General features: G+C 40.2%; 6 protein-coding genes across 9 annotated transcripts; 3 read left to right on the forward strand and 3 right to left on the reverse strand.

Moving 5' to 3' along the window:
- The first annotated feature begins 385 nt into the window (after nt 1-385).
- Nucleotides 386-127,245, forward strand: pitpnm3 (PITPNM family member 3). The gene is given in 20 exon segments (XM_051957498.1): nt 386-988; nt 23,876-23,971; nt 46,791-46,898; nt 68,907-68,977; nt 69,132-69,352; nt 90,731-90,920; nt 92,630-92,752; nt 93,510-93,691; nt 97,681-97,733; nt 97,736-97,837; nt 98,763-98,930; nt 112,223-112,414; nt 112,567-112,715; nt 115,871-115,987; nt 119,495-119,611; nt 119,715-119,863; nt 122,174-122,323; nt 122,550-122,733; nt 122,932-123,060; nt 123,211-127,245. Coding segments are annotated over 20 exon segments (2,853 nt in total). The 5' UTR covers nt 386-963; the 3' UTR covers nt 123,538-127,245.
- A 12,545-nt stretch (nt 127,246-139,790) lies between these two features.
- On the forward strand, nt 139,791-145,377 carry LOC110966861 (multidrug and toxin extrusion protein 1-like). Its single transcript, XM_022216353.2, has 17 exons — nt 139,791-139,933; nt 140,252-140,353; nt 140,568-140,636; nt 140,732-140,880; nt 141,403-141,445; nt 141,552-141,596; nt 141,734-141,831; nt 141,923-142,020; nt 142,115-142,228; nt 142,344-142,411; nt 142,605-142,713; nt 142,826-142,901; nt 143,122-143,191; nt 143,299-143,431; nt 143,528-143,625; nt 143,784-143,891; nt 144,792-145,377. Exons 1-17 carry the CDS (start codon nt 139,826-139,828, stop codon nt 145,077-145,079), a joined length of 1,776 nt encoding a protein of 591 aa, XP_022072045.1. The 5' UTR covers nt 139,791-139,825; the 3' UTR covers nt 145,080-145,377.
- A 1,875-nt stretch (nt 145,378-147,252) lies between these two features.
- LOC110966863 (multidrug and toxin extrusion protein 1-like) lies at nt 147,253-174,704 on the forward strand. Of its 2 annotated transcripts, none has more exons than XM_051958397.1 (17): nt 147,253-147,426; nt 147,785-147,886; nt 148,107-148,175; nt 148,280-148,428; nt 150,300-150,342; nt 150,479-150,523; nt 150,670-150,767; nt 150,848-150,945; nt 151,037-151,150; nt 151,236-151,303; nt 151,406-151,514; nt 151,608-151,683; nt 151,774-151,843; nt 151,984-152,116; nt 152,204-152,298; nt 152,421-152,528; nt 174,393-174,704. In XM_051958397.1, exons 1-17 carry the CDS (start codon nt 147,319-147,321, stop codon nt 174,684-174,686), a joined length of 1,779 nt encoding a protein of 592 aa, XP_051814357.1. In that variant the 5' UTR covers nt 147,253-147,318; the 3' UTR covers nt 174,687-174,704. The 2 variants fall into 2 exon arrangements, with proteins under 2 accessions (XP_051814357.1, XP_051814356.1); XM_051958396.1 differs by lacking the exon at nt 174,393-174,704 and adding an exon at nt 153,175-153,483 and having other exon boundaries at nt 147,256-147,426.
- On the reverse strand, nt 153,477-170,231 carry LOC110966860 (multidrug and toxin extrusion protein 1-like). Its single transcript, XM_051958400.1, has 17 exons — nt 169,931-170,231; nt 168,035-168,136; nt 167,892-167,960; nt 167,649-167,797; nt 167,515-167,557; nt 165,550-165,594; nt 163,956-164,053; nt 163,773-163,870; nt 159,057-159,170; nt 158,912-158,979; nt 158,705-158,813; nt 158,446-158,521; nt 155,746-155,815; nt 155,497-155,629; nt 155,233-155,327; nt 155,100-155,142; nt 153,477-154,000 (listed from the first exon to the last, which is right to left on the reverse strand). The coding sequence occupies exons 1-17, from the start codon at nt 170,060-170,062 to the stop codon at nt 153,789-153,791; spliced, it is 1,656 nt and encodes a 551-aa protein (XP_051814360.1). The 5' UTR covers nt 170,063-170,231; the 3' UTR covers nt 153,477-153,788.
- Nucleotides 153,477-212,513, reverse strand: LOC110963331 (multidrug and toxin extrusion protein 1-like). 3 transcript variants are annotated; one of them, XR_007946183.1, is made up of 18 exons: nt 212,226-212,513; nt 209,342-209,443; nt 209,199-209,267; nt 208,957-209,105; nt 208,823-208,865; nt 205,803-205,847; nt 203,600-203,697; nt 203,426-203,523; nt 198,494-198,607; nt 198,338-198,405; nt 198,131-198,239; nt 197,871-197,946; nt 197,443-197,512; nt 197,196-197,328; nt 196,956-197,050; nt 195,427-195,469; nt 193,806-194,083; nt 153,477-153,722 (listed from the first exon to the last, which is right to left on the reverse strand). XR_007946183.1 is itself a non-coding variant. In XM_051958399.1 (17 exons), the coding sequence occupies exons 1-17, from the start codon at nt 212,355-212,357 to the stop codon at nt 193,872-193,874; spliced, it is 1,656 nt and encodes a 551-aa protein (XP_051814359.1). In that variant the 5' UTR covers nt 212,358-212,513; the 3' UTR covers nt 193,560-193,871. The 3 variants fall into 3 exon arrangements, 1 of the variants encoding a protein (XP_051814359.1); XR_007946184.1 differs by lacking the exon at nt 153,477-153,722 and adding an exon at nt 174,695-174,940; XM_051958399.1 differs by lacking the exon at nt 153,477-153,722 and having other exon boundaries at nt 193,560-194,083.
- On the reverse strand, nt 174,695-191,291 carry LOC110963324 (multidrug and toxin extrusion protein 1-like). Its single transcript, XM_051958398.1, has 17 exons — nt 190,999-191,291; nt 189,614-189,715; nt 189,471-189,539; nt 189,229-189,377; nt 189,095-189,137; nt 185,149-185,193; nt 184,621-184,718; nt 184,447-184,544; nt 182,855-182,968; nt 182,698-182,765; nt 182,491-182,599; nt 182,228-182,303; nt 178,915-178,984; nt 177,030-177,162; nt 176,790-176,884; nt 176,657-176,699; nt 174,695-175,218 (listed from the first exon to the last, which is right to left on the reverse strand). Exons 1-17 carry the CDS (start codon nt 191,233-191,235, stop codon nt 175,007-175,009), a joined length of 1,761 nt encoding a protein of 586 aa, XP_051814358.1. The 5' UTR covers nt 191,236-191,291; the 3' UTR covers nt 174,695-175,006.
- Nucleotides 212,514-215,093: the final 2,580 nt, after the last annotated feature.

Below are 215,093 nucleotides of genomic sequence, written 5' to 3' on the forward strand. Positions count from 1 at the left end.
TAGAAATTCGCTGCATTTTGATTACATTTTTTTGGTGAATCTTCTCAAAGAAAATATTAGACGTTTTACTGATATGTCTAATCACTTTACTTTTAGGATATTTGGAAGATTTTTAGTCATTTTTTGAAAATATTTACAAGAATTTTCTTGCCAAATTATTATTTTTAAATAAAACTTTTAAGGGAAACTTTTAAGGAATTATTGGAATTTTCTTCCTGAAGGTTTTGCAAATTTTCAGAAATTTGGGGATTTTTTGATTAATTTTTGGATTTTTTTCACACAAGGAAACAATATTTCTTGGTGCCTGTAAATGAAGACCGCAGGATGATTGTAGGATGGCTTTCACAGTGCAGCCTTTCTTGCTCTTTTTCATGTACGAGTAAGACAGGGTAGCATGTGTGTGTGTGTTTTTAAAACTTGATTTCAGATACTTGTTCTGGAGTGTTTTGCAAAGTCAGAAGCAGGCGGAAGACGGACGCCCTTCAGCAGCCGCAACCGCGGACGTGAACGCACCGCTGGAGGCAGTCGAGCTGCAGACCGGAGCTCGTTTGAGAACAACTCCGGCTGATGTGAGCAGCGGAGAGAGGAGAGCTGGGTGAGCATCACATGTGAGCCAAGTCTGCACGGATACAACACAGAGCCAAAGTATGTCTGCGTCAGGGGCGGGCCGCCGCTCCGAGGGACCCGACTCAGGTGAATGAGAGCACATCTGCGGATCGTCCGGGTTTTGTTGTCCTCCTCTCCTCGCTGAGACGGCGGCTGGAGCTGCTCCGTGCCCGCTTCACCCTCGTTAAGTCTGGCAGGCGTCAAGGTGCAGAAGCAGCAGAAGCAGCAGTCAGGAGAGGACAGACAGAGGAAGAGCTGCTGCTTAATTAACTATCCGACCAAAACGCTGCCGCGCACCATAACGTGACGGCTTTGCTGAGTGGCCGCAGACACAGAGACGCACCGGGAGAGGACACTATGTCAAAGGACACGAGAGTGAAAGGTAAGAGAAGCACTAAACACGTATGATCTAACAGGTAGAAACTGCATCTGGTGTGGCTGCATGACTGGATGTTGGCGCGCTGCGTGGATGGAGGCGAACCGGAGGAATGCGCGACAGTCAGGACGCACCTCTGCGGGAGGTGGACCGTCCAGCCCAGTGTGTCCTCACATCTGTCTGTCCTGCGTGTCTCAGGTGGTAGAAACAAGTCCGTGTGACACCGTGGGGTCAAATATAGAACAGGAGAGTGAGCTCATGGTGTCAGGTGAGGCGTTGATGACCTACAGACACAGTCACTGAGGGCTGATGGTCAACTGAGTGTGATCCTGTCCAAACACTGGGTCTGTTTTTGGTCACAGCCACTAAAATTCACAATGTGACTCAACCAAGAAACAGAATCAGGAAATAAACAGCTGGCACAGGTGGCACAGGAGGCACAAGAGAAATGAAAAGGGAATAACAGAGGTTTGCTAATAATAGCAGCAGTTTTTTCCATAGAGGTCTTTTGATTGTTAAATTGGATTTCAGCAGAGGCCTCTGAAGTCTGACATTTCTGTAGAAGAAAAGCTGTGCCACTGCTCATTGAAGATCTTCTTTGGCTGGCTAGATGGGCCACCTGTTTGCTTTGTGGTCCTCCAGTTTAGCCGCTAAAGGTGCAAGACTCTTTATTCATTCTTTGCTTTGGACCTAATAAGATGGGTTTTTGATAATTTTCCTGCTTGAAAAGTTCAGATATCACAGAAAATCAAGTGGTTGTACAACTTTGACACATATAGCAGCTGAAAGGTGGCACTGTTGTGTATGCTGACACCTGCTGAGGAGCCTTTGAGCAACTCACCGGATCTCCTGCTGTTTCATGTTCAGTGTTCACTATATGACCTCTGTGCTTTGACCTTTTCCAATGGGACAGAGTGGATGGACATTTTTCCCTGCAGGGATCAGTGAAATATCAGATCGTTATTACTCTTAAGTGGTGACATAAAAAAATGTCACAGTAGAGAGAGTGGATTTTACTCAGTGTGGCTTGGGCTTCAGAATATTTCTCTCAGATTTAAAGTTGCAGACATGAAGGTGCAGCGACATGCAAAGGAGAAATCTCTAAAATAACACAAGTAAAGTATTTCTCAATACGTGGATTCCAATAAAGAGAGCAGGCTGAGAAAATAGTCATCTCAACCTGTTCAGCACTCAAAATTTCCTCTTCATTATCTGACATTCAGGAAGAACCTGTTGCATCCTTTGCTAGTTCAGCCGGTCATTGCAGCTGTTGTATATATGCTGCTTTCAGGCATTTAATTCACTTCAGTTCCATTTATTTGCGCCAATTCACAACCTAAGTCATGTCAGGGCGCGTCTCATAGTGAGGTTAGAACCTTATGTTTTATTATATCATGTTATAGAGAGAAACCCAATGATTCCGTTTGAGCTGCACTTAGCGAATATGGGAAGGAAAAAACTCCCTTTTTACACTGCAGTGGAAACATTCTTGGTTTCTATCTAATTTTATGCATTTTTTAAAACTTCTGCAAACAAAACATTCTTAAGGAGGCACTGTATTGATTTCTGTTGCTGGTCTTTGGGGAAAATCCTGCTTGAAATCAGATAAACTGCCCTAAATTATACCTCTGCTGAATCAATTTTGACCTTTTCTTTCTTTGAAAGCCACCCACTGTGAGCTTGACAGTGTTAAAAGGGCGCAATGCTAAATAAACTTTGAAGAAACATTGGATGCATCACTAGAATCTGACAAAGGAGTTATGAGGGTTCGAGCAAAGACTGGCAGCACAGCAGATTCAGTATGAAGCCGAAGCCAATAAAATGATGACAGACATATGAAAGGGAATCAACAAATAGATGCTTTTTATACTTGCACTGAGGCTATTTGGGTCACAGTTTGCAAAGAGTCTATTTGCATGCTTGTGATTTGTGTGCCAATTCCAAGTGTACATACATAAAACAGTCAGGTGCAGCCTGTTAGGCCACATGGAGTTTGTGTACTGTATAAATCCAGCAAGTAGTTCTATTTTTAGTAGACAATCTCAGAAGACAAATTAGTTTTTTGGATGCATGGAAAACCTTTTCTTCTTCTTCCTCCCAGCAGCTGCGGCTGGACGTCTCCTCCAGTTAATCTTAATTATATTGCTTTGAGGCTCACCGTAAAATTCTCTTGCTAATGGAAACTACACCGTGAGGCCTTATATTACTTCAGCTGAGCTTTATAACATCATGTGAGAGCCGTGATGCTCCAGCAGGCGGCCGGCAGATTGATGGCAACGCACAGTATATGGGATTATTGTTAGCACAGTCATGAATCAAGCATGCAGTGTATCTGTTTTCGTTAAATATCGCTTGACCTCAGTTCACAGTGGATCTTGTGAAGTAGAACAGTTCTTATAGAAACGTCGCGCTTCAAAGTCCCGCCAAACGTGACCAGTACGGCCCTTTTAATTCCACAACTTTCACAGATCTTATCTTTGTCACTTTCAATTATAGGAAGCGCTTCGGGGGATTCTTCTTCTTCCTTCTGAGTTAAACTGTCTCGCTTTAGTCACTTGAGAGCAAAATCTGCATTATTATCTAGGATGGAGACTGCCAGTGAAATGGAAGGCAAGGATAATATGGATATGTGCTATATTTAATCATCGGTGTTTAGGATCTAAGCTTTTGCACTTTTTTTTTCAGCTTTGCAGAAACATGGCCTCATGCCCAGATTCACTGACTGTCTATCAAAACAGAAGAGTCCCTCAGCTTTAATCACCCAAATACTGACAGATAATTTGAGCAGACTAATAAGGGTTTAGGAATTATGAGAGTCGTGCTGAATGAAGGCTTCAGTCTTCAAATGCAGCAGGTGTGACTCAGTATTTATAGAATATTAATGGATTTTTAATAGCCAGACTGTGAGGCTGGTCCACACTGAAATAACTCAACAGCTATTGGATGGATTCAGTTTAAACGAGGAGTCCTGATTTTCACTTCCAAATTGACTGAACCTCTATCCAGTTCCACCACTTGGGTAATATTTTTAATTTGCTCAGACAATTTTACACCTGCATCTTCTCAGTGTTTTCACTATCTACTGAAGAGATCCACATAAAGGTTGAGCATCTTTTATTGGGAGCCACAACTCAGCCAGCTGGTGTGGGAATGCAGACCATAAACTACAGTTATTCGCCTGTTTCTGTTTCCTTGAGGCCACTTCCACCCCACTGCGTGAGCTTGCAGCCCAGTGTTGGACAAGTATGGTGTTGCCACATGTCTCTTAAAGAATTTAGTTTTTCTAATCACCTTTGGTCATCTTCGTCATCCCCCCCTCCCATTGTCTAACCGATCCCTGCTGTTTGTCCTCTCACTGACAGTATTCCAGGCTCAGTGTGAGGTATAGCACCTGTGAGCATTTTGTATTCCTCATGCTTGATGAAACTGGATCAGTCTGAATTTTTTTTTTCAATTGCTGTCCAAATAAAATAGATGGGTAGCCTACCTGCTGTTTTGCTGAGATTCAGCGTCGAGCTAAAAATAGAGCTGAGGGATGCTGATGAACTGTACCTTCTCTCTCTCTCTCTCTCTCTCTCTCTCTCTCTCTCGCTCTGGAAGTTTTTGTCGTGTTTCTTCACAGCGAGTTCACTCCTGCCATATTATCTGCAAAATGGATTAAGTTTGACACTGTCAGTGATTCCCCAAACCCATTTCTTACTGCTCGGTTTAAGACATGATAAATACTTAATGCACTGCGTTATACTGCGAGCAGCTTGCTGTGCGTAGCATCGTCGTACTAGCAAACGCTCCCCAGACAGCCTGTTTAACAAACAGCACCACGGCGCTCTCTGGATTCTACAGAGGCGTTTGCTAATGCATTCAACCCGTGACCTCTGTTATTTTATTTGTTCATACAAAGCAGTGTTAATTTAAATTTAATAGCTCTTTGCCATGGTGAGGCACAGTGGGCTCGTGTCAGGGAGCAGCTATTCACAAATAACACAGCAGCTGGGCGGCTGCTCTTTGAGGTCAGAGACAAGGAGGTGGCAGGGGACCAGCTCACCTGGGCAGGAGTCTAGTCGTTGTTGTCTGTCACAGCCTGATGTCACAGTGGTGTTGGAAGCCAGAAACAGCTTTTTGGCTTTGGTGAGTCACTTCAGATTTCTGAAGGAGCTCTTAGACTCCTAACACTGGCTTTTAGAAAGCGTAATTCGCAGCTCTGTAATGCAGAACTATTAGCAAAAACACTTAAAATCACAGGGTGTCCTGCCGGTGCAGAGCAAATGTATTATGGAAGTTCAATTGAGGTTTCTGGTAATTCTCACTGCAAAATAAATGAAGCTGCTGTCAAAGTGGAACTAGTTTGATTGTCAATCACGATGATGAATTGTTGAGCAGCTTTATAAAGCTAGCCATAATAGACATGAGACGATTAACTGATAAATGAATGAAGAGAAAATTAATCAGCAGCAGTCCTCACAGTCAGTTTACTATATGTGCAGTTAGATCCTAACCGACGCTGGATGTTTGGGCCGATTCAGATTTTATGGCGTACGAAATTCTGATACAGATATATTAGAAACATCACAATGGACTACCATACTTTAGATTATTAAAAAAGGAAAATATTCTTTAGTTGTGCTTTTGCTACACTTAGTAGTCATGACACAATGCATTATTGTAGTCGAGATTTTTTACAATTAATCTTACAAAAGGTTGCTGCTTTCAGTTACCGACTTACTGGTGAACTTCATAGAAAAAGCCCGAAATTTTTCTCAGGAGATGGTAGAAACCAAAACCACAACTAGTGAAAGAGTCAGTACTGGATGACTAGTAATGCTGCTCCATTTATTCTGTATGTGCACATAAACAACTATTTGATAGCCTGTTTTCATTAACTTTAAAGACGATGTGTCAGTTTTGTGTTTGCAGCTTGTTTCTGGCCAATATCGATATTTATTTGACAGAACTCAAGCAAACCATAGCATGTTTTTTAGGCTCAACATACGGTGGATGAATTGCTGCGTTTAACAGTTTGTGTTCTTTGATTTCATTCAGGACTTATGCAATTGTTGCTTGGCATTTCAGCACTTTGCAGAAACTGCTTTGCTTCCCGATGCTTGGGGGGAGAAGAAAACTGTTTTATCCACTGAGGGAAAAACATCCCCATTTCCCCTACTGCACAATTACTGTACTGAAATTCAGATCTAGGTCACCCCATATAAACATACATACAGTATATTTAATGTATAATTATAGGAAAGGCCAATATAAAGTGTCATGGGAAGGTGTTGGGCCACTATGTGTGAATTAGCTTTGATGGACACCATTCTTCCTGAAGATAATTTGGTGTTTTTGTGATGGTTTTGGAGGTTGCTGTCTAACGTGTTGGTCCAAAATCTCCCATACGTATTCAACTGTTTCCCATCAGGATAAAAAAATGTCATTAGAGGATAAAGGTGATCACTAAGAACAACTTTATATTGATTTGCCTCATCAGAGGACAAGTGGACCCAAACCCTGCCAGCCAAAACAGCATTACAGAGCCGTCCAATCACCTGACTGTAGATAGAGATCAAGGATTCAGGCGTCCGTCTGTGTCGGTTCAGACAAAATTCCGGAAATATGTTGCTCGCTGTAATGTGTTTTAGTAAACGTGAGATTTATTGCGAGATGTGCTGAATTGTTCACTTCAAGCTGTATATATCGGAGCATTCAGTAAGACAAAACAAGCCTCATATGTCGTTAAATTTCAACACAAAGCCAACAGAATAGTAACTTATAACTTGGCATATATAATAACAATAAATAGACCTCTTTGCTCACAGGTTTATCTCTTGCCTAACTGTGTATGTACAGATTTCCTCACCTTTTTTCTTTTTACTGTACTTATCTGATTGACTCCTCACTTAGTGTTTATCAAGTTCCAAAACATACAGCCATAGAATGTGGACTTCAAACCTTTTTGGAAGTACTAATCTTCAAGCCAGGCATTCAGTACATGGTCACTGTTGTAGAACAGACTCTGCAATGATAATAACCACCTTATTGTAGTGCAACAGTCCATTAACAGTCAATGCAAGTGTTGATCTGCGTAGCTGCACTGTAGATAAATAACATCCAGGAAGGTGACCGGCTTAAAAGTTTTGAGGGGAGATCAATCTCCTCTGTGTCTGTCATTGACTGAATGGATTGATTCTAACTGTGTGCTGAAATGAGGCTTAATTAAATTACAGAACAGGCTATTAATAGCTATTTCCAGCTCATAGAGGGCTGGACAGAGTTTTCTTTACTGTTTATTATAGGATGTTCCCTGAGCTAGGATGTAAACAGACTCACTAAACACAGAATCCAAAATCTTTCCCCTGTTTTTTTGGTGGTTATCTGAACAGAATCACATATCATCAGCTCCCTGTGATTTTCATTTTTACACTAGATGTTGCATGTTGAAATGAAGGGCAGAGGCACTCATCACTTCCTCCTCTTTATCCATGCACGGAAGAAAAACATTATTGGATTTCCGCTTGACACTGTACATATCACAGTCTGATGCTGTGGCTTTGCCAATATTCACTTAGAATTGGTTTGCACTCTCAGAGCACCCTCCTGCCCTTCCTCTCTGCTCTGCCTTCACACCCGGTTGCTCTTACGGGTGCTGATAGTTGCTTCGAGTTTCCTCGTATATTAAATGCTGCTAATTATAAAATGAGGAGACTGGCACTAGTGAAGCTTGTAGACCATCTGGGTTGGAGAGGAGTGAGGGCAATGAGAGATCAGGCGAGAAGAAATAACTTTAGGATGGTAGCAACTGATGAAAAGCAGATTAGGTCTCTGATGAAGAGGGATTCCTTGTATGGGGCCGTCTTCAATCCTGAGGGCTTGCTCATTATTTTCAAAACCCACAGTTTTATGTGTACCTTCTTCAAGGTCATACTGAAGCAATTCCACTTTCAAAATGGTAATAGTTTCATCTTGCCAAATGCGTAAATACATAATACATATTACATGACATGTATAACCTCACGGCAATAAATCTGAGCTGTGAACAATTTGTGTGTTCATAAATTAGTCTGTGGGGGAGGAATTAGGCTAAACTATTGGCTGGTCGTATTTCACTCTGAGGCTTTTGATCGTGTCGTCTGGTTTATTTAGGGTTGTGAGAAATGCTTTGACGAAGAGGAGAAATGAGACGGGACAAGGCAAAATAGACCAGCCACAAGAATTTATACTAAATAATCAGGCTGTAAATATTACAGAATAAATTAGCATATGCTCACAATAATGTAACCATAATAATTCAGAAAAGCCCAAAAATAAATGAGAAAACAGTATACACATTTAAATACAAGTATACATACATCTATGCACCGCATCAACCTCTGGGGCTGACGTCGAAGTTTTAAAACTGCAATTCCTCAAATGGCCACTTGAGGGTGGCTTCTCCAGGGATTCAATCCCCATAGACCTTCATATTAAAATGTCCAACTTTACAGGAGAAGTAAAAAAGTTTTCAGCCTGGTGCAAAAAGAGTTTTGGTGTCTCCAGCTAATTTTTTTATTCATAATAACTGTGCATGGGGTGAATTTTAATACAACTTACCTATTTAAAACGTATAAATGATTTAAATAGTGCATAATTGTAATTGTAGGAGTGGCTGCATGGAGTAACACATGGATTCTGTCAAGGGACCATCCATGACACAGAGATTTTTGCATGGCTTTTTCAGGTCCATTCACCTCTTTGCTTATTTGTGTAAGCTATAATGTATTCACATACACGTGCATAACGCATCCAAACAAACAAACACAACCAAAACAAACAAAACTGAAGGCAAGCAGAAAGTCTTTCTGAAAAGGCTGACCTTTAGAAATGAATTTTCAGCTGCCATGTAAAACAAACAGCAGATTCAGCATATCAGATCAAATGGCAAAAGCTGGGCCACAGCTTAGATGCTGCAGCTGCAAAAGCGAGGGAGAGGAGCATTTAAAATAGGAAACAGTTGAAAGACACTGATCAGATGATGGAAGAGGCTGATGCTAAAATAAGCTGCTGCTGTAGGTCCAGTGGTCAGGTCATGCAAGGGCAATGAATATTCTTGGTTTACATCCTGGCTGCAGCCTTTTGGACCAGTTGGAGAGGGCAAAATGGCAAAAGATTAAGCCATGTACGAGAAAGTCTTATCTTTTTGGCTGATAGAATAGAACAGAATATGTGATATTTTTCAACTACACACGTGGACAAAATTGTTGGTACCCCTCAGTTAAAGAAGGAAAAACCCACAATTCTCACTGAAATCACTTGAAACTCACAAAAGTAACAATAAATAAAAATTTATTGAAAATTAAATAATCAAAAACAGCCATTACTTTTGAATTGTTGATTAACATAATTATTTAAAAAAACAAACTAATGAAACAGGCCTGGACAAAAATGATGGTACCTCTATAAAAGATTGAAAACTATTTGACCAGAGTGACATGATTAACTCAGGTGTGTCATTTAATTGACATCACAGGTGTTTCCAAACTCATAATCAGTCAGTCTGCCTATTTAAAGGGAGACAAGTAGTCACCCTGCTGTTTGGTGAAAAGGTGTGTACCACACTGAACATGGACAACAGAAAGCGAAGGAGAGAATTGTCCCAGGACATCCGAAAAAAAATTATAGACAAACATCTTAAAGGTAAAGGCTATAAGACCATCTCTAAACAGCTTGAAGTTCCTGTGACAACAGTGGCTCATATTATTCAGAAGTTCAAGACCCACGGGACAGTAGCCAACCTCCCTGGACGTGGCCGCAAGAGGAAAATTGATGACAAATTGAAGAGACGGATCGTTGGAATTGTATCCAAAGAGCCCAGAGCAACCTCCAAAGAAATTAAAGGTGAACTCCAAGGCCAAGGTACATCAGTGTCAGATCGCACCATTCGTCGTTGTTTGAGCCAAAGTGGACTTCATGGGAGACGACCAAGGAGGACACCACTGCTGAAAAAAACTCATAAAAAAGCCAGACTGGAATTTGCAAAAATGCATGTTGACAAGCCACAAAGCTTCTGGGAGAATGTCCTTTGGACAGATGAGACCAAACTGGAGCTTTTTGGTAAGGCACATCAACTCTATGTTCATAGACTCAAAAACCAAGCATACGAAGAAAAGAACACTGTCCCTACGGTGAAACATGGAGGAGGCTCAGTAATGTTTTGGGGCTGCTTTGCTGCATCTGGCACAGGGTGTCTTGAAAGTGTGCAAGGTACGATGAAATCTGAAGACTATCAAGGCATTCTGGAGAGAAATGTGCTGCCTAGTGTCAGAAAGCTTGGTCTCAGTCGCAGGTCATGGGTCTTCCAACAGGACAACGATCCAAAACACACAGCCAAAAACACCCAAGAATGGCTGAGAGAAAAGCGTTGGACTATTCTAAAGTGGCCTTCTATGAGCCCAGATCTGAATCCCATTGAACATATGTGGAAGGAGCTGAAACATGCCATTTGGAGAAGACACCCATCAAACCTGAGACAACTGGAGCTGTTTGCTCATGAGGAGTGGGCCAAAATACCTGTTGACAGCTGCAGAACGCTCATTGACAAATACAGAAATCGTTTAATTGCAGTGATTGCCTCAAAAGGTTGTGCAACAAAATATTAAGTTATGGGTACCATCATTTTTGTCCAGCCCTATTTCATTAGTTTGTTTTTTTAAATAATTATGTTAATCAACAATTCAAAAGTGATGGCTGATTTTGATTATTTAATTTTCAATAAATTTTTATTTATTGTTACTTTTGTGAGTTTCAAGTGATTTCAGTGAGAATTGTGGGTTTTTCCTTCTTTAACTGAGGGGTACCAACAATTTTGTCCACGTGTGTATATAAAACAGACCTGGATGAGCTTAGTAACATGAGGTTCCAAGTTCAAATATTTGTCAAAAAGAATAGAGATTCTTAGAAGAGGTCTTGACGTTACAAGCAAGAGGGCCAGAATAGTGACTGACCTTCTTAGTAAAATAACTGGGGCTGCACACAAGGCCATTAGAATTGAGATGGAGGACATTTTGAGATACTAACACAAACCAAGACAGTTGAGGCAGCTGTTAAGGTTATTGAGTTTTGATTTAGCCGAGAAGTAAAGCAATGTGTCATCAGTATAGTGAAGTACTAGCAGTGGAGGAGTTCAGCAAATAACTCAGAGTTAAAATATACCATAAGAACCACAGTAGTGTCTCATGATATGCCAAATGCAGATTTAATTACTATGCACACGCAACATGGTGCATCAATACCACCAAGTCTCGTAAACTACGTAAATGAAAACCTGTGAATGTGACAGCAGGGATCCAAATATGGTGTCCAAGTTCTACTCTTTGTTGATCTGTTCTTCAGTGGATCCTTTTCCTCATAGGTTTTCTGCTTTTAAAATGACTTCATACTCGTAACATTTGTAGTTCATGCTCTCCTAATTCCAGCAGAGGTCTGGTTTGGGTGAATATGAACAAAAAGAAGGTCATTTTAGGCATAAAACAGCTGTTGCCATTTTTGCCGTTGATATCCACAAAAAGGGGTTATACTCAAGTCCTCTGCACAGGATTGTGAAAAGTGAAAATTTGGTCAAATTGGAGCCAGACTTGTCTTCTAACCATGAGACTCATTCCCTGCTGCATTTAGCACTTCATGAAGCACCATTTCTTTCTTCTTTTTCTGGCTGCTGGTGCTATTAATCAAAGTGTGGCTGCAGTCTTGACTAATGCATGTATAGAACTACTTCTCTGTGAGTTGTTGAGCTCTTTATAAACCACCAGAGCAGATGGATCAGGCTTTCAGTGTAGCTACAAACACTGAATTTTACATTTAGGAATAATACAGAATAATGCAGGAGAAGAACTTGTGCACTTGACTTTTTTACAGCTCTTGCTTGACTTGTAAGAAGTGTGAACCCTGTAAACAGCCACACTTAAAGGCGTGAACACAACCCCACTTGAAATGTGAAAGCCTGGAAAGCACAGCCACCTGGAAACAACAATGCATGATAAGCGAATTAAATGTTTCAGTGTGAAGTAATTCTTTGTCTGTCCTGATTTAAAGCAGATTCTATTTTTTTTTTGTTTTAAGAAGGGTTCGAGTTTCACTCCTGAGGATTTATGATCCACTTTGTGTCAAGAATGACCAGATTTTTCACTGTTTTTAAGCCACATTACAGTTCTACAATTGTATTTTGCATTTTAAAGCCACTTTAGGACACAAGTGCAGTTTTCTGGAAAAGACAATGCTCACGCACACATCCTGTGAGAATTGTGGGAATGATATCCTTCTGTGAAAGCCACCTGCAAGGCAATTCAAGTGCAATTAAAGCCAGGTGCATGATGAACCCCCAGATGATGTAAGTGAACCGCCGCCCCCTCTAGAAGCTTCAGGAATTAATGAAGCACAGATTAAATGCGCTGTGTGATGGTTACATTTACTCTTAGCCCAGTGAGGCTTGAGGCAGCCCAATTTCTACAATAATTTATCTTGAAAAATCGTTGCCTTTTAAATAACCTTTTTAAAAATCCACTGAACAGGCTTTTATCTACTTTACCGTTTTTAACCTCTATTGCTTGTGTCTATTTAGTTTGTTATCATTGTGTTTTCATTTGATATTTCATACCATTTTAGCAAACAGTCAGTTTAATGAAGCAGAATGGTGAGGTTGCATAAGATCCATTTCTCCCTCATTCTCTGTACAGCTGGAGGCAGCTGTGCACTCGGAGGCTAGGTGTTGTCTCCTTGGTGTAATTTTCGGCAGAGTTGTCGAGCCGTGCATGCAGCATATGTGATGGGGAGACAGAAAGATGAATGAGTTCAATTATAAATCTTTCAGGAGCAGCACCTGAACTATTCCTTACTTCTCTCCCAGAGTTGCCATCCTGAATCTAAAATCTCACCGCATCTTCACCAGCTGCTCTCCAAGTGAAAAGGTTCGTCCTATTTTACAGCCCTGCAGCTTATCGTGTTGGAGTATGCTGAATTTTCTTTCAACACATGCGAAAAACCAACAAAAATGCCAGACGAATTAATACATTATAGAGCTTGTTTAAAGTAAAAAAAAAAAAAAAGCCTGAGTCAAAGAGAGATGTTCTCCAACCGTGAGTATCAAACGACATATGAGTCATGCAGGTGAAAAGATGTTCTCGGTCAGGCATTATACCGTTAACTTGATTTTGCTTTTTTATCTATCAATACAGACTGGACTCATCATCAGCAATTTATCTCTACACGTACACTGAATCAATTTTATATACTTCCATTCAAGCCCTGTTTATCAATTTAATTCATTTTTTTCTGTGTGTGTGTGTGTCTTATTGGAAAAATGTCAAAACACTTTTACGTTTAGCACCTTCGCAAGTACAAGTAAAGTGTACTGTATAGTAGAAGACTGTCTGCAGGAACACTTGGCCAAAACGTAGTACAAGTCTGGGTTTCCAATATTTTCAGAGCACAAATTTCAGTTTGAAGGATAGGCTTTCCTCCCTCACTATGACACCTAAAGCAGCTGAACATCATTCACGCTGCCAGATAAACAGCCTTAAAGCAAAACCAGGTAGCCTCTGTTGGCGGAGAGTCAATTGGAATGTGAAAGATGCAGCCCAGTAGGTCTCCTTGTGCAACAAGCTTAGGTGAACTCCTTCTTTTTAAGCTGCTTACAGCGTAATGCTAGACCAGGGAAGTTTCTTTAACTTGATAAATTCTCCCAAACATGTTTATTTTGCCTGGAGAGGAGGGAGTTTGCTGCTTTGACTTAACTGATTTCACTGTCTCATGAAATATTTAACACTTAAGCCTTTCCCCTTTGTTAAAGTGTGAGAAAATCTTTTTTTTGTCCCATACAGGAGCTCTGCAACAACCAGTAATGCAACAACTGTATGTTATCAGCTTACAATATATCAATTTATATAGTGAATAATGACTAGCATGTAAATAACAGAAAAAGTAATTAGTTTTGTCAGTCATTATCTTATACACTGTAAAAAATATTTTAGAAAAGAAAATCTAGCAGCAAAGTTTGCAGAAAAAATAAATTGAAAACAGCAGAATACAGTAACATTCAAAAAATGGTTAAAACTGTAAAATAGTTATTTTTAGTGGATTTGCATACAATAAAATTGTGTAAATGTTAGTGTAAAAGAACAAATGACCATTTACAACAATACAGATTCTTTGATGTGAACAACATGTACAGTTTTAGCCTGTTATTTTTTGTTTTGTTTTACAGTCAACATGTAAATTAGCATGTAAACCAGGGGAAGTCTTGTAAAAAAGCAGTGAAAATATTATTTGCTATTTTTCAATCCTTAATATTTTCTTTTTAAATAATGGCAAATATTTGTAAAATATTTTTTTGCTGATTTGAATACAGGAAAAAATAATAATAGAAATTTTACAATAAAATGTTGTAAAAGAACAATGTAGGATTTGTAAAAAATACACATTATTTGATGCAGATGTTATTTACAGTTTTGGTCCTGTTTTTAGTTCTGAACTGAAGAAGCTTCTTGGATGAAATATGAAACGTCTTTGAAAAGCCTACAAGAGAAGTCCAGTCGATTTTTACTGGAGCTCGTATGATTACCATGACCCGGATGACTAAGAATCTTCTTGTTTTTAGGTATAACTAAAGAGGGAAACTCTGTTTGGTAGCAAAATCATTTATAAAATTACAGGTAAAAACTGTTTTAAAAACCCTCATGTTTTACATGCATGTTTTGTATTTAAAACATGTCGACGAGAGTATTCCAATTTAATAATGTTGACTGACCATCACCATCCAACAGACACACCTAAAGTGACACTAGTATTTATTTGAAGTTGTGTTTTTGACCGTCTGATGGATTTAAAGCCAATCTTCACTCTTCTTTTCGCTCTATATTTGACTTCTGAATATGGGTTTGTGCAGCTGCTAAATGCTGTCTTGCTGGTTTCTAACTGCTTCTGTCTGCTGTTTTATACTGAGCAAATTGCCAACAAGCAGATTTATTTGTGTTTTTTTGACAACAGCTGCTGTCTGTGGCTAGAAAATATTGATCAGCGGAGGTTTAAAGTTGTAGGAGCTGTCCAGTGTACGGCAATAAAGATCTCTGCCTGAAATATGCTCGTTTGGCTGAGCTAATGATCAGTGATTCACACATGCAGCACTACCACAACATGCATGTAGCAAATAGAGAATCAGACCTGTTTGCAGGTGACGGACAGACCGGTGTAAACGCTGATTGCCATGGAGCTTCTCTGGTGATGGATGCTGTCAGTCCAGCGTTTCAAGCAGCTACAGGCTTCTGTGTAAACGCCGCTGCAAGTGGATAATGGAGAGAAAGAGATGAAAGAAGGATGAGATCAATCATGAACATCCTTGTGTTGCTGTGTTCCTCCTCTGAAGTGAAGCTTTATAGATATGTAGAAACAGGCTTCCTTTGAACATGGTCCAGTGAAGTGCTGAGTTTCTCCCTCTCTTTTCCTCTCTCCTCGTTAGTTTCAATTAGTTGCATATTCAGTTTCAAAAAGACGAGTTGTTTTGGTTTTGCATCCCTTTGGTTTTTGCTGGCAAAAGCGTTTTGATCAAAGTAACTGATGACTTACCAATCGCTTATTTTGTTTGAGCTCAGAAACTGAAATATGCAATTAATGAGAAGGACTGAAACATTGTGACGTCTGTTTTGTATACTACTTTACAAAAATTTGCTCAAACTTTGTTAATCCTCTATTAACCTTTTAATACAGCACAAAACAGTTCCACAACATATAGCTGGGAATCGAGGTTCTTTGTTTAGATCCGCTGAGAGAAAATATTTTTTCAAATGAAGGACAGTTATATTTTGCACTGGAGTTGACAGGAGTTGACTGGGGTAAATTAGAGTAGTAACACAGAGTTGTGAACAAGTTTATATACACTTGTAAAGACCATGCTTATCATGGCAGTCTTTAGTGTCCAGTGACTCCTATGACTCTTAATTTGCTTTGATGAAATCATTTAAACCCTCCAATCTTTGCACTACTTGGACCTTTCATAGATTTATTTCAGGTCTTGTGGAAATATGGCAAAATCTGCTGGGTCAAAAATGTGATAATATTTGGTTAAGCGTAACCTTTTTCACCTTAACTAGGCACTTTTGGTACTCATCCACAAGCGTCTGGTTATATCTTTGAACTCCTCTTGACAGAATTGGTGCAGTTCAAATAAAATTGTTGCCTTTCTGACACAGACTTGTTTCTTCGTCACAACCCACAGGTTCTTGATGGGCTTTATTATGTCAGGACTTTGGTCAGTCTAAAACCTCAATTCTAGCATGATTTAGCAAGTTCTACTATTTTTGATGGGGTCATTATCTCGTTGGAACGCCCATCTGCATCTAAGACACGGCATTCTAGCTGATGATTTTTTTTAAATTTTAAATTTTATTTATTTATTTCATTCATTAAAAACAGTACAACACAGCATATGTTAAATGAATGAAAAGGAGCAGAGAGAAGCTATAGCTTATAATTTCTGCCCCTTATCAATAATAATTTGAACACATTTCAGTACTGTTTGGCTGTCACACACAGCCCTTTTAACCGACATTCAACATGATCTAAAGAAAAAAAGAAAAACAATTTCTGGTTATTCACAAGCATCATATCTCTTGTAACAATTTCCGGTTATTCACAAGTATCATATCTCTTCAATAGCAACTCTTTCACACTTTTCTTAAAAATACAAATCGACTGAGACATTTTAATTTCAGAATTCAGATTGTTCCACAGATTGACGCCTTGGATTGAGATGCATCTTTCTTTTGTTTTTGTGCCTGTTTCAGGTCTCAAAAAGACTTCAGTTCCTCTTAGTTTGTACCGACTTTCTCTCTTTTTAAATCTGTTTTGCAAATTCTCTGGCAATGTTTTTTTGTGAGCTTTATACATTGTTTTGAGAAGATTAAATTCAACCAATTCATTACATTTTAAAGATTTCAATTTTACAAATATTGGATTTGTATGGTCTCTGTATCCGCTTCCGTTAACGACTCGAATGGCACATTTCTGTAACAGGAAGAGCAGTTCAATATAAGTCTTACAGGCATTTCCCCACACTTCAATACAATATGTAAGATATGGAACAATAAGTGAATTAAATAACAGAAACAAAGCGCGACTATTTAGTGATTCTTTGACCTTATGTAACACTGCTGTGGTTTGTGAAACCTTTGTTTTAACCAGCGCTATATGGGCTTTTCATGTTAAATGTTCATCAATCATAACAGGTTTTCCTGAAGAACGTACAGGTAATCATCCTTTATTATTCCATTTACTTTGAAACATCAGTTCCACTGGCAGCAAAACAGCCTCAGAGCATAATACTGCTACTACCATGCTTGATAGTAGGTTTGGTGTTCTTCAATTTAAAGGCCTCACCTTCTCTCATCTAAATGTATTTCTGATCATTGTGACCAAAGAGCTTAATTTTTGTTTCACTTGACAACAGAACTTTGCTCCAGAAGACCTTTTCCCCATTGGGTAATGGAAATAATCGCTGTACTTGTATCTGAGTCGTACAAGTCATTGGCAATTCAAGATTTCCATGATATCCATAGTCTTGACCAGGGTGTGTAAACATGTGTTTAAGACTATAATATGTTGATCTGATAATACTCTAAGTGTAATTATTTAAAATACTTAACAGCACAGTGTAATTTCAGTTTATTTTTAAAACAACAACACTTTTAGCTTTCATTTTCGAGTGGCGTTGTTAATAATTAAGCACCACTGGGACTGCAGTCCAATTAGAGCATTACTGATTTCCAATATTGTGTTTAGTAAAAAAAAAAAACCATAAGCCTTGTTAACATATAGAGTGAAATGTGAGATTGGCCTCAGTTTCCTGTAATGCTCAGCAACCTGACTCAACATGCCAGTTTGCAGCTCAGAGGAGGGCCGTCCTCTCATGAAAAAGGACTTGCCAATAGCTGCTAATCTTCCCGACTCCTAGCTACCAGCAGGATACTCAGATTTGCACGGCTGCAGTTTGCTTGATTATAATCTGTAGCTCTTTCAAGCATTTGCTCAGTATCTGCTGGGATGTAGTGTACAGTAAATGCCCTGCAGGGAGCTACAGCAATCATTTCCATTACCCAGTGGGGAAGGCAATGCACGGTGATAGGCGCGCCGGTGTGAAGCTTCAGTCACCCAAGCAATTGGTTAGATTTCCTAAACCTTATAAGACATTCAAAGAGCATGCACAGCTCCGGGAGTAAACTGAATGCCACTGACGATACAGTAGATTGGCATCTGTGCCAGCAGTAAATGCATTAAATAAAAAAACAACACCGTCAGAACACTTGAAGGGTCTCGGAAGGTGACTGACAGTGCATCCACTGCACTCAAAAAATCAAATCCCACGATGGAGACAGCTGTTTGGTAGTTGTTAAGGGCAACATCCAGCTCGGTATTGCTGCAACGTATGCGTTTTTCTTTTTCAAAGTAGATCCTTTCTTTATCTGGGGTGCTGTGCTCCCCAACAGTCGGTCCTCACACTCAGCTTGTGCTTTCGGTGCCCACAGGAGCTCTGATAACTGTTGCACACATGGGCGCCTCCGCCCGTCCATACTGCTCCTCAGGATGACTCTCTCAAATGTTCAGACAGTCAAGTAAAAAGCACAGAGGAGAATGATGGGTCAGTTATTACACACAGGCAGCCGTCTTCAACCACACAGGGCAATAAGTTTGTATTTTACCCAAGTGACCCCTTCAGGGCAGAAAAACTGTTCTTCGAAAGGCCAGTTGAGGCTGACTGTGAAAGTAGGTCAGTGGCATCAACTGTTAAACATGGACGAGGAAGCATGATGGTTTGGGGCTGTTTTGCTGGATCCGGGGTCGGTGACTTCAAGTGAGAGGTACACTGAACCAAAACATCTACCACAGCATTCTGCAGCACCATGCAGTACCCTCTGGTATGTTCCTAGTTGGTCAGGGTTCATCCTACTGCACGATAATGAGCCAAAACATAAGACCAAGCTATGCCAGAACTACCTGAGGAAAAAAAACACAAGATGGTAAGCTTGAAAACTTGGAAAATTCATGCAAGTTCAGAGTATTTACCATTTTAAAATACACAAAAAAACATTTTAAAAAAATCTGCTTTAATCTAGTTAAAAATGAAGGCTTTGAAGTGCTTCTTATTTAATGCTGAGATATGTAGAGGGAGTTTTTTGCATGAAAAACGCCTGTTTTATTGTGACTATTTTCAGTAATGAGGAAAAATGCAATCATCCAATGTGCAAATGTCAGTTATACAAAAACACTGAATTTTCTTTTTGTTTTAAAGGGGAAAAAAATATGATACATTATAGATCTTTCATTTTGAGTGTGACAAACATTATCTGAGATCCTAAAATTGTTTCAAACGACAGAAACAGAATCCTGTTTACTAATATCTGACACATTTCATTAATTTAACTCAACTTCAGTTTAGCTTTAAATCAACTAATGCAGAAACTTGACTTAAAATTACACCCCATATTAAGTTGATGAAATTACCAACATCATGATGTCAACCCAACTCATCAGAATAACAATTGCAACTCAGTGAGCAAATTAGATATTTTTTTCTATCTTGCAGCCATGTATTTAATTAAGCACAGGGGATACTGTTTAGAGTGCAGTTCATGGTTTTACTCTTGCACTTTAACGTGAGCGCTGAATGCTTGTCTGCTCTCGTTACTCTCTAACTCACTCTGTTCACTACCAAAACTAGCATGTTCAGCTTTATTTCCAAGGCCAGCTACATTTCATAATGCACATTCACTACTTATGAACACCACATTAGCATATCTACTGTGTGGGAACCATCCTGGATGCTTTATCATAGCCTAAATTAGCAGCCCTGTACTGATCAATGACTCATAAATCTATAATCAGTGGGCAATTTGAGGAGTAATGAGGGGGGATACAATCCAACTTGTTAGCAAAGTTGTCAAAGTGCATCCTCTGTCTTCACCAGCCATCCTTCGTGTACAGGGCGGTTTGCTGGTGATGTGGGGGCAAGGGGGGCTTCCATTTGGTCATCCTCACTTTTAAATATAACAGGTCAGCTCCTGTTTATGACCTGTTCTGTCTAGGAATGTATATTTAGCATCTAAACAGGTTTAGAATTAAATGACAGTTATATTCTTTCTGAATGTCGCAATCCTGTATCTTGTTACTACGTGTACTACTTTGACCTTAAACTGGACGTCTTCTTGGGACATCCAGTTTTTTTCATGACATATCCTACATGTTCATCATGCAGACATCAAGTTTTTAGGCCCCATTAAGAGCTCTCATTTTTAAACAATTCACCTTGAAGCATTAAAAAGTCATGCAACTCATGAAGCAAACATCAGCTTAATTAGGTGGGTACAGCTGATGCAGTCTGTCAGCTGAACTTGTCATTTCAGCCAACGCCGGCTGCAGATGAAAAGCTTGCTGTCTGACGCCAAGGACCCGGTGCTTTTAAAATTCCTTTTGCAAAAAATTAATTACAGAACTTGGCAAGTCTAACAGAGTAACTAAAGACAGGAGTGAGTGGAGAGGCAGGGCTTAGAAACTGCTTTGTTAGAGCTCAAAATGACAACCAACAATGGAACCAAATATTACATTATTCAGTGCAGGAAGGTTGCAGAGATTCTCCTTCGTCTCATCTTGCATTTCATGCCGTGTATATTAACGAAGACACAAAGCATGAAACATAAATGAGAAGTTGGGTGAGGACCACAAGCAGGCAGGCCAGCTGTCTGCGGTTTGATTGCCCGCTAAGCACTGCTGACTCACTGACAACAGATTAATGTGCATCTCTTACCTGCTTCGGTTACCTTTGTTGTGGTCAAGTGTTTTCAGATAGTATTTTTAGCTTCCGTTTTCATTTTGTTTACAAATGTTTTCATTTTCAAAGTGTTTTCCTGAAAATAGTAATCATCTTGATGTTTGGTGCCATAATTGCTTATTTGTTTGTGAACTCAGAAATGTATAATTTGGCCAAATTGTCTTCTTTCTGTGCTTGCTGAGCTTCCACCCGACACACAAATTAGCACTCGGGGATGGTATAGAAGGGACGGCTGAGTCAGGTGCAGGAAATATGCTGCTCTTTCCTGGCAGTGCTGCTGCTGCTGCTGGTCTGAATGTTGATGCACAATAAATGCTCACTCAAGGACTGAACTAATCCTCACTTGAGCCTCCTCATTCTCCAGTGCAGATCTGGATGACAGAGGAGCTGCAGTGGTTCAGAGATTCTGGAGTCCCTGGAGGACAATTTGCTGATAGAGTTGTAGTTGAGTTGAAGATTGAAGAGGCAGTCGCAGGTTATTTCTAACCTATTAGACCAGAAGACTAGTATGTCCAGGATGTCATGATTAACCTCGTCAGAAAGGTACAACTCAAGTCCTAGGGCCTAAGGTAGCTTTGCGATTATACAGCTCCATAGGCAACAGGCTAGTTGTGATTGTCATATAGTCAACAAGAGGCCAGCTTATGTGTCAGCTATAGCGGCTAGCGTGGCTTAATATTGCAATGTTCTAGATTCTGGAGTCTCTGCAAATTCAAATCTGCACAGAGAAAGCAATATGTGGAAAAGCAGCCGCAAAGTTTCTCCACAAAGCTACTTATTAAGCAGAAAGTGAAATATCTCCCCTGAAATGACATTTTAAAAGCTTAGCAGCCCTAATAGTGGAGGATGTGACAGTTTTCTGTCCGTTTCCTGACAAGATGTGAACTTATACTGCAGCGTTTTACAGCATGTGGTTGGTAATTGCTCAGCAAGCCAGTAGAGACTAAATAATTATATGCAATGTACTCTATGCAATATGACGATCAAATAGACTTTCAAAAAAAGATTTCTTCTTTGTCCAGCCGATTTCTCCTACACATAATTGAGCTCAATTTTACATCAGTGTGAAATTTTCACCACTTCCTTGGACTTCTCATATTCATATCTTGTAAAATAACCTTCCTCTCCCAATCTGTGATCTTAAAAATGCTATTTTTTCTCTCTTAGTGCACTCATGTTGTTTTGTACAAAATAATCTGCTTTTGAGATAATTGTAAGATTCAAACAAAGACAGGAGAGATTAGATTAGAAATGAGCCTGCACATGTTAGAAATTTGTCTCTGTGATCAAATGCAAATCTCTATTCTCAGAGTTGTTTGGCTTCTAAGATCTGCTTGTAAACCTAAGTTTCAGTTTAATTTGACACAAATCTCACTGGTGAATGAAAGAATCTCTGTTGACATTTGTGTATGTACTTTGCATGTCTTAACAACCGCACATCTGATCCGCGTCACATTTGGCAGGTGTATTGCTGGGAACCAGAGGGAGTTTGGAGTTGTTTGGATGAACGGTGGTCATTTTTTCAGTCTGGACTCTGGCTACTCAGCTAATGCTAACATGCCTGTGAGCATAGTTTCTATGTAGTTGCGCTGCTGCATCACATTTAAGTAAATGTAGCGGTAACACTGCTTTTTATTTTCCTTCTCAGTGCACATCTGTGTAGAGAGAAGTGTAGGTGATATTTCTTTTAAATGTACAATGAAGATTTCATGAAGAAGATTTGCTGCTTGACTTGTGTCTCTATGTAGAGTTTGCATGTTTCCCTCCCTTGCAGGTAAATTGGTGGTTCTAAATTACCCATAATTCTGAGCATATGTGTTCTATAATGAACTGGCATCTTGTTAACTGGAATTCTTTCTCATAACTATAAGGAGCAAAGGAGGATTTCCTGCTTTTCATGTGTTTCTCCTTTTGTTTTTTCCCAAGCAAGAGAAGTTAAATTCTCATAGATTTATTTAATGTCTTTCCTTCCTTAGTACTCTTGAGGGAAATTTTGGAGAAGTGGTTCAGAGTTAGTAATGTCAGCATAAGACGATGATGTATTGCTGATGAGAAAATGAAAAGTCTGTTGTGAGCAACATTTTCCTCTGGCTAGTTGGACAATCTTGCATCATCTGCAGTGGAATCTGATATTTACATTATAGCTGGTTTATCTAATATTGACTGTATATATCCCATTATTCATAAGATAGCAGGTGTAATTTAGAGATTGTCACTGTAGACCTTGGCCCTACGGCATAATTATGAAGCATAACGTACATGCAGCAGTGCTCATGGCCATATGTCTGTTCCTATAGTATCAGAAATGATTTGATAAACCAACAGATGATGGGAAAATTAAGCTTCAGGATTTGACTCCTGTGTGCAGCAGTGCTGAGTTCCTCATGGCTTATCACTGTCAAATCACTGTCCCAAAGAGGAAGAAAACATCAGAGAAATATTAAATGAACGGAATTTGAACTGTGGCACGCTTCTGCTGAATTGCACCTGAAGCAAAACCCTACAAGTTATAATCAACCTTGTTTAAAAGTACCATGTCCTCACTTTTATTCATAGCAGCTTTTGTAAAATTGGCTTTTACAGCCAATATCTGCTTCACAGATTTTTTAAGAAATCATCTGCTGCTCTTCGGTATTTGCAATATTTTTTTTTTTTTTTTATATCTTGGTACTTGAGACTGAATATTACAAACAAATGGAAAGCCTCTAAATCCCTTTTCATCCCTGCTCTTGTATCAGAAGGTCATAACAAACACTTGCCTGGCTGCCTCGCTGAGACACTTGTGCTCTGTTTCAGCGCTCAAAGAAAAAGTCCATTTGGGTCTTTTAACCTGCTGTGACACTTTAAAGGCCATCCGTCCCCACCTGGGGGCATTCACACTTGCTTTTCACTCTGGGTTTTGAGAGCTATCGACAGAGAGGCGAAAAAGAAAAGAAAAATATATAAATACGTATGATTTGTCTGTCCTCAGGTTTTGTGATTACTGCCATGACCCTGCCTGTCATTCTCAGAATCTGAATGCGGATTTTGTGTCTGTTTTCTTTCCTGATCCACAGGTTCATCACGAAAACACAGCGCCACTCATTGGTGCCTGCAGAACATCGCACAGGAATCAGTCGACAGCTCCGATGAGGAGTTCTTTGATGCCAGAGGTTAGTATCACATTTTATTTCTCCACATTAACCCGCTTTTATGTTGTAGTTTTGCATAAGCAATTAAAATAGGCCGTTTTCCATCAGGTTTGTTGTCCTCTCCACTGTAGAAACTTATTGACATTCTTCCAGTTCCTTCCAGGCTACAAGCAGACTGAAAGCAAATACAACCAGTTTACTGCTGCGTCTGTATTTGAACACACCAACATGTTCAGGCCCTCATTAATGTTTTGGAAAAAGAGGCTAGAAAAACAAGGGGAGATGGGTGTTTCATAGAGCCAAAGAGAGACAGAAACTTTGGGGGAAAACTGAACAAGTTCATAAAAAAATAATGAACAACAATATGCGCTGTGGAGTCAACCGTGAAACTTCAAGTGATGTAAATGTCTTGGTTTTCCTGACCAACACAAACCTGAAAATACTGAGTTCACATCAGCTTCCTGTTGTGTAAAGCTGCTTACATCTACAGTTGAGAAGCTGGAACTGAGGAACATTTGGCAATAAATGACCTAAACAAGTTGCAGGCTATTTTTTCAGTCAGTTAATTAATTAATTGTTCAGCTAATTGTTTTTCAGCTTTAGTAAAAGTGCCTGAACCGTACATCAAAGCCTAATAAGGCTCTTAAATGTTAAAGTTATGGAGAGCCCAAGGTAACGTTGTTAAGTTTCTGTGTCGCAAAAGGTTTAATAAACTCTTTTATGTTAAAGCTAGAGGAAAATAGGATATGAGGCTGGTTCTATTCTGCTGTATTACAGTGGGCTGGTGAATAAAAAGGCAGCCTCTCTGGTGGTAGGCAGCCTGGAGGCTAACAAAGGGATCTGACGTCTCCTCCTTTGGGATTAGTTTTTTTTGATGATCAATGGTATAAATCATAACTAACCAACTTGTAGAGCACTAATTTGTCCCAATTAATACATTATGTGTCTGAATGTGGGATTTTTCATGATCAGTTGGATTGTAGACTCGACTTATTTCAGTATTTTATGCGTCCTTGTGTCTGATGTCTTCATTCCTCCTACATGTTAACTGGAAATCAGTCTTGGCATGCCGTCTGGAAGGATATCTTAATTTCTAGAATGCGTCTCTAGGAGAGGCTGCACTTTGGTATGGTGGTTAGCACTGTTGCCTTGCAGCTAGAAGATCCCTGGTTTGGACCTGGGATCTTTCTGCATGGAGTTTGCATGTTCTTCCTGTGCATGTGTGGGTTTTCTCCTGGTTCTCTGGCTTCCTCCCACAGTCCAAAAACATGATCAGGTTAATTGATGATTCTAAATTGTCCATAGGTGTGAATGTGAGTGTGATTGTTTGTCTGGTGACCTGTCCAGGGTGTTCCATGCTTTCGCCCCAAGACTCCAGTCCCCCTGTGACCCTAATGAGGATTAAGCGGTGCATAGAGAATGGATGGATGATGGATCTCTAGGAGAGAGAAGGCTTGCTTGAGTAGCATTGAGCGAAGATGCACAAGAGTATTCTCAAGTCTGTTTTCTCGTCACATAAAAGAGAGGTGACACACTGTTGGAAAATACAAACCATGCTGGGAGTTGGAATGACAAATATGTGTATATAACATCTATCACTTCAGTATTATACAGCATGTCAGTCTTTATTTGTATAGTAGCTACACTTCTGTGTGTCACATCTCTTATATGCAAAAAATAAGAAATGTAGGACACTTGCAGATTCTGTCACATTGTAAATAAATGTAAATATATCAGTAAATATTTGCATTTTAATGACCACTGTTTTGTTAATTTGAACTTGGCCATACATCATATTTATTTAGTGTCGCTTTAAATCAACTATGAGGCAAGAATGTCTTATCTTGTCATATACCCATTGCCTCGCCTCCTCTGCTTGCATCTTTGGTGGGAAGGACTAAGAAACCATAGGGAAGAAGTCAAGGAAAGGAATCGAGGATGTACATATTAAGAAATGAGAATGGGGGACGTGTTTGGGCTTTTACTAGCTTTACACACCCTGAGAGACTCGCAGCGAGTGACTTTGGAGATGGGCTGGTATTTTTCTGTGCTATTTTTGGTGTTTTCTTAACCTTTTAATCGAATGGGCAACATCGCCTCTAGCTGCTGCACTACTCGCCTGGAAAATACAGCTGTAAGCATCAAATCACACGATGAAGTTGAAATTTTACAGCGCTTCTTTCTGTGTGTTCTGCATCTGCGATTGTTGCTGTAACTCAGCTGGGTAAAGAGAGTCATATATCTGAATAAAGCAGGGAGATTGTGCTTCAAATAGATCATGGATGAACTTCCATCATCCTTAATTGTCATCCACTTTCATACTGAAGATTCTTGTAAATGCATTCACATGTCAGACTGACCAGAAATAGAGCCACTTGAGAGCATGTTCAACTGGCAGCCTTTTCACAGTCCCAGAGGGAGTTCATCAGCAAATAAGTAGAATACTTATCCAAGCAATTATCCACTCCAAGTCCTCTTCCCCAAGAGTCTGATGGTAGAGATACTTATCAATTATGTTTCAGCGCTATAACATGTTCTTATTTCACTTAAAGCGAGTTAATACCCAGCAGTAGTGTTTCTGGTGTCCAATACTTCTTCATGTGGCATATAGAGATGATAAAAGTGGTGCACAATGGGCAACAAATGGGAAGCCATTTGAAATGTGCTCTTCTCCCTTTTTATTTGAAGGAAAAATGAAGTGTTGTTACATGTGTTTGATGAATGTGTTTCTCATTCTGCTCTGTCAGTCACTTTTGTTTATCTCGTTTTCCCTTCGCTCTTCCTGCCTCAGTCTTTCACTCGCTCCCCTCCCCTAATTTTGATTTCCTCTCGCTCCCTTCCCGTGCATATTTGCCAAAAGAGGCACGTTCGCAGTCCTAGAAAACATGAAATATTTATCCTTATCACGGCTGTCGCAGAGCCGAGCTGTGCATCACTCTGAATGCATTTTATCAAACGGGTGTCGAGGCAGCTATCAGCGGCGAGGAATCACCGGGGACTCAGATAACATGCGCATGTGTTGTATGTGAGCCGATGTACTTCGTCACCCTCACACTATCTGAAGCTGGAGATTCCTCACTCAGCCATGAAATATCTGGACTGAATGTGACGGGGAGGAAGCGCAGAGATGTCCTTTATATCCTCTGGTTAAACGGTGAAGGTGACTGGGGAGAGAATCCACAATTATCTTGATGTTTATGTTCGTGTATTTCATGCCAGTTCGTTCAAAAGAGTAGTTCTACTTATTTGCTCTCTTGCCTTGCAGGTTTATGATTTAGTGCACCGACATGAGAATGGAGTAAAACTTTTTATTTGAATCTGGGTTAGAAACAAAAAGATATCCATAAATATTGAACCGTTTTTAAAAGCAGCTGTGGTTGTATTTTATACTACCTGCTACCTTTCCTAACAGCATTTATTTCATGTTTATTTTATTTCAGGGCATTGATATTACAAGTTGCTCTCCATTTAGGATTGTTTCATTATTTTTAAACTATTTTATTTTGTTCTACTAAGTGATTTAGCAAGATTAATTCTATCTTGATGTTTTCATACATTTTTTTGCAGCCTATCTCTTAACATGTGCAGCATATAGGTAAACTCAGATTGTTTTCAAATGTGCTATATTAATTAATTTGAATTGATGGGATTTGTCATCAGATGCACATCAAATGAATGGATTAAAAACGAGTTTTTAAGTTGGTAATGAATCTGTTTACTCCATTTCCAGCCTTTATGCTATCTCACTTCATATTCTAACAAACAGACATTCGATATTGAAGGCTTAGGGAGCCCTAAACTCACAGTATATGACACATTTTTTTTGATTTGTTGCAGCCACAATCAATGTAATATTATTGAGGCAATTTCCACTGCAGGATCTTGCCCGGCATTTTAGGGCAGCCGATAGCTTTGTGCATGTTCTCACTGCAGGAAATGCCTCCAATAGACCACTTTGAGGACTGTTTTTAGAGGAGGAAGCAAACTTGATCCAGATATTTCTGAGCAGCCCAGAAAAGCTCCTGTGTAAGTCGTGACACTGATTGGATGAGCTCAGAGAGAACAGGTACTATTTTTTCTGCTCTCTCAATGTCCTCATCAAGTGTAAGTCTTCTCATCTCAAACATCGTCGTCAAAAACATAAAATTCACCATATAGGCAAACATAGCAAACCTCCATTGCTTTATTTCCTACTTGCTCACAGAACCAGAGTTACATCCAGTGTCTGCTGTTTGTCATTGTGTTGGTTTCACGGTCAAAACGGTTGGATTCTGCAGCCCGATGGAAAGAGAAAGGCTGAAAGGGCTAATTATGGGGTCATTGCTATGAACTTTTTCACCGCCTCGCAGTTCCCCAAGTTCCTGCTGTGGCAGCTATCCATTGTGTGTCTGCCATGAATCTGGCAGTGTTTTTTGAAAGCTTTGTTATTTATTGTTTTATAGTGGGAACTCTAATGGCTTCATTTAATAGAGACAGTGTAGGGAGTCAAAACATTTCTGGAAAGTGAGGAAAGAAATAACAGATTTGCCCTGAATGAGGTAGTTTTCGGTAAATAACTTAAGTGACTGAAGTTTCCACATCAATCTGCCATGAGGTAAAAATAATGTTGCCCTTGTACACAGCAGGAGGCCCAGATTTGATGTGTTTGGTAAATGTACCATTCAGGTTTTCATTTTTCCTTTATTTCAGGCATTTTGCTCCATCTTTAACTGGTTTATTAGTCGCCGTTTCTGTCTGTGGAGACCGAACAGATCACATCTCATTTTGCCATCTCTCACCGAGGCACAGCATTGCAATGACTTTGTGGCAGGCCAGTGTTTTTTGGGGTTTTTGGTTGTGAAAGCGCCCGGATTATCCTTTCAAGCTGCATGAAAGCATGGCGGTTCCAATCTACAAAGAGGCTTCTTAAGACGGAGCACCGCAGTGAAAAATAGAATGTAGCAATGCAGGTTTCATTTAGGAGAAAAAAATTAAAAGGAAGGTGTTTGAAGAGCGTTTTTACCCCCCTTGTGTTTGCTATGTGACTTTATTGTCTGGGCTCTGATGGAGAGTGGAGCTGTGTCCTGCAGAGAAGCCAGAAGAGCAAGTTATTCCAAACATAAACATACGCTCGGTATGAAGGATGCCTCCCTTAAAAGGGGAAAACAGAACAAGGTCGTTAAAGGTTGTTGAAATTATGGGCCTCTCCAGTCGCTTGCTAACTGTGGCTCTCAGTCTTAGCTGCATATAACTAGTCTGGTTGTTTTCATTTCTCCAGGCAGACTTGATGTATGTTTTCTTTAGCCGAAGGTATTTTAGACGTTATATGGAATAGCAGAGGGGGCAAATGAAAGAATTGGACTGAGGCGTGATTGAGCGGTGAGCTTGTCATATTACAGGCCCACCACTCAAACCGCCACAATAAGCTTGAGGGAGTTTTATTTGTGCGGTTGTGATGAATGCCTTCATCAACACTGTGCAACCCTAAAAACCCATAGAAAAAGAACAGGAAAATAAATGAAGACTGTCAGGAATTTCCTCCGTTTTCTGCTAAAAAGATGAGCCATGACTGTTACTGTTATGACTATTCGTGTGTGTATTTTATTTTTCCGGTTTTTCTTGCTCATGAAGTGTCACCGCGTAGATTCATGTTATTGTTGGTCTAGGAGCCTCTTGAAAAAGGAAACGATGCATCCCTAAGGGCTCTTGCTGCACACAATGCATTTGGGAATTTAAATTTGACTCTTCAGAAGTGGCAATATGCTGCTGCTCTTTACTTTATGTCTATTTTGAGATGCTCTGATGTTTTTGGTCACTGGCAGTACAAGCTGTTCAAAGGCAAAGCTTTGAAGAACAAAAGATGAAACTGCATCCGTAAGTGCAGGCCACAAGTATTTGACATTTTCTTCTTTAATCGAAGTGATAGGGTTTGCAGCATTAGTTTAAGAGACTTTTTTTACTTTAGGGTCTTTAACAGTTTTATAGCTTGTCTACACCATACTGTAAGAGTTGTTTTACTTCTTTATGTCTTGTCCCTCAGCTTTACGAGGACAATAATTCTAAGCATTAAGCCAAAGCAAGTGAGGAGTCAATTCATGGCCACAGAGTTATTTTACTGGTCTGTTTTGTTTCACTTTCTGAGAAGCAGACTGAGGATACCAAGTGAAAATAGATACAAATCTGGCAGAGTTTCATTGGGAATGATACCAAGTCTCTGCTGTCTTTGGGTCAGAGACCGTAAGACTTTTAGACTTTCCCATTGAGTGTAAAGAAACTGCAACTAAATACCAAATGACTTTATATAAGAATTTGTTAATTACAGTCAAGGCCTAAATTAAGAAAATTTGGACTTAAAGTTACTTTTAAATGTAAATTAAAGCTGAGAAATATTTTTTTTCCACAATCATGCTTCTTGTACATCATCTTATCATCTTTTGGGGAACACCTGTGTCATTTCTGACCAAAAAACACCTTGATGGTTGAATAAAAGTAACTTTGAGTCAAAATTTGCTAGGTGTATGAATAATTTCAGGCTTGACTGTAGGTTTGTTTCACTGACCTGAATGAACACCGAATGGATTCATTTGACATTTCTCTATACTGAGGTTGGATCCTGGTTTTCGGATAACAAGCAACCATAGAAGAAGTCTTTAAAGGCTGGTCCATGACTTTAAGTTATACAAATTAAATTTAATAGAGGCATATAAAGAAATTAAGGAAGAATACAAATCTTATAAACCAAAACACACCAGGGTTGTAGTCTAACAGATTGAAGAATTACATTGCATGTGCTTTTCTATGCACTTTTTCTTTAAATTGATGGTCAGTGTCATAAGGTCAGGGAAGGGAAAGGAGGATTTGTGATGACATAGGAAAAGAGAACTGGGAGACCAACTGCATTTTTGCTGTTATGTAGTCATGTAGCGGAAGATGTTATTGATCTGCCATGGATGGTGCATCACTGATGGATAGATCACAATCAGTCTTTCACATCTGGACCCTGCAATTTTACACCTTTCTCCTATGCAAGACTGCGTAAGCTCTGTTAGCTTGCACAGGAATTGTGAGTGAGCAGCTCTTTTCAAGCCCAGCCACAAATTCTCTGTTAGACTGAGGTCTGGGCTCTGACTCAGAATGCTCTCACTCGAGAACATTCACCTGATTGTGTTTGAATCATTTCCATGCAGCCTTGACTGTGTGCTTCAGGTTATTGACTTGCTGGAAAACAAATCTTCTCCCAAGTGGCTGTTATCTTGCAGACAGCATCCGGTCATCCACCAGGATGTCCCTGTACTTTGCTGCATTCATTTTACACTCTACTTTTATAAGCCTTCCAGAGCCTGCTGCTGTGAAGTAACCTCACAACATGATGCTGCCACCACCATGCTTTACTGTGGGGATGGTGTGTTTTTGATGATGTTTTTGGTATCCACTAAACATCACAAACTACTATAACTTAAAACACATTTACTGATCCTCATTTTAGTAACTGTGTGACTTCTAGCACCAGTTGTCTGTACTGGTGTTGAATGAGTCCCTTTAAAAGGTGTGAATATCTATGCAGTCATTTATTTTGCATTTCATATTTTTAACTAGTTGATATTATTTTGAAGAAATCTGTTTCTCACTTTGACACCAAAGAGTCTTTTCTTGGAAAAATCCAAATTAAACTGAGCATGAATCAGTGTTGAAAAGCAATAAAAAGTGAAGATTTTTAAGTGTTGTAAATGCTTTTTATTGTCCCTGTAGATACACCTAGGACATTTTACTCTGTTAGTTTATTTCACTACTTGACTGCCTCCCAGCTTTTAGTTTCTGACAGTTCTCCATCCTTGTTTGTAAGAGCTCCCTTTGCTTGGTACTAAAGATATTATAATTTGGATGGCACAAATATTAACAAAGTAAATCTTATTGTAAAACTTTGCAGAAGATAAGAAATCCATCATCGTCCATGTTGTATTTTATGAAAACTGACACGGAGGTTCAGTTTCCTTCAGCTCATGTTGTTGTGTGTCAACCAGGGCTTGTGCGACACGGTGTAGAGGCAACACAGCTGTTTGCTGGATGGTTTGATGCTGTCATCTCTGCCGATCAACTCCTCTGACACGTGCACAGCTGCCGCTAGCACAGACCCACACATGTACGCCAGCACACAACGGAACACACAATCAGTTTGTCACATCAACACAGGCTCCTGTGGTGGCCCGCGGTGACGATAAAAACAGAAGTGTAACATGCTGTCACACGGAGAGCCTCAAGCCGACATGAAGCCTCTCAAAAAGATCCAAGTGAAGATAACAACTTGCTCCATGACTTGTCCGTCTCAAGAGCCACCTCCACTATCACAAAATGCCCATTTTCCAGCGGTGGCAGGTAAATCTTCAGTTTATCTACAATCCAGACCCAGAAGCTCTTAAATGAAAGAAAGGAGATAAGAAGACATTTGAAGCTCACATTATAAGAAGGAGGTGAAAAATCCAAAGCACTCTTCTAAGAGAAAGGTTAAAATTTCTGTTTTAATAGTTTATTCAGAGACACTGCTCTGAATTCTCTACAGCTGAATTATTTGAAGCGTTGCACTTGGTGAGGAAGCCACATGCAGAAAGACGATAAGTTTTACTTTTAGCAAGCCAGTACAAAAAGGGCTTTTTAACTGCTGCCTGTGGAGAACATCATGCATTTATTTTCTCTGATGTTACTATGACTTATTAATAACAAGGCCCTTCTCCTTAATAATTTGTGCATGCCTGCATACTGCAGAGACCTTTTAGTATTTGTTCACATTTTATGACTTTTTCCTGCCCATGGTGTCATGTCACTGTTACCAGTTTGATGAAAAAGCTTTGAGAGGTTGTCTTTTTCTTAAAATTTTTTCCAATTCCATAGAATTCCTGATATACTTTGGGTTGAGGATAACAGCTCTGAGGACAACACTGAGATTCCTCAGCTATCTCGTGTCCATATGAATATGTAATATAGAGAAGCTGCAGCAAGTAGAATTTCTTCACCTTCCATCCCTGATAATTGGATGAATACAGCTGATCCATTTTTCACTTGGTTCAATCGAATAAAAAAGCCTGTATTTCTGGAGCACAGAATGTTCTGTGCAGTGTCATCTCATGAACATATATCTGTATAAGTGTAATGGATTTTTCAGTGGAGGGTTTCAGTTCTTTCATGGCTGCAGCAGGGTTTTTATGGAGTGCTTTGATTTCCTCTTTTTACTTCATCAAGAGAATGACGTACATTTGACTTATTTGTATAGTGAAAATGATAAAGCTACCTTTCTTGCACATAAATACACACAATAAAAAACAGACCTAAAGTAGTTAATAAATATACACTGCAATGCACTGTTTACTATTAATACCACTCAACGTTAGTTTTTCTCTTATGCATTAAAAACTACACGAGTTACTGCACAAATGCGCTTTTTTATTATCAGGACCAAATGTGCCTTCAGGCCGCTAAAGTGAATGCCAACTCGATTGCCACATTGTTTATTGATGTGAGCTGTTGACAAATTTCCTGTGTGTTAATCCAGATTTGTTGTGTGGTGACATGAATTTAAATAATGAAGCGAATTGACAGATCGAGCCTGAAAGGATGATCGTGGTGTTGGCTGCTCTCACACTTTAATGCCGTAATAAATTGCCACTGCAGGTATGCAAGTAGGACATCTATTTATTTTCCATGTTGCTGTAGATCAGTCTGTGCTACTTGTGGATTTAAACTAATGTGACCCTGAGTTGGCATTTGAAAAATCAAGTCACTTTGCTCATGTTTTCTAAGATTTGCAAAGCTGTGATGACTATAAATTGCAAAATCTGTTGATGCAACTGGTGCAGTTGTATACTCACACTACGACATGAGATATTGTGTTTTACACCATCGCAGTTTTATATGTCAGGGCTCCAGACTAACTTTTTTCCTAGGAGCGCAGTGGCCCCTAACTACAAATTTTAGGAGCACAAACAGAAAATTTAGGGGCTCACACCAAAATCGACTTGCAAAGTAAATAGTCACATTCCCTCTTATTTTCACTGTATTACTGATAAATACTTGCACAATAAATGCAGAAACTATGTTTTCAATTCACAATTTATTGTGCAGCAGTTGACACAACATATCAAGAAAAGCACTCAGAAAACGCAGTACTCCGCCAAGGCTGCTCAGTTGACGGATCATTTCCGACGGATGAAATCTGTAATAAAAATGACCTTGTGCTGAGCACAGGCATGTGTTATGCATGTGCACGTTATGTATTTATACTGAATCACGTGTAAATTACTCTTATGAAGGTCTGTCGATCAGTTCATCAATTTTGGAAAGCCTTTGTTTCGCTAGTGTAAAAATAACCATTCCCTCCAGGCTTTTATTTTGAAGGCGTATTTTTAATGCTACGGGCTTTTATTTTGTGACCAATTCAGCACACAGGAAGTGGTTCTCTAAGAAGAGGTTTCTTGACATGACGAAGACCCTTCCGAAAAGTCCGAAAATTCACATAAAGATGAAAGAAAACGGTTACATGCTGTTGCTGTCTAGCACAGAATGTCTAAACTTAGAAGCAGCTGGAATGAGGACAAGAAAGGAGTGAAGGACAGAAAGGTGAATTTGTGTTCAAAATAAGGCTGAACGTAAATAAGGTGAAACATCAGGAGCTTCACCGTCATTCGTCCCCCCGCTCTAACCCCACCTTCTTTATCTTTGGTGTTCATCTCCTTTCTTCTTTTTTTGGAGTTAATGTCGGTTGGTAAACCAGCTCATTTACGCATTTCTGTATACTGGGCTGAAGTGTGGAGCAGAAGTTTGTAAGCAACAAAAAATATTCAATAGTAATTTAAAAAGTTGCCAAATTTACTGGTCGCACATGCGCGAGTAGATGAAATATTTACTTGCACTCGCTAAAATTTTGGTCGCAAAATGCGACCATTTAGTCGCAGTCTGGAGCCCTGTATGTGTTTGTATTCTTGGCGGGACACATTGCCGCTGGGTGTTGCAGTCTGCCAAGGTTACCTCTGGTTTCTGATCCTTTCTGTGATTTTCCTGGGCAGGATCTCAGTTTGGGGACCTCGGAGTCACGTCTCTCCTTTTTGTAGATGATGTGGTTCCTTTGGTTTCATTGAACTGTGACATCCAGCTCGCACTGGGGCGGTTTGCACCAGGCTAGAGTAAGTAAGTCTGAAGCCATGATTCTCTGCCGGAAAACAGTGGATTTGAGCTGCTGCCTCAAGGAATCGAGTTTAAGTAGCTTGGGATCTTGTTCGAGAGTGACAGGAAAATGAAGTGTGAGACAAACGGAGGGATTGGTGTGGCGTCAACAATAATATGGGTGTTGTACGGAGCTGTTGTGGTGCAGAGGGAGCTGAGCCAGAAAGTAAAACTCTTGATTTACCAAACAATTTACTTTCCACCCCTCAGCTATAGACGTTGAGCTCTGTGGTGGATACAAGTGACCAAAATGGGTTTCCTTCATAGGGGGCTGCGTCTTAGAGACAGGTGAAGAGGTCAGACACCGGGAGGAGATTGGCTGCTCTTTCCCACTGAAAGCAGCCAGCAGAGGTGGTTTCAGCATCTGAGTGAGACGCCTTCTGTGTGACTTCTTATCAACTCCTTTGTCTCCTGGGGACACTTCGAGATCCTACAGGAATAATCAGACAATGTTGCTAGGGAAAAGGGCGTCCGGAATGCCCTGCTTAGGTTGCTGCCATTGCAATCCAACCTCGCATAAGCAAGTGAAAACTAATAGCAGGACCAGTTTTTCTAAAGAATATTTTGGCATTTTGGAGAAACAGATCAATACCACTCTCATGTCTGCCTATAAATATGAAATTACAGCCAGCAGCTGACTCAGCTTAGATTAAAGAAACAGATAAACACCTAACCTGATTCTGTCCAAATGTAACCAAGTAAAAAAGTGTGGTTTTATGGAGGTTTATGTTGAACTTTATATATTTCTGTCTTCATGGTCATGACACCAGTTCAGGATTAAACCAACAAGTTACAGTGTGCTAATTAGTGACTGTTCAGTGACATCCTTTAACCTTTGGATAGAGCCAATCTAGCTGTTTTCCTGTGTTTGCAGTTTTTATGCTAATGTAGGAGAGCTGCCTCCATGGCTCCAGTTAAGCGAGTGACACTTCTCATCTATCTCTTGGCAAGAATGCAAATCAGCATTTTAAGATGGGAAATGATTGTTTACATGCATGACCTGAGCTAAAAGAAACTCCAAAGATCTCATTCATTTCCATTTTTATTAGCATTTTTGTTCGTTTTCAGTCGAACCGTATCTTGGCTGATTACAGCGTTTTTATCTCTTCGAGCAGCACAAAAGAAACAAAGTCACAAGGGGATGTGGCAGCAGCAGATAAGAGTTTGCAGTGCAGATTACTTAAGAGTCTGCCCTCACGCCTGCAAACATGTGCTGTATGGGCCTATTTTCACTTGTACAACATGAGTCCCCATGTTGACATAATGGTTTCACCAGCTCCTTGCCTCAAGTCTTTTTAGCACTCAGACAGCCTGAAGACCAGACAAACCCTTTTTCCAAAAATGTCCTCACTTGTTAAATCTAAAACTGAAGCTGCTCCTCACAAAGATAGCAGTGAGACGGCACAGGCACCATGAGGCATATCTCATTTATTCTCCTTTCTTTCGTTTGAGCTGTTAGTAAAAGAATGACAGTGTGTTCATCTCTAAAGAAATCCTTTCTAGCACCTCGCTGCTTTTTACTCCCTTTAATCTTACAGCTGTGTGACAAGTACGAGTCTAAAGCAGAGCAACTCAGACATACATTTTGTCTAGTTTTTAGGTATTTTTCTAATGGATAGATTCATCAGCCAGGTCAGGTGCATTTTTCTCAGTCTATCTATGCCTGCTACTAGCGATTCTTTTATGCTTCCCCGTTGCACATTTTTAACAACTTATCCTAAAAAGTTATGAGCGGACGGGGTAGAAATGAAGTACCCCACTAGACCTTGAACCCAAGAATAGATGATGAGATTTTGGCAGGAATCCATATCTCATATATGATTTCTTAGACAAGAGTTGTTTTTTAACCAGCAGAAATGATGCCGCTGTCACGTTCTGGTGTTAAAGTTCAACCTCCAGGTGTTCTGAGGCATCACTGGGATTGCTAGAGTGGATCTGAACCATGTGTGGCAGAATCTCAGATGGTTTTTGCTCCAGACTAGTCCCGGCAGGCGGTTATTTCACTGATTTTGTCTTTCTGTCTCTAGTTAAAGGTGTGCTAATCAGTGCAGCAGCTGGATTCAGTTCCAATGAGACTTTTGCGGCACTGCACCAGTTTTACAGTGCATCCGGAAAGTATTCACAGCGCGTTACCTTTTCCACATTTTGTTATGTTACAGTCTTATACCAAATCGGATTCAATTCATTTTTTCCCTTAAAATTCTACACACAACACCCCATAATGACAACATGAAAAAGTTTTTTTGAGATTCTTGAAAATTTATTAAAAATAAAAACTAAGAGACCACATGTACATAAGTATTCACAGCCTTTGCTTAATACTTTGTTGATGCACCTTTGGCAGCAATTACAGCCTCAAGTCTTTTTGAATATGATGCCACAAGCTTGGCACACCTATCTTTGGGCAGCTTTGCCCATTCCTCTTTGCAACACCTCTCAAGCTCCATCAAGTTGGATGGGGAGCGCCGGTGCACAGCCATTTTCAGATCTCTCCAGAGATGCTCAATTGGATTCAAGTCCGGGCTCTGGCTGGGCCACTCAAGGACATTCACAGAGTTGTCCTGAAGCCACTTCTTTGCTATCTTGGCTGTGTGCTTAGGGTCGTTGTCCTGCTGAAAGATGAACCGCCGCCCCAGTTTGAGGTCAAGAGCGCTCTGGAGCAGGTTTTCATCCAGGATGTCTCTGTACATTGCTGCATTCATCTTCCCCTCTATCTTGACTAGTTTCCCAGTTCCTGCTGCTGAAAAACATCCCCACAGCATGATGCTACCGCCACCATGCTTCACTGTAGGGATGGTATTGGCCTGGTGATGAGCAGTGCCTGGTTTCCTCCAAACAAAACGCCTGGCATTCACACCAAAGAGTTCAATCTTTGTCTCATCAGACCAGAGAATTTTTTTGCTGATGGTCTGAGAGTCCTTCAGGTGCCTTTTGGCAAACTCCAGGCGGGCTGCCATGTGCCTTTTACTAAGAAGTGGCTTCCGTCTGGCCACTCTACCAAACAGGCCTGATTTGTGGATTGCTGCAGAGATGGTTGTCCTTCTGGAAGGTTCTCCTCTCTCCACAGAGGAACGCTGGAGCTCTGACAAAGTGACCATGGGGTTCTTAGTCACCTCTCTGACTAAGGCCCTTCTCCCCCGATTGCTCAGTTTAGATGGCCGGCCAGCTCTAGGAAGAGTCCTGGTGGTTCCAAATGTCTTCCATTTACGGATGATGGAGGCCACCGTGCTCATTGGGACCTTCAAAGCAGCAGAAATTTTTCTGTACCCTTCCCCAGACTTGTGCCTCGTCACAATCCTGTTTCGGAGGTCTACAGACAATTCCTTTGACTTCATGCTTGGTTTATGCTCTGACATGCACTGCCAACTGTGGAACCTTATATAGACAGGTGTGTGCCTTTCCAAATCATGTCCAATCAACTGAATTTGCCACAGGTGGACTCCAATTAAGCAGTAGAAGCGTCTCAAGGATGATCAGTGGAAACAGGATGCACATGAGCTCAATTTAGAGCTTCATGGCAAAGGCTGTGAATACTTATGTACATGTAATTTCTTTGTTTTTATTTTTAATAAATTTGCAAGACTCTCAAAAAAACTTTTTTCATTTTGTCATTATGGGGTGTTATGTGTAGAATTTTAAGGGAAAAAAATAATTGAATCCGATTTGGAATAAGGCTGTAACATAACAAAATGTGGAAAAAGTGAAACGCTGTGAATACTTTCTGGATGCACTGTATATAATCTGTTGCACAAAGTTGTACTGACACTGAAACGCAAACAGACACACAATATACAATGTGCTTTGTTTGTGGGAACATAGAAGAAGAGTTATGACTTTAATGATCCTTCTACAGTGGTAATAATTGGCCATATAATATGTACATAAAATGAGTTGTACATTTTTTTTTATAAAATGGGAAGGCTTGCTGAAGCACTCACATAAAAATGCTGTTTCTAGCTGGCTGCCAAATGTCCCATGTGACAAAACTCTTAGAAACGCAGAGGTACAATGCATAGAAAGCTGATATTGTCCAATAAAAATGTATAGTGTAGATTTTAAACCAGTGTACAAAAAGACTGTCAAACAACAGGATATAAAAGTAACAATAACAAACAACATAAAATGAAAACAACAAGCCAATAAGTGTGGTTTTAAACATGGAATGTGAACTACTCTTGTAAGCATGGCAGCCCATTCACAATGACTTGGTGATGTTTAGCATGCACTCTCCTCTGCATCTGATTTTCTGACCCAGACGCTCTTATCCTAACCCTAAAAAAACCTCCACACTCTCACTCTAACCTTAATCAATCTGACACCTCACATCTTCATTCCGTCAGTGAAGTAGCACTTTCCTCATGAATGTTAATCACTTTTCCCCCAACCGCCCTGCAAAAGAAAATTTGTGTTTCGCAATTTTGTTTACCATGTTCACCGTCTTAGTTTGGCATGTTAGAATACTAGTAATATACCCCAACCCATTGTATAGACTGTCTATGGTCTTTGACCATTAACAAAAGTAACATTGGGTTTTTGGGAACATTTTCCATTAAATTGCATTATATGTCTACTAGATTATACTTATCTGCTCTGTAATGCACTTGTCCTGAGTTTTTCTTTCAGAAAAGCATCTGAAATCACAAGGGAGAATTGTATATTTGATGTTTTTTGGCTGCATGATTTGATTGACATGATTCACTTTTGCGCTGACCTAAATACTACCCTATTCTATTCCCGTATCCGTCTATGTAGAGGGAGATCTAATTTGAAAACAGCTCATTAAATCAGTAATATCAGCATTCCCACACAGACAGAGCTGACAGTCGCACTGTCTGCTGCACAGCACAAAAACCACAGATAGTCATAACAAACGTAAATGCATCTCTTCATGCTCCTTGGCTTTAACAAGTGGCCAAATGAACATTCACTGGGAAAAGGTCCACCACTCATGCCAGGTTACAGACTTGATAGCTAATTAGTTGCCTAGCTGCAGCACTTTAAAACAGACAAAGGCCTTTCTCGACTGCTTAAAATGGATAGGATTTTAACTGGGCTTAAATGGGATGGTTTCAGTGTCCTCTTGGAGTTTTTTTTCCTTTAATTGCTTTTTTTGGTCGAATTATAGTCAATTTAATTTCCTCAAAAACTGAGTGACTGTACAAGAGAGACACCAGTGAGTGAGGCCACCAAGACACCCATGAGTCCTCTGAAGAAGGCTTAAGCAGCTGAGGTGGGAGAGACTGTGTGTACAACTGTTGTCCGATCTTCACCAGTCAAAGCTTATGGGAGACTGGCAAAGCCATGAAGTCAAAGTTTCTCTGGTCATTTGGGTGTTAGACTAGATGATTTGTATGAAGGACACCAAACACTGCACATCATTACAAACACACCATGCCCACCATCGAGCATGGAGGTGGCAGCATCATAATTTATAACTGCTTCTCGACAGCCCTGGAAGGCTTGTAAAGATACAGGGTAAAATGAATGCAACAAAGGATACACTACATGTATGTGCTTTGACACAAATGGATGCTTTGTTGTAAAATCTTGTCCAAAAAGCCAAATTTTATTGACAATGTTGGGAAGCTGTACATCAGCATTAAAGCAATTGTAGGAATCGACGCCAAGTATTGAAGAACTTGGATTGGGATTGATAAACAAAACTATTGGACAAAACAATTTTGACCTGATGATAATGCTGGATAAAAAGTAAAAGAATCACCAAAGCTATCAGAAGTCTTCATCTTGAGGACTACTTGCATGTCTCTGCAAACCTTCACTGGAATCCATTCACTAGTTATTGAGATATTTCACAGGATACGTGAAAACTTTCCCCTGCTGGTGACACTGGAGGACACGTCAGCGGATCACCGCAGTCTGTATGCTTCATCCTCTGGGTATGATCATGTGAGAAGCAAATAAAAAAAGCTTCTCAGAGGAGCTTCTGTTTTGGCTGCAGGCATTACTGCTCAACTCTCCCTGTGTGAAATCTGCATAAACCTGCATGTTTTTTTGTGTTTATCTGTACCAAATGCCATGGCAATCCAGCTGGACCACAGTCCCCAAATCCATGTCACTAACACGGCTTAAAATACCTGAACACTGTAAGTACATGTGCTCATTTTTGCACTGGTGTGCAAGCATTAAACATTAGTAGGTATACTGCTTATAAATTAACTGTAGCTCTTTAATACTTTTATGCATCCATTTACATATACATTGTCTACTTGTGAGCTTCATTTTTGCTGTTTCAATGGCATCCATCTTCAGCAGATTTCAGTACTTACCTGACTCATCCTGTTTATGCCATTTTTCTGGGTAATCCCCAAAGCAATCTCATTTTCATAGTGCGTCATCGGAAGTTGAATGAGCCTAAAATAAAGCCAGAAGTAGTATTTTGATAATTCCACTGCTAAATCCAATGCATGATGATGAGATCAAGAAATGGAGAGATGCTTAAATATTGAATTGGTAGAGGTCAATTGAGGCAGTTTCCTCATCGTTTAACAATCGCAGCATCTATTTCCTCTCTCTTCCACTCTGACACTAACTCACTGTGAGCTGACAGGCTGAGGGATGTTTCTAAATCTCTTTTTTTCTCCCTCGGGGCTGTCAGCTGCAGGCAAATCTCACACTTCTGTTTTTCTCTTTGACTGTTGTTCAAATCTGGTTTTGCTGTTCTCTCGCATATCCCAGTAGCAAGAGATGTGGCAGCTTTAGCGGCTTTGCTTATTTACGCATTGCGTTGCACTGCACCTGATTTCCGAGCGCTGCAAATTTTAATGCAAGCAGTTTTATTTATTCAATTCAGTCACATTTTGCTGCTCAGAGGAGCTCCAGCTTTGGCTGTAGGAGTTGATTCAGAAAGATGCATTGTAAGGAATGTGGTGTAAAGCCTTCTTTGTATTCTCCCCTTGTCCAAACACAGGCTTCCTTACATGCTGCAATGCTTTGTTCAGATCAGAGACATGCCTCTTTCTCGCTCCTCTCCGTTTTCTTTGTGCTTGTCTGTGTGTGTTATTTCCTCGCCTCATTATATTCAGATCAGTGCCGTTTCATCGAGGGAGGAGGAAGAGGGTTCACCCAAAGAGAAGGAGTAAGAGCAGATAGGGAAAGACAAACTATGACCAGCGGACCTGGCCCTGGGTGATCCAAATGGACAGGCCGTGTACAGCCAGCATCAGAGTCTGTCAGAGCTGCCAGGCAGGAGTGTGAGAGGAGAGAATTCTGTCATGTAGGGGTTCCTTGCTGCATGACTCATCCCATCGCGGACCGTCCAGGATGACAAGCCGAGTACACAACTGTTTTGGTCATGCTGAACCACACAGCGCGTCTAGCTTGTCTTTTTGGCTGAGCTCAGATATTCTCCAACAGAACAGAGCTTGTCATTTATTTTGACAGTGGAGTGGTGATTTATGTTTTAAGGAACAACTCCAGTATGGTACGGCGATAGAATGTGCAGCTCAATTCAGTTTGATTCATGTAGCACCAATTCCCTACATAAATCAGTTAAGGGCACTTTACATAGAAAGATGAAGGCTTTACAACACCCAAAGATTCCCTTTGAGGAACTTCTTCTGGATAGAAAATCTCCCTTTTAAATCTCCTGCAGAACCAGGTTCAGGGAAGCAACCATCTGCCTCACCCAGTTGGGGTGAGATTAAAGGTTAACAGACAGAGAACAATAAACTAGGGATTATATAATGATCAGAACAGTGAAGCTCCACAGTCAAAGACACCTGCAATATGGACAAAACACAAAACTACAGGAGAGAGAAGACACAAATTTAGTGATAGAAAACGGTGGCATTAAAAACTGTCCTGGTTTATAGGTTCTAGTTTTGTTTTGTGAGATCCCCTCCTGTCTTTCTTGTGTTTAACTGTGTCTTTCTATTTGTCCAGTGCAAATTCAATGTTTGTTTTCAGTTGCCTATGGATTTATTTTGAAGCTACTTACTTTGTGTGTATCTAGTACCTGTTCTTTTGAATGTTTCCCTCCTTTTTGGATTCTCTGTCCCACTGCCATTAGTTTCACCTGTGTCTTGTTTGTTAATTAGTTCTCTGTATATACACTCATGCATCTTCCTCTGTTTTTTGCCAGTGCTTTATGTTTGCTTCCCTTGAGGTCACCTGCTGGTTTTCCTTATGTTCCTCATCTCCTTCTGATTTGTGCCTTTAGTTTGTTGAATTCTGTTCGTCTCCCTTGTTCACCAACCTGCCAGTCCGTTTGTTTCTTTGTCTGTTTGGCCCATGTTTTTGATTATGTTTCCTGGATTTACTTTTTCAATCATGGATTTCATTCACCTGGACTCCCCAGGCACTTTTTGTTTGTTTGCCAGCCTCTGTTAACCCTTTCTGTAAATTTCATTAAAAGTTTTGTTGTTGTTGTTGTTGTTGCCACAACCTGCCTGCCATTTGGAACCTTTCCTGATCACTCCATGACTCATTAAATGCAGAAATAGAAAAAAAGAGGAATGCCAAAGAGAGGTTCTCAGTGCATCATGGGAAGGTCCACAGCAGCCTGGACCTGCAGAAGCTGACTATAAGCATTATCAAAAAGAAAGGTTTTAAGCCTAATATTGAAAACACAGAGGCTGTCTGCCTCTCAAATCCAAACTGGGAGCTGATTCCACAGCAGAGGAGTTTGATAACTGAATGCTCTGTTTCCCATTTTGATTTTAGAAACTCTGAAACTACAACTAAACCTGCAGTCCGACTGAGAAGTGCTCTGCAGGGACAATATGGTACAATGAGGTCTTTAGTGTACAGTGGAGCTTCGTTATTAGGAACTTTGCATGTGAGAAACAGGATTTGCTAAAAGAGAAACTAATACAAGAGAAAAATGATCTCTCTTACTGGTTCCAGTCAGAAACCCATCTGCAGCATTCTGGATCAACTGTGTTTTTTTTAGAGAGTTATTAAAGCATTCCTATGATATATTTGATATTTCGCATGAGATATTTGACAATATCTCTAAAACCATCCATGTACTTGAGTGGAAAAGAGCAAGAGAAAATTGAGGTCAGCCAACCATATAAGTTGTAATTAAGATGACAGTTTTGAGATTTTTTTCATAATTTAGTGGAAAATTGTGAAATTTAGTGCATCCAAAATGTCAGTATTAGTCCCTCAGAGGTTACAGAGCCAGAGCCGAGTCAGCTGGGATAGGCTCCAGCACCCCCCGTGACCCTAGTGAGGATGAAGCGGTGTATAGAGAACGGATGGATGGATGGAAGAATCTGCTTTCTCTTTCAAGTAATGGTGTGACCAACCAGTTTGTGTTGACAATCTGTTTGATTCTTCATGTTTGTTGAACCAATTTGTTTGTCGCCATGTTCTGAAGCGTCACACAGGCTTGGGTGGTGTCAATTTCTTCATACCTTCTTATTAGTGGGACTGTAAAAATAAACAGAGGAGAAGTCAGAGTCACAGGTGCTGTCTAATGCCACTCCTGGCACTAGCACTCTGAATTCTATTACTTACACAAAATGATCAGAAAATCCCTACTGAATACTGTCGACTGACTGCGCTATAGGGTCCTTATGCTATTGAGCCACCTGAGAGCATGCAAGACTTTTCTTTTGGCTCCTCTGCACGCTTGAACAGGATAAAATACAATAATAATATGGGTCCTTTCTGACATTACAAACGTTATTGTACCCAGTGGATCAATTCCTGACCTTCTCAGACAGGCATGTGATGCTCAGAAACTGTATTCACCGTTCTACATCCGTTTATTTTCCAGAAATTGTATACACGCCGCACATTCCAGCTTGATTCCAGTGGGCTTAGTCCTCTTCCATTCAGAAACAATATCTGATGTTAGGAACACATAATTGTCTTGTCTTCAACAATAAGACGACCTACTTTTCAAACCTAATCTCTAGAAAAGAATATAATCTTTCATTTGAGCCAGTGGGGTATTTATGCTTACAGCAGTGGCCGCCATGGTTCTACTTGTAGCAGCTCTCTTTGAGAAGAAGCTGTACTGCTAAAAACAGACAAATAACTGGTAGGCCACTTTAGTATTCTGCGCAAATATTTACATCTTTAGACCTTATCAATATTTACGTGCTACGCATGGGTAGATTTTCTCCAATTCAACAGTTCAGTGCATTTTACAGAAAGCCCGTCACTCCCATGTGTTCGGCCTTGAGATCTGGAATTTCATGCAAGAGCGGTTTGAAAAACATAGGAGATATGTGATGATTTGCATAGTATTAAGAAGATAAGATAAACCCTCATTGATTGCACAGCAAGAAAATGCAGTCTTACAGCAGCAAAGGGTAAAGTACAAACATGTAAACAACACGAGTAAAGAGATAAAAATAAACAACAAATATACGTACGTGTTGGTTCTTCCAGATATGGATGTTCAGATTGTACAAATTCATGATGTGAAAAATATACATATATCCAAGAAATTGCATGTAGAAATAGTACTAATACTGCACGGATTCCATCTGTTTTGCACACAAGTATGAAATTACTGATATTGCATGGATTCTTGGATATGCGGAAAAATTGATAAAACACAGAATTTTCAAATGTGTAAAAATATTTATAATCCACAGGTTTGAATGTGTTAATATTGTCTCAAAAGTGAAGGTACAGTATTGTAAATGTTGCAGAATTGTTATTCAAATATGACTTATTATAGACAAACACGAAGAAATTCCAACTTTTTTTTTTAGCTGTTCTTGAAGTGAAGCAGCTTTGGTTGTGTTTTAGCCAAAACAAGCACAATTTCAACCTAAGGATGTTTCAGATAGTCTGACTCACCACATGTGGACTTTGGTTAAACCTGTCATTTTGGTGTGCATTTCACACGGCTTTCTCCTTCCCTTCCCCTTTGCCTTAGCAACAGGAAACAACAACAATCACCTTAGAGTAGCAACTCAGATGCTGAAAATGGCAAGTTTTGTCGAGGATTTAGATTGTGCAATAAGACAGGCCTGCTTGGTTCTTTAAGTGAATTAGACAAAGTGTTTTCTCTCCTATAGCAGAATGACAATGAGGTGCGGCCACACTATTCTCCAGTACCAACACAGCACTTTAAAGGTAGAACTGGCTGTGCTACCTTTCAAATAAAGTCCCATCAATGCATTTTGGCCTAATGTTTCTTCCATTATATGCTTTTTCCATCTGAGCATCCCGAATTGAGAAAATTGCAAAGGGTGAGATGTTAAGAGGATCTCCTGTGTAAGCATCGTTCAAGCTCAATTTAACTGTTGAAAAAGCAGCACAATATTCCATTCATAACCTCCATCACAAGCCGCTGGACTTTGTTGTCGGCCGTCATTTGGCATTTTGTTGTTTAGTTTGCTTGCTGCATATTAGGCTGTGTGTTCACTTGGCACCAACAGCAGTGTACTGTTTGGCAAGCCGATTTTAAATGTGACCGCGGCCAAATGGCACAAATCAGGACTGTGTTGTTTGAGTTTGAGGGTGAAGCTATAAACTATCTGTCCTACTGGTGCCAGAAAGTTAACATGAGATGCCAGTCAAACTCCCGAACAGAAGTCTGATGGGGTTTAAAAAGTAGACCCTTAAACAATGAGTTGACATGCAGAGAGAGAAAATGGGGTTTTGCCTTTGCTACACTGCCTTACTCCTCTGTGTGTCTGTGTGTACTTGTGTGTCCCAGCAGATGTTATGGAGGGGAAGAGCGCCATTCTGCTGGGCATGAGTCAGTGGAACTCCAATGACCTGGTGGAGCAGATCGAAACTCTGGGACACATGGAGGACCAGTCGCACGGTACGATTCATTCATTTCTTTTCACACACATTCACATAAGCACAATGAGGTGTGTATTTTTCTTGCTCGTACATCCATTGTAACACTTTAAATTGCCTGCAGTGATAGTGAGAGTTGTCCACTGAATGATGATAATGTCTGCTGGATCGTAAATGAACTGAAGCTTTTATTTAAAGCTGCATTAAGCTATTTTGTACAGAAAGAGTAAAAAGAAAACTGCTCTGATTTCATCTTATGAAGTCGTAATGGATACAAGGAAATATTCGCTAACGTCAAACTGCATTCAGACCCATAATAGCTCTCCAGAAAAACACCACGAAAGGTTCCATTAATGTGAGTTTCATACGAGAGCGTATCAGTGAAAAGATGAACAAACTAGGAAATCCACCGATATGATTTTGCAACTTCTAAGGGTGATCAATTTAGTATTATGTAATAATTTCTTGCAAATAAATGTATTTGATTTGCCAGCACAGTACAACAATGTTGTTGACACTGTGTTATAATGAACATTGAGCTTGGATGCCCTCTTATTTGATCCTTTTTTAACCCCTTTTTTTGTGTTTGCTGGAACTTTAGCAGTGAAAGTGGTTTTAGTCTTGTAAAAAGAATAAGATAGCCGTGTGTTTTATTGCCAATCTGAAAAGAGCAATGACACGAGCCTCTCAGTGGAGTTGTTTCATTGGTGTTTCTGGTCATTTATGGCTTTACGTGACAGGTATGTCTAATATTTACGGGTCTTCTAAGGTCTGGTTCCCTCCACCAACCTCTCAGAAAAATATTAGATCGTAGACTGCTTAACATTCTTCACCTGTCACTTGTTTACTTTCTGTTTGTGCTCTTTCCTGCCTGGCAGGTAGTGCACACTCAGTTTATGCATTCTTGTTTGCAGGAAGTGCCTTATAGTTTTACAAGAGCGAATGAGAGCTCTGACATGGATGCAGAAATCCCAAATAACTTTGCCGATTCTAATCACTTTGTTCAGTTCAGCTCAAAGATTTGTAATCACTGACTATGTAGTTTGTTTGTTTTTTCCTCTATAAGTTTAGTGGCTGCATCACTGCAATACACTTTAGTACCCAAAACAGTACTTGAATGCATCACCGCTCATGTGACCTGATGTTCAGCACTAAGCCAGACTTCTTCAGTTCAGTATTTTGTTATCACGTTCAGTTCAGTGCAAAACTAGCTTGGAAATTAAGTTAATAGCTCAGCAGCTTATTTACAGCCACATTACCAGATTATGTTTTCTGTGGTCTAAACAGTCTTGCGGTCTGAAGTCTATAAAGCCATAAAAACTCTCAGTCAACATCAACTAGAGCTCCTTCAAAGGCAAACCCAGTTGTTCGCTCATAGGTTATCATTTATTTATATGTTAATCATCCATTCTTAATCAGTTTCTTATACATTTTTCCATTTGCAGAGAAACAAAGTGCTTATGTATTCTCAAGTTCCAGCTGACCATTGCTTCCAGCTCATGTGTGTGTGTTACATAAGTAGCATCAAAAATAGAGACTGCAGGCCCTCAGGAGGAATGTGGTTCCAATCTGGGAAGCTCCTTGTGTGATGGTTGACGAATTTACTGAGCTTAAAAGCAGAACACAGAGACAGCACACATTTAAAGAGGTTTATTATAGACAGTCTATATAATGAAAGTAGAAACCTGGGTAGGTAATTGTGAGGTGAGGGAGTGGTGCTGGTATGTGGCTTGATAGGTGGCTGACTGACAGTTTTGGACGCAGCGAGTTCCACATGAAGGAGCATGGAGTAGACGACTGAGACAAGGATTCACCTGAGGAAGCAGATACTACTGGGAGAGTTGGCCGATATCATTACGGGGGCAAGCAGAACAGTTTGAGAAGGAGAGGAGTGACAAGCTGGTGTTTAAGCATCGCAGTAGGTGATCAGTGGAAGAGTCTCAAGTGAGTCAGGTGACGAACGAGACACAACAAGGAAGAGGAAGCAGAAGGAACACAAGGAATTGGGGACAAGCTAGTGACACCAAGACACCCTGATGAATGCTTGAAATTGTCAAAAGAATTGTCGGTTAAGCTTGTAGTTACTCAAAACATGACAATAGAAAAAGAGTTTTGTGTTCAATGTCGTTCTGTAAATGCATTAGCGATAAAAAGTGTTCGCCACCCTTTGGAAGTTTTCATCTTTTTTTGCTTTTTAACATTGAATCATGGATAATTAAAAAAGACTTCTTTTTTAAAGAATTTCCTTCATCTCAAGGCTCAAGTTAAAACAGATTTCTACAAAGTAATGATGATTATTTAAAAATATCAAATTAAAAACAAATGATTGTACAGTCATTTACCCCCTTCAGTTCAATTTTTAGCAGATGCATTTTGGCTGCAATACAGTATTGAGCTAGCCTAGCCGCGCTAGACAACCCACGGCAACAAATTTAATTCTCTGCCAGGGTGGGTCTAGTTACCCTCCATAAGGCTCGAGGCTGGATTCTCCTAAAACTGGCCGGACGAATCACAATGAAGTGTAGAGTCAGAAGGCGGGCGTAACTAAGTGACGACAGAGGCGCGACGATTCTGACAGAAACAACCGGCGCACAATAAACAGTTATCTTTCGACTCGGCTTTGGCCACAGCCCTTAAAGATTTGAAGCTAAAATTCAACTTGAAAGATAAACAAAGGACGGCACTGAAGTGTTTCATTGAGAAGAAAGACGTATTTGGACTTATGCCGACGGGATATGGCAAATCCTTAATATACCAGTTGGCTCCGCTGGTTGGGAAGCTAATGGGACTTAGCCACAATCCGCCGGCGCTCTAGGAACTCCGTCAGCCTATTCGTTGCGCTGATTGGTAGTATACCTACCCAATTGCTGCAGAGTGATTTGAAAGACAACCTTTTTGCCCGCCTCCCTCCCTGTCGAGCGGCCCTAGACCCTTGTGCCTTCAGAAACATGGGTCTAGCGTGGCTAGGCTAGTATTGAGCCTGTGTGGATAGACCCCATTCTTGCAAAACTGCTCAGACTGTGTCAGGTTGCATGGCTGATACGAGACAACAGTCCTTCTCAAATTCAGCCACAAATTCCCAAATGGATTGTGGTCTGGATTCTGAATCGTTCATTGGCCTTGGTGTCTTTAAACCATTTCTGTGTAGCTTTAGCCGTATAGTTCGAGTCACTATCTTGCTGGAAAACAAATCTTCTCCCAAGGTACAGTTCTTTTACAGTTGTTTTCCAGAACTTCCCTATACCACATTCATTTACCCTCTACCTTCACTAATCTTCAGGGCCTGCTGCTATGAAGCTACCCTCATCATGATGCTGCCACCACCGTGCTGCACAGTGGGGATGGTGCGTTTGTAATGATTTGCAATGTTTGGTTTCACATTTAGTAACCTGGAAATTTTCTTGTATTCAAGCCCTAACAGACTTGCTTAAATTGTTCTTTTGTCTTTGTGGAGTAGTTACGGCTAGGAGCGCTAATTTGCCAGTGACCGGACCTTCTAGACACAGGAGTTTTTATACTATGATCACTTCAGGCACATTCACTGCGCTCAGATGATCTCCGTTTGTCTCCACCTGTTTTGAGTTTGGTGCATCTCTTTAAAGTAGGGGGAACGCACAATCTCTTTTCACTTTGACATGAAAGACTCTTTTTCTGTAAATTCTTGTCCCCGAAGCCAAATTAAAATCACCACGATTCAATGTTGAAAAGCAATAAAATGAGAATACTTCCAATAGAGTAGTTTATATATTCACTGTAAGTTGCAACTGTTGTACGTCTCTTTATCCATATTGTAATAGAATATTTACCAAAAGCCAGCAAAGTCTTTCATGTGTTTTTTAAGGTCTTAAGAGTCATAGCGTTTTTTCCAAGATGAAAGCTACTGATTTGGCAAGCAGCAACAGTGATTCAGCATAGTTGGTTCACTTTAAAAATTTGCCTGTACATGTTTTATTCACCATCACTGTGACACTCAACCGTACAGTAAACGTGTGGGCCGAGAAACCAAAACAATGAAGACCCTTGAGTGACCCTTTCGCATTCCACTGGGTTCTCTGATAGCATGTTGAAGTGGTTACTTAGTCCAGGGTTACGGCTTCCACAGTTGAGAGAAACAGCCTCCTCCTACGCAGCCGGGAGCATAATTTAAAGTGAAAAACATCGGATGATCTTTGCTCGCATGGGGGGAACATTTCGTTATTGATCCCTTAGATGAGCACGAGTAAATGAAATCACATAGTGAGCAGAAGATAAACATAAGGGTTACCGAGATATGCCAAACGGAGATGCAGCACGTTTCAAGCTCAGTGCTCCCTCATGTTCGGTGATGCCTGAGGAAGAGCACTGAGCTTGAAACGTGTCAGCGTTCATCCTCTGCTCTTTCTGCTCTCCAGCTTATTTATGCACATCTAAAGCACCAGTAGAAACAAAATTCATTCTTTGCAAGCAAAATGTTTTTTTTTTCCACTTCTATTAAGGCTGCCATTATATTTCAAACAAAAGCTGACAGGAATACAAACAAGCTGAGCACAGATATGCCAATTTTTGTTTTGTTGTTTTTGTGCTGCTCTTTCTTGTCCAATTAATCCCCTAAAGGGAAAATGAGTTAACGAGAAGAAGAAGTAAATAAAGGAGCATTTTCTTCCGTGCTCAATAAATATAATTTCCTTTGATTATTCATTTTTTTCTTTTAACCTCTTTCTGTCTTTCATGTCTTCCCTTCCTCTGTGCTCTCACTTCAAGGTCCTGGGTGTTAACATGGCAACTGCTGCTCTTTATTTTTTCCTCAGCCCCATATTAAAAGTCTCTCCTTGAACCTTTTTCTCAGTATAAGCATCTCACATAATCCAGTAAGTCAAAGAATGTCTACATTTGTCTCATTTGAGACATAATAACATAAAAATATGCTGTACCTGAACAGAGCAGTAGACAAATGTAGGAGGAATATCATATTTCATCAGGTTTTTGTGTTAGACCTCAACACAGACTTTAAATGGAGTGATCCTCCTGCCAAATTCTCCCTGTGAGAAAGTTATTTAATTACATCCATTTGTCAAAGTCTCCGGTGTGATTATCTAACCAGAGCAACTGAATTACATATTGCCTTGAGATTTATCACAACGGCATTTTTCAGACAATAAGAAAGGTTCAGTTTGTGGTTTCAAGAATCACAAGTCAGTGCTGGGAGGGGAAATTCAAGTCAGAGAAGATTCAAAAAGGTGTCAGAAATAAGTTTCTATTCAAGGTTTGGCTTTTACATCAGTCTCAGTAAGGGTTTTTATGTGAAGTTTAAGTGGTGCTATTACTTAGAAACATATAATATACACAAATAAAGATCCATAGATGAAATTTTATACTAGGATTCCCCATATTAGCTTGTCTTCGTTAATCAGGCAAGAATAAAAAAGTGCTTTGCTGTTGGACATGAAAACAGTGGAGAAAACACTCTGAAGCTTGAAATCGGATGGCAGCTTTGCTATTTTTAGAACAAAATCACTGGTAACTACATCTTTTTTTTATTAAATGTTACATAAATTCCTCTGTCAGACCTTTGCTGATAGCATGGCATTTGTTTTTGGTTTTGTTTACTGATAAATGGAGCAGCTCTCGTTGTAAAGGTCAGCTCTGAGGTTTGACAAACTGGAGTGAATGCTTTTAATCACTGCGGTTCAGTGGGAGTATAATCTGGTCCCGCAGAGATGAAAGGAGCCGCTCCTGCAGGGATGCTGTACCAAGTCATGTGGTGCTAACTGAAGGAGTGGGCGCTCTGTGAATATTTTACACCCCACACACACCCCATCAACAGGCCACTCACTAGACCAGTAATGACCTGTGAAGTGGTCCAATGCAGCAGCAGTCATTTATTATTGTAGGGCTCCACAATCATTTTAACAACACCGCTGTCTGTCAAAATAAATGAAATCCCATTTTTTAAGAACAACACATGAATAGCTGTTCTATTTGTTGAAGGTTTTTTTTTTTTTAAAAAGACTCAAGTCAACAATGAAATGATCAGATTAAATAAGCTTTTGTCATGTTTTTATAAAACTGTCAAGCGGATCTGAAGCCAATTTTGAAATGTTGCAAGAAATATGAAACAAAGAAAATTAGGCTTGATCTTTTACCTTCCTAGGAGAAAATAAACTATACAGCGGAGGTATAGACTGCATTATACATCATGGTAAAAAAAAAACAGGGTAGAAGAAGGTAAAAAAGCAAAACAAAATTTAAAAAAAACTTGAAGAAGAAGACAAAACTAACAAAACCGTATCCATCTACGAGGGAAAAATGGCTTCAGGTATTTTGTTCAACAGGGTAATTCTTTCATGTGAGCTGGTTTTAACTGTATCATATGCATACAAGAGGAGAAGCTACCAGAAGAGGCAGAAACAGCTGATGAGTAATGTGAATTAAACGTTTTCAGAACTTATTTGATAGAAGTCTTTTTGTCTCCCATTAAATGCGTACCAGGAGAAAAAGATGCTGTTGCAGATAGCTGCCACTGGTGCACTCTGCACACTGTAAATACTTCTACTGCTTTTTATGACTTCACATTCCTTGGATTTGCTCCACTTGTTGTTTATTTGACATGTAACAGTTACTGGCTATTGACTTGCAGCACATTCTTTTTAAATCTTTTCATAATCTTTTAGAAGTTCTTGATCACTACTACTGCTCAGCACCAAATCATTTTGCAGTTTTAATAGACCTTGTCTAATGCAATACTTCACAATGCTCTTAAAAATACATTTTAAAACAATCACCAAAGAAGCCCCCAAATATGCTTTTAATTTTTGTTATACATGTATACAGCCAGGCAATATTTCAGCCTTAGTGAAAATAACTATGTATTTGTTACCTGACTTTAATATTATTGTCCCCAGTTTTACATCACAGCATTAGGGCTCAGTTTCATAGTCAGTGTCCCAGTAGATGTACTGATTGTGCATTCTTAGTGGAGGTGATCAATCTCAATCTTCAAGGAGGCAACAGTTGCTTGTAACAGTCATGGTAAACAAACATGGTGTCTATAGTGGAGTACATACTGCTGTGCTCCCTGCATTGCTGACTATAGGAACACAAAGAAACACTGCTGATGCAATATGCGATCTCTGATTTGCTCACAGAGCAGTGACTGTAAGTTCTCAAATTTCAGCCTGAGCTTTTGGGGCTGGTTAGTATCAGTGATACCAGTTGAAGTCGTTGCTTCATGCTATAGTTGAGCTCGCTGCGATGGACAGACTGCAGCTTGTCTTGGCACTGTGTCACACTGCAAAATGTAACATTGACTGAAATGGATTTTAGCATCTGTTTGGAGCCTAAGACACTGTTGATTTTGGTCTTTTTTTTTATCAGAGTTGTTGACATATGTCCCTTCATTAGATGCTACAATACTTTCATATAATGTAAGGTTGCACAAATCTGACTTATTGTAATCATTCTTCCTTCTCATCAACAATAACAATTTTTTTTAGCTATGTGACAGCTTTAGAAATAAGCTTTGAACAGCTTCACACTGACATCCAATCATTTTTTAAAGTTGATATGACTGTTTGGTAGGAAGCAATTGCCTGTTTACACTCCCCTTTCTGATATATTCAGCTTTTTAGCTGCTAGCTGTGAAGGTGAGCACAGAAAGTGGTTGATTATATAGGACAGCAGGAATATGCCACTACAGTCAGCTGCTGTTAATCTCTGAACTGCTGCCTCATACGACAAAAGTTGAATCACAAAAAATGAGAGTCTTCTTTGCGCCCCATTTCACCATCGATGGCAGAGTGTCTGGTGTTTGAGCTGTTCCATCTGTGGTGCTCAGAAGTTCAAGTGTCCTTTGAACAAAAAAAGCCCTGCTATAGATGAGCAGGGATGTGTTGCTGTAAGTGCAGCGTGTGATGTACAGTACATCCAGTCTGGGGTGACCTAAAGCTGCTGTGTGCGTTGTATGAGAAGCTGCATCGTTTTGCAGTCACATGGTGTCTGTTCTCTAACTGTATGTGCCTCCACATTCTTCAGGCAGATACCTACTGAGACTCTCCCTCTTTATGTTCTATAATGCATGGTAGCATCGTAGTAAATCTATGCGACACAAAGGGCAGCACAGATTATATGTTCCTGCTGTAATAAAATCAGTATGAGGCTATGTCTCTGGTGTAGTATGTTTCTTTCCATTTCAGTCACACCACACAACTGAAATCATGTGTGTAATACTGCATAAATTTGCTTTACAGAAAGCATATTATCAAGCCATGAATACACTCTGTGCTGTCTTGTTCCCCTGAAGACCCCATGAGACAAATAGAAAATACTCGACTTCTGGTCCAGAACACTGTTGAGAATTTCATTTGGACAGTCTATGTGTAATTACATTCTCACTTGCATCCTCTCTCAGTCTCTTATTCTAAGTTGCAACAAAACCTGAATTACCCAAAATATAAACACTCCCCAACACGGTGCCACATACAAATGTGCACATGCCTGCTGAGGCTCTGCATTGTTTGATTGTTTACATCCTGCACTCAAGGAATATTTAAAGACATTAATTGAGCTTATAGAAAGTGGCCATAGCAACAAACAAGATCTCAACGCCGCACAGTTCGATTCAACTGTGTCAGTGTATGTGAATAATGGCCAGCTGCACTACAGTGATGCTGCACTACAGAATTTATTTTTTAAATGATTGTTGTGCATTGTAATCCTTCATAAATATTGGTTGAGGTGAGAGATGCAATAAAACTCCCAGAGCAGATTTGAAGTGGACATTGTAGTTTGTGGCTCACATTGTCAGGGCCTCCTCCTCGTCCCCCTCCCACCTGGCATCCTATTACCTGTTTCCCATCTTTCTCCCTCTTTTTTCTCTCTCTCTTTCCCCTCTCTCTCTCCTCTCCCTTTCTAGCTTGGTTCCAAGTGGAGGCAGCCGTGAGGCTGCACTCCACTTGGTAATTACTCCCGCTCCAGTCTCCGGGCAGCTGTGGCTCGTCTCCGTGATTACACAAACCTGCAATAAAACACTGGTTCATCCTCCCACACGCCACCAGATTGTCAGACTTGTCTACCCAGTCAGTCGCTCTCTAGCCACTCTAGCTTTCTCTGTGTTTGTGTGAAAAGAAACACTAACTCTGTTCTGCTTCGGCCATCACCCAGCTGCCCGGATCCCCTCCTGCCTTGTCTGTCTCCGCATCCCCCGCCTTGGTTCCCAGCCGACGCCGAGCCTCTCCTGGTTCCCCCTCCGTGGCTCCCCTCCTGCTCTCCAGACCCTCCTGCCGCCTCCAGGTTCCATCCACAACTCCGACTCACGCGCACCATCATCTCGCAGCTTCCTCCTCCCTCGGCGCCTCTCCACTCAGGGCTTCCTCTCCACCGGCCGACCTCCGTCCGCCAGGTGTCCTCTCGGCTTGCATCCGCAGCACTCTGTCCCCTCCTTTTTTTTTTCTTTTTTTTTTTCACTCTTTCCCCTCCTGAGCTGCCAACGATCGCTGATCCCCGGCTCCGAAGCTCCCAACCCGGACCATTCCTCCACCTCACTCTGGTCTCCCCCCTGGCCCTCCACCTCACCTCCTCTCCTCCTGTCCTTACAATAAATCTGGTCAAACCCTGTCTCTGCCTCGGTAGCATGGTTCTCTGCTCAGGTTCATTCCAGAAACATGACACACATCTTACCTCCTACACACGTGGACAAAATTGTTGGTACCCCTCAGTTAAAGAAGGAAAAACCCACAATTCTCACTGAAATCACTTGAAACTCACAAAAGTAACAATAAATAAAAAATTATTGAAAATTAAATAATCAAAATCAGCCATCACTTTTGAATTGTTGATTAACATAATTATTTAAAAAAACAAACTAATGAAATAGGGCTGGACAAAAATGATGGTACCCATAACTTAATATTTTGTTGCACAACCTTTTGAGGCAATCACTGCAATTAAACGATTTCTGTATTTGTCAATGAGCGTTCTGCAGCTGTCAACAGGTATTTTGGCCCACTCCTCATGAGCAAACAGCTCCAGTTGTCTCAGGTTTGATGGGTGTCTTCTCCAAATGGCATGTTTCAGCTCCTTCCACATATGTTCAATGGGATTCAGATCTGGGCTCATAGAAGGCCACTTTAGAATACCAACGCTTTTCTCTCAGCCATTCTTGGGTGTTTTTGGCTGTGTGTTTTGGATCGTTGTCCTGTTGGAAGACCCATGACCTGCGACTGAGACCAAGCTTTCTGACACTAGGCAGCACATTTCTCTCCAGAATGCCTTGATAGTCTTCAGATTTCATCGTACCTTGCACACTTTCAAGACACCCTGTGCCAGATGCAGCAAAGCAGCCCCAAAACATTACTGAGCCTCCTCCATGTTTCACCGTAGGGACAGTGTTCTTTTCTTTGTATGCTTGGTTTTTGAGTCTATGAACATAGAGTTGATGTGCCTTACCAAAAAGCTCCAGTTTGGTCTCATCTGTCCAAAGGACATTCTCCCAGAAGCTTTGTGACTTGTCAACATGCATTTTTGCAAATTCCAGTCTGGCTTTTTTATGAGTTTTTTTCAGCAGTGGTGTCCTCCTTGGTCGTCTCCCATGAAGTCCACTTTGGCTCAAACAACGACGAATGGTGCGATCTGACACTGATGTACCTTGGCCTTGGAGTTCACCTTTAATTTCTTTGGAGGTTGCTCTGGGCTCTTTGGATACAATTCCAACGATCCGTCTCTTCAATTTGTCATCAATTTTCCTCTTGCGGCCACGTCCAGGGAGGTTGGCTACTGTCCCGTGGGTCTTGAACTTCTCAATAATATGAGCCACTGTTGTCACAGGAACTTCAAGCTGTTTAGAGATGGTCTTATAGCCTTTACCTTTAAGATGTTTGTCTATAATTTTTTTTCGGATGTCCTGGGACAATTCTCTCCTTCGCTTTCTGTTGTCCATGTTCAGTGTGGTACACACCTTTTCACCAAACAGCAGGGTGACGACTTGTCTCCCTTTAAATAGGCAAACTGACTGATTATGAGTTTGGAAACACCTGTGATGTCAATTAAATGACACACCTGAGTTAATCATGTCACTCTGGTCAAATAGTTTTCAAATCTTTTATAGAGGTACCATCATTTTTGTCCAGGCCTGTTTCATTAGTTTGTTTTTTTAAATAATTATGTTAATCAACAATTCAAAAGTAATGGCTGTTTTTGATTATTTAATTTTCAATAATTTTTTATTTATTGTTACTTTTGTGAGTTTCAAGTGATTTCAGTGAGAATTGTGGGTTTTTCCTTCTTTAACTGAGGGGTACCAACAATTTTGTCCACGTGTGTAAATTATGGAGTGCCCCACACCACAGGTATATTTGACAGTAATTAAAGATAATATATTGTAGTTTGTGCTCAAGAGAGCCCTGACAAGTTTATTTACTTAACTGCAAAATGTCCTTTTCAGTACATGCTGTACTATATATATTGTCTTGTCACAGTTTTTTAGACCCATCATTCAGTGATTTCATGGCCACCAGGAGGTACCGCAACAAGCTGTACTCCCGCTGTTAAGATACCTGGTATTAACCTGATACAGTATCTGCAGACACTGAGCAACATTTGCAATAGTTTGGAATTGTTTTTACCCACTTGATGAATATAAATCTGATATTCAAGCTCTTTTTTTGCTCCATGTTTGGTCTCCACCAGAAAAAGTCTGTAATTGTACAGAACTTTGCTTTTTATTTTACACATTTTTATCTGTAAGATCTACAAAAAACTGCAAAAACAGACTATGACATTACATGTTTACTGTCAAATACCATACAAAAATTGTATTTGTTAAATGTGCAAGACTTTTTTGTAAATTTAGATGTAAAAACTCTTGCTATGATCTAAAACTACCAATTTATTGTTGTAATTATAAGCATAAATATTTTCCTAATTGTGGTGGTTTGACATTTGGCATTAAATCTATTAGTTTATAGGTGGGCTTTTTAAACTTTTTAAACATTAAAGACCTTTTTTTCATGTAAAATAACATGTAAAAACATATGTTGCACTTGAAATGATCTAATATTAACAGTAGGTTCTGGTAATTAGAAATTGAATTATTGGCTTTATAACAGTATATTGACATTTTTCCCCAAAATCTATTACATACAATTATATTTTAAAACCCAATTCATAATGGCATTTTTCTGCAGTTTCTCCTTGTTTGCACTGTAACCACATAATGGCATTTACACGGCTTTTATGCATGGAAATATCCTTCATTATACTGACAATAAAATACATGATACACATGATAAAATGCACCACCATCTTGGATACTTTTGTCTGTTTGTATGGTGTTCAGGTTTTTAAACATAACTGTAAATGACAGAGGAGTTGTGAGAATGAACCAAAGAAACCAAACAAAAGCATTTAGTAAGATGGCATTGTACGAGTCCATAGGATTTAGGGAAATGTCAGAGTTGTGTGTTATCAGAAAAGTTATGAAAAAAATCAAGCTTCATTTGAGCATCTACACACACCGTGGAGTAACAAGCCTTGACAAATGCGACCAAATTGTCTTGTTGAAGATTTGCTGAGATGTAATTACAAATTCTAATACCAGGTAAATGAACCTCAGCAGCCGTAGCTTCCCATTTGTTTCATCAGCTCATTTCTTCTGATTTACTGTCAGTGGTTTGTAATATATGTGAGATGAAGACATTGTGGGTTGTTTTCCCCCAGAAATCTAAAATCTCTCATCATCAGAAAACCTTTAAGCTGCAGCTGGACTATTGTCAGTCTGATCCTCTATAACAGGTGAGCTGTGACATCCACTATCCTTTGATCTTCGTCTATTTCTGACTTCTCAAAAGCAGATCTCTCCCTCTGCTCTCAATTATACCTTCACCCTCTCTTATATTTCTCCTCGTCTTCTCCTGACCATTCATGTCCATCGTCCACATGTTCTTTTACTCCCGCTCCTCAATTTTCTCTGCGTTTGTTACTCCACAAACCAACTATCACCACCCTCCCCACAGTAGAGGTGACTTACAGTGAAACCTCAGCAACACAAAGGAATGCCTGGAGCACAACTGACCCTTATTTTCCACAGTACTGCTCTTGATCTTCGTCTCTGCTCTGTGACATTCTCTGATCCAACATCAGCCGCTGTGTCTTTCAGGCTCCCCATCTGCTCACTATGCAAACACTGTTATCTCTATATTTATGCTGAGTTCTTTTCATCGCTCACCTTTTTTCCACTTCATTCACCGACTGATGCTGCATAATACAGCCAGAACCAAAATAGCCTCGTTACATAACAGATCTTTTTTTTTTTCTGAAATTTACGGACTCCTTCGATAAATAAGAACTCCTGACTCCTTCTTGGCTGCATCCTTGCTGTTTTGCTGCCAAGCTGGGATAGCATTAGCTGAAATGGCTTCGTCAGACAGTTAGGTAGAGATGACTAAGTGATAAGCCTCGCCAAACAACTCAACACACACCGTTTTTTCCTCCCCCCCCCAGCAACATAATATAGCATGAAAATATAATTCCACACAAAGTGACCTGGAGAGAAATATATTGAATGAGAGAATGATTTTTCATTTTCTGTGGAGCACAGCAGCTTTCTTTTCTGCATGCCCCCTGTAGCTCTATTCAGAAACACAGAAAGGGAGAGACAGAAAACATAAATTTAGGGTCTGAGACTCATCTGTATTCTGCACATGCATCCCCCACAGTCAAGTCATTTTCAACACACGATGCTTGCACAGGCACGGTCTCTTTTTCACTTCCTGTTTAATTACCCTTTTTTGTCTTTCTCTTGAAAAGCAATTTTTCAGCAGAAACATATTAACAGGCAGCAAAAAAAAGATGCAAGGGTGAAATGATGATTAAAATTGACTGACCTTAAAGATGAGACTAACGAGCCTCGTCTTTAATTGTTGCAACCCTTTGGCTTATTGTGCTTTTGTTGGCAGCGGCTGTCTGTCTCTGTCTGTTTGTACTTACACACACGTGAAAATTGTTTATCTATAGGTCTGTGCTCACGTATGCGTGCAAGTCTGCGTTTGAGTGCATGCGAGCGCGCTTGTCTGACAGGATATGAAGCAAGAAACGCTGTGTGATCGCACATTGAGAGCAGATAATCGCACCCAAACAACACTGTCGCCGCCTGGAGCTCCATAGAGTGGGAGGGAGGAAGGGGGAGGGAGGGGGAGGAGAAGACAGAGCGAGCGTATGAAATGGAAGAGGAATAAACTTGTGCCGCTCGCCACACCTTTCAGTTCAGCATAGATTTCCCCTGCTGATGGTTAACACAGAAACATTAATAAACTGCTGCTGTTAGTGTTTATGTGCTGCACAAGTGGCATGTACAGTAGCTGCCATGGCGACAGAGTCAGTCGTTCCACTTAGCTCCACAACTTATTGCACTTAATGACTGTACTGTATGTTTTGTTGCCCTCCCTCATGTTCTTTATTAATCAACAGTATATGAGTATAGTGGCTCTTATGTTTTACAAACTTTAAATTAAATAGATGAACTCACTTGCACCAACATGTACAGTTGAGATCAAAACTTTACTTTCACTTCTAAAGACCATGCATATGTTGGCAGTCTTGAGTTTCCAATGACTACTATTGCTTTTCTAAAAAGCAATCTTGCATTTTGGTTCTTTCCTAGTTATATTCTAGATCTTCTGAAAATACTGCAAAATCTGCTAGGTCAAATACATACATGCAGCAACTTCACTTATTAGTTCGGTGAAAATTGTGTTATTCACATTATCTTTGAGGAACGACCTCTTTACTTCTTGTGAGTGATTACGATTGACTATACCTGGTGACTCCTCTAAGCCAATTTACTTAGGATTACTTTGATACTCATCAGACACGGCCACAAATGCTACAATGGGGAAGTCTGAGAAGCTCAGCAAAGATCTGAAAATGCCAATCATTGATTTGAACAAGCCAGGAAAGTCACTTGGACCCATTTCAGAGCAAGCATAGATCCTGAAATCATCTGTGCAAACAACTGTTTGAAAGTATAGAGTGCATGAAACAGTTGTGTCATTACAGACAACAGCCAGCAGTTAGCTTATTAGCTCAGCATAAACATCTGTTATTACAAATCATTATTAGTTAGAACAATGCTATGATTATGATCAGTCGGCAGCAGATGGGTGCTCCCATATGAGCAGAGTTCTGCTCAAGGTTTCTTCCTGTTAAAAGGGAGTTTTTTCTTGCCACTGTTGCCTTGGGGCTTGCTGTGGGGCTTCAGGCATATGGGTTCTGTAAAATGTCTTGAGACAATCTGAGTTTTAATTGGTGCTATATAAATGAAATTGAATTAAAATATGCTAGATATTACCTGTAAACTGGGGTTGTTAGGTACAGACTGTGTGTGTTTGTATGTAAAGTCAGAGTCAGTTTATCTGCTGCATGGCCTCATGGTGAATTCATGTTTTTGTGTGTCTGACATGCGATGTATCTGGTGGCGTCTCCTGGAGTCTTTTCGTGGTCGAACAATGTGACAGACCCTGACGCCAGCAGCAGTGAACAGATGGCTGAGTGTGTTAGCATGCCTATACAGTGCCAGGGGTCAGTGGGTCTGTTCACCCAATCTGGAGACAGCATTCCTCCAAATGAGCACCCTAACCTGTTGCTGCCTCACAGCACCCACTGTGGCGTTACAGCCAAGTTATACAAAGCTTCTTCACCTCTGACATAATTTCCCTGCCAGCACTTGGACCATTAAAATCTGTATTCACTCACAGTTTTCACAATCTGTGAACAAGCCAAAATACATGCTTGCTTTTTGAGACAAACATGCATGTGTTTCAATCATTATATTTTAGAGTTAAAGGAGTCATTTGAAACTCAAGACTGGCATGATATACTGCACAACTGAAATATATAAAATTGTGAAAATGTCAAAATTCACATGAGATGGCCCAAAACATTTTCTAGTCACTATAATTTTGTGCATATGCTGTATATGTGAAGTCAACAGATAATCCAGATTAAATTATCACTTAACAATGCCTTTAAGAAGACAACAACCTTGTACAACCGTAAACTAAGGGGCAGAAAATGGTGGTCACAGCGGTCTGATAAGTATTATCTGCAGGTGCACATATGTACATACACATATTGAAACAAATACAACATAAAAACACCAATGCTAACATCCACATAGATTTGTTGAGGAGAATGCTTGTTCAAATAAATAGGTCTCTGACTGTGTTTGAACTGTATTTTAGGTGCATAAATGCTAAATGCTTCCACACTAGAATTTAAAAATGCTCTCGCCGCATTGAGGAGAGTGACCTGAGTGGTCTGTCAGACAGGATCCAGACCATTAACAGCTTTATATTCCAAGAGGAGACTCTTAAATTGTTTTCTGAAAGCAATCTGTATCCAGTGGAGCTCACCAAGTAATGGAGTCTAATTTTTTTTTGTGCTGGGTAGAACTCGTGTGGCTGCATTCTGAGTGACCTTCTGTCTGTAAATTGGGAGGTCTTGGAACCAGATAATTACCTCAGCCGCACTGATCCCAAACAAATCTCATCATGCACCAAATCTCTGGATGTTGTTCCAATAACTAATTCATCAAAACACTTTGCAGCTCACTTAAAAAATAAATGAAAAAACAAAGATCCCTTTGAAGCTGCTGCAACGTATGTGCATTTTAATATTATAAATGGATGGAATGAACATGTGAAGGGTCACTCTGACAGTGATCTCCAGATTTCAAAGTGCGTTATGTTTTACTGAAGAGCTGGTGGAGACTAAAAACAGGAGGAGGTATAGTTTTATTTTATTTGCTAGGTAGAGACACAATTGACAGTTTTTCTTTTTTTGGACAACATGTTGACCTTAACAACTTGTTAACGTGATAAATGGTTGTGTTAACATCCTCTTGCACTGCACAAATTTGCCCAGAAAATCTATTTGCAAGTTCAAATGAAAGAAAACAGCAGAAAACTGCGTTGCACTTCGATCCACTAAAAGATATTTTTTGTAATAACACAAGCCTGTTCACTGTGGTTATCGCTGTGATTTTTTTTGAGTGGCGTTTATGTTGAATGTTGTTCCACACCTGTGTAGAACGACATGTTCGTTATCAAGTCCCTCAAATATAATCAGAGACTTTATTCAATATCACACTTTTCATCTTGCTCCTTGTAGCATGTCGTTTTGAATTGAGCTGAAAATTTAGAGGCAAAAAATAATTTGCAACGAGAAGACAATGCCGCTGTTTTTTCTGCAGCGGGAACACAGATAACTCACCATGATACCGGAGCTCTCTAATGAGTTGATTCATACTCCAGCAGGCAGGAAAGTTTGAGGGCATTCTGCCGTTTTCATAGTCCCTGGGAAGATATAAATCTGTCATCTGGAAGACAATCTTCGTGATGACAAATGCAGTCTTTTGCTTCTCGCTCTCATCCTGCTGCTCTTGTCTTCCTCCCATCTGCTCCATCGAAGGTGATAAACGTGTTAGTGTGATGGAAGTGGCTGAGACCCGAGAGGAAGGTGATTCAGAGAGAGATAAACAGAAAACAAAAGCATGCTGGAAACAGAAAAGAAGCAATCCTTTTTTCAGACGATGACATTTGAAATCGTAGTTACACTGACAGAAGGGCACACTGGAGGGATCTTAACAGAGATCAATAGATCAATATTTCATCCGTCCACATTCAGCTCTAGTAGACCCCTTCTGTAGAGGCCTTTCATCTTTCTGGGGTCAATTTTCTCTTCCTCTCACTCGTAGATAAGTTACGAAATTTCTCCAGGATGACAACAGACATGCTGATGCACTTTGTCTGGGCTTTAAGCCACTGGAATTGGCCAAATGGTGCTGCTGAGCTACGGCACTGTCAACTTTCCTCGGGGTGCTTTCTAGTTTAGGTCATTTTGTTGGGAGAAGAAGGATTTTCTGGGAGAGAGCTGCTAAATACCACTAAGCCTCATAAAGCGCATATTGACTGGCAGGACTCTCAGACCTCTGAGAGAGGAAACAGAAGAAAATGAAAACACAAACGCAGACAGATTGTCAGAATCCCCCTGCAGCAGCTGAGTCTGCTGCAGATGGGAAACAATGGCTTGACTTTTAACCGCAGGAAGGTGGTTTATTCCACTGAACTGCACCAATAGAAAGATAATTTTGTCAGTTTGCCTCAATATCAGACAAATTTCTCACTTCACGTTGAATTCAGGAGCCGCTCAGCATGTGTGCCGTTTTCTCAAATGATGAGGTGAGTGAAGCTCTGCTATTTTCTCTGACTATTTTTCCTACATTCTGCTGAACGCAGCTGTTTGCTACAGATTGGCAGCCACTACATATTCCAGTACAAAGCTATGTTTAAGATGCAGCACTTTATGTATTGGCTGTTGGAATGAGTGTGTAGTGTGATTGTCTTGTCTGCGTGGTCCGTGATAAAGCAGCCACATGACAGACTTTCTTTAAAGATATGACTGAGTCATGATTTATAGATTCTCTGCTATTTTGACATCAAAAATCTGAACTACGTTAGATGTAGCTGCAACATTTCCTTTTTTCCTTTCCTCCAAATCAAATAAATCGTATTTCACTTAATCAGCCACAGGAATTATAGTCTTTGAACTTGTAATGAAACCTATTTCAGCTTTCTGCTTCAAGGCACTTCTTCAACCCTCCTACAATAATTTTATCTCTCTGGGTTTCAGTGAAGAGTCGGTATGTCTCTCTCTCTCTCTCTCACACGCACACACACACACACACACACACACACACACACACACACACACACACACACACACACACACACACACACACACACACACACGTTTGTACTTCTATCTTAGTGAGGACATCCATAGGCATAATGCATTTCCTAGAGCCTTACCCTAACCATCACAACTGATTGCCTAAACTTAATCCTTACCCTAACCCTAACCAAACCTCAATTCATACCTGTTCTCTAAAAACAAGTCTTCACCCTCAAACATGGCTGTTTCAAAGTGAGGACCGGCCAAAATGTCCTCACTTTGTAAAAATGTCCTCACTTTGATAGTTAAATGCAGAAATTGGTACTCACCATGTAGCAAGTACAAGTACACACACACACACACACACACACACACACACACACAGTGTTTGAAAATAGTCAAAGAAGTCCAATTTCTTGATTGGGCTCAGTTTAAGGTGCCTCCCGATTTTATTTGTAGAACTCTAGTACAGACCTTCACTTTGCTTTGGTAATTTCAGTCAGTGTTTCTCAAGATGTCTTCCATCAGCTCCCTCCACAAAGGCTGAAAAAAGTTCATGCCCCTGTGATTTAATTTTAATCAGTCATTTATTGTGTAATTTGTGCATAAAAAGTAAGCTATTTAAAATACTGAATATTACTTATTTGTTGACTTTAGATGCTCAACAAGACCATTTGCTAGAAAGTCATGATTTAGCTCATACTTCAGTGCAGTTTTCCAGTTAAAAGTCAAGTTTTTTTTATCTTGTTAACATGTCTGTCTGGTGTTTTATTTTTATGGTGGAAGACATGTCATGAGCAAAAGAAGCAGTGGATGGCTTGGCTGAATAGTTCCACTTTGAAGCTGCAGTGTACTGATGACTGTAGCCCAAGTTTCATACACAACAAGCCTAAACAAGCAATCCTGCTGAATTGCATGCTGGGTTTTTCCATGTCATTATTCTTCTTTTTAAGCGTGTGGTTGAGTTACTCCAATTGTTCCGCATGATAATGTGCAGCTAAAAGAAATTCTACTGCGTTTTAGGGGAGCTGATGTGCTCCAGCTGCAGCAGAGGTGGGAACTTTAAAGAGCCACACATTTTCCAAGGAACAACAGTGCAGAGATCCATCTAAACCATTTCAAGGCAGGAAGGGATTATTGTCATGAGAAAAAAAAAATTCTAAATATGTAATTTTAAGGTTCTACATCAGTCACTGGAGGCAGACTTTACAATGATCCCATTTCCCAGGACAAACACTCAACAAAATTAAGAGTCTACTCTCTTGCTGTTGAGTCACTGAGGCTGTACTTAGACACAGCTGTGATTTGGAGCTAAATGCATCAAACACATCAGCATGCACGCACAGTCTTTGGTAAATTGCCATGCTGACGCTTACTAGGTACTATTAAAACAACTTCCATATTAGTTAAGAAGATGGCATACTATGATTTACAAAAAAGCACCTAAAACAAAAGCTGCTCTGGATGGTGCAAATGCCATTAGTTTTGTGAGCATTTTGTGAAAATAGGGGTGCACTTTGGACCTGATGATGGCACTAAATGAAAAATTATGACATCAGAAAAGTCACGAGAATTGATCCTCTGTGGACTTTCAGTATCTGCAGCAAGATTCCCAACAGTTCATCCGATAGTTGTGAAAATAAACCAAAATGTCAAGTTTATAGAGACACTACAGGAAAAGTTCGAGACAGTAGAAGAGAATTTTCTGGCTCCCCTCATTATTTTTCTGCTATAGGGTGAAAAATACTCTGGCTTGTTTGTATTTCCTAAACCAATCGCAGTCGTTGTCTGCCAGGCTGGGTGAAGGCTACAGCTTCGATGTTCACTTAAAATAGTGTCAGTGGAATTGTTTTGGTGGAACTACTGCATGTGGGGAGACAAGCGTTGCGATTAAAATGGATAATCCAGTGGGAAAAAATAGCAGGGCTGCCTTAGTGCATGATCCAAATTTTGAAATTTTCATTGTGGCAGGCAGACAAGTGGAAGGAGGAGACAAATCTGCCTAAAATGAGCAGCCAGTGGGAGGCTTTTACCCTCATCTGCTCTCAGAGACTCACCAATGCCATTCAACCTCTGGGAACCAGGAATGCCGGATCATGACTTCACACACAGTTCATTTAATCGTCAGCCTGTAAGACATGCCACTGCAAAAAGCAAAAAAAACTATTTTTCCAGAAGTGTGCTGCAAACCAATTCCTCATGTTCGCTGAATCCACCTGAGAGCCACCAATCACATTCGTCAACCATGAGTGAAGTATGTGTTTGAAACTTACTGTGTCAGTTATCACATCTAATGAATATTTCCATCAGTAGCTTCCAAAAAAAAAAAAAATGGCTTCCAAAACACACCAATGACTGAGCCACAATTAACTACAAACACGCTCTCATCAAACAAAGCAAAGAGTTTAGCTGCAAGCTGTCAGATTCCAGCAGTGTTTGCACACTAAAATACTTGACAAGGCTTTTGGAGGAGCTTTTCTGCCCTACCTCCCTGTTTCATAAAAAAAAAAACTCCCCTCCATTGATTTCCTGTTACTTTGTGACCAAAATAGTGCAGTGTGCCGAGTCCCTTGTGTGTGCTGATGTGTTCTAGACAAGCAGGCAGTCAGAAGCAGGCTGTGGGCTTAGAACCGAGTAGATGGGAGCCGACAGTGCGTGAGTCTGTGAGAGCCTCCCATGACAGTCGGTCCCAGACGTGCAGGCCAAATAAACAACGAGCGAGCGAGCACAGAGCCCAGCCTTGAGCCTGGAGAGGGAAAATAGAAAAAAAAAAGACAGGAGAGCGCTGAGGAATAAGATGACGCAGCATGCCGAGGCTTCCGGAGAGGGTAATGAGTTTGGCCAGGTTCCCATGAAATTCTGCACCCCACACGGAGAGAGGGGGAGAGGTGATTTTTGTCGTCGCCATTGGGATAAAATTAAAAAAAAGAAAAAGAAAACAAAAAGCCCCACAATCCTTTTATCTTTAGATGAGATGTGTGTTGTGTTTTTCCTGGATCAAAGGAGCCAAAATGTAATTACATGCTGTGGCTATAGATATTGCAGCAGGGAAACCACCTATGCCCCCGCTGTTTACTGTCACTAGTGACTCCTGGATCTCATGGTTATTCCATTTTACCCCAAGGATGCAAAGAACCATCTCTCCAAATTAAGAGAGATGAAGTGGCATTAGTGATATTGACCATATTCTCTGATCAATACCGCTGTATGCTTCTGTTATTGGTCTCTCTGGGTGAAGTGGTTCCTGCACTGACTCTTTCTCTCTCTTTGTTTCCTTTTCCCTTCTTCCTACCTCCTCTTGCTTCTGTCCTTTACTTGTCTGATCCAGAGGGTCTATACCAGCTGGGAGGTCCACGCTGTGCCCCTCAGAGCAGCATAGAAGGACTGGAAGACTTAGAGGTAAAGCCATTATGAGCAGCCTCTCACTGTGCTCACCAGCAGACAACAGCACATAGACGTGTCCATTTATTCATCTTCTCATGCAGCTCCACCGCTTTGATAAAAATGCTGCCTCTCCTCTGAAAAGCATCTCCTTTTCATCTCCACTTTGCAGAGCAAATGTAAGACGCATGTGCTGTTGCTCGTGGTGCACGGGGGCAACATCTTGGACACGGCAGGCGGAGACCCCAGCACAAAGGCGGGCGACGTGGCCACGTTAGCCTCGGTGCTGGAGAAGGTGACTCGGGTGCATTTCCAGGCTGCTGCCGAACACGTAATGATCAAACTGGTGCCGTGTCCGGCCGTGTGCGCCGAAGCCTTCTCTCTGGTGTCCAAGTAAGTGCTGTTGCCAAACGCAGAGTTGCACTGACCTCATTTACACTTGACATTTCAAGTGGCTCATATGTGGATAAAACCTAGAAGTGGTTTAATACAGTTGCATTTATATTTAGCCACACTGGTGACCAACTAATAGAAAAGCATGACTACATAACTGGAGAAGGGCACAAGGGCTCAGTGAATGGTTTGATAGGTCTGAAAGTGATGTGAATCATGTGTGCCTTCACATCATCAAAACATGAGATGAAGTGAAAGTATTAATAAAGTATGATTTCATCCTTCCAGCGTAATTGAAACAGAATAATTGATGTTAATGAGCATGAACTCTTAGAGTCCGACAGATGCACTTCACATCCAAATTCACATCCCATCTTCTCAGTAGATTTGCTCTCAAATTTAGTGCAGTGACTTGGAGCAGACCTCAAATTAAACCGCACAGAGTGACCTTTTCAACGATGCTAGTTGCTAATCTGTGCAACAAAGTGTCTTGAATTTATATCAGATTTAATCACAGCTAAAACCTGCATTCAGCTCTGTGTCCGTCTCCACATCCATTACTCTTGATGGAATAACTCCAGAACTTGCCATTGCATAAATATGTCAAAATTAAGATATGTTAACATCAAGTTATGTTAAAGCTGCTGTCCGGAGTTTGAATCGCAGCGTCTCCTAAAACACTGTTGGTCCCTCCCTCTGATTTCGCCCCTTTATTTGTGCACGCGTGCAGTACCTGAGAGGAGTGCCCGGAGTGCTGCATCTTGCCTGTTTTGCTGTTTTCCACTCTTCTACATTTAGTACATTTAGTAAATAATAAAGGAATTACATTAGAATGCTGCATTGAGTCTAACTTGTCCTAATACCAAAAATATAAATAACATGAATCTGCTAGGACGAACGAGTAAAGTTTCAATATGTGATTACACTCGTGTATCCCTCTCGATGACGTTGTTTATCAAACTTAGTGCATTTACGCGTGTATATGTGTTACATTGTTTATTTATTTCTATCTAGAGTTCAGAATTGCATGACTCCTCTGACGAAGAGTATGTCCCAGACGCCCCAACATCTTCCTCCAGAGGTCGGGCATCTAAACGAAGCCGTCAGGCTTCGTTTAGATGCCCGAGCCCCGTCAGGCTCGGGGTGCTCGCGTCGCTCCCCGACCACGGGCCAAAAAACATCCTGCAGTCTCTTGGCCTGAAAAGCCATGGGATTGGTAACTTTTCTGGAAGGTTGATGCTACGGGTACGGACCCGTACCCGTAGCATCTGTACTAGAGGTACGGACCCGTTACGGTCACTGAAGAGCTGGCGCCAGTTAACTACTATTTGCTGCACATTACAGGCAGTTTATATGAATGACTTTGACGGCGAACATTGTATAATTTAACCAAAAATACACCGTCTCCTCTCACACTTTAGACATTGCAGTTTTTACGCTTTTAGACGCCGTGTCTAAATTGTTTGAAGTCCAGTTCCTATTAATTAGTTTACCGCGTTCAGTGGTGGAAGCGGCTGACGAACTCCATTGCAAATGTTCCCATTTAATTTCGGACGCTAATTTACAAGATAAAGTTAAGGATGTCGAATATGAAACAAACACTCATGAATGGTGAGGAGCAGCTCTTTAATTGGGCATGAATTAAAAAAAACACAAACTCGATTTACTGTGATATTGTGAGATTTGTTTGTGGTTATGTAACTTAGCCATTCAACAGAGTCCGCTAACATTAAAGTGACTGACGTGCAGTGTCTGTGTTGACAGACGTAGAAAATACGTCAGGGTTTTGTTTAGGTTGTTAATATGTAATAGTCTGTCGCTACTTTTGAAGGTAAAAAAAATACTTGTAGTTTGCTGGCTGTTAGTTCCGCCATTTGTTTTGTTTGCTGTTTGTGCTTTATTAGAACAGGGTCACGTGAATAAAAAGTTTTGCTATTTTTAATAGTAGTGCTGATTCCAACCCCCAAATCGCTGTCCGTGAAAAAGTCTGATAATGATATTCATAAGACATTATGCATGATAGAAAAGAGAACAGCAGATGACTGACATGACAGGCTCGGCACGCAGATTCACCTCGAATCACGGAAGCGCCTTCATCACTCGGATTACCAAGCCGGCTCATTAATATTTATGTGCGTCGGATTACCAGCCAATCACAAAGCGCGTTCATCAGCCGACTCATTAATATTCATGTCCGTCTCATTAATATTTATAGTAAGGTAAAGTGCCGTATCCGTAGGCCACAGGCTACGGGTACGGTCCGTATCTGTAGACACTACCTTTCTGGAAGTTGCTGAGCCCTGATGCTCTCTCCTCCACAAGCAAAACAAATGTGCGCAGGGTTGCGTAGTGCGTAGCCACTGTTGCCAACTCCTCAGCAAGGAAAGTCGCTGTTGGTTGTCCTAAAAGTCGCTAGAAGTCGCTAAATGACGTCATCACCTAATTTGCATATTTCCCAGTTTGCATGTAATTGTAATCAACGTTGTAGGAGAGAGGAATAACGTTGTGGAAGAGACAAAAAGTGAATACAAAACACCCAAAAATATGTTTTTGTACTAGAGGCTAAATGCTGTGGTTTATTTTAGCATGACAGTGAAGAAACATTTTCGTTTATATGTCTAAATAATTGCAATATTATTCTTTACTCATAGTGTTCAGCCTTATCTGCATAGTGTTTTATTAGATAGATTTGTTTTGCCATGCATTTTATTATTTTTATCCTTTCAAGTCATTTTAAATTGTTACTTGACATCAATTAATCCTCTGAATTGCAAAAATTGCAGCATATTTGAAACATTATGTTTAAAAACATCATTTGAAAATGGAAAGATTCACCTGTTTTTCTATTTTCTGATCCGTACTTGAACTCCTCATCTCTGTTCCACCATTCCATCAGAAAACCTCTGAAATTTTAGAAGCGTGATAGTTCATTTCCCAAAAATATTTATTTGTACTAACCAGATTCTGGAAAAAAAAAGAAGCAAAATTCTAAGCTCCTCAGTGCAGCCTTGATGTCATTAGTGACTCATCTGCAACCAACAGTCACATGAAATCCAGGAACCTTTAAGTTGAACTGCAGGCTGTGTTTACACAGAGCGGAGGGGTACTATATGGAAATAAATCTAAGTTACAGTTGTGTAGCTATCTTTTGGTTTTCCGCTGTTGGCTACACCTGTGGGCACTCGGGAAAATGTTGAACATAATAATTCAAGGTTATTTTCAAGTTCTGTAAAAGAAACGAATAAAAAAAAGTCAATACTCAGTGTTTCTTTTGTTAAGATTTATGGCAAACTGCATCAAACTGCACAAAAGACATTTTTGAGCTTCTCTCTGGTAGCCATGGTTGTGCTGTTTCCATAGAACTACAGGACTTTATATTGCTGTGAAAAAATGATCCACAGTGAGAAAATATGTTCTGGTGAAAATAAAAAGCCCAGAAACTGTAATTAACTAGCCTAGCCGCGCTAGACCCAGCTCTGAAGACGCAAGGGTCTAGTTACCCTCGGTAAGCCTCGAGGTTGGATTCTCCTAAAACTGGCCGACAAATCACCATGAAGTGTAGAGTCAGAAGGCGGGCGTAACTAAGTGACGACAGAGGCGCGGCGATTCTGACAGAAACAACCGGAAGCCACTAGCCTAGCCGCGCTAGACAACCCACGGCAACGAATTTAATTCTCTGCCAGGCTCGACAACAAAAACGACAACAGTCGTTGAGCTCCATTAGCACCGACTCTGAATAATCTTTCTGTTAACATGTCTGTAATATACTTGAGCTTCACCCATTGACTGTATAAATAAGGCTTCACCGAACTACCGCATCCTCTGATTTCCGGCGCTCTACACTGTTGCCAACTCCTCAGTAAGGAAAGTCGCTGTTGGCTGTCCTAAAAGTCGCTAGAAGTCGTTAAATGACGTCATCACCTAATTTGCATATTTCCCAGTTTGCATGTAATTGTAATCAACGTTGTAGGAGAGAGGAATAACGTTGTGGAAGAGACAAAAAGTGAATATAAAACACCCAAAATATGTTTTTGTACTAGAGGCTAAATGCTGTGGTTTATTTTAGCATGACAGTGAAGAAACATTTTCGTTTATATGGCTCCGTAAGTCTGGATGAGATCTGTAGTGACTTTGCGCATGCGCGATTCATCTATCGTCTGGGCGCAGAGTGATGTGGGTCTCCCCCTCCCCTCACTGGGACTGCTGCGGCGTTACTGGACTGACAGCCTGTGCTCTGGGAGGGGGAGAAGCTCACAGCAGCACCTGACCTGCTGCTTGTTGAAAACAGTAACTGCAGAATGAGCCGAGTTTTCCTATCAGAGTCTCCAAAACGGCAGAAAAAGTCGCTAGATTTGTCACTAGTCGCTTTTGACCAAAAAAAGTCGCTAGGAGCTTTGAAAAGTCGCTAAATTTAGCGAGAAAGTCGCTAAGTTGGCAACACTGTGCGTAGCTCGCCCACCTCTGCATGGGCTTGCTTGCTGTGCGCGTAACCGTTGATTGACAGCATGACAAAGCTGAAGCTCGAACTTGATTGGTCGGCAGCGACCGGCGCTTTTTGGAATAACATGGGGGTGTATGAGAGGAAGGCGGAGCTCAGGAATAAATTTTCATATCACGTTATACTAACTTTATATTATAGTATCGAACTGGACCAGGGGTCGGCAACCTTTAACACTCAAAGAGCCATTTCGACCCGTTTCCCACAGAAAAGAAAACACCAGGAGCCGCAAAATCCTTTTGGCATTTAAAATGAAGACAACGCTGCATATATCGTTTTTTTTTTAACCTCTATGCCCTTGTTAATCAGTCGCGATTACTTAATTACAAAGCCTCTAATTAGATAGATCCATTTTTAATTGTGTCCTTCCACTAATATGTATCTTACTTGGTTAATGTCATTTTTGCTCCTGGACCTCATATGTTACATAATGTTAGCTGGAAATCAATATTTTGCGAATGTCTATTTAACTTGTAAAATCTATTTATCTTAAGCTAATAACTTTTCTCCAGTAAGTCGCTGACCTATTTTTCCAAGACGACACTCCTCTGACTCTGACCTGCTGCCTGGATGTGACATCGAGCCGTGTTCTTGCGAGTAACGTGTATTACCCTATCATGAGTACTTTTGACTCAAAGACAAGACGTGTCTTTCTTGGAGTGGAGCTTTAATATACAGGCTTGCCATTCTTGAGTACAAAACGATGTGAAACTACAGGCGTTGCTTCTCCAGGAGTAAAATTTTAAAAAAGACATGAAACGTGTGGGAATCGGAAGCTCCGTGTTCTCTTTTTGCATCAGCTTTGCGCTCTCATGTCACAGGCACAGCACATCCGGTGGAGTGACACGTCAAAGTAAGAGCGGTAATTTCACAATAAAATTCTCTATATTAAAATGCATTGAAACGCACCTGAAAGGCAGAATAATGTATTTTCCAAAGTTACAGGGAGCCACGACAGAGGGCTGAAAGAGCCACATGCGGCTCCGGAGCCGCGGGTTGCCGACCCCTGAACTAGACTAACACATTTAAGCTTTGTTAAAAAAATGATACATAAATTGAAAACAAACGGAAACTCCGGACAGCAGCTTTAATTAGCATGAAATGGATTCATTGCATAGATATTAACATATCAATGCAGTGATATGTCACATTTTCCTGGTTTTCCACCTCTGCAAGTAGGCGAATGAACACTTGAGTGAATAAAATGACGGCAGTTGTTTCCATTAGGCACTAAGCACATACATTTTTTTCAATTTTGAAATCATACATTATCCCACCATCATGTTTCTGACATGGCCACACAGCACTCCCACACAATTATTATGAAGAAATATCTCTACTGACAGCACTTTCTGGTGAGAAACATGTAAAAACATCACATATAGTATAAAAAAATCTGCAGTTATTGTATCAAATGACAGAAAACATGGAGACAAGTTACAGTATTTGGAGCTTCCCCTCATAAAGATAAGGCTTAAAAGTAAAACTAGACACAAATTTCGTCCCAGAACCCCAAAAATACCATGACACCTTGTGTGCAAGACTTTTTCCCTAATTCTTGACTTATTCCTTTCACTGAACCAGAATTTCTCCGAGGTACCAATGTTGCGTTTGACATGTGACATGGAAAACAGCCTGTCACACCTTAAACAGGGTAATGTCATCTTACTTCTGCCTTCTGCTGCTACTGGAACAGCAGAGCAGCCTGAACAACGCGCCTCGGACAGGTGTGATAAACGGCTTATTCTAGGAGCAGCTAAAATAACACAGCGTCAACTAAATGATCATTCATAGCAAATGGTCATTCTGGTGGACTTGGTGGAAATGCTCTCGGAGATTCCAAACCGCAACCAGATCTTTATGAGGGGATGAAATGTCTTTTAACAGACACATGACCGATGAATTTTATTAAAGTCCACAGTACCAAAGGCTTTGCACATAAGGAGATGGTGTTAGTGAGAAGAATTAGGCTCGTTGTAGGCCTGCATTATTGTGACTGGATGTTAGTAATCAACTGATGGATCAGAAAACACTTGGAGATGAGCCACGCCTGCACAGAATGCATCATAGAAGATCGGCACACAATTTATATATTAGATTTCCAACTGACTTGATCTGGACTTGCTGAACTTGCACGTTTACATTCTACAGCACCTTGTATGGTATTTTTGCACTACCTTAAGCTTTTACTTTTTCATATATGTTCAGCAGTGTGTGATCAGTTTCATCAAATAAGCTATCTTCTCAAGAATAAGTTATTCTTCTGTTTTCATTGATATATTTGAACATGTAATTTTTCTACTAGATTTTGTATTTTATATTTGCACAGCCCCTAATGTCTGATTTTGTGAATGCACTGATAGGATTGCTTCTTAATCGTGTTATACAGTGTGCAATGAGAAAAAGTAATTATATTCTATAGCAAGGCGTTTCCGGAGCCATGAGGAGACACTTGATTTACATCTGATTTAACAGATTATTGGTTGTAATTTTTACTCAAGAGCTTGTCATTTGTTAGAAACTTCTCATTTTACTTGTATTAGAGAGATTTTAGATTTTCTTCATCTGATTTTAAGGGTTTACTCTGTTCACAAAATGAACATTGCGTGGTTGACAGTGACATGTATCAGCAAAAGAGGCTGAAAACATTCAGATTATAGACAACAAACTGCAAAAAATATATCAAAGTTCTAATCTGTTGTATTGTAATGTTGGACTGATTTAATTCTTGAAGTATGTAGCAACACCAAAACTTCTGGTGAGGGATGTAAGGATTCTTAAAATAACATCTGTCCAGATGTTTCATCCCTGACAGTCTGAATATCTGACAGATGAGTAATGAAAGCTATTGTCTTGTAGTTCTTTCTACTGCAATAATTGATGTATTGATATTGTCAGTGTGTTTTTGCAGCATTTATGGAACAGATTAGCTCAGCTGGTGTATATGCAAAGTGATCTGATGCTGATTTACATGAGACATTCTACTCTGTCACCAACTTCTTTTTGCAATTCTAGTTGACTCTTGACATCAGATAGCAACCAGGATGCAAAAAATAAAAGTAGAAATAAGGAAACAGTCCTGCTTCTGTATCTAAAATTCTCACTAATGACGCCTTCATTGACTATAAAAGAAGATAAATGGGCAACACAAGGCTTTATTGTTTAAGGAGACACGTCAAGAAGTGTGTCCCTGCAGGAATTAGCAGATAGATGCAAAAACAAAAAAATGCCCAGTTTGCTGGAGGTTAATTGAGAAAACACATTGACCAAAGCCCACTAAACAGACAGTGCTTGTTCATTTGTATGCTGGAGACATTTCTCAGCCCTCACAAGAATGCGGGCATGTGGAATATTAAACTCCTAACCTTTTTAAATGTGCTTGTTTTTAATTGTTAATTCACCCCTTTAGTACTAGAGGTGGGTCCTTAGTGGACAAAATTAATGCCTAAATGACATTTTACGGTTTCCACTGATCCTGAGGCCTCCGCAAGAAAAGTCTGCAATGATCTGTTTGGCTAATTAGATACAGATACTTTGTATTCAGGTTTCATTTGTGGCACCAGTTTCAAAGTGGGAGTTAATTTTGGATGTCGTGATAGTAGCTCAGTGATGATCAGCAGTCAGCAGATGAGTCTTCCCTCGTGATAAATTATACAGCATTATCTCCATCAAACCTCACAGGTCTTATTCTTCACAATAGTCGCAGTAAAGTAGTTCTCTCCTTGGCTGGAAGATATTTCAGAGATGAAAATCATGATTGTATTTTCTCTCTTTAGTCTCCACTGCTGCCTGTGCAGGAAGCTGCTTGAGCGTAACAAATGATTTCACTTTACATTTACCGTCACATGTCCCAGTGGTCACCAGTCTTAGCTCTGACAGCGTCACTTAGTCTTCACCGCACTCCAATTATATGCTGGGGATGTTTTTGTCTTAATTGTCACTAATCATTGGGGCTCAGAGAATGTGTTTGGAAGTCAAGTCGAGGTTTCTGTCTGGTTTGGTGATTGATGTTCGCTGTAGTGAAGCGGTGACTAGAGAGTTTTGAGTGTTGTAGCCGTACAGCAGCTTGACATCCGCTTGGCTTTCACCACATCCCAAGATAAAATATTAAAAACAACAATTTCCCTTTGGAGTTGAGCAGGACTGAGTTATCATTGCGCATTTCGGTTGGACAGACACACACATATGTGAAAACATGCACAAGTCAGACATGCATGAAATTCCGCTCATAAAGAGACTCATATTCAAACAGTGTCGCTAAGGAACAAAACTGTCTCATCTTCAAATAAATTAATAACAAAAAGAGAATTACATCAATTTAAATGCATAAATGTACAAATGTGATGTATAATATATTATTTATTCAGTCATTAATTGTTATGTTAGCATTTCTTTTCCTTCAGGAGGTTTCATGTGTCTATTAACAGAATTTAATTACATCTTTAAAGGATTGCGCTAACATGACAAGCGAGGACTTAAGATCAATTAAGATTTAAATTCAGAATACACAAGAGAAGTACTAGCTTAGTATTTTAAACCCCATCCTCTGGTGAAAAACACATTTCTCCCTTGTTGAAATGTCTACATGGTGTTTTTTACATACTAAAAGACATATTATGAACCAAATGAGAAGTCAGTGCCATGGCTGAACATTTATCCACCTCAAAGCTGCAGCAAACTGATGACATTTTCAAAATCACAAATTCAGACTTCTGGGGTTTCGTAGGTCACAGACAGAAGGAACCAATCCTATCAGCTTGCAGGGTGGGATTTTGTGTATCATAATCTTTCTTTCCAGTTCAAACATGTATGGATTAATTACTGTCACATTAATACAGAGCAGTTTTAACCGATTTGTAAGCAAACTGGTGTGCTCCAGCTGCAGGCACTGGTGGAGGGATGGATTGTATGGGGACTTTTTAAGGCAGAATGGGATGATATTCATGGATACAACTCAAACATATTTAACTTTGACACACAAAGATGAGTATGTAGTGGTTTAATCTATGATCAGAGATTGATCTTAAATCCTTTCCATGTTCTCAACCAGTCAGTCAGTAAACTGGTCAAACTATGATATACAAAAAAGGCTATATAGGCTAAACTCTTATTCATCACACAGAACCCTCAGGGAGAAGTATGATTGTCCCAAATTCGTTCTGCAGCACATAAAAAACAACAAAAGCATACAATCAGAGTCGCAGAGAGCCTTCATCTGTGATGGGAAGGAGCTGTGCAACAGATGGTTCAGCCCCAGCAGGGCCCTGATGTCAACATCATGGAGTCTGACTGGGATTACATGAATACACTGAGACAGACTAAATCCACAGAGAAACTGGAAGATGCTCAGAACAATCTACATGCCAAGTAGCTGGAAAAAACATGTGCACTTGGAAGAGATTTGACGCTGTGTTGAAGGCAAACAATGATCACACCCAATGTTTATTTGATTTTAGAACCATAAGAACCAGTTTTCTCAGTGTTTTCATTGTTTCTATGAGAGCTCCATTAAAGAGCAGCATCTTACATAACTGCACTGTGTAGCCATTTGCTATAAATGGTACATTAGTGGACATCAAAATATTAAATAAGTAAGTTTTAACAACTTATATGTTTATATTTTATGTGTTTTCATTTCTGTATCTCTCAATGTATTCATTAATTATTTTACAAAAATCTGTAATTTCTATGTCCTGACTTCATAAACAATAATGGTGAACCAATTAATTACATTTTTAAAATTTATTTTATTTATTGATTGAATTCTATTGAGAATATTGACCAAAATACAAGCTAAGAGCATTTTACATTCGAGAGACAAACTTGTCTGCGCGGTTTACTACACACACATAATGATGACACCACACACGCATCTTTCAAAGAATCACCAAAATTACACTATTTGTCAGATCCGGAAGCTGTAAAAACAGAAAGAACTGCCTTATTTCTAACACTCCAAACAGGAAATGCAGCCAAATTTAAGCTTAAAAGTCTTATATTTGATCAAAATCACTTGATTCTACGGTTTCATTTTTTAAAAAATGGCAAAAAAAAAAAAAAATCATATTCTCTGACCAGATTCTGTAAAATCCTAAAAAAATCTTCACTCCTCTGCCCAACCAGGAAGCCAGTATTGACTCAGCTGAGACCAACAGCCACGTGACAAAAATTCAGGGATTTTGGCTAAACTGCAAGTCGTCTTTACACAGAGCAGATAGGAGACAAATATGGGAACAAATTGAGAATGTAAGTGGTAAAACAATCAGTTTTTTTTTCTTCCAATATTGGTAACAGCTGTGTTAACTGTTGTACACGTTGAAGCCAAGTTGTTGGTTTTTTTAAGATGTCTTGTATTGTAATCATGTCAGACTGCAGAGACGACATTTTTGAGTTCTTTCTACTTGTAGCCATGGTAGTTTTGTTTCCGTAGAGGTACAGGACTTTATATTACAGTTAAAAATGAGCCACAGTGAGTGGAATGTGACAGGAGAAAAAAAACGGTTAAATGACACGTATTTTGCTTTGCCTGTTCTGCTGTTTTTTTTGTTACCTGTCAGATCACATATAGATTGCTCTTTGGGTAATGTATTGGTTTAGCCCAAATTTTTACACTTTGTGAGCCCTTTATGCAGCTAATCAGCTTGTTGGAAATCTCCCGACAACAATGAGCAGCAAATGTGTGTTTTCGCTCTCCAATGAAATTAAGGAAAACCTCCTTAAGCCCAGATGGCTCCTGGTCCTGAACGTACTCTCACAATATGTGCAGTCAGTAGGCATTCATAAACGCCCACACACCGACAAACACAACACTTATTCAACTGCACTTTTGTCAGTTAACAGTGTCTGCTCTAATGACAGTGTTGGACTTGTGGGTGTGCGGAGACTCATTTATTTGGATGCCAACATAAACATCCGAGGAACAGGCAGCCACACGGAAAGGAATTGCTGCTGTGTGGGTAATTTGCTCTCATTCTGGGTAACAGCTTGGCTGAAAATCACACCATGGAATAGAGGTGGCAAAACCTCTTAGCACCTCAAAGAGAAACTTTCACATAAACAAACCACATTGGGCTCAGTGCTTGATAATTCCTCATGTAGGAGATCCCCAAAGAGAGTGAGCGTGTTTTTCAGCCTGTGCTGTTGCCGTTGCTGTGTGTGGAGAAGGCCTACTGCGCCCCGAGGGACTCTGAGCGCTCATTATTAGCTCTGTCTGCTAATGAATGTACCTGACAGCACCGGCAAGGAACTGTGTGTCAAACATAAAAACATGTGTAATCCATAAACACACTTGCACAAATACATCCCACACAGAAACAGTCGGAACAGAGCACCGAACGTGTATTATATTGCACAGTAGCACATCCAATTAACAGCAACCGGGAAAAGGCTTCTAAATTGATTTCATCTGCAACCAGCAGTCACTGCTGTCACAATTTGAGGAGAAATACACATTTGAGCTATTACAAACTTCATCTCAGCAGCGGGAGATGGAAAATGTAATGGATTCCTATTTCAATAGAGTCAGTGTTATTTTTCACGATCAGTCTTCTGTCCAGAAAATTGAAGCGGGAGAAGGAGAAGTAAGCCCACTTGTCCACTTGTTTCCACAGCAAGTGACCCGAGGTCAGTGAGGTAGAGGCTCATTATTCCGGCCACTGGTTGCTGGGGACATGCCGCTACTATTTCTAGACCCTCTCCCTAATTAAGGAGCCTCTGCGGAGAGCCTTTGCTGTTGGTGTTAATTGTGCAAACGTTGTGCGGCGCTAAGCCAGCCAGTAGGAGACAGGGGAGAGCAATTAAGCAGGAATCTGACGGACTTCAGAGTTTCATAGTTTGCTATTATATGATGACAGGCGAGAGGGTGGCAGGGCAGCAAAATAGGCTGTCTCAAGGTTATGCTGCATGAGATGAGGCTGATTGGAGGTTTAATCGGCTCACTCGGCTTTATGTTTCTCCCCGCTTGTTGTTAATGCATCTCTTCATCATCACATTACCAAACCTTGAGGAAGAGTTCTCCCAGTATAGAGCAGTGTAATTACACTGCCTTTAGGTGTCATTGAGTTCATCTCCGGCAGTGTTTTTAAAGAAAAATTAACATAGTAATTACAAAGCGATAAAGGAAAAGCTGTCTTGGTTCAGAGATAAAGGATAACCTTACTGCTGATCTGAAGTCGACTGACATCTGCAACAAAGCTGCAAAGAGGCTTTATTCTCTTATTTTTCAGAGATGTGTAGTTTAGTGACGCGTCAGTATGACCTCTCTGTTTTTTGAGTTAATATCACTTGCATTTTATTAATGTGTGCAAAAAGACATGAACTAGGTAAACGCTGCCGCTCATGAGCAAATGACTCATATCTTGAAATAATAGAGGCCAAATCATTGCAGTGACGCAAGGAAGTTCTTCTGCCATTCAGCGATGGTCAGCTGGACTGTCTGAGGATGTGTCTCTTTTTTTGACGAGCCATTAGCCTCCCAAGTAGCACATTTGAAGTGTCTTCTGTCTCTTTGCTGGTCGATGGATGTCAAGTTTGCCGTTGAGAAACTAAATCAGCAGGACTGTAAAATCCAGATTACAGAGCAGCATCTGTGTCAGCATTGCTCTGTCCAAACAGTTTGCTACTGCTTTGTGATCATCAGAGCTGTGGAGGAAATTATAGTTGGGATATTTAAGATTAATTGTAGCCATTAAATACAGATGGGGTCGTTTCGGTGGAGCCTTTCCAAAGCACATGTTTGTACAGATCAAGATATTAATGATTGCCTCGGATTAATTAGCACCACTAATGCAGGGCAGAGAATAACCTGCAGCCCTCGAGGACATTTTTCCCGTCAAACTGCCACCACAAATATACCGGAGGACTGTTTAGCTCATGCACATGCATACACAAACAAACAAATCACTTTTGTGCGCTCTTTTGAATGCAAAACAGTGGCTGCTCGGCGCTAATCATAATAATGAGCGCTTGCATAATCAAGTAATTATGCAACGCAAATAATGAGCACCTCACCTGACATTTGTCGAGCGGAGCAGCAGGTGTTAAACCTCTGTTCCTGTCCCACGACTTGTGAACTCTGCTCAGAGGTGGAGCTGTGTCTGGAATATTAAGTGCAAGTTTTGTTGGGGTTCTCGGTGAACAAGTGAGTGTTGTTTTTGGGAGTGTGTGAGAGGAACAGGTGTTAGCAAGAATTTAATAAGATCAAGGCCCAGCGAATACAAAGCTTGGACCAAACTCAAAGAGGATCTTAGCTGGGATTTCTCACTTCCAAAGCTCAACAAACAGCCACTTGAGAAACAACATTATGGTTTAAACTATGCGGCGACCTGATGGAAATTAATGCCAATAGATGTAACTAAGTGTACGGTAATTAAAGCTGCAAGCAGCAATGGACGGGTCCTCGCATCCTGGCTGGTCGGCGAATCCACGCATGTCCACCAGGTGGCGCTGCGACCGAGTGTGTATGTCGGTCTATGGATGGGATCAGGATTGGACACTGATCACACAAGTCTCAGGCAGATCAGAGCATGTACAGGCGAGTTACAGAGCACTTCCTTTGCTACACCAGGTGGCGCTGTGACTGTGAGTGTATATGAGCATATGGATAAGCTGTGGCTGTAACAAAACATGTGACTTTGCATGTTTTAACACCTTATTTTGCAAAGAAATTAACACATTCACATTTTAGTATTTAGGCTCCAGCACCCCCCGCAACCCTAGTGAGGATAAAGCGGTGTATAGAGGATGGATGGATGGACATTTAAGTATTAACTGATTGTCTCGTGCTCTCCAAGGAAGATCCTTTGACATAATTCAAGTAAATGTCACTTGCCTTGCTGATTAGAAGGTTTATCTTTGAGTTATTTTTAACTACACGCAAGGAAAATGTCTATCCTCTGGCTTCTTTTGTATTGAATACACTTAACTAGATCCAAATTACAGTTTTTGATCTTATTTCAATATTTTATTTGCCATAATAAAAGCCAGCCTGATGCACTTTATCTCACTGAGTAAAGTTCATTCACTGCACTGGCAGCAACATTTGCTTATTTTAAGGGAACGCATGGTTTTATCTCAAAATTTGGCTCTATATTTAACAGGGAATTTTTTTGCATTGTGTGCTCAAGTTGTCTAAGTAGAATGTTTCACACAGCAGCTTCTGTAGATGGAGTGACATTGTTGTTATGCAAATAAACACCCAAAGTACGGTTCTAGCAACACCGAATACATTACAAAGGCTTAATATTTTTCCTACAAATCTGAACCGAGGCTGCTCGAAGAGCAGAAGCTGCCTCGAAACCCTGCCCCCCAGGAGCATCGTTCACACACTGCAGTGTTAACACTTGCAGAAGCAAACAGCCTTTGAAGAGATGATCTGCTTTCCTACTGACAGCTCCACATCCGGGCCACATCCTGCACTGGGACTCTTTATGAGCAGCTTGAACAGCAGAGGGCTGCTGTCACTGAGGCTACAGACCTGCAACTAAGGACGTAGAATGGGTTAGACATGATAGCATTATTTAAACTTTAAAATGAACTCCCTCATAGCATTACAGCACACAGACTGAACTGGAACAGACTGAGTGCAAAAACACTGCGGCAGCAAATGATGGGCACATTTTCTCTGTCTCCATTCAGTAATTTTGCTCGTGGCCATGAAAGTGGTAAATGCATTGTGCCCACTTGAGCATTTAAAAATAACACCAACTACTTAGCTGAGTGAGTCATATTATTTCTGTAAGGTATATTTATTTCCCTAATTTTGCCTCCCACATTTACACGTTCATCAAATTATAACAATCACTATGTGGATAAGGCCTAAAAACAAAGGCAGAGCCAATAGAAACAATATTATTCAGAATCAAATCCCAGCTAATCATTTAATGCTTAGTAAACTGATACCATTTTAACAGAGAACACACACTTTGAGTAATCTACACTACCAGTCAAAAGTTTGGACACACCTTCTCTTTCAATGCTTTTTAATTATTTGTACTATTTTCTACATTGTAGATTAAGACTGAAGATTAACACTTTTTTGTTTATATGATTCCTTATGTATTCTTTTATAGTTTTGATGTCTTTAGTATTAATCTACAGTGTACAAAATAATTAAATCATAGGCATTGAATGAGAAGATGTGTCCAAGCTTTTGATTGGTATTGTGTGTTAGCTGTACTGCTGTTAATACCGCATCGACCAGAGGAGGTGGGCAGGATCGTGGGGGCTTAGCCAGTCAAGGGGCACCAAGACAAAGTCTTCACTGACGCTTACTGACTTCCAGTCATTGCACACGTTTCATCAAGCTGGACTGAAATGGGATAGCATTTCTACATTTCATTGGCATTTGTAGGAAACATTTTTATGATTGAATTTAATTAAATACAGTAAAATAATGGAAAATACTAATTGCAGAAAATCTGAGCAAATTTCTGTCATTAAAATGCATTTTCTACCCTTAATTTTATATAAGATTATGCAAGTTTGTTTTTGCATTTAACTGATTTGATGAAGGATATTTACAAGTATTAAAAATATGAAAATTTCTGTTAAAATTATATATATATATATATATATATATATATATATATATATATATATACATAAAGATGTAGATACCAATAGAAATAGCAATCATACACAGTTGAAAGTAATAAAATATATCTTGCATTTAACAAACAAATATATGTAAAATGACAGAACCAACACTAATACTAATTTTAGAAATATGTTCATGGTATTTAGCTTGAAATTAGAAAGTTTCATCTATTAAAAGCATTTATCAAAGAAATATTTATGAAGTTAAAATGGAATTTGTTTTGTAATTGTATTGATATTACTAAATATTTTTTGAAAATCTGGAAAATAAGAAGAATAAGTAGAGTATACCATGTTTCGGCCCTGCTTTTCCTGAACTGCATACATTCTGTTTATAAGCTTTGGCTGTGTGCATCTAAATGAGAGGATTTAACTAATATTATAGTTTTGTTCCTGGTTGCACTGAGTGTTACATGTTATTTGCTGAGACATACAGGAGTTGAGCTTCCTTAAACTCATGGTTCACCTTTGCTTCAGACTCCTTTAAAACAGAAACAAAGAGGAGATTTTCTGACTTGGTTAAATATTCTCTGCTTCCTACTTATAATTCCTCTCTATTCTCCTCAGGTGTGACGCTGCAGACTTTGTTTTTGTGACACTTCATCGCACATGACAACACGGTGGCATTTTCTTTGGTCTCGCACCCTTCGTTCTGTCACCTGCGCCCGCTTGATATTTCGTTCACCCGGTGTGAACTTCAGTTTGCTGAATTCGAAGAAGGACTGCACTTTGGAGCGCAGTGAAACTTCGGTGTCAGATGTTGCTGACATTTGTGCTTGCAGAACCCACCTGCTCAGAGCTGAGAAAAAATAAAGACCGCAAGAGTTCAGTGCATTGTTAAGCAAACATTTTACCAATGATTCTGTGGATGATGAGTTTGCCTGTTCAGTTCTTGCATATATTTGTCGATGTGTTAAACTACCTACACGAGTGGCTGATGTAAATACTTGCCCTCCGACACAGATCTGTCACTGCTTTGATTTGTTAGCAGGGACTGTGCTGAATGCCGTGCTGCTGGAAACACAACAATCACACCTAAACCTCCTTTCTTTCCAGCAGATTTCTCATAAACTGCGCAGCATAGTGTTTTGTCTTTGCTACAGAAACTGACAAAGACCAGAATCCTGTTTTTAATCAAAAAGATGTGACATTAATGGAGCTAAAATTTTCAAAGTTGCATTTGGATTTGAAGTGTTTCGGTTCAGGGAATAAGAATATAATGAGATATTTGCACAGTGAGTTTAGATAATCAAGGTAGCAGCCATCACAGTCAGTGAAGGATATTGCTTTAGCAACAAACAGCGAATAAACCAACTCATCGTAGTCCAATTAACAGAACAACAAGCACATCTCATGCATTTGAGAAATAAACATATTTACTCACTCAGATAATATTGAAAGAACCATATTAATTTAATCTGTGTGCTTAGTAGAAAGGGTGCGCCAAAATGTGCTTAAATTCAAGTCGACTTCATTGTTATTTCACTTGCGTTTTATTTAAACAGTGTAACTTATTTAAAAATGCAGAATATTATCTGTAGAAGGTATTATTTAAATGCAGACTACTCAAGCTTGCCCAAAAAGCACAGTCATACATGTGTAAGTCAAAGTGTGCAGAAACTTAATGATGAGGATGGAACCTGCTGCTGCCGCTGTGACCAGGTGTTGTTCATTAGCTAAATATATCCATGAACTAATTAATAGATATTTTTTTTCACTTGACTGGCAATGTTGTGTTTTGCCTTCCACGTCAAGGCAAAATCACTGATGAATGTTTCTGGTGAGTAACTTTTGCCTGTGTTTTCAAAGCCGTATATATCCTATTTAAGTGTGTTATTACTTTCATTTATTTACACTAGAAAAATTGAGGCCAGGCCTTTGTTTGCAATGATGTGGAGTAACAGTTTAAAGGGCCTTGGAAGGTTACAATAAACAAATATAAACAATGAAAAGAAACAATCCAAAACAGTTAATTACTAGCCTAGCCGCGCTAGACCCAGCTCTGAAGACGCAAGGGTCTAGGAACTCTCGACAGGGAGGGAGGCGGACTAAAAGGTTTTCTGTCAAATCACTCTGCAGCAACTGGGTAGGTATACAACCAATCAGCGCAACGAATAGGCTGACGTAGTTCCTAGAGCGCCAGTGTTGCCAACTTAGCGACTTTTCAAAGCTCCTAGCGACTTTTTTTGGTCAAAAGTGACTAGTGACAAATCTAGCGACTTTTTCTGCCGTTTTGGAGACTCTGATAGGAAAACTCGGCTCATTCTGCAGTTACTGTTTTCAACAAGCAGCAGGTCAGGTGCTGCTATGAGCTTCTCCCCCTCCCAGAGCACAGGCTGTCAGTCCAGTAACGCCGCAGCAGTCCCAGTGAGGGGAGGGGGAGACCCACATCACTCTGTGGCCAGACGATAGATGAATCGCGCATGCGCAAAGTCACTACAGATCCCATCCAGACTTACGGAGCCATATAAACGAAAATGCTTCTTCACTGTCATGCTAAAATAAACCACAGCATTTAGCCTCTAGTACAAAAACATATTTTTGGGTGTTTTATATTCACTTTTGGGTCTCTTCCACAACGTTATTCCTCTCTCCTACAACGTTAATTACAATTACATGCAAACTGGGAAATATGCAAATTAGGTGATGACGTAATTTAGCGACTTCTAGCGACTTTTAGGACAGCCAACAGCGACTTTCCTTACTGAGGAGTTGGCAACAGTGTAGAGCGCCGGAAATCAGAGGATGCGGTAGTTCGGTGAAGCCTTATTTATACAGTCAATGGGTGAAGCTCAAGTATATTACAGACATGTTAACAGAAAGATTATTCAGAGTCGGTGCTAATGGAGCTCAACGACTGTTGTCGTTTTTGTTGTCGACCCTGGCAGAGAATTAAATTCGTTGCCGTGGGTTGTCTAGCGCGGCTAGGCTAGTGGTTTCCGGTTGTTTCTGTCAGAATCGCCGCGCCTCTGTCGTCACTTAGTTACGCCCGCCTTCTGACTCTACACTTCATGGTGATTCGTCGGCCAGTTTTAGGAGAATCCAACCTCGAGGCGTACCGAGGGTAACTAGACCCTTGCGTCTTTAGAGCTGGGTCTAGCGCGGCTAGGCTAGTTAATTACAGTTTCTGGGCTTTTTATTTTCACCAGAACATATTTTCTCACTGTGGATCATTTTTTCACAGCAATATAAAGTCCTGTAGTTCTATGGAAACAGCACAACCATGGCTACCAGAGAGAAGCTCAAAAATGTCTTTTGTGCAGTTTGATGCAGTTTGCCATAAATCTTAACAAAAGAAACACTGAGTATTAACTTTTTTTTATTCGTTTCTTTTACAAAACTTGAAAATAACCTTGAATTATTATGTTCAACATTTTCCCAAGTGCCCACAGGTGTAGCCAACAGCGGAAAACCAAAAGATAGCTACACAACTGTAACTTAGATTTATTTCCATATAGTACCCCTCCGCTCTGTGTAAACACAGCCTGCAGTTCAACTTAAAGGTTCCTGGATTTCATGTGACTGTTGGTTGCAGATGAGTCACTAATGACATCAAGGCTGCACTGAGGAGCTTAGAATTTTGCTTCTTTTTTTCCAGAATCTGGTTAGTACAAATAAATATTTTTGGGAAATGAACTATCACGCTTCTAAAATTTCAGAGGTTTTCTGATGGAATGGTGGAACAGAGATGAGGAGTTCAAGTACGGATCAGAAAATAGAAAAACAGGTGAATCTTTCCATTTTCAAATGATGATGTTTTTAAACATAATGTTTCAAATATGCTGCAATTTTTGCAATTCAGAGGATTAATTGATGTCAAGTAACAATTTAAAATGACTTGAAAGGATAAAAATAATAAAATGCATGGCAAAACAAATCTATCTAATAAAACACTATGCAGATAAGGCTGAACACTATGAGTAAAGAATAATATTGCAATTATTTAGACAGATCTTGAAATTGTAATGAGAGTGACCAATTGTTCACATTTCAATTTTTAAAAAAGGATGTTGCAGTCTTTCTGCCCTGGATCATTTAAGCATGTTTTCTCTGATTTGTAGGTCTCAGCATTGCAGTAGCAGCAGATAGCTTCATGGCATGTTGTGACACATTTTGCTTTTATTTAGAAGTTGCAGCTCCTGTGATTTGGATCTTCCACTTGGCCATATTGCCATATTGACTTAGATAAGCATACCAGATCCATATATGTAGAGATTGATTGACCTAAAAAAAAATGGTAATAAAATGAGTCACACTGGGTGACATTAATTTGTTGTAATGACCATGAAGCTCTTTGCAGTGAATTTGTGATTATGGCTATGAGAACTAAACTGACTTTGGCAACAATAGCAGCAGATGTGCATGGAACTGAGAGCCACATTGAGTTTATGGAAGTTTCAAATAGCGACTTGTGGTCTCTTTATGGGATTTGTCGCCTTAAATTATAAACGATGTCTTGTCCTTTAATGATTTCTGAAGAAGTTTGCCTGCTTCAGAAACTCTTATATTTTGTGAATTTTGGTGTCAGTGCTACATGAACACTGCCAGCTCCTATTCCTGCAGAGAGGTTGTTCCCTTCTTGCGTTGCGTGGAGGTGAGGTGGTGCGTGACATATTTCAGCCTTGGTGTGGCATTGCTGCTTCTTACAATAATCAGAGCGTCTGATGGATGGCGACAGGGTTGCTGCTCAAGGAGACCGCGCAGGGCGATGCCGTCCTTTAATGTTTGCCCACACTGTCACATGAAGTGTCTCGCTTGAGTCGCGTGTACGACGACGACACACATGAGCAACACGCACATCCATTAACGTCTACGCAAAAGATGCAAAGCTGTCGTTACTCAGGCCTGCGTGAGATACTTTGACATAATATTCTTCTTCTCCTTGTCCTGCCTGTGTACGCACAAGCTCCCTATTACACACAGATACATATATTTATATATATGTATGTGTGTGCATACAGCAGCTATATTATCAGTATGTATATATATATATATATATATATATATATGTATGTATGTATACATACATTGACCTCAAATCAGATAGAGTGCATCATGAACAGACATTATTAGATGTAGGATACTCGAAAGGAAGCATAATACAAGCCCTTTTCTTGTTGAAGCTTTGGTTTTTGATGTCATGAATTTCAAATATGTTGACTTTACTGAGCAGAAGACTCTAAAACCAGGCGTTTTACGAAGTTGCCTGGAAGCATCAAACAGAAGGTTGTTTTAAGACATGAAATGATGATGAAACGCTTCTTCTGCTTCATCCATCCCTCCAGTCTGAACCCGTACAGCTACGATGAGAGCTGTGTGTCCAGCAGCGTGGACCACCTTCCTCTGGCCGCCCTCCCTCTCCTCGCCATCGTCTCCCCGCGCTACCAGGATGCCGTGGCGACCGTCATCGACCGGGCCAATCAGGTCTACCGCAGCTTCCTGCAGTCTGAAGACGGCCAGGGATTCACGGGTCAGGTCAGTTGTGGCTTCTTCTGTCTCGGAGGGAAGGGATCGAGACTCTCATCACTGAATAATGGGCTGTCGGTGTGGTAAAGATTGTGTTTGATTGGTCTGCAAAATCCGTGGAGACTGTGAGGAACTCAGAGCCTCAGAGGACTCCAGAGGTCTATTGTTTGAGTGAAGCACATTTTACTCTCTTGTACATAACAAGAACTTGGCTCTTGGTAACGAGCTGCATTTCATAATGAGGCAATGATGTGCGAGAGGACTGTTCACAGCAGAGCTGAATTTAAAACTCAAAACAAGGTCTAAATATAACTAGTAAGTGTAATGTGTAATAGCTCTGTCCAACACGTGAAGATGTTGTTGTTTTTCTCTGTTGCATATATGATTTGCTATTAGCTGCTGTGGTGCTGGAGTGATTTAGAGCCAGTGGTCAGTAACATCTTAATTGCACACACAGCAACAAGCAAAAACACAACAGTCAGACCCATTACAATAAAGGTAATTACATCATTATCCATTGTTCTTTGGTTTTTGCTGTTGCGTGTAGAATGTGCTGAATGTATACCTCCTCGTCTTACTTTAGTGTCTACAGTTTGATTTGGTCATTGGAAACAAATTAAAATTCAAAACAAATTTAATTTCCTTAATTGGATTTAGCTGCGGAAATTTTGCATCAGACACTTTGTGTTTTTAATAATATACTGTCAGACACGTAGATTGGCACTTAACTGGAAAGCAGGAGTCTAATTTCATACGACAGACTAATAATAAGAGGGTTGTGTGTTGTGTGTTGCATACTCAAATAAGCATGCATACTAATAAAGCATAAATACATCGTCAACAGAATCAAAAGAACAAGGAAACCTTGCCCATCTGCTCTCCTTATAGTCCCACCAGATCTAAATAGCGGTCGATCAGCAAGAAAAATCACACACAGAACCACAGTTCAGCACAGAAAATCTAAACAGCACAAAAACAATCTTTAAATGAGTAGGTTTTCTCCAGATTTTTTGATTTATTCTCACTGAATGGATTGATTTTGTTATGAAAAGCACCTCTTGGACTGCATTTCTCACCAGACTTATGCTTTACGCTTCATGGATGTGATCATCTGTAAAGTTAATGTACAACTCCATGAGACATAAAGGCTCAAAGAAAACAAAGGCATCCTGAGAAATCTCTCAGGGATTTCATTTACTGTAGATACGGCTGCCACTGTTTGTGGTTTTGCAGCTATTTCATCAGATGACTGTTGACCCCACTGTAGCTCTGTTCACCAAGTGGAGGATTTTCTATTCGTCAGAAATTCCCAGTATACCTGACTCACATTTGCGGCTTGAAGGCTGATGCAGGGCACCATTTTTTCCCAGTCAGGTGCCGGTAATTAACCAATATAGGAAGACAGCAGTAAATAATGTTTAGAGAGGCTCAACTTCAGAATAAATTGTAAATAATGATGAAACAGCTCTAGGTAGGGACTGTGCAGCAAAAAAAAACAAAAAAACTTTCAAAAACAGGAAGCTGTAATAATTATTACATGCCTCATACACATACATAGTTTGGACGCAGTGAACGATGTGCCCTCATGTGTCACTGAACATGAACATGTCATTCTCTCATTTTTCAAACTGGCCGATCCAATTATTTTCCCGCTGAGGCTTTCACCGACTGAAAGCGCCGTATGTAGAGGCTTTCTAAATCCTACATTTTCCGAGCAGGTGTGCCTGATGGGCGACTGTGTGGGAGGTGTGCTGTGCTTCGACGCTTTGTGCTTCAGTAACCACCAGAGGCCCGGCAGCCCCAACAACAGCAGCAGGAACAACAGCACCGAGAGCCTGAAGGTAGGAGCTCAGCGGAGAGAACACAGTGGCGCTGTACTGGGGACTGTTCATAGCTGCTGAACGGAAATCTTACTGAGGATGCGCGATTATGCAAACCATCAAGATTACATGACTGTTTTATACCTTGATGTCAGCAGTGGAGTTAATTACTGCAAGTGTGCACATGTACACCCACAGCAATGTCCTTGTTTTCCCGTGTAAACAAACACAACTCTCATACACAACATTCAGCTTTTACTATTTTCAGTGATTTTTATTTTTTTTCCCAGTGCGACACCTCAAGCTACATATGACTTTTAGTTATGTCACTGTGTGGAAATGTCCTTGACGCTGTGTTTTTCTCCTACATGAATGCTGTAAATATGCAGCAAGTCACAGTGGAAGTTAATCTTAGCTCACCAGTTATTTTCAGTGGGTGATTTTGTAAGAATCTGGATCGTCCTGAGTTCTATTTTAAGCAGTTTCTGTTGTGTTCGTGTAGCATATTCATGATAACATTTGTGCTGCAGAAGAGGCTTATTTTAGCTCCCTTTCCCTCTTCTCATGCATAATCCCCACTTTCTGTCTCTTATCCCTCCTCCCCTTTGCCATTCAAATCACATCTAATAGATTCAGATGCAGTTTTTTTTCCCTCCCACACTGAGCCGTTCACCTGGGAAAACACATCAGCTTCCATCGTATTGTGTGTCATTTTCCTGATGCAGCCGTCGTCATGGCTGCAGGTTTTACACTAAGTTCTCCTCCTCCTTCCTCTCAGGATAACTCTGGCCTCCTGGGGGATTCTGGCTCAGGTCTGAGCTCCAGCAAGAGGCTGAGCAAGAGCAACATCGACATCTCAGCACCCAACGAAGGACAGGGAGGCCCGCCGCTCAGCCGGAAGCAGAGCGACTCGTACGATGGAGACACTTCATCCACGGGACAGCACAGCTTTTTCTCCAGGTGGAGCAGGACACATGAACGTAACGCACATACAAGAACAATCCATGTGATGCTCGACAATATACTGTGTGCAATATAGGTTTGTTTACAGTCCTAAATCTTGCCATATTTGTAAGCATTTTGAATATATCTCCGTTTAATGCCTCTGGCAATTTGTAAATGATCAGGATTGATTAGTTTTTCAGGCACCCATGTTTTTCATAGAATCCTAAATTAATATAATGATATAACATCATATATATACAGAAAAAGATGATTTTATCCACATACACACATTGTCTTTAGAGCATAAGGCCCTTCAGTGTCTACAGGACTTTTCTAAAGTTGAAAGCTGACCTTACTGCTCTTCATTGTATACCTCGCTGCACGTCAAAAAGCGTAAAGTCCAGATTCTGAACTTCTTCCACTAACAAGAACCTAATCTGAACTCTTAATATAAATGCAAAAGTTCAAACATACACAACATGCACATTTGAGAAACTGCAAGTAAGAAACAGCTTTGTTTCCGCTCACTATAATCTAAAGCTGGGATCAGATCAGCAAACAAAAGAAAATATTGTGATGTGATCTTTCATGACTTCGATACAAACCAGCAGTTTTATTTGTTACTCTTTTATGCACACAGTCAACCATATATTTATACATACTTACATACATGTACGGCACAAGAGAAACACACAAACTCATACATTCACTGAGGGACAAACCTGCAATTTCAGTCAGACTCCAACTTACTCAAATCAGCGTTTGGTTCACAAGGAAGGAGGTTCATACACAAATGGTGTAAAGGTACAATCAAACAATATGTAATCTACCAAGTCCGCTAGCACAAGTGGAAATTTCATGTTAGTGCAAAAGTAGTTTTTTTTTTTTAAGCCAACAAAGCTGATAATGTGTGATTTTTAACATTTAAATTTGCACATATTTAGCCCAGAACAGCTTTCTCTGTTTTAAATCTGTATTTGTACATACACATGCTTATAGAACTTGATATTTGGAAGAAAAACCTTAAAATGTAGATGTTTCTACAGCTTTTGGCTGCTCTTAGTGGTCTTACATTTCATTTTCATTTTAGGAATTGATGGGTGAAGTTCCCGTCCTCTTTTGCCGATCTGATTTCTGGCTATTTGATAACATGTACGACACTTTGGTCAAATAAATTTAATTTGATTTAATATAAAGTGCTATATGCACAGTTGCATACATCCTAAAATATAAAAGCAACATTTGGATAATTTGATAATTAGTCATTTTGCTTTATCACAAAATTCAAGTCATAAAAACGCTACAAAGAAGCACATCGGATATCAGCGGTAGAGTTCTATCAGAGATTCTGTCTTCATTTCTGTCCATCAAACAGCATTTGTCGATCAGTAATGAGTTTGTAACGGCTTCATGCGATGACCCAGATGCTGCACGTCGGCCCTCATCCAGGTTTTTCTGGAATGTGCTGCTTTGTCTCGGCCCTGCTTTTTATCAATATTTGCAGCTTGACTGGCCTGTCTGCCTACCTGTCTCCACTGGACTATAAATAGCCTGCTTGTGCCTGTGCCAGCCACTTTGCGAGGGAAACCGAGCACTGCGGGTGAATCTCGCTGGGTTGGAGGGCCAAAGGGGGGGTGACGACTGCCATGTTGACTCATTTCAAGCAACCAGTGTTCCCATCCCAAATCACACGCTCCACTAGGCTTCAGCGCTGAAGATAGGATCCCATCAATTCACAGTTGTGCCTCACAGTTCAGGAGGGTGCACCTCTCACCTCTCACTTCTCGTTACAGTCCCGATTAAGCCCGAGCTCGGCTGTGTTGGATGGTAGCCTCTGCTCCTGGGTGTGCTCTTTTCTCCTGCAAGTCCCAGTGGTTATTCCCAGTCACCAGGAAGGCTCATTTAATCTCCTTTTCCACTGCTTCCCATCAAAATCCCCTCTCAAATGGCCTTCTACTTCTACTTCTCAATATTTCCTCATGCACCTTGGTCTGCTTTGGCTCTGATTGCAAATTGCCCTTGAGATCAGGTGCAAATTTTTTATAACCTTGCACTTATGAAAATGAGGGAAGGTGTGCTCAGTGCAGAAAGTGCAAATGCATTCTAGTGCTTTACATTCCTTCATTTTTTCCTCATCTGTTCTAGCTTAGAAGGGTCATTGAGGCTTTTACAGACAGTTAAATAACTGATTTCTGAAGTTCAGGGAAAAAACACACACTTATGCATCTAAATAGCCATAAATGTTGGCATGTACAGATTTATTTAGACTAAAGTGCTCAGAATTTTTTTTGTATGTTTAGAGCTCCTGATTAACGCCTATTAGGGAGTGTAGCAGCAATCCTTCAGCTTAATGTGGATAAATCGGTGTCACATCTAGCTGTTACTGCTTTAGTAAAAGGCTCGAAATGCGTTCATTTCTCATTTCTCATTATGTCTCATATAAACATGTCAGTCATGTACAGAAGTGGTGTACATGGACTCTGCCGTTCAAAAGTTTGGGGTCACTTAGAGATGTCCTTATTTTTTTTAATTATTTTTTTTTATTTTAATTTTTTGGTGTTTAATATATTTATTATTTTAACATACTTATTTCAAACAGGGATACAGTGCAAGAAATAAACAAGAGATGTCCTTATTTTTGAAAGAAAAGCAGTTTTTTCAATGACAATAGCATTGAAGTAATTAGAAATACAGTCTAGACATTACTAATGGCTGATTTTAGCAGAATATCTACATAGAGGTACAGAGGAACATTTCCAGCAGCCATCATTCCTGTGCTCTAATGCTACATTGTGTTAGTTAATCGTGCTGAAAGGCTAATTAATGATAAGAAAACCTTTGTGCAATTATGTTAGCACATGAATGAAAGTGTGAGTTTTCATGGAAAACATGAACTTGTCTGGGTGAGCCCAAACTTTTGAACAGCAGTGTACATGTGCATCATCCCTACAGCATAGCTCTCAATGGATCACACAAAAACACTGCCGCTATTTTCTTGGAATTCAGCGGATATTAGTAGCTGTGAGGATGTTACTCTGCAATAATAAATTTCCAGCAGCAAATAGGTGAACAACTTAAGAAGCAGCCACGGTATCAGAGACAGGATAAAAAACAAAACAGAAACAGAAAGCAATCAAAGCACTATTGATCTGGCCTTTAGAGATGGCTGGAGACTGTGTGCTAATCCTTCCTCCCTGCGTAGGACTTAATGGGGAAATGTCGGCTCTCGAGTCAGCAGACGGATCTCGCCAGTCAGCAGCAGTGAAGGGTTTGTGCCGTTCAAACAGCTGTAAGGAGCAGCCAGAGCAGAGTGAAGAGCTGCTCGGGCTGAGTCATAAAGGCCTGCCGCTGACTACGACCCCAGAATGTTAAATCAAGCCAGCCTGCGTCTGAATCAGGACAAAGCAAAAGGATCACTGACTCATCAGTGTCAGGGCCGAGGCAGTTTCCTTTCCAGGTTCAGCATACATATTATTGACATTTAAAATTGCACATTATCCCTGCTTTGCTTTAAAATAGTGCCTTATTGAACTCTAATTCTGTAGTCTAGACTAGATCATTCTCTTTTTCTGTTTTAATTACTTACATTATTATATTTTCCATAGAAAACAGTGACACAACAAACACAGTGCAACACAAAAGTGCTTCCTGCAACATAATCTAATGAATCTAAGGTCCGTTTGTATGTCGGGTACATGTAAATCATATATATTTTTAGGATTTTATTGCAGAGTCAGAGTCAGTAATCACTTCCATAAAATGTTCACATAACTGCTAGCAGACTGTGCCTTGGCTTGTCTGGGTTCACAGCTGCCATCCCATTTTACAAAAAAAAAAAAGTTAGTGAATCAGCATCTGTGAGCATAACGACTGCCAAGTGATGGCATATGTCAAAGAAAGCAAATAAAGCACAGTTTTGACTGGTAGGAGGGAAAAAGCAGCGTAGGGTTGCAACTGCAATTAAAATAAACATGTTGTATTTTCTGTCCATGTCTGATCTCCAGTCTGATGAAGGAGAGTGTGGAGGTACGTGGAGGCAGCAGCACCAGTCTGGTGTTGAACCCGGCAGATTTGACTTTGAGGTGTCAGACTGCTTCCTGCTGGGCTGTCCGCTGGGCCTCGTGTTGGCCATGAGACGCACTGTGCTGCCTGCAGTCCAGGGTAAGAATCAGACATATGTAAAGCATTGTACAGTTCTATGAAAAGTATTTACCTCTCTTGGACGTTTTATCCTTTTATTGCTTTTCAGCACTGAATGGTCAATTAAGTTTGGCTTTTGTCTAAAAGACTCTGTCATGTCAAAGTGAACACCGATTTCTGCAAACTAATGTCAATTAATTAAACATGTAAAATGGGAAACAAGTGATTGGAGAAGCATTCACCCTCTTGAAGTCGGTTAGATACACCTTTGCTCGTGGCTACAGTATGAATCCATGTGGATCAGTCTCAAACAGCCGTGCACGTCCAGACGCTGCAATTTTACCCAGTTCTTCTTCTGAAGCACACAGAACATCATCAATGGTAACAAGGTGTGAAAGCTGAAAACTTCCAAACATTACTTTTTATAGACACTGTAGACAGACCTGCCCTGACTGTTTTGCTGTTTTCAGATTCTTTATTAGCCTGAGAGTTGTCAGTTGTAATGCACAATGAACTTGACTAAACTGTGTATAAGGCCAATAAAATTGCATCTGATTTGTAGTTTGAAGTTTGAAATATGAGTTAGCAGCGTGACATTGTTGGATGGTCTCATCATTTTCCTCTTTTTATTTATCTTCTGCAAAAAGACCCCATCATTTTAATAGGGTCTCATTAGTTTAAGCACATACTCACTTTGATTTTATCACTCCACGTATCTGAAGGTGGTTTTTGGCTGGTTCAAGCAGAAAAAAGAAAGATTTTTTTTCTCCACTTTTCCTCAGTGCAGTAAGCTGTAAACAAGGTCATCTGATGGTGAGCACAGATCAGAGTCGGAATTATTTCTTTCACCAGGATTTTTGTTTTAGATCAGATTCAGCAGACTAAAACCCCTGCTTACCTTCCTAACTGGTTCTGCTGTTTATTGTGTTTTATGTCCCTCAGTGAGCCAGCCTCCATCCGGCCTGTTCTCAGATTTTCAACTTGTTTTACCCGTCGGATCCTTCAGCCTCCAGACTGGAGCCCCTGCTGCAGCCTCTCTTTCACAAGTTACCACCATTCGCTGTGCCGCGTTACCAACGCTACCCTCTCGGCGATGGACGCTCAATGCTCATAGGTAGGATGGTAACTGGAACCTAAAAAATTTATTTATTAGCGTGGGGGAGGTGCTTCTCTTTAATATTTAAGCACTTAATCCATTTTCCGGTGTAATTGTGTTGCCATATTATTAATGTTTGCATCTCAAAGCAGATGTGAAACCTTTGAGGAATTATGTTAGTGGGGCCAGATCACAGTGACAGATTCTTTGACACTTCTGGCAGACGCTACATGAGTGTGAAGGCAAATACCACCAGACCTAAAACAGTTTCTATCCACAGGCCATCAGGCTACTAAATCACTGACTCACCAACAATATCTTTAAATAGCAATATTTTGCACATACCTTCTGCCTTTGTACATATCTGTTGCACAGTATTGCACAAGATGCCAAAATTTGCACCTAGAATTTAATTTTAACTTTTTACCTCCGCCAGGAGGTTATGTAATCATCGGAGTTTGTTTGTTCTGTTTGCCTGTTTGTCTGTTAACAGCATAACTCAAAAAGTAATGGACGGATTTTCACCAAATTTTTTACAGAATGTCCGGAAGAGCAAAAGTAACAATCGATTAGATTTTGGGAGGTGATCCGGATCACCGTCTGGATCCAGGATTTTTTGAAGGACTTTTGGCAGCCATCTCTCTCAATTGTACAGAGTCCTTCAAAAAAATCCTGGATCCAGACGGTGATCCGGATCACCTCCAAAATCTAATCGATTGTTGCTTTTGCTCTTCCGGACATTCTGTAAAAAATTGGTGAAAATCCCGTCCATTACTTTTTGAGTTATGCTGTTAACACACAACAAACAGACAAACAGATGGCCTGGCGGAGGTCTGCGCTCTCCCGAGTGCTTTCTAGTTTTTAATCTTGTTTCATGTGTTATTTCAGTTGTGTGAAGGGAACTCGCAGTACTCAGGGTAACCACTGTGTTTCTGCTGTGCATATGACAATAAAGTTCTTGCATCTAGTAATGTGAATTTCCACCGGCCCACACGTCCACAGATATGGATGCAGCACACACAGTGCCATGATTACATCTTTGTGAGTTTGTCCTGCAGAGGCGGAACTAAATTCTGCCTCCAAAGCCTGAGTTTGACGTAATTATACTTGATCTTCTTGTGGAGCAGTACCTTTAGCCTGACACTGCTCTCTGAGGATCAGGCACAGCATGCGAGATATTAGTCTGCTAGACGTGGCACAGTACTACAGTAATCCTCCTAGAAGGCTTGGTTGTAGAGAACGAGCCCTGATGAACCACAGATTTATTTGAAGCATGTTTTAGCCCACTTTTGGGACACGGAGACGCTCTCTAAACAGGCAGTTATGATGCATCGCCCGGTTCCCTTGCCTCTCTATCCACCTACTTCACTGAGAGAAAGTAGGGCAAGACTGATCGCCTGAGCTAACAGCCTACGAGCACGAACCTTCAATATGGAGATAAAGCTCTGCTGTTTGGTGCAAAGCCTTTAAAATTTAAAAGCATTTCACTCAATATACAGTCATTATAAATCTGATTAACTAAAAGGAGATTCATCAGATGCGCTATCTCAGTGATATAGAAGATTTATTTTGCTTTCAACCATCCTGTTTAGTGGGAATATTGTGATATTTTTAGTAGAATAAGAACAGAAACTGATTATTTAAGCATGGAAATGAGTTTTAGGGTTGGAGGCCCTTTGTTACGATAAACACAGAATTGTTGCAGAAATGGTTTCTTTGCTTTTTCTTTCAGCTCTTGATGCATGATTTTTTTGAGAATCTGTACATGGGGAAGTGTTATGTAGATCTAGAAATGCACTATTAGGAATAAAATCAACTAGTGTGACCAACATGCACTTTATGTATGTGAGGGAAATCTTACCTGATGACAATCTAACTAGGTTGGATGTTTTGTTAGAGACCTAAGATAATATCTGCACAAAGTTTAAATAATAATCATCTATTTTTGCAAACTATTACAAACAAGAATTGTCTGTTTTAAAAAGCAGACAAAACACTGTGAACAAGCCAAATTTCAGTTGATTGTATAAATATGTTTTCCTCCCTTATGGCCAAAAGCATAACCGCATTAGAACACCCACAATAATCATCACACCAATTCACTCTCTAATGTGAAATCATTCGTCCATACAATTGACCCTTCGCTAAGCCCCCCCCTTGGTTACTGTTGCTATGCCTGTCAAGCTTTCCCTCCTAGCATAAAATATGGGAGTTTTTAGCGGTACCGGTGAGTGATATTTCTCAGGAGATATGTGCAAATTTCTGGACATATTCTACAGCAATATCAGAGAGAAGTAGACAGAAGGTTCTCCAATATGCTTTTGAGAACTACATTCACCAAATTAAATGTTGGCGGAGTGCAAATGAAGAGGACGTTAAAAATAGAGGGAAAAGCGCACAGATCTCAGTGTCAGCGCCAAACACCCCATGTATTGTCACTTCACGTCAAAAATAATCATATACAAGAACAACAATGTTCTTGTACAGCAGGGGTAAGCCGATATGTATTATATACATTTAAATTAATGTTATGCCAACTGTCATCATCATGTGTCTGCCCCATTTCTTGCTAAGCTAAATTTCTGTTTGTTTACGTGCGCCAGGATATTGCTCACATCGAGTGGGGCTGATCTATACACTTGATCTCATTAAGGCACAGCAAAGCCCAGCAATATCTTGCACAGGTTTGCCACAACAGTGGCACAAACCAAGGGGTTTACAACATTAATGCAGTACCGATCTCATCTGTTGTTGTCGCCAAAGCCAGACGTGAGCGTAGGCGGAGACACGTAGTCCGTCCACAAAATGCTTAAAGATGCCAGTATGTCAGAAGTTGTCTCTGTTAATCACCAGTATTTATTTTAACTTAATAATACACAGTAGCTCAAGTTTTAAGAGAAGTAACCTTCCATTGAGACGTCTTTCTTTGCTAATGTTATCTAACCTAACACACAGAGCTACGGTTAGCTAATGTTAGCTAGCAACTTACCTTAGAACAGACGTAGGTGTTCTTATTGATTTTGGAGGGATTCAGCTGATCATGCGGTCTCCCACACCACTTAATCCACACGCGGCACCTTTCTTCTTGTGTCTTTGGCTTGGGGAATGCAAAAAAAATCAACACACCACCCTCCAAGCTTTGCAGATAACGAGTGTCGGACTTGCAAGTACCGTACGCACACTGCTTCGGCATATTGTCTTCTGCTGAAAGCTTGACAGACCTCTCGTGCCTAGTTACAGTTGCTAAGGTAAGATTGGACAGTAGCCATTTGTGGGGGGCTTAGCGAAGGGTCAATTGGCACGCCTGAGAAAGTCCCAACTTAATATTCCGCTATATGCTCAGGCATCTGTGGACTTTGTAAAATAGGCAGCAGAACTCGCTAATCCAATTTAATGAATAAATAATTAATATTTATTGATTCTGCTACGTGTAATTCAGAAAAAAAAAAACAACGGAGAACACGCGGCTTTAGGGAATAAATAGAGTCCATAAATGAAGATAGCAAATCCGAGCAAACTGAATGCAGAAGACACGTCGAGCTGAGCAGATGAAGGGAGCAGAAGTAGTAAACAAGCAGGTGAACTGGCAACTGCAAGACGGAGAAACAAGATTATCTATATATACAGATTGGCTGATTTCGAGGGAAAACAGAAGGCTGTACTATGAAGAAAGATTAATGGGATGGTGAGGTTTGCTGAGCCGAGAGTCAGTTTTCAGTGGCTTCTTCTGACCATATTCTCTATGAGCGATACAGAATCTCAGCTGAGGGAATACATTATGGCTGTAAACCTGTTGAGCTGTGCATTTGTAATTCCCACTGAACAAACCATGCTGGTAAATGCTTCCATAATGGTGCCATTGTGGTAAATGGTGCACAGTTATATAGCGCCTCTTTAACCCAGGTTCTACAAAGCATTTTACAATGTGTTTCTTATTCACCCATTCACACACAAACACACGCGCACACACACACACCAATGCAAGGTGCTCACCTCAGGAACTTACAAGCATTCAGTTGTGGATGCAGAAAATCCATAGATATACTACCGTTCAAAAGTCTGCAGTCACTCAGACAGTTTCATGAAATTTTCTAAGAAAACTCATACTTTAATCATAGTTGCTAACATATTAGCACAGGGTTTTCTAATCATCAGTTAGCCTTTCAACACCATTAGCTACACAATGTAGCATTAGAACACAGGAGTGATGGTTGCTGGAAATGTTCCTCTGTACCCCTATGTAGATATTCCATCAAAAATCTGCCGTTTCCAGCTAGAATAGTGATTTAGCACATTAACAATGTCTAGACTGCATTTCTGATTACATTAATGTTATCTTCATTGAAAAAACAGGACATTTCTAATTGGCCCCAAAGTGTATGTTTTTATTCTCGGCCCTGATTTGCTGCCAAGTTGCCAATGCAGTTAATACTGCAAAGTTTAGAAAATGTATGAGTCTGTTGTTATTTATGGATTTAATTCAATTGGATACAGCTTTTCTTTGATTTGGCCAAAAATAAGTGATTTTCAAACATGCTTAATTATGGGACAATGTTAGACCTAAATACACATTAATAGCTTCACATTAGAAATAAGCCACTGCATTGAGAGTGCACTGTGGTATTAACATTTTTCTACCCAGATTCCTCCTCTACATTGTTTACAGTAACAGCAATACATATAGTACATTTATATTCCTCATACCTCTCATTTCTAGCAACTTGTTTCTCTTGACTGAAGTAGATTACATGCAGTCAATTCATTTTGTGCAGAAGAAAAGTCAAATGACAAATCAAATACTGTCTTTTAAGGGAGTGTGCACAGAACCTGGTGAAGAAAACTTAGCTAACACAAGAAGTTGATAGCCACCATTGTGAGAGTTAGGTTCAAGGTTTGCTCAAGAAAGTTAACACAATAAAAGACTGGTGTGACAGATCACCTGTCCGTGGGTCCACTCAGTGCAATAACCACCGCAGTTCGTCAATGCAACACGGATTTTATTTAACACCAACCGCCAGCATACATGCACAGTTCTCCTTGCCCGGCGCTACACCGGACCTCGTCTGGTAAACAGTCTCAACGTCCGCCCGGCTCTCCGCCGGTTCTTATCCGGTAAACAGTCCCAGTGTCAGCCCGGCTCTCCACAGGATCTCGTCCGGTAAGCTGCCCGCTCCACCGGACCTCGTCCTGTCCGCTGTCCTCCGCCCGTGCGTCTCCTCGTCCTCTCTGTCCGCGTGCCTTTTATCCTCTGCTCCAGCCTGCTGGCTGCAGAGAGAATCAGGTGAGTCTGATCGCTAACACCCTGCGTCAATTAACCTAACGCTGCTCCCACGCACTCTCCTCCACACCTCTCTCCCTGCAGCTTTTCTCTCCCACGCCCATCGCCACCACTGGATATGTTGAATTTGTGTCATTTGTGCCCTCAGATCAGGGCAAAGGCAGCAATCAAGAGGGCAGGAAAACACACAAAGGTAGGAAGCAGAAGCAGCAGAGACAACTTCAGAATGAAACATGAAATAACTGAAAATGGATAGGGAGCGTACACTTAGACAAACAGGGAGAAACGCAAGAAAACAGAAGCCACAACCCCAAAACATGACAGATTCACTGTAAGAAGCATTGAATTTACCCCTCACAGTCACAGTACTCAGCTACAAGGGCACTCAGAGAACTCAAACCTTCGCCAAGGCCAAGGCTTTATCTGGCAATTTTAAAGAAAGTGATCTGGACCGGCATCAAAATTTAATGGGTTCTTCCTTTGCCCTTGCTCCACCTTCCCACCAAATTCAATGTAATTCAGCCTGGTGGTTTCTCTGTTATCTTGCTGACAGTCAAACCAATTAAAAAACAAACGGCACTGAAAACATAATAAAGATATACAATAGAAATCAATCTTTATGTCATTGTATCAATCTTTAATACATCAGATTCTCTCAGCTCATTAGTTGTTCAAACACAGGCTCCATGTTGTGTTTCCTTCCTATGGAACTGTTGTACAAACAATATTGGACACATGTCTGTTTTACCAGTGTAATCTGGTTGCCTGAGCTGTTTTTTTAAATGAACTTAATCATGTTCAGTCAATCACAAAGCTTGACGCCTCTTTGAGCCAGTGGCGCCGATAAAGGCGATGGAGTGGAGAAGCAGAAACACACAGCACCGGCTTGCAGCTAGAGCAGGTTTTAATAATGGTTCTGCATCACTGTTCTATTGATCGGGCCTTGGATGCTGTCAAATTATGTGTTAAATTAAAAAACCACAGACAGGTGCAGACACAGACGCAGAGAAGAAACAACGGCGCACATTTCCTGCTCTGTAAGGTGGTAATTAGTTAGTATGAAGGCACGGAGGAGCCAGTCAAATCAGGCTCCTGTGGGTACGACTTTGATATCAACACCGTCAACAGTGGAGATGCTGTGATGATGAATGCTGCTAATATAGAGAGAATGAGGTCTCTTCCTATTGATTTCCAAGCTACGGTCCGATGGGAAATATGATCACCTAAGACAGCAAATGGACACGGAATTATAGTAACTTCCATCATTATTGATCGCATGGCTAATTTTGTTTACATGTAAAGATGGCGGTGTAATTTTTTCACTCACTGTAAGATTATTTGCAATTAAGATGCTAGTTTGGAGAGCGTGTTGAGGACTGGAGGGGGACGGCACTGAGTTACAAAGTCTGTTTTCGTCACAAAGTCGTTTCAAGGCCACAGTGCAGTCATAGTCATTCACTTTATGAATGCTCCGCTCATCCTTCCTTTAACCACCGTCATCAGCCGTTACACTCTCCCCTGCCTCATGCTTAAATAATAATCATTCAGTGTCCGTACTTGTCATTTAATGGAACTTGTGTATGCACTCTAATTGCTTTTTTCAGCTTTTCTTCTCGGACACATTGCTATGCATGTGCTTGCCCTTTTTGCCCCAATTTCTGTCCATCTTTAGCCCCATCTTTCCTCCTCTCACCTGCACTGACTTGCGATGCTCCTCTTCTTTCCCAGTACACATCTTCAGAAATATTGTGTGTTTCAAATAATGTGTCAGAGTCCCTCTTTCCCCGACTCTCTCTGCTCATTGTGCTGTGAAAGAAAGGCAGAGCTGTGCCGACTGGAACGGAATAAGGCTCCTCTGAGAGGTTTGGGGCAGGGCTCATTAATGATAACAGACTGTAGAGTGTGTTGGTATGTGTGTGCGTGACTGTGCATTCTAATAACAGATATAATTGCTGAAATTACTGCAGACAGTATACAGTATGTATAAGGGCCTCACTTTCAGCTACATTTTGCAAAAAGCGTGTGTCTTGACATTCATGCAAATTGCCATCATAACGGTCAACATAGACACCTGCTTGTTGTGCCTGTTGTGCCTGCCTGTTGTGACATAACTAAGGTGAAATTGCACTCATTTACATTATGTTATCTGGAAAAAAGAAGTCATGTCTGTGTCACTGACCTTCAGGTTTACAACACAGAACTAGAAAAGCACTCAGAGAGTGCCGACCTCCGCCAAGGATAGAGAGGAAAACAGGAAACCCATGCAGTAAAGGAACATGAGCTGGAATTGAACCTGCGTCTCTGACACAGTTCTGTTTACAAATCACCTTCTTAACCAGTTGAGCCATCTGGACACCTTGCACCAATTTGTTGGACGACATACTAACCTATGATGTTTTTGTCCTATTTTGGACCACATACTAAAACATACTAAAAAATTCAAAGTGAACCAGAATCCAGGATCCTTTCTGGATTGCCACCAAAATTAAATCAGCTCTTCCTCTTACCATAGTCTCCATCCCCTCAAAATTTTAATGTGAATCTGCCCAGGCGTTTTTGAGTTATCTTGCTAACAGACAGACAGACAGACAGACACACAAACACCGGGTGTCACATAACCTCCTTGGCGGAGGTAACTACACAACAACATGTTAAACTACACCTACAAGCAGAATATGTGAATGAGTAAATTAATGCAAAACAGTAGTTCACCAACGAAGGTACACAACAGTTAAACAAACAACAGTTAAACAAACCAAGTAGCAGTAGTGATGGATTTCGAATTGAGGAGCCAATTTTAATTTTTGGAATTCACCCGATTAGCAGAAAGAAAGGCTGTGTTACTTGCCAGTCCGTGAAATAGGTAGTGTTGCAGGAGAGGACGGAGGAGATTGCGGCAGCTGTGGTGTGGAAGAAGACAGCTGGTTGGGTTTGGTTTAGAAACACAGAGACAGAAGGAGGACTAGCACAAAGAGAAACTGAAGCTAGAAGAGAAACCCACGTTGCAAAAGAAAAAAAGCTCCATTCCTGCTACTTGCATTCCAGTGGCTGTCATTTATAGGAATGTTTTGGAGCCAAAAAATCAGATCAGAATCTCATCAATCACGGCTGTACTCGTTTCCAGAGGTGATAGAAAGGTTCCACTCCCATCCTTCTAGATACTCTGTCCCTGAGAGGTCAGAGGTCAAATACCTTTAAGACTGACTTTGACATAAAAACATAAATATCTAAATCTGGCTACTCAACAAATACAGTGAATTAAGATCTGATAATGTTATGCATAAGGGATTTAGGTGACAAAATTGTGTCATTAATTAATGACTTTTAGTAAAATTATGAATATAAACGTATGCATTCACCAGCAACACTTGTGGAGCATATATGCTTCAGACAAAAAGTCTGTATCTGAGAGCACCTGAAAGGAACAGAATAAAGAAGTTTTTGTCTATTGTGAGTGAGAAATAGAATAAAATAGAATTGAATTGAAGTGATGATGTTTGTTTGATGCTTGTCTTGTAGATTGTTGATAGACAGGATTATTAAGTCCAGATTGCCTTAATTGTCAGATGAACCATACAGTTCATTCTGATGTTCAAAATGTTTATTGTTGGAAAAGGAGAGAGTTTGGAGCTGAGCTTAACAGGCAGCTGCCGTGCCCTTGAGAGGTGTTTGGTTGAGGCTCAGATCTGGCGCTATAAAAGCTTGTTGTCTCCTTTGGGTGCTAAGAGGCACCTTCAGTTGTCTGCAAGATGGAACTGAATTGTCTTCTGGTTGTAAATATCCATCTGGTTTGTCACCTGGTGCAGGAAAAAGTTTCACATGAATAGAAGTCTTTGTTGCTTGTCTTCATAGAGTGACTCAAATGGATTTATACCCACAACTGTGAGAAAAAGCCTTGGTGGTTGTTGAGTGTTTTTTGCGATGCATCAAGCAATAATTAACCTAACATACCAAGAAACAGAAAAATTTCTGCTTCATGGTATGTTGACACCAGAAAGATGAGCTTCCAGATCGTTCGTCATCCGTCCCCAGCCCAGTTATTTCCTAAAATCTACTCATTTCATAAAAATCCCAGAACAAGATCACCAAAGCCTGTAAAAACTCAAGGCTCTAACTGTACCTCAGCACTGGATAAGTACTCCAGAAGTAGCTCTTCATATAAACTCATCTGTCACTTTCCAAGGTAACTACAAAAATGGAGCCTCTACAATGTCACCACATTTTCTGCCAATCACTTCAATTCATCAAAATTAGGGGGTGAAAGCAGATTTCGAAGAACCGCAAATAACATTCTTCTTCTTCTTCATTTTTCTGTTTAATTTTAGGGATGATTTATGTTAAACTGAAAGGCAGAATATAGTAAAAAAAAAACAAAAAAAAAAAAAAAAAACATCAAATCAACATCAATTCAGAAATTTGAGAGACATGAGATTGGACAGGACCAAATGTTTCACCATGTTGTATTGTAAATCATAAGTAATACAGATTTTTCAGATGTGCGTCAATTCAACACAACATTCCATATATCTTGTGTAATTCACTGCCATTCTTAAGGGGGCGTTTGGAAAGGGACCCAAATGCAGACGTCACAGGGAGGCACTTAAAAAGGCGAGCTTTAATGAAAGAAAGCTGTTGCAAAAGATGCTAAAGCCAAGAAAAATCAAAAGCACAGTCAGCTGGCCAGGATCCACAAAGGTAACAAAGATAAGGGAACAAACGAACTAAAAGAACACAAAAAGGTTAAAAAAAAAACGAATGTACAAATCAGAAAGCGTGGGAGAGCACAAGGAAGACCAGGCAGGGAAGCACATGGAAAGAAAACAGATGAACTGGCATGAAAGAAGCAAACACAAGACTATGTATACACAAAGAAATAATCTGGGAAGCAAGACACAGGCAAAACTAGTGAGAACAATCAAAAGAGGAGAGAAACAGACAAAAGGAAGATGTAAAACAACTAGAGACACATAAAGACAAAATTAAACACAAATACTACAGCAACTCAGAGACCATAACAGCCAACCAATGGGGTATTGCTTGAACAATGTAAGAAAAAAACTTAAATTTCAGTCACTGCTTTTACTCTGTCTCTCACACAATTGTAATTCCATCATTTCAGAGATGACACTATTTTAGAAAAGTAATCATTTTTTAGACTTAGTGTACTCTAACCCTCGTCCTAACCTCAACCCAAACCAAACTTTACCCTCATCGTAAACCAAGTTTTCACCCTAAAATCTGAAGATTCACATTATGCAGTGTCGCTTTTTGTTCTGACAGCAGATTTTCCTAGTTGAGTAATCATTTATATGTATTATGTAAACATATATTTTGAGGGGAAATCAGAAAATGATCTGCCTTCCAAGGCTGTGGGAGAATGTTATAAGTAGGCTGGCATTGTTAACACTGTGCCACTTGTCTGTGTTTTTAATGTTTTCTGTATGTAACTGTAGCTTGGTGCTGCTGCCATTTTGGCCAAGACTCCCTTGAAAAAGACATCATGTAATTTCATTCGGTCGCACAAAGCCTTGACAATATTGAGCCATTAAAATGTAGCGAAATAAAACAAGTGCATGCATGAAAGAAGCTGCAGTGACACTGGAAAACACGGTGAGCTAATGATTCCCGATGTGTCCAAAAAATCGGCAAAAAGACCAAAGAAAATTTGGCAAACAAGTCTGATCATATCATGGCCTCTGGTGGACTAAATGCTGTCGATGAGCACTTCGTCAGTCTTTTATTATCACAGAAACCACAGGATCCTTCTTTAATGCTGCCACCAGACTGTTACTGGCAGGAACACAACTTTTTTGACAGAAACTCTGAGTTTGCATTTCATTTCTTTAGCCTTTGCCTTATTAAATCATCCTATATGTTGGATTTCCGGCCCCACATGTCTCATTTCTATACAGTATTTGCAGGAAGCAGCCTCGTTGACTCCCTCATCAACTCCACTATCAGTCAAATGGGAGGGCACCTTCTCATTCAATGGTTGTTATTTAATTATTCTCTACATTGTAGATTAATACTGAAGAAATTAAAACTATAAAAGAATGCGTATGGACTTATGCTGTAAACAAAAAAGTGTTAATCTTCAGCAGTAATCTACAATGTAGAAAATAATACAAATTAGAAAAAAACATTGAATGAGAAGGTGTGTCCAAACTTTTGACGGGTAGTGTAAGGTTTGGTTGACCATTAGAGAGCAGCTAATCAGATTTATGTCCCCACAGAATGAGTAAAACAAGCACACACACCAGCAGACAGGATGACATTTACTGCTTTTTCTTGGCATATGGTGCTGTGGTTTTAATCTAATCTAGGTTCATCCTTTTATACAAAGATAACATATTCACAAGCAGAACTGTTATTTAAAATCTGGCACCAGTCTGGCGGCATACAGAGTGTATGTGAGATTCCATCATCATCTTCATAGTCCGACAGTCCACCTAATATGGATTACTTCTCCCTCACGTCTGAGAGGAGCTGTGGTTAATCTGCATTCTGCTGCGGTGGCTCATCCTTCACAAAACAAACGTGCAACATGCGTCTGTATCTGAGGGTTTATTTATAACCAGCACTGCAGTCAGCAGAGAGAGGGTGAAGCCACAAGTAACTGGCTGCTTTATGAACCAAAATGACTATTCTGGGTGATAAATGGGACATGTTCATACAAACTGACAGACATTTTTACCGATTTGGAATTCAGGCAGGTACACACAGCATCCATGAGTGCTGGTAATGTCTGTAATGCTAATGTTAGTGTTTGGTATGAGTAGAGGAGATGTAAACACAGACAGGGGAAACTGTGAAGAATCTGTCATTGCTAGAGATGCAGCCGAATTCTCTCCAATAAAACCTGATGTGTTCTCATTAACATTTGCAGGCAAGCAGGCGCATTCTCTCATTTTATCTCAGCTCCCTGTTTCATTTACCCTGCATCCACTCATCACATCTCACTGGACTGATATGTATTATTCAAATGATTAAATGACGTTCTCCAGAAGTGGGGTCATCTGCTTGTCGAGTCTCCTCTTGTTTGTGACAGACATACAAATATATGGATTGCATCCCATTCGACTGTTCCGCTGAACATTAATTGGCTCATATAATATAATAGGGTCAACTTTTTCATCTTTACGCACACTGTGAGGTACAATGGCGGACTCATTCAGACATGAGTCGAGCCTTTTCCAGTTACATAATAGATCCACAGCAAAATACTGGTCAAGGCTAACAGGATAATGACTAGTCCCCAGAGTCTGATTGAAAAACGCTCCAAGTTTCATAATACAGATAGAAGAAGGGAAACAGTGTGGGGGACATCTCATAGAAGAAAACAGACTTTCTGTAGTAGCTGTGTTGTTTGGCTTCTTGCTGTTCTGCTATGTTTGGCAGAATTTTGTATTACATCCAGCGTCAGTCTCCTTTTGTCCCTGAGATGTGTTGTAGGTTTTAAGAAAGATGTGCTATTGAACTGAGCTGGTAGACGCTTGCCTCTCCAATGATTAAATTATTGATGAAATATGCTCCTTCCAGGCTTGGTGACATGGGGAATAACAACTGGGTCCATGATGTCTAGTGAAATCACATCTCCAGGGAAAATTCTCATTTTCTCATTATGCAGTATCATCACAGAACAAATAGGAGAAAAGCTGCGGAGAGATTTGCCGGTGGGAGAGAAGAACCCAACCTGATAAATTATTCTGCTTGTCAGCAGGAGCCCAAGAGCGAGGCGCCTTTTCAGACTTGCAAAGAGAATGGAAAATACAAAACCAATAAATTGGCAGTTCCGTGAAGAGCAGAAGCAGCCTCTCGACTATCATTGTTCTCCTGCTTAGCACTTGTCTACAGTTTTCCTTTATACAACACAAAGCAAGTCGATACACAGTGAGAAGTTACCTTATTAGGCTAATAACAGCATTGATTTAAAGATTCAGGCCAGTCGATTGTTGTGCCATCAAAGCATTTCCCTACTTCTTCCCTCTCTTTGTTTCTCCTTGTCTTTTCCTTTTCCCTCCTCCTACCCCAGGCGAGAGCATACAAGGCCATCCAAATGTGTTTTTGGAGGGTGAGCAATCTCATGGAGGTTCAGCTTCGCAACATTCCTCTGAGACAAAGACCGAAGGGGGAGACGAGGGAGGCCGTAGAGCCAGCGTGACCAGTGTGGAAAGCGAAATGTCGATTTGCTCCATGGGCCAGCTGGGAAACACCATCACTAACAGTGAGTAGGAGGGAACTAGAGATCGAAAGGCCACACTGTCGTCTTTGATTTATCTCCTGGAGACAAATTTTGGGTTGATGAGTTTTCGCAGCTTTTACGTTGACCGTGGATGTCCACATGTTCCTGTGAGCGTATGTGTGTTTATGCTTCAGTTTCCAGTAGCTGGTGGGGCTCCAAGAGGCTGGATTATGCTCTGTACTGCCCCGATGTGCTGACCGCATTCCCAACAGTGGCTCTGCCGCACCTTTTTCACGCCTCCTACTGGGAGTCCACTGATGTAGCAGCTTTTGTTCTCCGGCAGGTAGGAGAGTCTTGCTGACAGCTTTATTGCCTTTTCCTCAGCACGCTTCACAGGCTGGGAGAAGTGTCCTCTGCACAATCATGGCATAAATACAAACCCTTGATTAGATAAACATGCTAAGGATTGTTCTCTGGATTAGGAATCCTAATCAAGGAAGAATTCTTCCTTGATTAGGATTCTTGCCTTAACTAAGTGTTGTCTTAAGGCCAGATCACAATGTAAATTCACAACAAAACAGTTTGCAAACTCCAGTACACTTCCAGTCTCTTGTTTAAATGTTAAGCTTGCATATGTACCCTGTTTTCCCTGATGTAACTACTGTGTTCTGCTCCAAATCCACATTGTTGTAAAATTGTGTTACATTCAGAGAATAGTAGGAAGCCAGTGCATCATCCACTGACCTCTTTCTGAGCTTGTATAATACTGCATAAAATAACAGAACCACCAACAAGACATTTGTAGGAGGTAGAAAGAAACGGCCGTTGGAAACAATCTCTTTTTCTGTGCCTTCATATAAACTGGGGAGTTTTTAGAATGTTGTCGTGCCATTTTTTGGAGACTATTTCAGTGAATTCATATCTGTACTGGTCCTGACATAACAAAACATTGTAGTAATCCAAAGGAACTTCATTAAATATAGTACATTTCGTGCACTGAATAATTCAAAATCCTTTCCATAACTTGATTTAAAGAGTCCATGTTATGTTTTTAGGGTTTTCCTCTTTTGCTTTAGTTTGTTCTAACTTATTTTAACTTATTCTCCATGAAAAAGGTCTCCAAACTTGCAAAGACCAGTCGACCACAAAGGGAGTTCTTCTCTCCCACAGAAACACTGCTCCTTATCTGCTTACAATGCCTTGTTTGAAGCCCGGGCTTTTCTTCTGTGACTTACTGACATCACAATGCAATACATTTGCATGATTTGTGTCTAGTGGCTAGTTTGGCACAACCTCAAATGGAGAGTAATCCACTTTCTCACATTTCACCATTGTTTTATCCGTAGAGCTGTTTTCTTTGGACTACATCCCTCTTCTTGGGCTCATAGATGTACAGCTACAGCATGTAGCCTTGAGTTGGTGAGGCCAGCTGACCAATCAGATCAGACTAGAGTAATACTGAGCATGAGAGAAGCTGCTGCAGCAATGCACAGTCTGAGAAAATGAATAGTTTTTTTAACCTGAAAGTATACTTTCTAGTAGACACCTAAAATATTATTCTAAACCTGTAAATGTGCATATTATGGGCTCTTTAAAGAAAATCTGAGGAAAAGGTGAAGAAATTCAGCTAACGAAAGCATGTTGTTGTAAAAGTGCATCAGTATCAGCTGGGATGCCGGAAACTCCACAATGTTAGCACGTAATAGTACTTAGTTCATTCATAACTCCATAGGTTCAAACCAATACTCTAGAAATCAGATTCTGCTCTTTTTTCATGCTTAAATCCTGTACCCTTGCTGACTTTTCAGATTGCAGTCTTAGTTTAAAGCAGTGAAATGAGACTCTGATGTTTTATATTCTTTCTTGCCATTTCTCTGAACAAAACAGCATCACTTGTGGAGCAGCTGCTGCCCTTTCATGATGTCTTCTTGCATATCAAAGAACACAGCTTAGAAAAAAAAGGCGCTTCTTATTTGCTCGCCCCTTTCTTCTGCACCACATGTGACACCCAGAATATGTTTTAGCAGAAGCGTGGCAGCGAGCCAGTAATGCCACCAACACTGCTTTATAGTTTGTAACTGTGGTGAGAGCCAGTCCGAATGAGAAATAAACCAGCCAGAGATTTACTGGTGCGTTTAACCCTAAATATTGCATAAGGTCATTTTGCACATCTTGTGATATGTTGAGCCTCAACCCAAAGCCAAGTCATGACCTGGATTTATAGCTGAGAACACTGTATGTGATATAAAGGCCGACTTTTACCTTGAATTAGACTTGATGAGTGATGGTCAGAACTGTTGAGATTGTGCAATAGTCCGCAAAACAGTGCAAGGTCACCGTCAGCGGTCGGCACTCTTTATCTTCTGCGAAGCTCTTTAGGATTCATCTCACATCACATCTGAGCTTCAGACAAGTGGAAGTTATTTTAGCATCCATGTTGGATACAATTAAAACCTGAACAAAAGCTCTTGCTCATTCTGTAGTTTGGGCCGGTTTATGAATAAATGCAAAAGGGCATGAATTTAATCTGCAAAAGTCAGAAATGAAATGCGTGGAGCCAACTATTTTTTCATGGGTGGCTAGAATTTTAAAGGTTTGCAAATGTGTTTTTAGCTTAGGTTAAGTCTCCGGTCATTTCCATATTTCTATCATCAACTTTCTTTAGCTGTACGGACCCAGATTTTGATCAGAAGCCTCTTATAGTGCCACAAGTGCATGCTGCATATTTCTAGCACTGAAGCTGGAAACCATAAGCCCTGGAAATGCAGCATGTGAGCTGCTTGTACAGTTCTCATATACTCAGAAATGTGTGAAAAGAGTAGGACAAAAAATATATAAATTGAGCATATAATAACTTGTCCTATTAAAAACCTCCAGAAACGCTGATTTGATCATTAGAAAGCAGAAAGAAAAAAACAAATAGACTTCTTTAACCTGCAAATATCTACTGTGTCATGTCTTCCTTATCAGAAAATGTAAGGGGAACAAAGGGAGCTCATAGGAAATAATAAATATACCTTTATGTTGCATCATATTTAAGGATTTTCCAGAACTGTAGGAGCTGCACAAGTTAGTTTATTTGTAAAGCTGGTTCTGTACTTTTCTCAGCCCAAGCTCAGTGTGTTTAGGAAATATTCTGACACTAGGAGCATCCCAAGGTCCGAACGACTCAGCGATTGAATCAAAAATGACATTCAGGACCTCTTTCAAGTAGTGAGCTGTAATTTTCCACAAGTACCCCAAATCGCCCCTGAGCCTTTAATCGGTGTCAGTGTGGCTTTTGTCGCAACCGATTTCCATTGGAATAGCGGTTTAAGATCCTCATACATGTCTGCAGATTTACTTTTTAAGGCTTCTACCACGCTATTATTGTCTGTTCTTTGTGCTGCATCAGTCCTGACAGACAAATGTGTCCTCTCTGCCAGACGGTTTGATGCGCTCTCAAAGGGAAATGTGTGAAAATGCCAGCTCTTACCCAAGTATGTCTTTTACTGACAGCTCATGCGATGCGACTGCGTGAAGACCCAGGAAGCTGATCACTTGGACTCGGCTCCGTTCTCTCCATCCAGCCCACGCGAAAAATGGCTCAGAAGGAGGACACATGTCAAACTAAGGGTAATAAATTATTTGGTGTTTATTTTGTATAAATACAGTCGTCCCAGTTTGCTCTGATGGCAAAAATCAAGCTCAACAGAAATGCGAATTTATGGACACTGTTCATTTTTAGAGACACATATTGAGACTTTATGCAGACAAATTCATGAATATTATAACAAAGGAATTGGCTCAGACACAAGATATTACACAACCTGTAATACTGTCTACAAGGTGCCTCTAATTCTCAGAAATATACCCACCTACACATCTTCACACACTGTTTTTCCACCTTTAAAGATGGCTTGAAAATAACATAACTTTGCTCCAGACTCTTAGATTGAGGGTTGGCTCAGGCGTTTATTTAACATTCTTTGATCAAAACACTTATTGTGCTTGTTGCGGATGAAATGACAACGACAAGAATGTGAAAGTTTCTCATATACCTTGAGGTAAACATTGTGTGGTTTGTCCACTGTCAAGGTTAATATTCTTACATTTTTCTGCCTCAATGTATGAATGCAGCTGGAAAACATGACACATTCCAAGCTGCCACAAAAGCATGTCGCCCAAACTAAAAATACATTTATCATTAAATGCTGAATTTGTGCAGCTTTCGTTGTTTGCGACCTGCATTTCTTAAAATACTCCCACACTTTAACCTTGAAGCTTGGAAGCAGGTAGACACACGCAATTACTTGATGCTTCTGAGCTCCGCCAAGTAGAACAATCAAGGTCACAAAGCTATCCATTTTCTAAAGACACCAAGTTAGTGACTGCTTGCTTTTCATGAGGCTATAAATAGAACTGTAAAAACAGAGTGATAAGAAAGCATATCTATATTTGAGTTTGAAGGTTTTTCTTTCATTTCCATCTTGTTCGTGCCTCATCTCTGCTAAGGGATGTGTTTTTTATGTTAGAGCTTAAAGCAGTTCCTCTCTCCTGAATTCAGTATGGAGCAGGTCCATGCTGATTCAATCTGGACACTGCCAGCTCATCTGCTGCAAAGTGCTACTATTCAGAGAGACTTGGCATCTATTTCTGATGTTCCTTGGCTTGGTAAGAGGTCTTTGTCGCAGTTGGAGAGGGACCACCGGTGCGGCTGCTGTTGCTTGTGCTGCACTTTCACAGATCAGCTTTTGTGCGCAAGAGGATGCTGTGTGATACTGAGCCACATGTTGCTTGTTTGTGTCATTTTCACATATGACCACACAGGGAGCTCTTAGTGCATTGCGTCAGGGACGGATGACCAGATGCTAAGCTTTGCCAGGCCTCCTGAAGTCACATAGGAACAGGCTGTCCTGTTTTATGCACTTTTTTATTTGTGTATGTGCACACACAGGTGTCCACATACATGTTTGCTTGCATGCTTGCCATCACGGGATCAGTTAACGAGGCCACATGCTGGCAAACAATTAACCGTTGACAACACTAACGCAGGATAGCAGGTGGAAATATTGAACTTCCCTGTTAGATGTCACATCCTTTAAATCAATTATCATTTTTGTGCTAGTGTGGCGAAACAGTAAAGCACAGCAACAACATTGTGAACCACATCAGCACTTAGCTGTGGTTGTTGTGTGCAGATGCTCCATTATCTCTCAGTGAGTGTTGTCAGTAAACAGGAGAGCGTTTACAAGTAAACAAAATGTCATTTAAGCCTCTTAATTCTGATGAAACTGCAGCAATAACCAAAGAGTGAGTTAGCAAATTACATTTATTGCTTTTGCCTTGTTTACTCATAAAATTGAACATCTGGGATATTTTCATGTTTACATAAGTCATCCTTGTTGATAATATATTTCAAATAGTTCATATTTTATCACTGCCTCTTAATTATAAATACAGAAATGTGGAATGAGAAATGAAACACTGTCTACAGGGCAAAAACCATATTCGGGAGAACATCAGGGTAAAGAAGAGAAGTTGGTTGGAAAATTAGAATTTCTGTCATGTTAGACCACAACAGAGTCTGTGAATTATACATCAGTGTGCTCATAATATTCTATTAAAATGCAACTATCTCAGAAGGAAGAGATTTAGGGATTAGTGTTTCTCTGCTGGCTCATTTGGAGGCGCTTGCTGAATGGTGCAATATGGAGGCCAGAACAAGACAAGGGAGTTAATAGGGAGTTAATGTGTTTTTCTGGAAGGTCTCACAGTGCATACTTTAGAGGAATTTGGCCAAAATGTGGAAATGCAACACATTAAAGCATGGAAAACACGAGCAATTTTCCCTCTCATTGTGTCCTTGTATGTCTCGATGGCTTGTAAAGACATGTCATGCAAGGACAAACAGCAGCAAAGATTTTTGTGGAGCTTATCAATTGCTCAGGCATACACAGACATCATTTCATACTTAGCCTGCATGCTGTATAATCCTGTACAGCATTGTGTACGTTTTAGGCCCTTTAAATGTTTACATTCTTATCTATTATGAAGCAACCATCATGTAAGCATCCAATTTGGTCACAAATTCATCCTACAGTGCATACCAACAACCGTAAACAGCCAGAAATGTAAAAAAAAAATACCCCTTAGCGACAAGCAGAGCAAGAGTCCTGTTAAACGATGTTACCCCCGCAGGACACTGATGGAGTCCGTCTGGGATGACATGACAAGACAGAAGTAATCCAGGTAGCTTAAATCCACAGAGGGACTGTGGCAATTTCTCTAAAGTACCTGGAACAACCTGTGCACAAAACACTGTATACTGAGGGGAATTTATGCTGTTTTACAGGCTTGAGGTGGTTGAGGCAATCCTTTTCATTTATATTTGTTCTGAGTGCTACACTTTGTGTAAAGGTAATTGATACTGTACATAAAAGCAATTTGTGACATAATTCATTCATGTGTTTAGCGCCTGATACATTTGCACAAAAGACGATTAGAGTAGGAGGTAGTTAATCTAACCATTGTGTACTTGCTAATGTAATATTACAGTAATTTAATTTAACAAAGCGCTGTTATAACATGACGTGAAATAATGAGATTTGAAACATCTGTAAAACATATCAACAATCTTGTGTCAGAGGTTTTTGGTGTATATTAAAAAGCACAGGTGTCCAAGAATAGATCCTTGAGGAACTCCGTATGATATTGTAGCTGACTTATGCTTTATTAACATGTTGCATTCTGTTCCTGCACACAATCCTCCTCTTATAACACGGTCTCTCAGGCTGTACTGCAGTTGTTTACTTCTTTGTTAATATGAAAATATTTATCATAACAGCTTTAAATTTGCATTATATCTCTGGTTCCAATTGTGAAGTCAGTCTGCTTCACGCTTGCTGATGTTTGAGCACAAGGGAGGAAGGTTAATCATCAATTAATTAGGATTGTCGTTGATGTGTGACAAAATAATCTCACCTCAGAGTTCACTAAGTAGCTTTTTTTCTTTTTTTCCCCACTCTGAACCACTAAGATTTATTCCAGAGAGCACCACAGACAAATTATTGTTACGATTTAGGCTTTAAACTGTATTTTTAGTGTCTTGAATGATGGATGTAGTGCTCCTTCTTGTCCTAGAACGTCACATCCAACCACAGGGTGAATGATGTCATTGCCACCGAGGACGGCCCCCAGACTCTGGTCGGTCGCTTCATGTACGGCCCCTTGGACATGGTCACTCTGACTGGAGAAAAGGTGAAAAGCAGCTGCCTGATTTATTCCTGCTGATGTACTGCCTGTTTCTGTGTCTGAGACTAATGGTAATCTGTACTTGCTGACCCTCCCCGTCCCTTCTCAGGTGGACATTCTGCTGATGACTCAACCTCAGTCTGGCCGCTGGGTGCACTTTGACACCGAGGTGACCAATAGCAGTGGCAGAGTCACTTACACCATACCCAAGAGCAAGAAGCTTGGTCTGGGAGTGTATCCGATTAAAATGGTGGTCAAGTAAGCGCCCATTCCCTTTACAGAATGCTGTATTATCAAATGAGATGTAGCAGTATGTGGCAAAAGAGAGATTTATCAATTTTAGATGTATGATCATGCTCTGGATTGATGTGCGAGTATCTTGCTAGAGATTGCAGTGTGAAAGGGAGGCCTTGAAAGGCGTAACAACTACAGTTAGGTCCATAAATATTTGGACAGAGACAAAGTTTTTCTAATTTTGGTACTGTACACTACCACAATGAATTTGAAATGACACAGTTCCGATGCAGTTCAAGTGCAGACTTTCAGCTTTAATTCAGCGGGTTGAACAAAAAGATTGCATAAAAATGTGAGGAACTAAAGCAGTTTTTAAACAGAATCCCTTCATTTCAGGGGCTCAAAAGTAATTGGACAAATTAAACTAGAAAAGCACTCAGAGAGTGCAGACCTCCGCCAAGGATAGAGAGGAAAACAGGAAACCCATGCAGTAAAGGATCATGAGCTGGAATTGAACCTGCGTCTCTGACACAGTTCTGTTTACAAATCACCTTCTTAACCAGTTGAGCTATCTGGACACCTTGCTCCAACTTGTTGGACGGCATACTAACCTATGATGTTTTTGTCCTATTTTGGACCACATACTAAAACATACTAAAAAATTCAAAGTGAACCAGAATCCAGGATCCTTTCCGGATTGCCACCAAAATTAAATCAGCTCTTCCTCTTACCATAGTCTACATCCCCTCAAAATTTCATGTGAATCTGCCCAAGTGTTTTTGAGTTATCTTGCTAACAGACAGACAGACAGACACACAAACGGCGGGCGTCACATAACCTCCTTGGCGGAGGTAATAATAACTGAAAACACAATTTTCATTTCTAATACTTGGTTGAAAACCCTTTGCTGGCAATGACTGCTTGAAACCCATGCTTGAACTCATGGACATCACCAGACGCTGGGTTTCCTCCATTTGAATGCTCTGTCAGGCCTTTACTGCAGCAGCTTTCAGTTGCTGTTTGTTTGTGGGCCTTTCTGTCCTAAGTTTAGTCTTTAACAAGTGAAATGCATGCTCAATTGGGTTGAGATCAGGTGACTGACTTGGCCATTCAAGAATATTCCACTTCTTTGCTTTAATAAACTCCTGGGTTGCTTTTGCTGTATGTTTTGGGTCATTGTCCATCTGTATAATGAAACGCCGCCCAATCAATTTGGCTGCATTTGACTGGATCTGAGCAGACGGTATGTCTCTGAACACCGCAGAATTCATCCGGCTGCTTCTGTCCAGTGTCACATCATCAATAAACACTAGTGACCCAGTGCCACTGGCAGCCATGCACGCCCAAGCCATCACACTGCCTCCCCCATGTTTTACAGAGGATGTAGTGTGCTTTGGATCATGAGCTGTTCCAAGCTTTCGCCATACTTTTTTCTTACCATCATTCTGGTAGAGGTTGATCTTGGTTTCATCTCTCCAAAGAATGTTCTTCCAGAACGATTCTGGCTTTTTTAGATGTTTCTCAGCAAAGTCCAATCTAGCCTTTCTATTCTTGAGGCTTATGAGTGGCTTGCACCTTGCAGTGAACCCTCTGTATTTACTTTTGTGCAGTCTTCTCTTTATGGTAGACTTGGATATTGATACGCCTACCTCCTGGAGAGTGTTATTCACTTCACTGGCTATTGTGAAGGGGTTTCTCTTCACCATGGAAATGATTCTGCAATCGTCCACCACTGTTGTCTTCCGGGGACGTCCAGGTCTTTTTGCGTTGCTGAGTTCACCAGTGCTTGCTTTCTTTCTCAGGATGTACCAAACTGTAAATTTTGCCACTCCTAATATTGTAGCAATTTCTCTGATGTTTTTTTTCTGTTTTCGCAGCCTAAAGATGGCTTGTTTCACCTGCATGGAGAGCTCCTTTGACCGCATGTTGTCTTCACAGCAAAATATTCCGACTGCAAGCACCACACCTCAGATCAACTCCAGGCCTTATATCTGCTTAATTGATAATGATATAACGAAGGAATTGCCCACACCTGCCCATGCAATAGCCTTTTGGTCAATTGTCCAATTACTTTTGGTCCCTTTAAAAAGAGTAGTTAAAGAGCTGAAACTCCTAAACCCTTCATCCAATTTGGATGTGGATACCCTCAAATGAAAACTGACAGTCTGCACTTTATGTCCATGTCCATTATATCACTATAATTGGAGTATGTTTCAGTAAACAGGTAAAAAAATAAATTTATGTCAGTGTCCAAATATATATGAACCTAACTGTATGTATAGCAGCTGAAGTTTCTTAGTTCTCATGTAATCTCCCTGTTTTTTCAATCCCAAGGGGGGATCAAACCAGCGCAGAGGCCTACCTGACTGTGTTGCCGCGGGGCATGGAGTGTGTGGTCTTCAGCATTGATGGCTCTTTTGCTGCCAGCGTGTCAATCATGGGCAGTGACCCGAAGGTCCGCCCAGGAGCAGTTGATGTTGTCAGGTATTTGCTGAAAAGTTCTAAAAGTGTGTGTGCATATATTTCTGTAAACAAAATTCACCTCCTGAGAGCTTAAAAAGGGTTCAGATAAATGTACAAATTCAGTAGCGAATGCATATGCTTGTGCTGCATTTATTCAGCCTCTCAGCAGGTGCTCTCCGTGATAATGCCACTACCGATCAAACTGAATCCTTCCGATGTGTGTTTGATGTTGTGTATTCGCACACAGGCACTGGCAGGACCTGGGATATCTGATCATCTACATCACAGGCCGCCCTGATATGCAGAAACAGCGTGTTGTATCCTGGCTCTCGCAGCACAATTTTCCCCACGGGATGATCTTCTTTTCTGAAGGCCTCGTTCATGATCCCCTGCGACAAAAGACCATCTTCCTCAGGAACCTCATACAGGAGGTACACCTCTGAGATGAACCACCGTTGTGACATTAACTGGGCAGTTAATCTTTGTTTTACGGCACGTGAAACATTTTGTTCCCGGCCCTACAGTCAGCTCTTTCTCACTCTCGTCACAGTGTTGTAGCCTCGGGTGGTGCTGCATTGTAATGCTACCCACATATCTGACATCTGACTGAATATTTTGTCTCTCACCAGTGTCACATTAAGATCAACTCTGCTTATGGCTCCATGAAGGACATCTCTGTTTACAACATGCTAGGCCTCAGCCCCTCGCAGATTTATATTGTCGGCAGACCTTCAAAGAAGTACCAAAGTCAGTGCCAGGTAGCTCAATTTTCATTTGTGTCTTTTATCTCATGGTGTTTCTGCCTGTCTGTTTCACTTGAAGGGTTTAGGCTTTTCTCTTGTTATTTTTTTCTCATTTGCTTTAATCTTTCTCTCTGTCTGATTTTCTTTTTGGTGTGCTATGCGTAGTTCCTGAGCGAGGGTTATGCAGCGCACCTCTCCACTCTTCAGTTTGGGCACAGAGCCAGACCGAAGAAATCCCCCTCAGTTCGTATGGTCTTAAGGAAAGGATCTTTTGGTCTCTCTGCAAAGCCCGACTTCCTGTGTAAGCGCACCCACCTGCGCAGGACCATGTCGGTCCAACAGCCCGACCCGCCATGCACGCCCAACCCCAAGCCTGAGCGAGCCCAGAGCCAGCCGGAATCGGACAAGGACCACGGTGGTGGAGGAGGAGGAGGTGGTGGACAAGGTGCATGGGGACGGGCTTCCATGCATCGTGGAGACACCACTCCCTGACACCAAAAAAGAGATGGAAGGATTACAGAAGGACAGAAGAGGAGGAGAACAAACGGGTCTTAGTGTCCAGGGTCAAGGTGACACTTCATTGTGTGAATACAGAAAATTCAAAGGATGATTCCAACTTGTGTCTTATTTTTGACCTCTGTTCTTATCCAAAATGCATTCTTCAAATTAATAAGGCTGCTAGAATGCTCCTCATATTGCTGCTGCACCTGCAAAGTCATGAGAGTAAACGTTAATTTCACCACAATAAATCCTCACCTCATAATGTAGCTTTTCACCTTTTACTTCACTGCATTGTCTGTTAAGCCTTTAAAAGCTTGGGGCTCTGCAAAGCCCTGACACAAACACGAATTGATTTTGCTCACTACTGTCGAGCTCCAGCAAAGTCAATAAACGTCCACCTTCATTAAATTATGTCCTGTTGTGCATTTGATGCATTACGTGTTTATTTTTAAGTCAGAGATGCACTGCTATTTTTATAAATAAATAATTCTGAGAGCTTTAGAGAATAGAAGGAAATAATGACAGAAGCTACGAGGGAAAGTCAAGAGCAACTTGGGCTTTTTCCCTGAGACTAAATATTCATGTGCCAACCTGAGTATGAGATGCTATTATTAGCAGCAGTTCCCTAGCAGGGCAGAATGTAAATTTTCCTCATGATAATGATCATGCAGGCGCATCTGCAATGTCCTGCAAAGCTTGTAATCCACTCATTTGTAGATTTGGAAATATTGTCAGTGCAATTATGGAGATTGCAGCTGAGTCATTCTGAGAGCCTGTAGAAACAAATACGCTGACAGAGCACCCACAAACACCAATCTGTGTGCAAACTTTGCCTCGAATGTGAGAGCCTTGACTAATTTTGTTCTCATTCGACAGTGTCACTTCTGCCTACTGTATATGTACATTGGATCCTCTGCCGGTGTTCCTCACAGCTCTGTTTTACCTCCTGCTTGGCCCTCGACACTTTGACACCTGTTCGGTTCTTTTCCCCCGAAACTGCTCAGTGGACAACGTCGCTCGGTCTTTGGAAATTCTGTCGAGGATGGCAGCAATTCTTTGCGAATCTCTATGTCAAAGAGTGTCTAATTGTAAAACCAGAAGAATGTACTTAAGATGGGGAAACATACATACATATTTACACACACACACACATGCTCCAGGTGATGAAAAATGCGACGATGTTGGCTACGTTAGAGCTTCTGAGACCTTCTCTCAGCCTAAAGCAGCAGTTTAACAGATGTTGCACGACCATTTGGTGCCATTCCGACTGCTGCACTAACAGGTGGTAATGCTGAAGGACTCCTGCACTGACTCTCCGACCGATGTAAATATTCACCGCACATCACGCCTGTGTGGGCCTCTGGACACAGAAGCACTGTGACATTTAGGTTGGAGTCTGGAGCCCCCAAACAGCTCAACCTTTGCCAAACGCCTGCCTCTGCCTATATACCCCTCCCACTGCTGGATGTTTCCTAGTTGGCTTACTACACATATCCCTTCCCCTTAAACCAGTCAGGCAGAACATGCCTTTCGACAGTCGCCTCAGACCCGCTCTGCAGCCGCCCAAGTGCTGCGCTGTGCACGGCTCAGCCCCTGAGGTCACATTTGCACTACACCGTGATGGATTTAGCTCCAGAAACAAAGACTTGCATTTTAATCGTATATGTAGTTTTTGTTTCTCCTTGCCCGTTGTGCAATGTCGCCGCTGCTTGCTGGTTACTGTAACTGCTGAAGGATTCAATTAGTGCATAGGAAAGTGTTTATTTGACCAAAAATGTTTACAGAATTACACACAGATGTAGAAAATGATCAGAACTCGTTTCCCCACATAATTACAGTGTTTTTAGCATTTTAGACATCATTAGTTTAGTTGCTTGGTAGTAGCAGTAGCTTGCAGGATATTGTGCAATAGACAGTTCAGACTCTGCCAGAATGCCCCTTCGCATCAGTTCACTACAGCTGCACTGGAACCAATAGATTCGTGATGAAATCCGACGCCGTCTTGTGCACTTGAGATTGAATTGAGTCTTACTGTGGTCATGTTTAAAAATCTGTGCAAGTTGAACATATTTTTCTAAGAACAAATACTGTAAATAGGAATATTTTCAATGTATGTTTTGAAGCATTTGTTATTTGACTCGTTGAATGGTTGATTTTTTTGCCTTAAATTGTATTTGATGTTGTGTAGAGATAAGAAATCATTTGTTTGGCCAAAGTATTGAATTTTACTGTTACTTCATGACAAAAGTGTATTTAATCTAATTGATATTTTTGCTTTGACATGTCTTAGATACTGTATATGTATGTACGAGGTATTTGTTGTATAGTCGAATTTGCCGAGAACATGAAGACAGTGATGACAAATACTGTAAAGGCCAGTGTTAGCATATCTGCATGTTCTCACTGCAGCTCACTACTGCCGGTTTTTCAGAACGGAACATATATTTTTACTGTATTAAACTGAAGCAGAGCATCAGAGGATTACTTGGATGAGGTTTGTATACCTGCCATGAAAGGAAAAGGGGGCTTATGAATTCTTGTAGTGTCTTGTTTTAAGTAAAAATCTGCATAGCAGGGTGGAACGTGCGAGCCGAGTGGGAGCTGTCTTCGGCTCATTTTCTCACACCTCCTGTACACAGTAGGTGGTAAAGTAATTAGCTATTTGATTGCTACTATGTATGATTCCCTGTAGTGCCGCCCCTGTAATTGCAGTGCACCAATTAGCATTCCTTGGTAATTGTACAATATTGTGGAACACACTGAAATACTTAACTCCATTTTGTTTTGCTTTTAGATACTTAATACGGAAACATTGTTGTCCAAGCAACAAAAATGACCATTCCAGTCAATGTACACACAATAATCAAAGTAACTCCATTAGTCTCTACAACACATAATGTATATTTTAGTGACACATCGAAAGAGGGAAATATTCAAGGGTGGGCAGCATTTTAGCAAAACGGTGTTAGTAAATGGCAAATAATGATCTAATGGTTAAATGGTGGTGCCTTCGTGCATGTTGATTATTTGATATTGTTAAATAATTGCTATAAATTGTCGTATTTGTGGTAATCTAACTGACCATGAAGTATTGCGATTAAGTAATGAGTTCATGGTAGACTACTGCTTGATGAGTAAAATCTAAACTAGTACTCAAATTTATGATCAATAGCTGATTTTTGATAGTAAAATACTCAAAGAAAGTGGAAATTGTTAAAAATATGTGAAGTTACCTCTTGCTTTACCGTCAGACTTTCACTCCTTTAATGGCTGACAGATGGTACCAGTTTTCATTTTGGGGTTAAATAATAAAAGTGAATAATCCTAATGTCTGAAATAATGTTAAATTACTGTTAAATATCACACAAATAGTCTCTTAAATATGATTACTCCCAGACTAGTACAAATAAATATTGTCAAATCATGACTTTAACTATTGGGTACTGACCTAATTTGCCATTTATTAACAATTTCATGTAACTAGTAAGTTAACTAACACAATGCGACCACTTCTTTTGAAAACTCTAGAGTTTTATTTTCGGTCTTTTTGACCAGTTAGAGAAAAAATACCTGGTTACACTGCTGCAGAGTTTATTGTTTTGTACAGATCTCTTGTGCTGAACATGTTATTGTGTTTAATGGACTCAGTCCGTCTTTCCTTATTGCATAAATAAAGATATTTCACAGTTGAAGAATTTATCTGGGCTACAGGAGTGTCTCATTATTTATTCCACTTGTCCCTTATCTCTGGAGACGGAGGCTGAATCACCTGCGATAAGCTTTTTCCCCCCCTCTCTTCAAGGTCAGCAGCTTCACTGCAGGGCATCAGAATTGAGTACAGTTTCCACTTACTTAGGATTTGTACTGGGTCCAACTTAGAAAACCTCCCTCCAACTTTCCCTCTTTCACCATTCACTTGTTCAACTGCAGTATGTGGCCTATAAATCAGCCAGTTTGACTCACTGCTGATGTATTACAGACCTTAGAGAGACTGCCAGTTCCAGCAGCAGCCACAGCTGTGGGTCTTATTCAGCCTCCACAATGATCAGAGAGCTTCTCCTGCCTAATCAATCAGTGGCTATATGCCTGTCCTGATTTCTGGAAAAAAAAACAGTCATCCATTCACTGTGGGGCTGCAACACATACTGCAATGGTACTAGAAGGAGCTGCTAGAAGGTTCCTGCCTCACATAAATGTAGGTTTCTTTGAGTTGAATTGTTCCCTGGTGATTGTTTGAATGGCAGCAGATTTTGTAGAGGGTATCCAAAGTCAAGAATGAACTTTCAAGCCACCAGAAGTCAACAGTCATGCTCAGCCTTCAGAGAAACGTACTGATGTTATGCAGCTATGATGATGACCACGGTTGCCACATTGGTCTGTAAATTAGCCCCAAACACAAAACATGACTCAGACTGATCCAGTTTTAGTCTCTATTATTAATAAAGCACATAAAAAATATGAAGTTGACCCAAAGTGCTTTTCAGTTGAGAAACATGATTAATGTTACAAATTGCCTAACAACTTTAAATATTACTACAATACAATATTATTTATTGCATACATTTAGATTTACTTTCACCCTCACAACCTCAAGCAATTTCTGGCTGTTTAATGATCCTGTCACATTTGTTCTTACTGTGGGCTCATTTTTCATTGAAATATAAAGTCCTGCACCTCTATAGAAGCAGTACAACCAGCAGCGACAGCTCAAAATGTCTGCTATGCAGTTATAGCACCATAAATTATTTTTAAAAATGATTTTACATTTTAACCTTAAATTAAATGCTTTCCACACTGCTCTGCACATCAGCTCTAACAATATGTCTTCCAACAACTTGATGTCAATTTGGTCTTCTGTATACCATTTCTGAAACATGTTGCATTTTTTTTAAGAAATCTGCTTTATTTTGCTCAGTCTTTCTAATGTGTTTTCACACCTGTCTACTCTCTGCTCTGTGTGAACACAGCGTGCAGTTCAGCCGAATATTCAATGAGTTTTCGTCCTGTGACTTGTACATAGCTGAGTCACTAATGGCTTCTAGGTTGTGTTTTTAAATGAGACATGTAGACTAAACTGATTTTGATAAATGTCATCATTTTAAGCTTAGATTTGGACTCAACCTTACACCATATGTGATTCATTCAAGGCCCATGGAAAGCTGAAAATCCAACAATTGTTGGTAATCTTTACAGTTTTCGTCTCTGATAAAGGGTGAATGATAAATGATAGATTTAGGTGATTTTTAAAAGATAACATACCTTTGAAACCACCAGCAGGTTTAGAGGATTGAATTTTAAGGTTAAGGCTGTAGACCTTCAGCGGAACCAGGCTCAGGGAGGGCAGCCCTGTTCATAGGCTTTTGCTGCATGAACTTAAATTTAGACCGTTTTCCCTCTAAAGTCAAGTCAGTAGGGTTTTTCCTCTAGGGACAACAGATCTGCAAAATTTCATAGGAATTCGGTCAATATTTGTTGAGATGCTTCAGTGACTCAGCTGCTTTTCTGGCTAAAATGGAAATTTAAACACCTACAGATTCATGGTAACAAACGCTGCCAGTGAAGTCCATGTGATATAATGGAGAACTCCAGAGCAGCCACTATTATGGAGTTTGTAGTGAGATGCTCCAGTGTTTATTTTTATAGTCCTAAATCTATACAGTTACTATATTAACTCTGCCTTGTAATTGTTCGCGACATGTAACCAGAATTTATCTGTTCAAGTAAATTTATACAACCATTTTCTGAAGAGCTGAAATGATGTAACTCCTCATTTAGAATACATTAGCAGTGGAGGTATTTTCATTATTCACCCATTGAGACTGCAGCTATTTTAACAGTTTAAACCCCATTTTTTGTAGAAATACTGCCTGTGCTCAACTCACCCAGCAAATCCTGAAAAGATGAATCATTTGCAAAATGATGTTCTTCTATGATCATAGTGAATGTGATTAGGACAATTACTCTAGCTATGTTAGCCCTGTTTAAAGGGCTTTATCCTACCCCAGGCGTTTGGCATAATGAGCTAAAGCTATGATTCTCCAGGCCACATTTAAACATACTAGCATATGGTCTGGGAAAACAGGAAAGAACTGCTCCTTTGCAAAAACAAGAACTGCTGGCTTCTTACACAAGGTGTCACGATTCACATGAAAGAAAGTCAGCCACATTGAGACCCATAATTTAAAAGGTTTAAACTTTTGTGGCTCACAGTCCTCTTAGTTTGAGTCCCCATTCTCCCAGTCGCTGTGTTCTGTTGTGCAGAAGCAATCAGGGCTAAAATGTTCCCTCTCTCTTTTCTCCTCCAATTGTTTTCTTCACCATAAGTCACTTCAACTGATCAATATTTTAAATCAAGGTGAATTGTCCTGTGAGGCGCTTTAGTAAGAGCGTATGCTCACAATTTCATTAATCAACCCGGAGCTGAAGTAACAAGAGAACCATGTTTGAAAAAACTCCCTGCTCACATGGAGAATCTGCTCTCTATTCAGCCACCATGCAGCGTTTGGATTCCCAGAACAGTTAATGAATTGCCACAAAACCTTGTGGCATGATTGCACCAGTTTTGATATTAATTCGGTACTTGCCATATGTGATAAATAAGCCAAGGTTATGTGCTCCAGTGATGGCCCACTGTGATTAAATGAATTTAACTGAAAGCTGAAACACTGAAATGTGTGATTTGTTTTATAATGAATATTTATAATGGCTGCATTTAGTGTAGATGAGGCCATATCTGGCCGATTCTCAGGTTACGTTCTGATTTGGGAAGTGATCAAAAAAATGTATTAGCAACAGAGCTGATGGCAAGGTGAACATTTCATAGTCACAGTCAGAGGTTTTTCATATATAAGTGAAACAGTGGCTTAGACAACAACACAAAGTCACGTCCATGGACAAACAGATCCTACACTCTGCATTTACAGTATATGTCTGGGCATATGCAATAATCCACAAGACATGAACACACACTGAGCACAACACAACATTTAAAAAACAATCTGCCTAATATTGTGAATCTCCCTCTTGTGCTGCTAAGAGGATGTTGCAGCGGATCTCTTGAGTACTATGGCTTGTGGGCAGTTCCTCTATCAATCAGATTGGGATTTGGGGAGTTTGGAGGCGGGGTTGATGCACTGGGCTCTATATCGTGTTTCTCAAGCTATCCTGAGCAGTTTTAGTGTTGTGTCAGGATGCATTGTACTGTTGGAGGAAGCAGATGCTGTCAGTGAGGGCTGTTTCCAAATGAATATGTGTGTTTAGGTTCGTGGTATATATAATAACATCCATATGAACGCCAGAAACTAATTTTTCCCAGCTGAACATTGTACTGTAATGACATTAACAATGTTATTCACTTCGCCTGCCAGTGGGTTTAATGTTTGTACAGTTTCTTAAATAATTTCAATTGTTTTTCTTCTTCTATAGCACAGTCATTCTACTTCAAATCTTTACATTTTTAAAACAATGTCTGATGTTGTCTACTTAAAAACTCTGTTGGATAAAATCACCTTGTATTTCAATTTTATTTTTTGTATTTCAAAACAAAAATCAAATAACCACTCATTTTTTGTTTTTCAATACCCGTTTCAGAACGGAAAATCCAATTGCCAGAAAAATACACAGACCGATAAGGCGATCTAGCAAAAATTGATTTTTGTGGCACAACTTGCCATACCATTCGATCCGTTATGAAAGTTGAACGAAAACCTTTTTTTTCTCATTTTAGTATTTCACAATTAAAAACACTGCATGTTTTGTTTTCTATTATTGTGATGTAGTAATACATACGATTCAGAAAATATCACTAACGGACTTCACATTTTTTTTCAATTTTTTGGCCTCAAAGATGAAACTTTTCATGATGGCTTTGGATGATTTGAGGATTTTTTTTTTCATATTTCAGCTCACCCATCATCAGAGATTATTTGATGTACTTGTCTAATATTGCAGATTCTAAATCAATGGCCTAATTTAAGGCCTTTATCCTTAATAGCTCCTGAGATATTACCATCCAAACATGGCCTTAAAATTTGTAAAAACGTTCTGGACTCAATGGGCAATTTTTAAACTTTTTTATCTCAGAAAATGCTTGATATATTTAGGTAAAATTTCACAGATACCATTTTATATATCTACAGCTGATGATTAAAAAAAGAAGCTTCAAGCAAATCAGAAAAGGTCGAGCAGAAGGTCCCTGATGAGTTAAGATGGAATAACCTTGCAGCAATTTTTCTAACAACTGCAACCAAAACTGCTGCACATTGTCTTCAGCCAGATGCCCTACAAACACTGCATTGCCTGTAGCTATAATAATCTTGTTAATTAAACTCGTAAATACATAAATGTATCGATTAAAACAATAGCGTTATCGCTAATTTTGATACAAGGGATTTGATTGGTGCATCCTTAACTGCAAATATTTGCTTTTTGTTACAGTTTTGGAGATTGTAGGTATTTCAGGTCACAAGGTCTGAGTCCTGTTAAAGGTGGATGGATCTGTCTATTTGTGTTGCAGCTACGGGGTGCAGTCACACAAAGTGTAGCATATAGAGTGAAGATGCTCTGAGAATCACTGATAACGCTGCACTCTTCAGGAATGCTGCATAAGTGCCCGCTTTGCATTGAACATGTGTAACGTAACACGGAGAATTTGACAGTACAAAGCAGTGATTATGTAGGATAGAAGCTGTCCTCCTCATGTGCCTGAGTTTGTGCAATTTAAGTGTGTCCGTCAAAAAACAAGTCAGTTACCTAGCAGCGACTTAACACTGACCATGACCTCCAGTTCTGCTCGGCAGCAGGAGCACGGCTGAATCTGCCTGATTGCTATTCCATGACAGCAGCCGGGTTTAATGTGTCCTGTGATCTGGCAGGTTATTCGGGATGCCGGGACATCAATGAGGGAGGCATTAAAAATCTGAATAGATCAACAGTGGAGAGCAGCTCAGGGACAACGAGCTGGAGATGCAGAGAGAGATTTCTGGGAGTCAAGCAACAACATTTCTTCCCTATAGGAATAGAATCAGATATCGACGAAGTAGCACTACATGCATTCTTAACCGAACACAATCTTGAGGTCAGAGAGGAGAGTTAAACTTTTGCACCTCTGGCAAACCGGTATGAAAATTAATGTACTGTTTAGATCAAGGTATGTGTACTATTACATCTTAGCAGATTGAAGCTGGACTTGTTTTACATTCTGCACACGGTGGCTTTGATGAAGCAGTTGCTGCAGCTTTACATTTGTCACAAGGTTGGTTGTGAGTTTTACAATAGTGTATGACCTGACCTTAGTTTTCTGCAGCCATGGTGACCTTTGGAAAAAAGGATTTATCTGTTTGGTGAAAGTAAAAAGAAATGGCCAAAGCGATGAATAGCAGAATGATTAAAAATAGGTCTCTCCAGAACGCAGCAGTGGCTTGAGGTTTGGCCACGCATACAAAATCCTATTACAGTCCCCTGCAACACAGCTGTGGGTAGGAAGAAATTGTAAAGAATTTGGAAATCCGCTACCTGAGAATACATTAAGGGAGGAAAAAAACAATCTGTAGATTACATTTGAGAAAGCAATTATCTAAAATGCCCTCAGGAAGACGGGGTCAGATGCCGGAGCCACATATCACTGCCAGCGGTGACATGAGATGTGACAGGCGGTGTCCCTTCATAGCAGAGCTCACATCTCTCTCTGCCATTATTAACCATAGTCATCAATATTAAACTGAACTTAATGGTCTGACAGGTCTGGAAAGAAGGAGCGTTAGGAGGCTTTTCTTGCTCATGTGTGGAGATTATTATGTAACTCAGAGGAAATAAGTTTAACACCAGCTGTAACTGTAAAACACACATTCCACTGAAAGCTGGTTCATCTCATTCATTTTCTCTGCTTTGGTAATTCATTTCAAATTAAAAATGCTAAATACTGGCATCTTTTATTTAAGCTGTTTCGCTAAATATCATCAGCCCAGTAGCTCATTAATGCCATCTGTTTTTACTTGTACACACGTGGACAAAATTGTTGGTACCCCTCAGTTAAAGAAGGAAAAACCCACAATTCTCACTGAAATCACTTGAAACTCACAAAAGTAACAATAAATAAAAATTTATTGAAAATTAAATAATCAAAAACAGCCATTACTTTTGAATTGTTGATTAACATAATTATTTAAAAAAAAACAAACTAATGAAACAGGCCTGGACAAAAATGATGGTACCTCTATAAAAGATTGAAAACTATTTGACCAGAGTGACATGATTAACTCAGGTGTGTCATTTAATTGACATCACAGGTGTTTCCAAACTCATAATCAGTCAGTCTGCCTATTTAAAGGGAGACAAGTAGTCACCCTGCTGTTTGGTGAAAAGGTGTGTACCACACTGAACATGGACAACAGAAAGCGAAGGAGAGAATTGTCCCAGGACATCCGAAAAAAAATTATAGACAAACATCTTAAAGGTAAAGGCTATAAGACCATCTCTAAACAGCTTGAAGTTCCTGTGACAACAGTGGTTCATATTATTCAGAAGTTCAAGACCCACGGGACAGTAGCCAACCTCCCTGGACGTGGCCGCAAGAGGAAAATTGATGACAAATTGAAGAGACGGATCGTTCGAATTGTATCCAAAGAGCCCAGAGCAACCTCCAAAGAAATTAAAGGTGAACTCCAAGGCCAAGGTACATCAGTGTCAGATCGCACCATTCGTCGTTGTTTGAGCCAAAGTGGACTTCATGGGAGACGACCAAGGAGGACACCACTGCTGAAAAAAACTCATAAAAAAGCCAGACTGGAATTTGCAAAAATGCATGTTGACAAGCTACAAAGCTTCTGGGAGAATGTCCTTTGGACAGATGAGACCAAACTGGAGCTTTTTGGTAAGGCACATCAACTCTATGTTCATAGACTCAAAAACCAAGCATACGAAGAAAAGAACACTGTCCCTACGGTGAAACATGGAGGAGGCTCAGTAATGTTTTGGGGCTGCTTTGCTGCATCTGGCACAGGGTGTCTTGAAAGTGTGCAAGGTACGATGAAATCTGAAGACTATCAAGGCATTCTGGAGAGAAATGTGCTGCCCAGTGTCTGAAAGCTTGGTCTCAGTCGCAGGTCATGGGTCTTCCAACAGGACAACGATCCAAAACACACAGCCAAAAACACCCAAGAATGGCTGAGAGAAAAGCGTTGGACTATTCTAAAGTGGCCTTCTATGAGCCCAGATCTGAATCCCATTGAACATATGTGGAAGGAGCTGAAACATGCCATTTGGAGAAGACACCCATCAAACCCGAGACAACTGGAGCTGTTTGCTCATGAGGAGTGGGCCAAAATACCTGTTGACAGCTGCAGAACGCTCACTGACAAATACAGAAATCGTTTAATTGCAGTGATTGCCTCAAAAGGTTGTGCAACAAAATATTAAGTTATGGGTACCATCATTTTTGTCCAGCCCTATTTCATTAGTTTGTTTTTTTAAAATAATTATGTTAATCAACAATTCAAAAGTGATGGCTGATTTTGATTATTTAATTTTAAATAATTTTTTTATTTATTGTTACTTTTGTGAGTTTCAAGTGATTTCAGTGAGAATTGTGGGTTTTTCCTTCTTTAACTGAGGGGTACCAACAATTTTGTCCACGTGTGTAGCATTGTTAAAGCGAAAATGAAAGTGAATAATCAAAGGAGAGCCAAATGCATCAGCAATGTTTCCTCAGGGGTGCAACTCACTCAAATATGTATCATCAGTGGAATAAATTGTCAAACAAAGATTTGGCTCTTTGATCCTTTGATCCACCTGTAAACCACTGGCAGGGATTCTGTGTTTCAAGATGAGCAGCTTTTAAAGGGAAAGAGCGGGATTAAAATGAGAAACTGGCTGGAAAAATGTTTAGCCAAGATAAGCACGTAGACTTGGAAGATTAATTTTCAACTTGGAGTTGGTTGTGTGTGTGGAAAAGTGTCTTGGGCTACATGTGGTCGGAGATAAGGAGATGGAGTTTTGCATTCTGCATGTTTAAAGGGGGCAAAAGCATAAAAAAGATTTTAAAAATGTAAAAATCCAGTCTTACTTTTAACACTGCACTAAATGACTTTGTTCGCTCTGCAGGTGACTCAGATGACTTTATCGCCTTCGGACAGAATGCAACACTGTGACCAGAGTGGAGGTTTTTTTCCTCTCTCTCTCGCCTCGGTGTTACTGTCACAGATGGATTGCATACAGTGTGCAAGACAGCAAAATGTCACTGACAACAGTCACAGACTTCAGAGGGAACTCAGTGAAAGCCTGATGGTTGAAATGAAGGTTCTGATGAAATTGTGCTGCAATCAACAAACATACATGATGAAACTGCGATACATTTTAAATAATGGTTGCTAATCTTAAAAAACAGATGAAGTGTCGACATGTTCAATGCACTTCATCTCTCATTAAACATTCACAGAAACCAGAGAAAGCACAATATGTTACATAAGAGTTAATAGCCCTTTCCACCCAGGAGTTTTATTTCACAGTACCACCACCTGTAGATCATTGGCATCATGTAAAACTATTTTATCACACCTGCTTGTGCACGTGCAAGAAAACTGAGATCATTAAACACAACAGGAACCCAAACCATTTAAATCTTCAGTCCCATAATCACACATGCTAAAGAACACACTATTGTTCCTAGATTATTCACTGTCTTTGTTATGTGCTTTTAGTTCCTCCAGAGGATTCAAAGCCTGACCTCAGCCCACAGACTCTGATGTAGAAGAAACCCACCAAAAACATTTGTTTTGTAATTCGTTACATCATCTGACAAATCCCACACTGTTTTTGGGAGTGTTACTAATTTCAGCTTATGGTCTTTAGTCTTTCTGTTTTTCATAAATGTGTCTTGTTGCGCATGTTGCTTTAGCTTAAGACAGCTGCAGTGGGTAGTAGCATTGTTCTAGGGATGGCAATGTTGATCTGTGGGTTGACGTCCCATTGTGATCCAGACTTAAATATCTCAACAACTAAGACCCATTTAAATGAATATTGTGCAAAAATTCTTGGTTTCCAAAGTATATTGTCTGCAGATTGGTCCTGCACTGAAATTTGCAGCTGTAGTAAGCAGCTGTAATTCCCTCTCATTACAATAATACAGATGGCCCCCTAATTTTCCATGTGAAACCCTCATCAGATCAAAACATTAATTATTCCAAAACATTGATTTACTACCAAATACCCCAAAACATTTCCTTTAGCTTCAGCTGTAGAAGTTCTGTTTTAGTCTCTCTGACAGATCCATTATTATAGCTGCTATCATTATGAGAGTAATGCAAAAAAAATTCTCGGTCTCATCAGAAAACTTCGCAGAAGAAAGACTGTTCTTGCATTATTTTTAAACAATCTCCTTTCACTTCAATGCACTTCTGATGTACAAGCTTCGATATCCTTTTGTGGGGAAAAAGGTTGTATCTTGAGTCTCCAGATTCTCCTCAACAACGTGCGTAATCTCATTATCACTCTAAAAAATCACGACCATGCAAATGGGATTTCACTTTGGAAAACACACATAAATCAGGCTGTGTAGGTCGGGTGAGTAAGGTTCATGGTGCAATAGTTCAAAGTCACATTTGGCTGCTTCTGCCACCTTTGCTATGTGGACATACATTTTTTTCTGGCACTCTTGCTGCCAGATCCACCATTTTTGTTTTTCATTGTGTTTAATTCATTTATACTTCTTAAGTCTCTGTATTTATTGTCACTCACATTGCACAACAGCTTTGGAAAGAGAGCCAAAAATGACACTGTCATGCTTAGTCTTTGTCCTCCACTCTTACATAATCATCTACAAAAAAAGTTTGTGTGGTTTTAAAGTTATACCAGTATTGCTGTTTTTCCCTGACAGACTCAGTAACGTTTACACACTGATACACAAATCCTAGAGAGCATCAATGAATAAGTAATATCAAGATAAAGTAGTGGTGTCTTATTAAGCAAAGAGAAGAAAGAGGTTTATTTGATAAAAGAGGTCTGGACGAGCAGAGACAGCAGTGAAACAAGGATGATTAGGTTGGATAGATGACACAGACCAGAGGTATGGACTCACAGGGGCAGAGATATGAGGTGCCATCCGATGAACTAAGCAAACACAAAAGCAAGAATTGTGTTAACGAAAATAAGTGGCAGATACAAATCAGTGGCAGTGCAGCACATGGTATCCGAGGAACTCATTCCAGCAGCCCGATTGATTTAGCCAACATAAAGCCTAGAGGGCTTCGGGTTGTCACACTAAGGGAGCTCATTGCCTCTCAAAGTGAGACTGAAAGCTTCTTAGAGGACATGCACAATAACCAGAAATGCCATGTTTTGCTCACCCTCGCTTGTTATCAGAGACACATTCATAGCCTCTATTTACTATCCCTTCTGATAGGGTGAGATCCAAAAACATTCATTCTGTCATTCTCAATCATTTTTATTCTTTTAAAGTGACAAACCGTTTTTCTTCGACTTCTTTCTGCTCACTGTCTTGCAAAAATGTAAATAGAATTTTTTATTATATTTGTTTGAAATACAGTACGTAGTGTGAGAAAAATAGTGTGTTCGGTCCTATCGTGTTTAATTACATTTCATTGTACTGTCTTGCACAGTTCAGCTTTGTTATTCAAGAAGAATCATTTTAGAGCTTTTTATTTTTTCAAATGTTGACATGTTTCATTTCTGTAGACTATCAGAGTATCTGTCCCTCACACACAAACACATGCATACATAAACACCAGAAACCACAACATTAATATCAGTGACAGCAGGTGAATAACATTGATCATCTTGTCACAATTCAATGTTCTCCTGGGAAACCGTGTGTCCAAGCATTCATGTGGATGGTACTTTGACATGTCTCACTTAAGTGCAATCTACCATGGCAACAGCATTCTCCAACACAAACAGCTTCTCCCACCAGGACAATGCACCTCACATTGCAAAAACAACTCAAGAGCAGTGGCACAAACACAAAAACGGAGTCCAGTGCCTCCAAGCTCTCCAGATCCTAGTCAACATCTTGGTTTTTCTACATGTGAGATGACACTAGAAACTACAAGATTTGACTTTCAAACATGTTTCTGTTGAAAATCTTTTGCAACAAACTGGTTGGGAAAAACTAGGGAAACCACCAGGAGAGCAAATTTTTCTTGGGTCGAGAGAGCTGGTATACTCCAAGTGGGTATTTCAGTCTAAGACTCGAGTTCAATGAGAAAAGCAGTCACTCGTGGAAACAACTTTCATGTTTGTGTATTAATCTCCAGGTCCCATCATGTGTGAACCACAACTCACAAAAACCATTGCCTCTCTGACAGCTGAAAAACATCAACAGTAAAATTGTGTTTTTGGATTGCATATAGGGGTAATTTTTGAAGCAGAACTCTTTGAAAAAAAAAAAACCTTCACTGAACTGATAGTGTAGTGTGTACTTTTCATTCTGTAGAGACTTCTGCTGCAGCTTTTCAGGCATCTTTGCGAAAATACATTTTCATATGCATGAAACAGGAAGCATACTTGCAATGATAAATGCTATCGCTCTCACTCACAGATGGCTCATTGAATGGGTTTTTCTGCCTGATGGCAACAGAAGGCTGCATCTCATTCTGGATGTTGCCGCTGCACTGACTGGTTAACCTTAATGCTCCTCAGCGGGACACTGAGCCATATGACATGTTAATGTTTCATATTCCCAAACCTGAATTGATGGAGACGTACTGGACTGATTCCACTTCTTCAAAAGAAACTCTTGCAGCCATTAAAATGCATAAGGTTTTCATGAATAATCATTACTTCACACTGTCTGTCTGTTCACATATAATTTCTGACAACACAGAGACAGAACCACAAAAGGTTACGCTTATTTAGTATGCTTCCCACCGTGGCAGCTACTGGCCATATAATCATTCTCTCAGTGAATGCAGTGAGATGCAAAATAAAATGCAATTTCTAATCAAACTGTAACCGTCATTTGTTTGGACCTCTGGTAACCACCTCCACATATGCAGTAAAAATTAACTTATAAGTTGAACTCTGTACTGCATAATTTAGTTGTTTTACATAATGAGATTTTGTGTGTTCATTTTTGCCCACAGCTTCAAACCTGAAAAGAAATTTCTGTAGCTGACCTCAAGTGAACTAATTAGTTACTTTTTAAGATGTTGAAATCCACACAGCAGTGGTGGTGAATTCTGTCCCTGCAGAGCATCAAACATCAGTTTTGACAGATAAGACAGACACCTCAGTGGAGAAACTTGCATTCGCTTCAGGCCCTGCAGACATGGATGGCTCCAGTGACAGGCTGTTCTGCTGCAGATGGGTGCGCAACAAGATCCCCCTGACCCACAGGGAGGAACTGTACCACATCCTGAGGATGACAGGGCCTCTGGTAAGAACTGGCACTGTGTACAAAACTTATTCTGTCTGCGAGGGGTTCTTAATGTATGCAGTGGAAGATTGAAAGGTGTTTTGTTTAAAATGTCAGGAAAAGTAGACTGTGATTGAGATTTAGAAACTGAAATCAGTCAACATAAAGCGTCGACAGTGGCTGAACAGTGTCGGCAGCCTGCCAAAACAAAGACAGTGCAGTAGCTCATTTATAAAACAAATTGCCATGCAAATTAGTTGTATTTACTGTCTTTCATTTCTATTGCATGTGTGTTAAAGGCTGTATCACCTGTTCCTGTAATGATGTCTGTCTTCCTAGCTGCTCTCTCGAATCCTCAATTACCTGCTTCCATTTGTGGTTACAATGTTCTGCGGGCGTCTGGGGAACGATGTGATGGCCGGTTATGGATTAGCCTCTGCTGTAAGTGGTCATCTGTGTGCTGCACAGACTTGTGGAGACCAACATGACGAAATGACACGTGGAGACGTAATTTCAGATTAATTGTCCAGCTATAAACTCACAAGCTTTTCCAGTTCTTCCGCAAAACTGATGGCTTAATCAATATGTAGCGCTTTTACTCTCATGAGTCATAGAAACGTCGACTACATCAGATTCATTATGTTTTGTATTTCAGGCCATTAATGTTACCACTGCAGCGACGGGAGGCGGTCTGGCGCTGGCATGTGATACTTTGGTGTCTCAGGTTTGGAAACCTCCTTTGGCTCTGCTTTGCTCTCTCCAGATCCAGATTGTTGCCTTTCATGAAGCGATTAACACTGTCTGTGTGCTGTTGTGTAGACATTTGGTGGCAAGAACTTACTGCGGGTGGGAGTGATTCTTCAGCGGGGCATCATCATCCTGCTGCTCTTCTGTCTGCCCTGCTGGGGTCTCCTCATTAACGCTGAGGCCATCCTGTTGTGCATGGGCCAGGAACCTGAGGTGGCCAGGTAAGTGAAAGCACTAAATTATCATGTAAAACAAAAGATTATCCTAAGATTTAAAGGTCCCACGTGGTGAAAAAAACTTTTTATGGTGTTTTTTATAACATTGAAGGTGTAAAATGTAAGCTGTTAAGATACAAAGACGTTTATTCTGTCATTCCTCAAGCCCCCCCACCACTAGTTAGCCTCTTAGCTTTAAAAACAAGCCAGATTACAGCCCATATTTATACAACATTTATAATAAAATTAACCACATTTGCAGTATTTTGAGCTAAAAAACTCAAAGATACACCTTGGGAACATGTAAGACTTTGATAAATTTACAAAAAAAATTACACAATATGGGCCCTTTAAAAAACACTATCTCTGCACCAACATCATTTCAGGTCCCCATGTGCTTAACACTTCTTGCCATAATTAATTGTTGGCTGCCAGCAGAAATAAATGGCAAGACTAAACAGTGTATGCCACCTGAAAGTGCAATTTCCTTTTCTTTAATTGGATCTGAATGCAGTTTCTTGTTTTCAGAATAGCCCAGCTGTATATGACAGCCTTCATTCCTGCAGTGCCAGTAAGTTGTGACTTTTTTTTTTACACATTTAAGCATAAATTCAGTACATTTTACACGTTCTCTCATTGTTTAAGATCAACCGTTTATATTTCTTTTTATCTTTTAGGCAATGTTCCTGCATCATCTACAGGTGTCTTATCTGCAAAACCAGGTGCTCTAATGTTCATTGCACATATTCTGTTTGTTTCATTACTCAGAATTAATAATCTGTTGTCTTAATTGATGTAATTGCACCTCTGAGGGGATGGCTGTGGTACTCCACGCGTCATCTGGTGTTTGTCTTCTCAGGGAATCATTCTGCCACAGATGTACACCGCCGCTTTGGCAAACATAGCAAACGTGGTGACGAACTACATCTTTCTTTACTGGCTAGATCTGGGTGTGATGTAAGCTGCCTTCACATGTCTCAGGGTAGCATTTCAAATCTGCATTTAAGAGTGCACACACTGCTATATCACCACATCTGTGTGCTCACAGTGGATCTGCAGCAGCTAACACTCTGTCTTGGATTTACATCTGCGTTTTCCTGTTTGCTTACATTTGGTGGAAGAAGCTCCATGTGACGACATGGGGAGGTGAGGGTTTTAATATTCAGTCTCCCTGTGCAGGACTCTCTTCATCCTCATTGTTTTCCACGCTCCATAAATGAACATCTCTCTCCCCCTGCAGGCTGGTCTGTAGAGTCGCTGCAGGAGTGGGGCTCCTACATGAAGCTGGCCTTTCCCAGCACATTAATGACCTGTTTTGAGTGGTGGGTTTATGAGTTTGGGGGATTCTTTGCAGGTAATTTGTGCTTATGTCTACCCCGTTTACATAAAACATGAGCACCCTGTGATGAAATAATTTGTGATACACCCTGCCATGACTGTTCTTTCTCTTCTTTGTTTCTAACAATCAGGAATGCTAAGTGAGGATGAGCTGGCAGCCCAGCATGCTGTGATAATGATCGCTTTCATAACTTACATGGTACTGAGTGCAAATCAGAGCATTGTGTTGACACTTCTTTCATAAAAAGTCTCAGATTTAGGTGGTTAAAAGTAACTCTGATGAACTGTAGTTGCAGTTTAGCTTCAGCATACTCAGGAGCAAGCTGTTTTCCATGACTGTGGTTATATTTTATGTATTTATTTTTACTATCTTCATAATTATAAACCCACAGTTCCCTCTTGGCATCCAAGCTGCAGCATGCGCCCGGGTGGGGAACGCTCTCGGTGCAGGAGACACTGCCAGGGCCATCCTAAGCACCAAGATGTCATTTGCGCTTGCAGGTCAGTAATACATCTGTTTTTGCATCCAGCATCAATAAATAAGCACTTGAAGTTCAATTTCTTCCTTGTTTTCTTCAGTTTGATAGATTTCAAACCTTTTTTGTTCCTCCAGGTAGCATTGCTGTTGTTGAAGGTATTGTGCTCGGCTCCACTAAAACAGTGATTGGCTTCATCTTCACCTCTGATGAGTGAGTCTGCACACATGCTCTCACATGTTACAAAACTTTACACTAGAGCCGTTAGATCACACCAGAAAAAACAGAATCAATGGATGCAGAAAAACTGGAGACAAATTCCAACCCCCATCAGGTCTCCATAAGGGCAGATGGGTTGAAGGTGGAACCTGGTGGGCCAAATGTGGAGGGAGAACGAGTCAAAAGAGAACATGTTGCTTTATTATCATTTCAGGAAAATTGTAGATCTGGTGTCGCACTTGATGAATGCTTACTGCTTCCTTCAGTTCTTTGACGGTCTTGTGGTGAGTCCGCCAGCCTTTACTGTGTGCAAAGCAAATATTTCTGCAGTGTGATGCCAAAGCAAGAGATAAATGTCACCTTGGAAATGTGTTTTTTTCTCTTATTCTAGTGTGTGTGCACAGGCATCTTCTTGGGCACGGGTAAACAGAAGATACCAGCTGTGGCGAATTTCATTGGATACTACATGATAGGGCTTTCACTGAGCATTGTTTTTATGTTTGTCGCAAAATTGAGAGTTTTGGGTAATTATATGTATTTTGACATATTCCTTGACATAAGAAGAACACAAATGAAGCTTTCTGTGCCTTTATTATACCATGTTGTGTTTTTCTCTGCAGGTTTTTGGCTGGGACTGCTCGTTGCCGTCGTCATACAATCCACCTTTTACATCACTGTGATCATTTTCAAGCTTGACTGGAAGAGAATGACAGAGGAGGTATACTACGGATTTATCTCACAATTACTGACTTGAGCAGTTTGATTTCTGAAACGTTGCTTACAGAGACAAACCTGGCCAAATGCAATAATTAGTTATTAAAGTGTGTCACTAAGGAAAAGTGGATGTTTTGTTTTTGTGTCTTCTTGCGTTTTTAGGCTGTGAAACGAGCTCAGAAAAAGACCTACATGGCACTATTAGGCGGTGAAGCCCTGTCCGACCCTGTGGGTAACAACACAGCAGGACAGACAGCAAGTAATGAGAATGTAAGTGGCCTGATATTTCCAAAAATAACAAAAGTCTAAATGGCTTTTTCATATTTTTTTTTAACTCAAATATTAATTAGCTTTTCTGATTTGTTTTCTGTATATTTTCTAAAGAATGCTGTGAACCTGACCTGTGACCTTTGTTAATTAAATTAAACACTGCCTGCTCTCCTTCTGACTTAAAGGGGAACTTCGTTTTTTTTCAACCTGGGGTCTGTTTTCGTATGTCATTTCATACATGTGAGTGATGGAGAAATGAATTTTCGACATAGCTCCAGTATTTAGCCAGGCAGGCAGCTTCGCAGCTCAGCTAGTGAAAAGTATGGGGCAACTTGCCCCCCGCGTCAAAGTCCGCCCTAACGTGCTTTTTTGCCCCACACTGACTGGCTCAGATAGTCTCAACGAGTGTCCCACAACATACTAGAGATGAGAAGTGAACAAAAACCTCCACATTACTTGGCGATCGCTATTTGTTGTGGTCTGTATCCAAAGCTCAGGACGCTAGAAACCAAATCTCGTTCCGAAATCACGCGATAGCTTGCGCCAAAACCGGTGTTTTGGCGCGAGTTATCGCGCGATCGCCAAGTAATGTGGAGGTTTTCATTCACTTCTCATCTCTCGTATGTTGTGGGACACTCGAGACTATCCGAGCCGGTCAGTGAGGGAAAAAAAACACGTTAGGGCGGATTTTGACGCGGGGGGGCAAGTTGCCCCATACTTTTCGCTAGCTGAGCTGCTAGCTGAGCTGCTAAGCTGCCTGCCTGGCTAAATACTGGAGCTATGTCGAAAATTCATTTCTCCATCGCTCACATGTATGAAATAACATATGAAAACAGACCCCAGGTTGAAAAAACCAAAGTTCCCCTTTAATATAATGAAGAATTTGATGCTTTCTTCCAGTCTGTGGATGGCTACATGTCTGTGGTCACCAATGGGAGCTCTGAGAAGCAGGGTGGAGTGGAGCAGCTAAAGGGTGGTCATCTCTCCATCACCCAGCTGATCCTCCGCCGAGGCCTGACCATGTTTGCAGCAGTTTCACTTCTTGCTGTGGGAGTGCTTGTTCACTTTGTCGTACCCCTACCAGAGACCCCGGCAAAGGACAACTTCACTACGGACTGGATCAATACTACAAATACCCCAGATCAAATTTTTTCCACTGTGCTGCTCCTGACACAAGAGTCAGCATAACCTTGAGAGCTGTGATCATAAAATCAATGTTTGGACTCAGTGTTGTAAAAAAAAAAGAAAAAGAAAAAAATCCCTGAATTTTAGACTCTTGTGGATTCATTATGTCTGAGTGACTCAGGCCCAAACTGTGGCTGAAAAATGAAGTAAATTAGTGATGTAACATAAATATTTTCTTTAATTTATTATTTTAAACGAGATAGAATGAATTCATTGTTGACTGTTGACTATTTCACTTTATTGCCTATGTTGTCATTGGTTCTTGCATCATCTGAACGTAATAAAACTCAGTTAATGAATATTTCAGGAGATGTTTTATTGAACAGAGGAATGGTGAAGTTTTGTGAGTTGAACCCTTCAGTGCTTCCATTTAACATTTGTTTGCCCCCGCTCAAAATCAGACAAATTTTTGATCACAATTCAATTTAATGAAATTTAGTTTTACCTGAATAACACAACATAAGTTCTCTCAATGTACTTTACATAGGAAGTTGAAAACCTTACAGAATTATAATATAGAGAGTCCAGTAATTCCCTTTAAGCAGCTCTTTGGCGACAGTGGAAAGAAAAACTCCCCTTAACATGAAGAAACCTCCAGTAGAACCGGGCTCAGGGAGGACAGTCATTTGCCCCCAACTGCTTGGAGTTAGAGTAAAAGAGAAAGAGAGCAGGACAGCAGAGAGAACAAACAAACACTGCATATGAGAACAATAAACATTAGGGAAGTCTGTTAAGCCAGTCAGTGCAGATCAGAAATATGCCACAGATGCCTGCAGAGAGGACAAACCACAAACTATGCGGGAGAGAGGCATATAGTGGTTGTATATAAACGTATGGGGAGAGAATGAGAGGAGAGGAGAGAAAAGGGTTCTCAGTGCATCATGGGAAGCCTCAGCATAGCAGCATAACTGATTGATAGTCCAGAGTCACCTGAGGCAGCGCTAATTATTGACTTCATCAGAAAAGAAAGTTTGAAGAATTACAGGAGAGATGGTGTCTGCCTCCTGAATCCAAATCTGAAACCGGTTCTACAAAAAAGTAGCCTGATAGAGGAAGAATCTGCCTCCCATTCTGCTTTTGGAAACTACTGGAGCCACAAAGAATCCTGTACTCTGAGAGTAAATTGCTCTGTTTTGATAATATGGTTCAATAAGAAGATAAACGGAGCTTGGGGTTGAAGAGCTTTGTACATTAAGTGAAGGATTCTAAATTCAGGAGCCAATGAAGAGAAGCTAATACGTAAAACATATGATCTTTCTTTTCCTGGTTCCCGTCAGAACTCTGGCTACAGCATTTTGGATCAACTGGAGGTTTTGTTGAGAATTATTGGGGCATCCTGACAATAAGAAATTCCCATAGTCCAGCCTGGAAGCATCACTCTGAGACATGATGTTCCTGATGTTGACAGTACTGTACAGGTAAAGGAAGGTCTTCCTTGAGACTTAATTCATGTGTGGATTAAAGTACATATCCAGGTTAAAAAAATGATCAGATGTCTTCATAGTAGTCCTAGAGAGCAGGAAAATGGCATCCAGAGTGACTACATGCTTAGATAAGACTCTTAAAAAGGTCATTCATTTATGTCACGTGTTTCTATTAAAATCAGTATCCACTCTTCTTTTGTTATAGATTCTTTAATGGTTAATTCCTTGGTTTTTGCTTTTTTGTGATAAGAAAAAGACTATTTTCTGGCTATTTGCTGTGATGTTTTATTATATTACCTAAGTATATTTTATTGAAGTTACTATAGATCTCTAAATCTAATAATGTTTAACTTTTACAATAGCTAAATATATTCTAGTGTTAAACAATTCCAAAGTATGTGAAAGGCTCTGAGAGGTTAAATCATCAAATTGTCTCCAACAATGTCCATGTTTTGATCTCCAAATCTGCACGTGTGTTATCTTTGGCGCGATAAAAACCTGATATAGTTATTATTGGAGAATTCCCTTCACTTGACCGAACTAGTCAATTGTGCTTTACACACATTTAATCACTTACTTCAAAACATTCTTGCTTTCAAGCCCTCCATCTTAATCTCTGCTGTGACTGCAGGGTTTTTCTTGTTTTTCACTTCCAATCAGTGTTGTTTCAGCTGGCCTTGGCGGATTTCCAGGGCAGCTGTGACCCCAGCAAGATTTCCATCCTTTGCAGCACCCTGGAGAGCAGCTAGGATAAGTACGTGAGAGAAAAGAGACGTGCTTTAGTGTGAGGATCTACATGAGCATCTCGTGTTGCAAACATGGAAGAGTCTAATGAAAAACCTTTCTGCAGCAGGTGGGCCCGCCGCAGGGTTCCTGCAGCACACCGGGAGGAGCTGGTCCACATCCTGAGGATGACTGGGCCTCTGGTAAGGACTGGCACTGCTCATGGGCCCTGCTTTGTCTGGAAGACACTGTGTGGACTGTAGTTGGCTTTTCTGAAAAGCTGATGGACACAAAGAAAGAATAATGATCTTCTTTCTTTGCCAGTGGAAAGGTCAAGAAGTCAGGAAAACAGACTTTCATGTTTGGATTGAGAAGCAGAAACCAATAGAGCTAAAACAGTGTTTGGCAGCTTTCAGTTACTGAGCAGTGCCTGCAACCTGCCAGAGTAGTGGCAGTTTGGTAGCTCATTTGTCAGGACTCAGTGTTTGTGTCATGATAATTAATTGTGACTCGTGTTTACTATAATATCACCTGCACCTTTCTTGATGTCTGTCTTCCTAGCTGCTCTCTCGAATCCTCAATTACCTGCTTCCATTTGTGGTTACAATGTTCTGCGGGCGTCTGGGGAACAATGTGATGGCCGGTTATGGATTAGCTTCTGCTGTAAGTGGTCATCTGTGTGCTGCACAGACTGACATGAAGAAATGACGTGACGTGATTTAAAAAGAGATCAGTAAAAGGGAAAAGGAAAGATTACTTAACTCACATTGATGATTGTTTCACAGTCACCAGGGAATGACTCTTATTGATTCAATCAATGTGTAGTACATCTGCTATCATCAGTCATAGAAATATTGCTAACAACTGTGTGCATTCATTTCAGAGCATTAATGTTACCACTGCAGCTACAGGATACGGTCTGATACTGGCATGTGATACCTTGGTGTCTCAGGTCTGGAAAACCCTTTTGATAAGATGATATAATACACTGAAATTTTCATTGGTCCCCCGCTGTTTGTTAGCACCCTCTCTGCAAAATGTTAATTATGTTGACAGACATTCGGTGGTAAGAACTTACTGCGGGTGGGAGTGATCCTTCAGCGGGGCGTCATCATCCTGCTGTTATTCTGTCTGCCCTGCTGGGGTCTCCTCATTAACGCCCAGGTCATCCTGCTGTGTGTGGGCCAGGACCCAGAGGTGGCCAGGTAACTAACAGCAGCAAACATGCAGTCATGGTATTGCGACTTCTACCTGTTGTATGGGCAAATTGGAATTATAATCTGTCAGAGCATGAGGCTTCATCAACTCAGCAGTAAGACCAGCATTGCATTGAAATCAGTTCCAGCCCTCACTGAACACATTTGTAATGCAAATTCAGGTGCGCAAAGACAGTTTTGTATTCCACAAAGCAACAAAAGAATCTCTACCAGTCAATATCACGGTGTTATTTCATTAATTCTGCTCTGTTTCTTTGTTTCAGTGGTTTAATGTACCTTCATAGAAAATGTTTATGTGCCCTTGCTTGTTAAAAAAATGTCCTCTTCAGCTGCATTTTTACATTTTGGGCACCAGGGTGCAACAAACCTCCAATAAAGCTCACAGACACAAAGCTTACAGCTACTGAAAAAAAGTGGATTGTAGGACCAACTTAAGGAAAGTTCACTTAAAAATTGCCAGTTTTTCCAACTTTAATATTCACTTTATCCAAACTTAAAATGCAAAACCTAATTTTTTGTTACATTTTTTCTTCTTTTCTTTTTGTACTCTGCAATCCGACTCCAAAAAATAGGTCACAGCAGAAAAAAGGTGAGACCTTCACATGTACAGTGCCAAAGGGGTAGTAAGTCCATTTTTGTACTTTCCCTGTAATTTGTACACTAGTTTAAAGTGGGGAAAGCTGTAATTTCAGGTTAAAAGGATCCACAAAAGTAAACTGCCTTCACCAAAGCGGAAAGATAAGTGAGATTTAAATAAAAAATCTACTTTAACTACAGCTCAAATACACAAACATCATTGCCCTGTTGTGGCTTTTTAATGGTGATAGGACAGTCCTCACCGTAATACCAACTCCTCAGTCTGAACACTATGAGCCCAGATGAACTGAAATATCTAAATTAAAGAAAAAGTTGAAAATTAGTGTAAACCTGAATGAATTTAACTCTAAATGCTTGAACAGCTCAAACTGCTATTTAAAGTCCAAGACACTAAATGCAAAGTTGATTTGGCTTAAATAAAACTAAATCAACAGTGACAGAGAGTCCTGTGTTTGCCTCTTTATCCACCACAAACTCCTCACTATGTGGACTCTAAAGACCAAGGAATTTCTACCTGAAAGCATTTCTGGATAGAAAATCCTGAGGGAAACTTCTTCCATACTATCATATTTGTACTAATAACGTATGCAGAATATATAAAATTAAAATTAGAATTCCTGTAAGTCTGTGTTCAATAATACTGCACTAAAACTATTATTCCAATAGTGCTTCCTTCACAACTTTAAGAAGAATAAAGAGATACAATCATGACAAAAATGTAACCATTTTAAACCCTGCCACTTGAAGTTATTTACACATTCAAATACATCTACAAACTAGTCAAATATGCTTACATTTATTCAAACTTAAGTCATTGATGTACATTGCAAGAGACTTGCGTAATTAGATATCTGAGTTCACAGTGTAACTTGCTAGATTCCAGGATATTAGCTTCTACTCACTGCCTTTTTTTGAAGCATGGTCAAGTAGAGGACAGTGGGTTTATGGGAACAAATGTGAACTGCGCTGCCTGCTGATGAAACTGCAGGACACATGGTTGACAAAACAGCAAGACTGTGCAATAAATGTGAAGGATAATTACTTGAAAGTGCAGAGCAGGAAGAAGGGAGGAAAGTCTTCAAATCACATCACTCACAGCCACTTAGTTTAATCTTATTTTTTTTTAAACGTTTTTTTTGGTTTTGTAACATCTTCACCTTTTAGAAATTCTCCAGCTTCTTAGTAACTAAAATTACATTCTGAGACTGAGCTGATTCAGTTTGCTTTGTTTCCGGAATCTAAAAACAGCTTGTTGTTTTCAGAATAGCGCAGTTGTACATCACAGCCTACATTCCTGCCGTACCAGTGAGTCATTTCTGTTCTCTCATTTTTAATCAAACAAAATTTCACATATTTGCAATTAATATTAAGTAGTTTCTAAGCTGTTAAATAAGTTCTAATATGATTATTAACACCTTCCTGAAATAAATCTTCTCTCCAGGCCATGTTTCTCCATCATCTTCAGGTGTCTTACCTGCAGAACCAGGTACCAAATCCGACTCTATATGTTGATCCAGCTCTGTATCATCTCATTTTAATGTGTACTCATATTGTATATCTTGCTGAGTCTAATACAGTTAAGTTGAAATTAAGATTAAAGTCATTGTTATGACGTTTTTCTGGTGTTTTCAGGGTATAATTCTGCCACAAATGTATGCTGCTGCTTTGGCAAATATTGCAAACGTGTTGACAAACTACACCTTTCTTTACTGTCTGGATCTGGGTGTGCGGTAGGTGCATTCACACGTCTTAGTGTAACATTTTAAATCTGAATAAAATGACCACACATCACTCTGATCATGTCTTACAGTGGGTCTGCAGCAGCCAACGCTCTGTCTCAGATTTACATCTCTACGTTTCTGTTTGCCTTCATTTGGTGGAAGAAGCTGCATGTGACAACATGGGGAGGTGAGGGACAGTCACACTGTAGTGGTGACTGTGATCTCATTTACGGATTTCTTTCTGCTCTGCAAAAATGAACATCTCTCTCCCCCTGCAGGCTGGTCTGTAGAGTCGCTGCAGGAGTGGGGCTCCTTCATGAAGCTGGCCATTCCCAGCACATTAATGAAGTGCTTTGAGTGGTGGGTTTATGAGTTGGGTGGATTCTTTGCAGGTAATCCAATTGTTTGATATTTTTCTCAAATCAGATGCAAATTCTGAATCATGAATCTTCTTTCGTCTTTGTTTCAAACAATCAGGAATGCTGAGTGAGGATGAGCTGGCAGCCCAACATGCTGTGATAATGGTGGCTTTCATAACCTACATGGTACTGTGATTTCACGGCATTTTAAAACTTTTCTCAAATCATGTTGCAATCCTTTAAGAGCAAATTTTCTCCTGCACTTTTTCCATAAAAATGAACCCATAGTTCCCTCTCGGTATCCAAGCTGCAGCATGTGCCCGGGTGGGTAACGCTCTGGGTGCAGGAGATCGTGCCAGGGCCATCCTTACCGCCAAGGTGGCCCTCACTCTTGCAGGTCAGTTAGAAATGAATCATACAGCAGCTTATAGTCACTTCTCTGCAGATTTTCTACACTTTGACAGATTTCACAGCTCTTTATTTTCTCCAGGTAGCATTGCGGTTGTTGAAGGTATTGTGCTCGGCTCCAGTAAAACAGTGATTGGCTTCATCTTCACCTCTGATGAGTGAGTCTGCACAGCTGCACTAAATAACAGTAATAGTCCTTTTAAATACTGCTGGCAAAGAAAATCTCAATTATAAAACTTTGTTTCCAGGAAGATCATAGGTTTGGTGTCACACTTGATGAATGCTTACTGTTTCCTTCAGTTCTTTGATGCTCTTGTGGTGAGTTTTTACTCTTTTTCTGAGGAACACACCAAATGTATGGACATTGTGCTACCAAAAGCATGTCAACTAAGTAGAATATGAAGAGCTTGTTTGAGTGAGAGTGTACAATGATGACATTTATCTCGTTAAATCCTCAGGGTGTGTGCACAGGCATCTTCTTGGGCACGGGCAAACAGAAGATCCCAGCTGTTGCTAATTTCATTGGCTACTACTGCATAGGACTTTCACTGAGCATCACTTTAATGTTTGTTGCAAAACTAAGAGTTTTCGGTAACTGCACAAAGTGAATTTTTCCTAAAAAGCAGATTTACAAAGTGACGGCTGCTGTGTTTTATTGATTTGTGTTTCTCTCTGCAGGTTTCTGGCTGGGGCTGCTCGTTTGTGTCATTTTACAATCCACCTTATACATCATTGTCATCTTCAACCTGAACTGGGAGAGAATGACAGAGGAGGTGTGTTTTTGGATACTTGGGTTAATTTGTGCTTGTGTTCAATGAACTATGGAGTGATTATAGAGCCGTTTTTACATGCAAGGATAAAGAAGTATTGAAATTTCTTATCTGCTTGTTTGCAGGCTGTGAAACGAGCTCAGAAAAACACTCATGTGGCATTATTAAGAACTGCAGCTCTGTCAGATGAAGCGGGTAGCATCACTGCTGACCAGACAGGAAGTAATGGGAGTGTAAGTAGCCTGTTCATCTAAATTACAGTTTATACACTCAACAAAAACGTAAACGCAACTCTCTTGTTTTTGCTAAGATAATCCTTAGACTGTCCATAATAAAAAGCCACTCTGAAATGTGCAGTTTTATCACAGCACAATGCCACAGATGTGGCAAGATTTGAGCAAGCTTGCAATTGGCATGCTGACAGCAGGAATGTCAACCAGAGCATGTTTGGGATGCTCTGGATCAGCGTATACGACAGCGTGTACCAGTTCCCGCCAATATCCAACAACTTGGCACAACCATTGAATAGGAGTGGATCCCCCCCTAAAACAAAACTGCGCCTTTCAGAGTGGCCTTTTATTGTGGGCAGTCTAAGGCACACCTGTGCACTAATCATGGTGTCTAATCAGCATCTTGATATGGGCACACCTGTGAGGTGGGATGGATTATCTCAGCAAAGGAGAAGTGCTCACTATCACAGATTTATGAACAATATTTGAGAGAAATGGTGATATTGTGTATGTGGAAAAAGTTTTAGATCTTTGAGTTCATCTCATAAAAAATGGGAACAAAACCAAAAGTGTTGCGTTTATATTTTGTTGAGTGTATTCATGCCATATAATTTACCAAAGTAAAGGGGATTGTGATACTGTCTCCCAGTCGGCGGATGGCTACATGGCTGTGAGTACTGAGTGCTGTGATGGGCCTGCTGAGCCTCAGGGTGGAGTCCAGCAGCTGAAGGGTGGTCGTCTCTCCACCACCCAGCTGATCCTCCGCCGAGGCCTCACCATGTTTACGGCAGTTTCACTTCTCGCTGTGGGAGCCACCGTTCACTTTCTTGTGCCCCTACCGGAGACCCCGTCTGCAAACTTTACTACAGACTGGATCAACAGTACAAAAACCCCTGATCACATTTTCTCCACTGTGCTGATCCCGACAGAAGAGTCAGAGTGAGTCAAAGATAACCACAGAACTTCTGTTTAATGTTTCAAACACTGAGGTTGACAAACTCTCTCTCGGTTCTACTTGACAGAAGTCGAACTGAACACATTCACAGAAATTTGTGGATTAAGAGTAGAATTTTTTCCTTCAAAGATTAACTCATTGGTTATGGACCATTTCACCATTTTTCATTTTCTTCGCTTTCTGCTCAGCCGCTCTCGTGCCTCTCTACGTCCTGCTTTGACATCCGGCTGCGTCACAAACACCTGCATCGCACTGAGCGCTGGTGTGTAAGGAACTACTTTGCTGATTACAACAGACTCTAATCATGTTCATGTAACAAAGTTAGAGACTATTAAGTTTAAAATGATTCCGACAGCCAAGATGAAGAGCATGGCAGCCAGAACGAGGCCTCTACGCAGAATCACGGTCCTGTAAGGGAGTTGTACAGTCGCTGTTTTAACGTCGGGTTCCTCAGCATCGTCAACCAAGTCTAAGGTGTCTATCGGGCCCTCGGAGTCCTCTCGTTCACCTGGCTGGGAACCTGCACATATAAGTGGAAATGTCACATGTTTGTGGTTCTTAATTTAGCTCCAACTGATGAGAAAAAAATGTCAAATATCTGATCAAACTGTTCTGTGACTGGTGTTAAAGGAATCCCAAAGATCCTGAAACTTCACAAAACTTAAGTTCCAAAAGCTCACAATTTAATGTTTTGTCAAATACACTTTAAAACAAACTCTTTTTCATAATAGTAATTTCCTACCACAACAGACAGCAAGCCTGATTGCCAATTACACAGCTAAAGAGGTAATGATCATTATTAGTAATTAAAACCTGCTAATTTAGAGATGGCAGCGATTATGGCCAATTTGGAATCTGCATTGAAGCCAGAACGGTAAAGCTAAGTAGCTAGCTGTTGAACATTTTACTGGCCTACATATTCTTGAAATGATCAGCCCCAGTTGATGAATAATTGGTTGGTAAAAATAAAAAACTAAACGAGAATTTGGGAGCAGAAAACAGATGAGAAGAGAAAACTTAAAACAACAACAGTAGAAAGAGTACTGGATGAAAGTCTAAAAATATATCAAGAATACAGACTATAAATCTGAGAAGATTAAATGAAAGATTTTAGTTTCAGATACATACTGTAAGCCCATTACAGTGATTATACGTAGGCGGAAACATTGGCTGTAAACTCCGAGTGACTTTCTCAGCTTTGGCCAGCACTTACTGTATTTACAACAAGCAGGTGACTCAGATTATACTTTTATGGTTTTATTATGTCTACATTATTGGTTTGTGGCAACAACCTTCACAGCACAAAGGAAAAGACTTCAGCCTGAAGTACTGAAGAAGTTACTCATGAGTTAATGTGTTGACTTTTATAATATTTAACTAGAATCATCAGCTTTCCTTCTCGTATTACAAAGCATCCTTATGGCCTGTAGTAAAACAAAGTTCAGGGTCAAAGATCTTGGTCTTGTTTTCCTTAATTTAATATTCTCAGACTAATTCTTATTCTCAAATTTTCAGTCAGCACTGTTTCGCTCATTGAATGAATCCAGGTAGTGAGGAGGAATTTCTTATTTCTTGCACTGAACAGTAGAAATGTGTTTCTTCTCTAGCAGTATACTTACCATCAGCTGTGGTGCTCTTGTGCACTCCTGCTCTGATCTGAGCCTGAAAGACAAAAACAGAGTGTGAACTTTAATTAATACAGAAGCAGACTTGGGCTATTTAGAAAGAAAAGATCTACCTCTGAATACTAACCTCGACTGTAACTTTCCTCCAGTTCAGTCTGACCAGATAGAAAATCAGGAATGCGCATTGCAGTGAAGCACAGGTGAACAAACCAGTCCACAGACCTGAAGAAAATAAAATCGTATTTTGCTTTAAGAGGAAGCAGATGTTACGTAGCCCCTAAAGGACGTGGGGTGGTGGGGGGGTGTGGGGGACAAAAACTTGAAGCACCAGTAAGGCAGAAATGTGGTAACAAACAGCTAAAGGCTAAAACCTCTCTGCTGTAAATCTTACCCTTGATTCCCATTTTAACTGCAAACATCAGTGACACTCCAAGAGGAAGACCAACACCATAATATCCCAGAAAGTAGCAAATTGCTCCAACTCTCTGTTTACCTGCTCCTCGTATAACACCACCCGAGGAAGCCTGCTCACACAAAGAGAATGTGGTTGGACTCACTGAAAAAAAAGGATGTGGTAAACTTTGAAAATGCAGTTATACAGGAAAAAAGTCATGAGCTCATGTTTGGCAGAAATACGTACACTTGATGCATACAAAAGGATAAACGGAGCATAAAAGGACATGACATCAGCAACCCTTTTGGTGATTTCTCTGAAACAAAAGGGACTCAAAGTTTAGAATTTGACATATGGTATCTTTAAAATTTGACATTGATATGTCAAGTTCTTTTCAAGATAGCCGACTTTTAGCACATTTTGTTGCACATTGAAATTTGCGGATACGTTTGAATGACAATATCTCAGGACCTATTAAAGTTAAAAGCATAAAAGTTTCAGTGGTATCCCTCATTATGTCATTGATTGATAATGTGGAATATTGTAGATCAACCAGTCTGTGATTATTGGTGAATTGTGGAAAGTTAAGCTGTCATGAAAAGTGCAATCTTTAAGCTCACATTAACAAATAAATTGATGACATAGAAGTCAACTAGTGTGTATCTATCTAACCAAAGTGACTTTGGTTATTATCAAGAAAACCAGCTCTGAGCTCTTAAATTAAACTCTTATGAGCTATTTCTGTTGTTATCATTATATTTGTCCAAACAAATATACCTTTAGTTGTACGAGGCAGTAAAATGAACTAGAAATTGAAGATAACAAAGGTGGTCAAATAATTTTTTCCATGACTATATATACCTTGATACACACACACAAAGATATATGTACAGTGGATATAAAAAGTCTATACACCCCTGTTCAAATGCCAGGTTTTAGTGTTGTAAAAAAATGACAAGATAAATAATTTCATACCTTTTTCCACCTTTAATGTGACCTATAACCTGTACAACACAACTGGAAAAACACCTTAAAACTGTTCAGGGAGGTGAAGTAAAAATAATCAACTGAAATAATGAGGTTGCACAAGTGTGCACACCCTCCTATAACTGAGAATGTGACTGTATTCAGATTTAGCCAATTACATTCAAACTCATGTTAAATTGGTGTCAGCACACACTTGCCACCATTTAAAGTGCCTCTGATTAACCCCAAATAAAGTTTAGCTGTTCTAGTAGGCTTTTCCTGACATTTTTGTAGCCATATCTTGGTCCATGGTCAAGCCATGGTCCACAGAGAGCTTCCAAAGCATCAGAGGGATTTCATTGTTCAAAGATATCAGTCAGGTGAAGGATACAAAATAATTTTCAAGGAATTAAATATACCACGGAACACAGTGAAGACAGTCATCACCAAGTGGTGGAAATATGGTACAACAGTGACATTACCAAGAACAGGACGTCTGTCCAAAATTATGGGAGGAGAAGAAAACTGTCAAGAGGCCGACAGCAACATTTAAGGAGCTGCAGGGATTTCTGGCAAGTACTGGCTGTGTAATACATGTGACAACAATCTCATGTCTTCTTCGTATGTCTGGTATATGGGGTAGGGTGGCAAGATGGAAGCCTTATCTTATGAAGAAAAACATCCAAGCCCGGCTTCATTTCACAAAAACACATTTGAAATCAAAACGCCAAACGCGTGTGGGAAAATATTTTATGGTCCGATGAAACCAAGCTTGAACTTTATGGCCATGATTCCAAAAGGTATATTTGGGGCAAAAACAACACTGCTCATCACCAAAAGAACACCATGCCTACGGTGAAGCATGGTGGTGGCAGTGTCATGCATTGGGGTTGTTTTTCTTCAGCTGGGACTGGGGTCTTAGTCATGGTGGAAGGGAATTATGAACAGTTCCAAATACCAGTCAGTGTTGGCACAAAACCTTCAGGCTTCTGTTAGAAAGCTGAAGATAAAGAGGAACTTCATCTTTCAGCATGACAATGACCCAAAGCACACATCCAAATCAACAAAAGAATGACTTCACCAGAATAAGATTGAAGTTTTGGAATGGCTCAGCCAGAGTCCAGACCTGAATCTGATCCAACATCTGTGGGGTGATCTGAAGAGGACTGGGAACAGGATCAGATTTGGAGTGGTTTTGCAAAGAAGAGTGGGCAAATATTGCCACAACAAGATGGGCCACACTGATAGACTCCTACCCAAAAAGATTGAGTGCTGTAATTAAAGCCAAAGGTGCTGCAACAAAGTATTAGTTTAAGGGTGTGCAATTATGCAATCAGGCGAGTTTAAGTTTTTTATTTTTTATTTTTCCCCTTTAAAGGTTTCAGTTTGCTTTTCAATTGTGTTGTACAGGTTATAGGTCACATTAATGCTGGAAAAAGTTGTGAAATTATTTATCTTTGTATCATTTTTTTACATCACAAAAATCTGGCATTTGAACAGGGGTGTGTAGACTTTTTATATCCACTGTATTTAGCACCAATTTCAATGTGCAAAAAAGTGCTCGAAGTGGGTCGACAGGCAGAAAAAAATCAAAAAATTTCAGAAAGCATTTGATATATCTGGCAACATTTGTTTTCACAAAAACATCTTTATAAATATTCAATTTAATGCAATCAATGCTTTAGACAGTTTGAGATTCAATGACCTCTTTGTGTGGCACATTTGAGACCAGTTAAAGTTGCTGTTATTCTTTATGGTCCTACACAGTATGACTCAGTGTAACCTCAAGTTAATATGTAAAAGATTATGTAAGCAGAGCTCACAGATTTATATACAGGCAACGGTGTGATTAATGGTGAAAGGTCATTTCAGAGACCAGTTATCTCTCCTAGACTGTAAGTATAAATGTAACACACCCTGTAGTGTTTTTGTACGTAGCAACAAGAGCAACAATTTAAAAAATGCTGAATGGATACTTACTCATCATATGTAAAGACATAAGCGATATGGTCCTTCAGGCTCCCAATAAGGATCGACAAACATACACACACCGACACTGTGGAAAAAAACAGCAAAGTTTAATTCATATACAGAACCACCACTGTTTCCTGCCGTTTATCTGATTTAGAGAGATTCAAAGATGAGAGAAATCAAGGAAATGGGAATGCAAGTCAAGTAGCATCTTTCAGTTGAATGTGTGACATTTCCAGGAGATATCAGCATGTAAATGCAAACTGACCTGCACAGAAAATTGAAAGTTTAGCAGACAGCTTGGCCTGCTGTGTGTCTCCAGCTCCTAGTGCGTTTCCAACTCTTACACTGCCTGCTATACTGAAACCCAAAGGAAACTACCAACAGAAACACGATATTAACATAAATAACATGTATATAGAGGTGATTCAGGTCACACAATGAGAATTGGACTCATTTGTTTGGTGGAGCTCACCATGTACGCAATATTTGACAGTTCGAATACAACCGCTTGAGCTCCGAGTTCCACCTCACTTATTAGGCCTGTTAAGGATAAAGTGCTGTTAGATTTCACACCAACCGTAGTTCACACAGATTTTTCAAAAACACTGTGGCATTACCTGCTAGAAAACCTCCAATCTCATACATCCACCACTCGGCACACAGCATGACCATACCGGGGATAGCCAAGCGGTAGTATGAGCCCCAGTCCTGGAGGCACTCTTTAGACCAGCCTGTTTATGACAAATCAAACTAAATGTGTATGTATATGTATATAGGAACAAATTACACAAAAATAAAAAGATACTGTCAAATAACGTTGTTGTTACACAATGAATTATTAAACCGCTAAGTCCACTAATGGGTCGTTCCATGAAAAAAATCAATCAATTCCTTCCACTTAATCAGTTGATCTTTTACATGCAATCTTCTTTCTTCTTTTCCTTTCGGCTTTTCCCTTCAGGGGTCGCCACAGCGAATCAATTGCCTCCATCTAACCCTGTCTGCTGCATCCTCTTCTCTCACACCAACTACCTTCATGTCCTCTTTAACCACATTCATAAACCTCCTCTTTGGTTTTCCTCTAGGCCTCCTGCCTGGCAGTGGGAAACTCAGCATCCTTCTACCAATATATTCACTCTCCCTCCTCTGGACATGTCCGAACCATCTCAGTCTGGCCTCTCTGACTTTATCTCCAAAGCCTCTAACATGTGCTGTCCCTCTGATGTACTCATTCCTGATCATATCCATCCTGTTCACTCCCAAAGAGAACCTCAGCATCTTCAGTTCTGCTACCTCCAGCTCTGCCTCCTGTCTTTTCCTCAGGGACACTGTCTCCAGACCAAACAACATGGCTGGTCTCACCACAGTTTTGTAAACATTTCCTTTCATTTTAGCTGAAACTCTTCTATCACACATCACACCTGACACTTTTCTCCAGCCGTTCCAGCCTGCCTGTACACGCTTCTTTACCTCTTTTCCACGCTCTCCATTGCTCTGGACTGTTGACCCTAAGTACTTAAAATCTCTTCTCCCTGTAACCGCACTCGTCCACTTGGGTCCCTCTCATTCACACACAGATACTCCGTCTTGCTGCGGCTAACCTTCATTCCTCTCCTTTCCAGGGCAAACCTCCACGCCTCCAGCTTCTCCTCCACCTGTTCCCTGCTCTCACTACAGATCACAATGTCATCTGCAAACATCATAGTCCATGGAGACTCCTGTCTAACCTCATCTGTCATCCTGTCCATCACCATAGCAAACAAGAAGGGGCTCAGAGCTGATCCCTGATGTAGTCCCACCTCCACCTTGAACTCCTCTGTTACTCCTACAGCACACCTCCCCACTGTCTTACAGTCCTCATACATGTCCTGCACCACTCTAACATACTTCTCTGCCACTCCAGACTTCCTCATACAAAACCACAGATCTACAAAGACACAATGCAGCTCCTTCTGACCTTCTCTGTACTTCTCTATCAACATCCTCAAAGCAAATATTGCATCTGTTGTACTCTGTCTTGCATGAAACCATACTGCTGCTCACAGATGTTCACCTCTGCCCTTAGCCTAGCTTCAACTACTCTTTCCCATAGCTTCATCGTGTGGCTCATCAGCTTTATTCCTCTGTAGTTGCCTCAACTCTGCACATCTCCCTTGTTCTTAAAGATGGGCACCAGCACACTTTTCCATTCCTCGGGCATCTCCTCACTGTCTAAGATCCTGTTGAACAACCCAGTCAAAAACTCTACTGCTACCTCTCCGAGACACTTCCATACCTTCACAGGTATATCATCAGGACCAAGTGCCTTTTCACTCTTCATCCTCTTCAATGCCCTCCTCAATTCATCCTTACTAATCTTTGCTACTTCCTGGTCCACAACAGTCACCTCTTCTACTCTTCGTTCTCTCTCATTTTCCTCATTCATCAACTCTTCAAAGTACTCTTTCTATCTTCCCATCACACTATTGGCACCTGTCAACACACTTCCATCCTTATCCTTTATCACCCTAACCTGCTGCACGTCCTTCCCATCTCTGTCTCTCTGCCTTGCCAACCTGTACAGATCAGTTTCTCCCTCCTTACTGTCCAACCGAGCATACAAGTCATCGTAAGCCCCTTGTTTGGTTTTTGCCACCTCTACTTTCACCTTATGCTGCATCTCCCTGTACTCCTGTCTACTCTCTTCAGTCCTCTCAGTGTCCCACTTCTTCTTAGCTAACCTCTTTCTTTGGATCCACTCCTGCACCTCCTCATTCCACCACCAAGTCTCCTTATCTCCTTTCCTTCCAGATGACACACCAAGTACTCTCCCACCTGTCTCCCTGATCACATTTGCTGTAGTTGTCCAGTCATCTGGAAGCACCTCCTGACCATCCAAAGCCTGTCTCAACTCTTTTCTGAAAGTCATAAAACACTCTTCCTTTTTCAGCTTCCACCATTCGGTCCTCTGCTCTGCCTTTGCCCTCTTCATCTTCTTCACCACCAGGGTCATCCTACACACCACCATCCTATGCTGTCTGGCTACACTCTCACCTACCACTACTTTGCAGTCACTGATCTCCTTCAGATTACACCGTCTACACAACATGAAGTCTACCTGTGTGCTCCTACCTCCACTCTTATAGGTCACCCTCTGTTCCTGCCTCTTCTGGAAGAAAGTATTCACTACAGCCATTTCCATCCTTTTTGCAAAGTCAACCACCATCTGTCCTTCTGCGTTCCTCTCCTGGATACCAAACCTGCCCATGACCTCCTCATCATCTCTGTTTCCTGCACCAACATGTCCATTGAAGTCTGCACCAATGACCATTCTCTCACTTCTAGGGATGCTCTGCATCACTTCATCAAGGTCCAACCAGAATTTCTGCTTCTCCTCCAGCTCACATCCTACCTGTGGAGCATACCCACTAACAATATTGAACATCACACCTTTTTTTTTTTTTTAACTTCAGGCTCATCACTCGATCTGACACTCTTTTTACCTCCAGGACATTCCTAACAGACTCCTCCTTCAAGATAACTCCTACTCCATTTCTCTTCCTATCTACACCATGATAGAACAACTTGAACCCTGCTCCGAAACTTCTAGCTTTACTACCTTTCCACCTGGTCTCCTGGACACACAGTATGTCCACCTTCCTCCTCTGCATCATGTCAACCAGTTCTCTACCTTTTCCTGTCATAGTTCCAACATTCAAAGTCCCTACTCTCAGTCCTAGACTCTTGGTGTTCCTCTTCTCTCTCTTCCTACGAACACATCTTCCTCCCCTCCTTCTTCGACCAACAGTCGTCCATTTTCCACCGGCACCCTGTAGGTCGACAACACCTATGGCAGTCGTTGTTAACCCTGGCCTTGACCGATCCGGTATGGAAGTCATACATTTGATTCGCATGTTTGATTTGGCCAAAGTTTTACGTCGGATGCCCTTCCTGACACAACCCTCTGTATTTATCCGGGCTTGGGACTGGCACAATAAGACACTGGCTTGTGTTCCCTTGCGGCTACATTGATCTTTTACATGCAATAACGTTATGATATTTAATGAAGCCATGCAAAATTTTACCTTCACACTGTGTAAATATTTTCTGAGTTACAGGCTGTCAAAGTACATTGGGGTTGGCAAAAATTGCACGTTTTTTGAATCAGCATTATCTTTTCCCACATTTTTGTGCCATTTTAAGTATAAGTTATCGCTGTATGACATTTCAAGAGGGGAAAAAAAAGAAAAAAATACATTTGAGGTCTGACAAAAATTGCTCCTAAATCAGATTTACATCTAGTTTAGGGGCTATGATCTAAAGCAAAAAATAAAAATCATCTTCGCTCAGCACAAATTTTGAATTGCAAATGCAGCATCAAAACCTGATTATATTGGAAAACTACTTTGACACAGAAGAAATCATGGTTATAAAATGAGCTTGGTGTCAAAACGTAGGTAAAAATAAGACCTTTGAATTGCTGTAACTTGTTTGGACGAACCACTTATTACATCACACATGTGGTCATACGAGCCTTCTCAAAATGTCATTTCAAAAGTGTTCTTTGGTGAAATTCTACAAAGCAGATGCTTGTTTCTATGACTGTAATTCATGGACATTACAAAATGGTGCATTTTTGTTCCTGAAAATAAGATACATCCCATGTTCATGATGCCCAAAGCTGATTAAAAAAAATCAGCAATTTTCTTTTTTAAATTTTTAGTTTGTGACACCTGGAATTGATCCAAATTCATTTAGTTGCAGTTTGTAACAGAGCTCGGACGTGTTTTTAGAGGCCCGAAAATCTCATGTGGCGATTAAACATAAACAGCTCATTCTCAGGAGGTCAGGTGGGAACTTTCTTCAGCTTGTGTTTAATTTACAATTGAATCACCCTTCAATCCAACTAAAACAACACATCTAAAGTATTACATAAAGCCTTTGTCCCACTCCTGCTATTCTGCCTGTAACCTGTTCCTGTTTTGTTGCTTCTACCTGCTCTGACCTGCCTACCAGCTGTGTCCTTTGGACTCTACTGTCCGATCATGTGTAAGCTTGTTGACCTTTATCTTTCGTTACACAACTTTGTAACACCTACTGGACTGCATCTGAATCCTCAACCTTGTGTTTCATAATTGAAGCATGTCAATAAAAACAATGACAACCTTTCTCCAAAGATGGGTGCCAAGTTCCTCTAACAGCTAACTAGAGGTTTATTTGATGATCATGTATCATCAATGGCATGTAAGGCTCTCAGCTTGATCCTCTCACTCTGTAAAAACTCATTATAACAAATGTAAACCACTGGAACCTCTGGTTCTGTCACCATCATCCAGTGCAATTTTTTTACTAACCTCCCCAGGTGGCCTTATGAAGACCTTTCACCATGATATAAATATAAAGAAATCCAGCCAAGGCGAAGTGAGAAATGGTGTTAGCTAGAGCAGAACCTCTGTAAAAAAGAAAAAAAGAGTAATATTAGCTATATCACATAAGCAGTAAGGATGATACTGAAGAAACCAATGAAACATACTCACGCCACTCCCATGTGCAGTACGTAGATGACAATGTAGTTGATGAGAGCATTGAGAAGATTCACCACAACACCTGAGATTATCTGTGGCCATATGATTCCCTGAAAGAAAAATGCCACTTTTTCTTAAGCACAGGTAAAGCGAGAGCTCAGATTTTTATGTTTTTTTCCTTCATCGGAAAGTAGACATACAGGGTGATCCAAAAGTTTGGAAACAAATGAAAAGTCTATAATCCAAACAATATAATGTTATTTCAATAAATCAGGACCACAGATATATTCAGAAGAGTATCAGATTAGTGTAAAACAAACATATTTCAACATGTTCATGTTTGTTTCTTATACAAAGACGTGAACGTTTCCACCACCTGGTTACACTTGTATCTTCTGGAATGTACCTTCATTTATGCTTAGGAAGGTTCCTCAAACTGGCCAGTAAATGTTGCCTCATAGTACTTTTGGATGTTTAAAAAAATTAAAACTGTCAGATACTTTACCATCAAGAGTTTTGAAATCTGACACCGATGGCCTGCATTTTGAAGTTATGCTCTAGCATACCTGGACCTTATGATTCTATTAATTTTCTTCCGAGTTATTGCACTCGACAAATACCATGCTTTTAAGTTATTTTATTATGGTATACAAAAATGGGGAAAATAAGAGTGAATTCATGCACCCCCAACTCAAATAGACACTGCAGTTAAACTTTGTTTCCAAACTTATGGGTCACCCTGTATAATTTACCAAATCATAAACACCTCTGTACCTGCTTAAGATTTCAAACACTGTGATTATTTTGACAAAATCGTATTCTGTCATGTTGTGAGTTCTTGAGAAGCGGAGAAGATCTGGTCATTACTTGTTTTTTTTAAATCCTGACCTCCTAGCCATCCAAATCCAGACAGTATTAATCAATAACAGTAGTTGAGAAGCCTGAAAGTTCACTAATCGAACTGTGTTGTTTATTTGAACCAATCTATTGTTTCATGGATACAAGAAAGCAAGGGCTTCAGTTTGTTTTTAAAAGTGGGGGGGACGGAGACCACAGCACTTTGAGAAAATGTCGAAGAACGGCGGCAAAATGCCACAAGCTGGATTCAAACTCACAACCACCGCACCAAAGGCAGAGGCATGAACTGTTGAGCTATCGGTACATATGGATAGGGGGTGTCTCTGGGCCGCTATAGTACTAATTCTCCCGGGCCGAAATTTTGCCCCTGCACACTTCTGGTCGGAGCTTCCACTTGGCACAGGCGCAAATTTAGCATCTGCGCGTTTTTTATTTATTTTTTTAACCTCACGAAGGTGTGCTGCGTGTCAGTGCAACTCTCAGCCGAGTGCGGATGGTGCGTTCAGGAGCGTCGGAATTTTCTATACTACTGAAAATAACTGGGTTTACAACGGCTTACATGTGAAGAATTTGAATGTGTTGGAGAAAAAATGACCCCTGACAAAAAGTGGGGGGGACACATCCCCACCGTCCCCCCCTAAACTGACGCCTATGCAAGAAAGCAAATCACAGGCTCCAATTTGTAGAATCAGACTGCATTTGTTTCAGCTCATCAGAGATACTTAATGGTGAAAAATAAGGAACTTACCTGGCATTGCAGAAATCTTGTTTCTAATGAATACATGAATGCAGCCTGCAAGAGAAGCAACAGACAGAGTGCATATATTAATGTGTGATTTGCACATTTTATATACGATCGGGATCAAGGGCAGCGGCTGCCACCATATATTGGACACAAGGCCTGTCTGCAACATTTTCATATTTTGGGATGTTAGATTATCACTTCACCTGGAACTGCAGGTCTATATTTCAGGCAAAAAAGTGGAGACAATCTGAACTCCACACAGATATAACCAAAGACAATTTTCATTTTTCCTTTAAAGATGTTCAGGCATTAGACCACTGCAAGCATAGTCTTTGTGTATAAAGGACCAGAGTTTATGTTGAACCAGGATCTTAGATGTGGCTTTCAAGTTGTAATATTCTTTACTGTATACCCTGTCTATGTGTTCTAGCTCTACATTTAAATTAATTGAATGAATATTAAACCAAAAAGTCCTTGCAATTGAATTTTCCTGTTTGAAAAAGACTCAACAAAGAAAACACGACATTATGGGTCGGAAAAACTAGAAATCCTGCATGACAACAGCAGATAAGGGACAAAACTAAAGCTAATTGAAACAGCTAATGGACTAAAGATACATTAAACCTAGTCCAGCTTAGGACCAGCAGTTTCCCTCTTCATTAACATAGGTTTGGATCAGAGCTTTGAACTCCCTCAGAGAGACAGAATCATCAACTGCAGTGATTTTTTTCTGAAGGTTATTTCATGTCTAAGGTGCCAAATAGCAAATAGCCTTTCTACATAGTTGTGAGCAAACCCTGGGCACCTTAGTACAGTTTTTTATCACATCTGTCACTGCAATATCGACTCATCCTCACACACATCCTCACTCCTGACTGCGAGAACTCACTCTGCTGCTTGCTTAATCTCAGTTTTTTTTGTTAAAATAAATGACTTATTTGTTGACCTTCCCCCTGTGTCCTACTCTTTTGAAAATACTAATACATGTCACAATTGGGGGGCTTGTCCTGGAACAAATCAACCATTTTGGTGAAATGAAGTTTAGTCTTGGTGGTAATTTGACCTGATTTGTGTAACAGAGGAGGTTTGTCACACAGTAAGTATATTTTTCAAAACTGGAGACTTTGCTTAATTGTTAAAATTAAAATTAGATGAGCGACATACGTGAGTTTTTCCTTTATCCATTTTGTTTTTGTTTTGGGTGAAACCTGATAAGATTTCTGGTATTGCACAATTTGATGTCTGTTTAGTCACCGGAGTTTCTCTCATTTGCTTTGTGGGCACACTTGCAGAAGCTTAATTATATAACAAAAATTGCGGAAGTGGGTGCAACTATATTCTCCATATCACATTCACAACCCTCTCATGTACACACAAAAATGGAGACTGTGGAGCCACTGATGTTCATTTAATAGGTACAACCTCCACCCTCCCATTGGTCGTCACCTAAAGACGAGGACTGAATTTATTTAGTCAAATATTAGCTTAACTTGAGTTGTTTTATATCAAATTTCCTCATAAGGGTTTGTTACTTTCCTTAACAACCCTCTGAGTTGGCCTGTCATGGACTTCATCTAATTTCACCAGGCGCCACTGGACGATATAAAGTGGTGACAGTCAGCCAGTCCCTCCCTCTCCCACCTTGTTTGAATATGTTTTGTTTGTTCCTTGGTTAATTTCTGTTTCGTAATTCTCTACAATAAACTTCTGAAATCTGTGAAATAACAGGTAAAAAAAATACAATTTTTTATTTCTTAATCATATTTACAGAATTTTTGTATTTCAAATAACGGCAAATAATTTGCATAAATATTACTTTTTCCATCTGATCGACAATAAAAAACTAGTGCCATTTTATGGTTTAACCCAAACCAGAATATCCTGAAAAATAACAGGAATTTGTTTAAAAAAAAATTACAGTTACCGACATGCATTTTTTAATAGTGTATTAAAATGAGACATACTCACAGGAAGTGCTGGCATGAAGATCTTCACATACATCTGAGACATCCTGGAAAGAGAATTTCCATCAGAATTCACAGGAATTATACGTTAAAATACAAGAAACTAGAGGAAGGAAGTGGATTTTGACAGCAGCTAACTTGGCCACATCTGGTTCTTGTCTGACAGCCAACAGAAGGGGCTCTGTGTTGACGAGGATCGCCCAGCAGGGGAAACACGCCAGCAGCAAAATGAGGATCGCTCGCTGCATAATGACTCCAACTCTCATGAGGTTTCCACTCCCATAGGTCTACAAAAATAAGCATATTTTTATGTATTACTACTGTCCTCAAGAGACTCTTCACTGTACTTGATAAAATGATGTCATAAATAGAGATTCATACCTGAGAAACCAGAGTATCACATGCTGACGCCAAGCCAAAGCCAATAGATATACCTGTGACGTTAATGACCTGACGATATAACAGGCAGGTTAAGTTTAGCTCTTCTATTAGTTTAGCTTCGTAGTGTGCAAACATTAACTTACTGCAATGGCTAAAGTAACTCCTGCCAGCTCCGTCTTCCCAAGATGACCACAGAAAACAGTGCTGACAAAACTCACAGCAAAATCCAATAAGTTGGAGAGAATCTGATGAGAAATGTCCGAACACAAGCAACAAAAAACAAACATATCAGTTAACTGGAAATTGGCAGTCTTTGAGGCCTTCAGTCTGTTCCATATGCTGTATGAAAAAAACATTTTTTCAGTTGAGGTCATTGTTCATTGTTAGGCAATGGAAAGTTAGTGTAATCATATAAAATGATATAGTTGAAGTCATTATAGACAAATTAATGTGGAATAATATGGACCTGAGACAAAAGTTTACCTCTTACACTCATGTATGACCAAAAAAAGTTAATTAGCTGTTAAAACTAACGGATAAATCTCCATACAACCGTCATGTAAACAACAATAAAAAAAACAAAACATTTGTATATTCACATTGTCATGAAAAATCACAGAGGCTGCTGTTGAATGATCAAAATGGACCATGACAGTAACAGATTTACTACTGCTTTTGATTTCCTCAACCAGTGAAAAGATTTTGATGCTTTATAAAGATCTGGCCACTGTCATACAATAAAAGACTTGAAATGAGAAAATCTTGTGATCAAGAGGGGATTTATTTTTATTACTTTTTACCTTGAGGGGCAGATTTACTCACATAAATAAACACTCCATACTGATTTGACAAACTCAGTCTTACTCATAAGACATCACTGACAGCTGCTCTGTCTCTTGCCATCACATCTAAATGTACTGGGTACTTTTAGCATCATGTTTCAATGCACTGCTCAGTTTGATAGCTTACAGCCTAAAGTCTTACAGACTGTATCAGTAGGTATAGACTGTATATAGTGAGTACTGGTGAAATGGGACACTTCCTGAAAATTCTACAGACTGATTCCTGTGACTCCTCGCCCATAGGAACGCTAAAACATTCTTGTTCTTGGATTTCCACCAAGGCAATTATACAAATTATATTTGACCCAATCCAGGAATTTCATTTCTTTTAAGACAGCAAGCATTTTGTGATCACCAAATGCATTTTATGCATTAAAATGACTGAGAGGATGATCCCATATTAACTATATGCAGTTGGCAAAATGGGAAATCAACATAACTCCCATTTTCCAAAAGAGCAAAAGATGTACAGAAGTGATTCTTGGTCATTTGATAAATCATTACATCCCCTTCCAAAATAAACTGGAGTCAAGTGATGAATATTCTTTTTTTTTTTTTTTTAAATGCACATTTTGAACGACTATGTGGACATTAAAATGGGATAAATTGTGACTGTATGTGATGCCATGCCTAATTTTAAGACTTCATCTGAACTTCATTTTCTTCTCCTCAGCAGCTCATTAGAACTGGTTTCGGGTTGTTTTATGTACTCCTTGAAAATATTCTCACCTAATATTCTGACCTAATTTTTAGGGCTGTTTCATTTTAACAATACTCACTCTACAGACTAGAAAAGGTTCGTTAGACCTTTAAAGACCTGTAAAATTCCCACAACGTCAAAAATAGTCGCCGTGAGACCGCAGCCAGCCAGATTCTATCAGCTGGTGTCTTCGCTCCTTTTTTCCGGGAACGGGAAGAAATTTTCCTTGTAACACTAGTTTAAAGGGTGTATTTTAGCCCGAAACAGATCTTTTGTCTCAACCCAACAGAGTATATTTGGTGTCTAAACTTGACCGAGTGAAACTGAAACTAGTGGAAGTCCAGAAGTCTGTCATCTGATCTGTCTGTGATCTCCAGAGAGAGGAGTCAAATATCCACGCTGGTGACGCCAGAGGATCCGCAGAAAAACGGCTCTTTTTGACGTACTGGGGATGAAAACGTGCTGACTGAGAGTGTATTTAATTACATACTACTCACCACCGGTCCAGCCAGTTTTGACAACTCGAGGACTTCGCTCTTGAAGCCGACAGGGATCAACATGCGGATCCATTTCAACATAAAACACTCTTTCCACGAGGAGAGAGGTGCGCTCTGTGCGTAACCATCCATAACTGTCGGTGTGTTCGGCGCTGTGCTGCTGTTGAATCCCTTCAGGTCAATCCTGATCTCAGCGAGAGAGCAAAATGATTAAAGCTGTTGTAATTCTGCTTTCATACGACCCACATGAATCCAGGATGTCAGTCACTTCCGGTTTGTCAGCTGGTCTCGACAAGAAGGTCACGCTTTTAGTCTTTAATCGCCCCCGATGCGTTTTATTCCCACCCCTTTCCATTCAGAACGATAGGATCAAACCTGACACACGGTTTATTATTAACTTGTTTTGGTCTGATCAGCAGAACTCAGTCATCATCAATCCAGAGTGAGGAGACTGTTCAAAAGTTTATATGGAGAATGAGTAAAATTAAAATATTGTTGAACAACGTTGGAATCAAAAAGCAGCCACAAGGTTCAAATAAATGTTTGTATTCTGAAATATTTGTAAAGGCCAGTTTGGTGTTCATTAAATGAAAAAAGTAGCATATGAGAAGACTGGATGAAATATCCAGCAGCTGCTCATATACACTGTAAATATGCCTTCGTCTTAAATCAACTGGGATAGACTCCAGCCCCCTTGTGACCCCAATGAGGATTTAAGTGGTGTATAGGTAATGGATGGTTGTTGATTGTCTGGAAAAGAGTTACTATTTGTTAAAATGTTAATTTGCTCTCTTCTTCCTGAGAAAACTGGATGAAATATCCAACAACTGCTCGTATACACTGTAAAAATGTTTTTTGAAAAAGGTTTTAACCATAATTTTTCAAATCAAATTACTGTTGTTTTTACAGATTTTCTCATTTTTTCTTAAATTAGAGATCTAAATTAGTTAAACCCCATGAAAACATACTTTTTACACGCTAATTGTAATAATAAACAAATAAACACAACTGGCCAAAACTGTAAATGTAGTCCATCCATTCATTATCTATACACCGCTTGATCCTCATTAGGGTCACGGTGGAGCTGGAGTCTATTCTAGCTGCCTTGAGGTGAAGGCAGGGAACACCCTGTACAGTCACCAAGACCAGGCCCTAAATAATGAACATGATTCTGATGTTGACTCTGACCTTCCTTCTTCATGATCATGATCTGTCTCCTCATCCTCCTTAGATGTTTTTTTAATCCAGGAGAGCAGAGAGCTGCTTCCCTGGGTGGCCTGCTGTAGCTCCATTTCTTTGCCTCTCTTGATCCTTTCCCTTCTGGGCATGCTGCGATTGGTAAATTAAAAAAGATCAACAATATCGAGACTGATTCCTGGCATTAGGCTACATCAAGGCAGAAAGCTACTTTTTCTTTTTATCATTTAGCCAATAAGTCACAGCAAGTGTTGGCAACTGAGGATTATGAACAATACACTTGATTCATTTACGTGTTACCTGGTTGGTGGCTACAGTCAGGATGGAGATGCCTGTGGGCTGTGCAGCTGCCATGCGCGTGTCCACTCCTTGTGTTCACGTTACGAGATGGCGCAGGGCACGGCACAGCATGGCACGGGTCGTGTGTGTGTTTAATGCTTACGTTTTTTTAAAAAAAGTTGAGATGCGAGGGCACCTGCTTGATACCGAGGGCAAGGGACAAGTGCTCTAGCACCACTTGATGTCTATCTGTGCATGCCACTGGTCTGAAATTAATGAAGACTTAGTCTATGCATCTTCATTAAAACACTTTTATTGCAGTGAAGTCACAGTTCTTTCTTTCTTTCTTGAATGACAGGTTGACAAATCTGAAGAGTCTCTACCCACACTGTTTCCATTTGAACAGGGTGGTGTTTTGTTGCTGCATTTTGCCAACAGATGGAGCTATTTAACTATAAACCGATTTTCCTCATCGTGTCACAAAGCATCAAAGCTTTTATTGTCACACTGGAAACCTTGACAATGAAATTAAAATGACTTATTAAACACTGATAATTTGCTTAAAAGATGCTCTGTGAGCCTCTTTGAAAAATGATAATGGAACATACGCCGACAACAAAGACAGTTTGAGTGTTTTGGCAAATAGAGTATGTCTGCCTGTATGACTGTCTGTGGACAGATTTTGGTAACACAACAACATCACAACTGTGCAAAATACAGCAACAGAACTTTGCAGGTTTGTGGTAGAGATTAAAATTTAATCAGAGTTTGAAAATGGATCATAAGCACAAAATACACTTTACTTAGTCTAGCTTAATTATACTTGTTGTTCCTAGAATTTCTAAAAGTAGAGTGGGAGGCAGAGCCTTCAGTTATCAGGCGCCTCTCCTGTGGAACCTGCTCCCAGTTTGGGTTCGGGAGGCAGACACCCTCTCTATTTTTAAGACCAGGCTTAAAACGTTCCTTTTTGACAAATCTTATAGTTGGGGCTGACTGGGTGACCCACAGGGGTTCGGCTTGTGTCTTCATTTGCACAGCTGACTCCCTCTTGGACGTCCCTTCGTTCTGCCTCTAGTCATGCTGCTATAGGCCGAGGCTGCTGGGGGACTTTTCTTGACGCACTGAGCCCTTCTCTATCTACCTTTACATTTAATATGTATACCGTTATTGCAGTACATTCACTCTGTTTCCCCCTGTGCTATTTCTCCGAGTGTCCCTGGTCCCAGAGCTGGATGCTTCAGATCTGCGGTCGATGTTCTACCAGCTGGTCCCGTCTCCATCATGTCCACTGTGGGATGCTGCTGCTGACCTTCCTCCAGCCCTCTGCTTCCAACTCCCTTTTTCCACCAGTCAACTCTGCATTGCCTTCAATATACTGTTATGCTAACTTACATACTGTTTGAATTTTACTGCTAGTTATATATGGAGTATGTTTAATGTCAGAGCCGTACATCATAAGAGTAAATTATGAGTCAGTTTTCAATGTTAGCTTATACTTTGTTTGTGTCACATATCCTGTCATGCATGTATCCAAATGTGTATTGTGTTTTCCTTGCTTTCCCACCCCTTCCTCTTCTCCCATCCCTCCCCCTTGCCCTCTTCTGTCCTTCTCAACCCGCCCGGCCAGCAGGCAGATGGGTCCCCCCTATATAGAGCCGGGTTCTGCTCGAGGTTTCTTCCCTGTTAAAAGGGTGTTTTTCCTTGCCACTGTCGTCTTTGGGCTTGCTCTGGGGGTCAGGCATATGGGTTTTGTAAAGCGTCTTGAGACGATTTGACTGTAATTGACGCTATATAAATAAAATTGAATTGAATTGAATTGAATTATACCTTATCTATACGATCATTAACACCTTACTGAAATAAATCTTCTCTCCAGGCCATGTTTCTCCATCATCTTCAGGTGTCTTACCTGCAGAACCAAGTACCAAATCCGACTCTATATGTTGATCCAGTTCTGTATCATCTCATTTTAATGTGTACTAATATTGTAACTCTTGCTGAGTCTAATTCAATTAAATTGAAAATAAGGTTAAAGTCGTGGTTATGACGTTTTCTGGTGTTTTCAGGGTATAATTCTGCCACAAATGTATGCTGCTGCTTTGGCTAATATTGCAAACATGTTGACAAACTACACCTTTCTTTACTGTCTGGATCTGGGTGTGCGGTAGGTGCATTCACACGTCTTAGTGTAACATTTTAAATCTGAATAAAATGACCACACATCACTCTGATCATGTCTTACAGTGGGTCTGCAGCAGCCAATGCTCTGTCTCAGATTTACATCTCTACGTTTCTGTTTGCCTTCATTTGGTGGAAGAAGCTGCATGTGACAACATGGGGAGGTGAGGGACAGTCACACTGTAGTGGTGACTGTGATCTTGTTTACTGATTTCTTTCTGCTCTGCATAAATGAACATCTCTCTCCCCCTGCAGGCTGGTCTGTAGAATCACTGCAGGAGAGGGGCTCCTTCATTAAGCTGGCCATTCCCAGCACATTAATGAAGTGCTTTGAGTGGTGGGTTTATGAGTTGGGTGGATTCTTTGCAGGTAATCCAATTGTTTGATGTTTTTCTCAAATCAGGCCGAACAGGACATTACCCGAGAAACCAGACATCATATCAATACTGGTGGCCGTAACACACCTTATACATCATTATCATTTTCAATCTTAACTGGGAGAGAATGACAGAGGTGTGTTTTTGGATACTTGGGTTAATTTGTGCTTGCGTTTAATGAACTATGGAGTGATTATGGAGCTGTTTTTACATGTGAGGATAAAGACGTATTGAATTTTGATATCTGCTTGTTTGCAGGCTGTGAAACGAGCTCAGAAAAACACTCGGCATTATTAAGAACTCCAGCTCTGTCAGATGAGGCGGGTAACATCACTGCTGACCAGACAGGAAGTAATGGGAGTGCAAATTACAGTTTATATTTATGCCATATAATTTACCAAAGTAAAGGGGATTGTGATACTGTCTCCCAGTCGGCGGATGGCTACATGGCTGTGAGTACTGAGTGCTGTGATGGGCCTGCTGAGCCTCAGGGTGGAGTCCAGCAGCTGAAGGGTGGTCGTGTCTCCACCACCCAGCTGATCCTCCGCCGAGGCCTCACCATGTTAACGGCAGTTTCATTTCTCGCTGTGGGAGCCACCGTTCACTTTCTTGTGCCGAAACCGGAGACCCCGTCTGCAAACTTTACTACCGACTGGATCAACAGTACAAAAAGCCCTGATCACATTTTCTCCACTGTGCTGCTCCCGACAGAAGAGTCAGAGTGAGTCAAAGATAACCACAGAACTTCTGTTTAATGTTTCAAACACTGAGGTTGACAAACTCTCTCTCGGTTCTACTTGACAGAAGTCGAACTGAACACATTCACAGAAATTTGTGGATTAAGAGTAGAATTTTTTCCTTCACAGATCAACTCATTGATTATGGACCATTTCACCATTTTTCATTTTCTTTGCTTTCTGCTCAGCCGCTCTCGTGCCTCTCTACGTCCTGCTTTGACATCCGGCTGCGTCACAAACACCTGCATCGCACTGAGCGCTGGTGTGTAAGGAACTACTTTGCTGATTACAACAGACTTTAATCATGTTCATGTAACTAAGTTAGTGACTACTAAGTTTAAAATGATTCCGACAGCCAAGATGAAGAGCATGGCAGCCAGAACGAGGCCTCTACGCAGAATCACGGTCCTGTAAGGGAGTTGTACAGTCGCTGTTTTAACGTCGGGTTCCTCAGCATCTTCAACCAAGTCTAAGGTGTCTATCGGCCCCTCGGAGTCCTCTCGTTCACCTGGCTGGGAACCTGCACATATAAGTGGAAATGTCACATGTTTGTGGTTCTTAATTTAGCTCCAACTGATGAGAAAAAAAATGACAAATATCTTATTAAACTGTTCTATGACTGGTGTTAAAGGAGTCCCAAAGATCCTGAAACTTCACAAAACTTAAGTTCCAAAAGCTCACAATTGAATGTTTTGTCAAATACACTTTAAAACAAATTCTTTTTCATAATAGTAATTTCCTACCACAACAGACAGCAAGCCTGATTGCCGATTACACAGCTAAAGAGGTAATGATCATTATTAGTAATTAAAACCTGCTAATTTAGAGTTGGCCGCGATTATGGCCAATTTGGAATCTGCATTGAAGCCAGAATGGTAAAGCTAAGTAGCTAGCTATTGAACATTTTACTGGCCTACATATTCTTGAAATGATCAGCCACAGTTGATGAATAATTGGTTGGTAAACTAGAATTTAATAATAATAATAATAATTTGATTAATAGTTCAAGCTATTTATAAATGGGTCGCTTTTCTGCTTTTCTCTATTTCATATTATTCTACATTGTGAATTGTTTTGTGTTTGGATTATTATTCCATAGACTGAATTAACCAACAGCAATCTGGAGGTATTTTATTGCCAAAAATCATTGATCAGTGAATCAAAACAGCACAATGACTGAAAATACAAAGAGCTGTTAAATGCAGCCCCAGATTGAATGCATCTGTGCTCAAACTGGAATTTGGTTTGTGACTTGCCAAATTCATCCGACTGATGACATTTACTTAATTTGACTACAAATTTGCTCAGAGAAAGACTTACTTAATTTGCTCAGAGAAAGACACTAATGACCACAATCTTCAAAACTAAATGAGAATTTGGGAGCAGAAAATGGATGAGAAGAGAAAAACTTAAAACAACAACAGTAGAAAGAGTACTGGATGAAAAATTTTCATTTCAGATATATACTGTAAGCCCATTACAGTGATTATACGTAGGCGGAAACATTGGCCGTAAACTCAGAGTGACTTTCTCAGCTTTGGCCAGCACTTACTGTATTTACAAGAAGTAAGTGACTCAGATTATACTTTTGAGATTTTATTATTTTTATATTATTGGTTTGTGGCAACAACCTTCACAGCACAAAGGAAAAGACTTCAGCCTGAAGTACTGAAGAAGTTACTCATGAGTTAATGTGTTGACTTTTATAATATTTAACTAGAATCATCAGCTTTCCTTCTCGTATTACAAAGCATTCTTATGGCCTGTAGTAAAACAAAGTTCAGGGTCAAAGATCTTGGTCTTGTTTTCCTTAATTTAATATTCTCAGACTAATTCTTATTCTCAAATTTTCAGTCAGCACTATTTCGCTCATTGAATGAATCCAGGTAGTGAGGAGGAATTTCTTATTTCTTGCACTGAACAGTAGAAATGCGTTTCTTCTCTAGCAGTATACTTACCATCAGCTGTGGTGCTCTTGTGCACTCCTGCTCTGATCTGAGCCTGAAAGACAAAAACAGAGTGTGAACTTTAATTAATACAGAAGCAGACTTGGGCCATTTAGAAAGAAAAGATCTACCTCTGAATACTAACCTCGACTGTAACTTTCCTCCAGTTCAGTCTGACCAGATAGAAAATCAGGAATGCGCATTGCAGTGAAGCACAGGTGAACAAACCAGTCCACAGACCTGAAGAAAATAAAATCACATTTTGCTTTAAGAGGAAGCAGATGTTGATGTTTACTAAAAACAGGGACAAAACTTGAAGCATCAGTAAGGCAGAAATGTGGTAGCAAACAGCTAAAGGCTAAAACCTCTCTGCTGTTAATCTTACCCTTGATTCCCATTTTGGCTGCAAACATCAGTGACACTCCAAGAGGAAGACCAACACCATAATATCCCAGAAAGTAGCAAATTGCTCCAACTCTCTGTTTACCTGCTCCTCGTATAACACCACCCGAGGAAGCCTGCTCACACAAAGAGAATGTGGTTGGACTCACTTAAAAAAGGATGTGGTAAACTTTGAAAATGCAGTTACACACGTGGACAAAATTGTTGGTACCCCTCAGTTAAAGAAGGAAAAACCCACAATTCTCACTGAAATCACTTGAAACTCACAAAAGTAACAATAAATAAAAATTTATTGAAAATTAAATAATCAAAATCAGCCATCACTTTTGAATTGTTAACATAATTATTTTAAAAAAAACAAACTAATGAAATAGGGCTGGACAAAAATGATGGTACCCATAACTTAATATTTTGTTGCACAACCTTTTGAGGCAATCACTGCAATGAAACGATTTCTGTATTTGTCAATGAGCGTTCTGCAGCTGTCAACAGGTATTTTGGCCCACTCCTCATGAGCAAACAGCTCCAGTTGTCTCAGGTTTGATGGGTGTCTTCTCCAAATGGCATGTTTCAGCTCCTTCCACATATGTTCAATGGGATTCAGATCTGGGCTCATAGAAGGCCACTTTAGAATAGTCCAACGCTTTTCTCTCAGCCATTCTTGGGTGTTTTTGGCTGTGTGTTTTGGATCGTTGTCCTGTTGGAAGACCCATGACCTGCGACTGAGACCAAGCTTTCTGACACCAGGCAGCACATTTCTCTCCAGAATGCCTTGATAGTCTTCAGATTTCATCGTACCTTGCACACTTTCAAGACACCCTGTGCCAGATGCAGCAAAGCAGCCCCAAAACATTACTGAGCCTCCTCCATGTTTCACCGTAGGGACAGTGTTCTTTTCTTCGTATGCTTGGTTTTTGAGTCTATGAACATAGAGTTGATGTGCCTTACCAAAAAGCTCCAGTTTGGTCTCATCTGTCCAAAGGACATTCTCCCAGAAGCTTTGTGGCTTGTCAACATGCATTTTTGCAAATTCCAGTCTGGCTTTTTTATGAGTTTTTTTCAGCAGTGGTGTCCTCCTTGGTCGTCTCCCATGAAGTCCACTTTGGCTCAAACGACGACGAATGGTGCGATCTGACACTGATGTACCTTGGCCTTGGAGTTCACCTTTAATTTCTTTGGAGGTTGCTCTGGGCTCTTTGGATACAATTCGAACGATCCGTCTCTTCAATTTGTCATCAATTTTCCTCTTGCGGCCACGTCCAGGGAGGTTGGCTACTGTCCCGTGGGTCTTGAACTTCTGAATATGAGCCACTGTTGTCACAGGAACTTCAAGCTGTTTAGAGATGGTCTTATAGCCTTTACCTTTAAGATGTTTGTCTATAATTTTTTTCGGATGTCCTGGGACAATTCTCTCCTTCGCTTTCTGTTGTCCATGTTCAGTGTGGTACACACCTTTTCACCAAACAGCAGGGTGACTACTTGTCTCCCTTTAAATAGGCAGACTGACTGATTATGAGTTTGGAAACACCTGTGATGTCAATTAAATGACACACCTGAGTTAATCATGTCACTCTGGTCAAATAGTTTTCAATCTTTTATAGAGGTACCATCATTTTTGTCCAGGCCTGTTTCATTACCGGTAGTTTGTTTTTTTTAAATAATTATGTTAATCAACAATTCAAAAGTAATGGCTGTTTTTGATTATTTAATTTTCAATAAATTTTTATTTATTGTTACTTTTGTGAGTTTCAAGTGATTTCAGTGAGAATTGTGGGTTTTTCCTTCTTTAACTGAGGGGTACCAACAATTTTGTCCACGTGTGTATACATGAAAAAAGTCATGAGATCATGTTTGGCAGAAATACATACACTTGTCGCATCCAAAAGGATAAACGGAGCATAAAAGGACATGACATCAGCAACCCTTTTTGTGATTTCTCTGAAACAAAAGGGACTCAAAGTTTATAATTTGACATTATGTTTAAAATTTGACATTGATATGTCAAGTTCTTTCCAAGATGACCCACTTTTAGCACATTTTGTCGCACATTGAAATTTCCAGATACGTTTGAATGACAATATCTCAGGAACTACTGAAGTTAAAAGCATAAAAGTTTCAGTGGTATCCCTCATTATGTCATTGATTGATAATGTGGAATATTGTAGATCAGTCAGTCTGTGATTATTGGTGAATTGTGGAAAGTTAACCTGTCATGAAAAGTGCAATCTTTAAGCTCACATTAACAATAAATTGATGACGCAGAAGTCAACTAGTGTGTATCTATACATACAGTGATTACGGAAAGTATTCAGACCCCTTGAAATTTTTCACTCTGTGTCATTGCAGCCATTTGCCAAAATCAAAAAAGTTCATTTTATTTCTCATTAATGTACACTCAGCACCCCATCTTGACAGAAAAAAAACAGAAATGTAGAAATTTTTGCAAATTTATTAAAAAAGAAAAACTGAAATATCACATGGTCATAAGTATTCCATAAGTATTTCCTGTCAAGATGGGGTGCTGAGTGTACACCCTATAAGCTGCAGTCAATTTTCACCTGAAATTTCTACTGAAGATGTACCCAAAGTAAACTGAATGCTGTTCTTGAACTGTTGAGAGTACATGCATGGTTCTGGTCTCATTTGAAAGCTGACGACCTGAATTTTCACCCAGTGCAGTCAGAATTACTCTAGGTGCTATTGGCACAGAGTATTTTATGTTGGAACACACTGAATTAGGATGAATTTTTTTTCGCCTAAATTATTTTCCTAATAAAACACCTGAAAATAAGTGTGGCAGCACTGTGAGAGCTTGAAAACACAAAAGGGCAACAGCCTGGGGTCTTACCTAGTTCAGGTCAAAATTTCATAGCAATACTACAAGAAATGAGTGTTTCACACATGTATTTGTAGAGCTATGCACAGATGTTGTACATTTTTGTACACCCTCTGCACACCCTGGGGACAATGGCATATTTGTGTTTTTTAGTCCGTTTTGACATTATTTTCACTCCAAAAACTCATAAAGAACTCAAAAAAATCACTCCAGAACAGCCCCAGTGTGGACACATAGACAGAGAGGCACAGAGACTCTCTGTCTGTGTGCCTCTCACGCTCCTGCAGCCCAGAGATGTGAACTTCACGGTTCCTTGCTAAAAGAGGCTGTCTTTTATAGTCTGCTATTCAGCAGGCTCATTGGCTTCAAGACCTGTCAGTCAAAAGTTTCCTCTGACGTGATTTGCTCACAAGTTACTAAGGAAACAAGTCCCGTCCATTTTTGTCACCGTCGACAACGGTTGGCTGTTTAGCCCTGGAAGGCCCACCAAAATCACTTGATTGGTTGAAATTAGTTTAGTTTATTTAAAAGGACAATGTGCAGTAACATTAAAAAGATGCCTGCACCAGATTTAGCACAAGCTAATTTCCATCTGCAGTCCTTTGCACAATAAAAATACATAACACTAACAGGTAATAAAATATTGCAGTCATAAAGATGGCATACAACATAGAATACAATACAAATATTACATTAAAAACACATAAAATTCATAATAAAATACACATGAAATTCATAGAGAACAAAAAAAATGCACAAAAAAAGCAGAATAGTCAAAATGTAAGATCATAATGTGCAACAGCTTTACTATTACTGTCTGCTCCATATTTTAGTGAGTGCAAAACTGATGCTCTAAAAGCCAATTTTTGACCTCACGTGAGAAGTTTAGAAAATCATCGTTATTCTTTAGATTGTCAGGGAGCTTGTTCCATTCATTAGTAGCTTTAACAGAAAAGGCTGACCTTGAATAGGCAGACTTTCTCTTAGGAACACTGCAATCTCCCCGTGATACATGAATGAGGTGTCAATCAAAAGGTTAGAGTTCAGCAGCCATTTTGAGAGATGTAGTTCGCTAAAAAATGTTGTACATAAACTTACATAAAGATATGAAGAGATATACAGAGTGTATGGAACGCGCATCGCGACGTGCGCACGCATGAAGCCGAGCTATTTGTGGATTATTTACTGATTTCAAGACATGTTTTGGACAAAATATTATACTGGTTTGTTTTGTCTGGATGCTAGCTTGGATTATGGCCGTTTTTTTGTGGAATATTTTCATCTGTGACCAGTTATGAGCGTTTATGAGCCTTCAAAGGTGAGTTGTGCATGTTTACGTGATTTGTTGTTTGTTGGACAAATGTGTTTATATTACCCGCTGTGGTAATCACATCGCAAAGTGGTTTATACCGGCGGATTCATGAGAATCTAAGCTTTCCATGGGTGTATAATGTTTCTATCATCGAGTTTGCAGCTTTGGTGAATTTTGAAAAATGCTTATGCAGATCTCAAAACATCCCGAATACAGGACGCTGCAGTTGAACGGGTACATTAATGAGAAATATAATGAACTTTTTTTGATTTTGGCAAATGGCTGCAATGACATAGAGAGTGAAAAATTTCAAGGGGTCTGAATACTTTCCGTACCCACTCTATGTGTGTATCTATCTAACCAAAGTGACTTTGGTTATTTTCAAGAAAACCAGATCTTAAATTAAACTCTTATGAGCTATTTCTGTTGTTATCATTATATTTGTCCAAACAAATGTACCTTTAGTTGTGCTAGGCATTGAAATGAACAAGAAATTGAAGATAACAAAGGTGGTCGAATAATTTCTTCCATGACTATATATACCTTGATACACGCCAATAGATATTTAGGACTAATTTCAATGTGCGGAAAAGTGCTGTAAGTGGGTCGACAGGCAGAAAAAATAAAAAAAATCTCAGAAAGCATTTGATATATCTGGCTTAAATTTTTTTTTCACAAAAACATCTTTATAGATATTCATATTATTGTAATCAATGTTTTAGAAAGTTTGAGATTCAATCACCTCTTGCGTGTCACATTTGAGAGCAGTTAAACTTGCTGTTATTCTTCATAATCCTACACAGTATGACTCAGTGTAATTGTGACACACCTTAACCTCAAGTTAATGTGTAAAAGATTATGTAAGCAGAGCTCACAGATTTATATACAGGCAACGGTGTGATTAATGGTGAAAGGTCATTTCAGAGACCAGTTATCTATCCTAGACTGTAAGTATAAATGTAACACACCCTGTAGTTTTTTTGTATGTAGCAACAAGAGCAGTGATTAAAAAAAATGCTGAATGGATACTCACTCATCATATGTAAAGACATAAGCGATATGGTCCTTCAGGCTCCCAATAAGGATCGACAAACATACAGACACTGACACTGTGGAACAAAAACAGCAAAATTTAATTCATATACAGAACCACCACTGTTTCCTGCCATTTATCTGATTTAGAGAGCTTCAAAGATAATGAGAGAAATCAAGGAAATGGGAATACAAGTCAAGTAGAATCTTTCAGTCGAATGTGTGACATTTCCAGGAGATATCAGCATGTAAATGCAAACTGACCTGCACAGAACACTGAAAGTTTAGCAGACAGCTTGGCCTGCTGTGTGTCTCCAGCTCCCAGAGCGTTTCCAACTCTTACATTGCCTGCTATACTGAAACCCAAAGGAAACTACCAACAGAAACACTAGATTAACATAAATAACATGTATATAGAGGTGATTCAGGTCACACAATGAGAATTGGACTCATTTGTTTGGTGGAGCTCACCATGTACGCAATATTTGACAGTTCGTATACAACCGACTGAGCTCCAAGTTCCACCTCACTTATTAGGCCTGTTAAGGATAAAGTGCTGTTAGATTTCACACCAACCGTAGTTCACACAGATTTTTTCAAAAACACCCAAAGTGGTCTGTGACATTACCTGCTAGAAAACCTCCAATCTCATAGGTCCACCACTCGACACACAGCATGACCATACCGGGGATAGCCAAGCGGTAGTATGAGCCCCAGTCCTGGAGGCACTCTTTAGACCAGCCTGTTTATGACAAATCGGATTAAATGTATGCATATATATATATATATTGGAACAAATTGCACATGAATAAAAAATACTGTCAAATCATGTTGTTGTCACACAATAAATTATTAAACCGCTAAGTCCACTAATGGGTCGTTCCATGAAAAAAATCAATCAATTCCTCCCACGAAATCAGCTGTTTTTAGGTGCAATAACTTTAGGATACTTAATGAAGCCATGCAAAATTTTACCTTCACACTGTAAATATTTTCTGAGTTACTGACCGTCAAAGTACATCAGGGTTGGCAAAAATCACACGTTTTTTTAATCAGCATAATTTTTTCCCACAATTTTAAGCCATTATAAGTATAAGTTATCACTATATGACATTTTAAGGGGGAAAAAAATACATCTAAGGTCTGACAAATACTGCTACCAAATCAGATTTACATCCAGTTTAAGGGCTATAATCTAAAGCAAAAAAATCGTCTCTGTTCAGCACAAATTTTGAATTGCAAATGCAGCATTAAAACCTGATTATATTGGAAAACTACTTTGACACAGAAGAAATCATAGTTATAAAATGAGCTTGGTGTCAAAACGTAGGTAAAAATAAGACCTTTGAATTGCTATAACTTGTTTGGACAAACCACTTATTACATCACACACTTTCTAAAAGTGTTCTTTGGTGAAATTCTACAAAGCAGATGCTTGCTTCTATGACTGTAATTCATGGACATTACAAAACGGTGCAGTTTTGCTCCTGAAAATATGATATATCCCATGTTAATGATGGCCAAAGCTGGTTACATTAAAAAAATAAAATAAAATCAGCAATTTTCTTTTTTTAATTGTTAGTTTGTGACACCTGGAGTTGATCCAAATTCATTTAGCTACAGTTTGTAACAGAGCTCGGACGTGTTTTTAGAGGCCCGAAAATCTCATGTGGCGATTAAACATAAACAGCTCATTCTCAGGAGGTCAGGTGGGAACTTTCTTCAGTTTTTGTTTAATTTATAATGGAATCACCCTTCAATCCAACTAAAACAACATCTTTAGTTTGTTTAAAGTATTACATGAAGCCTTTGTCCCACTCCTGCTATTCTGCCTGTAACCTGTTCCTGTTTTGTTGCTTCTCCCTGCTCTGACCTGCCTACCAGCTCCGTTGGACTCTATTGTCCGATCATGTGTAGGCTTGTTGACCTTTATCTTTCGTTACACAACTTTGTAACACCTACTGGACTGTATTTTAATCCTCCATTTTGTGTTTCATAACTGAAGTATGACAAAAATAACAATGACAACCTTTCTCCAAAGATGGGTGCCAAGTTCCTCTAACAGCTAACAGCTAAGGTTTATTTGATGATCATGTATCATCAATGGCATGTAAGGCTCTCAGCTTGATCCTCTCACTCTGTAAAAACTCATTATAACAAATGTAAACCACTGGAACCTCTGGTTCTGTCACCATCATCCAGTGCAAATGTTTTACTAACCTCCCCAGGTGGCCTTATGAAGACCTTTCACCATGATATAAATGTAAAGAATTCCAGCCATGGAAAACTGAGAAATGGTGTTTGCCAGAGCAGAACCTCTGTAAAAAGAGTAGAATTAGCTATATAACATAAGCAGTAAGGATTATACTGAAGAAACCACTAAAACATACTCACGCCACTCCCATGTGCAGTACGTAGATGACAATGTAGTTGATGAGAGCGTTGAGAAGATTCACCACAACTCCTGTGATTACCTGTGGCCAGATGATTCCCTGAAAGAAAAGGGCCACCTTTTCTTAAGCACATATAAAGAGAGAGCTCAGAGCTTTATGGTTTTTCCATCATCGGAAAGTAGACATAATTTACCAAATCATAAACACCTCTGTACCTGCTTAAGATTTCAAACACTGTGATTATTTGACAAAGTCATATTCTGTCATGTTATGAGTTCTTGGGAAGCGGAGAAGATCTGGTCATTACTTGTTTTTTTTTTTAAATCCTGACCTCCTTGCCATCCAAATCCAAACAGTAATAATCAATAACAGAAGCTGAGAGGTCTGAAAGTTCACCAATTGAATTGTGTTGTTTATTTGTGTTGTTTCGTGGATACAAGAAAGCAAATCACAGGCTCCAATTTGTAGAATCAGACTGCATTATTTCAGCTCATCAGAGATACTTAATGGTGAAAAATAAGGAACATACCTGGTTTTGCAGAAATCTTGTTTCTAATGAATACATGAATGCAGCCTGTAAGACAAACAACAGACAGAGTGCACACATTAATCTGTGATTTGCACATTTTTGGATTTACAAAAATGTTCAGAAACATTTAGTCCTACTCAGGATCAAGGACAGCGGCTGCCACCATATCTTTGACACAAGGCCTGTCTGCGACATTTTCATATTTTGGGATGTTAGAATCTCACTTCACTTGCATCTGCATATCTTTGAGTTGTTTCATGCAAACAAGCGGAGATAATTTGACCTCAACACAGAAATAATCAAAGCAAACGTAAATTTTTCCTTTAAAGGTGTTCAGGCGTCAGTCCACAATCTGCAAATACAGCCTTTATTTAATAGGTTAAGCTGAACTAAACGTAGCCAAAGCCTGGCACTCACAAGCAGCATCATAAATAACTACAAATATCTGCAAATAGGACCAGAGTTTAAAATGAGCCAGGATCTTAGATGAGGCTTTCAAGTTGTAATATTCTCTTATTCCAATCGATTTTTGAGTTGGTGTGTTTTACTGTTTATCCCGTCTATACGTTCTAGTTGCATTTAAATTAACTGAATGATTATTAAACCAAAAAGTCCCTTGAGATTGAATTTTCCTTTTCAAGAAAGACTCAACAAAGGAAACACACCATTATGAATTGGACAAACTAGAAATCCTGCATGACAACAGCAGATAAGGGACAAAACTAAAGCGAATTGAAACAGCTAATGGACTAAAGATACATTAAACCTAGTCCAGCTTCGGACCAGCAGTTTCCCTCTTCACTAACGTAGGTTTGGATCAGAGCTTTGAACTCCCTCAGAGAGACAGAATCATCAACTGCAGTGCTTTTTCTGAAGGTTATGTCATGTCTAAGGTGCCAAATAGCAAATAGTTGTGAGCAAACTCTGGGCACCTTAGTACAGTTTTTTGTTTTTTTTTATCACATCTGTCACTGCAATATCGACTCATCCTCACACACATCCTCAGTCCTGACAGCTAGATTTTGCTTCATTGTATAAAAATAAAATTAGATGAGTGACATATGTGAGTTTTTCCTTCATCATTTTTGTTTTTGTTTTGGGTGAAACCTGATAAGATTTCTAGTATTGTGTAATTTGGTGTCTGTTTAGTCGCTGGAGTTTCTCCTATTAGCTTGTCGTACCTTGATTCTAAAGAAAAAAGAAAAAAAAACTGTGGAAGTGGGTGCAGCTATATTCTTGGTAGCACATCCACAACTCTCTCATGTAAACACAAAATGGAGACTTTGTGGAGCCACTGATGTTCATTTAATAGGTACAACCTCCACCCTCCCATTGGTCGTCACCTAAAGACTAGGACTGAATTTAATTAGTCAAATATTAGCTTAACTTGAGATGTTTTATATCACATTTCCTCATAAGGGTTTGTTACTTTCCTTGACAACCCTCTGAGTCCGCCTGTCATGGACTTCATCTAATTTCACCAGGCGTCACTGGACTGTATAAAGTGGTGACAGTCCCTCCCTCTCCCACCTTGTTTGAATATGTTTTGTTTGTTCCTTGGTTAATTTCTGTTTCGTAATTCTCTACAATAAACTTGCTCTCAGTTGCCTCATTTGTCCAGCTTGTCATGGAGCTCACCCTACTAAGCAGGGCCTGTCTGCTTGTTATTTGTACCTTCTTTCGTCTCTGTATTTGTGTGCGAGTGTTGTTTGTGCTTGTAGCTCTTTGGACATGGATGCGTGAACAACGGCTGGCACACCTGCTTATTTCCTCATCATCTCCTGCAGTCTATCAGCCCGTTCCATCACCCACTGTGGCAGCGACATGTTTTCAGACCAGCATTCTGAGTTAATTACAGTCTCTGTGTGATTCTTCTCATTGTAATTATGTTGTCTTTGTGCTTAAATTGCTCCTGGTGTGCTGTTTAGACATCAGTCAACTAACTAATCTGATCTTCTGCCTGCTCAGTCTCAGTCTCCAGTGTTCTCCAAAAGGCTCAGTTCTTGGCAATAAATGACCTAAACCCTTACCCATGTGTCAGCATGTTGCATTTGAGTTTATTCTGTACAAAAAACTCAACAGAAATTTCAGGCAGTTTGTGCCAATAATGGAAACCACTGGAAGTATTCACCCATAGATTATATCGCAAAAAAAGAAAACCAAGTCTTTACAAAAAGTAATGAAGATCAGGCAGCAAAGGTGCCAAAAAGACAACAACAAACCATCAAAAATGTCAGAATTTGAATCTTCAAAAACTACAAGAAACTGTGAAAATAAAGCAAAATATCTGTAAAATAATGATATTTTACACTGATCTAAATACACTAAAACAGCTTTGGCCAGTTTTAGACTTTTATTCTTTTAGAATCAACATGATTTTTTTCTGTGACTTAATTAGATACTGTCTGTATTTTAACAAAACAGAAAATCTGTAAAACACCAGCTACATTTCAAAAAATTGTATTTAATTTGACTTTTTTCATCTTTTTTTTTTACAGTCAGCATTTAAGCTAAAACTTTAAAAGATTTTATTAGATATTATCTGTAATTTTAGAAAACAGGATACATGTAAAAAAATCTTTTACTAGCTTTAATCCTTCATATATAGAATTTTTATATCAAATAACAGCAAATGTGTTAAATAATGATATTTAATGCAGATGTAAGTACAGTAAAACATTATAGATATGCAGTCACACATAATTTATTTTATGAATTTTTTTTAATGTGATCATTTTGCAGTTTTGACCTGTGAGCAAACCATTATTTTTTAAAGTGTTTTTATTATATGGTATCTATAATTTAACAAAACAGCGAAAAATCTGTAAAACTGCAGCTACACTTAAAAAAAAAATTCAATCCTTATTATTGATCAAATTTATGTCATAAGGACAAAAATGCTGATATTTTGTGATATTTTATGTTGATTTAAGCGCAGGAAAATAACGCAAATATGCAGTCAGACAATTTTTAAAAAAAATAAATGATTTCCTTTTTGTGAAAACATAGATTTTTGATGAGGACATTTCTGTGTTTTTGGGATAGTCAACATGTAAATTCATGTTTTTTGTAATTGTAATAGATATGTGTAATTTAACAAAAGTCAAAAGATCTGTGACGCAACAGTGAAAAAAAAAAAATTTCTTACTCATATTTATAGAATTTTTAATTTCAAATAACAGCAAATTTGTGGAAAATAATATTTTCCACAAATGTCTAAATAAAAAACAGAGAGAAGTATTATTAGTATACTCTTTTCTCATGATGCCCGTTTCTTACAAATTTCACAATTGTAAAAAATAGTGTAATTTTATGGTTTAACCGAGGAACACAAAGAAATACTGTTTATGAAAATACTGACTTTTGATGTGGACATTATTTAGAGTTCTAGTCTGTTTTGTGGTCAACATGCATAAAATCAATTTTTTTTGTAATTTTGCTGGTTATTACCTGTAATTTACCCAAACCAGAATAATCTGAAAAGTAATTGCATTTTTTTTTCCAACAAATGAAAGTGAACAGCATTCTTTTTTTTAATCATGTATCTAAAATGAGGGGGCTGCACAGTGCCCTAGTGGTTAGCACTTTGGCCTTGCAGCAAGAAGATCCCCGGTTCAAATCCAAGGGTGGGCCTGGGATCTTTCTGCATGGAGTTTGCATGTTCTCCCTGAGCATGCATGGGTTTTCTCCGGGTACTCCGGCTTCCTCCAACAGTCCAAAAATATGCTGAGGTTAACTGGTTACTCTAAATTGCCCGTAGGTGTGAATGTGAGTGTGATTGTTTGTCTGTATATGTAGCCCTGAGACAGACTGGCGACCTGTCCAGGGTGTCCCCTGCCTTCGCCCGAGTCAGCTGGGATAAGCTCCAGCACCCCCCCGCGACCCAAGTGAGGATAAAGCGGTGTATAGAGAATGGATGGATGGATCTAAAATGAGACATACTCACAGGAAGTGCTGGCATGAAGATCTTCACATACATCTGAGACATCCTGGAGAGAGAATTTCCATCAGAATTCACAGGAATGATACGTTAAAATAAAAGAAACTTGAGGAAGGAAGTGGATTTTGACAGCGGTTGACCTGGCCACATCTGGTTCTTGTCTGACAGCCAACAGGAGGGGCTCTGTGTTGACGAGGATCGCCCAGCAGGGGAAACACGCCAGCAGCAAAATGAGGATCGCTCGCTGCATAATGACTCCAACTCTCATGAGGTTTCCACTCCCATAGGTCTACAAAAATAAGCATATTTTTATGTATTACTACTGTCCTCATGAGACTCTTCACTGTACTTGTCAAATGACGTCATAAATTGAGATTCATACCTGAGAAACCAGAGTATCGCATGCTGATGCCAAGCCAACGCCAATAGATATACCTGTGACGTTAATGACCTGACGATATAACAGGCAGGTTAAGTTTTGCTCTTCTATTTGTTTAATTTGATAGTGTGCAAACATTAACTTACTGCAATGGCCAAAGCCACTCCTGCCAGCTCCGTCTTCCCAAGATGACCACAGAAAACAGTGCTGACAAAACCCACAGCAGAGCCCATGATGTTGGAGAGAAACTGATGAGAAATGCCCAAACACGAGCAACAAAAAAGAAACGTATCAGTTAACTGGAAATTAGCAGATTAAGGGGCCTTCAGTCTGTTCCATATGCTGTATGAAAAAACAATTTTATGGTAGAGGTCATTGTTCATTGTTAGACAATGGAAAGTTAGTGTAATCATATAAAATGATATAGTTGAAGTCATTATAGAAAATTAATGTGGAATAATATGGACCTGAGACAAAAGTTTACCTCTTACACTCATGTATGACCAAAAAAAGTTTATTAGCTGTTAAAACTAACGGATAAATCTCCATACAACCGTCATGTAAACAGCAATTTAAAAAAAAAAAAAACAATTGTATATCCACATGGTCACGAAAACTCACAGAGGCTGCTGTTGAATGATCAAAATGGACCATGACAGTAACAGATCTACTACTGGTTTTGATTTCCTCAACCAGTGAAAAGATTTTGATGCTTTATAAAGATCTGGCCACTGTCATACAATAAAAGACTTGAAATGAGAAAATCTTGTTATCAAGAGAGGATTTATTTTTACTACTTTTTACCTCAAGGGGCAGATAAATAAACACTCCATACTGATATGACAAACTCAGTCTTACTCATAAGACATCACTGACAGCTGCTCTGTCTCTTGCCATCACATCTAACTGCACTGGGTACTTTTAGCATCATGTTTCAATGCACTGGGCAGTTTGATAGTTTACAGCCTAAAGTCTTACAGACTGTATCATTTTCTTCTCCTCAGCAGCTCATAAGAACTGGTTTCGGGTTGTTTTATGTACTACTTGAAAATATTCTCACTGGAAAGTTTAACTGACCTAATTTTTAGGGCTGTTTCACTTTAACAATACTCACTCTACAGACTAGAAAAGGTTTGTTAGACCTTTAAAGACCTGTAAAACTTCCACAACGTCAAAAATAGTCGCCGTGAGACCGCAGCCAGCCAGATTCTGTCAGCTGGTGTCGTCGCTCCTTTTTTTCGGGAATGAGAAGAAGTTTCCCTTGTAACAATAGTTTAAATGGTGTATTTTAGCCCGAAACTGGTCTTTTCCTAAACCCAACAGAGTATATTTGGTGTCTAAACTTGACCGAGTGAAACTGAAACTCGATGAAGTCCAGAAGTCTGTCATCTGATCAGTTTGTGGTCTCCAGAGAGAGGAGTCAAATATCCACGCTGGTGACGCCAGAGGATCCGCAGAAAAACGGCTCTTTTTGACGTACTGGGGATGAAAACGTGCTGACTGAGAGTGTATTTAATTACATACTACTCACCACCGGTCCAGCCAGTTTTGACAACTCGAGGACTTCGCTCTTGAAGCCGACAGGGATCAACATGCGGATCCATTTCAACATAAAACACTCTTTCCACGAGGAGAGAGGTGCGCTCTGTGCGTAACCATCCATGACTGTCGGTGTGTTCGGCGCTGTGCTGCTGTTGAATTCCTTCAGGTCAATCCTGATCTCAGCGAGAGAGTAAAATGATGCAAGCTGCTGTAATTCTGCTTTCATACGACCCACATGAATCTAGGCTGTCAGTCACTTCCGGTTAGTCAGCTGGTCATGACTAGAAGGTCACGTTTTTAGTCTTTAATCGCCCCCTATGCGTTTTATTACCACCCCTTACCATTCAGAACGATAGGATCAAACCTGACACACGGTTTATTATTAACTTGTTTTGGTTTGATCAGCAGAACTCAGTCATCATCAATCCAGAGTTCACAGGTGAGGAGACACCTGTTCAAAAGTTTATATGGAGAATGAGTAAAATTAAAATATTGTTGAACAACGTTGGAATCAAAAAAGCAGCCACAAGGTTCAAATAAATGTTTGTATTCTGAAATATTTGTAAAGGCCAGTGTGGTGTTCATTAAATGAAAAAAGTAGCATATGAGAAGACTGGATGAAATATCCAGCAGCTGCTCGTATACACTGTAAAAAAAAAATTGAAAAAGTTTTAATCATAATTTTTTTTGATCAAATTACTGTCGTTTAACAGATTTTCTCCATTTTTCTTAAATTGGAGATCAAAATCAGTAAAACCACAGAAAAACATGTTATTTATATGTTAGCCATAAAAATAAACAAATAAACACAACTGGCCAAAACTATAAATGTAGTGCACAATAAAAATCTGTATTTTTATACAGTAAAGTTAAAGAAAACAACATTATTTTTCAGATAGTTTTTGTTACTTGAAAGTATGTATATTAAGAATTGTAAAGAAAAAAAAGTAAGTATTTTGTAAACTGTTATTTTACATTTTCAGTGTTTTGTTAAATTGGAGAAAATCTCAAGAACAGTTGAAAATAATATTCATTTGCATTTTGACCAGGCCAAAATGACCATGTTTCATTTGGTTGATGGCTATGACTGGTATTTATATTGTAAGTGACAATTTTGGGGTATTTTCTAAGATTCACAAGCGTCATGGTACTTGTGTCCAAACTTATGGCCATGGCTGTATGTCCACCTTCCTCCTCTGCATCATGTCAACCAGCTCTCTATCTTTTCCTGTCATAGTTCAAACATTCAAAGTCCCTACTCTCAGTCCTAGACTCTTGGTGTTCCTCTTCTCTCTCTTCCTACGAACACACCTCCCCCCCCCCCTCTCCCCCCCCCCCCCCCCCCCCCTTCTTTGACCAACAGTCGTCCATTTTCCACCGGCACCCTGTAGGTTGACAGCACCTATGGCAGTCGTTGTTAACCCTGGCCTCGACAGATCCGGTATGGAAGTCATACATTTGATTCGCATGTTTGATTTGGCCAAAGTTTTACGTCAGATGCCCTTCCTGACACAACCCTCTGTATTTATCCGGGCTTGGGACCGGCGCAATAAGACACCGGCTTGTGTCCCCTTGCGGCTACATTATGTAACAGTGTGAGATATGAAAAAAAAAAAATCAGCAACACATTTTCTGCAACAGCCTTTAATTTAGCATCTTAACATAAAAAGGGTCAATAAAACACTGTACCATAACATTGTCAATGACATCATAATGACAGTTTCTTTAAGAGCATTCACACAAAAAAATCAACCAAAATCCTGCGAAATTTACTGGAAAATGTTGAAAGATTTCCCAAAAATGTTGAAAATGTGGACATCAGAAGTTTCACTGTAAAAAAATTTTTCCCCCCACATTTTCAAACTTTAAAACAGGTCAATTTTGACCTGCAAGATGACACGAGTGTTAAGGAGCCTTAATATGAACCTAAATGCTTTTCTACCAGTTTCAACAGTGAAACAAATCCAGTAACAAACACGTCTTTGTAAAGAATGTTCAGCAGGTTGAGCCAGTAACTAAATCCTGTTTCTGAAGCCAACTGCTTCTCTTCATGTACAGTGTAGTTGTTGTGTTTGTCCAGCAGATGTCAGCAGAACAGCAGCTACGAAGAGAGTTTGTTAAAGATGTGAGTATTACAGAGCAAACCATGAGTACATCCCAGTGTTCTGCTGGATCACTGCCACAGTTCTGGAGGAGCTGCTGAGAACCAGAGAGGGAGGAGAGCTGCTCAGAACCCTGACTGAGATGTACATCCACTACCAAAGTCAAGAAGGTCAAGTATGATGGAGGAGCTGAGACAGATCCACACTGGAGTCGAGACAGCAGGAGGATGATTGAGTCTTGTTGATTCGGTCACCTTGATTGAGTCAAAGTGTTCTGCTTTGTCCATCTGAGCATTCAGGAGTTTCTGGCTGCTCTTCATGTCCATCAAACCTTCATCAACTCTGGAATCAACCTGCTGGAAGAAGAACGAACAACATCCCATTGGACTGAACTCCTCCAAAATTATTCAGTTCTGCTCCCGACAAAAGAGTCAGAGTGAGTCAAAGATAACCACAAAACTTCTGTTTAATGTTTCAAACACTGAGGTTGACAAACTCTCTCTCGGTTCTACTTGACAGAAGTCGAACTGAACACATTCACAGAAATTTGTGGTTAAAAAGTAGAATGTTTGCCTTCAGAGATTAACTCATTGATTATGGACCATTTCACCTTTTTTCATTTTCTTCGCTTTCTGCTCAGCCGCTCTCGTGCCTCTCTACGTCCCGCTTTGACATCCGGCTGCGTCACAAACACCTGCATCGCACTGAGTGCTGGTGTGTAAGGAACTACTTTGCTGATTACAACAGACTCTAATCATGTTCATGTAACTAAGTTAGTGACTACTAAGTTTAAAATGATTCCGACAGCCAAGATGAAGAGCATGGCAGCCAGAACGAGGCCTCTACGCAGAATCACGGTCCTGTAAGGGAGTTGTACAGTCACTGTTTCAACGTCAGGTTCCTCAGCATCTTCAACCAAGTCTAAGGTGTCTATCAGGCCCTCGGAGTCCTCTCGTTCATCTGGCTGGGAACCTGCACATATAAGTGGAAATGTCACATGTTTGTGGTTCTTAATTTAGCTCCAACTAATGAGAAAAAAGGGCAAATATCTGATCAAACTGTTCTGTGACTGGTGTTGAAGGAGTCCACAACAGACAGCAAGCCTGATGGCCGATTACACAGCTAAACAGGTAATGATCATTATTAGTAATTAAAACCTGCTAATTTAGAGTTGGCAGCGATTATGGCCAATTTGGAATCTGCATTGAAGCCAGAACGGTAAAGCTAAGTAGCCAGCTATTGAACATTTTACTGGCCTACATATTCTTGAAATGATCAGCCCCAGTTGATGAATAATTGGTTGGTAAACATGAATTTAATAATTGATTAATAGTTCAAGCTATTTATAAATGGGTCGCTTTTCTGCTTTTCTCTATTTCATATTATTCTACATTGTGAATTGTTTTGTGTTTGGATTATTATTCCATAGACTGAATTAACCAACAGCAATCTGGAGGTATTTTATTGTCAAAAATCATTGATCAGTGAATCAAAACAGCACATTGACTGAAAATACAAAGAGCTGTTAAATGCAGCCCCAGATTTAATGCATCCATGCTCAAACTGGAATTTGGTTTGTGACTTGCCAAATTCATCCGACTGATGACATTTACTTAATTTGACTACATATTAAGCTCAGAAAGACACTAATAATCACAATCTTCAAAACTAAATGAGAATTTGGGAGCAGAAAACAGATGAGAGGAGAAAAACTTAAAACAACAACAGTAGAAAGAGTACTGGATGAAAGTCTAAAAATATATCAAGAATACAGACTATAAATCTGAGAAGATTAAATGAAAGATTTTCGTTTCAGATACATACTGTAAGCCCATTACAGTGATTATACGTAGGCGGAAACATTGGCCGTAAACTCAGAGTGACTTTCTCAGCTTTGGCCAGCACTTACTGTATTTACAAGAAGTAAGTGACTCAGATTATACTTTTATTTTTTTATTATGTCTACATTATTGGTTTGTGGCAACAACCTTCACAGTACGAAGGAAAAGACTTCAGCCTGAAGTACTGAAGAAGTTACTCATGAGTTAATGTGTTGACTTTTATAATATTTAACTAGAATCATCAGCTTTCCTTCTCGTATTACAAAGCATCCTTATGGCCTGTAGTAAAACAAAGTTCAGGTCAAAGATCTTGGTCTTATTTTCCTTAATTTAATATTATCAGACTAATTCTTATACTCAAACTTTCAGTCAGCACTATTTCGCTCATTTGAATGAATCCAGGTAGTGAGGAGGAATTTCTTATTTCTTGCATTGAACAGTAGAAATGCGTTTCTTCTCTAGCAGTATACTTACCATCATCTGTGGTGCTCTTGTGCACTCCTGCTCTGATCTGAGCCTGAAAGACAAAAACAGAGTGTGAACTTTAATTAATACAGAAGCAGACTTGGGCCATTTAGAATGAAAAGATCGACACACGTGGACAAAATTGTTGGTACCGCTCAGTTCATGAAAGAAAAACCCACAATGGTCACAGAAATATTTGGAATCTGACAAAAGTAATAATAAATAAACATTTTATGAAAATTAACGAATGAAAATCAGACATTGCTTTTGAACCGTGGTTTAAAAGAATTATTTAAAAAAATAAACCCATGAAACAGGCCTGGACAAAAATGATGGTGCCCTTAATATTTTGTTGCACAAACTTTTGGTGTTTTTAGCTGTGTGTTTTGGGACATTATCCTGTTGAAAGACCCATGACCTGCGACTGAGACCAAGCTTCCTGACAGTGGGCAGCACATTTCTCCCGAGAATACCTTGACAGTCATGAGATTTCATTGTAGCCTGCACAGATTCAATGCACCCTGTGCCAGATGCAGCAAAGCCGCCCCAGAACATAATAGCTTCCTCCATGTTTCACAGTAGGGACAGTGCTCTTTTCTTGATATGCTTCATTTTTGCGTCTGTGAACATAGAGCTGATGTGCCTTTCCAAAAAGTTCCAGTTTTGTCTCGTCTGTCCATAAGACATTCTCCCAGAAGCTTTGTGGCTTGTCAACAGGCAGTTTGGCAAATTCCAGTTTGACTTTTTTTATGATTTGTTTTCAATAATGGTGTCCTCCTTGGTCCTCTCCCATCAAGTCTGCTTTGGCTCAAACAACGATGGATGGTGGATCTGACACTGATGTACCTTGACCTTGGAGTTCACCTTTAATGTCTTTCAAGGTTGTTCTGAGCTCTTTTGTTACTATTCACATTATCCATCTCTTCCATTTGTCATCTATTTTCCTCCTGCGCCCACGTCCAGGGAGGCTAGCTACAGTCCCATGGACCTTAAATTTCTGAATAATATGTGTAACTGTAGTCACAGGAACATCAAGCTGCTTGGAGATGGTCTTATAGCCTCTACCTTTAAAATGCTTGTCTATAATTTTCTTTCTAATCTCCTGAGACAACTCTCTCCTTTGCTTCCTCTGGTCCATGTTTAGTGTGGTTCACATCATGTCGCCAAACAGCAGGGTGACTACTTGCAACCCTATAAATACGATGACTGACTGATTACAAGTTTGCAGACACCTGTGAGGCTAATTAGAGGATACACTTTGATTGAACATATCCCTATGGTCACATTATTTTCAGCCTTTTCTAGGGGTACCATCATTTTTGTCCAGGCCTGTTTCATGAGTTTATTTATTTTAAAATAATTCTGTTGAACCACGGTTCAAAAGCAATGTCTGATTTTCATTGGATAATTTTCACAGAATTTTTATTTATTATTATTTTTGTCAGATTCAAATTATTTCTGTGACCATTGTGAGTTTTTCTTTCATTAACCAAGGGGTCCCAACAATGTTGTCCATGTGTGTACCTCTGAATACTAACCTCGACTGTAACTTTCCTCCAGTTCAGTCTGACCAGATAGAAAATCAGGAATGTGCATTGCAGTGAAGCACAGGTAAACAAACCAGTCCACAGACCTGAAGAAAATAAAATCACATTTTGCTTTAAGAGGAAGCAGATGTTGATGTTTACTAAAAACAGGGACAAAACTTTAAGCACCAGTTAGACAGAAATGTGGTAACAAACAGCTGAAGGCTAAAACCTCTCTGCTGTTAATCTTACCCTTGATTCCCATTTTGGCTGCAAACATCAGTGACGCTCCAAGAGGAAGACCAACACCATAATATCCCAGAAAGTAGCAAAGTGCTCCGACTCTCTGTTTACCTGCTCCTCGTATAACACCACCCGAGGAAGCCTGCTCACACAAAGAGAATGTGGTTGGACTCACTTAAAAAAGGATGTGGTAAACTTTGAAAATGCAATTATACATGAAAAAAGTCATGAGATCATGTTTGGCAGAGATACGTACAGTTGTCGCATCCAAAAGGATAAATGGAGCATAAAAGGATATGACATCAGCAACCCTGTTGGTGATTTCTCTGAAACAAAAGAGACTCAAAGTTTATAATTTGACATATCTTTAAAATTTGATATTGATATGTCAAGTTCTTTCCAAGATGACCTACTTTCAGTAGGTTTTGTTGCATGTTGCCTTCACTGAAATCTATGAGCTCTGCTTACATAATCTTTTACACATTGAGGTTAAAGTGTCACAATTGCACCGAGTCATACTGTGTAGGATTACTAAGAAAAACAATGGTGCGATTAATGGTGAAAGGTCATTTCAGAGACCGGTTATCTATCCTTGACTGTAAGTATAAATGTAACACAACCTGTAGTGTTTTTGTATGTAGCAACAAGAGCAGTGATTAAAAAAAATGCTGAATGGATACTCACTCATCATATGTAAAGACATAAGCGATATGGTCCTTCAGGCTTCCAATAAGGATTGACAAACATACAGACACTGACACTGTGGAACAAAAACAGCAAAGTTTAATTCATATACAGAACCACCACCGTTTCCTGCCGTTTATCTGATTTAGAGAGCTTCAAAGATGAGAGAAATCAAGGAAATGGGAATGCAAGTCAAGTATAATGTTTCAGTTGAATGTGTGACATTTCCAGGAGATATCAGCATGTAAATGCAAACTGACCTGCACAGAACACTGAAAGTTTAGCAGACAGCTTGGCCTGCTGTGTGTCTCCAGCTCCCAGAGCGTTTCCAACTCTTACACTGCCTGCTATACTGAAACCCAAAGGAAACTACCAACAGAAACACTAGATTAACATAAATAACATGTATATGGAGGTGATTCAGGTCACACAATGAGAACTGGACTCATTTGTTTGGTGGAGCTCACCATGTATGCAATATTTGACAGTTGGTATACAACCGATTGAGCTCCAAGTTCCACCTCACTTATTAGGCCTGTTAAGTATAAACTGCTGTTAGATCTCACACCAACTGTAGTTCACACAGATTTTTCAAAAACACCCAAAGTGGTCTGTGATATTACCTGCTAGAAAACTTCCAATCTCAGTCGTCCACCACTCAGCACACAGCATGACCATACCAGGGATAGCCAAGCGGACGTACGAGCCCCAGTCCTGGAGGCACTCTTTAGACCAGCCTGTTTATAACAAATCGGATTAAATGTGTACACATATATATCCATCCATTTTCTTCCGCTTATCCAGGGCTGGGTCGCGGAGGCAGCAGGCGAAGCAGGTTGTTCCAGACGTCCCTCCCCCCAGCAACGCTTTCCAGCTTTTCCTGGGGGATCCCGAGGCATTCCCAGGCCAGACGAGATATATAATCCCTCCAGCGAGTCCTGGGTCTACCCCGGGGTCTCCTCCCAGACGGACGTGCTCGGAAAACCTCCAAAAGAAGTCTCCCTGGAGGCATCCGAATCAGATGCCCAAACCACCTCAACTGGCTCCTTCAATGCAAGGGAGCAGCAGCTCTACTCCGAGCTCCTTCCGGATGTCTGAACTCCTCACCCCATCTCTAAGGCTAAGTCCAGCTACCCTACGGAGGAAGCTCATTTTGGCCGCTTGTATCCGCGATCTTGTTCTTTCGGTCACTACCCAAAGCTCATGACCATAGGTGAGGATTGGAATGTAGATGGACTGGTAAATCGAGAGCTTCGCTTTGTGGCTCAGCTCCCTCTTCACCACGATGGTTTGGTACAACACCTGCATTACTGCTGACGCCACACCAATCCGCCTGTCCATCTCCTGCTCCATTTTCCCATCACTCGTGAACAAGATCCCGAGATACTTAAACTCCTTCGCTTGGGGAAGCAACTCCCCCCCAACCCGGAGGGAGCAATCCACCAGTTTCCGGCAGAGAACCATGGCCTCGGAGGTGTTGATCTGCATCCCTGCCGCTTCACACTTGGCTGCAAACCGCTCCAGTGCGTGCTGGAGGTCATGGTCTGAGGACACCAACAAAACCACATCATCTGCAAAAAGCAGAGATGCGATCCTGAGGCCCCCAAACCAGAAACCCTCCCCACCACGACTGCGCCTTGAAATCCTGACCACGAAGACCACAAACAGGATTGGAGACAAGGGGCAGCCCTGGCAGAGTCCAACACCCACTGGAAACGTGTCTGACTTGATGCCGAGTATGCGGACACAGCTTTCACTTCGGTCGTACAGGGACCGAACGGCTCATAACAATGAGCCCGGTACCCCATACTCCCACAGTGCCTCCCACAGTGCCCCTCGGGGGACATGGTCATATGCCTTATCCAGAGCCACAAAACACATGTAGACTGGGAGGTCAAACTCCCATGACCCTCTCAGCAGCTCCACAAGGGTAAAGAGCTGGTCCGCTGTTCCACGACCGGGACGGAATCCGCATTGCTCCTCCTGAATCCGAGGTTCGACTATCGGTTGGAGCCTCCCTTCCAGCACCCTAGAGTAAACGTTCCCGGGGAGGCTGAGAAGTGTGATACCCTGGTAGTTGGCACACACTCTCCGGTCCCTCTTTTTGAAAATAGGGACCACCACCCCTGTCTGCCACTCCACAGAAGTGCTCTTTCCACCACTCGACGATATCCCCAGTGTGGGTCAACAGTTCTCCACCCCGACTGTACACAGCCTGAGCGAAGCCCTGCCTCCCCTTCCTGAGGCATCGAACGGTTTACTAGAACTTTCCCGAGGCCGATGAGAAGTCCTTCTCCATGGCCTCTCCGAACTCCTCCCACACCCGAGTTTTAGCTTCCACAACTGCCACAACTGCCGCCCTTTTGGCCAGCCGGTACCTGTCAGCTGCTTTGGGAGACCCCTGAGCCAAACAGGCTCGAAAAGCCTCCTTTTTCAGCCTGATGGCCTCCCTCACCGCCGACGTCCACCAGCAGGTCTTTGGATTGCCGCTGCGACAGGCACCAATGACCTTCAGACCACAGCTCCTAGCAGCTGCTTCTGCAATGGAGACTTTGAACATGGACCACTCAGAATCCATGTCCCCAACCTCCCCCGGGAGAAACTCTTCTGGAGGTGGGAGTTAGGGTCCTCCGCCAGACGTTCCCAGTTCACGTTCCACTACACGTTTGGGTTTACCAGGTCTGTCTGGTAGTCTTCCCTGCCAAGTCTTCCCCGCCATTGTATCCAACTCACCACCAGGTGGTGATCAGTTGACAGCTCTGCACCTCTCTTCACCCGAGTGTCCAAAACATACGGCCGCAGGTCTGACAATACGACTATAAAGTCGATCATCAACCTTTGGCCTAAGGTGCTCTGGTACCAGGTACACTTATGAGAAACCTTATGCTCGAACATGGTATTTGTTATGGACAATCTATGACTAACACAAAAGTCCAATAACAAAACACCACTAAGGTTCAGATCGGGCAGGCCGTTTCTCCCAATCACCCCCCTCCAGGTTTCTCCATCGTTGCCCACGTGAGCATTGAAGTCTCCCAGGAGAACTATGGAATCCCCGGGCAGCACCCCTTCTAGGACACCACCCAGAGACTTCAAGAACCCGAATACCCTGAACTGCTGTCCGGCGCATAAGCACAGACAACAGTCAGAGTTTTTCCCTCTGCAACACAAAGTCGCAGAGAGGCGACCCTCTTGTTCTCCAGGGAGAACTCCAACAAAGCGGCGCTCAGCCGGGGGCTTGTGAGTATCCCCACACCCGCTCTGCGCCTATCACTTGGGGCAACTCCGGAGTAGGAGAGAGTCCAACCCCTCTCCACAATTCTGGTTCCAGAACCCTTGCTGTGCGTGAAGGTGAGCCCAACTATATCTAGCCGGCATCGCTCCACCTCCCGCACCAGCTCAGGTTCCTTCCCCGCCAGTGAGAGATGATGTTCCACGTCCCCAAAGCTAGTCTACGCCACCAGGGGGCAGCACGCCCAGGTGCCTGCTCCTTCCTACTGCCCGGTAAGCATAGCACCCGACCCCGACTTCCTGCCCTGTAAGTGGTGGGCCTACTGGACGGTGGCCTTGTGTTTCTTCTTCGGGCTGTGCCCGACTGAGCCCCACGGGACCCCAAGGCTCGGCCACCAGACGCTCTCCTACGAGCTCCCCCCGCCAGGCCTAGCTCCAGGGGAAGGCCCCAGTCTCCCTAACCCGGGCAAGGTAGCGGCTTCACCTTTTGTGTTCTCATCAGGGTTTTCTGAATCGCTCTTCGTCTGGTCTCTCCCCCAGGACCAGTTTGCCATGGGAGACCCTACCAGGGGCTTATGCCCCGGACAACATAGCTCCCAGGATCACCGAGACACTCAAACCCCGCTAAGGTGGCGATTCGACAGGGGGGATATACATATATATATATATATATATATATATATTGGAACAAATTGCATAAGAATAAAAAATACTGTCAAATCATTTTGTAGTCACACAATGAATTATTAAACCGTTAAGTCCACTAATGGGTCATTCTATGAAAAATCAATCAATTCCTCCCACTAAATCAGCAGATTTTTACGAGCAATAACATTAGGATATTTAATGACTTTTTTGTGTGATTTTAAGTAAGTTATTGCTATATGACATTTTAAGGGGAAAAAATCAAACACATTTGAGGTCTGTTAAAAACTGCTACCAAATCAGATTTACATCCAGTGTAGGCGGTATAATCCATCCATCCATCCATGTGAGGGTCTCCTCACAGGCAGATATACTCATGCTGTTTGCTGCTACTGGTCAGTTTGTTTCCCCTTTTTGTTTTGTTTATTATACGTCATCCTTGGTTTGTCTTAAAACTAATGTGTAATTCTTGAACCCAATGCATGCTACTACCCTTGTATCCTTGTACTTGCCCTGTGCTGCTGCAATACCTGAATTTCCCCTCTGGGGATCAATAAAGGATTATCTTATCTTATCTTGTCTTATCTTATCTTATCTTATATGTTCGGAAAACCTCCAAAGGAAGTCTCCCCAGAGGCATCCGAATCAAATGGCCAAACCACCTCAACTGGCTCCTTTCGACGCGAAGGAGCAGCAGGTCTACTCCGAGCTCCCTCCAGATGTCTGAGCTTCTCACCCTATCTCTAAGACTGAGCCCAGCCACCCTGTGGAGGAAGCTCGACAATCTCGACAAAACACCAGAAAAAGTCACTAGTCACTTTTGACAAAAAAAAAGTTGCCAGGAGGCTTTGGAAAGTCACCAGATTTAGCATGAAAGTCGCCAAGTCGCAACACTGGTGTTAGCTTGTTGACCTTTATCTTTTGTTTAGCAACTTTGTAACACCTACTGGACTGCATTTTAATCCTCCATTTTGTGTTTCATAATTGAAGCATGTCAATAAAAACAATGACAACCTTTCTCCTAAGATGGGTGCCAAGTTCCTCTAACAGCTAACTAGAGGTTTATTTGATGATCATGTATCATCAATGACATGTAAGGCTCTCCCCAGATAGCAAACTATGGGTGAATCAATGTTGAATCTATGTTGAGACCTAACGTCGAAATTATACAGAAAGCGCAAGGTTGATAAAATGTTGAGTCAACGTTTGCTTTTCAACCATAAATCACACTTTACCCAGATAGCAAAAGATGTTAAATCAATGTTGAATTAGGGTTAAGAAGGTTGAATTGTGGTTACGGTTGAAGACTGATGGTTGGATCAACGTTGATTCAACAACATTTTGTCAACATTGAAGTTTGTGTTTAAAAGATACCATTGAATCTACATTGTATTTTGGTTTAATTAAAATGTTTGACAGGTCAATGTTTAATTAATGTTGAATCTATGTTTGCAAACATGTAATCTATGTAAGCAAACGTTGACTCAACATTTTATCAACCTTGCGCTTTCTGTATAATTTCGACGTTAGGTCTCAACATAGATTCAACATTGATTCACCCATAGTTTGCTATCTGGGTCAGCTTGATCCTCTCACTCTGTAAAAACTCATTATAACAAATGTAAACCACTGGAACCTCTGGTTCTGTCACCATCATCCAGTGCAAATGTTTTACTAACCTCCCCAGGTGGCCTTATGAAGACCTTTCACCATGATATAAATATAAAGAAATCCAGCCAAGGAGAAGTGAGAAATGTTGTTTGCCAGAGCAGAACCTCTGTAAAAAGAGTAGAATTAGCTTTATAACATAAGTAGTAAGAACGATACCAAAAAAGCCAATAAAACATACTCACGCTACTCCCATGTTCAGTACGTAGATGACAATGTAGTTGATGAGAGCGTTGAGAAGATTCACCACAGCTCCTGTGATTACCTGTGGCCATATGATTCCCTGAAAGAAAAGTGCCACTTTTTCTTAAGCACAGGTAAAGAGAGAGCTCAGATTTTTGTTTTTTCCATCATCGGAAAGTAGACATAATTTACCAAATCATAAACACCTCTGTACCTGCTTAAGAGTTCAAACACTGTGATTATTTTGACAAAGTCGTATTCTGTCGTGTTGCGAGTTCTTGGGAAGCAGAGAAGATCTGGGGCCTCATTTATAAAACATTGCGTAGGATCCATACTAAAAGTTTGTGTACGCCGAAAATCTGAAATGGGCGTATGCCCTTCACCCCTGATTTATAAAACTGTGCGTAAGCACAGCTGCACGCAATTTCTTTAGAAATCACACACCAGCTGGAAGATTGCACAGGTAGAGCCACCTCACATCCCGCCCACAACACACCCACATTTTACCATCAATGGTCAATGCAAAGTAACTCATGAATGTATCTGTATATAAATAAGCTGCTGATCCACGGCATTTTACACAGCGCCGGCCTGCAGTCTTTCATTCAGTCTCACTGAATTTCCCTTCAGGGATGAATAAAGTGATTCTGATTCTGATTTCCCCACACTGCTGTGCGTCAGGATGAATGAATCATGTGTTGACCCAGGCCACCCTGCCACTAAATTTGTTATGATCATGTTCGATGTACAAATAATTTGTACACTGATTGAATGTACATTTCTTCGGTTCACATAGACAAATTCATTTTCACTCGGAGCCCTTACAGCAACATGAGTGCAGTCAGTTATGCCGATTACATTTGGGAAACCGAACATTGCTGCAAATTGCCGTTTAATGTTGGCCTGTTCACCCACAGTGTAAGGAAACCTGATGTATTGACTGGTCATGTTTATAATGTCATCCAAAACAGCTGGCATTATTGCGCAAGGGATGGTTGTGATATCCCAGACCTAAAGGACATCATTTAACTGTATATCAGACCCAGATAGGATTTAGACAACAAATGTAACCTCATATATTCTTCATATAAAACACATACCTGTCGGCCACTTCCCGCTGGAAGGAGCCAGTGTCGCCAGAAACCCCCCGAGTCGTCAGCTCCTGTGTCTGTACCGGGATGGCGTGGTTTTGGCGGGCGGGTCTGTCTAAGACGGCCCAGTTCAGTACGTAGATCCAAGAGTACTGCTCTAGGGAATCTGAATCGGCTTATTAGCCAGTCATCGTCATGGGCCAGGAAATCCCCGTGATCACTAAAATCTCTCTCCATTCTTAACGTGATCTTCCAGCAATGCCAGCGCATCCATTGTGCCACATTACGCACGGCTGTCACCCGCTATTTATCCGCTTGATCAGCGATTGGACTGATTGTCACATGCCTTTTCCAAATTAGTAATCAATCAGTGCCACTCACCGCTCTATATCATTTGAAGATGGAAGTTTGATATATGAACATAGTTCTGCAAATACAGTCGTAGGCCGAATGGCGCACTATATGAACATCTACAACAATGAGGGTTTATGATTATCCGGCTCTACAAGTCTAATATGTGATAACAATAAAGGTTTGAGATCAATCTGGTTTCAATTCACCACTTCACCCTCCGGCACTGCCGTTCCCTCTGTCTCCAAAATGTGAGTAAGCAAGCATCAAAGTTGGCGCACTGGTGAGCACATTCTCATGCCAAGTTTGTTTTAGAAATCACAACATACACAGCGTACGCCACTTTCTACGCAAAGGTTGTGATTTACGCCACTTTCGAGCCCTGTTTTGTGCGTACGCAAGCATCAAGCATCAAGGTTGGCACACCGGTGCGCACAGTCTCACGCCAAGTTTGTTTTTATAAATCACAACCTTTGCGTAGAAAGTGGCGTACGCCACTTTCTAGCCCTGTTTTGTGCTTTATAAATGAGGCCCCTGGTCATTACTTGGTAATTTGAATCCTGACCTCCTTGCCATCCAAATCCAGACAGTATTAATCAAGAACAGTAGTTGAGAGGTCTGAAAGTTCACCAATTGAATTGTGTTGTTTATTTGTGCTGTTTCGTGGATACGAGAAAGCAAATCACAGGCTCCACTTTGTAGAATCAGACTGCATTATTTCAGCTCATCAGAGATACTTAATGGTGAAAAATAAGGAACTTACCTGGCATTGCAGAAATCTTGTTTCTAATGAATACATGAATGCAGCCTGTAAGATAAACAACAGACAGAGTGCACACATTAATCTGTGATTTTCACATTTTATATACGATCGGGATCAAGGACAGCGGCTGACACCATATATTGGACACAAGGCCTGTCTGCGACATTTTCATATTTTGGGATGTTAGAATCTCACTTCACCTGGAACTTCGTATCTATATTTTCGGCATCAAGTGGAGACAATCTGAACTCCATACAGATATAATCAAAGCCAATTTTCATTTCGCCTTTAAAGGTGTTCAGGCGTCAGACCACAAACTGCAAATACAGCCTCTATTTAATAAGTTAAATTGAACTAAACATAGCCAAAGCCAGACACCCACAAGCAGCATCATAAATAACTACAAATATCTGTTAATAGGACCAGAGTTTAAAATGAGCCAGGATCTTAGATGAGGCTTTCAAGTTGTAATATTCTCTCAATTCCAATCGATTTTTGAGTTGGTGTGTTTTACCGTTTATCCCGTCTATACGTTCTAGTTGCATTTAAATTAACTGAATGATTATTAAACCAAAAAGTCCCTTGAGATTGAATTTTCCTTTTCAAGAAAGACTCAACAAAGGAAACACACCATTATGAATTGGACAAACTAGAAATCCTGCATGACAACAGCAGATAGGGGACAAAAATAAAGCTCACTGAAACAGCTAATGGACTAAAGATACATTAAACCTAGTCCAGCTTCGGACCAGCAGTTTCCCTCTTCACTAACATAGGTTTGGATCAGAGCTTTGAACTCCCTCAGAGAGACAGAATCATCAACTGCAGTGCTTTTTCTTAAGGTTATTTCATGACTAATGTGCCAAATAGCAAATAGCCTTTCTACAAAGTTGTGAGCAAACCCTGGGCACCTTAGTACAGTTTTTTATCACATCTGTCACTGCAATATCGACTCATCCTCACACACATCCTCACTCCTGACTGCTAGAACTCACTCTATTGTTTGTTTGTTTTACATTAATCTCAGTTTTTTTGTTAAAATAAATGAGTTCTTTGTTAAATTTCCCCGTGTCTCACTCTTTTGCCATTGCTACTAATACATGTTGCAACAAATCAATGGTCTATTATTTTGGTGAGAGGAAGTTTAGTCTCTGTGGGAATTTGACCTGACTAGTGTAACAGAGGAGGCTTGTCACACAGTAAGTATATTTTTCAAATTTGGAGACTTTGCTTAATTGCTGAAACTAAAATTAGATGAGTGACATACGTGAGTTTTTCCTTTATCCTTTCTGTTTCCGTATTGGGCAATTTGGTGTCTGTTTAGTCACTGGAGTTTCTCCCATTAGCTTTGTGTACACGCTTGTAGTAGCTTAATTAAAACAAAAACAAAAAAATGTGGAAGTGGGTGCAGCTATATCCTTGGTAGCACATCCACAACTATCTAGTGAAAACACACAACAGAGACTTTGTGGAGCCACTGATGTTCATTTAATAGGTACAACCTCCACCCTCCTATTGGTCGTTACCGAAAGACTAGGACTGAATTTAATTCATCAAATATTAGCTTAACTTGAGTTGTTTTATATCACATTTCCTCATAAGGCTTTGTAACTTTCCTTGACAACCCTCTGAGTCGGCCTGTCATGGACTTCATCTGATTTCACCAGGCGCCACTGGACGATATAAAGTGGCGACAGTCAGCCAGTCCCTCCCTCTCCCACCTTGTTTGAATATGTTTTGTTTGTTCCTGGGTTAATTTCTAACTTGCTGTCAGTTGCCTCATTTGTCCTGCTTGTCATGGTGCTCACCCTACTAAGCAGGGCCTCTCTGTTTGTTATTTGTACCTTGCAGCGATATACGGTATTTTCAGACCAGCATTCTGAGTTAATTCCAGTCTCTGCGTGATTCTTCTCATGGTAATTATGTTATGTTATGCAATGTTAAAAAACTATAAGAAACACAAAGCAGAAATACCAGCATGCCCCCTGTGCTCCAAAAGAGGGACACTGGAACACATCTTGAGCAGCTACCAAAAGGCATTGAGTGAAGATCGCTATTGTTGGAGGCACGACCAGGTCCAAAAGTCCATCGCTGAGGCAATCGACAAGGGGATCAAAGACAGCAAATTCAGCCAAGCTCCACATAAGGCAATATGCTTTCTTAAAGAAGGCCAGATCCCCAAGAAGGCGGCCAAAAACCTCTGTCGGTGTCAGCTCTTGACTGAACGACGCCAGCTGACCGAGAGAGGCAACTGAAAATACCAGCACACATCGTCCAGTCCACACTGAGGCCTGACATTCTCCTCATCTCAGAGGCTACAAAGCAGTGAATTATGCTGGAGCTGACTGTGCCATGGGAGGAGAGAATGGAGGAAGCTTCCAGAAAGCGGAAGAGGGCAAAATATCAAGAGCTGGTGGAGGGCTGCTGGACCAACGGGTGGAAGACCAGGTGCATGCCAGTGGAGGTGGGCAGCAGGGGATTCGTAGGCCATTCTCTACACAAGGCCTACGAAATCCTAGAAATAACTGGAGCAAGTAGGAGGAGAGTCATCAGTAAAAACATGGATGCAGCAGAGAGAGCCTCTAGATGGCTCTGGCTAAAAAGGGGGGAGCAGTGGGGACAGCAAAATGCCACTTGGACACAGGCTGGGGCTTGATCAACCTCAGTCGGGTCACCTGCTGTAAGACCCGAAACACCCAGTGACTCCAGGAAACAACACTGATGATGTGTCCAAGTGTGTGTGCATCAAGGGAGGCTTTTAATAGATATGGTCTAACCTAGGAACAGAATGAAATACTGTTTGTGAAAATACTGACTTTTGATGTGGACATTATTTAGAGTTTTAGCCTGTTTTGTGGTCAACATGTATATAATTTATTTTTTGTAATTTTAATGGCTATTATCTGTAATTTACCCAAACCAGAATAATGTAAAAAAAAAAAAAATAACAGGAATTTGATCTAAAAATTAGAGTTAACATTTGTTTTTTATATAGTGTATCTAAAATGAGACATACTCACAGGAAGTGCTGGCATGAAGATCTTCACATACATCTGAGACATCCTGGAGAGAGAATTTCTATCAGAATTCACAGGAATTATACGTTAAAATACAAGAAACTAGAGGAAGGGAGTGGATTTTGACAGCGGCTGACCTGGCCACATCTGGTTCTTGTCTGACAGCCAACAGAAGGGGCTCTGTGTTGACGAGGATCGCCCAGCAGGGGAAACACGCCAGCAGCAAAATGAGGATCGCTCGCTGCATAATGACTCCAACTCTCATGAGGTTTCCACTCCCATAGGTCTACAAAAATAAGCATATTTTTATGTATTACTACTGTCCTCATGAGACTCTTGACTGTACTTGTCAAATGATGTCATAAATAGAGATTCATACCTGAGAAACCAGAGTATCGCATGCTGATGCCAAGCCAAAGCCAATAGATATACCTGTGACGTTAATGACCTGACGATATAACAGGCAGGTTAAGTTTAGCTCTTCCATTAGTTTAATTTGACAGTGTGCAAACATGAACTTACTCCAATGGCTAAAGTAACTCCTGCCAGCTCCGTCTTCCCAAGATGACCACAGAAAACAGTGCTGACAAAACTCAGAGCAAAACCCATGAAGCCGGAGAGAATCTGATGAGAAATGTCCGAACACAAGCAACAAAAAACAAATGTATCAGTTCATTGGGAACTGGCGGTCTCTGGGGCCTCCAGCCTGTCCTGTTTACTGCTGGCCCCCTTAAAAACACTGTATTAAAAAAAACATTTTTTTCAGTTGAGGTCACTGCTCATCATTAGGCAATGGAAAGTTAGTGTAATCATGCAAAATGATATATTTGAAATTACTATATGATCAAAATGGACTATGACAGTAACAGATCTACTGCTTTGATTTCCTCAACCAGTGAAAAGATTTTGATGCTTCATAAAGAACAGGCCACTGTCATACAATAAAAGACTTGAAATGAGAAAATCTTGTGATCAAGAGGGGATTTACTTTGAGGGGCAGGTTGACCCAAATAAATACTCCATACTGATTTGACAAACTCAGTCTTATTCATAAGACATCACTGAAAGCTGCTCTGTCTCTTACCATCACATCTAAATGTATTGGGTACTTTTTCGCATCATTTTTCAATGCACTGGGCAGTTTGATAGTCTTACAGACTGTATAGCTTAAGCTGTATGAAGTGAGTATTGATGAAATTGGACACTTTCTGAAAATTTTACAAACTCATTCCAGTGACTCCTCTCCCATCATGACACATTACTATAAACATTAACTCCCTTTTCTACAGTGTACAGAAGAAAAAAATTAAGAATAATCAAACAGATTTTGTGTATTTCATAGTAATGTGTCATCTCCCATCATGACACATTACTATAAACATTAACTCCCTTTTCTACAGTGTACAGATGAAAAAAATTAAGAATAATCAAACAGGGAGTCAATGATGTTATCTTAAACACAATATATCTGAGAACACTCTTGTCAAAACTACAGAAGTTAAAGTATTGTCAATAATCTTGAAATAACAACACAATGAAAATAACTATTTGTATGAACCATTGAAAAGGGTTTCGCATTTAGCTGTTCTTCTGATTTGTTTTGTTTTTTCAAAAGTAAATCAAACAGGGCTTTAAAACTATTTTGACAACAGTCACCACATAGGTCTACTTCTTCATTCACTCAAAATATTCATATATTTAATATTTATTTAAAACATTATATACATCTTAAGAAATACAGTAGAATATCTACACATACCTAGCTGGAGCTACATTTGGTGAATGTTTCTAGATCGGGATGCTAAAATATTCTTGCCGTTTCTGTATTTCCACCAAGGTGATTAAATGAATCATATTTGATCCAATTTAGGAATTTCATTTCTTTTAAAGGGGACATATTTTGTAAACCTCACTTTGTGAAAGTTTTCTTATAGTAGTGTGTGTTGCAGTAGCCTCATTATGAGGTTCAAATTTGGCACCGGTGGCAGCTGTCTGGAGAGTGGCGGTGACGCGGCGACGTAGGCGGCTCGGTCTCTCGCCCCTCTTCTTCCCCGGGCTCAGCCATCCTGACGTGCGGCTTGAACGTGGAAGTCGTTGGATTCAACGCAGAGAAAATGAAGCCCGGATTTTGCGACTTCCTGGTCGCCATTTTGGATTTTTTGGAGCCAGTGACGTAAAAAGCGTCATCAAACAGACTGGACCAGAGAACAACTAGGGGCAGGACCAGTCTATGGGCGGAGAGCTGAAGACTCTCTTATCCCGCCCACATTTTACCGCAGAGGCGAAAGGACTCTAAAGGATCTGTCAATCATTCCAGACAAGACTGTCTATCAAGTATAGCCACGCCCCCTGGCTCCGCCAACTTTAACGATTTATTTAAAATTTGGTATTGATTTATTTTAAGATTGGCCACCTGATTTCTCATTTTGACCATGAAAACTAACGGGAAAAAATCTTGAGCTGTAGAAAATCAGTCTATCAAATTTTTTTTTCCCGGTGAATTGGGGTCTATGGAGCAAAAGCTTTGTGGAGCCAACCCTAGCAGACGGCATGGGATGACCCCTGACAAAGCCACAGTGACAGATCTTTGTCACCGACTAAGGATTTCCAGATATGGACAGTAAAATTCAGTCATTATGGATGTAGACGATTGAAATTGCAGCATACTTTGACATTAATTTTCTCTAAAATTCTACAGTAAAATCAGGTGACATTCTGCATGGTGGTAGCTGGGATGACCCCTGACAAGGCCACAGTGAGAGATCTTTGTCACCGCCTAAGGATTTCCAGATATGGACAGTCAAAATCAGCCATAGGCGATAGAAATTGCAGCATACTTTGACATTAATTTTCTCTAAAATTCTACAGTAAAATCAGGTGATATTGTACATGGTGGTAGCTGGGATGACCCCTGACAAAGCCACAGTGACAGATCTTTGTCACCGACTAAGGATTTCCAGATATGGACAGTCAAAATCTGTATAACAGCATGTATTTGCAGCGGACGTCTCTCAGCCTGGCTCCTCAGCGCCTGTGATCGCATTACCGTATTACACAGAATAGCCGCGCAACGCCCAGAGTGCGGGCGGCTCACTTGACCGCAGTTTTTCCTTTTTCAGGGAATGAGAAGTTTCCCTTGTAACAATAGTTTAAATGGTGTATTTTAGCCCGAAACTGGTCTTTTCCTAAACCCAACAGAGTATATTTGGTGTCTAAACTTGACCGAGTGAAACTGAAACTCGGTGAAGTCCAGAAGTCTGTCATCTGATCAGTCCGTGGTCTCCAGAGAGAGGAGTCAAATATCCACGCTGGTGACGCCAGAGGATCCGGAGAAAAACGACTCTTTTTGACGTACCGGGGATGAAAACGTGCTGACTGAGAGTGTATTTAATTACATACTACTCACCACCGGTCCAGCCAGTTTTGACAACTCTAGGACTTCGCTCTTGAAGCCGACAGGGATCAACATGCGGATCCATTTCAACATAAAACACTCTTTCCACGAGGAGAGAGGTGCGCTCTGTGCGTAACCATCCATGACTGTCGGTGTGTTCGGCGCTGTGCTGCTGTTGAATCCCTTCAGGTCAATCCTGAATCTCAGCGAGAGAGTAAAATGATGCAAGCTGCTGTAATTCTGCTTTCATACGACCCACTTGAATCGAGGATGTCAGTCACTTCCGGTTAGTCAGCTGGTCTAGACAAGAAAGTCACGTTTTTAGTCTTTAATCGCCCCCTATGCGTTTTATTCCCACCCCTTACCATTCAGAACGATAGGATCCAACCTGACACACGGTTTATTATTAACTTTTTTGGTTTGATCATCAAAACTCAGTCATCATCCAGAGTTCACATGTGAGGAGACACCTGTTCAAAAGTTCATATGGACAGTGAGTAAAATTAAAATATTGTTGAACAACGTTGGAATAAAAAAAAGCAGCCACAAGGTTCAAATAAATGTTTGTATTCTGAAATATTTGTGAAGGCCAGTTTGGTGTTCATTAAATGAAAAAAGTAACCTGTGAAAAGACTGAATGAAATATCCAGCAGCTGCTCATATACACTGTCAATATGTAAAAGAGATGTTTTTTGAAAAATGTTTTATTTGTGTGTGTTTTTATAAATGAATTCTTGTTGTTTTATAGATTTTCCCCAATTTACTTAAGTCAGAGATCAGAATAAAACCACAGAAATTATTATTATTTTCTATAAAAAAGTTAAATAAAATTATGTTATTTTACAGACTGTTGCTATTACTTGAAAGTGTGTATATTAAGAATTGTAAAAATAGTCAGTATTTTGTAAACTGTTATTTTACATTTTCCATGTTTTGTTAAATTGGAGAAAATCTCACGAACAGTTAAAAATAATATTCATTTGCATTTTGACCAGGCCAAAACTATGAATAATGTCTACATCTAATATCTTTATTTGTATAAATGGTAATTTGCCCTCTTACAACATTTTACTATATTTTTACTGCACATAAATCAGCTTGAAATATCATTATAGTACAAATATTTGTAAACTGTGATTTTACAGATTTTTCCTTTTTTGGTGAAATTACAAATAATATCTAGTAAAAATATTATGTTACCTGTTAAACAACAAGAAAAAGAAGTAAAACTATAAGTAATGGCCACATTCAAAAAGCTGTTCTAAGGGGTAATTTGCTCTTTTACAACATTTGACCATAACATTACACCAGATCCTGTGATCTGTCATTGTTTCACAGATATTAACTGCTAAAACATTCTGTGTATTAATGATTTCACTTAGGACTGTTATTTTCCAGATTTTCTCTGTTTTGTCAATGACAATATGTAACAGTTAATATGTAGGAAATAAATCGCAGTAAACAACTATAATTGACACTTTGATTCTAAAAACCAATCCAACAAAACCAGGCTAAAATGTACATACTGTCCACATCAAAAATCTGTATTTTGACAAATGTTGTTGGTTCTTGTGCAGTGTAGGACAATAAAACTATTGTTTCACTGTATTTAAATCAGCTTTTTACATTTTTTTGTGTTAATGTAACTGTTTCTTCTACTTTTTTGGCACACTTGCTTCCTAATAATCACATTTTTTACAGTGTCTTAAATAAATGGAGACTTATTCTATGCATCTTCATTAAAACACTTTTACAACAGTGGAGTCACAATTCTTTCTTTCTTTCTTTCTTGAATGACAGGCTGACAAATCTGAAGAGTCTCAACCCACACTGTTTCCATTTGAACAGGGTGGTGTTTTGTTGCTGCATTTTGCCAACAGATGGCGCTATTTAACTATAAACTGACTTTACTCATGATGTGTCACAAAGCATCAGAGCTTTTATTGTCACACTGAAAACCTTGACAATTAAGTAAAAATGACTTATTAAACACTGATAATTTCCTTAAGAGATGCTCTGCGAGTCTCTTTGAAAAATGATTTTAATTTTGCTCTTAAAGCTTTATAAGCAAAAATAGATTCTCATATAGCAGCAATAATTATGCATAGACCCATTTTTAAAATAAATATTCTCAATTTCTCAAGATGATTTAATCAGGCTAGTGTCAAACTAATTTAATGCAAGTAAAGGGACTGTTCATGGGAGTTCTCTTTTCTCTTACCAATATAAAATACTGGATTTCTTTTTTAAAAATTCATTAAATAGCAGTTGTTTTGATCTTGTCACTGTGTGCGTGTCGTCATTGTAAAATCCTGTCCTGTACAAACCTACTATAATGGAATATAGGCCTACAACAAAGGCAGTTTGAGTGTTTTAGCTTGTACAGTATGTCTGCCTGTATGACTGTCTGTGGATAGATTTTGGTAATGCAACAGCATCACAACTGTGCAAAATACAGCAACAGAACTTTGCAGGTTTGTGGTAGAGATTAAAATTAAATCAGAGTTTGAAAATGGATCATGAGCACAAAATACACTTTACACTCTAGCTTAATTCTACCTTATCTATACGGCCAACCTTTGTCTTGTGATAAATGCACAGGACATTAAACTTCTAATATACCCTTCTTCTTCTTCTTCTTCTTCTTCTTCTTCTTCTTCTTCTTCTTCTTCTTCTTCTTCTTCTAGCAAATCTGCTGCTAACTTCATGTGCTCTTTCACTCCACGCATAAAGTTCAAAATTCAGCATCCCTCTATTGATATATTCACTAACCTTCCTCTGTACCATCTCAGTCTGGCCTCTCTGGTTTATTTCCAAAACATCTATAATGCTCTTTCCCTCTGAGGTCATCATTCTTGAGCCTGTCCATCCTGGTCACTA

Source organism: Acanthochromis polyacanthus, chromosome 13, assembly GCF_021347895.1.
Source record: "Acanthochromis polyacanthus isolate Apoly-LR-REF ecotype Palm Island chromosome 13, KAUST_Apoly_ChrSc, whole genome shotgun sequence".
Classification (NCBI taxonomy): domain Eukaryota; kingdom Metazoa; phylum Chordata; class Actinopteri; family Pomacentridae; genus Acanthochromis; species Acanthochromis polyacanthus.

Coding starts and splice junctions, on each gene's coding strand:
- LOC110966861 (XM_022216353.2), top strand. CDS start 139,826: ATGGATGGCTCCAGTGACAGGCTGTTCTGCTGCAGATGGGTGCGCAAC. Junction 141,446..141,551: donor CCTTCATTCCTGCAGTGCCA/GTAAGTTGTGAC, acceptor TTTATCTTTTAG/GCAATGTTCCTGCATCATCT. Junction 143,192..143,298: donor AGTTCTTTGACGGTCTTGTG/GTGAGTCCGCCA, acceptor CTCTTATTCTAG/TGTGTGTGCACAGGCATCTT.
- LOC110966863 (XM_051958397.1), top strand. CDS start 147,319: ATGGAAGAGTCTAATGAAAAACCTTTCTGCAGCAGGTGGGCCCGCCGC. Junction 147,427..147,784: donor TGAGGATGACTGGGCCTCTG/GTAAGGACTGGC, acceptor CTGTCTTCCTAG/CTGCTCTCTCGAATCCTCAA. Junction 147,887..148,106: donor GTTATGGATTAGCTTCTGCT/GTAAGTGGTCAT, acceptor CATTCATTTCAG/AGCATTAATGTTACCACTGC.
- LOC110966860 (XM_051958400.1), bottom strand. CDS start 170,062: ATGGATGGTTACGCACAGAGCGCACCTCTCTCCTCGTGGAAAGAGTGT. Junction 163,871..163,955: donor GTACTGCACATGGGAGTGGC/GTGAGTATGTTT, acceptor TCTTTTTTACAG/AGGTTCTGCTCTAGCTAACA. Junction 155,328..155,496: donor AGTTAAAATGGGAATCAAGG/GTAAGATTTACA, acceptor TATTTTCTTCAG/GTCTGTGGACTGGTTTGTTC.
- LOC110963324 (XM_051958398.1), bottom strand. CDS start 191,235: ATGAAAGCAGAATTACAGCAGCTTGCATCATTTTACTCTCTCGCTGAG. Junction 189,716..190,998: donor CAAAACTGGCTGGACCGGTG/GTGAGTAGTATG, acceptor ATTTCTCATCAG/TTTCTCTCCAACATCATGGG. Junction 175,219..176,656: donor CAAGAGCACCACAGCTGATG/GTAAGTATACTG, acceptor TTATATGTGCAG/GTTCCCAGCCAGGTGAACGA.
- LOC110963331 (XM_051958399.1), bottom strand. CDS start 212,357: ATGGATGGTTACGCACAGAGCGCACCTCTCTCCTCGTGGAAAGAGTGT. Junction 198,240..198,337: donor TGTCAAATATTGCATACATG/GTGAGCTCCACC, acceptor TTCTGTTGGTAG/TTTCCTTTGGGTTTCAGTAT. Junction 194,084..195,426: donor CAAGAGCACCACAGATGATG/GTAAGTATACTG, acceptor TTATATGTGCAG/GTTCCCAGCCAGATGAACGA.